General features: G+C 36.4%; 27 protein-coding genes, 3 long non-coding RNA genes and 4 other non-coding genes across 66 annotated transcripts; 14 read left to right on the top strand and 20 right to left on the bottom strand.

Annotated features, from left to right (window-relative positions):
- The first annotated feature begins 11,593 nt into the window (after positions 1-11,593).
- On the top strand, positions 11,594-24,092 carry Dbx. Its single transcript, XM_066727057.1, has 4 exons — positions 11,594-12,395; positions 16,615-16,815; positions 16,964-17,241; positions 22,508-24,092. The coding sequence occupies exons 1-4, from the start codon at positions 11,594-11,596 to the stop codon at positions 22,748-22,750; spliced, it is 1,524 nt and encodes a 507-aa protein (XP_066583154.1). The 3' UTR covers positions 22,751-24,092.
- An 80-nt stretch (positions 24,093-24,172) lies between these two features.
- Positions 24,173-29,980, bottom strand: hoe1 (hoepel1). Of its 4 annotated transcripts, none has more exons than XM_066727232.1 (18): positions 29,910-29,980; positions 29,589-29,837; positions 29,078-29,219; positions 28,917-28,985; positions 27,756-27,888; positions 27,619-27,691; positions 27,345-27,538; positions 27,067-27,173; positions 26,808-26,971; positions 26,661-26,728; positions 26,128-26,259; positions 25,767-26,021; positions 25,554-25,688; positions 25,293-25,487; positions 24,982-25,215; positions 24,640-24,898; positions 24,464-24,557; positions 24,173-24,360 (listed from the first exon to the last, which is right to left on the bottom strand). In XM_066727232.1, the coding sequence occupies exons 2-18, from the start codon at positions 29,677-29,679 to the stop codon at positions 24,276-24,278; spliced, it is 2,430 nt and encodes an 809-aa protein (XP_066583329.1). In that variant the 5' UTR covers positions 29,680-29,837; positions 29,910-29,980; the 3' UTR covers positions 24,173-24,275. The 4 variants fall into 4 exon arrangements, with proteins under 4 accessions (XP_066583329.1, XP_066583327.1, XP_066583330.1 ...); XM_066727230.1 differs by having other exon boundaries at positions 29,078-29,234; positions 29,598-29,837; XM_066727233.1 differs by having other exon boundaries at positions 29,598-29,837.
- A 372-nt stretch (positions 29,981-30,352) lies between these two features.
- Positions 30,353-31,400, bottom strand: LOC136773504 (cytochrome c oxidase subunit 5B, mitochondrial-like). Its single transcript, XM_066727235.1, has 3 exons — positions 31,126-31,400; positions 30,902-30,972; positions 30,353-30,642 (listed from the first exon to the last, which is right to left on the bottom strand). The coding sequence occupies exons 1-3, from the start codon at positions 31,208-31,210 to the stop codon at positions 30,436-30,438; spliced, it is 363 nt and encodes a 120-aa protein (XP_066583332.1). The 5' UTR covers positions 31,211-31,400; the 3' UTR covers positions 30,353-30,435.
- Positions 31,401-32,128: 728 nt separating this feature from the next.
- On the bottom strand, positions 32,129-34,761 carry LOC136773503 (E3 SUMO-protein ligase ZBED1-like). The gene is made up of 4 exons (XM_066727234.1): positions 34,662-34,761; positions 34,242-34,423; positions 33,979-34,171; positions 32,129-33,729 (listed from the first exon to the last, which is right to left on the bottom strand). The coding sequence occupies exons 2-4, from the start codon at positions 34,317-34,319 to the stop codon at positions 32,210-32,212; spliced, it is 1,791 nt and encodes a 596-aa protein (XP_066583331.1). The 5' UTR covers positions 34,320-34,423; positions 34,662-34,761; the 3' UTR covers positions 32,129-32,209.
- A 139-nt stretch (positions 34,762-34,900) lies between these two features.
- On the top strand, positions 34,901-37,952 carry LOC136773564 (28S rRNA (cytosine(4447)-C(5))-methyltransferase). Of its 2 annotated transcripts, none has more exons than XM_066727337.1 (8): positions 34,901-35,065; positions 35,404-35,503; positions 35,565-35,710; positions 35,788-36,248; positions 36,326-36,493; positions 36,586-36,781; positions 36,855-37,223; positions 37,316-37,952. In XM_066727337.1, exons 2-8 carry the CDS (start codon positions 35,404-35,406, stop codon positions 37,778-37,780), a joined length of 1,905 nt encoding a protein of 634 aa, XP_066583434.1. In that variant the 5' UTR covers positions 34,901-35,065; the 3' UTR covers positions 37,781-37,952. The 2 variants fall into 2 exon arrangements, with proteins under 2 accessions (XP_066583434.1, XP_066583433.1); XM_066727336.1 differs by having other exon boundaries at positions 35,399-35,503.
- A 133-nt stretch (positions 37,953-38,085) lies between these two features.
- Ccz1 (vacuolar fusion protein CCZ1) lies at positions 38,086-41,341 on the bottom strand. The gene is made up of 10 exons (XM_066727338.1): positions 40,585-41,341; positions 40,419-40,513; positions 40,254-40,347; positions 39,829-40,044; positions 39,589-39,764; positions 39,378-39,521; positions 39,148-39,293; positions 38,822-39,086; positions 38,358-38,485; positions 38,086-38,267 (listed from the first exon to the last, which is right to left on the bottom strand). Exons 1-10 carry the CDS (start codon positions 40,657-40,659, stop codon positions 38,215-38,217), a joined length of 1,392 nt encoding a protein of 463 aa, XP_066583435.1. The 5' UTR covers positions 40,660-41,341; the 3' UTR covers positions 38,086-38,214.
- Positions 41,342-41,583: 242 nt separating this feature from the next.
- On the bottom strand, positions 41,584-42,158 carry LOC136773642 (uncharacterized). Its single transcript, XR_010822660.1, has 3 exons — positions 42,040-42,158; positions 41,769-41,949; positions 41,584-41,699 (listed from the first exon to the last, which is right to left on the bottom strand). It is a non-coding gene; the product is annotated as an uncharacterized lncRNA (long non-coding RNA).
- Positions 42,159-46,261: 4,103 nt separating this feature from the next.
- LOC136773641 (uncharacterized) lies at positions 46,262-46,825 on the top strand. Its single transcript, XR_010822659.1, has 3 exons — positions 46,262-46,369; positions 46,460-46,640; positions 46,710-46,825. It is a non-coding gene; the product is annotated as an uncharacterized lncRNA (long non-coding RNA).
- Positions 46,826-47,059: 234 nt separating this feature from the next.
- Positions 47,060-49,910, top strand: beag (IC cytokine homolog beag). Of its 3 annotated transcripts, none has more exons than XM_066727315.1 (3): positions 47,060-47,789; positions 48,069-48,577; positions 48,651-49,910. In XM_066727315.1, the coding sequence occupies exons 2-3, from the start codon at positions 48,086-48,088 to the stop codon at positions 49,710-49,712; spliced, it is 1,554 nt and encodes a 517-aa protein (XP_066583412.1). In that variant the 5' UTR covers positions 47,060-47,789; positions 48,069-48,085; the 3' UTR covers positions 49,713-49,910. The 3 variants fall into 3 exon arrangements, with proteins under 3 accessions (XP_066583412.1, XP_066583411.1, XP_066583413.1); XM_066727314.1 differs by having other exon boundaries at positions 47,060-47,870; XM_066727316.1 differs by having other exon boundaries at positions 47,060-47,954.
- A 1,013-nt stretch (positions 49,911-50,923) lies between these two features.
- On the top strand, positions 50,924-56,596 carry LOC136773554 (cytosolic 10-formyltetrahydrofolate dehydrogenase). Of its 2 annotated transcripts, XM_066727312.1 has the most exons (9): positions 50,924-51,063; positions 51,720-51,776; positions 51,910-52,051; positions 52,193-52,427; positions 53,289-53,971; positions 54,467-54,881; positions 54,950-55,277; positions 55,362-55,692; positions 55,813-56,596. In XM_066727312.1, exons 3-9 carry the CDS (start codon positions 51,916-51,918, stop codon positions 56,388-56,390), a joined length of 2,706 nt encoding a protein of 901 aa, XP_066583409.1. In that variant the 5' UTR covers positions 50,924-51,063; positions 51,720-51,776; positions 51,910-51,915; the 3' UTR covers positions 56,391-56,596. The 2 variants fall into 2 exon arrangements, with proteins under 2 accessions (XP_066583409.1, XP_066583410.1); XM_066727313.1 differs by having other exon boundaries at positions 51,720-52,051.
- Positions 56,597-71,265: 14,669 nt separating this feature from the next.
- LOC136773837 (uncharacterized) lies at positions 71,266-71,680 on the bottom strand. Its single transcript, XM_066727749.1, has 2 exons — positions 71,674-71,680; positions 71,266-71,624 (listed from the first exon to the last, which is right to left on the bottom strand). The coding sequence occupies exons 1-2, from the start codon at positions 71,678-71,680 to the stop codon at positions 71,266-71,268; spliced, it is 366 nt and encodes a 121-aa protein (XP_066583846.1).
- On the bottom strand, positions 71,634-81,269 carry LOC136773934 (sex-lethal homolog). 3 transcript variants are annotated; one of them, XM_066727920.1, is made up of 6 exons: positions 80,866-81,269; positions 79,409-79,700; positions 79,133-79,308; positions 78,801-78,914; positions 77,993-78,153; positions 71,634-76,322 (listed from the first exon to the last, which is right to left on the bottom strand). In XM_066727920.1, the coding sequence occupies exons 2-6, from the start codon at positions 79,598-79,600 to the stop codon at positions 76,267-76,269; spliced, it is 699 nt and encodes a 232-aa protein (XP_066584017.1). In that variant the 5' UTR covers positions 79,601-79,700; positions 80,866-81,269; the 3' UTR covers positions 71,634-76,266. The 3 variants fall into 3 exon arrangements, with proteins under 3 accessions (XP_066584017.1, XP_066584018.1, XP_066584019.1); XM_066727921.1 differs by having other exon boundaries at positions 71,634-76,319; XM_066727922.1 differs by lacking the exon at positions 71,634-76,322 and adding an exon at positions 76,365-77,512 and having other exon boundaries at positions 80,866-81,268.
- An 824-nt stretch (positions 81,270-82,093) lies between these two features.
- LOC136773471 (uncharacterized) lies at positions 82,094-83,692 on the bottom strand. Its single transcript, XM_066727173.1, has 2 exons — positions 82,679-83,692; positions 82,094-82,606 (listed from the first exon to the last, which is right to left on the bottom strand). Exons 1-2 carry the CDS (start codon positions 82,985-82,987, stop codon positions 82,328-82,330), a joined length of 588 nt encoding a protein of 195 aa, XP_066583270.1. The 5' UTR covers positions 82,988-83,692; the 3' UTR covers positions 82,094-82,327.
- Positions 83,693-83,836: 144 nt separating this feature from the next.
- Positions 83,837-85,843, top strand: HDAC3 (histone deacetylase 3). Its single transcript, XM_066727919.1, has one exon. It carries the CDS (start codon positions 84,289-84,291, stop codon positions 85,588-85,590), a length of 1,302 nt encoding a protein of 433 aa, XP_066584016.1. The 5' UTR covers positions 83,837-84,288; the 3' UTR covers positions 85,591-85,843.
- Positions 85,844-85,997: 154 nt separating this feature from the next.
- spdi (split discs) lies at positions 85,998-124,341 on the bottom strand. Of its 8 annotated transcripts, XM_066727914.1 has the most exons (14): positions 108,697-109,083; positions 107,353-107,474; positions 103,403-103,546; positions 93,570-93,918; positions 91,694-92,059; positions 91,407-91,619; positions 90,875-91,330; positions 90,362-90,797; positions 90,003-90,110; positions 88,704-89,879; positions 88,086-88,280; positions 87,832-88,005; positions 87,095-87,480; positions 85,998-86,950 (listed from the first exon to the last, which is right to left on the bottom strand). In XM_066727914.1, exons 1-14 carry the CDS (start codon positions 108,733-108,735, stop codon positions 86,861-86,863), a joined length of 4,254 nt encoding a protein of 1,417 aa, XP_066584011.1. In that variant the 5' UTR covers positions 108,736-109,083; the 3' UTR covers positions 85,998-86,860. The 8 variants fall into 8 exon arrangements, with proteins under 8 accessions (XP_066584011.1, XP_066584008.1, XP_066584009.1 ...); XM_066727911.1 differs by lacking the exon at positions 108,697-109,083 and adding an exon at positions 124,241-124,341 and having other exon boundaries at positions 88,704-90,110; XM_066727912.1 differs by lacking the exon at positions 108,697-109,083 and adding an exon at positions 118,581-119,888 and having other exon boundaries at positions 88,704-90,110.
- TRNAC-GCA (transfer RNA cysteine (anticodon GCA)) lies at positions 106,693-106,764 on the bottom strand. Its single transcript has one exon. It is a non-coding gene; the product is annotated as a tRNA-Cys (tRNA).
- LOC136773932 (slit homolog 2 protein-like) lies at positions 121,124-127,783 on the top strand. The gene is made up of 5 exons (XM_066727918.1): positions 121,124-121,585; positions 122,026-122,442; positions 123,860-124,166; positions 124,531-125,130; positions 125,295-127,783. Exons 2-5 carry the CDS (start codon positions 122,054-122,056, stop codon positions 126,843-126,845), a joined length of 2,847 nt encoding a protein of 948 aa, XP_066584015.1. The 5' UTR covers positions 121,124-121,585; positions 122,026-122,053; the 3' UTR covers positions 126,846-127,783.
- A 75-nt stretch (positions 127,784-127,858) lies between these two features.
- On the top strand, positions 127,859-127,931 carry TRNAK-CUU (transfer RNA lysine (anticodon CUU)). Its single transcript has one exon. It is a non-coding gene; the product is annotated as a tRNA-Lys (tRNA).
- Positions 127,932-128,235: 304 nt separating this feature from the next.
- TRNAM-CAU (transfer RNA methionine (anticodon CAU)) lies at positions 128,236-128,307 on the bottom strand. Its single transcript has one exon. It is a non-coding gene; the product is annotated as a tRNA-Met (tRNA).
- A 399-nt stretch (positions 128,308-128,706) lies between these two features.
- Pp2C1 (protein phosphatase 2C) lies at positions 128,707-134,712 on the top strand. Its single transcript, XM_066727901.1, has 7 exons — positions 128,707-128,840; positions 128,940-131,129; positions 131,537-131,887; positions 131,969-132,189; positions 132,264-132,407; positions 132,502-133,904; positions 133,985-134,712. The coding sequence occupies exons 2-7, from the start codon at positions 130,826-130,828 to the stop codon at positions 134,259-134,261; spliced, it is 2,700 nt and encodes an 899-aa protein (XP_066583998.1). The 5' UTR covers positions 128,707-128,840; positions 128,940-130,825; the 3' UTR covers positions 134,262-134,712.
- A 152-nt stretch (positions 134,713-134,864) lies between these two features.
- On the bottom strand, positions 134,865-167,893 carry LOC136773928 (beta-1,4-glucuronyltransferase 1). 4 transcript variants are annotated; one of them, XM_066727902.1, is made up of 7 exons: positions 167,334-167,893; positions 140,969-141,156; positions 140,447-140,876; positions 139,577-139,951; positions 138,806-139,141; positions 138,271-138,513; positions 134,865-138,203 (listed from the first exon to the last, which is right to left on the bottom strand). In XM_066727902.1, the coding sequence occupies exons 3-7, from the start codon at positions 140,861-140,863 to the stop codon at positions 138,006-138,008; spliced, it is 1,569 nt and encodes a 522-aa protein (XP_066583999.1). In that variant the 5' UTR covers positions 140,864-140,876; positions 140,969-141,156; positions 167,334-167,893; the 3' UTR covers positions 134,865-138,005. The 4 variants fall into 4 exon arrangements, with proteins under 4 accessions (XP_066583999.1, XP_066584000.1, XP_066584002.1 ...); XM_066727903.1 differs by lacking the exon at positions 167,334-167,893 and adding an exon at positions 157,037-157,467; XM_066727905.1 differs by lacking the exon at positions 167,334-167,893 and adding an exon at positions 149,619-149,696.
- A 191-nt stretch (positions 167,894-168,084) lies between these two features.
- Positions 168,085-174,469, top strand: LOC136773929 (carbohydrate sulfotransferase 4-like). 4 transcript variants are annotated; one of them, XM_066727907.1, is made up of 8 exons: positions 168,085-168,239; positions 170,095-170,222; positions 170,943-170,990; positions 171,261-171,394; positions 171,468-171,703; positions 171,779-171,977; positions 172,047-172,226; positions 172,290-174,469. In XM_066727907.1, the coding sequence occupies exons 2-8, from the start codon at positions 170,097-170,099 to the stop codon at positions 172,609-172,611; spliced, it is 1,245 nt and encodes a 414-aa protein (XP_066584004.1). In that variant the 5' UTR covers positions 168,085-168,239; positions 170,095-170,096; the 3' UTR covers positions 172,612-174,469. The 4 variants fall into 4 exon arrangements, with proteins under 4 accessions (XP_066584004.1, XP_066584003.1, XP_066584005.1 ...); XM_066727906.1 differs by lacking the exon at positions 168,085-168,239 and adding an exon at positions 168,928-169,550; XM_066727908.1 differs by lacking the exons at positions 168,085-168,239; positions 170,943-170,990 and adding an exon at positions 168,928-169,550.
- Positions 174,256-176,706, bottom strand: LOC136773930 (uncharacterized). Its single transcript, XR_010822684.1, has 7 exons — positions 176,538-176,706; positions 176,202-176,268; positions 175,959-176,010; positions 175,657-175,757; positions 175,306-175,479; positions 175,062-175,118; positions 174,256-174,873 (listed from the first exon to the last, which is right to left on the bottom strand). It is a non-coding gene; the product is annotated as an uncharacterized lncRNA (long non-coding RNA).
- LOC136773983 (small nucleolar RNA SNORD31) lies at positions 176,080-176,148 on the bottom strand. The gene has a single exon (XR_010822697.1). It is a non-coding gene; the product is annotated as a small nucleolar RNA SNORD31 (small nucleolar RNA).
- A 570-nt stretch (positions 176,707-177,276) lies between the features above and the next one.
- On the bottom strand, positions 177,277-178,834 carry Trmt6 (tRNA methyltransferase 6 non-catalytic subunit). Its single transcript, XM_066726607.1, has one exon. It carries the CDS (start codon positions 178,692-178,694, stop codon positions 177,342-177,344), a length of 1,353 nt encoding a protein of 450 aa, XP_066582704.1. The 5' UTR covers positions 178,695-178,834; the 3' UTR covers positions 177,277-177,341.
- An 18-nt stretch (positions 178,835-178,852) lies between these two features.
- Positions 178,853-181,821, top strand: eIF2Bgamma (eukaryotic translation initiation factor 2B subunit gamma). 2 transcript variants are annotated; one of them, XM_066726605.1, is made up of 5 exons: positions 178,853-178,962; positions 179,166-179,855; positions 180,156-180,468; positions 181,206-181,432; positions 181,507-181,821. In XM_066726605.1, exons 2-5 carry the CDS (start codon positions 179,182-179,184, stop codon positions 181,661-181,663), a joined length of 1,371 nt encoding a protein of 456 aa, XP_066582702.1. In that variant the 5' UTR covers positions 178,853-178,962; positions 179,166-179,181; the 3' UTR covers positions 181,664-181,821. The 2 variants fall into 2 exon arrangements, with proteins under 2 accessions (XP_066582702.1, XP_066582703.1); XM_066726606.1 differs by lacking the exon at positions 178,853-178,962 and having other exon boundaries at positions 178,969-179,855.
- A 136-nt stretch (positions 181,822-181,957) lies between these two features.
- Positions 181,958-184,591, bottom strand: LOC136773181 (mitochondrial nicotinamide adenine dinucleotide transporter SLC25A51). 2 transcript variants are annotated; one of them, XM_066726610.1, is made up of 4 exons: positions 184,551-184,591; positions 183,834-184,450; positions 183,322-183,587; positions 181,958-183,264 (listed from the first exon to the last, which is right to left on the bottom strand). In XM_066726610.1, exons 3-4 carry the CDS (start codon positions 183,550-183,552, stop codon positions 182,545-182,547), a joined length of 951 nt encoding a protein of 316 aa, XP_066582707.1. In that variant the 5' UTR covers positions 183,553-183,587; positions 183,834-184,450; positions 184,551-184,591; the 3' UTR covers positions 181,958-182,544. The 2 variants fall into 2 exon arrangements, with proteins under 2 accessions (XP_066582707.1, XP_066582706.1); XM_066726609.1 differs by lacking the exon at positions 184,551-184,591 and adding an exon at positions 183,671-183,740 and having other exon boundaries at positions 183,834-184,375.
- Positions 184,592-186,135: 1,544 nt separating this feature from the next.
- LOC136773182 (guided entry of tail-anchored proteins factor 1-like) lies at positions 186,136-188,214 on the top strand. Its single transcript, XM_066726612.1, has 4 exons — positions 186,136-186,760; positions 186,830-186,995; positions 187,067-187,134; positions 188,012-188,214. The coding sequence occupies exons 1-4, from the start codon at positions 186,692-186,694 to the stop codon at positions 188,210-188,212; spliced, it is 504 nt and encodes a 167-aa protein (XP_066582709.1). The 5' UTR covers positions 186,136-186,691; the 3' UTR covers positions 188,213-188,214.
- Positions 188,215-188,286: 72 nt separating this feature from the next.
- Positions 188,287-192,341, bottom strand: LOC136773180 (coiled-coil domain-containing protein 6-like). The gene is made up of 5 exons (XM_066726608.1): positions 191,883-192,341; positions 191,204-191,744; positions 190,469-190,604; positions 190,169-190,406; positions 188,287-190,103 (listed from the first exon to the last, which is right to left on the bottom strand). Exons 1-5 carry the CDS (start codon positions 192,102-192,104, stop codon positions 189,954-189,956), a joined length of 1,287 nt encoding a protein of 428 aa, XP_066582705.1. The 5' UTR covers positions 192,105-192,341; the 3' UTR covers positions 188,287-189,953.
- A 2,926-nt stretch (positions 192,342-195,267) lies between these two features.
- Positions 195,268-202,162, top strand: dsh (Segment polarity protein dishevelled). Of its 2 annotated transcripts, XM_066726989.1 has the most exons (11): positions 195,268-196,076; positions 196,402-196,471; positions 196,551-196,803; positions 196,878-197,060; positions 197,136-197,346; positions 197,500-197,628; positions 197,712-197,926; positions 198,015-198,506; positions 198,585-198,833; positions 200,823-200,891; positions 200,982-202,162. In XM_066726989.1, exons 1-11 carry the CDS (start codon positions 195,649-195,651, stop codon positions 201,020-201,022), a joined length of 2,340 nt encoding a protein of 779 aa, XP_066583086.1. In that variant the 5' UTR covers positions 195,268-195,648; the 3' UTR covers positions 201,023-202,162. The 2 variants fall into 2 exon arrangements, with proteins under 2 accessions (XP_066583086.1, XP_066583087.1); XM_066726990.1 differs by lacking the exons at positions 200,823-200,891; positions 200,982-202,162 and adding an exon at positions 199,795-200,710 and having other exon boundaries at positions 195,269-196,076.
- Positions 202,163-202,199: 37 nt separating this feature from the next.
- On the bottom strand, positions 202,200-207,172 carry LOC136773358 (neprilysin-4-like). Of its 5 annotated transcripts, none has more exons than XM_066726982.1 (16): positions 207,104-207,165; positions 206,819-206,904; positions 206,643-206,754; positions 206,374-206,573; positions 206,041-206,180; positions 205,810-205,922; positions 205,387-205,658; positions 204,793-205,059; positions 204,495-204,697; positions 204,239-204,418; positions 203,952-204,163; positions 203,667-203,889; positions 203,261-203,600; positions 202,976-203,185; positions 202,790-202,896; positions 202,201-202,722 (listed from the first exon to the last, which is right to left on the bottom strand). In XM_066726982.1, the coding sequence occupies exons 3-16, from the start codon at positions 206,747-206,749 to the stop codon at positions 202,447-202,449; spliced, it is 2,850 nt and encodes a 949-aa protein (XP_066583079.1). In that variant the 5' UTR covers positions 206,750-206,754; positions 206,819-206,904; positions 207,104-207,165; the 3' UTR covers positions 202,201-202,446. The 5 variants fall into 5 exon arrangements, with proteins under 5 accessions (XP_066583083.1, XP_066583079.1, XP_066583080.1 ...); XM_066726983.1 differs by lacking the exon at positions 207,104-207,165 and adding an exon at positions 207,015-207,066; XM_066726986.1 differs by lacking the exon at positions 207,104-207,165 and having other exon boundaries at positions 202,200-202,722; positions 203,667-203,781; positions 206,819-207,071.
- A 535-nt stretch (positions 207,173-207,707) lies between these two features.
- LOC136773917 (mitochondrial tRNA-specific 2-thiouridylase 1) lies at positions 207,708-210,712 on the bottom strand. 3 transcript variants are annotated; one of them, XM_066727888.1, is made up of 10 exons: positions 210,668-210,712; positions 209,763-210,240; positions 209,581-209,670; positions 209,311-209,463; positions 209,070-209,235; positions 208,823-209,007; positions 208,530-208,756; positions 208,295-208,462; positions 208,003-208,233; positions 207,708-207,922 (listed from the first exon to the last, which is right to left on the bottom strand). In XM_066727888.1, the coding sequence occupies exons 4-10, from the start codon at positions 209,384-209,386 to the stop codon at positions 207,734-207,736; spliced, it is 1,242 nt and encodes a 413-aa protein (XP_066583985.1). In that variant the 5' UTR covers positions 209,387-209,463; positions 209,581-209,670; positions 209,763-210,240; positions 210,668-210,712; the 3' UTR covers positions 207,708-207,733. The 3 variants fall into 3 exon arrangements, with proteins under 3 accessions (XP_066583985.1, XP_066583984.1, XP_066583986.1); XM_066727887.1 differs by having other exon boundaries at positions 209,581-210,240; XM_066727889.1 differs by having other exon boundaries at positions 208,823-208,996; positions 209,581-210,240.
- A 709-nt stretch (positions 210,713-211,421) lies between these two features.
- Positions 211,422-226,270, top strand: LOC136773915 (paired amphipathic helix protein Sin3a-like). 2 transcript variants are annotated; one of them, XM_066727885.1, is made up of 17 exons: positions 211,422-212,672; positions 214,028-214,392; positions 214,481-214,657; positions 214,744-214,896; positions 214,985-215,319; positions 215,413-215,653; positions 215,748-216,002; positions 216,117-216,530; positions 216,633-217,559; positions 217,651-217,897; positions 217,997-218,359; positions 218,435-218,604; positions 218,694-218,888; positions 218,991-219,266; positions 223,283-223,434; positions 223,511-223,721; positions 223,814-226,270. In XM_066727885.1, the coding sequence occupies exons 2-17, from the start codon at positions 214,048-214,050 to the stop codon at positions 224,063-224,065; spliced, it is 4,713 nt and encodes a 1,570-aa protein (XP_066583982.1). In that variant the 5' UTR covers positions 211,422-212,672; positions 214,028-214,047; the 3' UTR covers positions 224,066-226,270. The 2 variants fall into 2 exon arrangements, with proteins under 2 accessions (XP_066583982.1, XP_066583983.1); XM_066727886.1 differs by lacking the exon at positions 211,422-212,672 and having other exon boundaries at positions 214,216-214,392; positions 218,991-219,197.
- On the bottom strand, positions 226,245-230,770 carry LOC136773918 (uncharacterized). Its single transcript, XM_066727891.1, has 3 exons — positions 230,008-230,770; positions 228,903-229,084; positions 226,245-228,773 (listed from the first exon to the last, which is right to left on the bottom strand). The coding sequence occupies exons 1-3, from the start codon at positions 230,095-230,097 to the stop codon at positions 228,644-228,646; spliced, it is 402 nt and encodes a 133-aa protein (XP_066583988.1). The 5' UTR covers positions 230,098-230,770; the 3' UTR covers positions 226,245-228,643.
- Between the last annotated feature and the right edge of the window lie 12,944 nt (positions 230,771-243,714).

The raw sequence follows: 243,714 nt of genomic DNA, 5'->3' as shown, positions 1-243,714 counted from the left end.
CGTGTAAACATCCAGTAGGTTTTCGCGACACACGCATTTGCACAGGTTGCGCATATCGGGATAATATTTTCAATGCATAATGGATTTAGAGTGATATTTATCCAACGGCGGGCTATTATTCGGTATTTTCAGAATTTCTTAGAAGCGCTCTCTGCGTTATAAAATTAGGCAATCGCACACGGTTTTTTCTTTGACGATTTTGCCGATGCGTGCTCGAGCCTGACCAAAGGTCGATTAAGGGTCGACGGTTAAAAATGAAATAATTCGAGCGTTAATGGAGCACGCGCTGGGAAAGATATTGCGAGATTAATGAAGGTTCGAGATTGCTGCTTTTTTCTCTAATCGATTCTTAATCGATAGATCGGCGAGAGATGATATCTAGGTTTATTTTGTGTGGCTAAACGGTAAATAAGATGGAATAAGGAGTGGCAGGAGAGTTACTCGAGAGGGGCTTGCGGTCCTTTCCCACAGGACTATTTGATCAGATTAGGTCGGCTAAGTGTGGCCTAATCCTGTTAAAATGTTTGCCAACAGGCAGTTTGCGTTGCTCGTGTTCTCCCGATTCTCCTCTCGTCTTCCTATTTGCGCAGCTTGCTCAAACAACGGAGTGTGTGTCTGTCCGTGCGTGCGTGTGCACCCTGATGGGCCAAGGTGCCTCTGGCTACACAGCGAAATGCCCGCCGCGCTGCAAATTAAAAAATCATCCTGGCAAAAAATTTACAGCTCCCTTTATTCGGTAACCAGCCAAGTCACGGGCCATCGCGGTTTTCCATGCGTCCTATTACGATATTTTTCATCGCCAGAGACCGCGCGCGCTGAAATTATCCCGAATTTCATAAACACACTCTTTTCCCTTTTGCCAATTTATGCAATTCCGGTTGGCGAGTTGACGAGGGTCGATTCGCGCTCCTTCCATTTGCGGCTCGTTGCTCGTTTAATAAAAGTCACCGAACAACAATTTTTTCCCTAAAATCTATACTCTCCCAGTTTTACCCCATTTCCTCGACCCTCTCTCTCTCTTTCTCTCTTTCCCCAAAATTTCCAAACTGCCAAATTATGCCGCCTACTTTTTTTCTCCACCAAATTTCTACAATTCTCGTGTTTTTCCCTCGTCGCGCGCCTCTTTTTTTCTCACTCGAGTCAGAGAAGCCACTGTTAACGTTACGGTTTCGGTTTTGGAGGCTGGCATTGTGCCGGGATACCTGGAGTCATCAGTCATCTCTCTCGTTGCTCGACAATAATGTGGCATAATGGTCCTTGGTTCGACTGCCGACTGCCTACTGCCACTGCCTCGACACGAGATCGAGAATTTTATTATGACACATCACCCGTTGTATTATATACGCGTGCTCCATCCACGAATTATACCATAAGCCACTGGATTTTTGCTGAAAAACTGCCATTCACAGGTTATCCCCCCTTCCATCCCTGATTCTCGTTTGTGAATCTCATTAGGAAACAGAGCCTAGCTATATCATATAGTATATGTGTATACACAGAAGCGCGAGCGGAGTGCGTTTGACGTTGATACCACGATAAGATGAAAGAGCCCGAAAGCTTATATCCGACCTATAAGACTGTGCATTGTATTGCTCACATACCGATATCTTACAATATTCGCTTTGCCTAGATCCTATATCAAGCTTTATTAAATTGATACCAGCTCCTATAAGAGTGAAAATCACGTGAAATTAATAGGTTGCGGTTTAACTTAATCCAATTATATATATATATATATATATTAATGCTTATTATCAGAGATCAGTAGGATGAATAGGAGACCGAAAGTTTATAATTTGATCTATAAATAGAACTATCAATTCGTTGATTTTTATACGCCAACTATTAAACTACCATTTCTTTTAACTAATCAAAGTCACTTGTTCAATAGTTTTACAAGTAAACAATCAATTTGACAAAGGGTTTGATTATACTCGTACTGTACACAATGTGATCTGTAAATAATACATAATATTACACATTGTTGTTGTTTGCATATCGGTTACTTAAAATATTCGCTTCGCCTAAATCTTATCCGAAGCTTTACTAATTCGACGTCATAATTCCTAAGAAGGTAAATAATACAGGGTTCAAAGACTAAAATAGAATGCAATTAAAATGAACGCACAAGTGTTGATGCTTATGATGAAAGGTGTCGATTTAACGATAAGAAGAAAGAATGTAAAAATTCATAAAAAAAAATGTAATATTATATATAATATTGGTGGCATGTCTCATGCCATATATAGCTTGGCCAGATTCTATTTAAAGCGTTATATTAAATGGGTAATTGTTATAAGGACTAAAATCAGAGCGCATGGAATAACTAAAAACTATAATAGAGGTCACAGTCGAAATGAATACACACATGTTGATGCTTACTATCAAAGAGATCGCTGTAATTGGCCTGGATTACAAGGACAAGGGAGAGCTGTTGCATGGGAGCCTGGATAGGTACTTGGAAGCACATAGAGCTTGGCACGCGACCGATCCATAGAAATCCCTTATGGAGGTTGCGTGCGCCTGACATTCCGCCCGAGTGTTCCTGACTGCCGGCCGACATACATGCATATATATATATATATATATACCCGACAGATAGCAACTGTGTAATACTATCGAGCTCTGATCTACAATTCTTTATCTTTTTCCTCCTACAACCGGTGGAAACTAAATATAATTACAAGACCAAAGTTACTTTAGAAATTACATGCGGATGGCGTGATAAGAACCGAGAATTTTCAACAACAAAGCCGACTTGGCGAAACTTCCATCTCCCGCATGAAAATTTTCCATCTTTTCCAACAATTTACTCTGACACGTTACACAGCTCTGTAAAATTTCCTTTGTTGCGTTTTAATTAGCGGTGGTTCGCGTTCACCCTTTCGCCCTCGCTAAATATCAGTTAATTAATTTGCATCTCGAGCACTTTTCTCAACTTTTATGGGGGTCGATGGATCTTTCGTAAGACGACGGGGTGGATATGGTATACCACCTTCTTGGGAGACACAGATCCAAAGGGAAAAGTTCGTAGCGGTGTGGGATATGGTGAGGTGAATGGGGGTTACTCGCCTCGGGGCCAACAAGGAGGAAGGAAGGAAGGAAGGAAGCTTAGAGGGGGAAGGGCTCTTGTGTGTAGCATAACAGCTGCTATTGACACCTCGATACCCTGACTCAAATGGAATCGACTCTCTCTCTCTCTCTCGCTAACTCGCTATGCTCTACACCTATTCACCAAGCTCCAGACGATCCAGCCTTTGTTCAACAAAATTGCGACGTTTCTTCATTTGACTAATATGCAATTTCCAACGAGACAGATGCTGCTCCGGATATCAACGAGCAATTATATACCTTTTAATACAAATATGACAGCGTCTCGCTCGATTTAGCCATTAAGGCTCGACAGAAATAATAATAACAACAAGTAGAGCAGCAGGCATAAGTAATTATAAAATAAGAGCAACCCCTGAGGGAAGAAAAAAAGAGGCTCGAGGCAGAGTTGTACAAGTTTATAGGACAAGAGTGGAGCAATTAGCATAACCTGCTCCGAGAGAGACAAGATGTCCAATGTCGCGGAAATTCTTTATGGCCACGGGACAATGGGTCCTCGTATAATTCGAGCATTTGGCCAGGAGGTAGAAACGGTTTTGTTCGCGCAGCAGGCAAATATATTTTTCTGGCTTTGCGGAGGCGCAAGTGCAAAGGTGACATAGAGAGTTAGTTGTTACTGGTGAGAAGGGCTGTCGGGGTGAGGAAGCGAGGCTGCTCAAGTGGCGAATAGAGGCGGGCGGGTGGATGAACGAGGGTCTGCAAGAGAGGATGAGGGGTGTGTCTCAACGCCTGGCCGCGACATCAGCAATTAGTCACCGACGCTTAAAAACCTCCTAGCTTCAGTTCCATCCAGCGCGTCTTAGCCAAACAGATTAGTCCAATTTATTAATTTGTTTCAACGGATTATATTCGGCTCAACAGCTCGGTCAGCATCAAACGGCCAGCCGTGCACGTGACTACCTCTCAATTTCCCTTTCCTAGACTCTATATGCGTGTGCACCGTATGTACGTGTCTATATGTAGTATTATCTACCTACTTATTCGCTTCGGTTCAATCTCCCATTATTCCAATCGAGTAAATCTCTTCAAATCTTTTTAATATTTGTATAAGTATTGAGGTTTTTTTTTAGGCATCCTATACTATCTTTATATCTATTCATAAGAAACTACCGTAATTACCAAATCTTTTTCATTTTCTTAAGTGTTTTCTAATTTTTATCGTTCCACTGCTCGATATTCTGCATGGGTTTTAGGGGGGCGATGTAAGGTGGAATTTTAATAAAATTCATGATGGAATTGGCTGAATATCGAATCAGTTGGATCAACAACGAGCGTCTATATTACTATACAATTGAGCGATGAATTGGAGAAATAAGATTTTTTGCCAAGTCTTCTCTAAACTGTATTGTTCTACTGGCGGTTATTCTGGCGGTTTTAGTAACCGTGGAATAAGTTGGCTCTGTGAATTAATCTGTTTCAGCGGCACGCGAGAATCCACTGTTTTAACAAAAAATATGAGAAATATCGATGCTTCTTTTTCGCAAGGTCTTGTTATAGCCTAATTCATATTGTTCTGCTGGCGGTTATCCCTGTGCTTTTTTTCAATTTTATCAATCGCGCAAAATTCATCGTAAAGTAAGCTAAATAACGAATATCTATGTATAGGAGGATCTATTAATTAATATTTTTCAACTGCCCACGAGTACTTTCAATTAATTGAGCGAAAAATAAGAGAAAAAAAATCCTTTTCGCAAAGTCATGCTTAATTTATATCATTCTGTTGGCGGTTATCCCGGCGTTTTTAATCATCGCAGAATCCACTAAATAATGTTTTTCTACAGCATGCGAGTACTTTCTAATAATTGAATGAAAAAGAAGAGAAAAATACGTTTTTTCGCAAAGTCGTGCTTAACTTGCATTGTTCTACTAGCGGTTATTTCGGCGTTTATATTCATCGTTGAATCCATCGAATAATGTTTTTCTACTGCTCGCGAATACTTTCTATTAATTGAGCGTAAAATAGGAGAAAAAAAATGCTTTTTCGCAAAGTCTTGCCTAATATATATGTATCGTTCTACTGGCGGTTATCCCAGCGCTTTTATGGGGGCGACGCACTGCAGAATTCCACTAAAATTCATCGTGGAGTAAGTTGGATAAGGAGGAGGATTTGCGCAACGAGTGGGAGAGAAAAAGCGTAGAAGGGTAAGAGGATAAGCGCTGGAGGGGGTCGGAGGGAGCTGGTTGGTCAGGAGGGAGGAGGTCCAGGATGGCTGCGGAAGAGCTTGGTGAAAGAAGCAAGGGAGGAGAGTGTGTGTGGAAGGAAAGAGAGAGAGAGAGAGGGGTTATAGAGATGGGGAGGGGGAGGAGGGGGTGCTGGGGAACACAACGTGCGCTGGTGCTTTTGACAGGCCGATGAATTGAATAATCGCAAGTCGAGTCGAGTCGAGTCGAGTCGAGGGGGTCCACCGCGCCAAATCTCAGCCCCCAATACTCTCCCTCTCTAGATATGTATATATCTATATACCCATATCCGCTTCGTCATATGTATTTGTATCGTCCGATTTTTAGTACCATAATACTCCACACGGTAAGTATTGACGTATTATGAAGTAATGTAAGAAATGACGAGTCGCGCGAGAAAATTTTAATTATAATTACTGCGCAGGAAAGTGATTAATAATTGATTACTATAAAATTAATAATTTTTACACGAGTCGAGGGGAAGATCTATCGCGAATGTTAATAAATCTCAGCTGAAAATACGCTTTCTTTATGCAGAGATATCCATATCCATTTTGCCATATGTATTTGTAGCGTCCGATTTTTAGCACGATAATGTTCCAATAAATATCGACGAATTATGAATTAATATATGGGGAAAAGATGAACGAATCGCGAGAATTTGAACGATAATAGCTGTGCAGGAAAATGATTGGTGGGTAAGGGGGGGGGGGCGGGGGGAAATGTAGGAAATTATCGAGGAAAGCGGCTAATAAAGTCGATTTCACGGGCGATTCGTCGTGTTCGGCATATAAACGAGGAAATATACCCATACGATTTGGCTTTGCGTGCGATGACAATGGAGCTTTAGGGAATATTTTCGGTGTGTTGGTGTTGCGCTGTTACGGGATAAGAGACACGCAAGTCCTCGTCCCCGTTCCCGTCCCCGACCCCGGTACAGTTATAGGAGAGCCGGAGAGGGCCGCCGCCGCCGCCGCTGCCGCTGCCGCACCACGCCGCGCCGCGCCGCACCGCTCCACCCGGGGAGAGGCATGCGGCGTCATGTGCTTCTAACTGCCCCTATCAGAATAATATTATTACCCAGCCACCCCCGATTGCCCACGACTTTCACTTTCCGCCAACTGTCAAGTCAACCTGCCAAATCACTGCTATCGGGATCCTTACGATTGTCGCTGCAACATATTTTCCTATTACCCAATAATTCCAACTTTTTCCAAACATTGCTGACTCGTCTGCCAAATATTACAAGTTTTCTAAAAATGCCTCAAACAGTTTGTAACGAATTTGACGAGAATTTTTACTCGATGTCAATTGTTAAATTAATAAGCCGAGAAATCAGTGCATGATAACGAAATCCGTATCATTGTTGATGCAATATATTTTACTGTTAACAAACAATTCGAATTTTTATTGAAGCATTGTTGTTGTTTTTGAAAATGTATAAAGTTACAAATTTTTATAAAATGACTAAAATCATTTGTAACGAATTTCAAAAACATTCTTTTCTGTCAATTGTCAAGTTAAACTGTCAAATCAGTGCTAATGGGAGCCTTGCGATTGTCACTGTAACATATTTTCCTATTACCAAATTATTCCAATTTTTATTCAAGCATTTTTAACTCGTATGTCAGTATGAAATGGTAAAAGCTTGAAAAAATGGCTAAAAGAATTTTTAACGTATTTCAAAAGCATTTTTCGTTTTTGACACAACTGTCAAGTAAACCTGCCAAAAACCTTTATTATACAGAAATCCTTACGATTGTTGCTACATCACATATAGTATCAAATAAATTACACTTTCCCAAATATTAAAATAAAGAAAGCTTAAAAAGAAATCGAAAAAATAAATTGTGTCGAATTTGTCTACAATTGTCATTTTCTGTCAATTTTCAACTGAATTTAGTAAAGCTTTCTTGTTTCATGGTCCTTACCATTACTGTTACGACAGAAAAACTATTACCAAATGATTTCAACTTCTCTCGACGCATTAAAAAATCTTTAAAAAATGTCAAAAACAATTTGTATATAATTTACCCACAACTGTCCTATTCTGGCAATTATCCGATGAATCCATTAGAGCATTCTTATACCCTGATCCTTGTATACGATTACCACTGAAACTTGTATTATTATTACATAATTTTATCTGTCGCAATTATTAAAATAAAAAAAGCATAGAATGAAATGGCAAAAACAATTTCTATCGAATTTGTCCACGACTGTCATTTATTGTCAATTATCAATCGAATCTGCCGAAGCAGTGCTATATCGAGATCCATCACAATTGCCGTTGCAACATATATTATTACCAAATAATTCCAACTTCTCGAAGCAATGCTGGCTCACGTGTCAGAGCGGGGAAGGTAAAAAGCTTGAAAAAAGCCTGGCGAAAACAATTTCCAACAGACTCGTGCTTGGGGTTCGAAGTGAAAAGCGCAAGCGGCTCGTAGACACTCTCTTCTATTTCTCTCTCGCAGCAGTTTTCGTCCAGTGCACCTCGAAAGCTCGTGCTTGAACAGAAAAAAAAAACAGAAGAAAGGGAGAGAAAAAAAAGGAAAAGCTCGGCACCTTCTCTAACACTAGCCGTCACAAACTGGCGTCACCGCGGAAAGCTCTCAGCTTCTCTCTTTCTCTTAATTGCAAGCATCCAAATGTTAAATTTACTATTTTCTCGCAGTAGTAACTTCCTCCTCAAGTGCAGACACTTGCTGGGAGCTTCTAGGGAGATCCGTCGTATCTACCGTGGACCTTCCGGTTTTCTCTTCACTCCTACCACACTAATAACCAATCTACCCGGCCACATGTATACACGTACAATCGCAGCGGGAGTTTCTGCCTTGTGTGACACTTGAACCCTCGCTTCCACGCTTCCAAAGGAGAGAGAGAGAGAGAGAGAGAGAGAGAGAGAGAGAGGGAGAAGGGTTCGTGTTAATTAATATCACGTCACACGCGTTGCCCAGCTAAAATCTGTCTCCGCCTCTGCTGCCGAAATATTTCTCACTCTCTCTCCCTCTCTCTCTCTCTATCTCTATCTCTCACAATCTCACTCGTAGCCTACACCGATACCTAACACTGCAAATTGTTTTGCTCTAGCGATCATTTGTCAAGAATCAAGAGCTTTGAAATCTGACACAAACTCGCCAGTTTTTTTCCAGCAAAGTGAGAAACAAATTTTTTAAATAAAGGTACTGGAAGAATAAAGATAATATCGTAGTTCGGCGACTTTCGCTTTCTCATTTTAGTTATATAGAATTTTTTTTGACATCTCTCTCTCTCTCTCTCTCTCTATCACCACCTCTTCCATTTTTCTCTCTTTTTCAATCTTGCTCATATTCTAACGTATCAATACCCACCGCTGCAAAATTATATTGCTTTGGCCATCATTTGTCAAGAATCAAATGCTTTCAAGTATAGAAAACTTGCAAGTTTTCCTGAGAGTATAACAGTAGTATTTTCAACAAATAGGAAAAACATTCTGAAGACAAAGATGCCGAAAGAAAGAATATGTAATATCGCAGTTCGTCTACTTTCACTTTATTTTAGTCATATAAAATTTTTCTTAATAAATCCCCCCCTCCCCCCCCCCCCCAACTCTTTCTTTCACAAGTTCACTTGGCGGATTCTAAAAAGGCAAATTAATTATATCCCTCCAACGATAATTAGTCAATAATGTGAAAAGCTTTGAAATCTTTAAATTCCACTTTTCCAAGATTAACAGTAGTTTTTCCAGCAAAGGGGAAGAAAATTTGTCAGATAAAGATGATAGAGGTATAGGAGCATATAATACCGTACACCGGCGGTTTTCATTTGCTCATTTTAGTGACACCAAATTTTTATGAACAAATCTCCCTCCCTCTTTCTTTCTTAAACTAATTTGTATCTTAAAAGTGTAAATAATAGTTCTTTGTTGGCTATAATTTGTTAAGAATACAAAAACCTCTAAATGTGGCAAAGTCCAGAGTTTTTCCTGTAAAGGGGAAACAAATTTTGCAGATAAAGATGCTGAAAGCAGGAGCATAATATCGTATATCGACGGTTTTCAGTTTCTCATTTTAGTGATATCGAATTTTTCCGGACATCTTTCCCTCTCTTCCTCTTTCTCGGTTATCTCTCCTTGGCTCGGCGTTATTATCCTCCCACTGGAGCCCCGCGCGGTCTCCACTTCCCTCTGATCCTCTCACAGCAGCACCGCGGCATCCCTCGACCACCTCCACACCCTGTTTGCCGCTCCATCGTTCTTTATACCAAACAAAGCAATCTCCAGGCCGTTTTGCCCTCGACAGCTCTCTGCCCGTTACCCTGTGCTTCTCTCCTACGTCTATATATGAACACACACACACACACACACACACACAACTATAGGTGACAATTTCTATATACATCAGCGCTACTACAATAATACTTACGAAAACCATAAATCTCCAAAACATGACTCGACTATTTCGCAATTAGGAAAACAGAAATAATTAAGAGATGAGTTTGAAAAATTAAAATACAATATGTATATATATATATATATATATATATATATATATAAATGAATAATTATTATCCGTTTAAAAGGGAGAAGGCATGATATAGCGAGTTGTCGGAAGTCTTATATAATAATTGGCGATTTCTGCCCGATGTTCATTTGATTATTTTTTCTTGCTGCCTGGGGAATAGCGTGGGAGTGGAGGGTCGGCGGGAGTGTATTGGTGGGATAGGTGAGAAGTGGGGAAAGAGGGTGATAAGTCGTGACGTCGTCGTCGTCGTCGTCGTCGTCGTGGTCGTGGTCGTCGTCGCAAACGTAGAGGCGATTCCGATGGGAGCAGGCGTGGCCTAGCAACCCTTCCAGCACCCCTCCACTCTTAAGTTTGTCGGTTTGCCGAGGGTGGTGCAGAAATCCCGTTGGCTGCTAGCTACCCTCACTCTTGCCACGTGGACCACGAGGGAGGCTTTCCCAGGGTGGCCGAAAAACGCATAAGGAAAAAAATGAACCGACCACGTCCATCTAATCCGGAAACACCCAAATCCATCCTCTTCTTTCGCTGATGAACCACCTTCGACTCTTCCAAACTCTTTTATTACTCTCGTCCCTTAAAATTCCTTATTCCTCTACGGGAATAATTTGATGATGAGGGTGTATTGGAAGAATGCCGATAATTCAGGAAGAAAATGGAAGATTTCGAGTGAGCGGGCCCTCATCGTCGGTGAAGCTAGATAATAAAGTTGATAAGGATGTAGAAGGAGAGAGAGAGGAGGAGAGGGGGAGAGGGAGAGAGGGGGAGATATAGAGAGTGTGGAAAGAGGGGTGATGTGTGTGTGTGTGTATATGGTAAACGTGGGCGTGTCCCGAGCAGGGAGTCTCGCGAGTGGATTGGTCGCTCCAAGGGGTGGTTTCGTCAAATAAAATCCAATGGTGGAGTGAAGGAATGCGAGACTCGGAGGTTTTTTCCCCCACCGCGCACTGCCACTCCGGCTGCTCTATTCCTCGGCTTGGCTGCTTCGCCGTTCTCCCTCTCTTCGACTCCCCCCCCCCCATTCCCCACCCTCGCTTCTTTCTTTCTTGGCAAAGGGGGTGCGTTTGATGGGAGTATGATTTTATTACGGCATTATACCGAGCGAGCCAAACCCCGAATTGCTCGGCTTATAGTCTGTATTATCTCACCTAAGAGGGTGGAGGGGGAACCCGGCTTCCAGAGAGGGGGGCTCTGGACCGAAAAGCCACCCCGAACTACCGATGGACAAGGGATGCAGTCTCAGTTGTTAGGATAGGGTAGCGCCAGGAGGCTCCCATCCACATTATCCTTCGTGCACTGGCTTCTTATATATTTCCCACCCCCCCCCCTTCCCCCTGCCCGCCCCATCCCCCCCAATTCCATAAATGTACTCCAAATAATATACACTAGACATGGAGGAATAATTAGAAAATTAATCGAGTCATGAGTTTGTGCAGTGTTGATAAACGTGATTTTGTAAATCTTCTTTGGCGAGAGATCTACCTGTGTTTATCGTATCTCGCCATTTAATCAAGTGGGGTGCAACGTTTGAATGAGTGAACAACAGCGTGTGGAATTTCAAGTGACTTCCGGAAAGAGTGGTGGTCTATGTCATCGATACGCGCAGAACCGAGAGACTTATCTTTGAGGATACCAAGAGTGTCGATGAAATCCAGATTGGAGAAGGATCGGCAACTCAAGGTCAGGCAAAGTGAAGAGGAAACGAGGGGGGTGGTGGTGGTGGTGGTGGTGGTGGTTGTGGTGGAGGAGGAGGAGGGCGGGGGGGAGGACGAGGGAAGAGAAGGAGCACCGAAAGTGCTATGTTTCCCTCGCCAGCGGCGATGCTGAAGAATCTCCAGCAGAGTGCAATGACCTCGCCGTTCCTCATGGAGAACTTGCTGCAGAGCAAGGGTGCAGGTGCAGGGGCTGCGGATTTGGCCAGTTTGACCTTGAACTGGGCTGCTACTCTGGTAGCGAGACAACGAGAGTGCGAGGCTGGCTTCAGATTGGACCAGCAACAATCCTCCGATCATCATCATCATCATCATCATCATCATCATAATAATCATAGTAATCAAGAGAATCAGGAAGGAATGACTCGGAGGACGGTGGACTGGCGCTTGGGCCGGGACAAGGTCACCACCGAACGTAATCAGCAATTATTCGAGCTGGAGAACGAGCAGCTTCAGGTTCAGCAGCAACAAGAGTCCCAGCAAGAGGCTCAAGGTCCTCAGGATCGACTATGTCCCGATGCCCTCTGCCAGGACCGGTTGGAGAACAGATCAGGATCCGCCATGGATTCTGGAAACTCCAACGTTGGCGACGAGGACAGAAACTCCAGTGAGATGGACGGTGCTGTGCAAACTGAACGCGATGACTACTTCAGCCTCCAGGCTGACAGGAGATTCGACCTTGGCTGCAGGAACGTCATGCACACGATAGATGAGCGTGCCACCGACAGGATATCCGAACGCACGGCTACATCCTGTTCCTGCTCCTGCGGCGACGACCACTGCTCAGGACCCGCTTGCAAGTCCATCGTTCAGGAGAAGGAAAAACCACCCCTCAAGTTTAGCGTCAATGCTATACTCGGTGGTAACCACAACTCGAGGCCTCATTCAGGTTCATTCATTTACAACCTTCTCCACTTTTCCACCGAGATCGACCTTAGTTTAATAGACACTTTTTTTAATCCAGCTTGCTTTAGCAACAATTATTTATTTACTATTTTTTCAACACAAATGATTTAGCATAATATTCGTTAAATATGTTGGTTAACGTTAGAGGCTTAACTGCTTTTCGGTCATTTTTCTGGCTGCTTGGAATATTATTTTCTATGGTGGGGATGAGCTCGTCTCTTATTGAGAGAATGGTAGCAAACAGTAAACTGTAGGCCGCATTTCCCGTGGTAACTACAACTCGAGACCTCACTCATTTTAGGTTAATTCATTTATGACATTCTGTCTTTTCCAGTGAGCTGATTCTTTGGCCGATAAAGAATTTATTATTTAGAAGCAATTTATTAATAATTATCTGATGTTTGGATATTGTTGAAGGAATAACTGGTTGTGGACAATTTTTGTGACTCATTAAAATATTGGTTTGGATGATTGTGACAGGGCCGGTTTCTTCATAGATATGGTAGTAAATAGTAAACTGTAGAGGCAGAGTGTCTTGCAATAGCTATAATTCATGTTAAAAATCTACGTTTTGCTAAAGTGATTTTATAAGAAATAAAAAAAATTGAACTTCTCGCGAGAAAGTTTAAAAATGTATCCTTTTTAATATCGTTGGTTTTAGAAACATTAATTGTTAGAAAGAGGGTGGAAACTATAAAAAACTATCAAACAGTGCTGGGGCGCTTGCGTTCTGTACCAACAGCTAAACACAGATAACATAATTCGAAAGCACTGTGAATTACATATTGCTATATAAAATGCCAAGAATGAATGATCAAAAATTTAAGTATTAGAAAAGTCAGATTAGATTTTAAATACCTTAAACACTTCATTGTTTCCCAGTTAAACATTTTTTATGGCAACTGAAACGCGTTGTGTATCCCTCCTCTCCCACATCTATAGATGAAAAAATTGGTACCAACGGCTATATTGCGTAAGCATTTTTTTATAAATATAGTCAATTTGGAGTAAGAAAATTTATACAAACTTGATAGTCTTCAATTAAGGGGAGGGGGGGGGGGGGGAGAAAATAAAAAGTTTGTCTTTTCTCGAGGGTTTTTGAATTTGTTTGGTTCGGTTGGATATTGTTGTTATTGATTCTGTTTCGTGCGAAACGCGATATTGCGAGACGAGGGGGATGAAAAGGACGCGCGCGCGCCAGAAGAAATGTATGTCGCGTTCGTAAATCTTAAGCGGCGGCGGTGGCAACGCACACCCTTAAGACGAGTGGAGTCGAGCGCAGCGTGCGTGCTGTGTCCTCTCTCTCTCTCTCTCTCTCTCCCTCTCATCCTCACCCTCGCTTGGCGTCAGCTGCCACGCCACTTACCTTCACCCCAATATTAAGCCCTTACGATTGCTGCCTATAATATTAGACAAGCTCCAGCGACCAATGATCCATGCCTCGTTCTCTCCTCTCTTATCGCCTCCTCCGATTAAATCTCTTCGATCTCTGTATACACTGAAAGCAAGCGAAAACCAGGCATTCGACTCTTCCGATCAAATCTCTTCCATTTTTTTCTACATTGGCAATCAATAATTATACAAAATTCTATCGTCTGTCCAATCATTTCTATCTTTGTTTACTATATATATGCAAAAATATTGAGAATAATCTATTTTGAGAGTTAACCTCTCGTATTGATATAGATTATACTAGAGAGCAAAAAGCAAAAAAAAACTATATCCTCCAATTAAATCTATTCAATCTCCATGTCCAAATCTATCGATAGTTAAAAACTGTATAGAAAATCCTCTTCTTCAATTAATTCACTAATATCGCTCCTACCAACAAAAAGAAATATTAGAAAATCGTTTCCTCTAATCAGACCTCTTCAACATCCACATCGGAACCTATATGAAGAGTGAAAAAGCGGAGAATCACATCCTCCAATTAAATCTCTCGGATCTCTATGCACGTACAAGTATATACATACATACTACTAGGAAAAAGCAGAAAATGGTGAAAAATATGAGGAAGGGATGAAATATAATTGAGAGACGGAGTTTTTAGGTGGCGTTGGGGGTTGAGGGGTGAATGTTGCATTTAACAGATCGGCGAATCGCGTGCATGTGCCGCGAGGCTGAAGTATAAAGTTGGCTAGCAAAAGGGTGGGGTTGGTGCATTTGTCGGATAACGGGATGCATTGACCGTGCCACGTGCATGTGTTACATCCCTTCCCCACCTTTCACTGCGTATACGATCCATCCAGGCCTGCGGACGATGCGCACCACCTACGGCACCGACCCCCTCCCCCCTCCCCCTCCCTCGATAACTTGTATACGTCATGTCGAAATGTTGTGAAATAATTGCGTGAAAAAGTGATTTCGCTCGAAATTCATCAACGAGGGTCCCAGACTTTTTTCATAGAGGAAGAAACTATACGAGCTAGTTAATACCGAATTGAGGGAATTTTATATACATTGTGTGAAATACATACAGCAATTTTGTTCAGTCGAAAGAATAACGTGTTGAATTTATTAAATAATATATATAAATACGTATATATATTAATAGAGATACGTTGAATAAGTGCTGAGAATGCAAAACTATTTAATGCTCCAATTCCCCATTGATATCCTTTATACGTCGTGCGTTGAAATGTTACGTATAATAATTGAAGACGTCAATGGAAAAATGTCATGTTACAATTTCAATGTTCAGAGTAAATTGACGTTAAAGCTTTCACGTAACATACACACAGAATATGTGCGACATGACGCATTTAGCATGTGAAAAGTTTCCGATGAGAAGAAATACACAGTGGATTTCTTTGAACAAGGAATTTATGAGGATGTCGAAAGACACACAGGATATGATGTTTTGATAAATGCATACGAGTTAATAGCTCGTTCCACCGATATCTTCAATTATGCCCGAAGAAGCGATCTCGCCGAAGTTTCGTCAAGGAGGGTCCCGTAGTCCTTTTTCAGCAGATAGTATGAAGAAGATGTAGGATCTGGTTAGAATGGAGTTAAGGGAATTTAACGGGGAGAGACGCGGCGACCTGTCTATTTAATAATGCAGCAAGTTCGTTGATCCGAAAGAATAACCTGGAGAATCCATTACATATACATGTAGTAATGGAGATCCGTTGGATGAGAATCGCGAAGGAAAAGTTTCAAGGGTCTTTATATAATCCAGGATGGAAAGATAGTGTAGGACAACTGTAACAACACGCGAGAATCATCCTTCGTGTCTGAGTTTAATCCCGTTCTTTTCGGGGGGTGGTCCACCGAAAAAAGCGAAGCATTCCCATTCAGTGTTTCCGTTGTGGCTTAAGCCGTTATTAGGCGAGCAAGCTTCTCTCATTGGTCGCCTAGCAAAACAACGATAAAACCCGATGAGTATTTTATAGGGTACAATGGACTCCTGTCTATTCCACCCCATTGTGTTAGGCATTGTCCGCCAAAACCCAAAACTCTCCGCCCTTCGTTATTTTTTCCTTTTTTCCATCCCTCGCTCTCTCTCTCTCTCTCTCTCCTCTTTCTCCATTATTTTCAAACACGTCAGCTTCTCTCTTGGTTTTTTCGCCTCGTTGGGCGTGGTGACCGGCTTCGCAATATTTTTCCAGCCTGTTTTTTGCTCGCTCGCCGTTTCTCATAGAGCCCATTAAAGAAAGTCGATTTTTGCCAATGACACGCGGTTTCGTTTCGATTTTTTTACTGCGTATATCTATATATATATATATATGTATTTGCCAACTCTTGTCGGAGGTGTCGAGGCGTGCGTCAACAAGAGCTGCCGTGGATTCCGCCTCGAGCTCCGTTGAGGAGGGTTCTCTTGGAGGTGTCGACTCGGATTACGGGTTATACTCCGTGTACTTTACGCGTACTTGCCTCTTCTTCGTTTTCTCCCGACAACATCATTTTCAAAGCTAAGATGCGATTACAGCGCTTTTTCCCAGATATTTTTACAACTTTCATTGTTATACACTATTGTCAAGCTGATGAGAAGATTGCTCATGCGCGTAATTATTCTCTTGTTTATTTTTTCGCGTTTTATCTCAAACGAATATACTCTTCAAGGCCAAAACAAGATTTTAGCTTTTGTGCAAAATTTTATTGCTTGCAACGTTGCTGCTAAGTCAATAGTAATATTCACTGTAAAACCTGTAATTTACTCGTACCTAAACCTTATCTCTTTTTTTGCTTCTCTCGAATAGATAATTTTCAAGGCCAAGACGCAATACCAGCCTTCCTACAGAACTTGCAGAATTCCACGGGTTACAATATTGCCAAGCCAATAGCAAGATTGGCGACGTACTATCCTTATCAGAGACCGAGCCATCAGGCTGGACGCCATCTGCCGCCGAACACTCATCACGCCTTGCAACAATTGTTCTATAGGAGTCCTTATATACACGGTGAGGTTATGGGCCACGATGCACGCATGCAACAAGTGCGTCCCGCTAATGTATATATTTATATATATATATATATATATATATATATGTATATATGTAAATACATATATGCGTTGGCGAAGCCTCGTGCAATCTTTGGGAATTTCAGTGCCAGGTAACACAGCTGGTAGCGGGACGAGTCATCATCCTGCTACGACGGGAACCGGAGCTCCGTTCCCAGCAGCGATGCCGCCGGATTTTGTCACGGGACTGGCATTCCCCTGGGCCACCAATCAGCGTGGAAAACCTCGAAGGGGTATGATGAGGCGAGCTGTCTTCTCCGATCTTCAGAGGCGAGGCCTCGAGAAAAGGTTTCAGCTGCAAAAGTACATCAGCAAACCTGATCGCAAGAAACTCGCTGAGAAATTAGGTCTCAAGGACTCTCAGGTAGGAAAACAATTTCAAAAACACAACTTTAATTTAATTTCTTGCGTCTATCGGGTTTATTTGCTGGTTCATTAATTGTGCAATTAGTAATACGAATTGCTTGAATAAATAGTCGAAAAAAATACAGAGAAGCACCTTTTCAAAAAGTTTCTTCATAAGAATATAATCAATAAACTGCATAAATGTGCTTTTAATCGAATTTATTGTGCTGGGCTTAATTTATCGATTCATTAGTCACAATTAATAAAAAATATTATAGGCTAAGAAAGATCTGCTTGCACGAAACTTGATGATTTTATTGAAAATATATAACGCACTCTCCCAGGTAAGAAAGAAGCTGGTAAATAAACTACACACAACTGTAGGCCTCCAATCGATTCGATTTGGTGTGTACGGAGCTTAATCGAGCGATTTCAGTTCATTAGTTGCACGTTGCACGTGTTCCCTGGCGTGGCAGAAACGGCGCGCTTCGCCACCTCTCCTCTCTAAAGAGACGCGCCGACGCTAATCAGACTAAACGTAGCTGAAAAGCCTATCCGCGCAACATCGCACCGCACCGATTAGTTTCATTGGCGCGCGTTCTCCCTCTCGTTCAGCGTGAAACTGATGCTTCTGATGGCCGGTGGCGCCCCCTCCCCCCTTCCACCCCCCCCCCCTGAAAGCTTTCGCCTCGAATTAAAAGAAACAGGGCCAACGGGGGAAGCGAGCGAGACGGAAAACCACAGGAGAAACGAAAAGTCAAGCTAACCCCGCAGGGCTCCTTATCTTTTTAATAATGAAACTCGACGGTGCTTTCTTACAAACGCACAGCTTCTGTCAGAATCACGCTCGCTCACTCCGTTGAAATCCCATTTAACAATTGTCCTTGGTGAGTTAAATCGAAGCATTTCATACCGAAATTTCCGGCAATTCTATACTATAAAGAGCGTGAAAATTAAGAGGGACGAGTGAAAAATCTGGCTAATCGAAGGAGACTCCATTAAACTTTGAGGAGAGAGCGAGAGCGAGAGTGAGAGAGGAGGCAACGTTTAATGGTTGATTGGTGGAAAACGAGATTTTAGGTTAGGGCGTTGCGCTAGCAAGCTGGCTCTTCCCACGGACAACTGACACTGACACTTTAGACAGATCGGCCATTAGGTTTACGGTTTCGAGGGATATAGAGTTACCGGAATTCCATCGGTCAGATCAATTTGTATCCATTAGCGGAGTACTCTGGTTCCATGTCTCTTCCGCATTTGTCAACTTGATCGCCTCGCCTTGCAGTCGAGATATTAAAAGGAGAGAAGGCATAAGATGAATATAACGTTGCGCAATATCTCTCGCGGTAGTTCATGCATTATGGATTTTATCTTTGAGATGCCGTGCCGCCTGCTACCACCACCCCTACAAACCCACAACAACCACCGTACTATGAATATACAATACTCCGCTTATATATATATAGTATAATAGATTTCGCTTTTGCGAATGATCTTTCATCGTGTTCTTTTATTTTCAGCCCGTAGAAGATGCGTAGAAGGTTGTACAGGAGAGCGTTGGTTTTGCGAATCGCGAGTCTATCCGAAATGTCTTCTTTGAGAATGAGCTTTGATCGTTTATTGTGTTTTTGCTTAGGCGAATAGTACCTTGATCCTAAAAAAAATCCTAAGAACGTTTTATTGATATACTTGGAATATCCTTTGAATAAAGCGCGCGATTATGGTAGGTATGCCAAACTTGGGGAGAGGAGTGTGTGTATATACAATAATGTACGTGTATATATATATACGAAACGAGCTTTCTTCGAATAAACGTCGTTTACACTTTTATCTCAAGTTGATAGTGGATGTATCAACTAGAAGTTGTACAAACGAGATAAACATTCGCGGCTATAATGAGGATATCCAAAACGTATTGGTTGCGAATGAACCTTGATCATTCTTTTATTTGGAGTCGGTAAATCAGTGGTAAAAGTGTCAAAATATAAGAAGCTGTATAGGAGAGAGAGAAAGGTTGGCGGATAACGAGGATATCCGAAACGCGTTATAGAGTGAGCCAGCGAGTGGGTAATCGTTAAACGATTGGCTGCAGCCTCTCTGGCCGTGGCCGCGCGAGCAGCTCGATCTCGCTCTCTTCCCCGGCTCGCGCGTATCCACCCTCCTTAGTGCAAGCATTCCCCTCTCGTCTTTACCTTCTCTCACCCCTTCCTTTGGAGAGCAGCGGAGCACTGGCTGCTGCTGGCGCCATCTGGTGCACTTTAATAAAAGACGATCGATTATGACGTCGCCCTCCTCCTCTCTCCACCACCACCCTCCTCTTCCTCAGACCTTTTAAACGCACACCGGACCCTACCGAATTTCCCTCTTTTATTTTTACACCACTTGCCACAGCTTATATAACTGTTTATTCCTCAAATCCAGATCTTCCAATCGAAACTATACTACAGATTCGTTGATCGACGTTGGAAAGTAAAACATCAAAGTTTATCTCGATACTGACGTCCGCACGTTTCTTCCCTTCGGACCTCTCAAACATGTGCCCTACCTTCTTCTTTTGTTTGTAACACTAAAGCTCCCATTTTGCGGTCAAATGATCCTTTTTAAATGCAAACACGCGTGTATAAAAAATCCTCGGTACGTTTAGTGTTAACAGACCTCTTATATAACTGTTTATTCCTCAAATCCAACTCCTCCAATTGAAATTATACCATAGATTCGACGTCGACATTCAAAAGCCATTTATAATGGCTTTCTCCTCCTTTTCGCACCTTTTAAACGCACACTCCACCCTACCAAATCTCTCCCTTTTACTTTTACACCACTTACCATACTCCATATAACTGTTTATTTCTCAAAATCCACTCTTCCAAATGAAACCAATGCTATACAGATTAAAAGTATAAGCGTTAAAACTTCAAGTATCGAGACATTGTACTTTATTGTATCACACTTATTAAACTTGCGCAAATCTCACCTCTTATTTCTGCCACAGTGCATTATAAAACTGTTTATTTCCGAAATTCAGCTCTCCCGATTGAAACTAATATAATATAGATTCAACGTCGAGGCTAAAAAGTCAAGTATGAAGGCGCTCACCCTCTTTTCTTAACCTCTTAAATCCACGCCGGACCCTACCAAATCTGCTCTCTCCTTTTATTTTTACACCACTTGCCATACTCCATATAACTGTTTATTCCTGAAATCCAACTCTTTCGATTGAAACTATGCTATAGATTCGTTGTCGACGCTGGAAAGCCAAGCGTCAAGGCGCTCTCTTGGTACTTTTGTTGGTTTCCAGCAAGGCTGCCTGCTGCTCTGCTGCTCCGCTGCTCCCCTCTTGGCCTGCCTGCCGTTGACGGGACAATCAATCACTGCTGCATTGCCCCCGTCCCGGTATAAACGTAAAACGAAAATAAGGAGAAAACGCCTAGCAATGAAATGACGTATACCAGATAACTCCGTCTATATAATGACTCTCAGCCTGCAAGACCTGCCAGACGGCTGGTTAGCAAAGTTATATTGACTTGGCACTCTTGGCAGGGCTAGCGAGACTAGCGGAAAAGGGAAGTCGGGCCGGGGGCGAGCAAGCCTGCCCAGCGGCGGTTCTACTATACAACTTGTCCAATGCACCTTTCGCGAATCAATCCTTATCATGCTCGACTGTATATAATCAATCGAAAATATATAATACGTAGCATTAGAAGAATTAATAAATGGGAGAGGAGGGAGTTTGAGTTATATTTACTAGCCAATCGTGAGAGAAGAGCCTTCGTATCACGATCGAGTGTAATTAACCACAAATGTATCTATGTAGAATTCGGGTAGGTATAGATATCGAATAAACCTTTTAAATTACTTTATTTGTAATAAGTCATTTTTACCGAGCAATCTTGATAGAGGGAATTTTTATACGACGATCGAATTTAATTAACTGTAAATAATATATAGGGCTTGATGTTAAATTTTATAGGTGATGATACAAATAATTAATAACAAAATGAGAGGGGAGAGTTGTTAAGTTTTATTGTTTATAAGTTATATTGACTTGGTACATACTCTTGGTAGAGCGAGTCTGGCCAGCGGCGGTTCTAGTACAACTTGTCCAATGCACCTTTGGCGAATCAATCCTCATCATGCTCGACTATAATAAAGGGCAAATTACACGTAGAATCCGATACTAAACTTTATAAAGGACGATTAAGAGAATTAACTGTAAATAGGAAGAGGGATCTGCCAAGTAATATTATTTTCAAGTTAAATTTACTCGACAATATCTTGACAGGTCAAGACCCCACAAGTTACTCTACTGTAGTCAATCACTCGAAATAAAACGTAGGATTTTAATATTGAGTTTCATAAAGGACGATTGAGATAATTAAGAATAGATGGAAAAGGGGGAGTTGTCGAGTAATATTGGGAGGTCCAATGTTGCTGTATAAGAGAAGGTATTAGTGCCTCGACAGCGATATATATATATATATATATATATATATATATGTGTGTAAAATTTGTATATGTACTTGCCATCAAGGCACTACTGTTTCTCGTAATTGGATTGACAGAGAAAACCTCCCTAATATACTCAATTATAATCTACGACAAGTATAAACACGTACGGTTTGAATGTTAAATGTGAAGAATTAATCGTTACCATGATCGAGTAAAATGAAGCTTAAATAAGAGAGAGGGAGAGAGAGCTGGATAGTGGGTTGGTTTTATAGGCGATGATTAAGAGAAATTGTTAAAGGAGCTATAGGTGCTCGTAGTTAACGAAGGAGAGGGAGGGGGAGGGGGTAGTTGTCAAGTGCAGAGGCAGCAGGCAGGGAGAGAAAATTCGCGAGGAGTGTAGCTGCTTGGCAGTTTTGGTAAATCAATCCATGATGGGCGGTGGAGAATCGACGCTGCCTCGAGGAGGGTGCGTGTAAATAAAGTGGCGAATGGCTTTGGTCGATGCAACGCGTGCTTTTGACGTCGCTTCGTTTAACGCCGTGGCTAATGCTTGCTCTTTAAAGTACGAAAATAAGGGTAGTATGCGCCGTGCTTATGGGCAAAGCGAGAGACTAGCAAATATATATATACATATGTATATATAGGTGTACGGTGCGCGTGCGAACGAAAGCGCGAGGAGCCCGCAGCTAAAGATTATACCGACACGCCGGTCCCTTGTCCCACCTAGTGGCTGTCAGCGACACACGTTAGCCCTGCCCAAAGCACGACCCTACCGTCGATCAACCCTTTACCCTCCCCGAGCTTTTAAGCCAAATTCTCATCCTCTTTTACATTCACAGGTGAAGATCTGGTTCCAAAACCGACGAATGAAGTGGAGAAACAGCAAGGAGCGAGAACTCTTGGCCAATGGTGGCTCCAGAGAGCAGACCTTGCCCAACAAGAACAATCCCAATCCAGATTTGAGCGACGCTGATGGGGACAGGCCCAGGATGGACCTTAGTGACGTCAGTCCTCTCACCAGTCCACAGAGACCAGACGATCAGCAGCAGAATGATGAGGACGAGGAGATCAATGTCACGTGATTAATTTTCAGAAGGAAGAGAAGAAGAAGAAAAAGAAGAAAATGCTTCGATGGGTTAAGAATGGAAGAATGAAGTGGAGGATCGGGCGGGCAGGAACGGAAATTGTAGGCCAATGTTGTTTCCTTGGAGGAAACCTTCTCCAACGAGGATGGTTCTAATTTTAGTGAAGTTAGTCCTCTCGGCAGTTCGGAATAACTGAATGTCGACGTAGAAGCGTTAGGATGCAGAGATTAATTTCACGCGAGTAATTTTTGCCAGAAAGAAGAGGAAGAGAAGCTCCGTTGACTCGAGAATCAACGAACCAAGGGGGGAACTGTTGGTCAGCGGTGGTTTCACAGAGAAAATCTTACTGTTCAATCAGAAGTATTCTAATCAGTGGCGAGATTCCTCTGATTGGTTGTCAATAACCTAATGACAAGGACGAGGAGATCAATGTCACGTGATTAATTTTTAGTTGAAAAAGAAGAATAACATGGTTGCAATGGTTGTAGAAGTTATAAATAAATCGGAGAATCGTTGGTCGATGGTGACTATAGGAAGCAAAGATTATTTAGCGAAAATTGCCCGGATTCTAATTTGGCCAATGCGAGTAGGAAAAAGACCAGAATGGAGTTTAGCGACGTTAGTCCTCTGACAGGACGGTCAACGGTAAGGATGAGAGGTTCAATGTCACGTGATTAATTTTTAGAAGGAAGTGAGGAAAAAGTCTCTAGTGATACCAGTACCGATAAATCAATCGGAGAATCGTTGGTCGATGATGACTCTAGGAAGCAAACCTTGCTTAACGAGAAAAATCCCGATCCACACACACAAATTCTAGCAACACGAAGGAGGATACACCCAGAATGGATGTTAACGTAGTCACTCCTCTGAGGAGACAGTCAAAAACCAAACAACGAGAACGAGGAGATAAATGTGGGGTGATTAATTTTCAAGAGGAAAAGGAAGAGATGAAAAAAAAATCTGCAATCATCTCGAGCGATCGTCGTTTCTTCTTCATCGTAATATATTATATCACATTTCCCCTTAAACTTACTTACCAAGCGTTAACAGATTCAATGCTTCTTATCCGTTTCATTCCATTGGCTGTGCGAATCTATAATTTCTTTTATAATTTTGCCCTTTGATCAAAGCACACTTGCATAGCCTTGCAAATGACAAACGAATCTTTTCCATTTGACTCTCTCGAGCGACGAATGTATCATATTGTAATTAGCCATGGATGTACCAATACGCAAAGACTTCTGTAAGCTGTCATGTAAAAGGGCTGTATTAGATCTAACATTCGAATTACCAACATATGTACGTAACGATAACTTCACTTACGGAGAATGTAATTATATTCATCGTGAAACAATATAATCTATGTAATATATTGAAATAAAATCGTCTATGTAAATTAACAAGCTCGTAATTCTTCGAACAATTAATTTATTTACAAATTATGATATTTCTATATTGCAATTATACGTATGTAAACGTAATTTAAAAATAATTATAATACATTATTCTGGATTAAAATCGATTAATTCCAATTAAAAACCACGTGGGCGAGCATGAGATACATCGTTATTGTAGCTGTGCTCGTTAGCATCACTGGAAAGCCAACTCTGAAAAGAATATAAGATGACGTTTATTTACTACCATTATATATACTTATAAGTGTAGGAATAAAGGTTGTTTGTGTGAAGAAATTTGGAGAGAAAGACTCACTTAAAAAATTGCATAAAAGTGAATTTATAGCCATGCTGCTCGGCCACTCCAGCACACACGACGTTGGCAGTGGCTCCAATCAAAGTAGCATTCCCTGCAAAGGCAAATTCACTCAACGATCGGAGACAAAAATAGTTGATCGATGATTAAAATGCGCGTGCCTTCGATCTACTTACCTCCCATACAGGCACCAAACGCGAGTGCCCAAACCAGAGGCTGCAGGGGTAAACCGAGCTCGTGATTCTCAGCCAAACTCGAGACGATTCTTACCATCATGGTCGTGAGTGGTACATTATCGACGAAAGCGCTGGCCAGTGCTGAGATCCACAGTAATAATAGAATAGCTACAGCCAATCTAGACTCCTCGCTTACCGATAAAATTAAGCTCTCCGTGAGGTTTCCTATCCAAGCGATTAAACCCAGTCGGGACAATGCCTATTGTTGTTTTTTTTTCTTGTTACCTTTTATTATTTATTTAAAGTTTCATTAATAAATGAAGCATTAACGTTACACTCTACCTCCATCAGTATAAACAACGATGCAAAGAACAACAAGGTGCTCCATTCAACTCGTGCCATGAGACCATCCAGGTCTTCTCCGTCAGCAAGTATTAATAATAATAAAACTCCCAACAACGCTGTCCATCCTAGAGATAGATTTAGTTCGGGCACGCTATGCAAGAAGAACAGCGTAATAACGAAAAGCAGGACAAATCCTGATTTTATCAAAAGCCACGTGTCTCTTATCGGATACTATATATAGACGTTGAAAAGCATCAATTTTGTGTATCTAAAAAATTATCACTCATTTAAGAAATGGAATCAAGTACCTTCTCCTGCAACTCATCGAGAGTCGTTTTGTATTTATCCAGGGCCACACTTCCGGTCATTAATTTCATCTTCAATTGCGAGAACAATCGTCGTACTTTCTTCAGCAACGTTTCACGAACCAGATTCTCATCCTTGCTGTAACTGGACAAACTGGCTGCGGCTCTTTGCCAAATGGCTATCTCGTGCCTCAATTCCTATGTTCGTCATTGATTTGGGAGCTTTTCTTTATTTTGTACAATTAAGAGAGATTTAATATTCACCTGCACATCTTGAGGTTCGTCGAATCTCAGTACAGCCACGTCTCGAAAAACGAATCTTAGCTGGGCATAAACAACGATCAATACCAAAAATACACCGATACCCATGTGCAGAGAAAATGTGCTAAAATTGACACCCTGTGAAGAGATTTTATAGGATTTTTAAGGAACGCTTTTTCAGATGAACGAAAGTTAAGTCGTTTGCCTTTGCCTTACAGAATTGATTACATCGCGGTTCGAAGCGATGATGACATTCGGTGGGTCGCCGACCGGTGTGATAGCACCACCGATATTCGAATAAAGTACCATGGCTGTTAATATAGGCACTGGATTTAATTCCATAACTTCGCACAGACGAATGGTAACGGGCGTCATAAGCAGCACAGTTGTTACATTGTCCAGGAATGCTGATATAAAGGCGGTGAAGAAACACAGGGTGTTTACCAATGGCCATAATCTTCCACCGGTTATCTGTGAATATTCATTTATTTATTATTCAACAATTATTTTCATATTGATTGCTGGAACGATTAAATTTGTTTTCTCTGCTAAAAGAATAGCCGATACTTTGTGTTACCTTAAAGGCGTAAACCGACAACCAATCAAAAATTCCAGTTTCTGCCACTATAGCCACCAGAACCATCATGGAAAACAAGAGTAATAACGTATCCACGTCGATCCATGATATCAATTCTGACATCGTTGGTCTCTGTAAAATCATCGTGAAAATGAACAAGTATTATTGACAAGTGGACGTAATTATGCAAACAGGAATCAGACCACGATCCAAGTTTTAACCATTATGAGATAATATAGACTAATACACAGAAAAACGTTTAATAATGGAATTCTGTTATGTCCAGTTGAGTCGGTTGTATCTTTCAATTAGGAAAACGTAATATTTTTCACTCAAATCCATACAGAATTGATGCTGTTGACACAAGCATTAATATTATTTTTACAGAATTGTGACTAGGTTCCATTTTGCATAACTATGTCCAAATAAAATATTTGTATGAGACCCTGACATTTCTGGTCTCTGTAAGACAATTAGAGTTCTTTAAAAGTAATGAATGCTGATAAATGAGAAAATGGGGACATGGAGTATACCTCGTTTAGAGCTGCCAAAATTGCGATTGACATGGTGGATGCCAACATAGCAGCTATTGCCCTGTGCACTACCTAAAAATCACAGTCTTTCTTTCCATGCTTTTGCACAAACTGTATAAAAAACAAGGAATCTCTGTCGATAAAAACTTGCCTCAAAAATGATCAAAATGTAGAGTCCAATCAATACAATTGCACCAAAGATGACTCCATAATCTGCATTCATGGGTGATAAATCATAGGAAACCATAAGCGATACACCATTATGCGTATTTGTCCTCAAGTTCAATATCAGCGTGCTCTTCGACAATGTTCTGAAAATTGTTTCTGCTTCGGTTATTTAAATCGAAATCTAGATCCCCGATAAAATAATAGAAAAAGAGGAATGCTGTCCATGACTCGCACTTACTCTTCATCGACGTTTTTTATTTGAAAAACTTTGCTGTGCCTTTGATGTGGAAAAACATCGACCAGATCCTCTGGTAGAAGAGGTAAAATCCAAGGCTCGGTTAGATTCTGAAAAATCAAATTCGATCGAGAAAAACATTAATTTAGCCCACATGGCAAGCATGTTCCAAAAATGTTTCTGTGCAACGTTCCAACGTGTCAAATTGATTCCGTGAACACTTCAGAAACCTTTCTGACCATGTGCGTGCTATATGGTTTGCGTTTGTTGTAAAGCAATACCGTTAAAATTTCTGTATCCGGCTTAAATGTAATCTCACTGGTATTTTGGTATTCACTGATCGATAGATCTAGCCATATTATTAAACAGCTATCTGACACATTTAAATCAGTATTCTTACTAAATGGTCTTAGCAACGAGCCCTCCACGGTTATACCGATTTCTCTATTTGTTAAAGTACTATAAATATTATAATCTGGAAATAAACAATATCTCGTCTGGTTAAGAGTATTTGGGTGTTAGTTAGTATAATTAAGGTGTTGAATTTTCAAATACTTATTGTTTCGTTCCTCAGTACAGAAATCTGATGCATTATTTCCACTCTCTCGCCTTTGAACATCAGGATGGCCTGTAGAAACGAGTGAAGATGATGATGATTATATGATTTACAGATAGAAGAGATAAAAGGTCACCGTGAATATGATCCAGCAGAAAGTTAACAAAACCAGCTTCCCATAGCGATAAAATGGCCTTTGTTTATGCTCCGGCGAGTTTTCGTGATCTTGTGCTCCTGTATCTTGTTTCCCTTCATCGTCATTTTTTAACCTAAATAAATAATTCGATAATGACACATGGTAAGACAGAATACAATTAGAATGTGTATGGGGTGGGGCATTTAAAAGGTGACAAAACAAGGAAGATAACAATTAGTTTATCTTATGTAAAACTAAAATTAACTTTTTTTTTAAAGCCTCTCTATTAAATGCAAACAGAAAAAAACTTCAAAATGCCATTATTACAAAAAAATTACATTTTTTATAGTTAAAGAGATAAACATTTTCTTATACATCTAAAGCCTGTGGCATACTACGCGAGATTTCGTTCTGCATTGTTTGCTAAATTTACGACGACCAATATAACGCGATTCAGATCTAAACTAAATGTAAAAATCTCATTGTGTTCATAAGAAATCTAACAAATAAACCAGCATGAAATCCAATCTAGTGTGTTGCAGGCTTAAGCCTCTATTGCCCTAGGGCGCTTTAAATTCGTCGCCCTGTATACATGATATTTCACTTGATCCGACTCAGAATGCTATCAATATAAATCGGTTTCGATGCTCTGCAGATTTTGTATTGTTTTTGGAAAGTATTGACTATATACCTAGTGTTCTATGAGTTTTATTTCTAATCGAAGAAAAATATTGTAGACGTAAAAATTTATTTATTTTAGTCACTATAAAACATATCAATTTTTTCATAAAATCCTTTATGATAGAAATATAAACTACTTTCAGAGATTTTCTATAAAAAAAATCTGATACTTCTTATATTTATAAAGCTGAATGAATTTTTGCGTAAATATTTTAAGAATTAAGCGAAACACCCTATACATATAGGGTCCTCCACTTATTCAAACGCTACAAAATATGCGATATCTTCGTAACTATTGAAGATATAAGGTTGTTCCACAAGACCTCTCTGAAAGTAAATAGAAAGAGGTATCAAAGAGGTTCTATGTAAAAATTGTTGGTATCTTTTACAGTATCGGAGATAAACGCATTGAGTTTTTATACCCATGCTCTGATGGTGTAACTTAAGTGGTACATCTTGTACAACTCCTGATCTTATTACCTTAGACGTGGATGAGTGCCCAAAGACATATTAACAACCAAACAATCCCTTTTTACATCCACGGACGGCCTTTAATGATAAACGTGTCATAATTAATTATATACAAAATCTTACATAGCTTAAACAGTTTGCATTTTACACGCATACATAAAAACACTGACTTTCCATTGATGGTTTGATTCACTCTATCGTATTCTCTTTGGTAAGCCGCCAAGCTGGGATCGAGTCTGATGGCTTCCGGTAATTGACTCCAAACGCGCAACACCTCTTCCGGTATTGAACCAAAAATTACGGAGCTCGAGACTGAAGAAGGAGTTCCTGATCATGTTAATAATATTAAATTGATTCAATCTTATTTAGTAAAATCTCCCGATCGATTAGGCTTCTTTAATTAAGAAGTGCCGCGGAAATGCGTCATTTTTTATAAAATTCCTCGTTATATCAGTCTATCAAGTTTATGCATATGCATTTATGCAGGTACCTCAGAAAGCGTTCTATTCACTGTGTGTAAACACAAGTCAGTTTTGCGTATCTGCAAGCACGCATATCTGAGGTCATATACTTGATTCGCGAAATCAGATAGATCTTAATGATTGATCGTTTAACCGTATAATCTACAAATTTTCTTGGAACTCTTTCACCTATCGATCAAGGTGATCTCCCTATATTTACCTGGCGTACCTCGGCTGCATCTCGAACCTTTTCTTAAAAAGATTGGAGTGTTCAGACCACTCTCGTCCCCACTTGTATCATTCTGTGACATCACGATAAGTTTTTCTTGACAACTTTTACTTCGGGACTTGTTTTAATTATAACGATGAATGTGATGTACCATATCTGAACTATTCGAGAAACGGTACACGCTCGCCACTAAGACTCTTCAACCATTTTCGCTTCACATATGATTCTTCACAATGACCTCTGTTCATCATTTTATTTACAAATCATTACTTCTACCAATAAATCATACCAATTCAAAACAAAATTACTTACGTATATCGAACGCGCGTAAATTAAATACATAAATAAGTACATATGTATCTCGATCCACGTTGAACCCTTCTTCATTAGTCAAATTTGCTCTTCTTGTTCTACAATCACCAAAAATTAACAAAAAATTGTTTAATTAACAAAACTGCCTAATACACCACTTTAAACATCTAAAAATAGGTGACTCTTAATAAGTGCTCCTTGAAATTTCATTTCTCTTAGCTCGAAGCAAACATTTATTTCTTCCTTCACTACTGATCTTTGGAGGGTGATGTTTTATTGCAAAATTAGCAAAAAGTAAAAGTAAAACACAACTCTCTTTATAATAATATACTTATAGTAAAATCACATTAAATCGATCAATGATGGTAGCACGATTTGTTTAGGACATCAGATACTATAATTTTTGTATGCTATTCGAAGGAATCAATGAGGAGAATGACAGGTAATAAATAAAGGTAGTCTTATTATAATTACATGTCATTAATTCTATGGTTTAAACAATCCACTAATTTATCATGAATTAATATTAAACTGGCGCTTTCTCAACTAATTTAAACCAATATCCACATTCACATCTGCGTGGCTGTCCCTTGTGAATCCACATCCAGTTTACATGAATTTGATCCTCCTCGCAAATACACCCCATTATGCGAGCATCAAATGCACTATATACGATATGAGGCTCATCCTTGGTACCTGCCCCTCTTTTGTCTACAGTTATACCATAGGGATCCTGAAAACAATTGAAAGTTATTAATACATCCTTAAACCACGAGCTCAAGAAATGTTTAAACTACTAAATTGACTACTGACGGTTATTGACATATATATAAGAACTGCCTATAATTTCAAAATTGAATGACTCGAAGTTTTATATCATTGATTTAGAATATAGTAAATAAAAGGTTTTCTGTCAAAGTTATGCACGATTGCGATTAAAAGTGATCGATTAAACAATAAATAAAAAAAAATGAAAGAGAGAGGATTCTTACAGGGTCATTTTGGTAGGCTAGCAGCTCTCGTTTTTCATGACCAGTTGCGTGATCCAGCGGATCAGCGAAACCTATAAAAAATGAATATATTTTGATCTCAATGGGAGATGAAGGAGATAAAATTCACAGTAATAAAAGCAGAAAACGTGTTACGTAATGAGGTTAGCAAAGAAAATTCAGAAGTGCCCAGAGCTCCCAAGAAGAATAAATGATAGATGATTTACCTTTTGAGCTGGCGGATGCTGTTACGCTAGTTGCAATCGTACGACGGCATGTCTGGAGAATGGCACGACAACACAAAGATGCCATCTTTTTGGTATTTACACCCACTCTACAATTTCAATTCTTTCACATACGATACGCGCTTTCAATAGTTTCAATATTCAACTTGAAGGCTGAAGCAGAAGCAGTGGCACACGAATTATCTAAGAAAACCGCTGTGAAGTAGTCTGCTTACTTCGCCGGTCGCCTGGGACCACCACCACCACCAGCACGGCACTGACGGTACCACCCCTCCTTTACGTTGCCAACTTCACCAATCTACTTCACAGTTCACAATTCAGATGATTTTCTTTTCCTTTCATTTCCATTACAAATATGCAATTTATTAATGCTAATGTTTCAACGAAAAATCTTTGATCATTTTACATATAAAATTGGTACTTTTGCTTTCTATTTTTAGAACAGATATCTTTTTTATCTATTTATAATTTGCTTCCAAAAATTAGCTCTTATTTCTTATAGTTAATCGATCAATGACATGAAATATAACCTATAACTTTTTCGTCTTGCGTCAGCATCGATTAATAAAATTAATTATTCACGCGATCGTCGCTGCTTCAGTTGGCGGCCTGCGGCGACGCTTCTCGTAACATTCGACTCTGACAGTCTGACAATTGACATTCGTTTGATCGTTTCCACCAGTTTCCAGTCTAGTGATGCTGATATGATCCAATTGTATCGATATTTTGTATCGATATGTATTTTTAGGTACAATTTTGATACAGGTAATATATCGAACTAAAAGTATCGATACTTCTATATATCGATACAGTAACATATATAGTTTGAATATCGCCCATTATGTATGTAGTATGTACGTACAATATTTATTGTAATGAAGTCTATACATTTTAATTGATTGTAAGTAAACTGTAAATAATGAATTTATAAGTGACAAGCAATTTAATAAAGGAAAATTTGTATAAAATTAAGAAATACTTTTATTGTTTCTTTTTATTCTACAGAAATACCCAATAAATAAAGATTCTGAATTATTAAGTGGTGATTTAGACAATTATATTTTAATTACAACAAAAACATCCAATCTTGGATAGATAGTGAACCTAAAAATATTAATTGTTGTAAATGTTCTGCGCTTAAACGATTCCTGCTTTCTGTGATAATTCGACCAGCCTTAGAAAACAATCGTTCACATGGTACAGACGAAGCAACTACTGTCAAATATTTTCGTCCTAATTCACTTAATTTTGAATTATTAGATTTCCAAAATTGTATTGGACATTCCTTAATATCAATAGGAGGCTGGCTTAAGTAAAATCTGAAATCTTCAGGCATTTGGCTTGAATTAAAGGTAGTTCGCTCTTTTGATTTTATTTCATGGATTAAAGCTTCGTGATACGACCAAAAACTGGTATTATTTAAATTAATACTTTGCACATTGACGTTTTCAATTTCTTTTGCAACTTCAATATTTAATATCATATTTATATCACTTATAATGTTAGAGCATGCTGTCTCATTATTGAAATGAATTGATTTAAACCGTGGATCAAGAATTGTAGCCATTGCCAAAATTTTTTCTTCTTCAATGTTTTGAAACCTCAATTCAAATTGTTCTAACAACAATTGCTTCATTTTATTTCCAACTTCAGTAATAGGTATTAATTGACTTAACGTTTCTTTTAAAGTACTCACTATTGGTAACGACTTACTTGCTGTCATGTAAAATTCTCCACTAATGATTTTTGTTGCATCCTTGAAAGGTTTTAATAAGTCTACAAACTCTTTTGCAGTCTGCAATTCTGTTGATGTTATCATCATTGGAGCTGTTGGTAAATTTAGAAGAATTGACGCAATCTTATCTGATAACTCTATAAATCTAATTATCATGTCATGTGCAGAGTTCCATCGAGTATCAATCGACTGTATTAATTTCAAACTTGACACAGCTCTCAAACTATCCATAGCAGCTACAGATTTTTTGAAGAATGTAACGATAGCTTTTATTTTCTTAAATATGACATGCACATCATCACTTTCTATGATTTTTGCAGGAATTAAATTTAAAGTATGTGCAAAACAAGACAACTGTTTATTTACACCAAACACATCCTTGACAGCCTTTTTTATGTTAGCTCCGTTATCGCAGACGACCGTCACAACACTTTCCTGTTTAATTTTCCACTTTTCAGTGACATCTAATAGCCACATTTGAATATTATTGGAGCTATGTCTATCACAAAGTTCTGTTACTCCTATGGTCACAGTTTTGTGCTTATCTTCATGGATAAAATGAGCTGTCAAACCCAAAAAACTCTTAACATTTAGGGGATCTGTCCAAATATCAGTAGTTAACGACATATATTTTGTATTAGACAGAAGCGATTTTATATTACTAGATAAAACTTGATATTTTTCTTCCATTAATCTAGTAATTGTTGCTCTGCATGGAATTTTATACAAAGGTGCTATTGTTTTTACAAATGTTGTAAAACCTTCCTTTTCCACCGTTGAGAAAGACATATTATCTTTAGCAATCATGAACAATAAATTACTGGTTATTTCCAATGCTTTTTTACCTCCATCTAAAATAAGATTAAACTGATATTATTAAATAGTAACTTATATCCATTTAAAATTGTAATTTAACATTTTTCACATTTTAAGACCCCAATTAATAAAACTTATTCTAATGAAGTCAAAACGACAAAAAATTGAGCTATTTTGATATCGTAAGGACTAATTTTATTATATAGAATGTCAACTGGTAAATGAACATCTAAAGCAATACAATAAGAGTCCAAAAATACAGCCAGAATAAACAAATACTTAACCTTGGAATGAAGTTTGATTACGCAATGTTAAATCAATTCTTGGCTGTTTACTTGTAGAGCCTTCTGTTTCTTCCAATGCATAATAAGCTGACAATAATGTTGTAGAAGATGTTGACATGGAAGTAGCAGTGCCAATACTATTTGCACTGTCAGGATCATCCGGGTTACTTGATGGGTCATCATCTTCGAGTACCTATTTTATTTTAGTAAAAAATAGACTATAATGATATAAACTATAAGTGTAGTCCCATAATTAATATTACCAATGCACTTCTTTTCGCACTTGTACAATTTACTCCCATTTTTAAAGTGGGATGAGCTCGTTCCAAGTGGAATCTCATGTTTGTGGTGTTATTGCTTCCCTTTACTTCTTTTTGGCATATTTTGCATTTACCGCCAGTGTTTAATTTTACAAAATATTTCCAAATGTTACTTTTTGTTGGCACTATAATAAAATAATATCAAATAATAAATGATATCAACAAAAATAAGTTTTCATGACAAGGAATGAGAAAAATAAGGTAAAAAGGAAAATATTGCGTACTGGTATATCCAATAGGATGGTATAGGGAAGGGAATGTCTGTAGAAAAAAAAGCTTATATCAACAGCTGAAGAAATTTATAATATCCATTCTGCACAAAATTGCTAAAACTATGCTAAAATATTGTGCATAATTGCTTACCTTTTTGGAGTTTTATTGCCCGCAAAAAAATATGCAGTAAAATAGCTTTTAAAATTACTTTGCCGCATGTATTGAAACGAAAAAGTATTAATATTACGATATATCGCGGAGCAAAGTATCGGTACAAAATATCGAAATATTGACATAAAAGTATCGATATTTCAATATATCGATACAGTATCGACATCACTAGTTTCCACACTTTATAGCATCGTCTCCATCAGCTTAGTTCAGGAGGTTCAAGGGACTCAGGCAGGGCCGGCAGCTGGCAGGGCTTCGCGACGGCGAGGGTTAATTTGGTTATTTTCATGTTACACGTGCTCTGTCTTCTCCGGCCTTATCTTTTTATTATTCGTCTTCTTATAGCTTTTTATTAGTTATTATTATTTTAGCCTGAGTTAACGGTAAGCAAATTAATTGTACTACTGTAATTGATACTCTCAATTAGCTTAAGTAAAGTTAATTGTTTGTAGTTTGTTTATAAAATGCAGAGTGCCGTTAAATTACATTTTAATGGATTGACAAGGATTTAAATGCTATTCTCGTTTCAAAAAAAATTTAAACAGTTTATTTATACCCTTGTACAATTTCTCTTCTTTATTACAATATTAATATATCAATGCTCAACTGCTTTTATAACCTCAAAATTCCCACAATATAAAACGTGCTATCAGCTATAAAAAAAGATACGGATGTGATAGAAGTAAAATATATATTTAATGAATTGCTGTTTTAAGGAAAGATGGGTCGTAAAGCTAAATTCGACGAGACTACCGTACCAAGTGGCCCAGGCAAAAAATCAAAAAAGCAATCAGATCCAGTATTTCCTAAAGGACTTATAAGTAAATTATTATACAATAGTTTGTTTATACTAGAGTAAAATGTATGCATAATTTCTTACAGAAAAAGATTCTACAAATTTAAGTCATCGACAAAAACAGAGGGCTAAAAAACGCTTGTTGAAGAAGCAAAAGTTGAAGGAACACATAAAAGATATTGTGGATAAAAAAGCTGCGAATAAAATGAAGATTGTAAAAAATCTAGAAAGTGTTAGTTAAATTAGAGTGATGTATAGTATATGTTACAACTGTTTTTATTTTATTATTTCTTTCTTTATTCCTTTTAGGTAAATAATGTATCTGAACAATTATTAAAAAAGAATTCTAAACCATTCATTTCTAAAACAGAGAAGAAAGTAAAAAAAGATAATGATGTTGTAAAAAATCGCAAGGATAGTGTCAGTTTAAAAGTAAAAAATGTTCAGAAAAGAAGGAACAAAAACAAAAATACTGTAGCTAAAGAATCGGATGAAGAAAACAACAGGATTGAAGCTGGCAGTAGTGATGAAGACCAGGACAGTGAAGCCATGAAAAGTGATGGAGAGGAGGAGGAGAGCAACTCTGAAACTCATATGCTTAACCACAGTTTGCAAGACAGTAGCGATGGTATGGAGACTAGTGATGATGACATGGAAAGTAGTGACGAAAAGAATGATACTAATGGTACTAACAATGAAGACAGTGATAATGATTTGTTGCCTATAGAAAAAGCCAATAAAAAATTGAAGAAGAAAGAGGAAAGGAAGAGGTATATATATTTATATTTCATATGACTTTTTTCTCCAATAGTAATTTTTTACTTTTTAATTCTATTTCTGTAATTAGAAAACTGGCTGATGAGGAAATGAAAGACATGATGACTCATCAAAATGTATTTGTATTTCCATCTGAAGAAGAACTGGCCAATACAACAAATTTACAAGATATTCAACAAAGAATACGTGACATCATTATGGTTCTGTCAGACTTTAAAAACTTACGTGATCCTAAAAGGTATAAAATATTACTTTTGTTCTGTTTCTATCTCTAAAACTTCGATATAAACACATTTTATATATTAATTCAGCCTTGTTTTATTACTCAAGGTCACGATCAGAATATATTAGTCTATTACAAATGGACCTATGTACATATTATAGTTATAACAATTTTTTGATTGAGAAATTAATGCAAATATTTTCTCTCGACGAATTAATCGAATTCTTGGAAGCAAGCGAAGTACAAAGGCCAATGACCATCAGAACAAATACACTAAGAGCACGTCGTCGTGATTTAGCAGAAGTATGCACTAACTTTTGAGATAAATGCACAATGTAAAAATTTTAGTGTCTAATCAAATAAATTAATTTTCTAGGCGCTGATTAACAGAGGCGTTAATCTCGATCCAATAGGAAAATGGACAAAGGTAGGTTTAGTTATTTATTCGTCCCAAGTACCAATTGGCGCAACGCCTGAATATTTGGCTGGCCATTATATTATACAAGGAGCGTCTAGTCTCTTGTCCGTAATGGCATTGAGCCCTAAGGAAAATGAAAGAATTCTTGACATGTGTGCGGCGCCAGGTGGAAAGTCATCTCATATAGCAGCATTAATGAAAAATACTGGAGTATTGTTCTCCAACGACGTTAATCAAGATAGAATAAAGGCTGTTGTAGGTAATTTTCACAGATTAGGAATTGTCAATTCTGTAATATGTAGTTATGATGGAAGAAAACTCCCTACTGTAAGTATTTCATACCTTTTATAGAATATAGATATATCAGATATTGCTCTTTCCTTCATTGATCATAATTTTAATCATGAAACTGTTTTCAGATTATCAAAGGATTCGACAGAGTTTTATTAGATGCGCCTTGCACAGGAACTGGTGTTGTGGCAAAAGATCCTAGTGTCAAGACAAATAAAGATGAGATTGATATACAACGCTGTTGCACTCTGCAAAGAGAGTTACTCTTAGCAGCAATTGATTCCGTCAATGCGAAATCTGAATCCGGAGGAATAATTGTATATTCGACTTGCTCAATTCTTCCGGAAGAAAACGAGTGGATTGTTGATTATGCTTTAAAAAAACGGAACGTTAAATTATTACCAACTGGACTAGAATTTGGCACAGAAGGCTTTACTAATTACCGACAATTCAGGTTTCATCCCTCTTTAAAGTTGGCCAAACGATTTTATCCCCACACCCACAATATGGATGGATTCTTTGTAGCGAAATTAAAAAAGTTTTCAAATGTTATTCCAAAACCGGATAAAACCGAAGAGGATAATGTAGATTAAATATATAAACATTCTTTTAATCAGAAAAAAAACCTAATTTGTAAATGAAAATCATTGACATAAATAAATTTATAAAATAAATCTGTTTGTGCTACCGGTATAATATTGGGTTTATTCCAAGCTTCGCATAAAGCGTTTAATTTAGCGCGATGTAAAGTATGCACTATATATGTAAATCAAAATGCACCCATAGATGATTGCAACTACCATTAGTTATTACATGAGCACGAGTATATGTGTATTTAAAAAGTTGAACTGTGTTTAAAAGAACATAGGATTTTTATATATATATATATATACGAATGTAAAATAAATACATATTTTATTATGGAAATTAATGCCAGAGGATACAGTTTATTTTCCTCTAGGAAATAATATTCTATAAGATAGATATCACAATCACTTTAACTGTTTCTTGTTAACTCCATTTAAACTTAATGAAAAAATATACTTTTCAGTTGCTTCTCGCATAGTTTCTTTACCTCCTCTGTAACAAAACCAAAAATGAGATTAAATCAAGTCTCATGGAAATATCTTAATTGAGATTTGCCTTAAATTTATAAAAAATGAGAATTACCGTCAATTTCAATAAGATTGGCATTTTTTTGTTGAATGACAACAAAGAATTCTCTCAAATTCGATAATTTTCCAACCACCCAATAATCGCTAAGAGTTTTTATTATTATCTCTCCTGCTTCCTTTGATCTAATGAGTGTAAAATAAAAAAGTATTTGAAATATTGTAACTGTAACTCAAGTTACTGTAATTCCAGTAAAAAGAAATATAAGGGAGACAGGGGCTAGGACGGCTCTTTTTTTCATATACAATTTTCTATGGTGTAATTAATAAGAAAACATATAACTGTACTAAAAGTTACGACATAGTTCCAAACTACGTCAAATTTAGTTAGTAATATTTATTAATCAACATACTTTAATATTGTTATTGATAAGATCGTATTATTCTTCGAAGTTCTGATTTTGCCCGTAAGCCGACTTAATCCTTGTCTCTCCTACTACAAAAAGCTTTAAAAAAATATACCTATTTGTATCACTGTTTATGTCAGTAATAATTCTCAATACTTCTGGCGTTGCAAGGGTTGTAGAAAACCTTCTATTATCCAAATGTATTGTACTCTTATAGGCTAAGTTAAGCTTGTTAAAATATAAATATTTAGGATTGGTTTCAGACGTTACCGCAACGTGTTTAGTGCACTGATCGGCAACAAAACTGACCAAACCCGTTAATTGAGGCCCGAGAAAGTTATCCAAACTTTTAAAGAAGTCCATCAAAAGATTAGTTTTACCTGTGACAAATTAACTAGAATTATCCGGTACTTTCGCAATTACTTATTACTCAATACTTACTATCAACAAATAGACATATTGTTGCACTTAATGCACGATATACTATTAAATATAATGAGATCGGCTTGTTAGAATAATTTATGTAAACTTTAGGAGATTTTCCAATTAAACTTGGCTCATTGATGCTGGAAGGCCCGGTGATAAATCTGTCGAAAATTAATGATGATCATTATAAATATATGCATGAATATGTTTATTTCCTTTTTAAAGTATATGAGAGTGAATCGTACTTTCCATAATGTGAGCTAGTGAATGGAGATGAAGAGTTCCTTGGCATAGATCCACCATCTAACTCTTTTTCTAAATGAGCTGGTAATAATGTATTAACTAAATAATTATAAACAACTTGCATGTCTTCAGGCTCCAATCCACTCCTAAGACAATAAATTGATAAATTTATAAAGAATAGTTTGTGAAAATTATCAGAAATATTTCGCTTACCAAACGACTTGATCGTTGTAAAGGAATGCTGTGTATTTTACTTGAGAAAACATAGCTTCTATAAGATTCATAAAACATTGTACTTTTAAAAATGTAGTTTTGTCAAGAGGCAAAAACTGTAAACCTTGGAAAATATCCAAAATGTCACTATTATTCAGCTTCAATGACAGAAGATACTACAATGGATAAACAAACTTAAATAATTAATGTTTTATGAAAATCTAAAAGCTTTAGCATTACCCTTGAATAGAAGTGATCCAATTTAAGTTTTAACAGGGTGACAGAGCCACATTCTGGCTCATTAATGATAGTATCAAAGGAGCCCATAAACAATCTGAACATTAGGTAGGCTTGCTTTAGAACTGCTTGACACACTTTGCTAGATACCTCATCAGCCTGATAATCTTTATATTTAGTATCATCTTTCTCTTTCCACACGTAAGGGAGGCCAACAATCTAAAAAATTTTTGTATTAACAATGATCATATTCACAGCAATAAAGTCACTACTTGAATTCAAGAAACCCTTGAAATCTATAATCATCCTAGTATATCTTATAAATTTAAAGAATTCCTTAAGCTAAAGATATCTGTGAAAATGACCATAATTTTTCATTTCTATTTAATTATAAGTAGCTATTTAAATTTAAAATCTAAAATACTTACCATTATCATCCAGAAGTCAGGTTCAGGTTGATAAAATATTTGTCTAGTTTTAACTGTATGACAATAATCACATGGCTGGCCAGGATTGAAAGATCTAATAAACGGAGAACAGACATATTAACAAAAAGAAAAAAAAGATTATATACCATCAAATACACTATATACTCTGTAAATTTTATAATAGCTTCGCTCAATCCAATATTCTTGATCTGTGCATCCAAATCTTTTTCTGGATAATAATAAAGAATTTTTTCTTGTTCCTAGGGATACAATAAAATAAAATCATCTTAAAAACATTTGGAATGATATAATGAAATATGCAAATAATTACCTCTCCTTCTTTTTTAGCATATGTTCCATTGAAAATATAGAAATGCTCCAAAGTAATATCTGGCTTTGATGACATGATTTATAATCAGAGCTTTAATAAATGAGGTATAATAAATCAAAGGATGAAATTTATTGTTATATTCAGACAAAGGTGTGTAACAAAACTCGGCTACATCATCAATATACCGGTATCATCTTCACTTAATTCATTTTATACCATTTCACTACAATCTGAAAGATGAAGAAGAAAAGAACTACACAACACTTCTGTTCATTGACATTGACAATTAGTAGAAAACTGTAACTGTGGTGTAATGGTATTAGGCAGTATTAGTGCGTATGTACACTGACATTCATCGAATCTGCTCGTGAAGAATGGCCTACTAGATTTGTAACTAGCTGGACAGCTTCAGGTCTCTAGTTCTCACCAAAGCGTAAAACGTCACGGTGACGTCAGATGACGTCACGATGACGTATAGGAGTCGTGGTGGGGAGAATAAGGAGAATCTGGTAAATTGCATATACTCGAGTGTAGCGGTTGATCGTCTTACTTTTGTCAAAAGTATATCATCTCGGGATAAAATGGTATAGTAAGAATTTTCTTCTTTCTCTGTCTAATAGCATAAGAGTGAGAGAGAAAGACATATGATACCCCATGTGCCCATTGATTCTGCTCGAGCACGTTTTTGGTATAGTGATAGGAATTTTGGTATACTGATAGAAGCGGTAATAATATAGTAATCAAACGACAGATCAATAAAAAGAAGAGGGCATATTCCAATGAGTGAAGTGTCAAAATGTGCAACTTAACCTCTGTAATTTGTATTAATTTATTAAAATAACTTGTAAGTGATGAACTTTTAATAAAATCATATTAAGTGTTATAAATTTGTATAAAAAATATGTATTTTAGTTTTAACCTATTATTGTGTAACATATGGTGTATAAAAATAACTGAAAATATATATTTTAAATTAAATTTATGTTGTTGATATTTTGTCAAGAATAACACATCATTAACTTTTATATTAATAATAAGGAGCTATATTCTTGAGTCGTAAAGTCCATTGGAGCTTGCAAGTCAACTATGGATCCCAAGCTTACAGCAATAAGATTCTACGAATAAAGAAGATGCAATTCATTATTAAAATAGATAATCGTTAACTCAGATTTTTTTGCAGAAACCTAATATCAATAGTGACAAGCTTTCGTATCTATTTCCAATTGATGATGCTGGAAGAGAACCTCTGAGAGCTCCTGACAGCTCAACTGCCACAGGTCCAAGAAACAGCTATTTACGTAAATCTGTCCAGTGTCATGCAATACATTATCCAGAAGCCATTCTGCTATTATCCAGCTAATGTTTCTACGCAATATAATTAATTTCTTATTAATTTTCAAATATACTAAATATGTAAAGAAGAAAAAGCCAATATATTAAAATCCATTTACTTACACTACATCTCATTACGTAACCATGAGTGAATATTGTTGAATGGTGACAGAACAGTTTATAGTTGCAGAATCAGAATACATTCCTGTTGTGGGTAATGTTGCTGGGTCCTTTTGTTCTTTCGCAGTATCCAAAAGCAGCAAATTTGCAATGATTTTACAATTATAGCCTATATTCGAAGAAAACTTTAATACTTAAACTTAAATTGAAGAATATTCAAATGATTAATAGTAACTCCTTACGGATTAAGATATCTTGCATTATTTTCAATTTCTGCTACCAGTGCATATAGGCAAATTCAGTGGTAAATTGTTATTCTCATCACTTAGAGCTTGTTAATCCTGTAAGTTACGTAGCACTTTAAAGTGGGCAAACAAATCCTTACGCTGCATTATATTAGTCTTCTCTTCCTTCGCTAACTTTTGAAAATTCATATATTACTGTTATCCACGAGTATATTTACCCAGTGGCTGAAAAATATTAGAAAGAGTATGAAAATTCATTCTTAAAAGTAAGCATAAATTATTTCCATATTCATAAAGTTATACATACCTATTCTATTATTTAGCTGGATGTTAGCTGCCACGAAGACATCCATATGCAATGTGCCTGCCCTCCTTCCTTTTTATTCCAGTGTATTATCCTAATAGTTTGCTGCAGGACAGTCTTAAGTCAGAAATAGATTGAAGTGTGATAATTCGGTTCTACTTTCTCTTTACCCTGGCCTACCATGAGGAGATACTCTTTTTTATCTTGATTTTTCATAACGTAAATGATAAATAATTATTCCTGAAATAAAAACGTGCACACACACATATATATATATATATATATATTATTGTCTTTTCAGATTATATACTGTATTTTTTATCTTATATAATTTATTTTTTTTTTCTTTTTTTCAGTACTCCGAAAATTGATTTACGTTAAATAATATTGGTGGCCCTGAAAAGGGCCGATTTTTGGATCCAACACGTGGCAGAGCACATTCCTTTTTTATACCATGCAATCCGATCCATCTAAAAAAATACCCATTCGAAACCAACAACAGTAAAGCTCATTCAATAATCCGTCCAGTAGCCATTCCGCTCGATCACTTGATTAAGTCGATTAGGTATCGAGTTAGTCAAGTTAGCTAAGAACTCTGGGTCAGACCTAAGGCCTTCCCAGATATTCTTCGCTTGATCGAGAATCGCTGCCCTCGTCCTCGCGCCTGGCTCTATCCATCGTCTGGACATCAATGCCCAGACGTTCTCAATTAAATTGAGATCCGGTGATCGAGCGGGCCAATCCACCACTTCCAACTCCGGGTGTCGCGCAAACCACGCTCGCGTTTCGCGTGAGGTATGGATCGCTGAATTGTCCTGCACAAATCGGATCACCGGTACTTCATCCGCGGGATATACATTACGCACGCTTGGGAGAAAAATTTCTTCCAAGATGCGAATGTATTCCCGGGAATTCATACGTGGAGAAATCTCCACAAGATCACCGATATGTTCACCGGAAATCCAGCCCCATACGCCACACGATACGCGTCCAGACCGATGAGTCTGGAAGACGTGGTTTGGCTGCAACCGGGTATCGTTCGGGCGCCACACGTGCAAGGCCTGAGCCTGAGAGGGCAACGATATGAAAACCTTTTCATCGGTCCATATCGTAGCCTTCCAATCTGCACGGCTCCGCGAAAGATTCGCGAGGGCATAGCCAACTCTCTGCTCACGGTGAGCAGGAGTTAATGGGATTTTACGCGCTGGACGACGGCAGTGAATACCTGCAGAGTGTAAACGCCGCAGGCCGGTGGTCACTGAAGCTGGATAATCTATCTCCTCCACTATGTCGCTGACACTAGCGAAGGGATCTTCTTCGATCCTGCTCAGCAGCTGCTGGTCATCGATCTCCGAAGTCCTTTTCTGCCCTCTGTTCTCCGCTCTCCGGTCACGCAGTGCGTGGTCTCCGCCTTCGCGGTACCGACGTATCCAGCGCCTGACGGTGGTCTCGTGTGCCCCGCAGAGTACAGCGATCTCACTCGCGCTTTTCCCGCACTCAAAATAGCCAATGGCTCTTCCTCTGGTAGCCTCACTATGCTGTGACATCGTCGACGTATCCAATAGATATGAATGTTATAACAAATTAACGTTATTATCGATACTTCTAATTCAATAATCGAGGCATTATTCACTTTTATCTATAATAACGTTAATTTGTTATAACATTCATATCTATTGGATACGTCGACGATGTCACAGCATAGTGAGGCTACCAGAGGAAGAGCCATTGGCTATTTTGAGTGCGGGAAAAGCGCGAGTGAGATCGCTGTACTCTGCGGGGCACACGAAACCACCGTCAGGCGCTGGATACGTCGGTACCGCGAAGGCGGAGACCACGCACTGCGTGACCGGAGAGCGGAGAACAGAGGGCAGAAAAGGACTTCGGAGATCGATGACCAGCAGCTGCTGAGCAGGATCGAAGAAGATCCCTTCGCTAGTGTCAGCGACATAGTGGAGGAGATAGATTATCCAGCTTCAGTGACCACCGGCCTGCGGCGTTTACACTCTGCAGGTATTCACTGCCGTCGTCCAGCGCGTAAAATCCCATTAACTCCTGCTCACCGTGAGCAGAGAGTTGGCTATGCCCTCGCGAATCTTTCGCGGAGCCGTGCAGATTGGAAGGCTACGATATGGACCGATGAAAAGGTTTTCATATCGTTGCCCTCTCAGGCTCAGGCCTTGCACGTGTGGCGCCCGAACGATACCCGGTTGCAGCCAAACCACGTCTTCCAGACTCATCGGTCTGGACGCGTATCGTGTGGCGTATGGGGCTGGATTTCCGGTGAACATATCGGTGATCTTGTGGAGATTTCTCCACGTATGAATTCCCGGGAATACATTCGCATCTTGGAAGAAATTTTTCTCCCAAGCGTGCGTAATGTATATCCCGCGGATGAAGTACCGGTGATCCGATTTGTGCAGGACAATTCAGCGATCCATACCTCACGCGAAACGCGAGCGTGGTTTGCGCGACACCCGGAGTTGGAAGTGGTGGATTGGCCCGCTCGATCACCGGATCTCAATTTAATTGAGAACGTCTGGGCATTGATGTCCAGACGATGGATAGAGCCAGGCGCGAGGACGAGGGCAGCGATTCTCGATCAAGCGAAGAATATCTGGGAAGGCCTTAGGTCTGACCCAGAGTTCTTAGCTAACTTGACTAACTCGATACCTAATCGACTTAATCAAGTGATCGAGCGGAATGGCTACTGGACGGATTATTGAATGAGCTTTACTGTTGTTGGTTTCGAATGGGTATTTTTTTAGATGGATCGGATTGCATGGTATAAAAAAGGAATGTGCTCTGCCACGTGTTGGATCCAAAAATCGGCCCTTTTCAGGGCCACCAATATTATTTAACGTAAATCAATTTTCGGAGTACTGAAAAAAAGAAAAAAAAAATAAATTATATAAGATAAAAAATACAGTATATAATCTGAAAAGACAATAATATATATATATATATATATATGTGTGTGTGCACGTTTTTATTTCAGGAATAATTATTTATCATTTACGTTATGAAAAATCAAGATAAAAAAGAGTATCTCCTCATGGTAGGCCAGGGTAAAGAGAAAGTAGAACCGAATTATCACACTTCAATCTATTTCTGACTTAAGACTGTCCTGCAGCAAACTATTAGGATAATACACTGGAATAAAAAGGAAGGAGGGCAGGCACATTGCATATGGATGTCTTCGTGGCAGCTAACATCCAGCTAAATAATAGAATAGGTATGTATAACTTTATGAATATGGAAATAATTTATGCTTACTTTTAAGAATGAATTTTCATACTCTTTCTAATATTTTTCAGCCACTGGGTAAATATACTCGTGGATAACAGTAATATATGAATTTTCAAAAGTTAGCGAAGGAAGAGAAGACTAATATAATGCAGCGTAAGGATTTGTTTGCCCACTTTAAAGTGCTACGTAACTTACAGGATTAACAAGCTCTAAGTGATGAGAATAACAATTTACCACTGAATTTGCCTATATGCACTGGTAGCAGAAATTGAAAATAATGCAAGATATCTTAATCCGTAAGGAGTTACTATTAATCATTTGAATATTCTTCAATTTAAGTTTAAGTATTAAAGTTTTCTTCGAATATAGGCTATAATTGTAAAATCATTGCAAATTTGCTGCTTTTGGATACTGCGAAAGAACAAAAGGACCCAGCAACATTACCCACAACAGGAATGTATTCTGATTCTGCAACTATAAACTGTTCTGTCACCATTCAACAATATTCACTCATGGTTACGTAATGAGATGTAGTGTAAGTAAATGGATTTTAATATATTGGCTTTTTCTTCTTTACATATTTAGTATATTTGAAAATTAATAAGAAATTAATTATATTGCGTAGAAACATTAGCTGGATAATAGCAGAATGGCTTCTGGATAATGTATTGCATGACACTGGACAGATTTACGTAAATAGCTGTTTCTTGGACCTGTGGCAGTTGAGCTGTCAGGAGCTCTCAGAGGTTCTCTTCCAGCATCATCAATTGGAAATAGATACGAAAGCTTGTCACTATTGATATTAGGTTTCTGCAAAAAAATCTGAGTTAACGATTATCTATTTTAATAATGAATTGCATCTTCTTTATTCGTAGAATCTTATTGCTGTAAGCTTGGGATCCATAGTTGACTTGCAAGCTCCAATGGACTTTACGACTCAAGAATATAGCTCCTTATTATTAATATAAAAGTTAATGATGTGTTATTCTTGACAAAATATCAACAACATAAATTTAATTTAAAATATATATTTTCAGTTATTTTTATACACCATATGTTACACAATAATAGGTTAAAACTAAAATACATATTTTTTATACAAATTTATAACACTTAATATGATTTTATTAAAAGTTCATCACTTACAAGTTATTTTAATAAATTAATACAAATTACAGAGGTTAAGTTGCACATTTTGACACTTCACTCATTGGAATATGCCCTCTTCTTTTTATTGATCTGTCGTTTGATTACTATATTATTACCGCTTCTATCAGTATACCAAAATTCCTATCACTATACCAAAAACGTGCTCGAGCAGAATCAATGGGCACATGGGGTATCATATGTCTTTCTCTCTCACTCTTATGCTATTAGACAGAGAAAGAAGAAAATTCTTACTATACCATTTTATCCCGAGATGATATACTTTTGACAAAAGTAAGACGATCAACCGCTACACTCGAGTATATGCAATTTACCAGATTCTCCTTATTCTCCCCACCACGACTCCTATACGTCATCGTGACGTCATCTGACGTCACCGTGACGTTTTACGCTTTGGTGAGAACTAGAGACCTGAAGCTGTCCAGCTAGTTACAAATCTAGTAGGCCATTCTTCACGAGCAGATTCGATGAATGTCAGTGTACATACAAGAATAGGAATATTGAAGAATTTGAAGAGATAGGGAGTAGGGAGGGTGTGCAAGTGGTGGAACCCGACGTGGAGTGGAACTGGAAGGAACACCGGTACCGGGAATCAGGATGAGTGGAGCAATAGCCTCTCTGTGAACATACCTTAAATTAAGCGTATCGTGCAACTTAGCGCTTCGGAAGCGCTAAGTAACGTTGAATACAGCCAATTGAAGGGATGTATGTGTGCGTGTATGTACACTTTAATTCACTCAGCACTCACCACTCAGCAGGCTCAGCAGTCTCTCATCGCTTACAAAACTGTAGGTTATCTAAGCGCAACAATCTCTTCCCTTATCTCTAGTTGATGTATACAAAACCCACAAAAACCTAAAACAATTACAGTAATTATACCTTTACATGATTATTTTACAAGAGCTAACAATAGAATTAAGTTTTTAAGTATATTTCTGATATCTCTGAATGAGGTTAGATCTGAAAATGTTAAAATATTATATGTATTATAGATAAACTAAATTATAATCTACACAATTTCTTATGAATAAATCCCAGAAACATAATTTGATTTGTTATATTTATAGGAAATAACACCATAAAAATGCCTGAGACAGAAGACGATATGGGAATGTCAGTTAGACTGACGAATGATGACTTCAGAAAACTTTTAATGACACCTAGAGCACCAGCACAAACTACTACAACAGCATCATCCGTAGCAGGAACTATTAGAGATGCAAGTGCCAAAACTGCTCAAACTCCAATTATTGGAAGTGGAAGTAGAGCTGAGCTCCGAAGGAAGAAAAAAAGTTTTTATGCTAAATTGAAAAAGCAGGAAGAAGATAAGATGGCTGAATTAGCTGAGAAGTACCGAGATAGAGCTAGAGAACGTCGTGATGGCACTAATCAGGATTATCAAGCCGAAGATCCCATGAATAGTGCCAGTGCTTATCGTGCTGTAGCCCCTGATTTGAAGTCTGGAATTGATGCAGCTGAACGTAGGAGACAAATGATTCAGCAATCAAAATTCTTGGGAGGTGATATGGAACACACTCATTTAGTAAAAGGATTGGATTATGCTCTTCTACAAAAGGTAAGAATTAGTTTGAAATAGGTTCACAGCTTAAACTAATATTTTAATACTCAAATAATCGTTCTCAATTTAGGTGAGAAGTGAAATTGAAGCAAAGGAGTTTGAGCAAGAGCAGGAAATGGAAAAGCTGGTGAAACCAAAAGAAAAAGTGAAGGATGAGAAGAAACCTGAGAAAAAAGACGATGAGATGCAGTTTAAAACCAAAATCGGTCGTAATATTGTTAAAACTATAATGATAATGAAATCAAAACAGGTAGAAAGAAACGAGCTCTTCACTCCAGGGCGTATGGCATATGTGATTGAATTAGACGATGAAAATGCCGATGTTGACATACCAACCACTTTAATTAGAAGTAAAGCTGATGTTCCAACTACAGATGTGATGCCAACCTTAACTACTAATGATATAGTTATCAACAAACTTGCTCAGATTTTGTTGTACTTGCGTCAAGGAAATCGTCATGGGAAAAAAGGGAAAAGATACAAGGATGGTCGCGCTAGAATCGACGAAACAAATGAAGCGGATATTCCTCAAAGACCACAGGATGATAGCATATATGGAGATATTGGAGAATACGTTCCAAGTTCTGGAAAGAAAGATGTACAGCATCGGGAGAAGAAAAAAGGATCTTATTTCGAGAAATCTATGGACGGTAGTATGGTAACGGATGACAAAGCTAATGCACCTCAATTGCCGCCTGTTTTACCACAAGTTTTGGATAGCGGTGCACCGAAAAAAGGAGCGTTGCTCAATAAATTGGCAGCCGAACCCGAAGGATACGCCGAGTGTTATCCGGGCCTGGACGAAATGCAGGATGCGATAGACGATTCTGACGACGAAGTTGATTATACGAAAATGGACCTTGGTAATAAAAAAGGGCCAATTGGCAGATGGGACTTCGACACGCCCGAAGAGTACAGCGAGTACATGAACAACAAAGAAGCATTACCGAAAGCGGCCTTCCAATACGGCGTAAAAATGGCTGATGGTAGAAGAACAAGAAAATACAATAAAGAAAAAAATGAAAAGGCGGAGTTAGACCGTGAATGGCAAAAAATTCAGAACATTATGAATAAAAGAAAACCTTCCGGCCCAGCAGAGGGTGGCTCAGAATTTAAAGTACCCAGATATTAATAAAATTCTCCAATTTGTAATTATTTTCTATTAACTTAAGTCTGATACAAACTAGAAAAGAATATAATTTGTATTAAGTAGTTTTATGGTATAGTCATAGAACGTAAATGAAAATAATTTCACTTAAGCGTATTGTTTACATAGCGTTTACATATAAATTTTTTGAATAGAGAAATATAACGCTTTGGTGAATAACTAGTAACGTTTTATTCATTGATACGCGTCAAGAAATCTGATGTCTTTATTGAATAATCGCAATGATGTAACAAGACGCAATATTTTACTTATGTCTTTGTAAGAAAGTGACGTTATTAAGCAACTCCAGGATGACATGATTATATCTATCATAAACAAAAATGAACTTATAAGTTCACGACCTGCAACTGACGAAAACCAGTTCAAACTTTGCTAGGTAAACAGCTTATCTTTAACCTTTGACCTGCGATTCTAGGGATCTCATTTACAAACCGAAATTAACCGGTTACTATTAATTTTCAACAAACCACGATTACAAAAATTGTTTCTGTTCCGATGTTTTTTTTATCAGTCTGGCATGATACTAAAACCATTCACAACAATAAACTGAAAGAGTATTCTCTAATTTGCACTTATAATCGATGTAATTAAATTAATATTAAATTTTTTTATATTACTAATACCCAAATTATTGTTATGGGCCGATATTAATTTCAAGGTACATAATATGTATAGGGTGATACACATAAGACGCTCTAGAGCATTTATCCCTAGAATTATACAGTTTATTGCACAAGACTTATCTGATCACAAAAAAGAAGGACTTCCAAAAATATGCTCTATCTATGCAAAACAAATCGATCCCTTACAACAATGCTCTAGTGGGTCTCAAATTTCTAACGCTGTATATACAAATAAAGAGAGACTGCAATTGAAATTTGTCAAACTGCGAAATATTATGTAAAAATAATTAAAATTGTACAATATTATGCACGTGAAGAATGAATGATGGGTTGTCAAAATTTTTGTCCCCACTGGGATTTAGAGCTGGGTGATAAGGAGATGCGAATGGATCTTCAGGGAATCCTCGAGTTCTTTTGACCCTCGCATAGCGATACCAAAGACTTATATAAACGTGTCTCGCTTTACTCTGGTTCAGTCGATAATTGTAACTGGCATCGATCGGAGGTCGATGTCTCTGTGACTATAAGTAAACTTGTTCATACGCGGTGATTGCACTTTCCCAAGCCGAACGCAAAAACGGAAAACCAAACGAGCAAGATTCACACGAGTCGAAAATTTTCCTTGCCGAGTATATCAAATGCTAGCTGTAAAAAATTATTTTCATTCGTGGCGCACCTTTGCTGTTAAACATGTAAGAGAACACATCCTCTTAAATTCTATCGCCATGCCATATATATATATATATATATATATTGACGATTTTCCTCTCAAATCAATATATAATTAATCATGTCAATATTGATGTCTATATCCATTCAATTATCCCCGTACCTCTTCAAGTGTAAGCTTTAATTCAATGTGGATAATTACATACGCTTTTTATATAAATAAAAAGCAGAAAGTAATAAATAGATTTTCTATCTTAAAAGTATTCTCGCACTACTTTTATATTACTGACACTGTCTCTTATACAGTAACAATAATGAATCTTGAGGTAAAAACATCAGAATCACCATAAATACAACTACATAAAGTGTTATCTTTTCAATTATTAATGTACCTAACAAATAATAAGTACTACATCTTTATAATAATTACGAGAATAAAAGCTGCAGGTTAACGCGACGTAAAGAATCTGAAAAAGAATTAAGTTAACGGTAGTACTAATCTTTCATTATTCTTACCTCCTTTTAAAAATGGTAAACTTAATACCTATATTTTTGTTTATGTTTATGTTATTACTTAAACTTCCCTCGTATATTAGTCCTCAGTTTTCTTATCACTACAGCTTTCTGCTTCCTCCACGCACCTCTGCACTTATAATAGAGCGCACGTTTATCTTTACAGCTGGTTTAAACCACTCTCTAAACTTTACGCTCAAGAAGATTCTAATATAAACCATAGGTATGTATCCTGGTTTGCATGAATATCACTGCTTAATAACATCAAGTAACCACTATCGTAGTAAACAAACTTATAATAACTTATTAGAATACAAATACAATAAAATGACACAAATGTATATTTGTAAACATAGACGGTGATGGCGCAATTGAAAGTTGCAATAATTGGGCAGAGCCCGTTTGCTGCAGAAGTTTATAAGCTATTAAAACAAAATGGTCATCAAATAACGGGAGTCTTCACCATACCGGATAAAGGAAACCGAGAAGATCCTTTAGGTAATTATTTTAAACGTTTTGCATGTCCCAAGCAAACCTACAGTGTCAGAAACGTACCTGAAATGCGCAGAAAATGTCAGGAACGTTCCTGACACATTATATTTTATATAAACACAGATTCTTATAAAAATATTCTCGCAGCAACTACTGCCAAGTTGGACAACACACCGGTATTCAAGATCAAAGCATGGAGGAGCAAGGGTGCAACGTTACCAGAAATATTGCAGCTGTACAATGGAATTGAAGTTGACCTGAACGTTCTTCCATTTTGCAGTCAGTTTATTCCGATGGAGGTGATAAATCATCCCCGTCACCGTAGTATTTGTTATCATCCTTCCATATTACCGAAGCACAGAGGTGCCAGCGCCATCAATTGGTGAGTTTCTTAAATTTTATCATCCTATCCTGTATCCTACCCTCTCCGCCATATTGACACGCGAATCTTTAAATTCATCCACAATAACTAACGTGACCATTTATTTGTATTTTTCAAAACAAAACATTCTCTATTACCTGTTCCTTTTATTTATTTTTCCCGTTAGCTGTAGACTATTATGTGACTACCATTACTTTCTGTTTATGTTTTGCAATTTTTGCACATTTTTATAAACAGAACAGTTTCAGGTCCCGAACTCATTAGGGGACAATATATAGAGACAACTAGAAAATCATTTAAAAAACGGGACGTTTAGTCATATTACCATAACCTCAATTTCAATTTTATAACTTAATCTATATTTCAAGTCAGACTTTACTTTTGATTAGAATGTTGTATGCTGCTGCACGAAAACCGGTTTGGTTTAGTGTAACTTTTCTCGAAGAACGCACTAAACAAAGTATATAATGATTAATAATAGCAAGTGCCACGAGTCAGTCGTATGATTTTATTAGCTTCGATATCGTCTCGCATTTCTCCAACAGTTCAATAATCAGCGTGCTCTCTTCATACACACATCAGTGATGACATAATAAAAAAATCCGATAACTCGACTTCCCCCCTCTCTCTCCTCCTTAACTTTTACACTTTAACGCATATATTGCTAATCTTCTTCCTACAGTGTTCTCATCTTTTTTCCTCAGACATAAATAGTAGCTATGTGATATAAACACGAGATAAACATTCTTCACGCAATAAGAGAGTTCACGAAACTTGTATATAATTTACTAAGTATTCCTCTTAAAAGAAGCATACATTTTACATTAATATACCGTAAATAATGCGTTGTAACTCTTACAGGACACTAATCCAAGGCGACGAAGAAGCCGGATTTTCAATATTTTGGGCGGATGATGGCTTGGATACCGGTCCAATATTGTTGCAAAAATCGTGCAAAGTTGGGAAGGATGATACGTTGGACACATTGTACAACAAGTTTTTGTATCCTGAAGGAATCAAGGCGATGGGAGAGGCAGTGGAGATGGTTGCAAATGGTACAGCACCGAAAATAGCGCAAAGCAACGAGGGTGCCACTTACGATCCAATGTTGAACAAGAAAGAGCTTCAGAAGGTCGATTGGTCTAAGTCAGCCGAGGAAGTTCATAATTTTATTCGTGGCATGGACAGCACACCTGGTGCATGGACGGTCCTCAATGGGGAAGAGGTTCGTCTCTACGGTTCCACAAAGTGGGAGGACCACGTGAAAATACCAGTCAGTGACCACGAGGTGGATGTAGAAGGTCGGAAAGGTTTGATCCACGGGGGTGGATTATTGGTACCATCTGGTACCACTGGATACGTCAATGTAGAGGTCATCAAAATCGGTAACAGAACGATCCACGCTAATAAATATGGCCAAAGCAACGACAAACTTACCCTAGATCTCACCGATAACGAACGAATGCACGTCCAAACTCTCAAAAAAATTTGGAAAAATATTCTCAAAGTCGAAATCGAGGACGACACTGATTTCTTCGCCTCGGGTAAGAATCGCTCTTTTCTTTACAAAAGTAAACTTGAATATATTAGTCGCTGGATAGATAAATCTTATTTTTTAAAAGTTATAGATAATTTATTTTTACTTAAACAGATGTACACTAAGCTTCTCTCAGATTTATCAGTCTTCATAAATGGACTGTGAAACACATTGACGCAAAATTTCACCGACTTTTTATACTCTTTTAGAAAAAATTGTTATATTATTTTGTTTCTTAGAGAAATTGTATCATATGATAGACACATTTCAGTGGTGAGACTAATGTTACTTTCACTGATCGTTATTTTAGTGGTACTCGCTGCAGCAATAACCGGTTATTTCATACGATTTTATATATGATATACACATACATAGTGTATATAACTGATAGTAGAAGTGGGTTTGGTATAATTTACAGAAGTGTTGCAAGAGAATGTAAATGTTGCGTCATTAATTTTGGCGTTAAAAAAATTATAATTAACGTTTTTATTCTCTTAAACAGGAGCTGGTAGTATGGACGTGGTGAGGCTGGTAGAGGAAGTTAAGGTAGCGATAGGAGTGAATTTGGAGAACGTGGACGTATTTTTGGCACCTATTTTTAACGAGTTTTTAAATACGGTGATTCTGGCGAGTCGTGGTACCGCGGCCAATAAGGAGATCAAGTACGAAGCTGTGGAGATTGAAGCGAACAATCGACATTTGAAATTCCCCAGGCAATTATTTATCGATGGAAAATTCGTAAACGGTCGTGCCAAGCCAATTGACACTATCAACCCTCACGACGAGAGTATTATTTGCTCTGTGGAGTCAGCGTCCGCCGAGGACGTTGATGACGCTGTGAAAGCTGCGAAAAAAGCTTTCGAGGAGGGTGAATGGGGCAAGATCAGTGCTAGGGAGCGAGGAGCACTGATGTTCAAGTAATAAAAAATTCTATTAGATTGTAATTATTAAAGCTCATGAAAATCATGTGAAAATATATTCTTAGATTAGCCAATCTGATGGAGGAGCACAAAGAGGAACTGGCTACTATAGAAAGTTTAGATTCTGGAGCTGTTTATACTTTGGCGTTGAAAACTCACATTGGCATGTCCATCGAGACCTGGAGGTACTTTGCTGGATGGTGTGACAAGATACAAGGTTCCACTATACCTATATCTCACGCGAGACCCAATAGGAACCTCACTTTTACAAGGAAGGAACCAATCGGAGTGTGTGGACTCGTCACACCCTGGAATTATCCCTTAATGATGTTATCCTGGAAGATGGCTGCTTGTTTGGCAGCTGGTAATACAGTTGTTATGAAACCAGCTCAGGTGAACTTATCTCAAACATAATGGAATTATTGGTTCATATCAGGCACAGATAATCAATTAAAAGTTAATACAATACTTTTATAGGCCTCGCCCTTGACAGCTTTAAAGTTCGCCGAGCTAACCGTGAAAGCTGGATTTCCCCCAGGTGTTGTTAATATAGTACCCGGAAGTGGAGGTGTCACAGGAGAATCTGTGGTAAATCACCCCTTAATTCGGAAGCTTGGTTTCACTGGATCCACTCAGATCGGTCAGAATATTATGAAATGCTGTGCTGAGAGTAACTTGAAAAAGTTATCATTAGAGTTGGGTGGCAAAAGTCCATTGGTTATATTTGAGGATGCAGATTTGCAGCTGGCTGTCAGGCATGGAATGAACAGTGTGTTTTTCAACAAGGGTGAAAACTGTATCGCAGCAGGTAATAGTTGTGATTATTTAGAATTGTTTACAGAAAGAAAATTGGAAAGTTATTAAAAATAAAATTTTCGTTTATTTATATATACATATTTAGACAAATGGAGTTTTAACGATTTTTCAGGACGAATATTCGTGGAGGAGAGAATTCACGAGGAGTTTGTGACAAGAGTGGTGGAAGAGACGAAGAAGATGACGATAGGAAATCCTTTGGATAGAAGTACGGCTCACGGTCCGCAAAATCACAAAACTCATCTGGATAAATTACTGGAGTTTGTGGAGATTGGTGTGAAGGAAGGAGCGAAATTGGTTTATGGCGGGAAACGTGTGGACCGTCCAGGCTGGTATTTCCAGCCAGCGATTTTCACGGAAGTCAAGGACGACATGTATATAGCCAAGGAGGAGTCTTTCGGTCCCATAATGGTCATCTCAAAGTTCAGCTCTGAGAAGATAGACGATGTCATCAGCAGAGCGAACAACACAGAGTACGGATTAGCTTCCGGTGTGCTCACTAAGGATATTAGCAAGGCCCTCAAGTTTGCTGAAAAAATTGAAGCTGGTACAGTTTTTATCAATACGTACAACAAAACAGATGTTGCAGCTCCATTCGGTGGCTTCAAGATGTCCGGTTTCGGCAAAGACCTCGGACAGGAAGCTCTTAACGAATATTTAAAGACCAAGACAGTTACTATTGAATATTAAAACACTGTGTTACGTTGAGTGGAGCAGCATTATTGATTTATTGGAAAGCTGCTAAAAGAACATCATGAGGAAAGTACGTTTTAACCGTCCGCTTTTGTATTATCGCTCGCATCGTTACTCAAACTTCTCCGATATATATTATATATATATATATACATATACATACACACACAAATCTTGTCTTATTTATGTAAATAAATTTCGAAGAGTTTTTATTTATTATAAAGGCTTATTAATTGTTGTCGATCATTCGGTCTATACTATAATAATGAAGAAGATCGTTGTTTACTTCTTAGAAGAAGATACAGATGACGAAAATAGATGCGTGACTGGACTGTATACCCGTGGGATTTAGTTCCCACGAGCTGGAGGTGTTAGCAGGGTGGATCAACTGTTTTTTGTGCCGATCTTACAACGTCTGATCTTTCGAAGCTCCAGATGCTCCAACTCCATTTCTTTTTTTGCCTTAACGAAGCGTGCTTGATCTACGTGGGTGCAACGTTTCTTACAAGCAGTGCAAACAACGGTTTTGTTGCTACTCGAAGCTTTCCTATTCTTTCCCTCCCTTTCCACGTTAAAATAACCCCTTTACTGCTAACAAAAAGCCATAAGAAGCGATCAAGCAAGTTTTTTTTCAGTTTTTTATTTGCCATCAACTGAGAGAGATGACTCTGTGAAACGAGTTAAGAAATCATGGCGAATAATATGCTGCTCTTAACATTTTTCCTCTTTCACACCTTTCCATACTAAATTATCCCTTTTTCTGCCAGCAGAAATCTTAAGAAGCAAATTAAACAAGTTTTATAGTTTTTTTACTTGCCATCATTAGAAAAATGAGTTTATAAAACAAATTATTTTTTTTAAATATTGTAACGAATAGTTTATTCATTACTGTGCAAAAGTTCTAAACAGCAAAGGGAAAATCAACCTAATTTAAAAGTTGTATATTTATGGTGAATACAAAAAAATGGTACAGAGATCTACTTGGTCTTATTCGACAGATTAATTCAAGCATTTTCGTTTTACATACAGTTATATTATAAAAAATGTTTAAATATCCACGCTTTACAATTGTATGCACAATTTTCTTCAATAATTATATTAACATTTTAAATATTGGACTTTAACGATTTTCTCAATAACTTTGGCCTAAGACTATTAGATCAATCTCTATTTTGATCATTAAGAAAGTAATGACAATGTTAATGTAAAAATGTCATGTCTTCTTACTCCAAATTAACTCATAAATTTAAAATATCAGAGAAAAACTCTAAAGAGAAAACGCGTGAGTTTTTATAAGAGAACGAAGGATAAAATCTTTCCAAATATTTGAAAATCAAGTTTTTAATGAACCACAAAACTAAAACTTTCGAGTTAGATAGATTTTTTTATTTTGCTCTTTCCAAACTTTTGAACGGTAGTGTATATTAATTGTCAAAATGACGTTGAGGATTTTACGGTGAGGGTATATTCGTTGAAAAAAAAAGTTGCATACGGATATAAGCATAATGGGTGTACGGAAAGAGAATGCAAATCTAGCAAGTAAGGATGAGGGAAGCTAGTGAACGAAACTGGTATGGTGAAAGGGAAAATCGTAAACATGGAGATGCATTTCTGGTAGCTGCAACGTGCAGTACACGTGTTGCATATACCTGCATGCATATACCTGGTGCAGGGTGGAGAATATGTGTGTGTGTGTGTGTGTGTGTGTGGCATGAACGGGCGTTTGGCTGGCTGTGTATGGTCAACAGCTCCGACAACCAACAGCTGTTCCCATAAACAGACCAAGCTCCCTCTTTTCCATCTTCTCTCCTTCTCTTACATCTCCATTCCCTATTGATATACACCCATAGAAACCCTCTCCCTCCTGCCCCTGCCCTTCCTAACATTTTCTCTCACCCTCCATCTTTCTCTCCCTCCAGAGCGATCTCATTCGTTTTCTCCTTCAATTCTTCTTCTCTGCTTTAGTTGGTTCTTCTGCTTTTTTCCTTCCTTCCTTTCTTCTTTTATTACCCATTCATATACACAAATAGAAACCATCTCTCCCGTATGCTTCCTTCTATAATTTTCTCTCTCTCTCTCTCTTTTCCTCCGTTTTCTCTAAAATTCTCCATTTTTGGGGTCTACTCGTTTTTTCTAGCCTTTCCTTCGTTCTTTCATACCCCATATGCATATGTATTAAAATAGACTTTATTTTATTATTCCTCATTTTGATCATTTATTTCAATATCTGAAAAAAATACACCCGAACGTCCTGATTCATGGGAAATCTTTAACCCAATTCGCAATAAAAAATATTTAGTATAAACATTAACTATAATTTGAAATATTACATGTGTTAGAAATTTTTGAAATGGTCATTCTGTTAGGTAATTCAATATTCAATTCCTTACAAAGAAAGCGTTTTCCGAAAATTTTTTTAAATTAATAATCACCGTTTTATTCCTAATAAAATGTCTTTATACACTCTATTACGAATAGAACAAAATAATAATTATTTTTAATATAAACCTCTATAGAACCAATTTAACAGAGTTTTCCAATAATTATTTTATGCTTTCTTCAACAAAATCTCGTCCCTCCTCTTTTTCATTTTCTCCTATAAATCCTCGTCTGTTTCATTCTTCCTTTACTGCTTTTATAATTCATATACCAATAATTAACTCATTTACAGCGAAACGTATGCAGAATTGTACACTGCCAAAAAATAGCAGTTATATAAGCTTTAATAAAAAAAATAACGACCACTTTTAATAAAACCACTGCAGAATCAACCTAATACAGTTCTTCCAAAAATGATCTTTCACTTTCTACTTTCTCCTCTTCAACATTAAAAATTAATTCTCTCTTTGAAATCTTCGATTGTTCTTTCATAATCCACACCAACAATAAACACATTTATAGTATGGAATATGTGCAGAACGATGCACTGTTAGGTGATGGTAAAATTATATGGAAAACGGTTACAAGAATTACTCATCGTCCACAATGTGAGTGCAAGAACGATGATTCATGACCAGTTGGACCGCTATAACCGGAATCCGAGAAAGATTTTTAAACCAATGGAGATGAGTGCATGTGTTCGGGACGCGTTTATGCACCGAGGTGCAGTTTGAGAAAGAGGAAGAAGGAAGAAAGAGAAGTTTATCGGCAATTTTCTTTCACAGAGATCTGCGCTTTTGAGAAGCTTGCAGCCGTTATATTAATGATCGGTAAGTATGTATATAGTATAGTGGCCCTGACTGGTGCAGGCGATAGTTGCTCAGCTGTCGTCGTGTTTAAATTGCGTGAAAATGGGTGAAGATGGATGGATAGATAGACAGAGAGAGAGAGAGATGGAGATGGAAAGGAGGATAGAGAGGGGGGATATGCTATATATATACTTACAGAGAAAGAAAGAATACTTTTAGTGGATAATAATTAATCTTGTTAGTTCGTTTGAACGCTCGCATAGGTTTAGGGGCATTAGCGAAGGAAAGGACCGTTGGTTAGGGCTCCAGTTGCTTAGTAGAGGGAAAGAGAGAGAGAGAGAGAGAGAGAGAGGCAGGCAAAGCTTTCCAACAAATTTGAGGAGCGCCGCTTAATTCGACGATGGTACACGCGCAGCACGAATCGCTCGGCTCCTCCGTTTAACATTATTCATCGTGAACAGGAAATGCAAATTTCTCTCGGTGTCCCCCGACTGCCCCTTTAGTTCAGGACAGTGCCCTCTGAACCCTCTCCACTCGCCTGACCCCTTCTTCCATTCAAACTTTTCACAAAAATCGTCTCTCGCCACCTTCGGCTTCCTTCCCAACTATTGTTTACTAATACCATGTGTCATACCACTATTCACATTACCCATACTCTCGACTCGTACCAATTATATTCGCGCTTATAATCCATTTTTACTCCCTTCTTTTCTTCCTCCAATAAAACAATAATAATCGGATGAGTGATAAAAATAAGTTTTTCTAGAAACTTTTAATTAAAATTGTGGAAATTATGGTAAGGACCTCGAGAGACAAAAATTGTATTTTTTAATCCGAGACAATTCGATAAATATGCGAGTTTTCCTTTGGTTTAACCAAAATTGTCAATTAGGAGAAATCTATACAAGTGTGGTATTTTTATTTAAACCTCATTCAGCTTCCTTCCCAGTTATTGTTTACCAACACCACGTGTCGTATGTACAACACTATTCGCGCGATACTCATACCACACATAATCCATTTTTATTCTCTTCTTTTTTTTCTCCAATAAAACAACAATAACGGATAGTTGAAAAGAGAAATGTTTTTGTTAAAATTCTTCATTAAAATTATTGATATTGTGATGAAAAATTGTAGGGACATAAATTCCACTTTGTATATTATGAGTGAATTCTTCTACCCAGACGAGAAATAGATGCATGTCTTTGTTCGATCGATTGGCACAAAAATGTTGAGTTGGGGGAAGAAGTCTAAAGGTGTGATACTTTCGTTGGAAATTAGCGGGAAGGGGGACGAGAAGGGAGACGGAATGATGGAAAAATTGGTGGTGAAAGGGATGGAGAGAATCGGGCGAAGCTGACTGGGAGAATTTGTAAGGTCGGAATGTATTATGGTGGTTGGTTGATGGTTCGAAAGGCGCGATGGAACCCCCTCCCCCTATTCGCCTCGGAAAACGCACATGTGCTCGGTATAACCGTGGTCTGAAGTTCGGATCACTACTTTGGCTGGGAGTCTGGGATCAGTGGGACTCTGTGGGACCCGAGTGACTCGACTACCATAACCATAAGCATCCTGCATCGGTAGACTCGGTAGTCGGTCGGTAGTAGTGAATAGTGTGTTACGCGTGCTGCAGCCTCTGCTCATTCGGTTACCGAGAATCCTCTTTCTACCACCATTTTTATTTACATCAAGTTAAACTTTACGTGGATAAAAATTGATATTTTTTATTTAAAATTAATCGAACCTAATTGGATAGAAATAATTTATTAAATTCTGTTTTATACAATATAACCAAGGGACGCGTTAGAATATTCCCAAAAACACACGTGTGCCTGGACTGGCTGAAACTGTTTTCTGGCCGGTTGTGTTTTCCGCTGCTAGCTACACCAGTCCTTCAGCGTAGCAGTAGAAAACAGATCTATCATTAGTGAGTAGTGTGTTAGGTGTGCTGATTCCATTTCACTGTTTTTCTCACAAATCTCATTTGCACCGAGTCAAGAGCTTTATATGAAAAGTATTAATTTTTATTTAAAATTAACACCAAACACAATAAGATACTAATTAATTGTTAAAATTGTATTGCATATAATATAATCAGAAGACGCACGCTGGAATATTGTCCAATGCACACGTGTGCTCTCGGTATACACTGCGGTGGTCGGCGTTCAGGGTACCCGGGTGCATTGATAGTAGATGACGGGAATTCGGTAGCCCCACTTTGATTCCCATTGCCTATATTACATATAGGAATAATAGTCGGAGTAGGGCTACCGAATTCCCACCATATACCATAATTGTTAGGGTGTATTTTCTGTTGCTACCTTAGTTCAACAGTGTCTCGTATATCGGTATAGAAAATAGATTTATGGGTATGCTAGAGTGAATAGTTCGTTAGGGGTACTGGAGATTGCTGAGTCTTCTGATTCAATTTCGTCACCTAGTTTGTACTTTTATTTCCACCAACTGAAAATTCACGTGAAAATTTGAAGACTGTCTTTAAAATTAATCACAACTACAATATCAAAATAATTAGAAAACCCATACGATTAGTAGCATAAAATTTGTAAGGAACGTTTCCACGGTCAGTGATGAAAAAAAATGGAATTTTTTCTAAAACACAGGCGTGCCCTATACAAAACTATGTAATTGTTTTTAGAGTCCAGGATACTCCAAGATACAGATGTGTTGTCTATTGCAGCGTTACTGAGTTGCTGTGCAATAAGTTGAAATAAGACAAGAATACACCTGTCTCGCTACAAAATCGAATATCGTTGTACTAATTCGACGGTGAAACAATAGAAAACAGATGTACCAATACAGTGAATGATTCGTTACACCTAAACTATATATTGTCCCTCACGCGTTTACAGTTTTAATAGCACAAACAGAAATTTCATGCAGCTTTGCTCTACGCAATTGTTTATTTAGATTTTAGATAAATTCTCAAGAGAAATATTAGAAAAGAAAATTAATTTCAAGTGGGTTACACAATTACATTCCATTCTAGTCTTTTTTCTTCTTCTGTTTCTTCGTCTCGGCTGGCGATACTCACACACTTGCACTGTTTAGTAGTGAGTTGAGCCGAGCCTGCTTGGCTATTGCTTTGCTAGAGTTGCTACTTGCTAGTAAAGCTGTCGGCTGGTTCAGTAAGTTCGGTTGAGTCACTTGAGTCTGTCTGTGCTTCGCTGCTTCTACAGCCTTTACAGCCTTCTCTGCCTTCAAACAGTCTTCAGTCTTTCCTCGGCCCTCGCGGCCCTCGCTTGCCACGAACGTCGACTCCAATTCACTCGTCATGCAAAACTCGTGCATACTTCTCCCCTTCAACTTTCTACGCGAATAAAACGGAAGTGAATAGTGATATTCTCCAAATAATAGTTTTCCTGTTAAATGCAATTTAGTTCATGCGTAAAATTTAAAGAATCTTAACGAGAAATTTAAATGGTTATTTATTTCCTAATTAAATTGTTTTGGGCATCGAATAAACGTGATTATATGGATCGTAGTGAGTAGGCTGTTAATCGAATAGGGCAGCAATAAAACGATGCAAGGATGATAGTTAGATATAAACTTTTAATAAAACCAGACACTTTCGAGAAAAATGTTCTCTTTGAAAGAATAGCTCGCGATAAATCGTGCGTTATATCAGAGACCAATAGAATATATCATTGCATTGTTTCGTCAATCTATTGAATAAATGTGATTACATATATATACTATATATATATATATATATACATATACCTGTAAAAAGGTGCAGAGACAAATTCGTGGAACTTCTAAATATTTCAACAACCAAGTGATTTAAAAAAAAAGGGTTTTCTTAAGAATAATTCAAAGTAAATTTAAGTTCACTTAATAGCTATATTGATTTGACCTTGGGAGTCGTCCTGAAAAAATGCGAAGGTTATCTTGAGTTTATCAAATGAAACCCCATAATTTTTATTGCATATTTTTTTAACTTATCTCAAAATCTTTTCAAAAGCCTATACTGATTTTCAATTTCATCGACACGTTTATGAGATGTTTCGATCTTAAAGTAATATATTTAAGCGAATGGCTATGGGTGTGCACGCTTAACGGTCACGCACACTCCTTTGATTAAGCACAAAACTATGTATAATATCAAATCCAAATAACTCATAAACACGCTGGTGAAATTGTAAATCAGAACTTATATAGGGCTTTCGAAATCTCTTTAGGTAAGTTAAAAGAATGTGTAATATAAAATAGGATGTTCCACATAAAAAGCTCGAAGTGACCTTCTTACGTCCTTCGGGACGCCGTTCAAGGCCAAACTAATATATTCATCGGACAAATTTTTAAATGTACTATGAATTATTCCGAAGAAACTTTTGTGTAAACCAATTAGTTTTCGATATATCTAAGCCTTCATAGCCTTTTTTCCCACCCTTTATATCGTAGTGAGTAAACTGTTAATCATTAACTAGGACAGCAATAAAAAGACACAAGAATAATAATTGATGATGAACTTTGATAAAATCTCGAAGTTTCTAGGAAAAGCTCTTTCTTTAAAAGAATAGTTCGCGATAAATCGTGCATGTGTTATATTAGAGATCAATTTATAGTATGTCAAATTACATTGTTTTGTGTGTGGGTGTGTATTAAATAAATGTTATTATACGTGTCGGAATGAGTAAACTGTTGATAAATTAAAATAGCAAAAAAAAGATACGAGTATATGATAATCAACGAGATATACTTTCGACAAAAAATTAATCTTCCCTTTCAAAGAACAGTTCGCGATAAATTGTGCATTGTGTATGAAGGCCCTATTAAATATACGAGGAAAAATTTTCAGTCGACTCATTAAAAAACCATAATAAATTATTTTTTATAATTATAGCTGAGAGGTTGATTCGTCGAATTATTTATTAATGAGAAAGCAATACTTTATACTTTATATAGATAAGAATGCGTTTTAAACGTGCAAATATACGCAGATTTATGATGAATATATAGCGATGAGCAGTAGGCTGTTTTTAAGTAATCAAAGTGTTTGCGCGAAAGAATGAAAAATTTCGAGGCTGAATAGCGAGGGATAATGTGCATATTGGTGTGATATTATGTAGAAAATTGGAAAAACGTCGCATAAAGTGGTATAAAAAAGTGACCTCAGGCAAGCATAGCATTGATCTATCAGTGACATGGACTTAGCGATAGATGCTAGAAAAATCAGACCAGGCATAGCAATTGTGAGTCACTACCGGCCTCATTTCTGCTTATATATCGTTTCACCATTCTTTCTGCCCCTCTCTTACTCTCTCACTCTATCTCTACTTTTTTCCCTCTTCGATGTCCCAGAGCGCCTCGGTAGCGATTTCCTCCTTCCAAAATCTGCTTTCAATTACTATGACTGCAAGCATCTGTTTGCACATCGTGGGAAAATCCATTATAAGATAATCTACACCGGCTTTCGAGTAACGTATTATTAGATTTTATTTTTTCACACTAGATCTTCTATTTTATCCCCCTGTTGAATCTCATTTTATCACACTACATACTGAAATACATTTAGAATGAAACTGATGATTCGTTAGAATTGAAATTATGAAATTTCACAAATTCAGCGATATTATAGATTTGCCGAGTGAAGAATTTATTTTTCTCTCGATTAGTTATCTTTTCTTCGAGCTATTATAATAATTATGAGTAAAAAGTGTGTGGCATCGCGAAATCTTAACCAACGATAAATTTACTTATCAGCAGTTTTGAGAAAAGGTTTCTCCATTAGGAAGAATCAATTACAGCACGAGCTTCTTGGTAAGAATATTATTATTAGTTTTAATCAAATTAAATGGTCGATATTGTTATCATTATAGGACTCTATTATACATTGCAGTCGATAAAAATAAACTATATTTAATCATTTTTTATTTACGAAGCATAGCATCCCATGTTTCGGAACGAAGCTTTTCAAATATTTGAAAAGCACTTACAGAACGGAAAAATTGTTTTCATTCCTGAAAATGTATATTTAAATAATAATAAATTAAGAATGAAAGCTGTGGAGGTCATACTTATATTGCTGACATGGATAATTTGAGCCTGCAGGCGGTCTAAAAGGAAAATTTCGAAAAAGTTCTTAATTTGTATGTGTATATAGCTATCACCTGAACAACAATTTTTAATTTATATTGTACAATAATAAAATAGTGAGGTTTTGTGTAAAACTTCGAAAGAGATGGTTCTAACTGTTTTCGCCACATTTCGATCAAAAAATGAAAATCAATTTTTGTAATACAGTTTTGCATCCGGTGATAGCAGGACGCCTATAATTGAAAAACCATATTCAGTTTTTATTTATAAGAACCTAGGCTTCTAGAATTATCTATATCAGGAACAAATGTATGCACATATTTTTTTAACTCGCTCTTAAATAAATATATACTTCTTACGTAACAACGAAAAATTGTTTTCCATTCTGCAGGAGTGTATCTTTGATAGAAAAAAAATTGTAGAGCGTTGCATTAAATATACCTTTGCAATAAAAAAATTAATTAAAAGCAGCTATTTTTTCGGGGGTCAAGCTGTAATAGCCCCTTAAATTAATGTACACAATTTCATATTCGATAATTGTATGTTTCGTTCGAGTCAACTATGAGCAAATAGGCAGGAAGATTGATCGATGTGACATTTTGTATCATTGCGACTCCTATTCATTCATTCGTATATTCATTCAGGACATTGAAGCAGCTGGGTTGTGTTATCGGACAGAGTATAGAAATATACACCAGGTGGTTGTACACCGTGAAGATAACAAATAATATTCCCAAATGCGACTAACTATCTTTTGTACAACACAATCAATCGACTGTTGAAAATGTAGTTTAAATTTAAAGCAGAGTATTGAACAATGAGAGAGAGAGAGAGAGAGAGAGAGACAAAACTGGTTTCTTAAAAAAAGAAGAAAATAGTCAATATATAAGGTCTATCACTTAATTTTTCTTATAAAATGTGAATGTAAAATTGCATTAATCCTCATAATTACAAGAAAGATCAATTTTTTGTACATTACTTCTTTGGATCTGAATAGAAAATTGTTATGAATTAGATTAATATCTTTTATATTTGCAAAGATAAATAAAGTTTATTGCATCCACACGCTCTGGGGTGAATGAAGTAATACACCCTATATAATATACGTTGAAGCAAAGCAGATTATAGTATTATATGTACAAATTTTTATTAGATTAGAAATATTTTCTAGATAATATAATGTGTTAACCGTGAAAATATTTGAAAATAATTCTGATAACTGTAGGGGATAAGTTTAAGATTGTGCATTAGGTGGTATCTCGGTCAGTGCAGCTATCCGCCCCTTCCTGTTTCCTCTTCACAAGGCTACTGCTAACAACTAATCTCTAACCACGACATCCTGTGGGTGGTGATCGTGCAGCTATAAAATGTCCAGTTATTCTTTGAATAACGTCAAACGCGAAGTAACTCTTACGCGGAAAACACGTTCATAAGTTTCATCGATCTTTTAAAAATACTTTGTCTCTGTTTCGTGTGTACGCATATTCACTGCTTTATTAATCATGTTGAATACAAGGAAAAAACGTGATGGGAGGGAGGGGGGGGGGGGGGGTAATTCTACAAATTATATACAATGGTACAATGTGGAGAGAACATATATGGAGGAAGTGAACCCAGAAAACTGATTACGTTGCGGCTCTTCATCGGGCACTACGAATCTTTTAACGCAGCTGCCCTCTGAAGGGCAACATTGTATTGGTAAAATCAACGTTGGAACTAATATCTTCGAGACATCCTTTCTAAGTATATAAAGTAGGTAAAATTATTATTTTTAGAACGAGATTGATCATCAGAATCAACGTAGTTTGATTATTATTTGAAGCAATTTATCTGCATAAACTTAAATAACTTTGCAATATAATAATATTTCCAAACCGCTTTATTATTATCAAAGAAATGTTAACAATCAATGAAAAACAATGTTCATTTAAATTGTTTTTAATTTCATGCTGTCCACTTTAATTTCATATGTAACTCTTGAATCAACTCACATTCATTTTCTTTTTATTATATTTAACAAAAATCTGTCTCTTTTTAACAATCAATATTTTCAAATTAATTAATACAGTCCTTTTTCGAGTGAGCTTTTCCAAACCGTACACCAAGTATTAGCTCATATATATAGTCTTAAGTAAATATATAATTTTAAGTGATACACTTAATCAATGATAAGTCTTCAGTTACTTTTTTATATTGTTTGAATTAAAACACAACCGTATTTCTTTTACAGCGCGAACTTTTTAATTATATATACTATCATTTGTATTATATCATATATCGACGAAAAAATCTGTCGAACCAACTAGTTTCATATTAAACAACTTCTTTAATTAAAACACCTTATTTGTTTAACTAAAGTCAACAGATTTTTTCTTTTATAGGGCAATACCTAATATATATATACATGTACAGGGTAAATCTTTAAGAACGTTATTTATAATCGCACATGTGATATAATTTATTTGTGAAAGGGTAGAAAATGCGTTGAATTAATGTTAAATGAATTGATGTATTTGTTATTTTATATCATTATTAAAAATTTACCTCATACATATTAGATTTTCACATAGTGGAAAGAATACTGTATCGTAATATATCTTGACTACTTAAATTGTAACCATTAGTCTTTTCTCCTTTCACTTTGAAAATCATGTGATGCAATAAGTTATACTATCTGCTCTACTTAAAACTTTATTTAATATCGATTATGAGATGAAAAATATCTGAAAAGTAAATAATTTAAATTTAAAATGTAGATCTTCTTTCGTGATTCTTGTATAATTTAAAATTTATTCCATTTACAAACAATAACTGATATCGCAGTAATCTTTAAGATAGAAATTTTGCATTAACAACGAACAATAATATCATCAAATTATGATAGATAGTTAAAATAATTTGATTTCAATAATTATATAGATTTCAACAAATTGAAGATGTTGTTTATTAAGTAAATACGTATACTTTAGAGAAATATAAGATGTTATTATAATAAAAGCGGGTTTTAATAGCGAAAAGATAATGCATGTATGTACATTATAATTTATCATTTACTTGATTAAAATTTTTAGACGACATATTTAAATATCGTACTTTAGACGGATTAAAGTATCTCTTTACTATTTTAGGAAAAATATGTACTTAACTATATTATGAATTTATGTATTGTATTGTAGATTAGAAGTTTCTAAGTAACATTGATTAGATTTCTTTTTGTTCTGTTAAGTGGATAAAATCTAAAAGAGAATATATTATAAAGATGCACTGAAAACAACATAATTTAAAAACCGTGTTTTTGTCTATATATGTATACATATATATATTTTCGCGGTATTAGCTTATAATTTTTCATCTATAAAAAGTCAGTCTCATCATTTAAAAAATATCGCGATAATTGTTTGCTACTTCATTATATTTACAAGCGAGAATCTTGCTAATGACAATAAATATTCCCTTAACTTTAATACAATTTCTCAATTTTAAGAAGCAACCAGTTAATAAATATTTATAACTGAAGTCATTCAATTATTTTGAAATCGAAGCTTTATTCGATAGAAGCTTCTTAAATAATGTTGAAGGAGATAAATACTGAAACTTTTGAGATAGTTATCAGTGCTTAACAACAAGTAATTTTACAATTTAGTCTAACACGTTAATATTGTTAAAATCATGAATTTTTTGTGAATGTCAAATGTTATTATATTCGATGACTATTATTCAAAGGATAACTAGTTTACCTATAATCTTTATAATCTTCTAAAAGAAAATAGATCTTAAAACATCTATATGTCTAAATTTTTATTAACAAGTATTCAGATATAAAGTTTTCCAGAATTAATAGATATTAATTTGCTTGAATATACTTCTGCATTTTAAGCTAATAGTATAAACGCATAAATATATAAAAATTCTTCACAAATTTTTTGTTTTCTTTGAGAATCCGGTGTGTAAAAGTCGTATTTCGTATAAATACAATATGATATAACACAATCACAATTAAATAAATTACACAAGATCGTACACATACTTGACTATTCCTTATCTAGAATAATCTTTGTTTGTAATTTTGAAAATTCGCCATACGCTGTTCTAAGGAAAGGAGTATTGGTACCCTTTTAAATATAAACTCTAGTGGCGAATAGAATATTTGATAAAGATTAAAGTTAAAAGTTTGCAACAATACGTAAAATTCTTAACGTCTTAATAACAATACCACGAAAACGAACGGGATAAATAACAGGCTGTAACACATATTACAAATAAATCTTTTGTTAATCATTCGATGGATCTGTGTTTTCTCCTTTTTGTTCTTAGATCGATAAATCCTCGAACGAGCGTGAAGCAGTCAATAAATAAACATATGCTTTAATAATGCAATTAATTGCACCTTAAAATTAAAGTCAAATTTTATAAATTAAATTGTACTACTTTTTCTTAATTTTACTAAGAGGACGTATAAAACGAGAAGAAAAAATTTACGACCCTGCATTTCATTCATTTACATTGTAAGAGGTAGATAACAGTTGATTACTGTCTCTTTCGCGTTTTGCACCAACGATATTTACAGTTATTTATATTAAAACATGGAAATCATTTTATCTTCGCTTTGTGCTATTAAAATAAAACTTAGTAAAATTTAATGCCGTTAAAGTTAGCTAATAATATGATTAATTAACATGCGGTGGGTTCCTTTCCTGGATAAAATTATACACTCAAATTTACAAATTGGAAACATGAATGTAGCGGCTAACTTTAAAAGTAAAACGTGCTAGCATCTTAATGCTACTGTAAAGTCTCAAGAAATCAAGAATAAAACTTGAAGCTTTTTAAATAAAGCTAAAGATATTTTGGTATCAGCTTGACTTATTTTAATTCACATGCTGAAAGTCTTTCAAAACGCTAATTTGGAAAGTTTCACTTTGGGGGGACTGGCCCTCTCCGGCAAGGCCGAAATCCCAACAGCATTAAAAATGAAAAAACCTCGAGAGGTTGAATAATGAAATTCACGCTTTTCTTTCTTCAAAGATCTAGAGCTTTTTAAAGAGAATCTTACAACGACTTATTCGCGAAGGAAAGAAAACGAATTGAGAATCGGTGAGTTTTCCAACAGTCGGTGTTAGTCTTGCCCGATCCGGAATAAGGGTGATTCGCTTTCATGACTCGACCTTTCAAACTTGCGATTTCACGGGTGAATGGCAGAATTTGCAGCTTCACGGTCGTTTGAGGAGTTTGGAGAGCGTTCGACGCGTGGGGTGTGGGAACCCTGGCTGGCAGGAGTGGAAGGAACGTGAAGCGTGATCCCAGACAGTGGTGCACACACATCCTCGCCAAGAGTAAAGAGGAGAGAAGAAGGAGAAGAAGAGGCAGAAGAAGAATAGATGCAGCAGTGGCGATTCTTCGTAGGCAGAAATGACGAAGGAGATCGAGATGATAGCAGCAAGCGATGCTGGACACTCTGGACGTTCGTGTCGAAGAAGAAGCCTGGAGGTGTGCAGTTCCCACTGTAAGAAAGACCAAGTTTCTCTTCGCTGGGGATGTTGATCGTGGGGATGCGACGGATGCATCTTGAATGGTCCATCGTCGACGATGGTAACGAATGAAACTGCTTTGATCGTTGAATATGGCGGTCACCAGAAGTGCGATTGAACGTATCCACCTCCCATTCCAACGGGATTGAACCGGTGCGGGTGAATCTTTTCCATTCTCATCGCACCAGGGCCGCCAGCCCCGGTACCCAAGAAACCGTGGGGACCTCCTCGTGGTCCAAAACTTCCTGGTCTACCAAGCATGCCTGGACCAGGGCCTCCGCTCCCGCTACCACCGCCACCCCCACCGCCTCCAATGCCAATCGCTGCTGGTCCACCCAGTCCTCTACCCCTGGCTGCACCTCCGCCGCTCAAACCTCCTCCGCCTCCTCCACCTCCACCTCCTCCACCGCCGCCGCCACCACCTCCTCCTCCACCTCCTCCTCCTCCTACACCACCACCTGCAATACAAGATATTACCAATAAATTCCACCAATCTTAAACATATACCAACCATTCTTATTTCATTCTCTAAAATATCATCACAGTTTTAATCGATATGTCTATATATACATATAGTATATCTCATAGCTATTGAAATTTCTGAAAATTATATAAGAGTATTGCTTAAAGTGTATAGGAGGAAATAGCTGAGAAAAAAAAAGAGTAATAAATTCATACTCTCGTCGGTGCAGGGTTGAAATAAAAAATAAATAACTGACAAAAGCTCTTTTGTTGTTTCTAATGTTTAATCAAATTTGACGAGCGACTACAGAACCGCGTGACCGCGCGGCAACAAGAATCAGATTGAATGCGAGATGTAAAGTCTTTCAGAAGGAAATAATGCACTGCTTGTTCAACTTTCTTCCCTTTTACATTTAATTTCTCCTTAAATTTTGCCATTTTTGTACCGACGACTTTTTCAGCCAACGGTTATCCAAAGTATACACTTTATGTAAATATATTTACTTATAATAATATAGAGTTATTTAAAGTTACAGAAACGGGGAGAGAAAGAGAGATAAATATTTATAGAAAATAAGCCAGTAGGTTTGTAACTTCTGTTCGAACGAAGCTCGTAAAAAACCGTCAGTACAAAATACGAATCGAGCAAAGCATCGAATAAAACACATTCAATGCTAAAAATATCTCAATATATTCGTTTAACGAATAGCGGACAATTAACAATTGCTTATAACACAAATATCGCCGCATTAACTTTTTTATCACGTAAGTCCATCTCCTTATTCTTTGCAATTTTCATCAATTCAACTATATATCATATTTAACTTGATAAATTTTATTAAAGTTTCAATCGGCCTTTAACACTATATTTACCTGACCAGTCAAAATCACTGACTTTTTGCAATTTCAATTAAAAATTGCTGCTTTATGTAAAGATTGTTTCCGGAAATGTTATCGTCACTTTTCTAGCTGAAATTAAATAATGAGTTTTCCGAAGTTTACATTATGTCACATGTATTTGAGCAAAATATATTTTTTGTTATTGACACTTATAAATACCAGTAATAATAAAAATGACTGGTTTCGGTAGAAATAGGTATATTCAAATTGCTGGTAAATCTAGTGTTAACGCACTATCTCATTTAATTTAACGTCGATATAGATTTTGAAAATTCAGTCGACCTCAATATATTTCTTTGGAAAACATTCGTGCGTTATCCTATCAACTTTACTGGTATTTGTTACCAATATAATAACCTTTTGCTATTTTTTATTCATCAACGGAATTACGCAATTGATAGATTAAGTCGACGATATATTTTCGTACGACGCTACCATATCGATATACACGTACATTTACTATGTTATATATATATATATATATATATATATATATATACATTAATACTATATTTATTGATTTTATCTGTGCAATAGGTACGAGTCATTGTTGACACTTAACACTAATTTTCTCATAATCTTTTTTAACGATCCTCGCCCATCCGAAATGATTTTACAACTTAATCAGTTTTGATTTTATGCTTAATTTTAAAGTACGATGCATATACGAGGATTATTATTGAGAAATGCGCTGGCATTTTTATTATTTTACTTTACTTGTGACTAAACTTCTTTGATAATTCAATGTAGCACCCTTTTCATCAACTTACTTTGCGCTTTTTCAACACGCTCAAAGCACTCTCTCTTCTTACAATTCTAAATAATTCATAAATGTACTAATAACAATAGTAGAGCTTTCCCTTTCACCGAAAATCTCAGTTTGGTGAATCAGTCATGTACAATTGAAGTTACATAAATCGTACACAACCGAGTAACTCGACTAAGATTTTACTGAGATTTTCGGTAAAGAGGAAAGTTACTAATATTACATTAAATATAGTTAGATACAAAATTTCCTTTCCCATCAATAATTTATCATAAGAAAAACAACAAGAAAATGGATATACTAATAAATATTTTAACAAAGGAATTTGCTAAGACGACAAATTGGTGTTGGAAGATATACTACTTTTTCATAAATTAGCTCACTGTTCTTTCGCATCATAATTTTGTCTTATATCGTTATCACAGCCATGGTTGCGCTACTGGACTTCGGTATTCACCCATTTCGTGCAATCTTCGATTCATTTTACCTTACATTTCACTACTTAGACTTATGATTCGGATTTCTAATCGTATGATTGTATTTACACACGCTCAATAAGATGATTGTAAGCCTCGCACCGTAGTAATCAATTCCGACTTCATTCATAAAAATTCCAGTACAATCATCTGTAATATATTATTACAGCTAAGACTATGATCAACAAAATTGTGGAGCTGTTTAATCCGACGAGGATAAGATAAATACCGGCGCATTCACAATATTAAATTTTAAATCTTTATTGTTAGGAAATAGTTAGCAGACAACTAGTTTTTTAATGCACGATTGAAATCAAAAATTCATGTAAGAGACTTAATGCTCGATTTATCAATTTGCTACAATTAAATATTATTTAACGTCTTTTAAAGTATTTATCGTGCGAAAGCGCAAAATCGTGGAATGGTCTTTATTCGCTTGTAATATAGTTTAATTGAGCAGAAAATTTCACTATCACTTTGTTATTTATACGTTATTCATAATGTGTACGTGCAATACTAAAGAGCTCTATTTATACGAGAAAAGCTTATCTTACAGGAAATTGTGTTTTCAATCGTATCTGAAAAGATTCAGTAGATCCTAGCCGTTTCCTGTCGTTCCAACAACTCCATGTATATATATGTGTGTGTGTGTCTTTATGTACTCACACTATATGTATACTTATGTTAAATACTGTGTGTGTGTGTGTGTGTGTATTTTTTATTATGAATTAGGCTATCGAAACTCTCATTATACCTCATAGTCAAATAGATTGGCAAACGATTGGACGATTATCAATATAATAAACAGGGGGAACGTATTTCGTATATACTTTTCACAACTTTGGTAAAGATTAATTTCATCGTTTAGTAATTAATAATCTTTAGATTAATGCTAACAAACGCCAATACATCACGTTTTTGAGATAACATGTGCTAATGTCCTAAGTTTTGCTCAATCTTTATTATCTTTGACTACATTTTTCTTGTAATACTTAATAAAATTATTTATAAAATTTTAAAAATTATTCAACTAACTGCTCAACGAGTTGCAGAACAATGTAATAGAAATGTATCGTTAAATAATTATTAACACGCGTTAGGTAATATTTACTTCGAATTTCAACCTTGTATAATCTATTATTTATCGTATTTATATTTAACTTATTAAAATAATCACAAATACGGCAGGCAAAAGATTCGACGGTGTCATAGATAATCTTATATATAAATAGAGTACCAGTATTACGTAAGAGATAAAATTTGTTAATTTTTTAAATTCATAATTTAAAAATTACGTATCTATTAACATGTGTAACGTTAATCAATCTTTTATATGTTACTCAAATAATTGCCTATCTACCTTATTATTTTCACTTTAAGCGAAAAATCGTTTGATATTTTTCAAATATTAAAAAATCAGATAAATTCAAATTTACGCTTTCATATATTCATCTTTAACTAACATTTAAAATATTATTTTTATACTATATATTTTATTAGATTATATCATCTATTACATACCATTTCTTAATGAAAGCTCTATGATTTCATTATCGTTTACATTTTAGGAAACATCGAGCACATTTCGTTTCCACTTATATATTTGTGCAATGACTATATTACTAACGTATAGTTTTTCTTTCTTTAACAGGCGAACGACAGATGATTATCCTTCAAGGATACTCAACAAGCTACTACTACTCATATTAAGAAAAGGTTATACTCGTTGAGCAAATAACACCACCAACATTTAATATCGTTGATGATAAAGTTTGATTTTTTGTCACATAGAACATTAATTCGTATGCTATATTCATATACTATATTAAATCATTATATCTCAGCAACATTCAAATAACAACTCTTTTTTATCTCTAAAATCATCGACTATAAAAAATCTTAATGTCCTAATACAATTTGAGAAATTAAAGCAAACTATCATAATGCCTCAGGTCATAGAGATTAATTAAAATATAATTTTATCACAACGCAATTTCATTTTAGTAAATTATTTTAAAAAATTGTAAACTGTATTGTTAATAATTGAAGATTTGTAACAAATATATGTTTTTGATCAATGCAATTAAAACGAATAAAACCTTTCTCTCTTTTCAGTGATACCTCTACTTATTAAAATCTCCTTGTGAATAGAGCAGTAGAGTACTCTATTTGCCAATTATCCTGAGCAAAAAGAAAAATATAAGTGTATGCATTTTAATTATCACATTTCAATCACAGAAAAAATAAGAAGTCGAAACTGCGGTATCTAAAAAACCTTAACATTTCTTATAATTTTTCAATGACACTTATATTTTCTAAAATTCCTAATTATTGATTTTTTAAATTTATTCGAATTAACATTTCAAACTTTAATGGACCAAAGCATGAGTAATTATTTAAATTATAAAAAAATACTCAGATTAATTATCGATTACAAATGCAGAAATTAGAATTCAGTACTATTTCTTCTCATTGACATGAATAATAATAAAGTATCTAATAAAGATAATGATAACGTTGATATTTATTCCTGGTTGGATAGAGGCGTTCTCCTTAGCAGGTAGGTAAGCATAGAAATGAAAATTTTGTATTAAATTTCTGCCCTACACGTCTTTAAACGCACGACATAAGTTATTGCCATGCACTGAGATTTCTTAAAGCGCATAAAAAAAAATTGCAATCAGCTATATAGTTAAAGAATGCCCCTTCAAGAATTTTTTCAAGCTGATCTATTCTTCAAATGCATCTCATATTAAAGTCTTTTTGTATGTATTTTTTATTAAAATGTATCAAAACATTGAAGTAGTAAATATTCCACTTAATTGATCAATGAGTATTGTACTCCAAACTGTAAAACTAAAGTAAGTCGCAGTCTAAAAAATTAATAAATAAATGTTTGCTAAAATAATTGTTACTATATGTGTATTAATAAATATGACTTAACATTTTTAATATTAAAGCTATGCTCTGTGTTAAATCACTAAAAATAACTGACAATGTTGAAACAGCTTTGTTATCGAATAAGTACATAATACATTCCTTAAATAGACAATACCATTATACAAAGTAGTATACACATACATTTATTGAATAGAAAAGGACAAAAGAAAAAAAACTCATGGCAAATGCCAATATAGCATGAAAAATCACATATTTTCAGAAACTTTCAAATAATATAATAAAGTATTGTACAAAACATGTAATATTTATGATATTAAAGAAGTACATATTTGTTCTGAACAATTTGAATAAAACCACTGTGCTTTTCACAATACACTTTGAATAATCACAAGTGCCAGGCAAAATAACAGTAGCGCAGCTAGACTTTTTAAATTTTTATAGTGGCAGCCAACATCCAAAAAAAGGTATTAATCAGCTTCGTGCAGAGCTGAATTTGACAGCAATATTAAAATTGCCATCGATAGAAAATTGCATCACCAAATCACAGACACGGTCTTCTATCACAAGCACTACAGTACTTCCTTTGTTCTTATCTCTTTTGTGCATTATGGAGAGTGCGGCATGAACTTAAAGATTCTCCATACCATTGAAATTCATGCACATAATTTTGAAACTAACAAAAAAAAGGCGAAAAAAAAATTGTAGTTCCACAATACCGATGGTATAGCAATCTTTGCATAAAGCTGTACACAATTAAATTGTGTATGGAGCTTTAATTTACAACATAAAATTAATCAACGTAAAAAGTTGGTGCGGTCACATCTAGAGCTGGTCGCTTTATCTAATAAAATATAAAAAGATTAGGTAAAATATATAAAAATAATATCTTATATATATCTGTTCCAAACGGGAATAAAGAATAATTATTAACATATGTATAAATCCATACATTAAAAACACTTGGTTAATGAATGCATAGACTAAATGAAAGAATAAAACCAAACAACAATAGTTTGGTTCACTGATAAATTTTTAGATATATACTTTTCAATTTCATTATAGGATAAAGGAATGATTAATCCTTTTCAAAAAATCTTAAGTAAAAAATGTTGAACTCTGAGAAAATGCAAATCTTACATTTGTCAAATCTATTAATAAAAGAAAAAAATTGAAAAAAGACGTGACTCAAAAATAAAATTAATGCAAAGCTAAATAACAACAGCATAATTTCTAATAATACGTGAAATAAATTGCATGTAAGTAAATGCATTTAATACCGAGTTAAACAGACAAGAATATTATTCACGCTTTAAGTACTTACCACGACTCTGATTGTACCCAGCTTGCCATCCTGCATAATATGCTGCTTTTTGTTTCCCATGCTCTTCTGCAATTTTTACACTGAGAGGTTCAGACCCCCCTTCTGGTATTGTGCCATGAAGTCTTGCAATGGCTTCTTGAGCTTCTTCTCTTTTATCGAATCTGCATTAATAAATATTTTCAAAAATTAACATTTTATAGATGTGTTCATTAGCTTCTTGTAACTTCTTAATAATAATACACTGTACTAAAATATCTAATATAACTCCATATAGACTGCAATTACCCTACAAATACTATAAATAACTATTTAGGCATTGACACACATATGCTATTTCTACTAAGAAATTTTGTTCTACTCTAGTAAAATGGCTAGCTTTCAAAAATTTTCTGCATAACTAAATAAAAAGCTAATATTTTTTTACTATCACTTATAAAAACATTAATTAATATTTATTTAACCAAATTTTAGACTGTGTCTACTATCTCTTACCAAATACATTCTACATTAACTTATAAATGCTGCGTAATCTATTTGGTCAGAAATTAATAATAAACAAAGAATATTTTTTTTACTGATGTTGTTTATTTAGTAAGACATTTTAGCTTAAAAAAAATTTAATAATAATATGATTTCTTAACTGAAGCTATTAATTATTAGAATAATGGCATCTTGCCAATCATTTTACTGCATCCCAAATACTCTATAGTAATGAAACAACTTGAAATTGTGCCATGTAATATTAAACTACAATTCTAAATTTAAGCACAATATAATCTAATTTTAAAGTTTATGGTCCCAAACATACCTTACAAAAGCAACTCCTCTTGGTAATCCAGTTAACTTGTCTTTCAAGATATTCTTTTGAACAATATTTCCATACTTGCTAAATATATCATCAATCTGGGTTTCTGTGATGTTTCTGGAAAAGAAAAACAAACAAAAAAAAGCAATAACTTTTATAAATTTTGTAACAATACATTTGATAAAAAATATTTTAAGAAAAAATGAAATGGAACATGGTAAAATAACTTTATTTTTCTAATAATCAGCTATCAAAACAAAAAATAAAAAACTCAGAACAAATGTTGGTTATTAAAATTCTTAAATAAATGAAAATTTTTTACTAATTTCACATACCTAGGTAAATTTGTAACATAAAGATTGGTTTCTTTAATTTCTTCTCCCGAAGGTCGTGCAAAAGATACTTTTAGCCTTTTATTTTGTACTTGTAGACCATTAAATGTACTTATTGCTGTATTAGCATCTTCCGCTTTTGCATAATTAACAAACCCAAACCCATAACTATAACCTGTCTATAAAAAGAATATAAAAAAAAAGTTGTTAATAAAAATCCTAATCCAAATAAATGATATGATTTGTATGTGTCTGATATTAAGATATGAAACTACTTACTTTATAGTCTTTCATGACTCGACAAGATTCAACTGGACCTATTGTAACAAATAGGCTGTATAGGTCCTTTTCAGTCATACTCTGTGGGAGATAATTTATAATAAGGTTGGTTCGTGGTTCCTCCTCTGTTTTGGTTTGTTGTTGTTGCTGTTGTTGTTGTTGTTGTTGAGGTTGCTCGTTTTGGTCCGTCATCTTGTAATATTTTCACTAAAATCCTGTTAGAGGATGTTGATCTCACTACTGAGTCGCATCTATTGCATCCAGAAAGCAGGGCCTTGTGCTCGATTTCCAACTGAATTGTTCCAGCAAGACCATCGACGAAGTCAGCAAATACAAAAAATAAAAACAAAGTCATTACTAAATCTTCCCCGAGCAGTGACATTAATGCCAGTGCCTCTTTATTCATTCTCTTTTTAAGCAGCTTAAAATAAATAGAAAATAAATGTGCACATGTACGATGGTAGACCTGTGTATAAGAAACAAACAAACAAAGGCAAGTGAGGAAAAACAGAACCAGAGAAATATTTACTTCTTCAAACAGAATAATTGAAAAAAATAGACATGTTACTTATAGTGAAATATTTTATCATTTATATTGAATATATATATAAATTTGAAATAAAAATATTGATAATGAGATGAAACGCGTACATGCGCATGTTCAATTATTCAAATTATGTAATCTGGTCCAGTTTTACACGAGCTACTAAAGAAATTAAAAATAAAAGTAAACAATCAATTTGCAGTGAAGCAGATATTTGAACAACGGGAAAAATCAAATTCTGTTATGTCACTTGTGTCATCTAACATTAGGTTATAAATTATTGTTATGACAAAAAAATACTAAACGCGTTACGATTAAACAAAAAATACTTGTCACTACAAGTAGCCCTTTTCCGACGTCACAGATATAAAACTATTATTTTACAAAACACAATATCACATTTTGTCTATTATCTTAAACTTTGAAGATATGAAAAATTTGACAGTTGATTCGTCGTAATTTATCAACATCAAAATTAAGAAAATATAATATTAAGTGTAATAAAGAAAATGTTAAAATAAATGACTGGTCAGTGGTGCTAAGCTATCTCTGCCATTTTTAAAATGCACAAAATCGATAAGCCGTTGCCTATTTTTTAAATTCGTGAAAAAAACACGGGATGTTTGCAAACGTAACCTCTTGACCTTATTTTAAAGTGGCCAAGGAAAATGAATATCCCGGCAGATTCGTGAATCGACCAAGCTGTCAGTTATTAGGTTGGAGAGAGGTGGATAGACGGAGTCGAGAGAGTAAGAGGAAAGAGGTTGGCGGGTGAGGAGAAGGGTACGCATAGGAACGAGAGAGAGAAAGACAAGGTAGGGTAATTACATGAAATGGAGTGGGAGGAAGATGGAAGTGAGACGAAAAGAAATGGTTTAAGTGAAGATGAACGGAGTATGATAGGTATACATACCGCTGTAGTGGCAAAATGAGACAAGCAAAGAAGAAAAAGCCCCAATGATAGCTGAAGAAGATCGTTCAAGAGAGTAGCGCGCACTCATTCGCATCACATACACATACATACACGCACATACACCCACACAAGCACTATGCGTATACACTGGTTAACACGTATGTATATAAATTACATAAGCAGAATGCACCATTGTAAAGAACAGCGAGTATTATGTAACACCATAGAATGCAAGTAAATAAACTACGCGTATAGGATTGCAAAGAGAGCAAGAATGGAAAATAGTTGAGTTGTCCAAACGAAGGAGAGAAACCCGTTAATATCCCACACGTCAAACGCAAACGCACCGAGCTCACTGAATCCCACAATCGGCTCAGTTCGCTCCCAGCCCTGACCTGCCTCGGTAGGCACCCTCTCGCGGCATTCTGTCCCACTATTGGTCCCTCGAAAAACGCGCAAAATAGGTAAGGGGCGGAGCTTTCCCCTTCCATGCCCTAATTATACTAATTAAACTTTATTATCTAGCGCTATTTCAATCGATCGTCTTCCGATAATTGATGCAAGTTTCCTCCCATCCTATAATTCTAACCAACTCAAAAATTCTTGTTCACTATAAATTAATTATAATTATAGTATTTTAAAAAAACTCTTCCCCGTATATCTATTCTTTATTTACACTTTCCATAAAATCAATATTTCTTGACTCTCTTATTTACCTTTATGTTTAAATTTTTAAATAAAATACCGTCGTGATCTGTCGAATTTTTCGGACAATTTTATTACTTTTAAAATTATTTAATGTATGGTATTTTCGTTATTAGAGTGTTTTATCCTATAAATTACTTAAATATGATTTGGTTGTTCAGATAAATACCTTGATGAGTGTTTTCAAATATAATTTATCGTAAGAAATTATTCTATGCAAATTTTTAATTACGGTTATTATGGCTTTATGTTATTAGTGCTCTTCTGCTTTTCTGCGATAGTCATTTTGTCTCGCGAATGTAGCGCAATCAAAATATCGTTGCATCAACAATGCACACTTATTCAATTAACAAGTTAAAAATTTACTGTACTTATTAAATTCGTTAACTTCCACGCATCCATTTATTTTTTTGTTACAATCTTAATTAAACAAAAACTTTAAATTTCAAAAATTTGTAAGATAAAAATTTATTTTATTCTTATACAAATAATATACACATTTCTTATATAAACGTACAGATACTATACTTTTCTGATTCTTGTACAGACTAATCAAAGTATATAAAAATTTTAGAAAATAGCATAATAAAGAGTTTATTATTTCTTATAAAATCATTTTTAAATGAATATTATTATATTCTACCAACACAGTCTTATAACTGTGCTCAAATAAATACTGATTTATAACTCATGCAATTTAATTGCCTTGAAAGAAAATAAATTGAGATCATAATCTACTGTCAATTACATAGTAAAACTATCTTAACAGTGAAAAGCCTCTAGTCTTTGTTAAACGAAATGGTTGGCATTTAACACGACCAGAACTGATATTTGTAGAATTATGATGGGGTGTAGCATCATTCTCTTTATCCCAAGCAGTTCTAGGTGATTCGATTCCGAAAGGACTATATAATTTGGTTGGTGTACGTCCCAGTAGTTGACGAGAACGTGTCTGTGGGGTTTGATATTTGAAAGTACTGTTCCCTGGTGAATGTTCTTCTAGTCTCTGACATCTACGAGTTGAATTTCTAAATTTCTAGATTTGAAAAAAAAATTAAATAAGAATTTTTATGTATGGTTAATTATAGATCAATGTTATAAACTATACCTGTGTTATAGTGCCAAAAGTAGTCTTCATCGAAGATATTGTTCTGGATAATCTTTCAGCTCCATTTCTCAATGCTCTTCTTGAATCGACTGTCATACTTCTAAAACTCAAGTTACTCCAGCTGCGTTCAATAGGACCTTTTCGTCTCGCGTATCTTTCCTTATGAGCATCATTTGACTGTTCTTTATCAAAACGATCTTGCAAACGTTGTCTTAAATGTTTTGTGTTCCTTAATAATTCTGGTGAGTTCTTATCACTGAAAACTTCTCGATGAAATGTAAACGACACGCTACGAGAATCCGGTCGCATCTTTGCACTTCTGCACAACTGTTATCAATTAAAATGACAGTTTTTACACACTAATACGAATGTAACATTATAACGATTGAATGATAATGGGATCAAATTTATTAAATAAATCTTATTTATTTAATTACGTCAAATTAATAAATATAGGTAAATAAATATCACACAAAACGCCTTCCTTAAGCTCAAAAGCCTTTCACAAGAAGAGAGAATGGCGCATACTACACCAAACAACCGTTGGCTTACTCACGCTTTATGTCAGATTTAAATTTCTTGATATTAAATTACAAGCTAATCCGTCAAAAGTTTAAATATGTTCGCTGTTCTTCAAAGTTTTTAATTTTATACTTGCTTATTTTTTAAATATTAACGTTTTTCATTGTTAACTTGTAGAAACGTCAATAATGCATTTAAATGCAAAAATTGAATGCATTTTTAAAAATGCACTGAGCTGAGCGCCCTCGTCCAATTAAAAGGAATATATAAAATTAACAGTTTTTATGCACGATTTATATGTGTTGTGTAAACATATAACAATGGACTGATTGATTTTTATGAATAGAAGAATAAAATGTTTAAACAAAAACTTTTATAATGAAAACAGAAACCATTTGATTTCCCGGAAAAATATGAAAAAAGAAGTAGATGTCACTATTCGTCATCCTTCCTATTTTTGTGTATGTGTATATATATACACCTACACAACATAATAACTTATACCGGGGACTGGGCTACTGCTACTGAGCAGCACTGAGCAGTAGGCAACTTGGACACTGGCTGGCTAGTGGCGCTAGTGGACTAGGGGCTGACTGCACCAACGCAAACCAACACCAATGTTCACTGTACATATACATACATATATCCTTCTCTTCCTCTAGTTTTTCTACCTTCATAATCCTTCATAACCTTCATTTCATACCTTCTTCGGCTTCTTCAAAGATTACTGAATAAGTGAAGCTGAGCCGCCTGAGCCCTGTTGAGCGTCACATCCACGCCGAAACTGTACAAAGTTTTGAATAGAATTTGAATCTATGTGTGTTATATTTAACTTATGCGGGGTTATTATGTGCTTCATAAGAATTAATGAATACAATTAAAAAATCAGAAGATGTATACTGTGGAAGCAAAGTGATACCGACATCGAAAGCGCTCTTATTGACAAATCTCAAGTATTTTTGGAAGTAAATCTTCCGTTAAATAACGATAATTATATATTGCAAAAATGTTATTGATTATGGGCGAACGAGAGAAATGAATACTTAAAATATTAAAAATTTCATAAACGTAATAATTCTAACCTCAAAATGACTTACAATAAGAAAGTCTCTTACTTTTATAATCCAGATGTAGGAAATTTCCACTATGGGCCAGGACATCCAATGAAACCACATCGATTATCTGTTATTCATAGTCTGGTGTTAAATTATGGATTACATAAAAAAATGCAAATTTATCGACCTTACAGAGCTAGCACCCATGATATGTGCCGCTTTCATTCGGACGAGTATGTAGAATTTTTACAAAGGGTTACACCACAAAATTTACAAGGATACACAAAGTACTTAAGTCATTTTAATGTTGGAGACGACTGTCCTGTTTTTGAAGGACTTTTTGATTTTTGCTCCATGTACACAGGAGCTTCCTTGGATGGAGCTACAAAGCTAAACAACAACTCTTGTGACATTGCTATAAATTGGAGTGGTGGTTTGCATCATGCTAAAAAATTTGAAGCTTCAGGCTTCTGTTATATCAATGACATTGTAATTGCAATATTAGAATTACTAAAGTATCATGCAAGAGTTCTTTATATTGACATCGATGTGCACCACGGAGATGGTGTGCAAGAGGCATTTTATCTCACTGATCGTGTGATGACAGTATCTTTTCACAAATATGGAAATTATTTTTTCCCTGGAACAGGTGATATGTATGAAATTGGAGCAGAAAGTGGAAGATATTATTCAGTAAATGTACCTCTGAAAGAAGGAATTGATGACAATTCTTATTTTCAAGTTTTCAAACCTGTGATATCACATGTAATGGAATTTTTTCAACCTACAGCAATCGTATTACAGTGTGGTGCAGATTCTTTGGCAAATGATAGACTTGGCTGTTTCAGCTTAAGCACAAAAGGACACGGAGAATGTGTAAAATTTGTGAGAGACTTGAATGTTCCTTTGCTCACTGTTGGAGGAGGTGGATATACGCTCCGTAATGTAGCCCGTTGCTGGACATATGAAACATCCCTACTGGTTAATGAATCAATTAGCAATGAATTGCCATATACAGAATATTTAGAATATTTTGCCCCAGATTTCACTTTACATCCAGAGGTTGTAAATAGACAAGACAATGCAAATAGTAAACAGTATTTGGAAGCAATTACGCGACACGTTTATGACAATTTAAAAATGATTCAACATTCACCAAGCGTTCAAATGCAAGACGTTCCATGTGATGCTTTACCTCCTGACGAAGATAGACATCCTGAACCTGATCCTGACTCTAGGCAAAATATTCAAGATACTGATAAAATGGTAGAACCTGCAAATGAATATTATTCAGGTGACAAGGATCAAGATAAAATGGATGCATCGGAATCGTGATTGAAGTAGGATTGTCATACTTGAAAAGAAAAAACAATGAAAAATTAAGTCAGACTTGCACGTGTATTAAATTTGTTCAATTTGAACAAGTTTTAGAAGTTTTTACTTCCAAGGAACATTATTTAATATCTTCACACTGTCAACGTGTTAATTGTAAATATAATGGAATTGTATATATTGACAGACAAATCAAAAATATCCCTTAATCCTACAATGATTATATAGTAAAAAATACAAATATGCTTTTTACACACACTACGACTTGTTTTTCCGACCTTCTTGTTAGTTTATAAAAACGTCCAAAAACTAAAATCTCATATACCGATCAAATTACAAAGTTTAAGATTTTAAATATCCATTAGGCAAGTTTACTGTTTTTTCAGACAGCGCATTGTCTATGATGATAAAACAATGACGATGAAGTTGCTAATAATAACAATAAGAGTTATAAAGTTAATGTCTGTATCTCTGTTTTGGGGGCTACCTTGCTATATCACAGAGAATTGAAACCATTCACTCGCCTTTTTCATGTCAGACTGCAAAGTGCTATGTAAACGAACTTCTCTGGTTATTTGCTGCTCTGCTTTGTAAAATACTAAACATGACTAATGCAATAAATAAGATGTCTTAAATTAAGGCGCTTTGTTCTGTACATCATTTATAAACATTATAAAAGCATCTCAAAAAATAATACAAGTATAAAAATACTAACAGTAGGAGGAACGCAAATACTTGACACACATATTATTTGCAAAAATACAAGACATTAACGCAAAAGCATCTTTACACATGACGTTCTTATTGTTGATATTACGGAGACACTGTGATGAATAAATATTCCCACTGTAATAAGACTATATTTGAAATATATACTTAAACACTCCTGCATTCCGTTTCATGAAAAAAGTGTATTAAAAAATGTTTATACGCCTACTTCAAAGTCTTCGGCTTATTTCCACCGCCTGCGCAAGCACAATGTTTTCTAGTCTCAGTATAAAAGCGCTTTCATTTGGTAATTTTTGTCTGTTGCATTTGATCTCTGAGGCTTTCTAATTCAAAACTATGTACAGCATAAGCAGCTCTGATGTGAAGTTCATTGAAAATTCTGCTCTGTAGAATTGTTTGACTAGATGCTGTTGTTCTCATTCACACGCACGAGAAGAAAGCTGTCAGAGATATATTCGATAAGCTGTACCCGCATTCTATTCATAAATTTTCCTCCTCTTCTTTTCAATAAAATGAATATCTACCCAATACCATATCTCCAAAATTATGTCTCAAAATGTTTGTAGATACTGGTAACATATGTCATGACTTGTTGCCAATCCGGTCGCTCTAGTTGGCACATTTCTCCTATGTTCTGTAAATAGTCCAAATTTTTAGTACTGGTTTCTACAGTGGAATGTCAACTATAATTTAAGTCTATGGTCTATAGACAGGCTATTGTTAGATTTATTCGGAATATAATTCAAGATGTCTATTATCAAGGAATATAATTACTTACCAAAGTAGTAGGTATACCAACGCTTTCCGCAGCAGAGAAAGCTATTGAGAAATTTCGTCTTTTTTCAACTGGTGTTAAAGTGTCGTATGGTATTTTATCTGGCAAGTAAGAATGGAGAATAGCGCAAAGTGCTAGTCCATCATTCCACGAGCTACTGAAATTTGTTATATCAATATTTCGGTATCCAATTGTTTTATTCTGACACCATTTGAGAAGCGCATTTCGTTTTGAGCCACCGTTCTTGATTAAGCCACACAAAGGGTCCTTGCGCTCAGACAAATCGGTGACGCTGTTTCGCCGAACGAAGTCGATCGCTTTAGCATTTAAGGCAGCTGAATCCAGCAATTCCCCCGTGGTCAAAACCACAGGAACTGATGACTTTGTTTCTACAATAAGTTATCATATAAAAGAAGTTTATCTACGTCATATATTTTCAACTTTAAAGCCTTTCACAAAATAAGAAGCAAAGCAAACTCAATTACCAAAGCTTACAATTGGATGCAACTTAAGTGTTACAATATTAATGACATTAAAAGTAATAATACGCTATATATAGAAGATTAATTTATTCGATTGTTAAAAATCAATAATGCGTCGATTTGCATGCTTTTTAATTTCCAAAACCATTGTGTAAAGTAAAAAAAGCAATTTTAAAACAAAAAGATAATTAACAAGAAATGATTCTTTGAAAAGATAGATAAAAGGGGGTTTCTGGTAAGACTACAAGGTAGATTTACCTGATAAAGGCTTTTTTGTTATTGCAGATTGTGTCTTATTATTATTTGTCGAATTTGCAGTGCAAATCAAGTTGTTAATTTGTTGTTGATCTCTTAAAGGAGCCTTAAGTGTCATTATATCATTTGATCCAATGGAATTTAAAGATGAAGTGGAACTGCTACGACTTCCAGGGCCTTGCGCAAAATATAATGTTACTTGTCATTTAAAATGATAAGATTTATAAAAAAATTGATTTTTAATTTATTGTACGAACCAGCTTTAGCTTGTTTTGTAGCATTTTCAATACTTTCTATTAGGCATTTTACCGACAGCCTAGAATCCTGACGAGAAATATTAGCTTTGCGGCGAGCAGCCATTTCCTGTTGCACACTCGTCAATACGCTTTGTTGAGTCTCTGTTGGTGTTGTGACAGGTTTTGGAAGAGGCTGCTGTGCAGTCTTTTGACTTGCTAAAATTAAAGCAAGTGCTTCAGTTACTTTTGTTTTAAATATCTAAGGAAATAGTAGGAAAAACGAAGCTTAACACATGAAAGAAGCGTTGGGCAAAAGTCAAAATAACGAATAGATTCACACAACCTAAGTATAATAACAATGGTAGTACTAAAATCACACAGGTTGTTTTAGCATTTGACGGTTTGCCAAAGAACAGAACAATAAGCAACACTTGAAATAAAATAAACGATACAAAACAAGATTAATGGTTAATGTTATAACGGAAACAGCGCATGAGACGAAATAACTTGTTAGTTTAGCACATAGCAGTTGTATAGATCAAAAGTTTGAAGTATTTTTTAGCTTAGGAAATCCAAGGAGAAAACAGATTTTCACCCGCGCGAATAAACAATTGTGTTTTCACACTATTAGCGACTTACGGCCGCATTTTTTCCCAGGGAATGAATAGTGCTTCAACTTCATTTCCGAATCTTCGATAATGCTCTCGAATTTCTCTCTCAACGATGACGTTCGACCTAATATCGTGGACCTATTCTTATAAGCTGGTATGTAATTGTCATAATTCGATAGCAAGCTGTATTCAGATTTTGTTTTATCAACTAGATTTGTACCCATTTCTAAATCAGTTTTCAATTTAAGCTGTTTAATAGATAAATTGTCATCTAATTTATTTTTTGATTTATTCGTAGACTCCTTATCTGATAGCTTAACTTTTTTTGGCTCGCTCGTAGTACTTTCAACACCTACCATTATTAAGTTTAAGCAGGATTCATCATTTTGCAAATTAGTGGGAAGATTTTCTTTTACAGAGACATTTATGTTTATGCCTTCAAGTTCCGTTTTGAAAGTTTCTAGGCTTGGTAAGATGGTGGGTAACGAATAACGTTCAAAGTTGGTTTTATCGGTATTTGACATTGATTCATTCTTGTACTCATCTATTAAAAAGTCGACGATTTCACTGCTCGGACGAGACTCGTTTTTCTTTAAAAATAATCTTTGCTTTTTATCTCCGAATTTATCGTCAGATTTTAATAAACTTTGATTTCCGTTTAATGTTGGAGGAGAACCGTTTTCATTTTTATTACGAGCCACTAATTTATCAATTACATTCACTATAGGCATATCAAAATTTGCTGTATTACATGTTACGGTAGACTCTTCATCACATAAAAGTGCTGGCTTAATTTTATGAAAATTTTGTTGTAATAATTTTCGCATTTCAGGGTCAACCTCAAATTTCAAATCATCCATCGAGCACACGGGGTCTAAAGATATGTAGTCTTTGGAAACAAAAAAGCGGCTATTCGAAATATTAATGCCATTTGAACCTTGACCAAGATATTGAATGCCCTTTACATTTTTTAAAAATAAATTTGGTAATGGTTTTCTTTCTGTTTTAGATGTTATATAAGACTTACGATAATCTCCCGCACCTTTTGAATTATTATTATTCGTAGGACCCGCGGTATCCTTTCCATCAAAGCTAACATTTTTCTGTAGTTCAAATTTATTAGATAATTCTTGTTTCTTTAGATGAGCTTCTACAATCTCCACTTTGAACTCATTTTTCACTTCCGTTGACATCATGTTGTTTCCTTTAAAGGAAATTAAGTCCTTTTTACTCAAAATTGAAACTCTTCTATTTTCGTTTGGAACGGACTTGCGCTCACGAAATGACCTGAAGAAGCTATTTCGTAAGAAATTCTTCTTTGTCTTACGTTGTGTTTTTATTATTGTTCGGCCTCGTTTGAATATAGCATTCTCGGATCTCCTATTTATCCCATTTATTGTATCAGCATTCACGTGGTGTGATTTCTTTATATTGGCTAATATTTTATGAAAATGAAATAAAAGTAAAGAGACAATTAAAATTTATAACTTTAAAGGTGTAAAGAAAAAATATTTTTATAAAAATCTATTAAAAAATATACTATATTGATTCCGTTATCTCTGGCAAACTCAATCGGGTATTATATGGTAATGTACTAAAGTGCAAAAATTTTAAATTCGTTACTTATGATTTTAAAATTATAATATCCAGATATTTAACTTTTACCAATCGAGTATCAACACTCACCTTTGTTAAGCTTATCAAGTTGAGCTTCCAAAGCTCTAAGTTTATCTCTCTGTGCTTTGTTTTCCATGACTACACGCTCAAGCTCACTTTGCGCTTCCGTCTTAAAATCATTAGCTACCCTGACGGTCATTAATAAGTCCGTTTGGAATTGTTCCCATTCGGCGCTCTCTTCCTGTCTTAATTTTCGTTCCTCGGCTAAAGCATGCTCAAGTTCGCACAGGTGGGCTTGTGCTTCACGCTCCCTGCGTTGAGCTTCACTCAATGCAGCTTTTAGCTCTCTCTTGTCCTCTAAATGTCTCTGACATTGAGCTTGAAGCTCAGCCAGAGAATCTCTTACAAGTTGGAGCTCTGTGGTTACAGATAATCTCTCATCCTTCAATTGGTTTAATCTATATTCCAAATCGTCAATAATTGATTTGGCATTATTACGCGAGACCTATAATGGAGCACAACCAAATTAGAATAATAATAGAACAATTAAGGCTGTTCGATTGTTTACAAACAAAATTTAACCTTATATTCTTCCTGAAGCTGCGAATATTGATCTCGAAGACGATCATGATCACAGTGCGATCGTGCTAATTGTTCTTGCAACGCAGCAGCTTGAGTCTCTAATGTATCTTTCTCTCGTCTAGCAGCATCTAATAGCTCATCTGCTTCACTTTTGTTTTCCACTTGTCTTGACTGCTCCAGCTCTTCAATTTTAGCTCTCGCATTTTCTAGTAAAGTCGCTAATCTATTTATTTCAATGTTTCTATTTGCACTCTCTTGTCTGGCTTCTGCTAATTCAATATCTATTTGTTTACGTTCGATATTGACTGTTTCTACAGTTGATTCCATCAAATTCACACATTTTCTCAATCGTTCAGTTTCTATTAAACTTGCATCTGCCGTCGACCTAAGATTTTTAAGTTCGGAAGACAACTCCTCTTGTTTTTGCAATAATGATTCACGTTCCTCTTGCGCACTCTATAAACATTTAGTTATAATTATATTTAAATGTTGAAGGCTTATTTTCAAAAATTTTTGTATGCAACTCACTCACCTTTAGTAAATCTACTAGCTTTTGTTCTCTTTCAGTATTATAGCCTTTAGGTGATTCTTGGGGTTGTTCTTCTCGTAATAAAAGTCCTTGCAGTGTATCAACCTTGGTTCTTGAATCTTCCAATTTCTCTGTTTGACGACACAATGATTCCAATAAAACTCCCTTTTCTTCGGTCAACCTTTCATTATCTGCCTGTAGCTCTGTTAATTGTGCCTGTAAGAGGATTAAATGTGAAGCAAGTAAACACAGTAAAATATTAAAGTACTGTACAAAAAAAATCAATATACCTGTAAGTCACTAAGTTCCTGAATAGTGGCTTGTAGTTCTTCATTTGTCGAATAATGTGTCTCTTCCATTTGCAAAATTCTGTCTTGTAAGCATGCCACGGAAACTTCAGACATAGAACTGGAAGAATGTTTGTCCCATTCCGGTGTAGTACAGTTTGCATTCTCCTGTGGTATAGTGGAAGGAGATACACTATCATCTTGGAGTATAGCAATGGAAGCTGGTGCAGAATTATGCAATCTGGATGCATCGAGAAGTAACTGTTGCTTCTCTGACTCTGACAATGGTGGATGAGAGACATCATGTAAACGTGAACGTAGGATTTCTTTTTCTCCAGCAAGCCTTTCCAATTCCAAACTATGCTGCTCCTGTGCGTAAAGCAAAATGATTGTGATTTTATATCTGCTCAAGCTTTGCATCTTATTAACTACCACATAACATACACGTACTAAATAATTTTACTTTTATCCTATTATTAATATTTTATACAAAACAAATAAAATTATTTATAAAAGAATCTTTACCATGTGTGATTGGGGAAATTTAGACAATAAGGTATAATTTTTATCAAATCGAATGGTATCTATAACAATCACGCATCTATCGCCGGGGACTAACGCAAATGAGAAAACATGGAGGACATTCTATTGCTAATTGCAATCATTGCGTAACACAAAACTACCGTGTTGCCCGATTCTTTGACATACACAACAATAGCGAAGAGTATGGCTCCATAAATGAAAATCGCGAAGCATTATTTGAATTGCATGAGCCAAGCTGTAGAAGTGTAACTGTCACACTTCAAGGTTAGGTGGTATCCCGCGTTGTAAAATAAAGCATGCCCTTTCTTTCCCATAACTGATTTAAGTCGTAGAGCACGAAGGAAGCGCTAAATTTATGAATCAAAGGAATGTTCAAATCGTATTGCAATTAAATGAAAGAAACTTTTCGTCATATCACAAAATTTTTCGATTTTGTAAGCTCTCTTCGTAAACATCCCTGCGTTTGACGCCCTCTGCCATGATTAATGAACATCCATATTAAACACCTTTTCCCCTTTCTTTAACGAAAAGTGACAGAAATTTTCTCAAGAATACTATAAAATCTATAATTCAACTCAACATATACAGAAGTATTACTTTCATTAATCATAAGAGTAGCAGTATGCAAATAATGAAGGATCATGAATTGAAAAATGAAATTTACACACACCACACGCACACACATGCACGCACACTACTTCTCTTCTTAAAAGAGAACAAGTTTTCTTGATTCGGTGTTTTAACAACGTAGACCAGAGAAACATTTAAAAGAGACATTGTGAATAATACATAAACAATTCTCCTCGTACAATCACATGGGGCGTCTGTGTTGCGAAAAAGACAGAAATCATCCGCCCACGTATGTTGTATCGTCGAAAGACGTTAAATATCATCATCAGGAATTAAAATACCAGGTATGCCGCAATTATATGGCAGTTAGATACGGAAGATGCGGAAGGCGTGGGGGAGGAGGCGGAGAGAAAAAAGGTGTGATTGCGCAAAAGAGCTTATTCCCTATAGATAGTAGGCTCAGTTAGTGCGTTTGTTTTCTTTGTAAAGTCGAGAATGGTATGCAGGTAGAGAGACAGGGAGGAATGGGTGCACACGTGAAGATCGGTTAAGGAAGGCGCGAATAGAGGGTTGAAAATTGGTGGAAGTGGGGTGAAGGGGACGGAAAGATCTGAGACAGTGGCAGTGGATTACATCTGTAGCAGCAGCAGTACAGAGACAGAGTATAATATAGGAGCGTCATCAGTCGGTAGGTATGGGAGACTGGGAGATTGGAGAGTGGAGAATTGGAGAAGAGACAAGAAGAGGGATAATGCGGTTGGATTACCTTGAGAGAGGCGAGTTCGGTGCGCAGCTGGTGAAGAGCCTGAGCATCGCAGGTCGCATCCCGCAAGTTGGCCTCGAGGCATGCACGCTCCTTGCGTAAGACTTCTATCTCACGTTCGAGCTCCTGCATCCTGGACCCCTTGGAGGGTCCCTTTGATTGATGTTGCTTGGCGTTGTTGCTCCTCCCGTTGTCTTTTCCGGTGAGCGAGCTCCAGTGGCCAGTCGCTGCCGATTCCGACTTGACTTCCAGCGATGACACGCTTGGCGCCTGACGCAACCCGACTTGTTGCTGGGATTGTGCCGTCGGCTGCTGCTGAGACTGCTGCTGTGGCTGGCTAGTAGCCTGTCCTCTGCGAAACAGCGATTTGAACTTCATCATGGTCACGAGAAATTTCAAACTCTAAATCACAACACCACTCTTCTCTGTATTTCTATCCTAACGGATCAACATTGATCGTTGAACTACACGCTTTCCACGAAAACTTTGATTACACTGCTGGCTTTCTCCTCTTTCTCGCCTTACTGGACACAGACGAGAGCGTTGTTACGAACGTCTCCACTGTTTGCCGCCTACTTAATTTTCATATAAACGTTACATAATCAGGCATGAAATTTTCGTTCACACCGCGACCAATATTACTCTGTCACCGTGGCTCTCCCCCTGGTCCGAGATACGGGCATCTAAGCGATTTCAGAAATTTCTTTATCACGTGTCAAGAAACGCCGCGATTTTCTGTTCTGTGGCACAGGTACAAGACAATTTAAAGTTTGGTCGGAACTGCATGTCTAGCCAAAACATGGTTAGTCGGCATGGACGAACGGCACGTGCAATTTTTACCGTGGCCGTTGCAGCAGACGCCAAGGCACATTTCTCGAAACGATTGGTGCGCCGTCGCTTAGACGATACGGGAGACGATAAGCACCGTTATTGTCGCGTGTCGTGTCACAACTTTCGGTTCGAAGGAATTTCAAGATTTTCGTCCGTGTGTACCCGACCTCGAGCCACTTTCTTCGCTGGGAACGCGAACGGCGCTTCGTTTTTCTGAAACACACGTACGTGACAGGCGTTTGGTGGTTGTGCAGGATGAAATGGTGACAGAATAAGAGGGATAGGGAGGGGAGACTCTCTTTGCTACTAGAATGTAAGCGAGACAGAGAAAAGAAATGGAAGCACGTTGGTCCGTATGTATCGTTGCCGTTGCGACCACTTGTTGCCAACACTCGACTGTCTGAACCACCTTAACGTTTCAACGGAGTTGCACTGCAATAATAACCTCTCTTCTATCCATTCGGCCGAATGTAATTTTATCAATCGAGGAAAAAAATCAACTGGTTCGCGTGTGTCCTAGGTGTGAATTTTAAAGCAGCCATGCAAAGAAAAAAGTTGGTGGTGTTGTCGAGAGGGACCCATCGATTATCCATACTGACAATTTGATAGGTCTATAAATTGCAGAAACTTTCACAAAAATGAGGCTCGAGTGAGTGGGTAAATCCTGTTGGCTGCTTTAGCGTATTGGAGTCCAGTGTTTGAACGGAGCCGAACACGATGAATGGTGAGCTTTTTGGAGGATGGAATTGAAGTGGAATAAGAGGAGAATAAGAAGAATGAAGGATATGTAGGTAAGAAAGGGCGATGCAGGCTAACCGACGGTGCATCGTGAACTGAATCGAGAGGCGACAGGCGTTTGCCCCCTCCAAGTATCGCTTTGCCCCTCCTCCAGTAGGCCAACACACAACACGGTCGCTCCGATCGCCCGTTGAGTCGAGTCTCGAAGGTTTTCTGGCGGTACACACTGGTTGTGCTACACTTTATGCTACACGGAAAATAGGATGTACGCTAAATCTATTGTCCAAAAGCTTTGACAACGAATTCCTATAAATCTCCAGCAACATCTCCTCTGACAAATCCAGATAAGAATCTTCCATTATGACATCGTTTACCTGCTAAAGCGTTACAAGGTCTTTATCTAATTAGTCAGGGAGACTCAACCCTTAAATAGTCGATAGCTATCGCGCAAGATCCAGCTGAGATACGTCACGTAACAGAGACCTCGCAATGCTAGCTCCATCAATTAAAATCATTACTTATTGCATTATGATTCCTTCTTATTGCCATATTCTCATAGGGAGTTTTTTCTTTAATATCCACTGGAATGATGTAAAATCCATTTGTCACGTGGCATATAGAATTTCAAGCTGGTGGGTGCGGAGGATAAAATAGGATAAATCTGTGGGAATACAATGAGTAATTAAAGTATCGTTGCGCAAATGTAGGGTTTATGGAATTATCCTTATGACGTAAATAAGCAATAATAATAATGAATTTCTTCGATTGAAGTTATGGCGGAACGAAGACTAGTGGCAAGTTATATTGGAGTAATAAAATTGGAGAACTCTAGTGGTAATTGTGGAGGTCCGAGGAGGCGCTTGAGTCGTGCGTGTATGGTCGAATGCCCTTTGAGACGCTGTTCGATCGAGCGGATTTTTGAGAGAGAGAGAGAGAGAGAGAGAGAGAGATAATTGCTGAACCTGGTGGGGCCAGGAGGAAGCTTGCGTTGGTTCTGGGAAGGAATACGAATACGTAGAGGATGCTTTGCCGAGCACGGGGAGCGGGACCAGGGCGGTCGAGGGAAGGGAAGTAGAAGAAACTGCTTAAGGAGGCCACGCGGAATCTCTAGACGTCTCACCGTCGACCAGTTTTCTCATACGGTCGACATATGGTATATACCGGGTGGCCAAAACATCTTCGGGAGGCTATTTACCCCTTTCTCCCTTTCCCTACTCTCAGAAAAATTCCTCGCCAATCGTCAACACAGATTAATATTAATACGGATAATTTAAAACGATACACGCCTGCTTGGAACAATAGCTGTTTTTTTCACTACACTGATAAACTTGTGCAATTTGATGAAATAAGATAAACCCTATTCTACACAAGATTCCTCTCCTCCTTATATCGAACTAGTGCGAACCAGTGCAGCGAAGAAAACAGACTAAAATGAATAAAATCGCAGGAGCTTACCTTCCCCATTGGTGGTCAATTGGTTTCAACTGACGTCACTCAAAGTTCTCCTGCATTCCATTAAAAAAGTCATCGAATAATTTGTCAAATCTTTCAATCCCCCATTCGGAGCACCACTATTCTTAAACTACGTCCTCTACAGGGCGTTTCATAAGTTACAAAGAAGAACGTCATTTTCTTTCATCGAATCATCATTAACCGATGCCGTCACTGCAATTATTAGGAAAAAGAAAAAGAATTGAGATGACAACTATGATGATAAGTGCACGACGTACTTGAGAGAAGAATTAGAGATAAATTGTTGATATCGTCGTAAAAGCCTCCTGGTAATGGGCTCATTGGACTCATCCTGTTGACACTATAAAACTTTAACATTTGCGCACTATTTGCGAGTTTCCACATAAAACCGGTATACATCCAGAGGCTTTCCGCTTTGAATAGCGGAAGTACGACACTGAAGCTGGACCCCAAACGCTGTATATATTGACCATTTGGTACTCCCCGAGTAAGACGAATGTTTTTATTCAAAAAAGGAAGAAGAAGAGCCAATGCGAAAACTACGAGAATAAGTGGGCGAGGTGCTTAGAAGAAGAATTGAAAAGAAATTGTTGATATCATTGAAAAATCATCCTATATATATATACGATATAAGGGACTCGTGTAGATGACTTTAAGGATTTGCGCTCAGAATTTGCAGGCCTCTACAGAAAACTAGCAAAGATCCAAGGTTTTTCCGCCTAGTGTAGCGAAAATACGACACTCCAAGTGGGGCCCAAAGGCTGCATTCGCCATTGGGTACTTTCGGAGTGAGACGAATATTTGAGAGCGCAGAAAAATATAACTGGACACTCGCATGATCGACCTGGCGTCAGCTTTCGTTACGTCGAAACGCTTAACAAGGCATATTGAGTCACTCGTCCCTCTGTCGCGAGCACCACGATCGTTAAAAAACTAAAAACAAAAAACTTGGATTAAGCGATTGATAGATAACGACACTGGTCGTTGTACAATGGCGGGACTGTATAATTTATATAAAAATATATATGTGTGTGTGTGGAGTGTTGGGAAACTTGCTACTCGTTACTCTCATCAGGATGATCTCGTCAGAAAGTTGACGGTTTTATCGCTTACATTGCGAACATAATGCGTTGTTCCCACAGACTCTCGAGGGTTATTGTTTATTTGCTCCTCTGTCAAAGAGAGAGAGAGAGAGAGAGAGAGAGAGAGATGGGTGGAAAGTAAAAAATCCTAATCTCGCAGCTGAAGCTGCCGGCTGGCAGGCGTCTACGCTCGATTCGCGATGAGTTCTTCTCCCACCAATACCAACACCAACAACGACCACTTGTCTTCAACACGAGAGCATCTGTTCTTACTGCCGATGGTCAATATTCTTTTCAAAGTTGTGAATATTGCTGGACCTATGAGTTGTCGGTGAATTTAATCGTTCCAACCCAAACGCTCTTATTACAATCTTCTCATAACGAGCTTTGATAAGAGATAAGCCTCGAACAGACTCGAACGATATCTAATCAGGTGAGAAAAGCTTCGAGCGTTGTATTTCATGTATATATATGTATATAGAGTGTAACAGTGACATATACTATCAAAAATTTAGGGTGCATGCATAACATCACTGTGGACACTTTTTGTGTCAATAAATTTTTCGTGGCCAGTTGATCTCAATTTTCTGAAGAATCTAATCGTTTGAATAATTAAACAAAATATTGCACGCTTTGTAGCTAAGTGAAGGTGACCTTGACGAAGTTTATTTATATTTTAAATAAATTAAAAAAATAAATTGTTTTTATATTTTTTCCTTTATCAAGAACCATTCAGAAACTTTAAAAGTTAAGATATTCTTGATAATTTTTCCATCATTTTGTTTGTTCTCGTTTCGAAAAATTAACCAAAATCGTTGTTTGACTTATCAAAAATGAAATAATACATTTCGTCGCAGTGTTTGCAGAGTATGCAATTATTATTTTTAATTATTCAAGATATCTTTCAGAATTCTAAGATCAAGCAGGATGGCAAAAATGAAAAAAACAAAATGTTACAGTGATGTTGTGCATGCACTCTTAAATTTTTGCCACCTATCACTCCTACACTCTAAACATATATATACACAGATACACACAGCGAAGCTCCACTATTACAAAGAGAGGGTATGATCAGAGCGAGTGGCTAATAGAGCAAGGGTGCCTATTTAATTCGTATCAATAGAGATATAGCGTATTCGTGGCTTGGATATATCAGCTACTGTGTTCGATAATCATTATTTATGATCCTATTAATATTCTATATGGTACTTTATGCAAATTATTCGACACATGCCCGTTGCGCAGATACGTGACGCAATGTGTATTGAAATACTATGTCGAAGGAGGATGAAAAATGTATAAGGAAGAGCGAATAAAAATAGAACTATAATAATGGCTGCGGAAAGAATGGATGAAACTTGTTGTAAATCAGTGGCGACGGAGAGGCGTTATATAATTCGAGCTCTGCTGCAGTCTTGGAAAATTCGTCCCGCTGGATTTTAGTGGCTGTTGCGGCAGCGAGCGCGGAGACTCTAACAGTACTTTCCTTAGCAGCCGGAGGAATGTTTATCGCTTCTAAAATCGTCGTAAGAACGATATCGTTATCGCGCGAGCTAGAGGCTCACTCTTTACGGCGAGTCATGAAAATATTACATTATGAGACGCGAGAGCATCAAAAGATGCGCGCGCTCCGAAGGAGTCATCCCTGGAGCCTGCACCTCCGTCCGGATCGAAAGAGAAAGACCAAACGAACGACTCGCTACTCAATCGCTGCTTTTTCTTCCTTTCCAATGCACGTCTCATGATGCTGAATTTCACCAGGCAATTCGTGTGCCCGTAATGTTCCTACACCTGCGATAATATCGCCAGAAAAAATACGCTCCTTTGTATGCAAATGAGACACAACGAGTTATCGCAGCTAAAAACTAAATCAACAATACCATTCCATCAGTCTGTACGAGAGAGCCACTATTATTTGAGAATGCAATATTTACGACCGGTCGAAACCGCGAACACGCGGACACCAGTTGTATAAATTATAAATAACACTCGCGATTAACTTGGATATTAACGTTACTTCTGGATGAGAGTTCCAAGTACGAGACCCTCTTCTCCTTCTTCTTCTTGTATTTAATCGCGAAAAATGACGAAACGTGGATTCGAAGAGAGATTTCTCGCTCTGCCAATTTTGCTCGCGTGTCATCCACTTTTTCAGTTATTTACGTAATCCCTAACTCAATAACGCTGCTATCTTTCGTGGTCGATGACGTCATTTTGTTTCGCTTTAAAGTCGCCTCTTCTCTCACACCGTTCACATCAGACGAGTCAATTAGACATGCCCTTCTTCGCAAACCCTTTCGTTAGAAAGAAAGCCATTTAATCTAGACTTATTACGCCTTATTCTTGATAGATCCTATCAACTGTATTATCAGTAACATTAAAATTATCTCAGGCAATCACTATAATCCAGATAAGAATTTCATTGAATTATAAAACTGAACATATTACGAGCTCCTTCTCTCTCTCTCTCTCTCTCTCTCTCTCTCTCTCTCTCTCTCTCTCTCTCTCTCTCTCTCTGTACCATGTAAATTCTAATTCACGCTGATTCGCTTCTCTACGCATTATCAAGATAGGAGTCGAGCGAGTAATTACGGAATGTTTCAAAAAAATAGGCTTTGTGTGTAAACACCAGAGACCTTGGACAGTTACCAGTTATTATGGATACATTTATCTTACAGTGAGAACAAGCAATAAGTATCTATTTGAAAGACATTGGAGAAATTAGGAAGATCCCTCTCACGGATTCTCACTCAAGATTGTCCAGTGGAAGAATCGACACTTTTGTACGATAAGTATCGATCGAGTAATCGGGAAATCTTTTAAGAACACGACCTTTCTCTGTAAATATCAGAGACGCTGTAAGCTTACAAGATATCATTACGTGTATTTTACCATGCGAACAACTACACAAGTACCCATTTGAGAATCATTTCCATTATGACGATTTTTGCTTGCATCGGAATTTCATTAAATACTATAGAAAATAGAGAAATTCTTCAAAAAAATCAGCTTTGTGCGTATAATAAACAGCAGGAGAATTGAAAACTTACAAAAAATATCAATTACAATATCTTACAATACGAATAACAAATAAGTATCCATTCGCAAAATAATTCCATCATAAAGATTCAAACACTGAATTCTAATGTCAGATCGAGGATCGGAAAAATATCGAGGAGGATGAAAATTGATAATTTTAGTTGTGGTGAAATTGGGGGACTAGGCCGATGGGATTAACTTTTGTTTGGATAGGCACGTATAAAGGTCGATTGCGTGGACGGAGGGTGAGATCGGTATATAGGTGGAGGAACGTAGATTGGGAAACGGGAGAGCGAGTTTTGGAGAGGAGGAGGAGAAGAGGGGGAGACGGTTAGAAGCGAGTCCTCGAGAGATTAACTTTTGATTCACTGGGTATGTAGGTCGGCCGAATGGTCCGCGTCGGTTCAAGTGCTCTGCTCTCGTTGTCAGAGTGGGTCGTCGGTCTCGGCCAGCAGCTCGGCCAGTTGAAACCCGCGAGAATCGTCATGCTCGACCTATCGCTTCTGCCTTTTATTTCCTCCCATGGACGTGGCAGTCTTAACTCTAATTAAGTAACGAGAGCAGTCTATAGGATGAGGACCCAACAACGTCTTTGTGCAGAGTGTCGATTAAAGATTGAAGAAGAGACGAGACACGAGACATGGTGGTGGCACGGACTATGTGTCCTTTCTTGCACATTTCGCTCATCCTCTCTGGTCTCTCCACCCCCTACCGACTCTACCACCACCATCACCACCTCCGTTGCGTTCCCTCGCTCGCTACACAGGCCTGTTTCTTTCTTTCACTGCCTCTCGAGCACTGACAATCGTTCCAATATGACTCACGAGGAACGACGGATCATGGGAGCAGCAGCAACCGATTTTGCTTCAATTTGCTTAGTCTCGCATGACTGCTTCATTCATCCAGATAAAATCTGTAGACCTCTCTCTCCTTGCGGAAGATGAGTAACTCGAATAAATTGTCTCCTTGCAGCCTTATCAATACCATCCTACGCGCAGGACACCACTACTCTTGCACAAACCCACTTTCTCTGCATTTTTCATTGAGAATTTTACGAGTTTCTTAGATAAATATAAACTTTACATTTTCGTTTAATTATATACAGACTGACTGTGATTTTTGGAATAATATTGCTCTTATAATGATATGGTCAAATGGAAATTTCTTTTGATAGCAGTTTCTTCTTTGATGATTCGTTATAGGTTTGTATGAACTATTCGTAGAAGGTAAAGCTGAAGAAAAGTCAAAGTCATTTTTGGTTCCGTTAAAAAGTTGGGACCAGCGAGAGAAGAGTATATCGAGACATTCCATTGGTACATATATAGTGGAAGAGGGATGACTCCGTGTCAAAATTTTTCCTAAAGAATTCGACGAGTCTGCCAGACCTCAAAGATGTAGCATCTAATCTTTGAATCGATTACAGAATAATTACAACGTTGGAAGAATTACTGTAACGGAGTGTCCCATAAATTCCTCTTGACGCGAGTTTCTTCTCGATGAATCATGGTGCGTCTGTATGGGGCAATCGTATGGATGGAGGATCTAGTGAGATAAAAGTACGGGCGCAGTTCTGGATGAAAAGTAAGGATCGACGAGAGCACGGAGGCTGTCCATTGGTGTTTATCGTGGAAGGGGGAGGATTTTACGAGGCATTACGTGGTAGTTTATACAGCCTGGTACAACGACTAGGGAGAAACCAGTGGTCCTCTCCACCTCCTCGTCTCTTCCTCCCCTTTCGTACACTTTCCATTGAAGACTCGATCTACGTCCAAGTTAAAGACGAGAGAGAGAGAGAGAGAGAGAGAGAGAACACATCCCCCACAGTTTGTCGAAAGGTGTTTCAAGTGGCGTTGGAGTCACGAAAGAAAGAGAATGAAGCGTACGGTGGAAGCAAAAAAGGAACTGGTTTACACAGCAAGGCAGTAGCACGACGCGAAACCAGGATTCGCCTCTTTATTGCAATGCCAGGCACCTTTTACAAGTATAGTACTGGTCGATCTGCTTTAGTCACGCTAAAGCTGCACCAGTACCAACTAACGTTCCACGGAGATTCTCCACCATGAACAATGCAACAACGCACACAGCACAGCCTCTCTCTCTCTCTCTCTCTCTCTCTCTCTCTCTCTCTTTCTCTCTCCGCTTTAAAATTCCTCTCCTGAATTTTTTTCTCTCTTCTCTTACAATATACCAGTAAATTCTCTCTGGTTGAATTTCGTCATAAGAAAGAGGGAAGAAGCATCTGAAAAATGGAGACTTTGAGTAAAGTAATTCTATAGATATAAGATTGGAGCAGTGTGTAGCATGCATGCATATATATACACCGCTCGGAGGAGAGCCTTTTAGGAAAGTCACTCGGGGCCGAGTGATTCTTTCCGGATGGTCCAGTTATAGGAGCGCGCGTGCAGAGGCCTTTGCAGCCGAGAGCAGAGGGATAAGATCGAAAATAAATATGGAGAGTGGACAGGTTGGGCTCACCTTGCAAATGCGAGTGTGTATTCGCCCGATGCAAAGATCAAAGGACCTGTGTGCCACGGGTTATCGAACCCGCTGTGCTCCACTCGCCATTTCCACGCGCACAATTATATTTTTACCTCTCTTTTCCCACTTTTCGATCTCCCGATGCTTCAGCTGCAATAACAAGGATGAAAAAAACTCACGGATCAGTCTACTCACTTCAATGGAGCATCGCTCTTAAGCCTGCTCTTGCTCGATCCTTCGAATCTTCTACTCGGTGCTGCTCTTTTGCTGCTGAAAAGCGACGAAACCGAATCCCTTTTTCGTCCCGTTCCAGCTGTTGGCCTTGATTCGGCTTTCGACCTGAAAAAGAACCATTCCATTCTTTTTACTATATACATATATGCGTATGTGTGTATGTATGCATAGCTCGAATTTTGACCGTCCCCCCCCCCCCCCCTCTCTATCTATGCACAAAGCTTCCACAAGATTAATGGAGATCTCTGACAAAAATTAGCCACGGTCATTCGTCGATCATTGATCCTCGCATCCCTCACAGACGCCTCTGCGTTTCCCCATTCTTATAAACTACAAATGTGTTTAAAATTATTCTTATATTCTAGAACGAGAAATATACGTGGAGTATAACTGGATATATATCATGGTGGATAATTGAGAATCTCTAGAATTCCACTGGAACTAAGAGAGAAGGAGAGAATTTGCAACAATTTGATCATTTTAAGCGATGTCAGAGAAATTAATGGATTGGATCAAAACGGTATTGAAGGGAAGTACCTTGGTGTCCCGATTTTAAATACTTAAAAAACATGATATATATAACGTGAACGCACTATCTCTCTTACATAACAGGTTTGTATTTGGATGAATATCAATTTTCCCGAACGAAGCAAATCCTCTTGTTTTCGTGCTTAAGAGAAGCTATGAAATTCCGCAAATCCTCGCTTCCTCATCCTCATCAACGAAGCGTGTTTAGAATTATCCTTACAGTCCCAAGCAGGGAATAACCAGATTATTTTGATACGATGGTGGATAATGGAGGATTAGTGGAATTTCGGTGGAGGGAGAGGGAATTTGCCGATGTTGAGCGATCGCCGAGGAATTATTAGATCGGATCCGAACGGTAAGGCGAATAAGTGCGTGTATCGCGTCAGCTGGTAAAAGGTCGAGCTAGCCGAGTCAAGCCGCAATCCTCATTTCTCTGTCCTGCAGGTGGCTTATAATAGTTATGCAAGTAACTTGTTGCTGTGTATATATATATATATATATAGACTGTGCAGTTCGTCCTCCAATAAAAGTCGGCTGAGCGTTTTCACAGCGCATTTCGCGATCCTCCGATAATTTCCTTAACGCATTCTCAGCAGTCTTGTCGTCCTAGTTGATCACTCCCAAGGTTCATCCGGCTCTATCCTCTCGAAGCAGCGATCGGACCTTCCTGCAAAGTGCAAAGTCTAATTAGTACGAGTGAAGATAACAAGGGTATAAGATGATAACCAGTTCTGTGCCTCTTTTTTACAACCACTTATAGTCTGATGTTATGTAAATCGGAGCGACAAAAAGAAGCGTATATACGTAAATCTAGTATTTTCCCCGAGCGTTAAATCTCAATACAATCGCGTAATTCTCCGATTGCTTTATCGCGCAACGGCGGCGCAAGAGTCTATGAAAATTGGAACTCTGGAAAGCGTTGGAAAGTCGGAATTAACCAACGGCTGCTGCTATTGTTAAGCGTATATATATATATACTTAAATTAAAGGCTAAAAGGTTGATGGATATAATAGATATAGAATATAAATGGAGTTGAGTTAGGGAGAGAGAGAGAGAGAGAGAGAACGTCGATGGTCTAGAAACTCTTTAAAAATTTTACAAAGTTCTCCACAGCGGTTTCTCATGTTTCTATAAACGAATCAGTGGTACTTGATAACATCGTAATTCTTCTTGATGAAATGAAACGGATTTTTCTGTCATCCATTGGTTAACCAGGCAATAAAACTATCAGAGTGTCTTAAATGCAATGTGTCTATTTTCTTGATCGAGAGAGGCATTCACCAGTGTGTGCGCGCGCGCGCCTCTGTGTGTGTGTGTGTGTGGAAAGGAAGAAATAGAAAAAGAAAGTTATACGGGTGAGCTTGGAGAGGTTTTAGATGAATGAGAGAGACAGAGAGAGGGAGAGAGAGAGAGAGAGAGAGATGCGATTCGGCTAGTTTAGCGCATATCGACGGGTGACGAGTTGATGAGGTCAGTTCGATCGCTGACCGCTGGTCAATGCCCCCAGGGACAGGATACGTCTCTCGGAGTAACGATCGTATCGGCCATCGAATCGATTTTAAACATCCTTATTTCATTTGGTTCCATTCTTCGCTATCCAGCCTCATCTCGATGATCGATCCAATGCTCGATCGACTTCCTACCATTGAAGAAGAGTCATTTGCACGCACAGCCCAATATACTCTGTAATTTCTTCTTCTTCCTCTTCTTCCTATATTCTTATTAAAACGGATCGACTGACAATCCAATCCAGTAAAAAGCCTAGCGATCCACTGGATAAACCTCGAGATACAAGTTTTTTCTCACCTACGAAAGAAGAAACAACTGAGTCAAGGATACTTTATTTTAGATAAACTTTAGCAATTCCACCAATTTTAATAGTGGCTTGTCTTACCTCAGTTCATTATGCTATTTTTAGGCTTGGGAGCGGCCTTGTTCCAGAATTTCATCAAAAATATCTAACGACCTACGAAGACAAGCTGAAACTACGTTAAAATCATCTTTCTTATTTTCTTTGGGGGAGAGAACGTTGGGAAACACTCATTAATCGTCTTTTTTTATTAATATTATAAATTAAATTGCGGCTCTGACTCGGCTTCGACGCTTTACTAATGTACAGGGTGTACCACTGAGGATGCACCGAAGCATCCATCTGGGATAGATGGATCGTTTATTTAAATATAATAATTACAATAGATTCGATTGTTTTCTTAAGCCTCTCGATCATCATTTACACTTTCAGAGGTCCTCGGATAACGATTATTCATGCATTGTCTTTAAAGGACTTTGAATAATAAAAAATTTATGGAACGAAAGATTAAATGCAAAAATATCATTGATTACAAATAGTTACACCTATACAGCAATTTTATCATGTTAATATTTTTATATTTCATATTGTATTTCTTATATTTTTTGTATTATGCTGAGTTTCTTATAGCTTCTCAGAGATGTATTTATAGAAATGTAAACAATAGATCAATTTTAGTGTCTATGCTCTTGAGCTATTTAAATATATATATATAGCAAACTCTACAAATTTGTCATTAAGATATTCTCGCTTAGTCGGTGAAATATCGACTCAGCGACGACACGGCTTAAGCTTTGACAAGTAAATAAAATAATAAGAAGAGTGAGACGCGCGCGTATATAGCTAAGGTTCAGTGGTAGATTGTGATATATAAAGAATTGAAATTTTAAAGAAAGGGGGGGGGGGATAACTAGGGGACATCCGGGTTTGAACCGGAGACCTCTCGATCTGCAGTCGAATGCTCTACCACTGAGCTATATCCCCGCAGCGAATCTGCAATGACAGATTACATTGTCACGCGAATAATTAATAAATAGCTGCGATAACAAGTGGAGCATATATCATTCCATCTAAATAAGGCTCTTTCATACAGTTTGAAAGTAGAAAACACAACGCATGAATATAAATGACCCAGCATTTAGTAGCTCGCTGCAATAAACTACGCTACGTTAATAAGAACAATATTAAAAGTATACATTAGGAGAATGCATTAGGAAAATACATTAGCCCTCTTCCGCAATAGTTCATTAACTTTATAGACAAGTATTGGTTAATGTATTCTTAACGATGCGATATTGTCTGGAAATACGTTGAACTTTGAAATAATGACTGGTTGAATCGATGCGAGTTGAAACTTGTTTAGAGAATTATCAGAATGCAATTAGCGCGAAAAACAAAACGTACAGTGCTGACCTCTTCGGGTAGCTAGGGTTTTAATACCGTAGTCGGTAAGGCAGAATCCTTCATTGCCTATAAACATTTTCTTCTTTTTTTTATCTTCTATGTAAAGAACTTACCGTTTATCCGTGTTTCTAAGAGTTCGGTTTAGATATCAATTCCGAGAAAACTTACTGGTTTTTCGTAGCGTTGTTGTTGATGTTGTTGTTGATGCGACTGGTCGGTATCGCAGATGCGGCAGTAACCCGCCTAAACGGTGCTCGCCCTCCCGTGCCCACGGACATACCGCTGCGAGACTGAAATAAAGCGAAAAACTTTCATCAATTTCATTATCTCAAGATAGGTTAGAATTTTTAATGTAGTTCTTTAATACAACGCTGTTATAATCAGAGTATCTATTTTCTCTAGTTATGTAATAAAATACTGCTAGAATCGTGTATTTGTTTTCTTATGCAGGTATTTGTCTTGCGGAGATTCGGTTACTCGTATCAGAATTCGATATTGCTACGGTATGAACACGTTAATGGCGGTACCTTCACGCATAATCCCACGCATAGATACTACGATGCACTAATGCGAACGAAAGCGAGGTTGCGATAGGCAAAATGTACGTTGAAATAAATATAGGAACGAAGGACGAGACTCGGCTGGGAGGCGGAATGATAGAAATATATATGTGTGTTAAAGGATGATGCTGTGTTGATACATTGGCAACATTGTGCCAAACACATCTTTAAGCCAATTCACTGTTTTTTATCAGGTATCAACGAGGAGTAACACTGGGTATAAATGGTTGTATGGAATTAGCAAGATTCGCTTTAAAGAATAGTTTAAACGTTTTTACGGATTAAAACGTTTCTCGTGAAAGTTACCTCGTTATATTACCATTATATGCATAAACATTTGTATAGCATTATGGAATCACCTCCTAAAACATCACCAATGAATCTTTTTGCTATCTTGATAAAGTTAATAGGTATCTCGTGAAAACTGCTTAATTTTATTACTATTTGTATGTAAATGAACGTCTGTGCAGAGCATTACCGAGCATCAACCTAAACAATCGTCTCCAGACAGTTTGACAAAGTTAAAAGGTATGTCGCGCAAAATGGTCGATTATATCACTATTATCAGTATTTGTAGGGTATTATCAAGATTCGTTTTGAAGAGTCTTTTAAGTGCTTTTATAAAGCAAAACATGCCTCGTGAAAATTGCTTAAACATATTATTATTTATATGCATATATTTGTGCAGAACATTAGGGAATTCCCTCCTGAAAGATCATAAACAAATCTTTTTGATAAAGTTAAAGCGTGTCTCGTGAAAACTACTGAATTGAATTACTATTTGTATGTAAATAAACGTCTGTAGGGCATTACCGAGCATCAGCCTAAACAATTGTCTCCAGACAGTTTGATAAAGTTAAAACGTGTCTCGTGAAAACTGTTTAGTTGTACTATTATTAAATGTACAAGCATCTGTAGAAAGAGAGAAAGAGACAGAGAGCAAGGGTGTTACCGAGTTTCCTCCTAAAGCATCGAAGAATTGCTTGAGCATCTTGATAAAGTTAAAAGGCGTTTCATGAAAACTGCTTTGTTATATCACAATAACACACTTTCTTGTAGAAACGCTATCGAAAGAACAACTGAACGTTAGCCAATGTTTCTTAGGTTTTAACCGTTTCGCACACAGTTAGCGATTGTTCGACGACAATGTTTCTGGTTCGTCCGATGCTCGTTGATAAACTGCACGGATGCAAACAAGCAGCGCAGAATTTCTGTGAATTTCGTCATTCGCAGAAAGGCACGCGGATCGTTGTTGAGCCGAAGAACATTCTACGAAGAAATGAAACCATGCAGAAAACGCAAAAGGTTTTCTACGCTATTCACGCAACTTTCGTAGCGTTACGCGACTCGAGAAAGCGTACCAAAGACTGAATCCAAGGGAAGAAGATAAGAATCAAGTTGCACGCGATAAGGGAACATATCAACCGATACGTGTTTGCTTTTGCTACTTCGCTATCTATGATCTGTCAGATTTTCCGATCAGCTATAACACACGCATAAACTGTGTACTTTCGATGCTATTAATATACTATTTCTAAAAGTTTCTGTCAGAATATTCAAAAATTCAACACAGACAAGGTCAACGTACGATGTGGTTTTAATGATTGTCTTTATGCTAATTGGTTCATTAATATTTACAAGAGATTGTCGTGTGATCATTTCAGACCAACAATATAGACCATATAAAAATTCTTTTTTCTCTCTTTCTATCCAACTCTTCTGTTATAAATTATTATTCGTTGATATTTCTAATAAATCGATCTATGACCCGACTGACTTTCCTATAAAATAGACACTGTGTGTGTACTTTGAGTTTTATTAATATAATTATTTGTAAAATTTCCTGCTGTGCAATATTTTAAAACCTCCAGCATACACACGGTCAATACACGGTGGTTTCAATCAAGTTTCAATGGTTGTGTTTATGCTAATCAATCGATTAATATTCGAAACAATTGATTCTCGCATGATTATTACATGCTAACGTTATGCGATATATAGATTTATTTTTCTCCTATTGAACTCTGCTTTTATAAATCATCATGCACTTATATTTATAATAGACCAATCTATAACTTGACAGCAGCTGTTACACACTTTACTCTTTTTTGAGTACACTATAAATATATCATTCGTAAAGGTACCGGCTAGATTATTAAAAAATCCGGCAGACGGTAGTTTCAACGGTCGTTTTTATGCTAATCGATCGATGAATCTATACATTCGCTATAGTTGACTCCCCAGCATCATTATTGCAGACTTACGACAGACGGTATAAAAATTATCCGGATAGTTATGTTGCATCATTGACATTTAGGAAGGAAAAATCTTCAAAATTTACGACGAGTTTTCATACTACTCTATTGGCTAGCTGTATTCCTTCTCGTCCTATAGCATGCCTCGTGCCTTACTTAGAGTAACCACAGAGAATGGATTATGTCTTCCGTAACTTAACGTAGTTCAAGGCACAGAGAGAGAGAGAGAGAGAGAGAGAGAGAGAGAGAGAGAACGTAAGCCGTAAAGATGATAGAGATCTCTCTCTCTCTCTCTCTCTCTCTCTCTATGACTCTTACGACTACGTTTTCTGTGGATGCCTTCAACTACGTTACGTGACGGAAGACGTAATTCATTTTACACCACTAATCTTAATCGCGTCATTCGTGGTGGATCAAATATTAAGCGAGGCGAAATGAATGTAAGCGGCGGTGGTCATCAGGATCAACATTTTTTCCTTATCCAAACTAATTTTCTAACTTTTAATAATCTTATATAATACTGCAATTGATGATCGCGACGCAACTCCTACAGGATATGCATTTTACTTAATCGCGTCATTCCAAGGTTAAAAAGTGCAACTGACCGAGAAGACTGCTCTCCGTCTAAAACGAATTTTGTAATTTTCTATGTTTTCAATATAATAATAATAATAATGCGGCTTCTCTCCAGCTATTATCCGTAGGATACGTTGAGTTTAATCGCGTTACTCGAAGGATCAAAAATAAAGCTCGCCGAGTCGAGTGCAAGCGGCGATCACGATCGAAGACTTTTTCTGGTACGCGTACGCGTGTCTGCGAAGGTTCAACGACCTCGGTCAACACGTACGGGTTCTCGACCAATAATAAAGATGCACGCCCGTTACGTAACTACACTCTGTACATACGAGGCGCTCGGGAGTAAGTAGTATTTTACGTAGGAAACTCTCCTCCTCCCCCTCTCGTCGCAAGATATATTCCGTGAACGTCCACTGCACAGCGAAAGCTAAAACCACAGCAGCCGGCGTTTAATAAGCGCACTAATAATCTCTACTTGCTTTCCAGTGGCATCGAAACATGACGAATGCTTGTTTGCTAACTGGACCATGCTCCTTTTGCCCCTTCTGGAAGTCGTAACGCGAATCTCTTCGAGCGCTTCTACCGGAACTGTCCTTCCAGTTTGTTACCGTAACCGGCAGCAAGACTCTCAAAAGGGCATATCTGATCAATACCCTCGAAATACGACGATTTCTTCATTATTCAGTGAATTATGCTTCTCTTTTTCACTTGTAAGTTATTATACTGCGTATCAATGAAAACGCTGCTACCGGAAATGTCCTTCCACCTCAAGTTTACCTAAATGCTTTTCCAAATAGCATTTTTTGTCAGTAGGATCTAAATACGACGAATCTTTGTTTGTTAAATGAAATATATTTCTTTTTCTTTTCCTTGTTCAACTTATAGCTCATAACGCGAATCATTGTAAACGCCGCTACCGGAAGTGATCTTCCAGTTCTTCTCCGCAGCCGCAACGATTCTTAAAATCGTATTTTTCATTATAGCGTTGCGAATGCACGAGGAATAGTTGTTTATTAACTAGACCATGTTTCCTTTTCCACCTTTCTAGAAGTTTTAAGGCGAATTACTCGAAAAGCCTCTTCTACCGGAAGTGACCTTCCAGCTCTTTTCTCTGGCTGAAATCGGAGTTTTCATCGAAGCGGCATCAAAACGCAACGAATGCAACTGTTTGTTATCTAGACCGTACTTCTTTTCTCTCTTTCAGGAAGTTGTAAGGCGAAGTATACTACTCGGACCGCCTCTGCTACCGGAAGTGACCTTACAGCTCTTGTCCGCCACCACAACGATTCTTAAAAGCGCATTTTCATTAGTGTTATCGATACATGGCGAATGTTTGTTTATCAATTATACTATATCGTCAGTTTTCCTTCCTGGAAATGGTAACGCCAATCATTTTGAACGCGTCTGCTACCGGAAACGACCTTCAAGCTCTCCTCTGCAATCGCAACAATTCTCAAAATAGCACTTTTAATAGTGGCATCGATACACGGCCAATGCTTTCTTACCAACTACTATATTCTATAGTATTTTTTTCTCTTCTGGAAGTCGAAAGGCAAATCGCGCGAAGCGCGGCTGATACCGGAAGTGTCTTTTCTGCTTTTCTCCCGTCGCTACCAGAACGGTTCTGCGTAATCGCATTTTTCATCCACACGTTCGACGAAAGGTAAGAGGAGTGTATTTCTCAGCTCTGAATTGGTAATGCGCACGCCAATTGCAAAGCGAAAAACACTCAAGTTTCGTGGAAGGGTGTAATAATCTCGCTATGATTCTTCGTGGTAGCGTTTCCAACAGAAGACGAACGCTTCTTTATAACAACTGAAGCAAAACGGTACCGTTTTAGTCGCGCGATTCGTACGGATCTGACAACTGTATACCAGTCGCGTGATATCAAACACCAGATGCAATTCTTCATAAGATATTGGCCCTTCTGAAACTTGTTAAACTCTTGTCGTTGTTATTCCCTACTACAAATAGTAGTAATCTTGCCATGAAATTAGTGCAGGTAGCGCGAGCGAGCGGATCAAATTTATACACGCTTCCTTCCTTCCACGTCTGTTCATTTCCAAGCGTTCTTTACGGTACATGGTAAAAAACTATAAATAATACTTCTGGTTACTACAATTCCATTTTCTCTTGGGGAAAATTATGCGGAAAAATTTAAAAGAATTTTTATAAATATCTGTTGAAAAAATGATAAATTATTAGTATTATATTTGGCTAACTATTGATAAAGGATTGCGAGGTCATTTTCAGAAGCCACTCGTATGCATTATTGAAGAAAATTAAATTAAGTTTCCTCGTCTGAAACTCTTAAAAAAATTTATCTTTAAAATAACAAGAGAATTTTTCATTCATATATATTTTAAACGTTATATAGAAATTATTGCTATATATATCATAAAAACCCACGAGAAATTGATTTTCAAGAGTCATCTATATTGTACGTCAAGAAGACAATGAAATAATGATTCACGGTCCAAGACTAATGAAGCATGATAAAAATTCTTGCTGAATATTTTCGGAATGATCAAAAAATTGAAATGAGTGGTTTATAGATGACTCTCCTTGCAACAGAGCAGCGTGATTCTTTTCATAGCCGTTAGATTTTCGTTGGTTAGTATATAGCCGCGCAGGGTGTGGCGGTGATATTGGGACTATTGTCAGGGTACGGCGGCCCACATTTGCCAGTGTTAATCGAGGACTGAGGCAGCCAGAGCACACTAGCAGTCGCGCAAACTGGCCTGGCACACGTGATGCATGCATGCATTTAGATGCGCCCGGACCCACACGAGAGTCGCACCACCGGCTTTTCTTCATTTATTAATGGATTACGCGGTATTCTTTACAGAGCTACCTTTAACGATGAAACCATCTCTTAGTCCTTTTGCAAAATTGCCGACTATCTTTTCGAAAAAAAATCTTACGTTTCTTTAAATGTTTTATATTAATATATAATAAATAGCATCGATGGCGGAGCACGGAATCGAGTCTTTTCCACAAATTACTTTATTCTTGCTGCGATTGCCTCGTATGTACATGCGATCCGATAATAATCACTGTATCGCTTAGCGAGAATCAAAGGGTCAGACACGGTAGCCTTTTAGAGCTATCTTCGACAATTAAGCTTCGTTCCGATGCCGATGAAATTAACGCTTCTGTTATATTTTCGAGAAGAAGAAAAAACGAAGAAACGGTGTGCAATAATGCTGTCAATTTTAATCCTAATTTTTTATATTATTATTATTAGTAATGATCTAAAAAACGTCGAGAATTCAAACTCGTACAAATTTCTTTATTCCTCGGTAGAAAAGTGTCTGGTACAGTTACGATAATTATGAAGTATTACGTAAGGTGAATAAAGCCGTTTAAAAAGCTGAAATAAGCGGATCGCAGGAAGCTTTTGAAATTGGACTACCGGCAAGTTTCCTGAGGGTGCGGTCCCGTCTCATTTCGATCCAATCACCTTTCGAACGAGGTACAAGCTCGAAGAATGACTCGACGTCAGATTATATGACAGAAGCGTGTATATATATGTATATATACACATATATTTTTTCATTTTCTACCCTTCGTCACTAAAACGCGACGATCGACCGGATCGCGACTTGTGATGGACACGGATATACGGATTACACGAGCCAATAAATACAAGGAATCCCGTGTATTCAGAAAAGAGAGCTCATTGAAATCCCACACCGGAACGAATTAGGAACCAATCAAATTCATTCACGTGTATATGTATATATATAGTTCGTCCATAGTTGTATAAGAAGACTTGGACTGATGTTTAAAAATCATCTTGTAGCTCTCGTACTAAATTTGCTTTATTTAAGACTGCCCGATCATTTATAGAGTTAACGTTTCAACGGTTCAAAGGAATCAATTTAACACGTTTTTGAAACGTTTTTCCTCCAATGTGCTTTATGTAGGAGATTGCTACGATCGATTTGTTTCTTCTGAACGGAAACGGACAAATTCAACGAATAATCGAATCTTCCTTCAGGAGAGAGAGAGAAAGTTTATTGAAATCCCACAGTGGAACAAATTAGAACCGAATAAAATTCAATCACACGTACATCTACAGTTCGTCTGTAGTGGTGCGTTAGAAAACTTAGATTGGTATTTAAAAATTATGCTATATATAGCTATTGTACTATATATATATATGCTTTATTTACGGCTGCTCGATGATTTATCGAGCCGAACGTCCCTAAAACATTCCAACGTGTCAAAGGACTCAGTTTAATGCATTCGAGTGGTTTCGATATTACGTGTTTTACGCAGCAGATTCCTAAGATTGATTCATTTCTTCTGTACCTACGGGAACAAGCACAATTCAACAAATAACGAGTCCTTGAGAAAGAGAGAGTTTATTGAAATTCCATAGCGGAACGAATTCGAAGAGAAGTAAAAATAAATCTAGGATGTTGCGTTAGAAAAATTAGGTGAATCGTTAAAAAGTAATTTTGAGCTTTTGTATCTGCTTCGTTTTAAGGTCTCTTCATCATTTATCCAGATCCAAACTTCAAAACCCACGCAGCACGCCATAATATGTCAGAAACGTTCCAGCATGTCGCGGACTCAATTTAACAACAGGTTGGAACGTTTTTCATATTATGTGTAACACGTGGGAGACTGCCACTACGATTGATTTGCTTCTTCTCAACGCGAATTTAACGAATCTTGCACGCGCTTCGGAAAGAATTCATTGAATTTCACGTCGAAACCAATTGAAAACCCGTCAAATTTATTCAGGTATATTCACCAATATTATATATATATATATATATATATATATGTGTGTGTGTGTTATACGAAAACTATTTAGGTTTTTAGAATAAAACAACGTAAAATATTAGTTTATTGTTTGTTTAACGAATATAAATATTTTTACGGGGGTATATTTTATATCCTGAAAACGCTTTAAGAGGTAAACAGAGCATAAAAAGTGACTTGTATGAAACGAACCTAAAGAAATCGGAAAAAGCTATACGCATGTAAAAATTAATTAAATCGAAGTTGTATCTATTATTAAAAAGTAAAAACACCATTGCACAAAGTACCAACAATTCAAAGGATTCATCTACCATCGATCTGTAATGGTGACATTGACCATCGTGCTATGTTATTAGTTTCTGATTTGGGAAAAACCTCAGTAAAAAACAAACTAATGAGTATTTTAAATTTCTATTTTAGAGTATAAAAATAGATTTTTGTCTTCTTAATGTAGTCATCAGGACAAATGACAAATATGCTGCTCTAAATCAGCGAACGTTTAAGAGAGAATGCAATTATTTTAAAAGTTTTTACAATTTTTAGTAATTGTTTTTAATAATGATTTCAGTAATTATTCAACTTCACAATGGTCTTTATTATGAGTAATTACGACTCTTACTTCCTTTTTCACTTCAGTTGGTTTTTTTCATTAATTACTGATTTCTACTAGGATATTTCTCCTGCTGCTATTTTTATGTACTCGTCGTCCTTTTTTTTATAAGCAACCTTATTTTTAGGGAGAGAAAGTCCGAAAAGGCTTTTTTAAGGACTACGTTAAACTATAGTAATCTTTTTCAAGTCAGCTTGGAGAAGGAATACAACGATGCGCTTTCTCACCTATTAGCGGTATCTGGATGATGTTTACTACCTCGTATACTTTATTTACGCTTAAAATACAGATGTGACCGACCACATAAAGCATTGTTACATTTATCACCTGTTACTTTTGACACTGGTCTCCTTTATTGGTTCATTTAAGGATGCTCCATCTAGGATCAAGATTCGAGCCTAAAGTAGAGACCACAAGCTGTTAGGAGTTATAGAATAGACCAGCCAAGTTTGCTTCTCCAGGACGTAACAGTTTCTCGCGGCTACACGTACATTGTGCGAGGCGCTCACGATATTCTTCGACTAGTGGGTAGCAGCGAGTTGAAGAACTACTTGTGTGTTAGTGGTAGTATAGGTTGTAAAAGCGATAGAAGCAGAAGAAGAATAAGTGGCCGAGCTCGTAGATTGCTTGGCGCGGTAACCTTTGCCGTACTTATCTCCAAGATGATCGCTTTCGCTGGGATCCCAACGAATTATTAGCGCGAACAGGTATCCACCACAAAAGTTTTTATCTCGCTTCCCTGCGACTCTTATTTTTATGTCCACTTTTCAACCGTGTCACTGCAGTCACGTTCATAGTTCGCTAGTGCAAATTAGCAAAACAATCGAGTATATACAAATAATAATAATTTGTTACAGTCAATGAGAAGGAAAAATACGACCAACTTGACCGGTGCAGCTTTTGCACGCAATTACGATAATTACGTATACAAATTTATGCGCGGGACGAAGGATCATTGCTGTGGAATATTAGAACGAAACGAAGTTTGTCCCTTATGTAGCGAAGATTTTTCGAAAGAACTTTGGACAGCGAAGATTCGCGGAAAAACGAGCGCACAAATAACACAGTCGAACAAAAACAGGAAAAACATTCGAAAAGATGAACTGGAAGGTTAACCAACGAGGCTTACGTTATATTAGAGTTTACAAATGTATTCGCGAGGCTGGGCCCTTGCTGTAGAAAATTAGATCGAAACGAGGGTCGTCGTTTATATCGAAGATTGCTCGAACGAGCTGAATTCCACCACGAACATGTATAAATCCAGTGGATGGCGGCAGCCAAGCAGCCAGCCAATCAATGGAATTAGATTCCGTCTTGCGAGAGACTCGTCGACGTTCCGCTGTGTTTTGTGTGAAGAAGAAAAAAAAATGCGTACTATCTAGGCTGGGTCGAACCGAACAAAGCATAGTAGCAGCACGGTGGTTGTAAAAGTATCCTCGAGAAGTCCGGATATCTCGGCAAAAACTCAAATTACTCGCGCGAACGTGCGTCGAATTTTTTCGTGAGATTTCGTACCTGCACATAAGTATCCAATTATCGCCTGTAGTAACGGTGTTTCGCGTTGATTTTTGGAAGAGCGTTTGCAAATTTTAGAGGGAAGAAGAAGAAAGGAAAAAGAGGAGAGAGAAAATATATATATGCGCAGCCGATGCGTGCGATTCGGCAGTTGAATGCGAACTACTAGCGCCGCGCTGACACGCCTGACACCCGCCGAAAGCTCTGATTCTTTCTCTCCCTCTCTCTCTCTCTCGCTCGCTCGTACTGTGCTGTGCTGTGCTTCTCCACAGTCGCAGTCCATGCTTAGCCACGCTATTCCATTCCATTCCATTCCATCTCGTTCCGTACGTGACCTCTCTCGCCGGAGTCGCCGCGCCGGCCGGGCGAGGAGAGACTCCCATCCGCGGCAACATTCACCCTCCATCAGTCACTCTTTCGCCGTTCGTGTCACTGTCCGCGGACAAATAATCCTGCACAGTCCACCTTCTTATCTCTCATCGAACGATCCTTCCTCCTTCTACAACTCTGCCTGCAGAACACACGACTCCCCCTGCCGGAAGACCACGACTCGCGAATCTATATAAACGCTCGAGTCCTGGCAAACTCGATCTCTACACACGCACAACTCGTAACGATCGTTGTTCGTAGCGCCCGACGAGATTACCTCGAGATTTTTCGAATGGTGCCGTGTCTAATAGCCGCAGCGAATTTCAAGGTTGAAGAACCTCGCGAGCAAGGCGTCCCTCCAGCTAGATGATTTTCAACTAGCGAAGAACGGTTCGTCGAATGCCAGGGGGAAAAAAGTGTTTTGCGGGACAAGCGTGTTTTTAAGGGCTTCCGGCGTATAGCGGCTCGACGATAAATAATGCAGAATGCAGCTATCTCTGAATTACGTTCCGTGCATGGTAGCTTCTTGCTGCTCTAGCCTGGCTTCGCTCGGCTTCGCTCGGCTTGACCACGTGACCTTGCTCCCCACGAACTGGGTAACCTTCCGACCTAATCGCCGTTAATTTCATTAGCCGCAAGGAGCGCGTCGATTGGCTAACCGAGCGAGCGAATTTCCTCGCGACATTTTATAGGTGCTTTTTCTTCGCGCTCCAAATACCTCTTAACGCTACCCACCTGACAGAATTATGCCTCCTGACATCCCACGTAGTTTCACCGACCAATCGTATCGACCAACACTCGTTTTTCTTTCTTCAAATTCCATTTTCCCGCCAATTCTTCCAACGATTTCGTTTTCCTTCTCTCTACTCACTCACTCCTTGGAGTAGGCTCGAGAGATGGAGACACTGAGATTTAGACGATTCCCCGAACCACTTGTCAACAAACAGTACTACAAATGCAGATCGACGCAAAATTCTACAGTTTGTAGCCTCAATTCTCGCTGAGACAAGTGCTTGTGCAGTTAGTAAAGTTTGTAATTGCGTTTCGTTATTAGATATCTGCGTTATCGACGTAATTATCGCAATTCCTCGTCAAAGTCGTTCCGATACAAAAACACTGACGCTCGAGCATTCGTTTATTATATAGCTACGAGTTTTAACGAAGGATTATCAAACTATTTACGAGACAATTCCTCGGAAATTGCTATTAAAACGTGCTTTCGGCACTTCCGGTTCGAATATTCTCATTTTTGGAGTTTTCAATGGCGAGACTCGATGGGATTGAGGGCTCTTCCGTGAGATTGGGAAGGAGAACGGTGGGTGAATTAAGCAGGATGTAAAAATGTACTTTATCAGCGAGGTTTTTTGAATTACTTCAGGGGGGACTTGAGTGGAAGTGCATGCGCCGCGTACGACAGACCGCGCGAGACTGCCGAGCCGAGCAATGACGACTCCGACGTCTTCTTTGGTATTCGGCTTGGATGGTTAGCGAGACGTATAGATGGATAGATGCCCGGCGAAAAAGCTGCTCGAACGATTCTCAGCGAAATGCAGATACGCAACCGCAACCATTGCAAATATTATCATGCGAGAATGATACTTTGTTCCTCCTCTTTCACAACACCACGCGTTTCTCCACTCTTTTTTCCCATTACCTCAAAAGGTCGCGGTTCAACGATTCGATCGTCATTAATAATAGCACGCGATTTTCTACAGCGGTTCGCCTCTCGTTTAAAACGACCCGTACAAAATTTTGCTGTAAATCACACGGTCAGCGTTGCACCTTGAAATTCTGCCAAATTATAGCGCGGAAAATCAAGTTCATAGTTTCCGCAACTTACTATCTTTGTACCGTGCGAATGACGCGTTTTCCAAAAATGATCTAATATTTTCTGTTACGCGAAGTTTTGAAAGAGTGTCGTCAAGATTAATTTTTTGCAGATTCGAACATCAATATTAAAAAGAGTAGCTTGGCAATGTTAATAACGCGGGAATTAAAGAATTCTTTGCTTCTATATATATATATAAAGCAATCGTAAAAGTTTGATCGTAAAAATCGTTAATTCCGTTATTTAGGAACGTGTGAAAAGTGGATAATGCAAAAGAGTCGCATAACGCGCGCGCGTAAGACGATACATATTGCATATTTGTGCATGTGTTAGGTGGCATGGTTGCGGAGGCAAGTAGCTCATATTAGTGCTGCCACGAGTGACCTTGATGACCCAAAGAGTGGCGCTGCCATTTTCACCGCCATATACCGCCACAAATGCGATATCGTACATATATATATTATATATGAAACAGCTAAATCTCGTATTACAAGAAAGAAACTCTCGGAAAACATAAAGCCCGAGCCATATTTTACCGTATTTATTTACCGTATAATATCGAGAATTATTTTAAACCATACTAAACTTTTCTTACCGCCTGAAGAATCTGTAATACAGAAATCTGAAATTCGTCCAAGTGAGCGAGGCCTAAGATGCTCGCAGAAGCAAAAACTGGTAACATCACCCTGTAATTTAATTTTTCTCAAGTATTCGCCAAGAATCGAGGTAGATTTTGCGAATATAACAAGACCACAGCTCAGCGTAACATAAAACGACAGATGAAACACGAGATTCGAGTTCATCCAACCTTTGACTCGACCAGCGCAAATATATACAGTTGGCAGTCTAAAAAGGAGGAAGGTGGAGCTCGTGCGTATCTTCACAGGGAGCCTTCGACAATGTACGTACTATATACATTCAATAATCGTGCATTTCCGTCGTTAAGATAGGACACGTATAGGGTGATACAAAAAAACACAGAAACACAGTTGGCTCATAAGATTTTATTCGTTGAACAAAAGCAGTACAACTAGAGTTTTCTGGGTAGTGTATATATATATATATATATATGTATAGGTACGGAGGAAAAAAGGTAGGGTTTTAGATGAAAAAGAAGAAGAGGGGGTGGGGGGTGAGGAAGACGATGGTAGTCATGGTGGATTAAGGAGACAAAATGGAGAAAAGTGGTGGGAAGGCCGAGTGTGCGTTAGTGTGGACACTCGACCAGACAGCAGGCTCCGCGGTATGACGTTTCTGCGTTGAGGCGCACTAGGCTAGACTCTGTTTTCGCGTTCCTCGCGCAACTTTTCCTGCCAAATCGGTGCGAAGCGTGCTAAAGATAGGTTTCGCATGCAGCAAGGATCTCTCGGTACACACGGTGTGGCTGCAGCGCGCAAGAGCGACCTTGGCCTTATGAGTTTATATAAGGCGGAAGCGCGCCAATCGTCAGTTCACTCGGTCGTTCCGATCTGTCGGCCTATCGAAGCACGATTGCTGACACACGGCCATTCGCGCGATACAAACTTCTTCCAGTGCTTCCTGCAACACCACACCCCCTCCCCCCTCTCCCCCATCTAGCGTCCTCCCTCTCAATTTTCTTTCCTTCCGTGCTGCACCCTTCGATTCTCACTTCACGCCCATCCTCGACGTCGCACGCTCGACTCTCTGACCCTATTCTTCCCCGACCTTTTCAAACCTCACCACCTATCCGCGATATCCTCCCGTGCGTTCTCCACTCTCTCTCTCTCTCTCTCTCTCTCTCTACCTCTAACCTTATTCTCCCTATATTCCTCCCATAACTGTGTCAAATCAAAAGTGATCTGTGAGAATCAACGATGCTACAGCAAAACGTTTCCCGTTTCACGTAACGAGACAAAAGCCACGATACTATATATATATATATATATATACGGTAAGTTTGATAATAACAATCACCGCGTCGCTCTGAAATCCATCTTGCTCCAGCTTATGAAACGTTCACTAATTATCAATGCGCGCGACCTGGAGAGGTCAATGTGGAGTGCGTGTGCGCTTTTATCTTGTGCTAATTTAAGATAATAACACATTCGCTTGGTGATCTGACCTCTAATCCAACGCTGGGGCATTAAACTAGTTTTTGCGAGAAACGCGCCCTGTACTTCCGGCTACATACAGGCTGCTACTACTGAAATTGTTATTTTCGGCTTTTAAGCGGATCAAACTGTTGCAAGCTCATTGCATGGGGTGTTTCGTCGAATTATTAGCGGAAATGCTTTTATTTGTCGTTGGAGCGTTAAGCGGGTCGCGGTGATAATTTAAGGCTTTTGAGGAAGAAAGGAGTATTAAAGGGAGGGGCTTATCTTCGGGTTACAGCGGTGACCTTAAATGCAGAAGGAAGAAAATGATTCCGATAATACTATGGGCGTTGGTCGGCCTAATTGGCGGTGTGCAGAGCAAATGCAGCTTAACGCCGATCGCCGACGACGAGCGTTCGATCGCCTACGCCTGCATACACGGTGATCTGAGCGACCTCAACGAACTCAGCAGCGAGACCGAGTGGATCGAATTTTCGGTATCGCGCTTCCAATACTTACCGGACGACGCTTTCTGGAGGTTCAAGAACCTCAAACGCCTGGCCTTCTATAATTGCCACTTCGCCGGCATCAGCGACCATGCTTTCCGCAGATTGGACCGGCTGGAATGGCTGGTTTTCCACGGAACCAGGCTCAACATTGCCAGGGCAGCTTGGTTTCAACACTTGCACAACTTAAGAAGGCTCATTATGGATAGGTATGCTCCGCCAATCGCTCGATCCTTTCACATCTCGACGATCAATCTCGATTTCGGTAACCATCCTTTTAGTCATTGTTCAATTAGCTACGCTATGACGAAGCGAATCCCTTTTTGGATCACTCCGCAATACAGAGTTGCGTGGGCTCAAATATGTATTTCTAGAGTATAAACAGCCTTCTCTTCCATTTGGCACGAATAATCTGCACCGCGCGAGAGAGTTACTTATTTGTTAAAATCGATCAAAATAATAACAGACCTCTCTACGCTCCGCAATCGCTAAGAAGTTTTTTTATCAACGTTTCATTTTCTTTTTTGTTTTTCAAATCACTGAAACGGGTATGAGTTTTATGGTGGAAACAGAATTTCTCAGCAGTCTATGAAAAAAGAGAAAAAAAAAACGCGTGGGTTAATCTATGCAGAGATCGGTAAACAGTGGACATATTAGTTTGATGTCTCTAAAGGATTAATTAGTTTGTGGAAATTATGTATCTTGCAGGAAGGTCGCGTCCTTCCTCCCCCTTACTACAATTATGTACGTTCATTACTTCTAATTGTCACTTGAGTCTAATCAGATCGTTCCAAGTGTATCAAATTTCAATTCGCAAAGACAACGGGTAATTAATAGTAATCTTTGAGGAGCAAGTTTCCAATCTCAAGGTTAGTCTAATGCATCGCGTCTGAGGGACTAACGGAAAGTAGCACATAAGTAACTTGTTATATAAAATGAACGTCATTTGTATATTTGGTAATGTCGATGACCCAGTTATAAAACGCACCAACGAACAACGTGATGTCAACTTATGCAAGATTAAGCGTACAAAGAACACGGGGGACTTACTCGTGGGACGAGCTACGCATTATCGAAGCGTGAAACACAAAAGAAAATGCTTCCTCTTTTGCCAGTATGGACATCGATGTTGTTTTCATTATGCAGTATTGATCTTTGCGGGATTTCAACGCGAAAATCCAAGCCTGAGATGACATATAGTTATATTCACATAGGTTTGTTTTGTTTTACCTACACGTTCCCAATCAAAATGGTATAATACATGTTACGTGTACTGTAAAATTCTTCTATTCACTGCAAGCTGGGCTACCATTTTTTACATTTTTTTTTTGTTTTTTTCATTGGTTTTTCTGTATTTTCTTGTCGATAGCAGGAATAAATAAGTAGGCGCGCGCGCGCTGAAAGTGTAGAAAAATACACGTCAGTTTGCACTTGATTCAAATACTTTACAATATACGTTACATGTATTGTACCATTTTGAGTGCAACAGTACAGATAAAATCTCGGATAAAATAAAACAAACTTTTCGAACCATAGATCTTTGAGAAAAAAAAAACATGGCTATTTTATCACTAGTCGTGTTTGTATACATGAAAATTCATATTAAATGTTTGTTGATGTTTACAGGTGCAATATAGTTCATATAGAGCCAGCTGTATATCCTTTGTTGCGTCTGCTTGAAACCTTAGGGCTACGTGATAACGATCTTGATTGTTTGCCTATCGAAGGATTGGCGCTACTCAGATCGTTAAGAACTATTCGAATTGATGGAAATCCATGGATATGCGAGTGCCGCCAAAGATTGGAAAGTTTTTTCAGGGAAAGACAAATTACCCAAGAGGAACAATGCAGAGCTTGTGCACCGCATATATATTTACAATGTATGACACAGGTTGAAATACCAATATTTCAACCAACATATCCACAAATATATGTAAGTAATTTGATACGATTGATGCATCGCATAATTTATGCTATTCAAGTCAAATCGAAAAATGTATTGCTCACCTTATTTGTATCGTTCATTTCAATTGTTTGGATGATATAAAGTTCCTTCAATATTGTCTTTTAATTCTCTTTGGTCGTATCACTTCATGAAGAACGGCGAATAGAGGTTAATGGTCATCACATTTAACAGCGAACCTCAAAAGAGTTTAACAAAAATGTACACTTATATTGAATTACGAGGCTTTGCTCGATATTTTCTTGAGATTCTTGACGATAAATTAATTAATAACGAATTGAACACACAAGAGGCAGAAAATTGTAAGAAATGTAACTAGTAATTATTATTGCAGCAACGGCCAATGCATGGACATGAATTCCAAACATCATTTCTCTCTTCGTTGGATCGACTCCCGGACACCACAACTTGGATCGAAATTAATGGTTTACTTTTGGAGAAGATTCCGCGATACACTTTCTTCCGTTTTGGAAACAGCTTGAGGAGCTTAGAGTTACGAGATTGCGAAGTAAATTCAATAGAGTCGGGCGCGTTTGCCGGCTTGAACAAGCTCGAGCGTTTAATTCTGATTGGCAATCGGTTTCCGGTAATAGTCGCTGATTGGTTCAAAGATCTGTATGGATTGCAGCAGTTGATCTTAGCGGGAAACGAAATTGAACACATTGAGAGGACGGCATTTTGGAGTTTGGCCGATAGTTTGCGTTATCTCGACCTACGCAACAATCGCCTCACATGCTTGGCCATCGAGGATCTGTCAGAATTGAAAAAATTGGAAAGATTCGAAGGAATCGGAAACACTTGGAGATGCAAGTGTCGGAATAATCTTATCTCATACTTTACTAACCAACATATTGGATACGAAATTAGCAACGGTCGGTGTGACGAAAATATCACCTACGTTCAGAGGCCCAACAACGGATGGCGCCACCGTCAGGTTAGTGGTATTTTCAATTTCCCTGTGTAGGCAAGTTCATATCGCCAGTTTTCAAATATATCTTACAACGTTCCTTTTTCCTCCATATACGTATACTAGCAATGAAACTCAATCATTATCTTTTTTATTTCTTGATAAGTAATTGAATCTTTCTTTTATTGTAGGTAACCACAGGTACGGTCCACTGGGGATCGTTGGAGGAAACGATCAGTTATTACAACATTACTAGTGAATTGAGACCACGACCACGACCACCGATTCAATTTACCACCCCAATACCAGAAGCTCCAACCATCGTCCCAGGCGGAACTTGCACTCCAAAAGACAATTCTGTGCAATACTATTCCTGTTCCGGCATTACTTCTCTTTACAAATTGGACACAATTCCGTACAGAGTACACACCATTCGTATAATGCGATCTAGAATAGTAACGATACCATCCCAATCGTTTACGCGTTTCGGACATTACTTGAGGATACTCGAGTTTCACGATTGCAGCATCAAAAAAATCGACAATCACGCATTCTGGGGCCTGAATAATTTGGAACACCTAGTTTTACGCAGTAATGCCCTCGAGTCAATAACAGCCGAATGTTTGGACGGCTTGCCTAGACTTCGACACTTGGATCTTTCTCGAAACCACATTTATAGAATATCGAACGGAGTCTTTGATATGCTGCCTCACCTAGCTACCCTGGATATTTCCGAGAATAACATGAATTGCATAGGTGTGGAATATATGGCTTCTCGATTAAAACATTTGAGGGATTTAACTGTAACCGGAAATCCATGGAGCTGTTTGTGCGGTGCGGAGCTAATAAGATTTTTGGAAGATCATCGGATTCCTTACGATAGGGATTCTTTGGTCGATCAATCCGAGCAATGCCATGATAAGACTGTTTTCCCGATGATATATCCTCCTGCGACCACCGTGAGGACAACGACCATTACTTATCCTGCAATAACTTTGGAGCCGACATATCCCACCATTAGTCGGACTCCCGAAGGAAATTGTACCTCGCACGAGGAGGCTGAGGGAATAAGATACAAATGCCACGGTGGAAACATTTACCTTCTGGAAACTTTGCCCGATAAAATAGGTGCCATAGAGTTCCAAGAAGGTCATCTGCCACATTTGCCTTTCGAAGTGTTTAAGAGATTCAGCGAAGTTCATGAAATTATCATAAGGAATTGTGGCTTAAGAACAATTGAACCAGGCGCGTTTAATCATCTGCATAAATTGGAGAGACTCACCATTCGGGACAATCCCCTTTTAACCGTTGGCTCCTCTTGGTTCATCCTCGAGAATCTCGAAGCTCTCGATTTACGTGGTAACTCCATCAGATATATTGAGCCTGGTGCCTTCAAACACTTACCTAAGCTTCTCTATCTTAACCTGGAAGGCAATGATTTGAAATGTATATTCACCAGCGACTTGGGCGACATGCAAAAAATACATGTTATTGAATTCTCTGGAAACCCCTTGAAATGGAGGTGCAGGACAGAATTAGAACAATTTTTGGAAACTCGGCACATTAATTATGTGAAGGTAGAAAATTCCTGCGAAGGGAAGAAGATCGTGAGGAATCTTCTGTTACAAAACACTACATATGATTGTGCAGCAGGCTCCACTTCGAATGGCGTTCAATGGAAGAGCTCGTTTATTATTACTTTTACAATCGTATTTTTCATCTATAACATTTTGATCCATTAAACACTCGAGTATGCCGTGTCATTTTGAATTGATCTAAACGTCTTGAGAAACCTTATGACGTATCTAAGATTTTTTTTATACTAATCAGTTGTAGGTAGAACTATTTAATTTAATTAATTACATTTATACCTCTTGAAAAAGTGATTTGCATAAATAGCAGCTTAAAGCTACGTGCAATTTGTGGTAGAAAATAATAATTTATATATTGTTACTAATAAAGGAATAATAAGTTTAAAGCTTTATTAGTACTATACAAGTTATGACGAAATTAGGTTGACTTTTTCAAAAAACTAAAAAAAATCTATCTATAAGAATAGGATTAAATAGCATGCTTAATGGGACCACCAGACTGTTATAATGAATCACGATTGATTATACATATAGTATGCACAAAATTGCACGCTCTCAGTAGATGTTTTACTAGTTACAATAATTATTATGCATGTACGTAGTACATTGTAGATTCGTCCCTTTTCTAAATACATATTTTTATTTAAAAACTTCTATTGATCAATTTTCTTTCGTTTACTTTTTACTAACAAATCTATTGTACAATTATTAACATCTGCCTTATAGTGACAAGCTGTGATTATGCCATTTCACTTTTCACGAAAAATAGCAAAATTACGTAAAATGCACTTAGACCGACTTTGTGTTCAAACCAAATATTTCATAAATGTTTACTGTAAAAAACATTTGTAATACTAATCTTTATTAATAACAACTTTAATGTCGCTTAACGTAAATAAAAAGTTACGCGTAGTTTATTTATTATTATTTGTTACTCATGTATAGATTGTATATATATATATATATATTAATATATTTCTTCAATTGTACTTAATAAAATGTTATCTTAAATGAATGTATAAAATTTTAAATAAAATTATAGAAGAAACAATTTAGAAGAACTAACATGAGTATTTAACATTTGCAAATAGAATTATTGAATATGATATTTTATAATAAAACATTATTCTTGAAAAGTTTTATTTGTAATCTTACTTTTGTGCGCCCGGCTAGCTCAGTCGGTAGAGCATGAGACTCTTAATCTCAGGGTCGTGGGTTCGAGCCCCACGTTGGGCGACTTTTTTAAAATAACTTACGAATCCTTAAAAGCTTTTTTTCTTTTATTTCTTGACATAAGATCATTGCATTGACTAAATATATATTCCTTCTAAGTAAATAGTATAAATTATTTATAAAAACGTTTGTTTTTATAATGCACAACTATATATTAGTATATGTTAAGTTCTCTCTCCCGATTCCCTATATTTAACATATTGTTATATAAAGCACAAATTAATTGCTTAAAATTTTTGATGTTAAGCTAAATGTTTAATTACAGAAAGATTAAAATTTATCCACAAAAATAACAAAAAAAAAAATCTAGCAGAGCGTGGTTTCGATCCACGGACCTCTGGGTTATGGGCCCAGCACGCTTCCACTGCGCCACTCTGCTGTTATGAAATGAGAAGGGAAAAACATCAATAATACTGGCAAGGATTCTCTATTTTATTTCTTAACTATTAAATATTGTTAAATAGATTTCTCTTGGTAATATTAATAAATATTTAAGTATTATAAGTTTATGTATATACAAACCAATTGACAGAGATTTTAAGTACTATGTATTTAATAAACGTATACACTATATTTATATTATACATAGCAAATGTTATCAAAATTATAAAAAAATATATATTTATCTCCACTAAATATAATTCTTTTTATATAGAGTTAAAGAAAGTATTACGTAAGCTAAATATTTTAAATTTTGTAATAGGAATTTTCAATAAAAATGTAATATTCTATCCATTATCATCAGGTATGTGATCAATAGATGGAGTTAGCAGTATATGTTCAATGCGAAATGTAGGCGTGAGTATGACGATTAAAGTTAAAATAGTATTATGTTTCTAAAGAAGAAAACATAATTTTATGGTCAATAATGGGCAACCATACAAAACAATTATTGGTCAATATAATAAATTTGTAAGTACAAACATTCAGTTATTCTTTTCAATGTTCAGTAGATATAAAAAAATGTAGGTTACTTGACTAATGTAGTATGTCTAACTGTTCTTGATATAGCTCAGCGGCCATCTTTATGTGAAAGGATGATGCAATCAATGACACATATCGACACGTCAACTACGTAAAATCTTAATTTTGTTGCTTGAATTATCTAGTAATTTGCAAAAAATTATATTATTGTGAAATTTACTTTGTGCTTACAAGAAGAATACTTATAATTATTAATTTTATTGAGCGTTGTATGAAACTAAAGCTGCTAAGTTAATAATGCTATTTTGAACCTTGTGCAACGTTGTCGGATTGAACAAACGACAAGTATAAAAACACGTGTTTTCTCTTCGCATTTTGTTTTTCCTGATAACTGTACTATCTGAAAGTAAAACTTTCCTTATTACTTTCTTCGTTAATCTATCAATGATAAATTTTTTTCGTGTTTGCTTATCCATATTATCATTTATTTAATATAACATTCAGATAACAGAATGCGTTGTGAAAACTAAATTACACATAAGCAAAAATATTAATGAGAAACGTCAAGTTGAGACTATTCAAAATTGGAACGGTTCACTGTATTTCAAGTAGAACGCAAGTACAACAGCCATGAGTTGTTGATTGTAAAGAATAAAAGAGGGGAAATATGAAACGATTTTCTTGGACAATATTCTGGATGAAGAAACGTTGCAACGTTGCCACTGCGTGAGTCAAGATGCGCGGTACGAGTAGTACAGAAACGACCTATGCTGGCGTTGCTACTTGGACTTGGGTTTGTTGCGGGCCTGCGGCTGATGGACCTCCAGTTTTTAACGGTTTGGCGGGGTCAGAGGGGAGAGTAAAAGTTTCCGTTGTAGTAGGGATAGAAGAGGGGGAGACGGACGATGCCAAGGGAGCCCCAAGCGACGCGTATGAATCTGTAGCCTGCGTGTTCATACATACGAATGCACACAACATAATCCGATGGCTAATGCTACCGAGAATCGTCGTCGACTGCTTTAGCTGTATTCGAAACGCGGCAAAATTCATTTCCTTACTTTTCGAACTCGGTTTAAATCCACGTAAACTTACCCGACAACAATGGAGTAAAGCATGTTATTCCGCTTTAAATTTGCAACGCTTCTTCGATCCAAGGAAATTTTTGTTTCGCGCTACGTAGTGCTTGTTATAACAAAGCTAGAGATAACAACAACTTATAAGATATATCTGTTGGTATTATTAATAATACATTGTTTTTTTCGAAAATAAATGTATTAAGTCAGTAATTTTTAATCAAATTGGGAATCTTAACGTCAACGTTTTTATTATTTATAAATACTAATCCTTATACCAAACTTGTGGAATGTTAATTATATTATTAGTGTTACAATAAGCTTTAAGTAATTGTAAGTGAAACGAGGAAACACTGATGATACATTAAGCTATGAAAACTGTTAGAAAATAGAATAGTTTAAATCTGCAGTTTGAATTTGAAGTTAGAACGCTCCGTAATTATCGCGCAAAGTATTTTCGGGATTGTCGAGTAGAGGAGCCAGCAAGCAGGCACAGACAAGCAAAGCAAGCAGCAACACGTCAAACAGACCAGAGAAAAAGAGAGGGGAACAGGCTGAGGCTGTCTTTGCTGGTGTTGTATCGGTGAAATTGTAGTGAAGAGGGAACAGGGGAGAGACGAGAGCTCTCTCTACCCCTCCTTCCGTAGGATCGCATCGGCTTGCTTGCGTTCTTGGTTGGCTGGTCGCGCTACGCTGCGGTTTGTGTACTGTGCTGCTCTGCTGTAGAAGTGGTAGATGTAGACTGTGGGGCCATGGATAATGGCAGTGTGTGTGCCAGTGTATACGTTTCTTGAGCAACGCGCGGACCTGCCCAGTAAATGCGAGGCTTCAGTTCACAAGAGAGATATTTAAACAGAAAATCTCGTCATCTAAATTTCTCGTGTCATCGGCGTGTGCATCATGCCTTTAAGTATTGGGGTTAACCTAAGGGTGACCGGCCACTGTAACCAGGGCGGACGTAAATACATGGAGGACATGTTCAGTGTGGCCTACCAGCAGACACCGGATGACAAGGACCTCGAATATGCCTTTTTTGGCATTTTTGATGGTCATGGTGGTGGTGAAGCCGCTACCTTTGCTAAGGAACATCTTATGGACATTATTGTTAAGCAAAAGAACTTTTGGAGTGATCGTGACGAAGACGTTCTTAGGGCCATCAGAGACGGATACGTGAACACGCATTATGCGATGTGGCGGGAGCTTGGTAAATTCCATTGATTTTTATCAATTATATTTCAACGTTCCACTCGACTTCATTTTTACTCATATTTCAACTTTATTGCACAAAAAACTTAACAAATATGCAAGTTTCAAGAATTTCTGTCATTGTCCCGCGTATTTCCCCCACCACTTCACTTTGATTAGGTTAGAATTTAGGTTATGTAACGCAGCTAACCTAAAGGTCTTATTTTGCCCACAAGTATACTTCAAGAAAAGTTTCACATTAATATTTTTATCCAAATATGGGGGTTTCTTAAATTTTAGTGTATAATTTCTTGAGGCCATGCATAAGTTTACTCCATACACTTTCAAACATTACTCAATGTTATAATAATTTGAAAGGAATACTTTAATAAAGATTTAATACTTTAATGTTTTTGCTAATTTTAGATAAATGGCCAAGAACTGCATCTGGTTTACCTTCTACAGCTGGAACTACAGCGAGTATAGCATTTATCCGAAAAGGGAAAATATATATAGGCCATGTTGGAGATTCTGGAATTATATTAGGCTATCAAGTAGAGGGAGATCCACAATGGCGAGCAAAAGCTTTGACTAAAGACCATAAACCAGAAAGTGGGGCTGAAATGATAAGGATACAGGAGTCTGGTGGCAAGGTAGTCAATAAGTCTGGTGTTCCAAGAGTTGTGTGGAATCGACCTCGTATTGGCCATAAAGGACCGGTTAGAAGATCTACTCATATAGATGAAATTCCTTTCCTTGCTGTTGCTAGATCTTTAGGTAGCAATATTATTAAATAAGATTATTATTATAAAATAATTTCAAGATATTAAGTTCAATTATTGTATTGTTTTGTTGCAGGTGATTTGTGGAGTTATAATTCTGAACTTGATACTTTTGTAGTATCTCCAGAACCAGATGTTAAAGTAGTAACTGTTGATGTTAAATCTCATCGTTGTCTTATTTTTGGTACTGATGGTTTGTGGAATATGATAACCCACCAAGCTGCTGTAGCGATTGTTCAAGCTGCAGAGAGGCATAATGAAAAACATTTAATAGCTTCCCAACAGACTGGTACTGGTGTGAGTAGTTTAGTATTACATTCTATAAACTATTTTAGAAACAATGTATTTTTAATTAAATTATGTATTCATAGCAAGCGGATATACAAATATGGATCAATCCATCTAAGAGTTTGGTAGATAAGGCTCTTCATAGGTGGTCCTGTGCTAGGCTAAGAGCAGATAATACTAGTGTTGTTACACTCATGCTAGATCCTCCAGGTCCATCTCGGAGTGAGGTATGTATGATTTGAAATAAATTATTAATAATTACTGAATTCTTAAGATGTCAATTTACATGATACATCAAATTTTTTTTTTTTTTTTTTTAAGGTTCTTTTGAGCCAAAAGAAAGAAAGAATGGAATCACCAAAGTCAGTAGTTAATCCAGAACTATCTCCTATTGCAAAAGAGCATAACTATATGGAGAAGCATGCAACATTAAAAATCCCATCAGTAGCAGCTATTGATAATGTTGATCAAAAGATTCCTGATTCGTCCAATGAAAATTTGCCTGATAAGATCGTGAGTACGAATAACACCAAAAATTTAGAAGAGCCATCTTTACAGATTAAAGAATCATCCGCGGAAGTTAGAGCTATGCAGAAAGTTCCTGAAAATGAAACTTCGTCAACAGAGTGTATTCAAGTTGCCGAAATTTCTTCAAGTGACATACTAGATGAATTTGGTGATATAGATGCTTTATTACAGAAAGAAACTGAAACTAAAAATGACAAATTTCATCATAGTGATAACAATATAAAAGAATTAAGAGAGTTACGGGAAAAAGCTCTTGTACAAATTGTCCAACGAGTTCCTAAATCTGAGCTGTTTGCCGATTCTAAAAAAGAAGATAATTCGGTACCTTCAAAGTTAGATAGGCCAAAGGCATTTTCAGAAAATTGCGAAGAATTGCAACCGTCACAGTTTACAAACAAATTACGACGCCATGGTAGCTCAGTAATGTCTAAAAGCGGCGCATTAAATGATTTTGAACAAAAAAATACATACTCTTCTTTGAGGCACAAGCAGCATACGTTATTTTCTAATTCTAAAGATAATATCAAAACGATAACCAGGCGACATAGTTTAACTACACAACAAAATTTAAAAACGAATTCAGTTTCGCCAATTTTAACTGTAAGTTCGAGATTTAAAACGCGTAGTACAAGAACATCTGTAATTGCGGGAAATAAAATGGAGGAATCAATAAAACATTCAGTAACCAAAGCGAATACAACTATTGGAATAAAAAGGAGGCATAGCTCAATAGCTCAAGCAGGCGCTGCAGGTATTCAAGATGTGTGCATTCTACAAGAACCATGCATGAAGAGGAGAACACGCTCGGATGATCATTCCAATCCTACAGATGAAAATGATCCCTCGAACCAAAGCATAGAAGATCCGAATAGTCGTTTAAGTTGGCCTAAATCTGATACGTCGTTGACTCTCTCAGCAGGAGGATCTGCTACTATTTCTATGCAAGATAGGCTCTCGTCGCCAAATATTTTTCAAAGAAGAAGGCTGGGTAAGAAGGCGACGCCTGTTAAAACTATTAGACGACCATCAATCAATGGTTCTAGCAGGCTGCAGCAATTGAGAGGAAGTTTTGGATTGAGAGATTGGGATCAAAAAAAGAATGGTCGTTCCAATACATGCAGTGATAAAAGGCCTAATCGAACTATAAGTATCATCACTCCAGCCGAATCAAATGCAACACCGCAGCGCTGGCTTAGGTTAATATCCTGTTGTTATTTATTCTTATTTTACAAAATTTAACCAAATATAACAACATTTCTTTTCTTTCTCCATTAAGGTCGGACACAATGGCTGCAACACCCGTAAAAACATTACGTTCCCGAAACGTAGATATAACTGGACATACTATATCTGCGCAGTTAGTTCATCAATACGGAGTAATCAAGCAGAAACGATTATCTATGCCATCAAGAATGAAACAGTCTGCAAATAATAATGACTTAATATCAAGCAGAGTTAGGTCTTCCTCTATGTCATCCAATAAGTTTAAACAAGGTTCAAATGGCAATGGTAATAATACAGGGAACTGCTGTGGATTGAAACGGAACAGATGAAAAAGCACGTGCCTATAATAGTTACCATTTCATTGTATACATACAATGCTTAATAAATATTGACGTATATTTTGAATAATTGTATAAATATACGTGAGTCGTATATGTAAGCAGGTAGAGACAAATTATAAGTGACGTTAAGAAAGAAAATGCTTAAAGAAATTCTTGATAGTATTTATTTATATAAATTAGACGAGAGAAAATCAGCGGTAAATGCAAGATAATGCGTTTGAACATTTGAGATATAAGATTCGTTAAAAAATAATTTACAAAAAAAACTATATCAGATGTGAATGAGTTACATATAGTGAGAGAATACTATAATAGTACATTATCTGATGTTGGAAAGATGAAAATGCATAATAAAAGAATTACAAAGTGAACCTGAACAAATGTGTGATCACGTTTTTCAAGCTGTATATTTTAATTAAATAAAGTGAACACAAGAAAATATTGTTTTATTTTTGTATCCACAAATAATGTGTTTCATGTAGAATGGGGAAAATTTTCAATTCAAAAAGAGTGCTAACAGGTTGTAATCATATAGAAGAGTTTATTCTTAAGTCTTATAAATACATAGACGTCGGATTTAAACTGTTAACCAGAGTGGGCAAATTTTGCATCACAACGTGTACGTTATAATGAAAAATAACATATTATAGACTAATTTTACAAATATTTCTTCCTTGAACAAACTAATACTCAGCTGATAATACACCGTGAATAAATTTGACTTGTTCTTTCATTATTGTAATAACTAAAACTAAATGTAGATTTTAAAAAATAGGTACAGCAAAATATGAAAAGAAACCTCAAAAGGATTATACTATCTTTTGATTAAATTGACGTTTATGCATCTACAGCAAATTACTTTAATATGTGAAAAAGGACTGCATAGCAGCAATCTGTATGTACACATATTTTTGTACAAATATACAGTTTACCATATATTACTTTTAAGATGAAAATAATTTAAGATATTTACATAACATCCTTCCTAATAAACATCCATTTCATGACGATGATAGAATAAAGGTTTTGAAAGATTTTTAAGATTCTTTGCTGCCTTTCACTATAATTATCAAGTTACAGATTTTTATTTTTAATATATGGCTATTAGATTTGTTAAATGGTATATCTGCTTATCGCAAGTAATTTATAATTAAACTATATTGAGTCCAAAGTTGGTTGCAATTATTACTTAGGCTAAATCCATACATTATGATTTATTCCTTTAGAAAAATACTTCCTTTTATGTACACTCAATTATTGAATAGAAATTTAACTCGCAACGATTCAGTTGATTGCATTTAGCTTAGAAGTAGCTTTGTCTCATGACGTTTTGTTAAATGGTTAATTAGCAAAAGAACATTTTAAGAATGATAATGGTTTACAAGATAACTCTAATAGTGAAAATCCAGAAAGAAAATGCCTCAAGAAATGCTTTAAAATGATAATAAAATTATTAAAAAATGAATATAAGAAAACAATCATCTCAAATTTATCGAGTTACTAAAAATTAATAAAATTACTAGACTCTGAGAAATATACATTTTTCATCAAAAGTTATTCGACAAGTTTGAAGTTTATGCGTTTAATGATATACGTATACGTATATTTGGCACATACTAACGCATACGTAGGAGACACAATTGTGTCAAGGCACAGATATACATAAATACATACGAGTATTAATTACACTCACTTGCACAGCCCCGGTAAATTAAGACAAAAGGCGAGAAGGTGAAAGGAACTTATTGATAAAAGCTGAGCTTTAGCTTATAAGCTATAAAGAATATTACCAACAGTTATAATTTAGTGAATATGAAGATTAGAAATATATATATCTACTTCTGTAACACATTTTCATTGACAAATCAAAATTATAATGTCTTTCCAATGTATTTTTGAGACTCTGAAAATTTACGGCTGGTATATATCTTTTGAGTTTAGTCGGTACTTAGTTTTACACTAAATTAAAAATTAAATAAAGTTTTGTATTTCATAAAAGATATTTGATAGTGCTTGGTAATGTGCCACCACAATACGTTTCATTTATGAGCCCCTTTTTGTAAAAAAACAAACATTTCCCAAATGTGTAATTGTTTCACATATCAAAATTATATTACCAAAACTTCGACAAGTAGAATTTAAAATGCACAAGATATACAGTCAACAATCAGATTGCACCTTAGGTATTATAAAAATAGGGCTTACGTATATATTTTTTACAAACATAATGAATTATAGCAATATAAGTATAATTTTACAAAGCCAAATTTTTCCTAAAAATATATAATTAAATAACGTCAAATTGTTTTTAAAAAATAAAATGTATTGAATCCAATTGTTCATCTAAATAAAGTGTAATTAATCATTTATAGTGTGCCCTACATGTATCACAAACTAAAACTGTTATCCATTATTTTCATATTCGCCTATTATTTTCTTTGCTATTACTGTCTCAAACTTATTCATTGTTGTAAGGAGTATATAATGAAATATTTTGTTAATTTTAATAATCGAAGTAGCGATTTAAACAAGTACATCCAATATGACACGTTAGAATTCGTAAAGAAACAGATAACGCCTTAAGTGCACGCTCTGTAATGTCTTTAGTATTTTATACGTCAAACCCTAATGTAACATTTTACGAATGTATCTAGAGGGAATATTTACATCAAGTGGTACTTCTTTTTACATCCCACAACAAATAGAAACTTACTTAGTTGCTTCTATAAGTTTATATTTTTTATGAATATACTGTGGGACGACCCTTTCCTCCATCAATATTCATACTCAATCTAATATAATGTTGAGACATTATAAAGTTTTTAATCTTCTATTGTTGATGGAACCTTAGTTAATTGTTCTTGTTTTTTTTTCTACCTATATATTTAACATTTCTTTGATTACCACTGACTTTTCTATTTTTGTTTATCTTGGAAGCATCAGTCACTTTACCATTAATAATAAAAAATTGTAAAAAGAAAAGAACACATTGCATGATACTAGTCATTGAGTGTCTGTCGACTTGGTAACTTTAAAATCAGCAAAGGTGTCCTAAGAAAGCTATTAAATATTTTCAGTCTTCGATAATAACTTTTCTTGACAATGCATTAATAGAAATGGAGTAAATTAGTTGTTATAATAAAACTGAAATGTATAAGAAACTCTCAATATTTGTCACGTACGTTCGAAATGAATTAACTAGGTTTGCTACATATTTAAGCACTTATTTAAACAGTAACGATGAATCAGGCACCTTGTTTATAATTATTATGTACACTTTTACCCTATAAATTTTAGTGAAAAATATGTGCTTTAAAGGCTACAGTGCAATAAGTTGCATTATACTACGATGAATATTTCTACGCTGCAAGAGGGCGCATCATCATCATTAAATATATAATTTACATTCATCTTGCATTATACTGTCCTTTTGTCATTGCTCTATTCTGTACAAAAAAGGCAGCTGCAAATAGTCAGTATTGAAGTAAAAGCTCTTTAAAAGAGCCAATGAATATTAAAGTACTTTCACATTGTATTTCTAAGCTTTGTATCTAAAATGTTATCGATTCTTTTTTCGGCACCATTTAGTTGGCATGACTCCCACGACTATTCACTTTCTTCAGTTATTAATAAGTATTTAACAAGAAAAGAAATCTGGACACACTGCTGCTACGTAGAAGGCAATCATCGTTGACGTCTATGAAGCACGAAGCGAGCCCGGGGCTCCATCAGCTACACAGCACATCCTTTTCTTGTACCGTATAAAATTTTTAATTCTGGCATTATAATCTTTCTAATCAGGGTATTGGTTTTTGCAGTAAGCATGTCTCTATGCGGATCCTTTTTATAAATTTTTATTCCCGGGCGATGAACTAAAAATGCGTTGTCCAAAATGAGGAAATCATAGTCAAGAACACAGAGAGCATAGCCCTGAAAAAAAAATAATATATGCTGTTTCACCACTTTTCTCGATAGTAATAGTAATTTATTGTTTTACCTGTGTCATCTTATCACTCTTTCCTTCCCAACTTAGTCTTTCATCATAAAGTGGATCATCGTTGGTCCCGATGAAGATTGGTTCCCAATGAACAAAATAACCCGTTCTTTTACCAATGTGAAATATGTGTAAGCCTTCTGTTTCTGGTGTTTCCTGCCATTCTTTGCTTCGTGGTACGTTGTGACATACCGAACACAACTTTTTATGAAAAGGTATGGCTGTTCCAGTTTTCAACATTTGAATCTAGAATATATAATATTTGAATATTAGTATATTCTTAGAGTAATTCTATAAAAACAGAATCATTTCTGAATGAAACTAGAAAGGTTTGTGAACCACGTTTAATAAAACAGTGACATTGATACTTTATATTTTAGCTCATGGTTAGAGGAAGCCCTATTACAATGACCCTTTTACCTCTATTAAAGCAATGCTCGTCAACTATTTAAGATATATTCATATCTTCATTGAAAGGTGCATAATTTATCTCAAGTTCATTCAACTATCTATCTCTACCAATTTGTGGAATACATACCAGACTTGTTTTATTATTAGGTGGTAGACTTTTCTCATTGACTTCGAAAATTGATAAGACGAAGACCTTCGGGTTTGGCCTCTTCAATGCAGGGTCTTCTCTTTTTCTGATCATTTCCAAAAACTTTTCAGGTAAATTCGGACTTGGGTATAGTTCGATATCGCTTGCAAATATGTAGAAAGTTGGTGCGGACTCCCGTGCTATATTTCTTGCCACGTTCACTGGGTACAGTAACTTCTTTTCCGTTTTGTACATTTTAGCAACCGAGACGTTTACCCAAGGTGGTCCCAGTGAGCAATTATATGTATCTGACGCAACTTTCTCACTCGGCGGTACCTGTGAAAAAGAAAGAGCTTTATTCGTGCACAGAAAGAGGAAGTGACTCTTAAATTTCACTGTCGTGCAAAAGTTTATTCCAGAAAATTGTAGCATGAAGGAGGGCAACATAATTTCTATGCTAAGAGCGTGCATGAATAAAGAAGCGAGCGTGTACGGAGATGATTAAAACATGCAAGATAGGCTATTGAGAGGCACTCTCCGATGCTCTTGATATTCTTTCAGTATAACGCAACAACATTGGCTATCATCGAACAAGAAGAGAAGCTTGAAGTAACAAAGGGAGGAACTCGATAGTAATAACGAATGCTAGCACGAGAATCCTACGAGTCTAAAAATAAGGATACTATTAATTGGGAATAATGTAGGTTTCGAAGCTGCATATATGAGATTGGAGTGTGTCGTGGCAAATGTTAACGCGCTCCAATTACTTACTGCTTTTGGCACGTGTTTGCTACTGAAGAAGACGTGAAAGGTCACCAGTTGCGAAATGAGTGGGCTGCCACAGTTTCTGGAGTATTTGATGGCGTCAAGGGTTGGCGCAAAGTCGGTGCCAGGAGCATGCATTGCAATCGATATCGGGGCTTTCCAGCGTTCCAGCAAAGGCTCCAGATTATCCAGGAACGTGTAATCACCATGCGTTGTATATGTCACGCTTTCCCAGCACCTTACACTCATGCTCATCGGCACGTAGTTGTAAAACACCCAATAGTCCCCTCGCTGAGCCCTTCTTGGCTTCGTGAATTTTTCATTACACTGTATAGCCTCCTTCAAACTCATCTCTGTCCGAATGGTCGTTGCATTTCCTCCCTAAAAAAAGAAAAACGTCTCAATGCTGCATGTACATTGACCTGCCTCTTCCCCCATTATGCAAGAGAAATCTTATTTCTTATACTGGACCATGAAGCGTTTACTTTCTCTTGTTCGTGCATGAGTGAAAATCTACATTGTCTATCGAAGCGTTCTCAACAAAGGTGACAGCAGAAGATTCATCATTAAAGAAGCTAATCTGATAATTTCCGACAACTAGGGGCTTCCTACGTCAATGGAACAATGAGAAAAAAAAGGAATAAACGCTGAATCTCTCGATGAGAAAGTGACGATTACAGTAGCGTGAAGCTTGAATTTTAATACTTCAAGCCTTTCACGCAGGCTGCATGTGGGAGCGAAGCTTCCTTTCAATTTAACGGGAGTTGAAAACGAGTTTTATTCGCTTCGCGCACTGATTTCAGGTCATCTCGATGAAGCTCGACCGATGATTTTCCAATGTTCATGGGAGTAGGAAAGAAAAAGGGGAATGCGTACAATTTGGTCTTTGGTTCGAGCGGATCCGGTGGCTTCGAGGATCTTGACCTTGGCCTCCTTGCTGGGCACGCTCGGGGTTGCCAGCTTCTTAGCGATGACGTCACTGCTCTCGGAATTGGTTTGTACATCCTTTTTGTCCCGTGGCTCCTTTGCTAGGATGTACGAAGACGAGGTAGCGACTCTTTGCTGGGTTCCATTTAAGAATTCGCTGCTGCTTAAGCCTGGCCCTCCTGATCCTCCTACTCCTCCACTGCTAAAGGTGTCAGCTTGCAGGGATGCGGCCCAATTCGCCGGGGCCTCCTCGATCCATGGTCCGGAAGACCCAAAATGAGCGCAAACATACAGCAACACGCAGATGTTTAACACCACCGAGACTCGTAGTGCCCAATTGCGACGTACTATGTTGATCACGCTCATCTTCCTCGCTTTCCTACAACGTTAATAAAGAAACCTTGTTGATAATCTATACCACAAGATACCCGCGCATTATTGCATTTACAATGTAGTTTTCGTATACTTCACCTCTACGTTCATTCAGCAGCAGTCTTTGAAATTCAGCCAGAATTTCCTGGCCTCCTTCAGCAGCCAGTGTCGCCCTCTTGGCTTCTGCCAGCTCCACCCCTTCTTCGGGGCCCGTCCTCCCCAATCAGGATCTAGTCATGCTTCTCGTAGCTAACCTCCAACTGCCCTTTCGTCACTCCGGCAAACTTCTGCAATTTACAAATGGATTAGAAAAATATTGCAAAATTCCTATGTAATGATCGTTTATAAAAATTGAATGTGCTGTGGCTCTAGACGAGAGATAGGTTTATTAAAATTGGTTCTGCTAAGCTTTTCTGCCAAGGATGGGAATTAAAAGGTGAATTCTTTTGAGAACCGGTTTCCCGCGCGATGAGGATTCATCGACGACGATGCTCCTGCTGGATTACTCATTGTACCGCTTAGAGGCGCCAGCAGCGCCACCTCTAAATCTTAATCGAGATGACGTCCTCTCGTCAACCTAGGTCCGCCCGGTCCGTCTGTTTTAGTTCTATCGTAACGCATAAACTATTAAGCAACCTCTTCAAATAGATACGATTTGTTCGATTATTAAATTTATTGCACTTACTAATCTTTAACTAGCCAATTAATTTACCAACAAGTTATTCCAATTGATCTCTCGTTCCATTTATAGATGCTTAACTAAGTTTGTTTATCTTTATTGCTAGCTTTACTATAGAAATCAATCACAATCTTCGGAGAATGGAGTTTTGAACAGTTGGAAATATTACTACGATATACACAGTTTGAGTTTTAAGCCACGAAGACATCAGGTTACTTTTAGAGAGTGAGAAAAATACAACTTTGTTTAAATTCTTGTATAATAATACACTAAACATTGATTAGAGCTTTGATAATATCTATATATATACAAACACGTGTATTTCTTATATATAATTGCTCGACAGACAATTTAACTTTATGTCAGAGTAGGTTGATAAAACTCGGAGATATACTCGAGCATCGAGTGAAAAACGAGACTCAGCTCCACGCTTGCATGAATACAATTGTTTTGAGTAACATATCGCATATCCGATTGCAGCTTCCTGCTACAATTCTGGCATAAATGCTAGTTAGACAATTAGAATCGAGTTCAAACGCGAATGAAGCAAAATTAGCTTGTGTATATTTTAAAATATTTACAAACTGAGGCAAAATAACCATCTCTTTACTTGTATTCCTGAAAAATCTGCAATTAAAAGAAATCTGTATCTGAATGGGGATGTTGTTAATAAGAAATGTCCGCAAGGTTTTTAGTAAGCGACGAGTTTATGGAGATAACGTAAGAATGCTTGAATCGTGGATATATACGAACTCTTTCAATCGTTTTAATCTTTCTCCTGCTTGTTTTTACAAGAGTCTCGATCTTTCAAGGAAATACTTATCCTCCCTACAGCCAGGGGCACAATGGACAATAGAGCAAAGGCAATCGTCCTACCGTTTTTATCTGCAATTATTGCCATGTCCGTAAAACTTATCCAGAAGCGATCATCCACTGGCCCGTAGTGAAAAAATAAGCTCGGTTTTTTATAAATCAGTGATTTAGCACAGAATCACATAAAGCGTGAGTTTCGAAATAAAAACTTGTCCTATTTTGGCATTTTCTCGGTATGTATTTTCGAGGAATTTCTAATTGGCTCCGAGATACACAGTTTGCATACATATATATATACACTTCTCGTTATTGATCACTGTAGTAGTTGCAACTTTATACGAGTGATTTTCAGAAAAGAGTTATTTTTATTTTAGATGCGAATCTCTTGTTTCGTTTATTTCTTCGTGGAATTACCGAAGCTCTGCGACGAAAAGCTAAACAGACAAGTCTCGTGACTAAATGCGAATCGTTAAATAGGGGAAACGACCTTTGAGCAATAAAGCACTTAAAAAGACATTATTCTTCCATTCTAGAATAGAAACTGGAAAAGTGACTCTCGGTCGATCGTGTGTTGAAAATGCGATTGGATGACAAAGATGTAAGTTTATAATTTTAGGGGGGTTTTAAATATTGAGATTTAGATCAATCGAATAGGTTAAAAATGTCAGTTGCAAATTATAGCATGCGGTCAATGTTAACTGTATTCGTTTTAGCTGTACTTTCGGTATGTAAACTGTTTACTTTAACTTAGCTCAGAATTTAGTCGTAAAAATTCATTTATCTCCGTAATTAAAAGAGACATGAATTTTTTGCACAGGACTTTTTAGGAATTCCTTTCCATTTAGATCCAAAAGGGTGGTATGCAAAAAAACGACAATTCTCACAGTTACCGAGGTATTTGAACTTGCACATTTGCACGCTCTGAGGTGAAATAAATTAAAAGGACACTGTAGGTATATATAGGTTTGTATTATTCTTCGTCACATACATGTTATTGATATGATGAAAAGTGCAGAGTACACGGGAATATTATCGTAGTGACACGGTGAAGTTTAAAGGACGTTATGTAGGAACACCAGAAGGACATTTGTAAATTGCAGCAGGAAGACGATGCAAGTAAGCAGACAAGAGTTGTGATATGCTTATCTGGGATTCCCTTTGTCGTCGTCCGTGAGAAGGAATTGCGAATTGTGCGGTAATCTCAGCGATACTCTCGCTTCACGGTCTTTCGTCCATTAATATCAGCGGCGAGTCTCTTCTAGCAGAAAGTCTCGCTTCAACCCAGATTCACTCTCCACGCTGAGGATCACGACTTGGGTTTAGCAATAACCGACAGAATTCAGCCTACGCCAGTCATTACTAATAGTAATCACCGACGATTACCTCGCGAAGCCAAGACCTATTCACAATTTCTTTTAGCGCAACCCCCCCCCCCCTCCTCCATTCCTGCCATCCTTTTTCTTCACCACTCCTCTTTTCATTACTGAAACATCGACGACGAGCAAAGACCGACTCACACTGTACGAAACGTCAACTTTTCCTCACGAACCAGCAACATTGGGTTGGAATATTAAACAATCCTTTTTAAGAGGATAAACACGTAATTGCATTTATTATTGACATTTTGGCTTAACAAAAACATTGCAATAGTCACTGCGGACATGAAGAATTATCGGTAAAACAGCTTAAAATCTTCGCTAGGCTAAATTACTTTTTAAGGAAAATCTTCTACATTTTTTATGCATTTGCTTTTTTTCAGGATCAAAGTACTCACTGAAATCTGTTTCAGACCTTACGTCGCTCTTTTTTTTTCGAAATTAATGATGTAAAGTGTAACAGAATTTGTTTTATTTAAAAAATTTGACTCTGTGTTAATTTTAAGTAAAGATGAAAGAATAAGTTGGTCTCCTGGAAGAAGTTTATATTTCTAAAATTCTAGAAAATTGCCTTGAACGAGTATCCGTCTTTATGTGTCATCTTCATACAGAATGTTCAATATTGGGATAAATTTGCTAAGAACGTTCAGGATGGTAACGTCTCACACGATGCGAAGCGACCTTAAAACAGCCCTTTCACAAGGCATTCACCAAGTTGGCCTCACGTGCTCCTCACTATTTTTGTCTGAGTCAATTTTGGAAGAAAAAAAATCTCCTCTCTCAGCCGCTGATTCAATTAACCACATTCGATCCAGCCACGAATAACCTGATGGTGCCCTTAGACTTGGCTATTATTTTAGATTTCGCCTTTCCAATATTGGCTTCCATTTACGAATATCGATTGGGCAAATTAGATCGTCCTATTGAAATAAGAACTGTATGGTCAATAAAGCAAAGTAGCTTCGTGGAAATTGATTTTCTTCCCTTAAATGCACACACATGCACATGCATGTATATATAACTTGCACACGTTTCGCGCAACAGCAATGTTACAGTTATTCCTTCGCGCTATATGGAATAAACAGTCAGCCTCGAATAAACGACATCGCGTTAAATTAACGAACAGCAGGGGACTAGCAAATATTTCTCTAAAAATAGCACCGAACCAATCTTGCTTGTACGCGTCAACGCTTCCAATATAAACACTGCACTGGTTAGTTTACTCTCGGGCAGAGTCATTTCAACGGACGAATTCGACGAAGAACCTAGCTCGATGCCCTCTCCAGGTTTTCACGGAATCATTTGGAAGAAAAAAACTCATTGTTTACATTCGAGCTATTGCTACGAATCGATAGATGCCAATTAAAATGTTCCAAGTCACTTACATTCTCATAAACAATAACAAGTACGAGGAAAGTTGGCCGTTTTATTCGCGTTTCATGCGGTTGATCGCGTGAAATATCTGGGAGGGAATAAAACTCCCTCCTAGTGCTCCAGTAGTTCCAGGAAAAGGTGCGTCCTTGTAGAAAAGGACGAGGACTTTTTGCTCGAGCAATTTTCGAGAGGGACGGAACGTCGCGATTGTAACGACACGACTGTGACGGGTTGCTACTGCTCTTGGGTGATAATAAACGGATGACTGAATTTTTATACGAGCCGGGGGGAGGGGGGGGGGGGGATAAAGAGAGAAAGAGAGAGAGAAAGAGAGGAAATAATTGCGTTTGGTACGCCAGACCCGTAGGTATACTGTCTCGTCTAGACTAGTAGGTCTAGAGTGGACTCTATTTTCCCCTCGCACTTCAAATCAATTCTTGCTTGGCACTGACGTCTCTTCTTTTATTTCACCGTTGGCGCCGCAGATGAAGGACGAAGTTGGATTTTCATGGTGACCCGAAAAGATTTTTTTCTCTTTTCTTCAGGACGTCTATTCCAGCGTAACATGTCGTCCCCCTCCGATCATTTCCCAGCCTTTACTGCCATCGAACGAAACTGCTTACGCGAGAGCAAAATTATTGAGGAAAATCCTCTGTTAGAACTAATTTAAATCTTTATTAACTCGCAAATATAACGTCCCGTTTCTAGTCAAAAATTACTCTCAGGAAAATACGCTTAATTATATAAACCGTCGCTTTGGTCAAAGCTATGATTAAGCTTTTACAGAAACCAGTTAGAAAATATTATTGAACTTTCTTTTCAATGTAATTATGTCAGACTCAATTATTAAATTCACCTGCAACGTTATTCGCAATAATGTGTACACACGCTATATATACGTAAATGAGAAAGCGACGGTAAGTTTTTTCCCCTTGATCACCATTTTTCCATTAGAGCACAATGACTAATTATATACCGTTACAGTTGTAAAAAGCAGAGTTATTAATTTCTATAAACCTTCGGAATTTATGTAGTATTCTTGATTGGTGTGGAAATCAATGAATAAAAAAAAACAAGAATTGCACGTGACTATTGAGGAAGAGATAAAATTTTAGCGGATAGGATTTATATCCGGCGTTTTATATCTCAAGAAATCAGATTTCACGTCATCGTTGCCCAGGGAAAAAAAGGATTTTTACAATCGCAAAAAAGCGTTTCTAAGGTTACTGATAAAATTTATTGCATCAATGCTGTATTTTACTGACGAGGAAAGCTTCCGGAAATTGCGAGAGTCAACTATCAATGTTAATTACATTATTAAATAAGTCTCTTGGAAGGGTAATAATCGAATTTTAATGTTATAAATCGTTGGGCTTAATCACAGAAATTGGCCAATTAATTTACTATTTAACGGATTAAAGTGATAAGAGAGCCACTTGAAAAATTCCTATTCTAGTTTCATACACAACTCTCCTATACAGCGATATCGTTTCTACAGATACTATGATTTTAACAACTATAAATCGACGTTCTGCCGTTAATTAACGAATTATCTGAAAGCAGGTTAATTGGATTACTGGCACTCGATATTTCTCCTGATATCAATCGATGTTATCATTTTTTGTAGATAAACAGTAGTATATCAACACTATATTGAGAAAATATTCTTCGATTCAAATAAATTGGTATTTGAATAATAAATAATTAAATGTGTATTCGCTCTTGATAAATAACTAGTTCAAATAAATAAAAATCTATTATAATTAAACAAATTAATATCAAGCACAAATATTGAATTTGGACTATTCAAAGGAAGATTCACTCGGATCAAATGATTTTCTGTCTGGGCTTACGGTTGACAGCGTTTTCAAGGTACAGATATATCGATGAAGGGTAAACGTATTAATAAAAGCTTTGAATGGATTTGAAAGATCGGCAGAGCTGGTTGGAAAGGAAACGAGAGCCGGTGAATCGATTTACGATTATTAACGATATCGCGATAGCATGCCGAAACCCACGCGTGTCCGTCTGTATATCCGGTGGTTGGAGGAAATGGGCGTGGGTGACCAAATAGATAAAAGCATATTTCAAATTAGCCTTTCGTCATTCCCTCAATTTATATATATGTGACCTAATCATCCAAACCGCTCCTCGTTTAGGTTTATCATTTGGTACTATATACCCTTATCTATACACTAATTTCTAGCGTACTTTCCCTAACGAGAATTACAATCGCTATTCATAACTATATATACACATTTTAATTTCGCCTGTGATATAAAAAAACTAACCACATTCGTATACAGAGACAAAAACTCGTAAAATTACTTTGACCCTCCTGATAAAGAAAAATAGGTTCGCCCTGAAAAATAAATTGTCATAATACCATTGCTTGGTTAACGAGAGTAAATTATTCGATAATTAATTTTCCACGATAATGAGTAACGCAATTTAGTTGAATTTTGAAAAAGTTAGTGAAACGAAACAACGATGGTAGTAGGTTTGTTGATACTAGACACGTGTGTTTACAAATATCTCGCTATCCTTATCTAACGCAGATTGTATTACAACAGACAGCAACACGAACGAACAAAGAATCCATTAATCGATTAAAATGGCACGACTCGCTGCTATCAATCCTATCATACTACCATAATCAAATAGCCTGAAAATTGATGTAATTATACGTGTAGCACGAGATACGCTGGAATAGGGTTGCTAATTAAGTAGCATACACTATAGCAAATTCTTCGTTTGTCCAAGGGTAGATATTTTCCATGCACACTGTGTCAAATTCATTAATAGACCGTTTTAACCCCAACTTCGCTTTGTGCTTTCTCCACTAGTCCCTATACTACACTCTATAGCTGAAGTTTCTATTTAATAATAATCAATTGGTACAGTGTAGATTCTTGGTACAAAAACAATCATAAAGGGAAGAGAATTTACATGCACACAGGTGCGTCCATAATACTACACGTCTACATTTGGATTTTCAACGTGATTATAACATTGGAGACGCGCGCATATCATCTTCGTTATTTAACGAGGAAATTTTCGGACCGCTTAGGATCGTAACGCAATTGGCCATTAGAGTGAAATCGATATAGGACATATAGACATGTCGAAGAGGAGGACAGCTGATATTTTCCATGCGAGAAATACTACACTAATGATCAACTGCTTCTCGTTTCTTTCCTAATTATTCGATCAAGGAAAGGACGATCCTTGCATGGAGGATCCATTTGCAAAGGGCCTTTTTCCAGATAACCTGATTATTTCGACGTTAACGGAGAGATATCCCTCTTCTTTTCCCTCCCGGCCCATTCTGGTCGTCCAGATCGACCCATCCAGCTTCACCCAAACACTCTCCCTCGGTTTCATGGAAACCCCAGCACTATCCATTAACACTTGTGCGTAAGTACGTACACGATTGCCTTCCTCGTTACGTTAACAGCTAATCACCAAAACCTGCCTCAAATCGAGTTTCATTCCTCGACCTTTGACCCATTGACCTTTCGTAAACGAACATTAATAAAAGCACAAATTGAAACAGATTTGCCTCGGCTGGGGGAAGTGACAAATTTCTTCAACTTAACGAAGATCCACGAGTTTTTCTTATCATCTTTGTCCTTTTCTCACGATAATTTCCAATTTTTTCCAAGAACAGCGTTTTTAAATTTTTCAGTAATTTCCAATGTTTTTTATCATAGCTAATTAGTAACGCGACAGAGTTTTTCCATTGGTCAATTTTTACCTCGTTGGTGATCGAGTCTTGTTGAACCAACAGAGTCGTGTCAGAATTGCGAAAAGGGCGAATTCTTTTTTCTCGTGTAAATTAATTATTTAATAGAGAAGATCGAGGAGTAAAGGTGTCTGCGGAAGAGGAGGAGGGTGATCGACCAAACTTGGATTCGGCCGGAATTGCGGAGGGCAGTCGGAATCGATAGAGGCGTCGCGGCGCTGCCACTTGACAACTAATCGGCTAACATAAGCTAGCTGTAGGTACTCTGCATGTGCAGACTAACGTGTCGCTCGCCCTATTTACTCCTGTGCTTTAACAAAATATATATATATATATATATATATATGTACGTCTTTTTTACAGTTTACTAATCGCAATCTCTCTTTCTCTGCCCGGTTGACTCCGATGGGCACATCAGAAGGAATATCGCGAGTCTCGACAGCCCCATAGTCGCGTCGATATAATTTCCTGCTGCTGAATTACACGCTCTCTCGTCGCGTAATGCGATCGATTTAACACTAGGCAAAATTTCCGTTTCCATCGCCGCCTAACCAACCCCACCACCCAAATAAACCTTACTACCCCGCCTGCTTTCTCGAGAATAATCCTTCGATCAAATCCGATAAGAAATCCACCGGTATCGCATTTCTAAATTCTCCAGTTAATTCCATTTAACGCAATATTTATCAACTTAATATCAAATATAGCGAGCAAATAATCGTTTGACATTCAATTATAATTTTTCAATGTAAACAAACTTACATAAAAAATTAATCAGCATAAAAGAAGTTTATTATATAACGACTTGGTTGGTATATATATATATAGGTTTATAGTGTTGAATGAAGAGATTTTGAGTATTCGATGAGATAAAGCTAGGAGGCATAGCACGCACAGTCGTTCAGGCGGCGATAATTAGAAGCATGAGCCCTTTAGTCGTATATATATACACACACGCATCAAATCACTTCTCGCACGTCGTAGCTGCGAGTAAACTTTCCGAAATAATCACGTAGAGTCTACAGCAGCACGCCTTATTCTTCTATTGCTCGCGATAACTCGACCCTTTCTCAGATTTAACTCTCGTCGCTTCTTATCAATTTTCCACGATAAACTAATGCAACATAATTTATTATTTATTGCCTCGCAAGACTCCGCAGTACTCAAATATAATCATAGCTGTACCTATATCTTTAAATCATTCCATCCTGGTCTCGATAAAGCTATTATCAATTTACTTGACAAATTAACGCGAAATTATTTATTGCTCGCCTCGATAACGCAACATCTGCGTTTATATTTAAACCACGTTTCTCTCTCGAGCGATTGTTCCTGCTCGCCCCGGACTCGTTTTATTTATACAAATACGCATGATGAGTCGAGCAATGTTACAATCGAGAACAAAATTTGAGTATATGCATTGTTTAATTGATTTGTGTATCGTGCCCCGATCGAATGTCCACGGGACTTCCACTGGAGATCACAGCATCTTTTTTCTCATCAAAACTATATCGAAGCGATTAGGTTTTGCTGGCGACACACTGTATTTCGAAAGCAATATATTATATATGTATAGGGGGTAGGGTAAAATGTGATCCTCTTAAGAAAAATTATTCGCGGTAGCCATATTACTGATTTTAGCAAGGAAATAATGTTGTATAAGAAAAACCATTTATTATTTTATGTCTCCTCTACGTAGAGTCGCAAAGAGTGTGTCAATTTAAAGTAAATCTTATATACAAAAGGATCATTTTTCCCCTTGCGTGATGGTCAATTCATCCCATGTCGAATAATTTAAAGTTTCAAATTATGACTATAAATAAGATAGATGGAAGCTTTAATATTTTCAATAAAAATGTAAAAGAGTATATATTTTAATGCTGACATTCTGTTTTTATTTTTTTATCGAAAATCGCGTTTTATTAGAGTTTAATCGATTGAACCGTAAAAAGAGTGAAAAAAGAATATTGGATCGAATCTTTTCCACACCATACGGCACCAAGTGACTCAAAATCATCTTTTGATAAAGTGAATAATGAAAAAATGTTAGATAATACTGTACATTATTACGTATTTCGAAACTTATATAATTATACTTTGATATTCATTCATTTTTAAATTATATTGGTACCAATTAATAGTTTTCATTAAAAATTGCAGGAATCAATTTACTCCACCTTCTCCTAAATAAAAAGTATATATACTTTATCAATAAGTATATATAATGATCTGCCCCGTTCGTTTCAATAATTGTCTCGTCTACAGGGTTTTGGGTGGAAATGACAAGATTTTTCAGATGAAAAAGTTAAAACGATACTCATATAAACACTGAATTTATAAATCAATGTAAATAAAAATTTTTGTTATTTTAACAAATAATCTGTTTAATTCATTGGAATGATCGTCTCATCTTCGGAAATTTACAACAGATATGAAAGGAGACAGTTAAACAGATTATATTTAGCTCTCTACACGCTAAACGTATAAATTCGTACATAGTTTTACTTTTAAGAGGTTTGCGAGGTGGTGACCTACCAGTGGGTCATCCTGCTCCTCACTAATGGACGTGCGTACCTATTATACCGTCGAGTCACGGAGATTACAGAAAATAATTATTACTTATAGGGACGTTGCGACCCACCGGTGGAGCACGACTAGTAACATAAAAAAAGAGAGAGAGAGAGAGGAAAAAATAACAAAGTATAACATAAAATAGCTTTTAACGTTCCTGAAAATACCCATGTGGATTCTCTGACGTCACAAACGAGTTAAAAACGAAAACTATCTCTATTCGAACAAAAAATTTTTTTCTCTCGCTGCAACTACCTCCTTCTCGAAACTTGGTGCGGAGATGATAGGATCATTTTTTGCGAGCAAACAAAATTGAAGCATTTATGCCTCGCCATAGACTCTCCGAACGTATAAATTCCTGCAATTTCGAAACATCGTTGCAATAAAAAAGAAAATGTACTTAAATTTATCAAACAACTGTTCTCTTTGCACTCATCGCTGGATATATGAATCCGCGTAGTTTCCAAACCTCCTTTATAAATTAACCGCAGAGTCTCTTTGTATTCAACAAAAGAACAACAACAAAATTCTCTCTCATCTGGTACGAAGAAACTATTTCTCACTGCTCATTCGATGGTTCTACAAATTCGTGTCATTTCGAACGAGACAGAGGGATGATATTACTCACCAGTGAGAAGTTAGAACTCTAAACTTTAAAAATGGAAAGAAAACCAAACAGTTCTGGTAGTACCCGGACAAGTTCTACAGTTCCTTGCTATTTTTCAAAAGAGTTCTACAGTTTGAACTCGAAAAACTATAAAAATATTATATATTTGGGGTGCCAAGTTCACACATTCTCTAATATTCAAACGCTAATATCCTTTAAACTAAAAGTCCTATAGATAAAAGCTATTAGACATATTTATAGAACTCTTTGAGGTGCCATCAGAACTCTAGTTAAAAATTGTAAATTAAACAAAATTTTTTTTACATTTTTTAATTATTTTTTTTAAATTTACAAAATTTTTTTTTCTATAATTTTCCATTTTTAAGTAGAGTTCTGATGGCACCCCAAGAAGTTCTATAACTATGCCTACTAGATTTTATCGATAGGACTTTTAGTTTAAAGGATATTAACTTTTGAATATTAGAGAATGTGTGAACTTGGCACCCAAAATAATTGTTGTATAGTTTTTCGAGTTCAATCTGTAGAACTCTTTTGAAAAATAACAAGGAACTGTAAAACTTGTCCGGGTGCTACCAGAACTGTTTGGTTCTTTTCCATTTTTAAAATTTGGGGTGCTAACTTCGCACTGGTATATTACTCTGCAGAAATCCAGTTGAATCGCGGTTCAACGTGGTGCGCGCGGCCAACTGTTTTTTAGGTTGCTCCGTCTCGTATATATATGTATGTATATGCATAATGGTGCACTACTCGCGAGCGCATCTACCGATGCACCACTTCTCACACAGATGATAGAATAACGCCCGCGTGGCGCGTAATACATTTCTGACCAGACGATCGAATCTTCCAGCTGTTGGCTTTCTTTTCAATAATTTAATTCTACAATCGAGCAATCACACGCTATTCTGCAATTATCGTTATAAACGCGCTTGAATTCATCCTCTATTTCCTCGTGGCTGCAGCACACGTATACACACGCGTGTGCACACATAGATACATTAGGTATAATGTAATTGCGGAAATTCCACTTATGTCAGTTTACGAGCATTAAACATTCTTTACCGCATAGTGAATTTCTCGTACAAGGAACAGTCGCGCTGCCCGCGAGAGGAAACTTTTATTACTAACATCATTATTATTATCTTAAAAGCTGCGGGGATCCAGGTGAAAAATTGGCGAATGTTTGCTTCGGATTAGAATTTTGCGTGTAGCTTGGATAATGTCTATAGACGAGTGTGGTCGTTGGAGGAATATAATGGATGGAAGGATGAGACAATTGGGTTTGTGTGGAAAGGACGTTACTAAGAGGCGCCTGTATATGTATATACACATACATGCCTTGATAGATGTTAATGGTTTAACAACGATGATGCTTGTAATGCAACAGCCCACGTTGTCACCTACCGATTTCTATGATCCCTCGCAGCGATAATTTATTACTAGCAACCGTTCTACAGAGAAAACCACATCATCCACCAGTTATTTCACAGTGTATCCGCCAAGTACAAAGAATCTATGCGAAATTACGAGATAACGAACGCGCTTCATCGAGAAAAACATCAAGTTTTTCTCCACTTATGCTTATTCAACGCTTATTTATACAATAGCTTATTTCTCTTGCTTTCAAAATTCTACACGAGCAGTAAAATTGCCATCTGTAACACTAGAGACGTTATATAAATGTGTTTGTATAAAAGATAGTGTTTTTAATATAAACAGTTTAATAGAAAAAATATAGTTTATTGTAAAATGTTTCAAAATCTTATAAAGAGAAATGAAGTATTTTCAGAATTTACTTAAAAAAGGACCGAATGGCTAACTTATATGGGATAAATGATTGATAAATAAACGAAGAGTTTTTTTTAATTAAACTGAACAGTGAAGCAAGATTGAAATCGGTGCAAGACACTCAACTGGAATTAAATTTGTTTTATCGCAGCACGAAGGTGTTGTTTAAAAGGTTTTAGTAAGCTGTATAGAGGAGTCGATCAACTTTTATCTTAGCGGCTATCAAATCTACCGATACTAGTGGTGAAACTATTTTTAGCCGCGAAACTACGAAAGGAAAACCTCAATGAGATAGCCACGCGTTCGTGGAACGTTCGAAAAAAGAACAGTGTTGTGTACAAGGGGACTCGGGAAGTCGGAACATCCATCTTTCCAAGCGACTGTTTTTCCATACAAGTAACACTGCAGACTGCAGTGCAAAACAATTGTGCCAACTGTAAATCAAGCGGAGACAGACCAAAGACAAATCACTCGAAACTTCACCCTTGACCGAAAAAACCCTCGTCCCTTTTATTTTGAAAAACATTGCGTTACCACCTGTCGTATGTACTCTCTACTGCGGCGAGTGCTTGGGCTGCTGATACCACTAACAATTTTCTGCTTTTTTAGTCACCCGTTTGCACTAGGCTTACACATATACAGATGTAGTTTCGGAATGTCCAGAAATAAAACTGGAGAACGAAGAGTTTTTGAAAAAAATCTTTTCTCACACGAAATTTCTGGTGGTGCATTAATTTATGCAGTCTCATAAATTTTTCTCTACACATGCTCTTATGAAAAATATATGATTATTACTTTTAGTTTTTTTTTTTAATGGAATGATATATTTTTTATTGCATATTCTTGAAAATTATCTCAAGAGTTTTCCAAAACACCATATTAACTTATAATAACTTTAAGGACTTGGAAATTTATCTACACCTTATATAAATTTTTGAAATTTTTCATTTAACTTAACAATTTTTTTCATTGTTATATATATTATATAAAAGTATGTGGGTAAGGCCTTGTGTAATGGATTGGAAAAACGAAGGTTAGGAAAATAGTGGGGGTATTTCTATATGTATTATGTATAGGAGACGTTGCTGCACCTGACTGTACGCTTCTATTTGTTTTCTTTTTTTTGACAATAGATATATACGCCAATCGATTATGACAAGAATACAAAAAAGTGTTTGCCTTGCATCGATGATAATCCTTTGGTACTCGTTATTACTACTGTTATCAGCGATGACGATATTTGTAATAATAATATTTGTGTTCGTATGGCGCTTCCGATGCTAACGAACCTTGTGTGCTTATAATTAACATGACAATGCAGAATCGAGGAGCATAAATGCAAACTCTCGCACCAATTGCCTGCTTTTAATTTAACCAAGATGTTTTATACCAATAAAGATTGAAACAATCAGGTAACCATGAAAGAATTGGTTAAACAATTTTATTATGAAAGATTTGTAAATACAGAAAGTATATAATGCTTAAATAAAGAATTTAGTTCGAATTAAACGCAATTAGCTTGGTTGGATCAGAAGCGAGAAGAAATTGCTAAAAAAAAATGTGCAAAGTATGGGATAAGTGATATTTAACTGCATTTTTCTTCTATTTTTTAATACTAGTATGAGATTTGACATATATAAACATATTTAATTATACTAAGTTGATTCGTTCTCCATTCAAGATTATTTGGAAATCTTCATAAACTTTGGCTGATTCGGTAGGTTGGTTGAACGAAATTCTACTTCATTAGGACTAATATAGGAGAAAGATTAAATTTGTTCAATGAGAACTGAGTTATGGCGTCACAGACTAGTTTCATTGTAGGAACATTAATTGCTCTAAGGACAAGCGTTCCTGTTCGAACAATCGAGCTCCCAGTCAACAAACGATCGCAGCCTATTCTCAATTATCCTGCATTGTCACAATGTTCAATGTAATTCGACAGCTCTCGGATAAAATCGTTGAAAAAGGTCGTTGAGGCAAAAGACTGGAGCAAATTAAAAAAATAAAAGGATCAGAATTTTCTATTAGACGAGAAAGAATTGTTTGTTTGATAAGGCAGCTCGGTTCATATAGATTGTGATAGGCGTTATTGCTAAAGCACGACTAGAGTTGACGTAAAATAATAACTCCTATATATTAAGTCTAGACGAACATTTAAAAAGCAGCATTGGCGTTCTACGGCTATACATAACTTGACCATTTATTTGTATTTCTCAAAACGGGACATTGCATTATCTATTTATTTTTGTTTATTTTTCTCGTTAACTCTATTAGGCTTTTCAGACTGCGGTTAAAATCAGTTTATGTTTTACGTGTTTCGTAGTTGTTGCTAATTTTTAAAATGGGACAATTTTGGGTTCCGATAAGCTGTGCTTGGGAAAGAAAAAAAAACTAGAAAATCTGTATAAAAGTGGGACGTTTGGTTGCATCAATTATGAAGTATCTAATGCGAAACTAAGTCAGAGATATTCCATCAGACAAGAAGGATTCCTTCGCTGATAAGAATAGTCGAGTCATATAGTAGACATTATCAGAAACATGTGATGAGAGTTATCATGGAATAGTATTTTCCAATTTACACAAACGTGTAAAAAGATATCAGTAATTTTCAATGAACACAGAATATCTTTTATACATGGATCGACGTGAAAATGATGTAGCATTGCACTTATTATCACTGACAAGGTACACGTACGAAAAAACTTGACAAATCATTAAACAAGTAGATAGCAAATTACTGCCAAGTTTCAGAGTCCATACACATATATATATCACGAGAAGAACTGTTACTCGGGCTAATTTTTTAACCTATTTACAAGAAAAATTAATCAGAACTATCGTATTAACCTTTTTTTAATTAATAATAAGCAACACAGAAATACTTGTTTCTCTATTGATTTACACAAATTTTGCAATAAAAAGTTAAACGTGGTGTCACAATGAAATACCCTAGATCTCAAATTTCACATGTTATACAGGACATAATTATAAACAATACAAATTTTATACAAGCACACACCACTTTCCTTGTATTATATCCATTGAAACAATTGGATTTAAAGTTAATTTAAAGAATTAGGCTGAAATAAAAGAGTTGGAAAAAAACGCATAGAGAAATTGGAGAATTGGTGTTCGAGTAAAATATATGTAATAGTGGTTTTTAATTATCTTGCTTTACATATATAACACCTACTTGCTTTCCATAGAGAAAAAGTAGCGTGTCTCTTGACGAGTTTACAATAATAAGGATGAATGTGAGTCACATGGAGATGGTCGATGGGTGAAGTTGGATGCAGAGGTAGCAGCGATTGATTCGAAGAAGATGGCCAATAGAGGAGGGATCTTGCAGGTTGAGATGACGCGTGCCGGTTGAAACCGGTTGCCGTATGAAAAAGTCAGAGCAACCTTGAGAGATCGCACGGATGGTAAGCTGGGTGTCTTCGGGGTTGTCGTAGCTCACACACACACACACACACACATGTATATCTAGCGTAGCAAGTATGCCATGCGTGTACATCTATAGGAAGGAGAAGCCTTAAAAATTGTAATGCGCAAGTTCACGGTTTGAGAGTCCGTTACGGTTTGCGCTTGGCTACTGTTTCGATCGCCGATTTCCATCGGCTGGCTTTTCTGCTTCTCCTCGATCGGTTCTCGATTCGCCAGCAAACAGCGCAAGCAGCAAGCTCTCCCGGAACACTACGCGCCTTCTTATCAAACCTCCTCTCGACTCCTCCGTAGCACATACCAACGCCAAAGACGCCCTGCCCTCCTCTTACTCACCTTGCCTACCTGCCAACCACTGCCAACCAGTAAAAGTCATCTCCACTGACAAGTGGAATTGTCGACTTTCCACTTTCCAATGCGATGCGACGCTTCCGACCATTACTTATACTCACAGTCATCTTTATGAATTTTATTTCTTCATTCCTACCATTTTTCTCATCAGTCTCCACACATCTTGATCATCCAACCACTGCTCTTTCGCTCGTAAATCTCCTCCTCTCTTGCCTAATGAAAATTTCTTCATCAAAATTATTCGGTCTAATCCATCTTTCTTTCATAACATTTATCGTGAGATCGTCGAAGGAGAAGACGTTATTTGGGAACCGATTGTTTATGAATTTTTTATATCTTCATTCGTACCATTTTTTCAAGGATCCACACCTTGATGCTTCGAATGTTCTTTTAGGCCCAAATCTCTGAAACACTTTTCTCTTTTCAGGCAATAAACATTTATCGTCACAAGTAATCTTCGCTATTTCATTCAATCTAATCCATTTCTCTTCACTCGGGATTTTACTAAAACCATCGAAGGAGAAGAAACCTTTCTAAGACTGAATATATTTTTAATAGCATCAAACGAATCTCGTAAAGCGGTCGATATAGTTTCTTCCAAATGAGTTTAACTTTGTGTAACGCATAACTTGGAAAAATCAGCTGCTTCTCTTTCACGCCTTTCGACTCCTCGAAATATTCCCCAAGAGTTGGAAGAAAGGCGACGGTAAGGAAGAATTAGCACGTTATCCATAATGCAATTATACTAGCAATAATACATCATCGTATTTCAAAGCATACATTCACGGTAGCATGGAACTTTGCGACGATTATAACATCGTAGCATAAAAGGCTTGTGCTTATCTACATATTTAGCGAGTGAGCTGAATAACGAACAAAAGGACATCAAGTTTACACATCCAGCTATATATTCCACGTTTGAAACTAAAACTCTTTATCCACTAGGTCACCATATAAAATAATCTATACAGAGCGATAAATTACATAAATTACAACGCAACGTAATCCAATTTCATCATCGAGCCTACGATCGATCTCTGCGCAATCAAATAACAATTTCTGTTGGCGTTTAAGCGTTTACTTTAAACGTGAAGCGAATTACACGCGGTGACATTAATATATGTTACAAAGAAACTTTCTGCACGATAAAAAAGTTGATAAAAAAGAGTTGATTAAAATAGGAGAAACCGAATTAAAGCCAAACGTGCGCACAAAACAATAATCTTCTTTTATAAAAAAAAAAACATTGTCAATTAAAATCATTTATTGGTATATCGTAGCTTTCATAAAAGTTTCATTAGAATGCAGGAGTGAAATTATTCATAGAAAGATGAAAATTTCGAGTGATTTAACTCGCTCGGTAATGTAATCTTGGAGTTTCGTTGACGTAGAGTTGGTTTAAAATAACCAAAGCCACTGCTTAATGAAAACACGATATAATTATAGATCCTAGCTATGGTTAGGACGAATGCAATTCCGCTAAACTGTTGCTTCGCGGTTTCTGATTAACTTCCGTAGCCATCGCGACTAATTGATTCACCAGTCCGTTTCAGTTGGCGTTGTAAATATTTCGCAGGAATATTTGTCGGAAGGAATAAGCATTACAAGTATTTTAAAATAAAATCTTGCGATGTATGACGACATGGAGTGAGTATAGTAATTCAATTTGTGAATTTTATAAAAGGTATATGAAAAACAAAATCATCTGTGTATATATGTATATGTTATTTACTGTGTATACAGTTGCAGAGGAATTTGCACACGGTAACCGGATGTGTAATATATATATATATATACATATAAACTATGCTGTACATAGGTATGTGTGTGCATCCAGCTTGCTATTCACTTCTCTCAATGCAACCCTCGGAAAAGCATCCCTACTTAAACGGCTCGCTCGTTGACCGGTCGCTCACCTTCTTCTTCTTCTCTTCTCGCTCAAATACTTAATTTTTAAAAGCAACACTCGACCCCCCAACCCCGACCTCCCGAATCGTTACACTAAAACGTTACAAGTCCAGGCAAATCTTCTCCTTTCACAATTACAAAGCTAAATTCAGACACCATTTGTTCATCCGGGAACAAATAAGTTTGACTAATTTCATACTCAAAACACGAAATATTCATAAATTATTCCTCGGTAACGCGCACTATAATATATTCATTCAACTTTGCTTTTAGATGGCTCATTTAAATTTGTATTCAATCATGTATTACATATTTATTAAATTTCCATTATATTTTGTAAATATCGGTACAGAAAACTCTAGTTTTTTTTTTATTTATCTGAGACGAATATTCAATGAAAATATTTGAATTTACATTTATCGAACTTGGTCTTTGTAATTACTGATTAAAATCAGTATTCAATCATATATTATACATATTCATTAGAATTTGTATTATAAATTGTATAAATATCGCTACAGAAAATTAGTTTTTTTGTTTCTTTAAGAGGATCTCCCATGAAAGCTTCAACTTACACTTATCGAGCTTGGATCTTGGATCGTTCATGAAAATCAGTATTCTCGACCCAAATTTGTATTATAAGTATTTATGAAAAAAATAGCATAGAAAATTATAATCAATTATTTGTATAAAAGGAAGATTCGCAGAAATATGACCGAAGTTTGGATGATTGACAGGTTTTTTGTCCCGAGTTCTTGACCGGTTAAAGTTTCGCTCGGCGGATTAACGAGTACATGGACGAGAATGCGTGAATGTAAACTCGATGATTAACTCGTCTATTGAGCAAGCGACGTGTGTTTACCCGGCAAAACGGTGTAATTGTTGATGAAAAGTACAGAGAGTCGTATTATATATACATATATATATATACATATACAGGGGAGACCTGTGGTCAAAACATTGAATTTTCTTCAGGATTTTTATCGCCACTATTAAATGAATCATTCAACTTGACGTAATATAAAAGGCTGAGCTTTCACCTTACGATTCGTCCTCGTTGCTAGTTTCTTCTGTACGCGAGCCTCAAGGTCGTTTCCACAACATTACGCGACCTCTACGTCATCCCGTCTATATAGAATATGCATGTCAACTCACACAGACACGTCGAGCAGTAAGGCGGATGAATACTTACCTACCCTCCACCCAATTCAATATTTTATTGCCAACTATAGATCCGTCTTCTTCGTGTTCGTTCGTATGTTTATACGCGCCGCATGGCTCAGCTCCATCCTTTGTACTCTATGCCAGTCTTTCTTTCACGTTTCAGCGACCACTCGCTAAATAAACCCTATTACTTCCGGGAAAACCAGTAAGAGATTCTGTTGCAGTATAACATTGCAATCCAATATTGAATGCAAGAGTGTTGCGCTATAGCTTCTCTTTTCTTTCTCTGCATCTTACTCAGCTCTCTTATGATTATTATTGATAAACACTCATCCCCTCAAACCTCGTCTCCAGATTTTTTCCGCATCTTGCGATCGTATAGCTTATTTACTCGGAGTTGACACATTTAACTACCTTCTAAATTCAGTTCTATATTTTTGTTGTCAACTATAGATCCGTCTTCGTGTTAAAATACTTATACGTGTCGTACAACTTTTTATATACATATACGTCACTTGTATTCGTCTTTCTTTCACATTTCTCGAATCACTCGCTAAACAAATCCTACTACTTCCGGGAAAACCGGTAAGAAATTCCATTATAGTACAGAACATTGAAGTCCAATATTGGACGCAAGAGTGTCGCGCTAGCTTCTCTTTTCTTTCTCTGCATCTTATTCCTCTCTTGTGGTTGCTGTTGATAAACACTCATTCCTTCGGATGTCGTCTCCAGATTTGTTCCACAACATCTTGCATTCGGGTAGCTTATTTACTTGAAATTGACAAATTTACATACCTTCTATATTTAATTCTATATTCTGTGTTGTCAACTATAGATCCATACTCTTATTAAAATGTTTATACGTCTCGTGGAACTTTATATATGTGTGTGTGTGTGTGTGTGTGTGTGTGTGTGTCACTGTATTCGTCTTTCTTTTACATTTCAGCGACCATTCGATAAAAATATTCCATTACTTTCGAGGAAACTAGCGATATATTTCATTATAGTACATCTATACGTTTCAATATTGGACAAAAGTGTGGCGCCAATTTTTCATCTCCTTTTCATTTTATCCCTCTCTTCGGAAACAATCATTTCCTCGAAACTCGTCTCCAGAATGTTCCAGTAACGTTCCGGAACTTCTCTCGCACTCATATAGCTTGTTTACTTGAAATTGACAAATTTACATACCTTCTATTCAATCCTGTATTTTATTGTCAATTATAGATCCGTCTTCGTGTTAGTATGTTTATATGCATGTATGACACAGCTCAATTCTTTTATTCCTTAACACTTTACTATACTCGTCTTTCATTTTTCAGCGACCACTCGCTAAATAAATTCCATTATTTCCAGGAAAACCAGTAAGATTCCACTACAGCATAACACAGCAGTCCAATATTGGACATAAATGTCGCACCGCTATTCATTTCCTGTTCATCCTATTTCTCTCTTATTATTATACGATTGAGCAATACTCGATCCTTCGAACAATGTCTCCAGATTATTCCAGAAACATTCCATAAAATCTTGCACTCTTATTGCTTATAGAATTTACTTACACTCTACTTAATTAAATATTTTATTACCAGCCACAGTTTCAACTTTCTCATTTGTACTTTACATACTCGTCTTTCTTTCACATTTCAACTACCACTCGCTAAAAAAATTTCATTACTTCCAAGAAAACCAGCAACAACATACTTCATTATAGTATACCTCTCTATTTCAATATTGAACAAGAGTGTGGCACCAGTTTTTCATTTCCTTCCTATTATTTAATCTCTCTCTCTCTCTCTCTCTCTCTCTCTCTCTCTCTCTTATCGTAAATGAAAGAAACTCATTGTTTCCGCTAGATCCCTCGGACATCATCTCTCCAGATTATTCCAGAAACGCGCGCGCGCGCATTCCATACCTCTCCGACTCGTATTTGTATTCATATATTGCTTATAGAACTTATAACACTGATTCTCTATACACATTTTCTAGAAGAAAGAAAAAAAAAGCAAGAAAAACTTTCAACCTGAAATCAAGGACAACGCTCTCTAATTATCTTTTCTCTCGCTAATTAACAACAATCTTTTTATTTCCTATTTAAATAACGCAAATATACATTCGCACGCGACTATAATTAATTTCATCGCCTCCGTGCACGATTCTTCTCACTTGTGAACGGTAATTAATTTTCATCGATGACAAACTTTTTTTTTTCAGATTGAAGCCGCAAATTTCTTTCACTGATGAAATGTCTCTTTTGAAACCGAGTTTTTTTTTCATATTTATGTATAAGCACAGATTTGTGAAATAGCTGCTTTTTCTTAAGCTTTTTTCACTGTCCTTCCAATCATTATGTTCATCCACAGACTCGTATATGTATATACATGAGTCAGTCTTCTCTTCGCGCAATAGCTTTGCTGCAAAATGCATTTAATCTTTTCTTTTTTTTCACTATCAAAGCCTCTCTTCGCACAATAAAACGTTCCTTTCCTTACAAACAGGTATTCCACTCGCCGTCGAACATTTATCATTAATTATTTTACCTTCTTAAAATAGCACTCTCCAATTCTATACAATTATTACCAAGCTTTGTTCTTTAACATTTAATAAAGTAAGAAAGAGAGAGAGAGGGATATTACATAACCCGATTACATTATAAATATATATAGTATTTTTCAAGGAATATAAATATATAACCGAAGAATTTATAGAATTTGTTGGACTATTAATGCGTTATTAAGACTTTTAAAATGAAGCGATTTAAATTCCAGACTCGAGGAGTGATTTGGTTAATTTATTCGAGCAGTGTTGTTCTTTTTTTTATACACTGAGAGGTGATAGCTTCTTAAATCGATCTCAGGCACATTTTGGTCTACGATTATTACCATAATCATAATGGCATCAGTGCTGTGTAGTTGTAGTTATCTGTATAGGAGGGCAAATGTTAGAGCTTATCGACCGACCTAGGATTGCCAGAAAGAGAGAAAGTTAGGACTACTGTGTCACCGTCGCCGCTATACCCTAATCAAAAACCTACTATATATGTGCAATGTATAGTATATAATATATATGTATATATATCCGTAGCGTGTTGTACACCACACGCCAACTAATCCTCGTCCTTACTTGAAAACTTGAAAGGCTCGTGTAAGAACGGTTATCGCGAACAATCTCTAGGTTATTTTTATGAAAAACACACTATTGCTTATCTACCCTTAACGCTTTAGAGTTTGTTGACCCGCGGCCGCCAATGACACAGGTATCGACGTCATCTTCATAAAAATTCATAATTAACATCGTGCCCCCGTATCGAGTCACTTCTCTCATTTATTTTTCACTCTAAACCTATAGAGTTCGTTGACCGCTGGCCAGTCGACGAAACAAACTTTACACCAATGCTACATCAAAGAATAACATTCTACTTTTTATTATTCTCATATACTGCAATGAGAGCAAAAATCTCTTGATTTAAATAACTCTTTATTCGAATGGTTAAAATTATAATTACCTGATACTTACGAATTTCAATTGAACGCGTTAAAATTGATTTGATCGAAATATAACGTTGGTTTATTCGATTGAATTATTTATGAGAAGCAAGTAAATATTTAATGTCCGCTGTAGAAATAAAGATTTATTTTAACGAAAGGATTTTTGTCTCGGTTCGAAACGTGTTGTGGGACTGTGAATATTAAGATACAATGAAACTAGGAGTCTGCTACTATTTTTAATACGGCCAATTGTTTTGTTTTCAGCCCGTACATGTATAACAAAATTGTGAAAGGTTATGTTCTTAAAACGAAGTAGTTTTCAAGGTGCGTCTGCTATTTATATCGACTACTTAACATGGCCGAGTGCTCTTCTGCATTGTCAATATTGCCTCAAACGAAAGTATAGGATTTATATTTGGAAGTAGAATGGACAGTGGAGAGATAGACTGGATGAAAAGGCTCTCGATTCGTCCTTGTACCAATTTCATCGGATGCTTTTAAGGAAAGAGAGTCAGGTGCATCGGTGGGTGCACGCACATGGCAGATTCAGGCAAATCTCTGAGAATCCTCCATCACACGAGCAATTTTCTCCATGATCCCGTTCATCCGATTCTCGCATATCGAAACTACATATATATATATATATATATGCATCTTTTCACCGACACAACACCGTTATAATGATTCCCTATATGCCACCTAACAGGTTACTTACTTCCACACTCATTTAAATTCTACAACTCGTTCATTTCTTCATGACTAAATCACACTTGGATCTCAGACTCGCGCGAACTTGTTCCTCGATCCTCGCAACTATATGCTGAATAATATACGCACGCACTATTCGCAGAATTCTATTACACCTACTCCACAAATTTCATAAATTCAACTCGAAGCTTTTCCTCGTCCAACCACCGCTCTTTCGACCGTTCCATCATTCCTTAATTATCATTCATCGTCTAACTTTTTTCTCTCCCAACAACAATTTCAGTTTTGTCAGTTTTCCTGGAGAAACTTTCGCACGCGCGATTCCACATACAAGAGATTATTGTCAAACTTTGTATATAGTTCGAGCGAGTTATACGAAAAAAATTCTAAATTTTCTAAAGCTTTCAATTTCAAATCGAAATTATCGAATATTCTATATCCTTTCGTGAGCTTAACGAGAGATTTACGTGATAATAACGACTGCACACGAACCCTGCAAGCAATTCAATAATTTTTCAGAATACATTAAAATTAAACATTTGCTGGGCTGGAAGAAAAAACTTCTTGGTCAAAACCAGTAGGATTTATTATTCCAGCTCCTACTTATATTTGAAATCGATTCGACGATTATCTTTTGGACGCAGGCCAATCGAAAATAAGAATTTATCTCAACGGAGTGTATTAAAAATTGCAATTATATCTCATATTTACGTCTTTGTTACTTGTACTATTATTTTAACGACTTTTCAAAGTGACTGAATTATTTAGTAGCTGATGTAATAAAGTAATAACATACGGTAAAGTTTTTACTACCTATATATGTATAGTGTATATGCGCAATAATCAAGTGTACGATGGCAAGAAAAGTAAACATTGATGGATGCAGTTCTGAATAAGCTTTAATAAAAAAAAGACACTTTATTTTGGTCCGTATAGGATGCTTAATTATTAGTCCTTGGTAGTTATTATTTGACATGTGATTTATTCAGGATAATAGCAGCATGACAGGAGCGATTAAATCTTGCAGGAAAAATAGAATTGATTTTGGATTTTCCAAGAAATTTAAAAATAAGTTACAATTCTTAAGCTATATGCATCCAATGAGAATAATCTAGCTATGATCTCACGAAAGAATTCTACAAATTTCGCGTCCCTATAATATTTAGTCATTGGTGATTATTTAGTTTATTACTGATTTCGAGTAATATCATACCACGGGCAATTGGATCTTGCACGAGAATGAGAATCAACTTTTGATTTCAAAACAAGTTAAAGAATAAAAGCAAAAACCAGCCCTTATAAGCGTTAGCTTTATTTATACCTTTCAGTCAAACTTACTGTTTAGTCAAGCTCAGGATGTATAATAAATTTCACTCAAATCAAATATTTATTTATGAAATCTGCTTAGAAAAATGTGTATCACAAATAAGTGGAAAAATTCTTCCTTAAAATGATAAGCTAAAGGAAAAAACATGGCAACTGAGGGTTCTTTCTGTCGCATGAGAATAGTCTGGTTGATCTCGCGAAAGAAATTCTGTGCATTTCGCTGTTGAAAAGCCCCGACAAGCTTCGATCAAATGTTCCAGTTTACAAAAGATTTCTTCCTTTTAACTGCAATATTCTTCCTAAATTTTTCCTGCATAGTTTTTTTTAGCGCTGCAAAATTGTAAAAGCTACAGTTAAAACAAACAAAACTAATATTGAACGAAGTAGGAGTCCCGGGCAACACACATATTCAGGCAGTGTGTCACATATTTGTGTACCATATAGATATATCTGAAAAACGTAAAGAGCTCACTCTGTTTATTGCGATACGTTCAATGCACCAGACTAGTTAACGCTTGTTTAGCCTAGGCTTTCTGCAGAGAAGCTCTCTGGTCGATATCGACATTTCCTAACTCGACTAATGCTCGGCTTTATTTTATGACGAATTACCATTCTCAATAACCGTGTACAATCTTAAAAAAAAAACCCCTCGCCGCACTGAAACTTTTCTAAATGTTCAAAAAAAAATGTCAGAAAAACTCGAACCCTCTTTAAAACAACACGAACACGTGTGTTGGATATTTCATAGCCAAAGAGTACAGAAGAATATAAAAATGAGTGAGATGGTCAGAGATTCGTTTCACTTACCACACTTTATTAGACCATTCAAAAGAATTAATTGAAACAAAACACTGTCTAGAATGCAGCATGAATCAACTCAAGTGATGAATAAATGAAATTTTAAATTATGGGATATCTCTGGAAAACAGATAACTCAAGTCTTTTTTAAAAAAGACCACTTTTGAAATATGTTACCAGTAATACATGTACATATAATTATACAAGGATATAATATTCATATTTTTGTAGAAATGATATAATTATTAGACGTATTCTTTTCTATAATAAATTTATTAAGTATATATTACTAGATTCACTTACCAAAACTTTTAGTTCGGCATCTTGTGTCTCGTGTAGGGTATCTGTCGAACCGTTGATATTACCCTCCGTATATCACAGGACCATAAAATACTCTAAATCTAAGCTAACAAAATCCTCGAAAAGCGTAGAACATTCATAAGCTTACACTTTTAATATCACTGATTTCACGTATCACGTATCACTTATTCACACAGTGTTTTCTAACAGTAGCGAAACGAAGAAAGGTATAGTCGTTCTGTGAATTGAGTTTGGTTGAGGGTTCTCTCCTCAAATTCACATATTTCAATATGTAGGAGCTTATAGGTTACTAATTCACATGCTAATTAGACAATTTGAGAGATTTGAATGAGAAATATTTGGCCATGAGTTTTGTCATTGAGGTTATTATTTCGTACATTTTGTAGCGACTGGCGTGACCGATGAAAATGGTAGAAAGCGAGAGGGGTTATAGAAAAAATTAGGTGTTGAGGGAGGATCGGGAGAGGACAGATTGATAAAAAACATAGTAAAATATATATGTCCTTGTGAGAGTAGCGTGGTTCTGCTAACGTGCGCTGTTCAAGCAACAGCAACTGACTGGTCTGGTTGGTCTGGTGGTGGTGCTGGTCAAGACCAGACCAGTCAAGACTCCAGTTGGTTTATTGGTGTGGTGTGGTGTGACGGTCGGTTGGTCTGGGTTGGTTTGCCTGAGAACAGCAGACTGCTGGCTGAGTGCTGTTGCTGTGAATGTTGAGCCTGAGTCTGGAGCATCAGGCATGCAGAAGGAAGAACACAGTCACAGTATATTGCTGGCTGGACTCTGGGAGCTCTGGTAGTATCAGAAGTACTTTAAGAGTACATTGTACCTGTGAGTTGAGCGAGCTTTGCGTTCCTTTGCGCAGAGGGATGTCTGTCGCGTTCGGCACGGTACGCCAATCTATTACTATACTGCTATTTTCACTTCTTTCATCTGCTTGCTTTTATCAGTTTTAATTGTATTTTTCTATCTTGTTGTTATTAGTTTGCCATTCCTTACTAGTTGCGATTCGCGTTAGTTACATTTCAGTTTAAAGCTTTAGTTTCACTTAGCCAGGCAGACAGCCAGCCAGCTCTGCTCTGCTCTGCCGGATGCGCAGCAGCACACGATTCTTTTCTCTCTATGCTCAAATATCCCACACACGTGTCACTGTTTTCTTTCTTACCCAGTAAAACTCACCCATGAATTAACTTTGTTTTTTTCTCTGTATCCATCCTCTCTTCCTATATTCATAACGATCACAAAAAATCAAAATTTCACTCTTTTTTATGTGCACACACACACACACACACAGGCATAACATTAATTCTTCAATTTTCCCTTACTAAAGTTAAAAATATATTTTTGCCTTCCATGAAATTGACTTTATTTTGACTTATGGAAAGAATGTGCAGAAAATAATGTTAAGTTTATTTCAAATTTTTAAATTATTTTTTGGTAATGAAGTACACATAGTATATACATAATTATTACAATAGTTATATGTATAAACATCAGATTGCAAAGAAAAGTAGATAGCCGTAGCAAAATCAATAGTATTGTTAGTGCTCGGTTGATAATTCCTATCACAAGGAAAATTAGGAACTTCTTATTGCTACCCTGATGATGATAATGGAATGGAATTAGACGACTGACTAGACGTGTCGTTGTTCGTCGAGAGAGTATTTTAATTTTTTTACCGACCGAGCAATGTTCATGATTCATTCGGTTCATTCATTTTTCTTTATTACCTTGAACATTTAATTGATCTTTTATAATTGAAATATACAATTTGGAAATATCACTGTTGTGTTGTTTCTTTTCATAGAGTAGACAATTTTGTAAATCGAGCAAAAATATTTTTAACAGGTGTATGGATATTGTGTAATAGGAGGGTGGTTTCTTATTCATTGGCAACACACATGTACATGCATACATATAAATAATTCAATTGATGCCTCGTCTCGTATACTAACACTATATCCCCGGTATATAGTTCACTATTCAATACAAATATGTACAATTCAGTTCATGCTGCATCAGTGGTGAAGTTAGTAGGACACGATGTTTGTCGTCTGCTGCTTCGTTGTTTTTTCTTACGCTATGTTGAAAAGTGTCACTTTTAATTTTATTGTCTTCTTATTCTTTAACAATTGAAGCTATGTTTTGTTATCATCATACTCCTTCCTTTTAAACAAATGCATCTCTTTACTAACTCTGAGGTAAGCCATATGTGCTATAATACTTACAGGTTTATTGCAATCTGTATAATTTCATATATTCTTAATACTATTTCTAAATAATTAGGTCAATACAGTTTTTAATTTACTTTCTCATCACAGCCCTCGTAAAGTGCATATTTTGTTATATTCATTTTTACTGATTAAAAATACTTTACATCATTCTCTCTTTTTTTTTCAGTATTTCTAGTTTCAATTTTGAAACAATAATATTTAATTCCTCTTGTGGGTCTTTTTCATGTGTATTTTCTTTGATATTACTCCATATCAAAAGCTTAGTAAAAATGTTTTTTTCTTAACAACTGTCTCCACTTTACAACTGCTACATTTTTATATCCTTTCAGTATTATTTTGTCATTTTCATTTATTTATCATGAAATAGTTTGTTGGACATCGGATTATAAGATACATTTTGTAGTATAAGAATAATGAAGGTTGGATTTAAAAGATCTATAATAGTTTCTCTCTTAACTCAAAAATTATAAATTATTTATTTTTATTTAAATTGTGTACCATATTATTTTAGGTATGAGGGTGTCAAAGCGTTTAAGCTTTTATGGACTAGTTTTCCTGGTATCTCTGTGCATCTTCTTCCTAGCATTGAATCAGCACTATAGCAACTACCTTGAGCATCATCTACAGCCTGCCTTATCGGTCAGTAAATATTTGGACGTGGAATTGCACTACTAAATTCAATCAAGCCAAACACATTCTTTATGCTGTTAAAGGGTAACTTTTGCACCTAACTTACTTCAAATGCAAACTAACATTTACTCCTGTAACAAAAATCTTATTAATATACTCTTATTCATTGCTCTTACTGCTTTATTAATTTATTATAAAATATTCATTTATAATTAACAAATTTTATTACTTTAACAAACTGTATTCAACAGTTCATTCGTTCTATTGGTACTTTCTACACTTTTCATAGTGTCAATCTTTATGACGAATAATCAGATTTATTGGGATTCTGCATACCTATTCAGTGACAGTATAGTGAAAATCTCCAACTACATGCATATGAAAGAACTTTTTCAAATATTGCCAAATTTATTAAACGTTAGTGCTGTTACTATACGGTTGAGGCAATACATATTCTCACTTCAATACTATTATTTGGTATGCAGGAAACTTATGAGCAATTAATAACTTATTATTTTTTAATGACCTAATTTTCTTTATCATATTTATTTATTATTTGCATGTTATAACAATTGATTACTCTTTTGCTGCTAACATAATTTTTATTAAGAAAAATAACTATTTTTGTAAAATAAAAAAGGAGAAAATAAATCATCAACAATGTCACCTTCTTTTCTCAATATTAATGCACTTTTAATTGGTTAACACATCACTGCTTTTATGATATAGGAAGTTGAAATAAGGCCTCGGACTGTCAATGTACAAGATCCATTAATGGTAAGCCTTCTTGTACACTTGAGCATTTAAATTTGTATATATTTTAGTTGCTGCATTCACAGAAGTTTGCATGCTTTCTAATATATTAATTTATTTAGTCTGGCCTAAAGAATATAAATTAATTAACGTAGATTAATTTTAACACCTTTAGATTACTCATTAATTTGCAGGTTTGATGATTTAAAAGTATTTTCAATTGTTTATTGATATAAGAGAGTAATCTTTTAAATGAAACTAGTTATTTTGTAATGTTTAATATTTTTATTATAGGCATATATCAGAGGGTCGGCAGACAATGCTACTTTGCTTGAAATTCAAGAGGTAATAGATCAACAAAGAAGAACTATAGAAGAAGACATGGAAGATTATGAATATCCTAGAGGAAAATATGGAATTAATTCAAGGTTCATATTGAAACTATATCTCTTTGAAAAAAAAAATTTTTTGTATTCCTTTTATAAAAAATTTCTTTTATAGTTCTCTAAACGATTTAGTAATGGAAAAAGGAGGAAGACCAGTAAGGAGTGTAATTTTGACAAGCTGGAGAAGTGGAAGCACCTTCTTTGGTGATGTTTTAAATGCTCACCCAGCAAATTTTTATCATTATGAACCATTACTCGACTTTGGAATTGTACAAATTAGGGGTCCACCTCTTGCAGAAGAAGCTTTAAAAAATATTGAAGCTTTATTGAATTGTGATTATAGCAATCTTGGTAAACTTTTTATAAATCTGATGTAAAAATATTTGAAAACAAACAAAGTTATAAAATTTATTTGCTTATTATCAGATCAATATCTTGAGTATGGGAAAACGCATGTTTGGCTTTTTAACCATAATACACATCTTTGGAGACAATGTCAAGCACACAAAAGAATTTGTTGGGATCATCGATTTGTATCAAAATTTTGTAAATTATTTCCATTTCAATCAATGAAGCTTGTCCGCTTAAGATTACGGGCTGCCGAGAAACTATTGGCTCAAGAAAAGTATGTTATTATATTTTATGCGCAATAATATAAGCTCTAAGCATTTTCAATGGATCTTTTGTTAAATAGGTTAAAAATAAGATTAGTACTTCTTATTCGTGATCCAAGAGGAATTTTGCAGTCACGAAGGCATCGAGAATGGTGCCCATCTATTCCTGATTGCTCCGATCCAGCTTTAGTTTGTGCTGATATGGTATCAGACTTCAGAGCAGCTGTGCGTCTTAAGAAAAAATACCCGAATACCTTTAGGTAACATATCCTTTTTCTGTATTTACTTGAAACATTCAATAATGTATATTACTTTTGGAATAGGGTAATCAGGTATGAAGATTTATCTGTTGATCCCTACAGACATGTAAAGGAGCTTTACGAATTTTACGGCTTAAATTTTCATCCTGACGTAAAAAGATTTTTAAATACTCATACCAAGAATGATGTAGGCGGTGTTTCAAGTACATTTAGAAATTCAAAAGTTGCACCATTTCATTGGCGTACTGATTTAGATTTTGAGGTAGTTGAGGAGATTCAAAAGGTATGTGCAACTGCTATGAGATTGTGGGGATATGTGATGGCTGTGAATGCCACTCACCAAAGAGAGTTTGATTCTTTGACTGACTACGAATTAGATTTGTGACAATTTCAGTGCTCAATCTTAATGTAACATATAATAGATAATTCTATGCAACACTCACATTGATAATATCCCTTTGAAAAAATATATATACAGAAAGTAGAAAAAATTGGATTTTTAAGAAATATTAAAAAAAAAAAGGGAAATTCTCAATGTAGAACTGGCAATACATTATTGCATCCCGAAACTACTGATAGAGCTTGTAGCACAACTCTTATAGTTATAAAATGTTTTTAGCTACAAATTGCTCTTACAATAAGTTTTGGCAAGCATCTTGTATATAAAAAGTCATTTCTGGTATATACACAAATCGAAAATATCATAATTGATATTAAATCGGATGATCAAATTTGTTGGAAATTGTTTTAGGAAGTCGATACTAATTTAAACATTAGTAGCTAAACTTCAATAGCTAATTATTACAAGACCAATAATAACTATTCCTTAACAAAATCTGCACAAATAAGATAGTTACAAAAACAATAAGGTAACTTACGGCTTCTTAAAATGTAGTCCGTGTATCTAAGATATTATTATAAATAGCTTAGATACAGAGTCTTATTCCAATAAACATTTTAATAAGTTCCTAGTATTTGGGTGTAAAACATAATATCTATTCATATCAATGCAAAGAAGAATTGCTCTTTCATAGTTTCACTTCATTTCTTTTGAAATACTGATTATATTATTGGCTTGAGCCCTTGATACAATGGCTGTTTCATGGATCACGCAACGTATTTCTGATAGAGATTCATTCATAAGGTAATTAATATCACTAAAAATAATTAAACGAACAAAAGCATAGTATTATTACTTATTTCAAATACTATTAATATATTACTTTGTGTTTCTTTTCAAAGAAAGTGCTACAAGAGTTTACAGATCTGTTAGTCAATTATTTATTCCTTGTAGATTTGTTGTTAATTTTTACCTCTCTAATAGTTTAATAGTACACTATTTTAGTAATATTCGTAATTAAGGTGTTTTTTAATATGTTCTACAATCAATATTTTTACATACTACTTCAATGTGTATAACACATGTGTCGACCTATTTAAAAGCAAATGTTAAGACATAGAAAACTTAATTATTACTTCATTTATCGTGCCTTCAGCTACTATGAAGCTTCTGATATAGCCACTTAAAAAGATTATTTATCACAATTTAAAATAAACTTTCTGCCGAATGGTCTTTGCTACCAAAAGTTATTGCGATCGACAATATAGACAAAATAATTTCTCTATATGCGATCATCATTTTTATAAATAACACTAACTACGTTTAGTACTATGTAATATTTTTCATCTTCAATGATGAACATATTTCAATATTATAAATACAAAAGAGCTTTTGGACCTACGCTAATTTAGATATTAAGTGATTTTTTGAGACTTTACACACTAGAAATTAACTAAGAATCTCATTTTTATTACATTTCTAGTACTTTAAGTCGAATTTTAATTAAAATTGTAATCACTCTTTTTAATGTCCGTAAACAAAAAATTTCTATTAGACTTTCATACAAATTTTGTTGTACAATGTAGGATATTTTTATAAATGAAACATTGTTTTTAATTGTTTAACGAATTTTATACTGGCATGTGAAATTATCAATAATATGCTAGGTATAGCACAAGTAAACTGATACCACTTTTTTATTGCTTTGTATTTTTTTTATGAAAGAATTAGACAATGCTATTATCTATTTTTACTATTTTAAAATCTTCAATGAATTTTAAATATTCTAGTCTACGGAACCGATCCGTACAGAATTAAATTACACAAACTGTAGATTAACTTACATGTACAGAGAAGTAATGTGATCAACGATATTGTAAATAAAAATATACGTCAATCTGTATCGAGAACACCTATATTTAACTTAAGTAACCACCTACGCCACCAATGATATACGTTTAATTACAAATTCATATTAGGGATTTGAAGAAATCAGCACAGTCAAAAGTACAAGCAATAGAATACTAAACACAAAAGTATCATCGGTTGAAATTTACTTCATAACTCGACCAATGATATTTTCATGTTAACAATCTGTCTGTAATACTTTTTATTATGAGATTTATAAAGTACTGCACAAGATTCAAGTTGATATCAAGATGTTTACATGAAGACAATTCTTTTATTGTGATTACATATAATTTTTAAATGCACAGAGAATTTGAAATATTTAACTACTCATATTTTAAAATATAATTGTTCACTTTTTATCTTTATCAGAAATTTTCAACCCCAATCTCCACAGATCTAAAAAAAATGAAATTGTTAATTTAAACATTTATAATTAACAAAGAACAAATAGTAAATTATAATATGTATTCAGTGAGGGCAAGTAAGAATCATCTTAATTCATAATAGCGTATACAATTTTTATCATCATAATAATCAAACACATTTATTTTATAAATAAAATAAATAATTGCTTATTTACTTACAAGTTATTGGTGTAAAAAATTTGCTCCAAATCTTTTCAATATGACTTATTATTTTAACTGAAAAATATAATAAAAGCATTAATTCATTGCTCCATGGCCTCTTTTATATATTTTAAAATAGTAGAAGAAATCAGTTAAAGTTTGCATCAAAAGTAATCTTCAGGCATATGCTTGTAAAGCATCATATTTAAAAATTTTTGAAGTAATTTATGTAATTGAACATTACACTCTAAATTACTCTTACCAATTTCTTTGTGCGAGCATTAATAATTTTTTGTTCCTTAGCCAATGCTCCATTCTTAACATTCTAGGGTTGAATTCAATTTCACTGATTCATGAATATTCAATAGCCATAAAACCTTCTCCTGCCAGTCAATAATGCCCTGTAGTTGCTGAACTTCATAAATTCTAGTGCAGTCTAAAATTATTAATGAATATCAGCAAATATTCACTACATATTCAAACCAAGAATATTGATAAATATATTATTTTCAGTAAAGATTTCTCAGCATATATTTAATATGACAGGGATAACTAAATAACTCATCATTATAATAATAAAAATTAAATGGTTTTAAATTTAATTAATACTTACAACATTACTAAAGTTATTTAGATGAAAAATCCAAGTCCACCATTTTTAATTTTTATCTAGACACCAGTGGTACAACAATCATCCATTTTCTAGAATTTTGTCTGTAATAATAGAATAAGAATCCATGTCTATACATTTGATATAATAAAATATTTACTTTTATTTCCTAATTATTCAAACAAATTATAATTCAGATCTAATTTTCGTCATTAAAACGCTCAGTTTGACTAGGGCGATTGTTGTATTCATCATCTTTTGAATATCAAGTAAAAAATCACATAAACTATTATGAATAAACTTACCATTAATTTCTACTGCACAAAAAGAGCTTACTTCCAGCGCAAACATTTGGTCCTAAAAAGATAAAAAGAAGTTCTTTGTGTACCTGTTATAAACTTTAAAATTTTACTTTACTTTATAAATTTTAATTCAGTAAAATCAAATCAGTCACAGCTTTCAGACTGGGGTGGTACAATAACATCATTGTGTAAAAGGGTTTTACTAAGCAACTTAAAATTATGACTGAAAAATAATTGATAACTCACTGATATAAAATCTACCGCATATAGAAGTTGTTCAATAAATGGCGTACAGATAAAAATGTGCTGAACACTAGAAAAAGAGAACAAATCCTAATATTTGACAAAAGTAAATGAAAAAAATGTAAAAATTAATTTAAAATCAGGAGTATTATTAGTATAATCATTATGCGTCATACGAACGAGACTAACAGTATCATCATTAGGAAATTAACTGAATAATCATATTTCTGCAAAATAATTTATCATTTATTTCGATATTATTAATTAAAGCTATTGCATATTATTCAATTAGAAATTAGAGTTCGGATGCTAAAGATATAAATGGATTATAATACTTACCAATTGAAAACCAAACTTATGCATGCGTGTAGTATAAATTTTCTTACACAACCACACGTCTACACAGTCCAACGCATCGAATGAAAATGAACGAGTGTACCGCTTGCTTCAGGCTTCAGACGCTTCAGTTGCTTCAAGTTGGCTAGTCGGAATCGGATCCGGATGTGGTCGGATGCTTCGGTTTAAGCTGGCCGTTGGTTTGTTCCAACCGTTCCAACTTCCAATACTTCCAATTTAGCTGCGTTCGTTTATGACGTTTATGTACTGCCAGTATTGAAAACCTATATTTTACGTGACATACATTGTAGAGTTTTAGTACTCGCAGTTAATAAACGAACAACGAACGCAGCCTTTGTTTGCTCTTTTTGAGGATTGGCTCTCTAATATAACTTCCGGTAAGCGCGACAAATTATATTTTCTGAACCAATCATATTTTTCTGAAGTAAATAATAATTAAATATTTTATAATAAAGGCCAATATTTATCGTAACATGTAAATTCCAATAATAGAACAATTAAAGCACAAAATTTAGTTTAATTAAAAAGATGAGTAGTTTCCGGTTCACGTTTCAGCGTTCCTGGCCTAACCGCGAAATTTAAAGTGTAATTAGTACCGTTACAGGAGATCCTAGCAACATTTAAACGATTTGAGTTCAAATTTAAAATAACTTTAATTGTCATTTTGTAATTAATAATATTATTAATTTAATAAATCAGTTAAAGATTAATAAATATCATATTATTGTATTAAACATTTTTATTTTAAGACTATGAATAAGATTAACTCTTTGTACAATTCAGGTCTTACTCTACCAAATATCCTGTTAAAATATATCCATTTGTGTCATTTGTTAGAATGTCGGGGTGTGTTCTTTCTGGTAAAACTTGGTATGCTCGTAAGAAATTAGAATAAAGTCGTAAATTAATTACACCTTGTCTTTGTTTTAAAGCCACATACGTTTCTTGTAATGGTTCTCGATACATATGATATATAACAAATGGCCTAGAAAATCCTAAAAACGGTAATAGGCCATTTATTATGTTAAGTGGATGTTCTTTTGCAACTATAACTAAACCTCTGGCCTTTGATTCCTTAATAATATTTATTGCCATTTGGGTCTCCAATAACCACTTAGGTTTCTTAATAGGACTACTATTTACCAATTCATCATTTTTTCGTTTAAGTAAATTTATTTCACTTTTTGTTTCTAAATTATTATCATCTTTTTCAATATCAGTATTATTTAATACAGTAATAGATTCGTCAGATATAATATTTTTGTTTATATAATAATCATTTAATAATTTACATTCCGACAGCACAGAAGATTCTCCTTGATAATATAATCTCAAAAAACTATAAACATTTACTGAAATTAATCTTTCTGCTTGTTCTTTAGGAAAGTTCATAGCTTGAACAATTGCTATTTGTGGTTGATTTCCAGGATGTAAATTTATTAAAGTACCAGTGTTATTAGCACCTATCCTATTTAACATAGCTGCTGCTGGTAGTCCTTGAGAACCACTGTCGTAAAGAACAAACAAACCATCAGACTGTACATCACTGTATGATAATAATTGTGCTAATGAATCCATACGTATATTATTAATTTTGCTATGATCTTGTCGAAAATAAATTTCATGTAATCCTAAAATACTTGTCTTAAAAACTGTTATATATCGAAAGTATTTTTTTTGCTTCTTCTTTATATATTTTTCCTGAGAATATTTTGTTTTTTCCACAAATGATTTACTGTTCTCTATAAGTTGCCCAACAATTTCTTTGCCAGATGTACCAGATTCTTGAAGCTCTATAATTTGTTCTTTTGATAATTTCTGTGATGTGCCATCATCAATAATAAAACGATTATCAGGACCACTAGGTAATCTATCTTGTAAGTCAAACCATGAACCAGTTTCTTCTATTTCTTCAGATTTCTCAGCTAATCTTAAATCAAACGTTTTTCTTTCAGAATTTGGAATCATTTCAAAAGTAGACCAATAAGGCTTTCCAATAATTTCATTCATATGCACTTTCTGATGCTTTCCTAACATCAAATTTCCATTCTTGGTCACTTTATATACTTTACTATAATTTTGCTTTTTTATTATTACATGAGTGCCTATGGCTATCAAATCTTTCATAGCTTCATTCATTTTCTATTAAATAAATTTTAAATTTTCAATGGAATTTACTTTTCAGGTTATGACAGGGGGAAGAGTCTCTACGGGAAAATTTGCGCCACCGTTGTGGCGCCCTCACTGACCCCTTGGGCAGAGATGGTAACTCGAGGGAAATCAAGTGGTTAGTGGACCTGGACTGTTCGAAATACTAGTACTAGTTCGAAATCGAATGTCTTAATTGATTTCTTGACTCATGACTGTCGTGGGTGGACGAGTGTTGTCTCGTTACACACTTGTTTAGGTTATTCAGTTTTATGACTTTATACTATAATTAAGAATAACTTTAAAAATATTTAATATTTTCTATAAATTTGAAGGAGAATTCTTTGTAAATTCTCTTGTATAAATTGATATATTTTTTCTAAATTAGATTTATTTATAAATATTTGTTTATTAGAGACGTTTTTTATTATCATTATTTAAAATTTAACTAAATTATTTCAGGAAGAGTTATTCAAAGATGGTTTATAAAGAACTTCAAGCTGTAGTTTTAGCAGGTGGGAAAGGTTCTCGTATGACGGAATTAACTGCAAGACAAATCAAATGTTTATTACCCATTGGTAATATGCCACTGATTTGGTACCCTCTTCAACTTCTTCAAAACACTGGTTTTAAGAAAGTAATTATAGTTGTTTCTGAAAATGTAAAAGGTGATATTTCTCAAGCTTTAGAAAAACTAAATCTTAATATCAAATTAGATATTGTTGGTATACCAGATGCAGAAGATATTGGGACTGCTGATTCTATTAGGCATATTCATGATAAAATTCAAAAAGACTTTATTGTCGTTTCATGTGATTTAATAACTAATATTGATATGAAAGCATTCTTAAATGTCTACAGAAATCATAATGCTAGTATTACAGCTTTATTATTAGCTACACCTAAGGTACCTGAAGATATTATCACTCCTGGTCCAAAAATTAAACAAAGTACTGAAACTGATTTAATTGGAATTGACAATGAAACAGACCGCTTAGTTTTCTTAGCATCTGCTTCAGATTTTGAAGAGACAATAAAAATTTCAAGAAATCTTATGAGGAAACATGTTGCTTTTACAATCCATTCAAAACTTATGGATGCTCATTTATATATAATTCGTAAATGGGTTTTAGACTTTTTGGTATACAATAAGTAAGTATATTTGCTTATACATATAGGGTGAGGCAGTTCAGAGACACCCCAGAGTCACAATATCTAAATTCATATAACTCCTGAATTATAAGAAATTTAAATTTTTTTGTAAGGATTCTCTGAATGCAATTACAAAGGATTTTCTAAAAATCTTGTATAAAAAATTGATATCTATTATTGTTTTGAAGGTATTCTTTTATCACATCTATATATATATATATATATATCTATGCCCTAGGGTGTGTTCTGAGCCTTATTCAGTATATATATAGTAATGTCTAAATGATAATTTAATTTTAGGAGTTTCAGCACATTAAAAGGCGAGCTACTTCCTTATATTGTTAAAAAACAATTTTCAAAGTCCCTGCAACAAATGATTGATGACAAGAATACATCATTAATGAATATTGACATAAAAAATGACGTATATCGTTTTGCCACAGAAGAACCCTTAGATGAATTAGCTAGAAAACTGTCTGGATACATTGATCATAACACTGATATGGAGAATGTTTATTGCAATGATATCATTAGATGCTATGCTCATGTAGTAAAAGGAAAATTTGGTTTAAGAGTCAATACTATACAAATGTATAATTTAGCTAATATCAAGGTAATTTTTGTATATACAGACTGTTTTAGACTACCTATTTATACATCCTTTGAAATCCAGAAAGCTGGGTTTTTTGGAATTTTAAAATAGGACGTTAGTTTTTTACAAAATGCCCCTTCATCTGGTGTGGCATTCTTCACTTTCAATGTAGGCCAGAAGTGTAGCATTAGTACCAAAAGTCTTTTTTCTTTAAATAGAGGTTTTTTTTATTACATGTTCTTATAGCTTATATCAAGATATTTACAAAACATTTTTTTGTTTTTTTTATTTCAACCAGTCACTTAAAAGATATTTCGATTTGCAATTACATATGGTTCTGTTTCATTGAAGTAATGTGTGGGACCCACTAGGCGTACACACGCATAATCGCACCACTACGTCTACTTTTAAATTGAATTATCTCGTAAATGACTGGATGAAATTTGAAAATGAAAATGATTTTTGTAAAAAATTTGAGATAGGCTAAAAATCTGTGCAATAAAAATTAGGTAGTTCCATTTTTAAAAAACAGATTTTTTATACAAGCACTACAATTTTAATTTTAACCAGATATAAAGAGTGCCACTACATGAAAGAGCATGTTTGTAAAAATTAATATCATTTTTAAAAATTCCAAAAAGTCTATTCTTTGGATATTAAAACGGACGGTGAGTGGCTTGAAGCACCCTCATTGTAAAGGGTATAAATGACTATTACAAATTTATGGATTGTGTATTAATATAAAGCAAAATTTTCAGGTATCAAATTGGTTTGGAAATATCGCTAGTGAAAACAAAATTCCAGAAATATCACCAAAAGCTACCATAAAGTGTACTCAAATGGAAGCCTGTCGAGTCGCTGCAAATACATTTATAGATGCAAAAACTTCTATTAAAGAAAGCCATATTGGTCCTAATACAACTATTGAGCAGAAAACAAGAATAAGTCAAAGTATAATTATGGAAAATGTCACCATCAAAGAAAGGTAAACTTAAAATTCTTAACATTAATTTTGAAAACCTTGATAATTATAACTAAATGATATATTGATTCAATCAGATGTGTTATCCAAAACTGCATATTATGCAATGGGTGTATTATTGAAGAAGGAACTCAACTGAAAGATTGTTTAGTGGGAGCTCAGCATGTTGTAAAAGCAGATAGCAATCATTCGCGTGAAATGCTTGCTGAAGCTGATCAACTTATTGAGATTTGATTTTATCATTAATAATCTCTGTTAAATTTGTAAAATTCAATAAATAATTTTAAAGGAAAATATAATAAAGAGAAGGTTATTATTATTTCCCTGATAATTTAAATAAATTTTAGTTGAAATTGATTTAATAAACTTGAAGTGTAAACTAGATCAAAACTGTAATTGTCACTTAATCTTATCACCAGATGGCCTTAAGGGAGCAAGGGATCTAACTCAATCAATTTTCAATACAAGATGAAAGAATAATAAAAACATTACAATTTTCTCAAACCTTTACATATTTTAAATCCTTTATTTTTAAAATCATCTGGGGTTCACCCTGACAGTAGTATATCTCATATGTAATTATTATACTTGCTATCAGATAACTGACATATTCTTGTACTTAGAATTATATGTATAATAGTTTATATCACTTTTCTTTCAGAAAGATTTATTTTCTTCAGTGTACATATCAAGAATTTGTAAATTTGATAACAATAATAAAACTTAGCTGTGTACCTAATAAGTAGCATTATAAATTCATTTGACTAAAAAAATATATTTCCCTTTATCAAATAAAATAAGAACCCTTATGATAAATTATACGCACATATTTAATTTATTTTATATATTAAAGTTTCAGTAATGTATGTACCAAAAATTTCAATACAATAAAATGAATTGGCATTTTTTAAAATTATTATAAAAGTTTTTCATTTTTTTTAACTTTGGATAATATTTTTCTTACATACATAATTCAAGCATTCAACGAACATTGATTTTAATTATATTGTTAGCTATAATTTAAGAATTCTTTTTGTTTTTTATTAGAGGATATTTTCATTTCATAATTAATTCTATCAAATGACAAATATAGAATTTCTTATATGTCCAATTATTTACAATATATTAACATACATTTCTTTTAGAAAATCATAAGAAGCATTTATAACACCCCAGCTAATAAATGATCTCATATAATTTAAATGCACACCTTGATAAAAGCTAAGTATACTTCTATTTCTTGCAATATATATTTCTTTCGTAACAGTGGAAAACTTTTCAAACTTTCCTCCTATTTTGGATTGCATATGTATTTTAATAACATTCATTGGATAAAAAATAGTACTAGTGAAGCCTCCTATTAATGCACCACAAATAAAATTAGGTATTAGTGACTCTTGTTTGCCTAAAAGTAATTTTGACTGATCTCTAAGAGTAAAAAACATGAGATTTGATAAACTATTCCTGTAAATAATAGGAACTAATCCACGGTAACATTCTGATATACCATATTTTGTTAATAAGTACTTGAAGGTATGAGTGGTATTTTTAAATTTTTTATGATACCTCCAGTCCTGAAGCAATGTTTGAACCCTTTCAAATGGCATCAATAAAGCTTCAGCTGTTCCAGCTATATTAGCAGCTGAAAGTTGAGCTAGTACTCTGTTTTCTGACAATATATAAATCCTTTTCTTAGAACCCTCATAAACACTAAACATTATACTAAGCGAGACAGTTTTTTGGCAAAGAGGCGGTAAAATTCCACGATACAGTAATTGTATTCCCTCTTTAAATAATTGTCTAATTGCAGTTCCTGCAGGAACATTTTCTAATATCTAAAACAAAAAAGTTATTAAGATTCGTCAAAAAAAAATTTGTAATGCAATTCTCACCTGCCTAAATATAATTTTATTAATAGGATAAGTAACTGTAACATTTATAATAGCAGAACCCCATCCACAAAAAAATTCTCTAGTATCATCATTACTTAGTTTAAATATTGATTTTAATGATGCTTTTTCTTTAGCAATGTGGTCCATATTACTCATACTAGCTACTGCACCTAATGTAGCTGGATTTAGCTTCAGAAATAGCAAATTATTTTCACTGTTTCTCACATTCATTTTACCTTCTTATATTTATTGATTTAGTCACATTTCTAAAAATAATTAAAGGAAAGATTAAAATTTTAAGTATACACATAAAAAATACTTGTTTTTAAATAAAAATAAAGTACTTTACCAATTTTAAATATAAAAATTGTTTTAAAATAATCAAGGTATTTAAAATACATTAACTACTTTATGAAACCCTATAATTTAAACAAAATTTGTTCGTGCAACAGAAAACATTACTTATTTTAATAAGCATCTTAATTATTAATAATAAATTATATAAGACTAACCTAAAAAATCTTTGAATTATTCTTAACCTTATTTTTGATACTTAATATATCAATTTTTGAACACGATTGTTGTTTCCTTTTCAGATTATTGATTATCGTTTTATTTTGTTTCATCTTATCACATTTATCAACTCATAACATCCATACAAATGATAATCCAGTAATTTAATGTCAGTTTCATTTAGACAAAATTCCTCCATTAGTAAAGTCAGTTAGGTAATAAATGGTAACAAAAACTTTATATACCAGCGATTAAACGTAAGCAAATCTTTGTGTTTGATTGTATTTTAACAGATCAATAATCAAATCTGTCAATTATTTTGAATTATTTTTTCTTTCATATTTTGCCATTTTAGGAAATATCTTTGTTTATATTACTTTATATGTATGTATACTACGTAATCTATTTAATACTAGATGAATTAAACAGTCCAGCACTCTAGCAATAGCAGCCTGGTACTATGTGTATGTATTTCGTATATACATACATATGACTCAGTTGACTGCAGCCAACTCTGCTGTCTGCTGCTATGCTATGATGCTATCTGCACTCTGCAGCCACTCGAGCCACTGCAGCTGCAGGTTGACGAGGTCGACTCTGATAAGCTCGCTGTGCTCTATCCTTATTCATCAGAGTACCAGATTAAAATATAAGTTAATGCAGTGGGCTGTCCTTTTAGTTAATAGAAGAAGTAATGATTATTGTGTGATACATACCACCATTTGATATTACTACATTATAAATTAGCAGAACTAAATCCCTGCTCTATGGTTTTGCCGAGTGCTGTGTCCACGATTCAAGGTCTCGGATATTTAACTATTTGAACTATTCGTGAAACTGTGACAGAGAGAGAGATGGTAAATACAGTAATGTGGCCAATAAGATCTTCCTTCTAATCAAAGCCAATTGCAAGCGAAAAACTTTAATTACTAATAATTTTTAAACTTAGGGGTATTGGCAAATAAATTTTAACATCTTTTTTTTTTAATTTCCGCTCCTATCCGAATTTTCCAGTTTAGCCATAGTTAATCGAACACCACGTATATCGCATTTTTAAAACATCGTGTGGCTGACCCAGAGTCCAGATTCCAGACTGACCACCATATAGAAAGGCTGTGTTCCAGAATTCAATGTCAATAACTGCAAATATTATATTTTTGTCAATAAACAAAACATTAAAAGAAGATAGAATGATGTCCGTATAACTGCAGTAAATCCTGGAACATGACTAGTTTTGTTCTGCTTCTGTGTATTTTAATTAAACGTTCATATATATAAGCGAAATTTTCAGTATTTTTTCGAAATTATGTATAATTAAAATGAATCAATTAAAGATTAAGAAATGGTTTAATAGCATAAGTACAAGAAAATAAAACAATTTAAAGCATTCTTATTTACCTTCAAAATTAAGGCTACATGGAAAAGTAATTAGATTTTTTTCCTTTGACTTGATTCAATTGTAGCAAACTCCTATTGGACCATTATGAACCACAAATGTAAGTAGTTATATATATTGACAAAGAAACCCAACTGCATATTATAATTTAATTTTTTAAAATGATGTGTGTGTATGTGTTTTAACAGAGGTTTGAGAATTGTTTAATACTATTTGCAAATTATTTATTTATGTAGCTTTAAGATTAATTAGTTACTTCAACAATAATTATATTAAATTAATTCGGTTTTCCATCAGATTTTTCTGCAGAACTATGTTTAGCCTCCCATAAACTGCTCCTAACGAATCTTTTAGCTGCATCTTTATTTAAATGTGGCATAAGAGTCTTTTTATCAGTTATTTGCTTTGCACGCATCATATATTGTTTCAATCTATCATTTTCTCCTCTAATAGGATTTTTCATTGGATCAGCCCCTAAAAAAATATTACAGTAAATTTGTTATTATCTTAAAACTTTACAATATACCAAAACATTATACAAAATTTCATTAATTATGGAAATACCTTCTGCACGTAAATACATCCAAAATAAACTATTAAAGCTATATGCCATTAGAAGATTATAATTAATCTTATCAGCATTTGAAAGTTTGTCATATATCTCTGGATCACCAACAGCTTTATCAATTATATCCTCAATTTTATCTACTGATTCATTAAATAATTTAAGTCTAGCAATGAGATCTTTGTCATGGGACAATTCTTCATAATCAACTTCCATTGTGAAACAAAAATGTATCTGAAAAAAAATGTATCTAGTATCACTTTTAATTAAATGTCAGTAAACTATATTGGCAAAAATAATTAAAGAACAACCCAAAATTATTACTGATACTAACGATTTGAAAACTTTATAAATAATGGACCGAAAAGACACAGATACGACTATCACACACTTGGAATCCTTGGAATTTTGAATGGTTTGGAAATTAGAATTATGTAGTAGTAGTTTACCGTAGTTCAAAAATCGAAAAAATCAAAAAAATCAAGTTAGGTTAGGTTAAATATCACTTTCAAGATCTCGTTCTCACACTTTTCACACCAGACGACGCCAGTATATACATACATACATACACCGAATACACGGTCATACCATGATACGCCGATCACGTTTGATCACGTCTGAAACTCTGAAACAAGGCACGTGTAAGTAAAGGGATTCAATCAAGGGAGGGAGCCATTTGGAGTTTGGACTGTTTGGAGGCAGCTCCCGAACTGGCCGAACTTCCAACCCAACTAACCCAAGTCCCATTGACTCCCGAGTCCAGATCACGAATTCCCAGCATTCCCAAAACAGTTTCATCAAGTTTCACAACCCAATGACCACAAATGATTTGTTTGCTTTTATTTATTACCTAATTTTAGTGGCATTTACGTTTAAATCGTTAAAGTTTGGTTAAAATGAATTTACTCCTAGTCGCTACTTTAATCTGTATTTCAGATTATATCGTTCCGTTAATAATTGTTCTTGTAAGTACTTTAGTACCTTAATGTTATATACTTTTATTTATATTTTACGTTTGTCAATTATTTTCACAGGTAATGGCAAAACTGTTCTCTAAAGAAAAAGTAAATAAAGAACTAAGTACAGAAATTTTAAGTATCAAACGAGAATTAGAAACTATTTCAATGGTGGATGAATTTGCGAAATATGCAAGGCTTTCACGAAAATATAATGCATTAGAATCTACTTTAAATGAAAAAAGTACTAATATAATAAAAAATATTTTTGTTTACATAATTTAATAGTTTAATGTCAATAATTTTTATTTTTAGTAAATGAGTGGAACAATCAGAAATTAAAAGTGCAGTCATACTGTCTATATTGTTTTAAAGCAATAAATGTAAGTTCATATAAGAATTAATTATATTCTGTTTTAAAAAGTAATGTTTACATACATATTACGGTGATAATAAAAAATTAATTTTTTTGTGGTCTACCTTTAAAATTAGATTACCCGAAGAAGTTATTTTGACTACTTTTTAATTTCAGTTAGAAAAAGAAGTATGTTTCTAATAATTGAATTTCTTAGGATTTAAGACTTTTTATACATAATCATGCATAAAAAGTCTTAAAATCCTGAGAAATTCTACTATTATAAACATACTTTTTTTCTCCAACTGAAATTAAAAAGCAATAAAAATAACTTTAGGCAATCTAGTGTTAATAAGCTAGTATTCAGTGAGGAACTAAAGTAATTGTACTAGAAAGTCAGACAAATAAAAGAGAGATTATATTATTATGTCTAAAGGTAGCATTGAGTAGAATTTTGGTGATTTTTGAAGATAACTTGTTGAATTGTCAATTTATAAAAAAAATGTATCCAACCTTTTCTATAAGGAATGACTCTTATTTATATAATTTATAAGACTAAAATTTGTAGAGAATAAATAAATAAAAGAACTTCTTTTCTCATTTTAAACATGATAAATATAATATAAAATAATTTTGTCTACTTTCATAATTACACATTAAAGAAAGTAATACGCAAAGAATTTTCAGCCAAAGTTTGATTCCTTACATAAAATGAACTATCTTTCAAAAATCCTTCAAGTTTTCCTAATAATTCACTTGAAACATAATAAGGCACTATATACCTTTCATTTATTCCTTCTTAGTTTGTAAAATCAATAGGTTTTCACTATATACTAGTTCTTCAAAGGGCAACATTCAAATTAGTTTTTTACAACTACTTTAATATATATATTTATTAATTTCAGGGAATCTTTACAATAGTACTTTTGTACTTACATAGATCAAGTCCAGTGATAACATTTCCAAAAGATACCTTATGGCCTTTAAATTGTGTGTTAAGTTGGCCTTCTACTTATCATGATGCTATTTCTTTAACTATGTGGCTTTTGATTTCGAAAACTGTCTTGTCCATGTATAAAAAAAGATTTAAAAATTGGATTATCTAATGTATAACAAAACTTTTATTTTACAATAAAAAGGTTTTTCTCAAGCACTTACGGTTTCAATAAAGTAGAGATAGTAGCAAAAAAGTGTTTGTATTTGATAAAAGCATGATTAAAATACATAATACATAAATGTGAAACATACTGTATATAACCATAATTACCAATAAGCAATAGTTTTATTTTATAACAAAACACTGAAACATTTTATCTTTCATATCCCGATATTGTTTGGTATAACACATAAATAATACTTAGTATAGCTGTGCAGAACAGCTGAGGGCCGATCCACCAAATCAATTATGGATTGAATAAAGGTTAAAATGTTGACTGCCAGTCTACAATATAATTTGTAGCTTGTTCAGTAATCTCATAAACTGGCAGTTAACATGTTAAAGAGCTTTAAAATCCATTAGAATACAAATTACTCCTTTAAATTCCATTTAATTCCTAAACTAAAGGAATAGAGTAGGTCTGCTTGACTTGACATTATTAAAAAAATGTTAAGTAACATTTTTTGTACCTTTAAAGAAAAAAAAATGATTGTGTAGTAGATACGAAGTTTGACCATCATTCATAAACTTTTAGCACCACAATCTTAAATGGGATATGATTTTTTTAAATTCTTTCCAGGGCAAAGCATTATAAATCTATTCATGACTGTCTACAGGATTGCCATAGTCTAAATGAAGAATTTTTACGAATTAATTTAAAAATGGGTACATGCAGAAATGAGTTTATAATTGTTGGGGTAATTTTACTATACTTTGTCAAGATCAGAATAAGAGAAACTCTTATTTATGTTAATTAATTATTAGTTATTCAGCATCAATTCACCATGAAATAGTGAATATAGTACACATAATATGGTTTAATGTGTTAATAATGAATAGGATAGTTTATTTTACAAATAAAGACTTCTTTCCATTTTGCATTGTTTAAGGCCATAAACAGCTATTGAAATAGGCTGAAAATATGAATGGCAATTTTGGTATTTTGCTATGCTCTTTTATAGTATTAAAATCCTTAAATAACATGGAACATGAAAGCAATACACCAATATCTTAATATATAACGTATAATATTATAAGTTAATAAGTAATTCAGAAAACACATGAAAAGTTCAATAAAAAGAAAAAAAAAAACAAAATATTCCCATGGATCTAGAATCATACTCAGACTCCAAAATGTCTTATGTTTTTGATACAGTCACTAATCGAATTGTGGTTTTTTCTTCAATAACAATTATACATATATCACGATTGCATATTATTTTATAAATATATTTTCGCTCTTCAGCTTTTAAGCAAGGATTCATAAATTGAATTAAATCCAATATTGAAAATACAGTTTATCCTGTGTAGATTAAAAAAGATCTTAATTGAAATTAGCATTACAGACATCCGAGAGGTCATTTTTATCTTCGCATAGACGGAAGTGCTATCAAAGAGCTACGTTAATGTCTAAGGTATCTTTTCTTCTTTGATTTACGTCAAAGAGAAAAAGCAAGACAAGATTTTCACGAATACTGCTTAGAGCTTTTTAACAGAGTGATCAGAAATTGTATTTACTTTTTTAACAAAGTTGGACATGCGTATCGAAATTCTGTAAAACGTAAAATCGAGAATGACTGTAAAAATAATTATCGAATCTGAAATATTGTAGTACTAGAAATGCATTGACAAAAGAAAATATCTCAGTCTAAGGCATAAAAGATATAAAATTGAGAACGAAATGAGAATGTTTATGTTTTAGCAATATCCATTGGTGAACCAGCTGAGCTGCTGGTTGGATTAGGCATTGGTGAAATTCCTGGACTCACCACTGTTGGAGGAATTGCTGGTTTAACAAATCTGTCAGATGTTCGTCTTCCAGCAGGTGGTACTATGTGTCCCTAAAGAAATTATTTTAGAAATGATTTTTTTTTCTTTTATTTATTTGATTATTTTATTTTCTTACCCCTGATGGAGGAGATGAACTAGCAAAGGGTATAGAAGTAGGCTGGCCACACGCATAACATCTATTTGCAGTAAAATTTTCTCTGGATGAGGAGCCTATTATATTGATGCCCGGACTAAGAGGTCTTGAGGAACTAGGAGAGGGGTTGTAGGGTACAGGACTGGAGACAGTACGATTCCGAATGTTACCTCCTGACATTACTATTTCATTATAATGACGCTCTTCTTCCATTTCCAAACTAAAATATCAGCATGTGATTAATATTACTACATATTATTAGTAATTTTTATTTCATCTTACCTGGACTCTGATTCAGAGAGATGGCGACATAAGGCTTCCCTACGTTCTACTTCTAATTGTAATTTTCTTTGAAGCCTCAGATTTTCCTCACGAATTTGTTTTTCTTCATTTACATATCTCTGCATTTTTTCCGTATCTATAAAAATATTCTCTTTACTTTGCTTAAACTGTTAATAGATTAGCCCTATGTAACATTCCAAATTTAGATGACCATGCATAATTTTGATATAAATTGAAGTTCTAAAAGCCAAAAATCAAAATATTTTGAGCTAACTACTGCAATACAGATTCTTATTTTCAAGCTTGTCTTCCAAAAGCTAGCCTCAGAAACAATAAAGATATTTTTATGATTATTTTTGAACAAACATTATGATTTTAGTTGTGCAAATAAATATAGTTTTAAAGTCATAAGGAGATATTATTTTTCTGATAACATATTATCCGGAGAGTATGTAGTTGAAATTCTATTAAAAAATAGTGAAAAATACAAGAGAGATGTAACATTAAATAAGGATATTTCAACAACTTATGTCAATATTACTTTTTTTTTATGTATTATATTAAATATCTTCATCAATTTAAACATATTATTATTCAGGGAGGTTCAAATAATGAAGGTAGCTCTTTGCAATTCAAGTAATTCAATGCCTAGAGATTGAAGACCAGTAAAAGTGATTTAGGTGAAATTATTTCAATATACTATACATCATTTAAAAGAGACAGACAAATACTTACGCTCTTGTTGGGAAATTAGAAGCTGATGCCTTAATCTAGCAACTTCACTTCTAAGTGTTTGAATATGTGTACTTAGATTTGTAGCAGTATCTCCATTATTTATCTCTCTAGGCGAAGCAGGATCTGATACAGGCTGATCTAGTTGCTTTTGAAGCCTTTTTTTTTCAGCTTCTAATTTGTCCATTCTTTTCCACAGCTTATTAACTAAAGCTTCTTGTTCTTGTTCCAAGGTATTTTCAAGCTCTACTTTTTCTCTGCGTAACTGTTCCAAATTACTTTGCTTAGCCAAGGTCTCAGCCTCTAGCTTTTCAATTTTTCTCATTAATTTATTAACTAGACATTCCTGTTCCTGTTCTAAAGTTAACTCCAATCGAAATTTCTCTTGACGCAGTTGATTCATTTTTCTAGATAGGTCATTTGTTAAACATTCCTCTTCTTGTTCATAGTGATGAGCTAAAGTTTCTTTCTCTTTTTTAAGAGCCTGTATTTTTTTCAATAATGTATTACTAATAAATTCTTCCTCTTGTTCTGCTTTTACATGCTACAATAATAATACAAGATTAAGTAAAATACAGCTTACACGATGGTACAATGATAACGTTGCAACAATAAAGTCTTGCTAGTTTATTAAACAGAGAAACCATCTTCATGATAAAACTGTTTCCCTTGTAAAACTTACCATAATGACAGAAGCTTGACGTAAACTACGATTTTCCTCTTGTAGGGATTTCACTCTCATCTTATAAGTTTCCAACTCAACTTTTAAAACTCTATTATGCTGTTGCAATGATTCAATTCTTTTTTTCTTCTGTTCCCTCGTGAGAGGTGAAGGAGGCATCATAATCGGTCCACCATCAATCGAGCTCGAATCGCTCTCGGATGCACTATCACGGTCAGCCATTTTTCTCTAATCAAAAAATTCCAAAAAATTTTCAACTCACAGCAAATTTTTCATCCCTTTCAATCAGAAATTTCTAATCATTAAACCTCGGCTGAGTCTCTAGTTCAATATCAGGCAAAATTTCATCATATTTTCTCAACGAATTTTAGAAATTATAACTCATTACGCCGCACAACATGTGCTCTTATCAAGACGAATCAGCTGTTTGCTGCCTTCCGCAGTCTACCGAGTACCGACATAAGTAACTGACTAATCCAGGTATAGAATATAGATGGCTCTGAAAGTTGGTATTTCATATAAAAATAAATACTATATAGTATGTGCCTTTATAGTAGTTGTTATGTATGCTTTTATTACAGTAGTATATTATTTATACATATACCTCTATTTTGTTTTGCGGGAGAAAATTTGTATTTTAACAGGGTGAGTCCGACCAAAATCTATTAAGGTAAAATTTTTCCATTAGGCTTGTCAATTTTTCAAAACTACATATGCTGATTGGGTCGGTACGCAGATAGCAGAAAACTATTTTCGCAGAAAGATATTTTCGCAGAAAGATATTTTCGCAGAAGGATATTTTCGCAGAAGAATATTTTCGCAGGAAAACGATAACTTCAGGTCGGATAAATCAAACCGCAGAAATTGTCGTAGCCATGTCGGTAACGTCGGTATTTTGCGTACCCAAGATTGAAGAAAGCTGAAGATTGGCTAATTCCCAGCAAATTAGCAATCCCCTACATGATATTTATCTTAATTACACCTTTACGGGTTATGGTTGTACCAGAGATGAAACGGGAGATTGCTCATGCGAGGTCCCGAGGCAATCCCTACCGGTAGGCGGCGCTGGTGTTGGCAAACGCGTGTCTCAGGTCCATCTAACCCCTAACGCCATCTATCGGAAGAGACCACGAAGCACGAGCGTTAAGCTTAGAATAGGGTAAAACATATATGCATTGTTGCCAGAAAGCGGAATAAAGAGAGAGCGGAGATATTTTCTCGGACCTCTCTGTCTTTCTCGCTGTTAGCTTCTAGCAGAAGAGTCGAGGCAAAATCTTTCCGTTTCGCTTTGCCGAAAATCTACCAATAATCGATGTCATTTATATTTGCAGGCCAATGCCTTTATACATGATTTTTTCAGCATATTTATTTATCAGCATTGACTTATTTAAATCAATAATAAATTAAGGAAATGCGTATTTGATATATAATAATTATTTTAACTATAATTTCATCGTTATATTTCGCTTATTTCCGTAAAATCTGCATTTCTTTAGTTTATTATTGATTATTGTAAGTCAATGGCAATTAAAAAAAATTTAATCTTAAAAAAAAAAAAAAAGTACCGATCAGGAATCGAACCCGGACCCACGAATCGCCACGCGATTACCTTACCGCCTAGACCACGAGGCTTCTTCAGAGCACCGTAAACAGATAGTCTTTTTAAGGGCTTGAAATCTTCTTTTAAACCATATAAATAAACGAGCAACCGACAGCTTTATTCATTATTATTCTGTCATAATGGTACACAAATTAAGGAATAATTATATTTTGAATAGTTTTCAAAAGCTTTTCCAATAGCCAAGAACGAAGATAAATAATCAACGCTCGCAGTTTCCGTTCTTGGTTATTGGAAAAGCTTTTGAAAATCTACATTATATAATTATTCTTTAATTTGTGTACCATTATCATAGAATAATAATGAATAAAGATGTCGGTTCTTCGTTTATTTATGTTTCAATAGAAGATTTCAAGCCCTTAAAAAGACTATCTGTTTACGGTGCTCTGAAGAAGCCTCGTGGTCTAGGCGGTAAGGTAATCGCGTGGCGATTCGTGGGTCCGGGTTCGATTCCTGATCGGTACTTTTTTTTTTTTTTTAAGATTAAATTTTTTTTAATTGCCATTGACTTACAATAATCAATAATAAACTAAAGAAATGCAGATTTTACGGAAATAAGCGAAATATAACGATGAAATTATAGTTAAAATAATTATTATATATCAAATACGCATTTCCTTAATTTATTATTGATTTAAATAAGTCAATGCTGATAAATAAATATGCTGAAAAAATCATGTATAAAGGCATTGGCCTGCAAATATAAATGACATCGAATATTGGTAGATTTTCGGCAAAGCGAAACGGAAAGATTTTGCCTCGACTCTTCTGCTAGAAGCTAACAGCGAGAAAGACAGAGAGGTCCGAGAAAATATCTCCGCTCTCTCTTTATTCCGCTTTCTGGCAACAATGCATATATGTTTTACCCTATTCTAAGCTTAACGCTCGTGCTTCGTGGTCTCTTCCGATAGATGGCGTTAGGGGTTAGATGGACCTGAGACACGCGTTTGCCAACACCAGCGCCGCCTACCGGTAGGGATTGCCTCGGGACCTCGCATGAGCAATCTCCCGTTTCATCTCTGGTTGTACTCACTCAAGCAGAATTTACTATATATATATATGGTAATATATGGATTAGTTTAAAAATAAATATATTTACAAAATTACAAGAGCATATAAATATTTTGGTATTTTATGAAAAAGGATAATAATAATAAAAGAAGAAAATTTATTTCTAATATGAAGTTATAAGATTATACAAAATAACTGATTGAAATTAAATTACTAAAAATAAAATTATAAAATTTATACTAGTAAATAAAATAAATTCATAATATTACGTCTAATATCGCTGCTACGGCTGCCAAGTGAATTTACAGGGCTTGCAGGATCTGCAGGCTTGCAGCAGTACAGCAAAGTTGTGCATTAAGTTTTTTTACAGTACCGTCACTACTGTCTGATGTTATGTTGGGGACGTGGGGGTGCTTGGTTTGCTTAGTCGGTAAAGAAATCAAAAAGCACTCAACATGCAAAGCACTCAACACACTTCAGTACACAAAATCCATTATTATTTATTGTCAAAAAACCATGGTTGATCGTCCTGGATAAAAGGAATTGTTAAACCATTTATTTGAATAAACTCATTAAAAGAAATATTTCATTTTTGACAAGCTGTCGCTTATCGTAGACCATATTAAAATAAAAAGTTTTTTTGCGTTAAAACTTATTGCTATGCTAAAGTATTTTTTTTTGAGTAAATGGGGGTGTGTTAACTCCATGGATCGACTCCTTGGTTGGGCGCTGGATGTATTGGATAATATACGGATAGACAGATCATCAGATCATGGAATGAAACAGATAGAATCTGAATAAAGCAGGAAAGAACAATAGAATAAAGGTTTTCGGAAGTAATGGAACGATTGGGACGAAGGGGCAAAGGGGGCAAGTGTGCAGACCGCAGTCGGCAAGTCCGCAGATCTTTTGCTGTATGCAGACAGATAGATAGCCAACACTCAACAGTCCTATAGCTGATATTATTGTAGCAGACTGTAGTTCACTGTAGCTGTGTCGTGCCGTCGTGGTCGCACATCGCAGTCATCGCACGCACGCAGTGGCGCGGCGGCCGAGTCGGCAGAGGCCAGAGTGCTGGAATATTATAAAATATCAAAGAGAAGGAATGTTGACGTTTAATTTACTAGCCTACGATTTATGAACTCGTGTAAGAAACGCGATGTGGTCGTAACCAAAAGTCTTGGATGGACCGTAAGCTGGTATAATGCCTCTTTAATTTTATGCCAATCTTGGCAAAGATGTATTTCGCGTAGCGAAGGCTACTGCCCGTTTCGTGTTTCGCCTCTGCCTATAACTTGTGTGAACTGTGCGAAGCGCCATATTGGTTCAAGAGATCGCTCATGTAGCAAGCCCCTGTGTGTGAAAAGTCCTCTGAAAGAACGTAAAGTAAGAAAACTTGGAGCTATGGAGGAGACGAAAATTATTTATCACATAGACGACGAGGAAACACCGTATCTAGTGAAACTGACAATATCACCAGAGCGTGTGACTTTGGCCGATTTTAAGAATGTCTTGAATCGACCAAACTACAAATATTTCTTCAAATCGATGGACGATGATTTTGGGTGAGTGTCAAAACAATTATTTTTCTTCTATGAACATAGTTTAATCTTCATGCCAATCCTATTCCCTTATTATTCAGTGAATGATTTTCTTTTTATTGCATGCAGGACGCACCCTCTTACAACTTCCGTTATAACACGTTATAATCGCACCAATAAACCTATTCTGATAATTTGATATATTTGTTAGGTTTTTTTTCAGAATTAATTTTAATTTTTATAATCGTTGTTCATAGAGGAATATATTTTATACTATTTAAACTTTCCTTGTTGTTATATTTTGTATTTTATAGTTTTAATGTAATTTATTAAAAAATTTTTCTTCCAGGGTTGTAAAGGAAGAGATTGTAGATGATGATGCTCATCTTCCTTGTTTCAATGGAAGAGTTGTGTCATGGGTATGCTTAAATCAGCAATTGAAAGATTAATGAATTGTTGAAACAATAATTTATTATCCTTTTTTTATAATTCTTGTAGTTGGTCTCAGCTGAAGGCAGTAATGTGTCAGATGGAGCTTCACAATGCACAGACTCTGTAGCGCACAGTGAGGTAAAGCATGATCGGGTTGATCATGTTACACCTGGACATACAACTAGAGGCCCACCTGCAATTTCACATGATGATACCTTGACTGAAACAGAAAGTATTATAAGTAGTAGACAGGGTCACCATTTACATAAAGGCTTGAGACATCACACAGATAAATATGAAAAATACAATAAATATAATGGTATTAGACATGATTCTTACAAATGATCTATTTATGGTTAATTTTAGTGATCTATATATGGATTAATTTCTTAGGTCTTCGCATAAATGGACACTCCAAACATCGATCTGGTCATGGCTATGAAACAGCATCCATTTTAAGCTCTGATTTAGAAACAACAACTTTTTTAGAGTCTGATGATGATGCAAGTAGTCGCATAACATCTACAACAGGAAGGCATACTAACATGAGTAGTACAGTTGATAGAGCAACTTTAGGTGAGAAAAATAATTAAATGTCTTCTTTTATTTCTTATCTACCAAAGCCTTATGCTGAAAAATATAACATTTTAGATCGACGTAGGCCACAGAGAAGACGTCGTCACAGGCTACCTCCAATGTCTAGGACTTCTTCATTTAGTAGTATCACTGATAGTACAATGTCTCTTAATATTATAACAGTTTCCTTAAACATGGATACTGTCAATTTTCTTGGTATCAGTATTGTTGGACAAAGTAACAAAGGTGGTGATGGAGGAATATATGTAGGCTCCATAATGAAAGGGTATGTTTTGTCATTAATTTGTTGAATGAAAAGTAAAGTCATCTGTATATTAGATTTTTTAGAACAGAGGCTTTAATCAAATTTGAAATTTTTTTGTCATTAAGAAAAAGTTAGCAAATTAAATAAAAAGGAATTCTAAATTTTATGATTTAGGGGTGCTGTGGCATTAGATGGAAGAATAGAACCTGGAGATATGATTTTACAAGTGAATGATATTAATTTTGAAAATATGTCTAATGATGAAGCAGTTAGAGTGTTACGTGAAGTCGTCCAAAAGCCAGGGTAGGATAAAAATTACTTTAGTTGTAGGAAATTACAAAGTAAAAAGACTACAATAAAAATATATCCAACACAAATATTTATAGACCAATAAAATTAGTTGTGGCTAAGTGTTGGGATCCAAATCCAAAAGGCTATTTTACAATACCGAGAACAGAACCAGTACGTCCTATAGATCCTGGAGCATGGGTCGCACATACAGCTGCTATAAGGGGAGAAGGATTTCCACCACGACCACCAAGTGCTACAACTATGACATCCACTTCTAGTAGTCTAGCCAGTACACTGCCCGATACTGAAAGTATGTATATGTAGATCAAGTTTAATGTGTGATGAAGATTTAATTACTGCCTAGTTTAACAAACTTTTATGTAATTTGATTTGGTTAGGACCCTTGGAAGAACTGCACCTTACCACAAATACAGACATGCCAACGATAGTTCGCGCAATGGCTCGTCCAGATTCGGGTTTGGAGATTCGCGATCGTATGTGGCTAAAGATTACAATTCCCAATGCATTTATCGGTGCAGATGTCGTAGATTGGCTCAATACTCATGTAGAAGGCTTCTTGGATCGGCGTGATGCTAGAAAGTACGCGTCCCACATGCTGAAGGCCGGTTTTATTAGGCACACCGTGAATAAGATTACATTTTCCGAACAGTGTTATTATATTTTCGGCGATCTATGCTCGGAGATGAGTAGTATGAAATTAGATTGCGATACTGTTGGGCCTTTACCACCACCAAATGCCTGGGACATGCCTTATTCGGGAACCTATGCCCCTCATTCGGCAACCGGATATAGTCCAATGCCATTTAATTTTACTAATGAACCAACAGTATATGGGTACCATCGCGAAGAAAGCGTTCACAGTGGTTCAGGTAAATTATTGCTAAACAGCCATTCCGAGGAGAACTTTTTACTGAAGAACGAATCTTATAAGTCTATAATTTCACTAGGAGGCAGTAGTGCCGGCAGTGAGCACATTTGTAAAGAGCCAATACACGATTTGAAGTCCTGCTCATCGGCATCTGAGTCAGAATTGCATATCCCATCAGCGCCGCCAATGCCAAATAAAAATTGTGGTAATGGGAATGGGTCGAATGGGAAGAGATCAAATGGCAGTCGAAGTCGTTCCAGCGGCTCGGAGCAGTCTGTTCAGACAGGAACCGGTTCGGGAAATCAACAAAATCAACAAGACCTTTCCGGTAGTAGACAGTCATTTCGCATTGCGATGGGAAATCCTTGTGAATTCTTTGTCGATGTTATGTAGATGTTGGTGCTGTAAATAAGTCATACCGTTTCTTTAAATCATTACTTGATGTTAGTCGACAAGGAACAAATACTTTGGATGCGTTTGTCTGTCCATCTTTATCTCTCTCTCTCTCTCTCTCTCTCTCTCTCGCATTTTTTTTCTTCCTTTATCTATTTTTCTGTATATCTATCTTACACACAAGAGCGCGCATACACACTCTTCATTTTATTTAACTATCTCGTATTTGTATAAGATTATACTATTAGTATTCTATAACAAAGAAATTTACTTAGTTTTTAATAATTAGAAAAAGCAATGTCTTTTAAGCTTTCCAAAGTATTTTTTCATTTATATTATATTTTTAGCGTGCATATTTTAAAGATCTCTCTGCAAATCTATTATACGCATCAAGTTTGTGTTTCATTCGTTTTATGTCATGCATTCATTATTAACGTATTTCTTAGTTTTTCATTTATTAGACGTAATAGAAAGAGTATGAAAATATTTTGCATGTAAAATAAATGTAAATACCAATTCACGTCAAGTAGGACAACAAATTTAAACATGGTGCATTTAGCACATAAATTTATATCTACATTACTACAACATATTTTTACAAAGAATATGTATGAGATAGTATTACTCGTAAATTCAGGATTTTTCGGTGATCGGATATTATGTCTCAAAACTTATATACTATAATATAGGATTAATGCACGCTTTTCATATACACGTGTAATCACATTTTTAAAGCAAAATAAACGTAGATCACATGCATGTTCTTTCCTTAGTAAAATAAAAATGAGATGCGATCTACGCTAATGCATGAAGCTGTAGTTATATATTGCATATATACAAACTAATTATATGTATCTATGACTGTTATTAATATGCTTTCATTAATTATATTTTAGGAATGTTGACGACAATGGGCCAGCTATTTCTTTAAAAAGCCATCAGGATATTTTGTTTGAAATCGAACGATTCATTAACTTTATCCTTCATTTATAAAATCTATTTTCTAGATTTGTTGTATAATGAAACTTTCATTAAAAATAATGTCGGTGAATCGTTTGAAGATTTGCAACTCTTATAACTTCACTATATACATACATATACATATATATTTGAAAAGACGTTGAATAATCCAACTACTGTGGCACTTAGTCCTCGCTCCATAAAACTGTAAATAGAAATCACTAATTATGCTCATTTTAATGTGCCATCTCTGAGACGATATTGAATATTAATTAAAAGCCGTAATTTAATTCATATATGAAAGATATATGCTTTGAATCAAAAGCATTTTATATCATTTGTGTTCATGTCATATATAGTATATACATGTAGAGAGAGAAACAATTAATCTTAAATTAATCTTAAATTAATCTTAAGCATGCTTTAACAATTAGAAATGTTTTTCGCTGACTGTAATATTGCGAACAAAATCTTTTCATTTACAAGATAGAAGTTTCTATATAATTACAATGAATTTTTTAAAACTTATAATACGAAACTTTTTACTTGTGTATAGAGAAGGTATCGTGAATCAGTTTTAGATTAATCGTGAGGTTACGTCTGGTATTATTTGTCGTTTATTATAGCCATTTGTTACACAACTTACTTATTGACGAAATTGAAAAAAAAAAGAAATATTTTCGATCCAAAATGATATTTTTACAAGAGGAATTTATATTAAATTATAAACCTATAGCTTGATTTTTATAAGGTTATACACAAAATATTTAAAACCGTATTATACATATATATTATTTTAATATTATAGTTCGTATAGTTAAACTGTAAAATACACTCATATTTTATGTTGTACACATGCGTATCTTTTATTTTCCACCATTTTTTTTCTAAGTACTCTTCTGATAAATTACCATGGATAATCCATTCTTTTTTATACTTTGTGCTGCACTGGTGGTTGCTGCAGGACGAAGGATGCATGAAGAGACGCACACGCAGACCAGTGATTTGGATAATAATAGTAGAGAAGATATCTGTGAGTTTTCTTTTTCAAAAGTTATTTAAGAACATGTAAGAAAGAATTGTATAAAATGAAAGAAAAGAAAAATTTTTGTTTACATTCCAGACGAGGAAGACATTTTGGGGTATCAATTTCAGCACAAGTGAAGATGTTTGTTAAAAAAATATGTATACGTAATGACATTAGTCAAGGGCAATGGAAATATTGGAGGTATATTTCAACTTGATTTTAATGACCCAACAAAGGCTGATATAGCTTGCGCAAAACATATATTTATTTATATATATATATATATATATATATACATATATATTTAATAGGCCAATTTTGATAAGACGCCGTAGAAATAATTTTTCAAGTTCTCAAATATACTTATGATTTATTCTAACAAAAGTAAGACTATTAATAAGCTTGTCAGAATAATGTAGTATGCAGTATTGACAATTCATTCAAGTACAATTAATTTCTGTGCTTTACATTATTTCTGAAGAGTCAAAATGGAGTTCCATGCGCAGCTAAAAACTAAATTTATATTGTGTATTCCAATGAGTTCTTCCGATTAATGCTTAAATTTACAATGTAAAATATTTACTTATATATTCATCCTCTTAACAAATGAGTCAATGAAAATTTTTACAGTGTATAGATAGTTGATTATTGCGAAAACTCGTTGCTGCAGTTCTTTTGTTGCAAATGTTTCAATTACATTTTTCTACAACGTTCCTCCACAGTTGAATACTATATTATACATACAAATGATAAAAACCATCTGTTTAATTCATTTTTACTGAGTTTAACAACCAATTGAGGTAAAGCTTGATAGACGAGTAACTTGTAAAAATAGAATAAGTTGAATCGAGTTAGAATAAAGAAGATAAATCAATGCGTATAATACATGTGGATATACAGGGATATAGATTATAGAAAACTTTTAAAAAAGTTACTGAAATATAAGTTTTCTTAATAATTATATACTTTTCGATTTTATTCGTGTGATATGCAGGTGTACAGTGCTTTTACAGCGCACATCTGTGTTTGAATATATGAATTTTGCGTTGAACTAAATGGCATCGAGCAATAGATTTCACAGTTTTATACAACGATATGCCATGTACGAATCTTTCAGCTATTAATGCTTTCGCGTAACATTCGAAAATGATATACCTACTAAACTGTAACATTTTCGTTATAGAAACTAGATTTTTTTACTGTCGATATGTAATATTAAAAAAATACAAAAGTAATGTGAAAATGATATGAGAGAGAGAATGAGGGAGAGGGGAGAAAGAATAAAATGCGTCCTTCGCAAGCTCTTTGTCCTGAAATTTGATTAATTCTTTATTTATCATATAGCATATGCTGTAGTTTTTTTAGCCCGGATAATCTTTTTAATATCTACAGTTACTATCATACTTTTAAGATATTTTATATTTTAGTAAACCGAGGACTATTTAAGGTCTAAAAGCGAGCTCGCAGTAAACTTATCACTTTGGCAAATATCATCGTAAATGACATGGAATAGTCAACGTTCCAAGATGTTCTATTGGCTAGAGAGACAACAATCTCTTTATCACCAAACGGAGCATTTGTTGACTGGATTCATCGGTGATCCAACCGGACAATTGAAAATCTCCGAAAAGTCTTTAGAATTGGAGAGTGTCCCAATCACGCGATATTTTCCCGGAGAATGTACGGCAGTTTTTAGTTTATTTTTCGTAGCTTCCGGTCTCATCGAACCGCACCAGACTTGAGCAAAGTTTAAGAAAAACAATTGTTTCCCCGTTAAATTCAACCCTGGCAGAGTTTCCTCGCTATCTCCGTTTATCCTCAACCACCGCTCATAAGCCTGCGATGAGAAAAGTAACGATAAAGACATCCCGCTTATTCTATCATCAACTCTTCTTGATCCTTACCCTAAAAGCTTGCTTTATTCCACCATTATCAGCTATATTTTCTCCCTGGGTGTTAATCCCATCTATTCGCATCCCAACTTCGCTCACCGTATACTGACTGTACTGATCTAAAAAATAGTAAAAAAAAGCTTATAATCCCAATTTTATCCTCGTTAAGCTGTAGAAGAAAGTCGTCGAGAATTTTACCGATAAGGCACTGAGCTCTTCTATGAAAACCATCTATAGCATCGTCCTTCCACCAACGATGCAGATTACCATTCTTATCGAACAATCTACCCTTGTCGTCAAAGCCGTGAGTAATCTCGTGACCGATAACTACGCCAATACCACCGTAGTTCAAACTCCTTGGAAAATGTCTGTGATAGAATGGGGGTTGAAGAATTCCAGCTGGGAACACTGCAATTCCCACAAAATGATTAGCACTTTCGCAAATTTGCCCAGGTGCGCAAGGTCTAACGAGCGAAGACTAACTTATCTGATTTTTATTACGGCTATAATAAGCATTGACGACCGCTGGTGCCGTGTTCCACAGGGTTTTGTTCACCGGACTGCCGAGACGATCTTGCTCCACCCTCGTTAGATGCTGCAAAATGTTCAAAGTATTCTCGAAATATTTATCCGGACGAATGACGACGTCCTTATATCTCTCGTTCAAGAGGTCTCGTTGCAGGATAAAATCCGGATATCCTATTCTAAGGAACATGGCGTTCACTTTTTCGCTCGCCAATCGTTTCGTATCGTCGTCTATCCAGCAGGTTCGGTTGAGGAGTTCGCGAAACGACCGTTGCATCTCTCGAGTCATTGCAAGGGTCTGAAAATATATATCATCGATATGTCGTAAACGTTCAATTGACAAATCTTGTACAATAATATTTACGTCATTTTTGCTGTTCTCGTCGAAATATTTCTTCACGAACATGGAGCCCACCGCCATGCCCATGTTGGAGTTCACTTGGGCCACGCAATTCTTCCACCTCGAGGGCGCTTGCTCCCTGCCGAACAGGATATAATAGAATTTCTGCTTGGCCTCTTGAAATCGATCGTCCAAATTGTTAACTCTGTGCCGCACGAATCGCCACAGAAGATAGTTTGCGACAGTTCTACAAGTTTAAGGTTAACGGAGAGTGCTCAGTTTTTATAATTAATCAGAGATCACGAGTACCTGGGGTTGGTCTTGGAGAGCAAGTTTACGAGATCCTGAATGTATTGCAAGGCGAATATGACGACTGGCTCGGTGACGTTGACCGGCCGTGCCAGAACGATCGTGAGGTATCTGTGCCAGTCGATCTGCGGCACGAGAACTCTCAGCTCGCCGATGCTCATCCTTTGATAAAGCTCCGATATATTTCGCCTTTCGTCCGACGATGATGTGATCTGTGAGGGAAAATCAAGTGTTTCCAGAACCAATTTGACCAAGCGACCCCTTTCTGCTCTTTGTTGCATGCATACCGTGGCTAGTCTCGTCTCAAAGTCGATGATCTCTTCGGCCTGAACTGTGGCGTTCTCCATCGGAGCACCCAAAAGAGTGGCGATTTTGATCAAATAATGCTTGTACGCCTCGAGATAAATCAAATTGGACGATTGTAGAAAATAATCCCTCGTAGGTAAACCCAAGGACGTTTGGTCGAACTAAGGAGAATTAGAACGGAGAATTCCAGAGACATAATAGTGAATTATTGGTATAACTATATGATATACAATTTACCTGAATGACGTATTGGTCACTGTTTTTGATATCCGGTCCAACCCATTCGGAGATCAAAATGTCGTTATTGTAAAGTCGAAGCTGGGCTATCGTGAGTAGCCAGTCAAAATTTTCGGGGCTCCAATTGGCGTCCATTATAGGCCAGCCACCCATTTCCTCGAGAAGCTGTATCAGCGGTTGTTCCATTCGTTGCTCCAAAATCTCTAGTCGCATTTATCGCGTGAAAATACATCTTTCGATTGAATCCGGAGAGTGGTTGACAATATAAAAAGTATTGCAATTGCACTCTCTCGCTTACCATAATTCATGCAGCTTTGGAAGAGATGCTTAGCTTTGACAGTGGCGTCATTGTGAAAATCTTTGCGAGTTTCGGCGTCCCGGTCAATGGGTTCCTCGAGGATCGACCTGAGTACCGTATCCAAGGATTCTCTGAGCATCTCGAAAGTGTCGAAACCCGCTTTATCCTTGGGAATTGGATTAAGCTTAGCCCAATTACCGCAAGCGTACTGATAAAAATCCTCGCAAGGATCGGCGTTCTTGTCCATGTAGCCCAGCATTATTTTCGCTAAAATTGTTTATAATATTTTGCTTTTCTGCCTTTTTACTATATAACCTTAACACTATTAACCTTCAGGCTTCAGCTACAGCACTGTATTTGAATTACGATTTTACAGCACACGATTTAGCTTAACCCAGCATTTTCAATTGCGTAAACCCTTTAATATAATATATATATAAATTTGGAAGTCTCTATTTATTTTTTATATAATTATAGGGATAGGCGAGGTATTTTGAAAATAATGAAATGAAAAAATTCGAAAATTTTTAAATTCTCTAAATAATTTAGGTAATGTACTTTAAGTCAATACTGTAGTTGAGTTAATTATAGTACCTTGTGCTGCTCTGATAGTTTTACGATTACCCTCGCCCTTCCAGAAGGCGTGAAAATCCGGCTTTGTCTCAGTTTCAAGGTCACGAGTGTTGAAGATCCATCGATCCTCGTTGTCCTCGTCGTAGATGGAGTACGAGTCGTCCATTTGGTCCTCGTCGTTGTTGCGCTGCTGCCATTCCTCCGTTTCCTCGGAACAGCGGTTTCTCTTGACCGGAAGTTGATCGTCCAACGGGAATCCTTCGCTTTTCGCGGAATTCATGAGTTCCCCGTCTCTGCAAGACGCGAACGAAAGAGAAACTGAAAGTGAAACTGTTTACCCAGGCGGAAGGCTCGCTCGGGGATCGGCCTTGGATCGCCTTCACTATATGGCATCGGCACGTCCCCGCCCCGCTTTAGGACGATCGTGTTTCCGGTATTACTGACTCCGAGTAATCGAGACCCTCGCCGTAGTCTTCCAGCCTTTCAATATCCTCCTTGCTCCTCGCCGCTTCTGGATAATTGTTCGAGCGCCATTTGTAGCTGGAGAAATTCTCCTCCTGAATTATACATAGCCAATGAAAAACGACAGGGAGAGAGAGTTTTCATAAGATTTTGTTTATATATATATATATATATATAAGATATTCTTCCGTTTCCCTCTCTTTGAGAACATACCCTATCGATCTGTCGTTTACGTCGTGGTAACGTGGATGGTAGCGGTAAATAAGAGTCCTCCGGAACGTAACTGGTCCTCGCCCCAAATAACAAATTTCGATCCTCCTCCACGCGCTCCTCGGCGTCACTCCGTGGAGTCGCTAACGACACGGTTAATCATATTCGCACATTATATCGTGTTCGCAATTTGACCTTCGCCATAATAGCGCAATTTGGCGCTAGCTCTTTTATGGTTTAATAGTACGAAAGATTAATCGTAATTGCACTAGATTGAATTTTTCTTATCTTTAGAAGCAAACTTTTTGCGTTGCGAATAAATCACATAAAACTTACGAGACAGTGCTTCCTGATGTTCCTTGTGAATTTCTGTCTGCTTCTTAAATGCGTCTGCGAGGTAGGAGCGATAATAAGGCGATTTATTTGCCACCTGTAGCCGCGATAAAGCGATGAACACAATCGTAATTGGTAAAAGTATCGCGGGTATCAGTAGTAACTTTATCCGAAATCGTCGATCGTTTCCACCCACGCACCATCTACGAAAACGTAGCTCTCATCTCACACTATTCCTTCACGCAATATTTTATAATTTTGTTTGTATATACTTTAACCGTCCAGTCTCTTTGTTAATCGACAATCGGCACGATGGGCAAGGACCATCGTTGAAAAAGTCATCGTCACTGACCTGATGGAAGTTCTCGGTGCCTCTCATTTTTTCTGAAAAACAACATTTTTATCCCTTAATTCACTCTCATTCATTTTGAAATTTCGAAAGCTTCACCTTTTACCAATTAAATGTAGAATTTATTTTCTACATTTTGCTGTGAATTTTTTCTTCCGGGGCAATGCAAATTTCGCTAAAATAAACTAAAATAATAGGGAGAGTAATATTAATTGGAAGGAGAAGATGAATAGAAAGAAAGATGGAGAGATAGAGAAAGAGAAAGAAAGTGAGAAAAAATAGAAAATCTCAGCACGGGGAAAACGCGTGAATGGAAGCACAACGTAAATATTAATGAAAAGACGCGAGTACGACTTGGTCCACTGCGATGACTAATCTACATACCTAGCGTCGCCCCGAAGAGCCAAGATAAATTCACGTACGGAGGACTACGTATGTCCACGCACACTGGCAGAACTATTTTACGCACTCCATACACGGAGTTATTCGTCAATCGACCTTAATAACTTGTAGTTATCGCTCAATAACGCAATGTGCCATTTTACATTCTACACGCGACCCTGCTATTATAGCCCTGTGTCACTATCAGTCTTATGCTTTGAAAGATTCACCAAATATTTGTCTCATCAAAAATCTTCTTCCTTCTTCCCTATGCGTATAAATAATACTTAATCTAACCCTTTTAAATCTTTTTTCCTTTCACCTACTATATTGACTATCCTCTACGAAATAATCGTCCAAGCCCGGAGGAAAGCTCCACTGCACCAAATCATACTTCAGCATCTTTCAAATCCTTCCTTTCTGCAAGTTTCTACAAGGAACGTAGTGCTTTTAGTAATTTAATAATTAACTTTTATTTCCACGATTCCACTTATTCACCAATTCATAAAAATATGCGATAGTTTTTTTTTTCTATTATTATTTACCGCTTCATTTCATTCGATGAAAACGTTAAAAGAAATAATAAGTTCACTCTTGCATTAAACATTTAGATAAAAGTCTTTATTTTTTACGTCAATGTACATTTATTGTCCTTTTATTTTTCATTTTATTTATACTGCAAATCTTTTCCAATCTCTGTTGCTCTTGTTGATAACTAATCACATACTTGGTTACTTTTTGATCAAGCATAAAATAGGAGGGACCTGGATATGAAATTTCAGCACCTCCTAAACATTCTTTTCCTCTATAAAAGATGCAGTACTAAAATTACAGTAAATTATTAATTTTTATTAAGATTAAGATATGATAAATTAAACATTTTAGTATGTCAATCAATTTACCTGGCCTTTCGTCAAAGCTCTTAAAGGCGTGCTTAATTGTATAGCCAGGTCACCACTTCTCAGTTTACAAACTTTACAAGGTATTTGTGGATTTCTATGTTGGAAACGAAAATCACATTTAAATATTTGTTTGTTCGTTCTTAACTCACTGGGTTCTTCGCTTATCCAGTGGGGATCTTTACATAATAAAAAATCTCCATACAATGCTGGATGATTTGTATTTTCCTTTACCTATAAGCAAAATTATTTAGTGATTATAATACATAAGAGCCTCCATTTCCAAGCATCTTACCAAAGTTAAGCGGCCAGCTTCAATATTTTTATGATAAAGAAAATATATGCAGGGTTTATGTTTTATGACAATTCTCTGTCCAACTGTGTAATGATGAATGCCGCTGTGTCTTTCCAAAATTTCACCATTTTCTAAATCGATAAAATCTCCAACTTTATTTTGTATGTACTAAATACAGAAAGAAAGAAAATCTATACTTTTAATGTTTTAAATTATTTTACTTCAATGCCTTTACCTCTGCAATAAAATTTTTAAAATCTCTTTTTCCAATAAAGCAAATGCCCATACTTTCTTTCTTCTTAACAATTAAATCAAATCCAGCATTCAGAGCTATTTTTTTAACATTAGATTTATAATACTCTCCTAATGGAAACATGGTATGTCTCAATGCCTCTTGAGATATTTGAGATAAAAAATATGTCTGATCCTTATTCTTGTCATAAGCTTGTAACAGTTTAGCATCTAAGAAAAAATAAGACTAATCTCTTAATTTACATGTTATAGAAAGAAATGTTAGCTTTAATTTACCAGAATCGGGTTGAAATTGTTCAAGAAAAGGCCCAAAGCTAGATCTTGCATAATGACCCGTAGCAATAGCATCTGCATTAAACCTTTGCATTACTAGTTTAAAAAACTTATCAAATTTAATATGTTTATTACATAAAATATCAGGATTGGGAGTGGCACCATTTTGATATTTTTCTAAAAGATCACTATAAATTATTAAAATTTATTAATATAAAATAAAAATATTTTCAAAACAGCAATTAAATACCTGAAAACAGTATTCCAATATTCTTTAATAAAATTAACTCTGTGCAAGGTGATACCGAGTTTTTTACAAACCCATTGGGCATCGTTATAATCTTCTTCTACTAAACATCTTCCTCTCTCATCAGGTATATCCCAGTTTTGCATGAAAACTGCTGTTACATTAAATCCTATAAAGGATATTAATTTGATAGCTCAAAAAGTATGCACATGTAGTAAAAAGCTTACAGTAGTCATCTGTTTACCTTTTTGTTGTAATAAAAGTGCTGTTACTGCACTGTCAACCCCTCCTGACAAAGCAACAACAACATTTCGAAACATTTTAATGGGTCTCCTTGTTTGTACTTTAATTATTTGATTCCAAATATAAAATTAGTTCATAAAGCATATTTTGATTTCTGAAACAATAAAGTTCGTAATATATTGCTTCTGTTATTAAAGTATTATCTTTACTTTTCATGAATAATTTACAGATGTAATTCTTTAAAAACTACATTTAAAAGTACTTAAATTACCTTTTGTATCATCACAGCGACCAGCAGCGACCTTGTTTATATATGGTAAAATTCAGAAGCTTTGAAAAAGCATATACTGCCTTCAGACTGCTTCAGTTCAGACCAAAAACAATTAATTGCTTCAAAAAGAGAAATTTATAACATTTTGTTACGCTGGTGATAATTAATTATTTTTTATATACCCAATCAATATTTATTTTTATAAAAGTGTTCGAATCGATTAAGGCTTGCAACAACTGGAGAATTAAAAGTTTTCTTAAAATACTAGTTGTTTTTGAGGTTAAGCACACAGCAAATCGATTGTGGTGTGACCGTATGATGTAACTGCAGAAGTATAGTCCTACCGCAGCCCTAACATGCAGCCAGCCAAGTAGCTACTACGCCTACTACGAGCTAGTGGCACTCAGCGGGTCATTAAAAATTAAAGAGAAGGTGCAGTTCTGATTCCAACACTTCCAGAAGCCAACAAATATATCCCAACATCAGCCGATCGGTAAAAATTTAGACATCGTCAGCCCGTTCAACTTCTACCCATCATATATCCTGATTGAACCTGGTCCTGGTGCAACAACCATTCGGAAGCCATTCAACGTTCACCAATCAGCAGGAGAATCAAGCCGCGGAACCGCCAGTCGCCACAAAGAAATAGTCCTATTTTATCTATAGTATAAGTAAAAGTAGGCATGTAGGTATCGCAATGGCAGTTTGCTATTTGCTCTGTTCTGCTACGACGCCACTGGCTGCATAAAAAGGACGCGAAGCGTCGAGAAGAAAAGATAGTTAGGATAAAATAAGAAAAAAGTTACAATGCTTGATAGGGAAAGGACGCGAAAGAAACGAATGAAAAATATTGGTAAAGGTGAAAAAACATTTGCTCTGGCATGGGAAAATTGGAGGATCGCGCGAATAGGGCGATCGTCGAGACCCGAGTACTCCGAAGATGCTCGGCCAATCAACGAGCTCCTCTCTTGCGGTGAACCAGTCAAGCTCGTTGACAGATACCAACAGATACGCAACGAACGCCTAGTCGGAATAGTCGTGGCAAGCTCAATTGTCAATTGTATTTATTGTTGAGGCTTAAACTGACCATTATCGCGTGCTCGCTCGAATCGCCAGCCACAACGAAATTCCCAAGCTATTTAGCGGGTTTTCGGAAAAGTGCGAGGCTTCGGTGCGAGTGAAAAGCATTTTGCGCAGTTTCCATGACCCAGATTATTACGATGGGGAGTTCGCTCGGCTTTTGGAACAGCTGTTGGCCGCGCGAAGATGTCGGCCGCGGGGAAACGCTTGGATGTTTCGTCGAATGCGCGCGCCTCTTGGCGGCTTCACCGCCACAATTTTCAGGCCCGTATCAACCACCTTCTATATTTGCAGCAGTACTCCCACTCCCTCTTAACACTCTTGCACTGTTCCAGACTAATAACACCAAAACTTTGCTAATATAAGCATTCTTAAAAATCTTCAAGAGAAACCCTTCAAATATTTATTGAATAAAAAACCCTTTTATCAATTTTAATCATACTTCAGCGTTTTCCTGATTCAATTTTAAATTTGTTGCATTTCTTCTAAGAAAAAATATTTGCATATACGTACTACGTCCCAAAAAAATTAGTCCAGCGCTGTGATTGTTGCCAAGCGTCTAAGAAAAATTCATTGAATCGGAGCATGATAAATTTTCGAGAAAATCTCCAGTCAATTATTTAAAACGTCAATGAACTTGAGAGAGAGAGAGAGAGAGAGAGAGACAGACAGACAGACAGAGAGTTGTGTGTAACACTTTTCCTATTTTATTTAATATTTAAGAATGATACAATTTACAATGGTGATTCTTTTTAAAATGTGTATCGTAGGATGGGAGAAGACTGAAAAAGAATAAAAGAATGACGAGAAAAATTGATAGAAGAGGGTGGCACGTTGAACTTTGCAGGAGGCAGCCTATACCAATAGCTGGCCGAAGGCCGAGAGAAGATGCTCAAGAAGAAACGAAGCAGAGTGGTGGTTGGTAACAACAGCACATAGACGCGCTTGGAGATGGATACGGTCCTGGGTAGTCCCCCTACCTTCCCCGTCCCGCTCTACAGACCAGTCAGTTCCTTGTTTGCCATACAAAATCCAATAGTTTGCCTTGTACATCGAGAGTGCGAGTATGTCTTCTGCAATTGAGTTTTTTCTTGAAAAGTGCGCTGGTCTCTCGGGAACTCCGCGAAAATGTGCATTTTCTTGAGTTTCTTCAGCCACACAACAAGATTTCGGTGGTTCTAAGCTGGAGAGTCGTGAAAGAGAGCTCGGTCGTGGTGAATTCTTGGCGCGACCGGACAGACCGGCCCCCGTTCAAGCTTCGTCGATTTTTTCGTCGTGAAAAAAGCAACGGGAAGAAGCTCCTTCGCAGCAAATCCATTTCTCGCGACGTGTGGTAAAATCGTTGCGAGGGACAAAAGTGTGTTTGACTGCTTACAGAGAGAAGAGGGAGAGTGAGACAGAGAGAAAGAGAGAGGGAGAGGGGGAGAGAGAAAGAGAGAGAGTGTGTGTGTGCGTGCGTGGTGACGAAGCTCCTTCGTAGGACAAGCAGGCTGTACCTCAGGACGTTCATTTTAATCGAAGGTGTATCTATCTTTTTCTTTGTATCCCGAGGAAATGTGTTATGTATTTACGTGGTGGAATATTGCGTAACGCCGAGGGCCGGGAAGTGTTTGGAAACGTGCAACGCTGACAAACCTCGCATCGGTTAACATAAGAGAACTGGCCTGGCCTAGTCTATCTAGCCTAGTAGCCGTCTACGAGTATACGTATTCCTGCAGCTGGTTTTACCGGCACACCGTGTCGTCTCGTCTCTATTTTTTGGATTTCCTACATGCCCCGCCGAAGTTTGCCTCGGCAGCTTCGTACTGCGATATAGATTCCGTCAGGCTAAGAGAGACAGAGACAGAGTGAGAGTGAGAGAAAAAAAACTCTACCCAACGGCTGCGATCTCTCTTCTCGTGGAAAAGCTTTACTCTCGGATTCTCCTTGTTTCTCATCAACCACTTGCTTCCCATCTTTTTTTATCTGTAATTCTAAATAAAAGGGCCACGCACCTTCTCAAATGGAAATTGGTATGTATTATATTCTTCTGTGTAGTTAAATATCAAGCCAATTTATGTAAAACCATGCTTCTGCCTATCAAACATTTTTAATGTCTACTTGCAAACGGTTTACTCTTTGGGATAAAGATCCCATGCTTATTTGTCTCTCTTATCTCACAAATTTGAATCCTTTCTTTTTAGATTGATTAAAAGACTTAATTATCTTTTCAACTTTTAAATCTCCAGAATGTTATAATTTTCTCTTTCTATTTAAAACAATATTTGATAAACACTTTATGATATTTCTTATTAAAGTTGGAAAAGGCAAACACTTTCATACCAATGTGTATAACTTAGTTAAATTAGTAAAATTTTTTGTTGATTGGAATGAGAGAATCATACATTGCGGACCTTTGTGCTAGATGAAAATTTTTGGATAAAAATTTCCTTGACGAACCTCCAAACCAATATAGCAACAGATTACTAATAGTAATATTAAATTAACTAAAGATTCTTGCATCAGTGCATTATTATAGGCTCTTTGATATTAATTGATGTGGAAGATAAGAAAAGTGTTAGGTTAATGACTTACTCTCTTACCCATAAAGGCATCTGATTGGCCTATTCTTTATTTATATTTTGAGAAATACATTATGATACTAGTAGTATGTTTAATGAACAATGTAAACTAATTATTTTATTTCAGTTTATTCCAAACATATTATAATTCTGGTTATTTAATATTTTTATTAAATATGAAAATCGTTCAGAAGAATTATATTTTTCCCGAGTCTTACGTCTATTTGTGACAGAAGTAAGGCTACAATGAAGTTATTGTGTATGCATACTTTATCTTTAAAAAAATGTATTACTTATTATTAAAAATATTCGCGCGTTTTATCAGCCATTATATACTGCAAAACGTAAAAATACTATAAATATTTATTTAAGAAGTTGTAGAATTTGAGCGTGGTACGCACGGAATAATAAGTCAACGTTTACTGACGTTCGCGCGAGCATGGAGGGAACGGTGGGGACTTGAAGTTTCCCGAAGTAGAAAATAAGGCGCGCAATTTTAAAATTTACTATTATTAGCGCTTGGCGTTTTTCTCATTAAAACAATTAAATTACTCGAATTTTTAATCTCCTGCCTTACGAAAAAACGTTTCCCTACAATTGGTTCCCCGCATAGAAATGGAAAAATAAAAACTGCAAGACAAAAATATTATTGCTAACGAAGTTTATCGAATGTCACAAAGCTTGTTGAAAGTAAATGAAACGTTTTAGTCTACTATACAAGAAAAAGTGAAAATTTTTAGCGTGCTAAAGAAAATATGATAAGCACGTGGTAGAGATTGATAGATGTTTGTTTGTTGATATTGTAGCATCTCCAATGTGATTTGCAATGAAACGCGTTCGTGGGCTGGACGAGATAGCATCACCAGCAGCAGCAACGTTGAAGCACTCCTCAGTGAGTGCGGGAAGCAGCTTGAGCACCGGCGGCGGCGGTGGAGGTGGAGGTGGAGGAGGTGGTGGAGGTGGTGGAGGAGGAGGCAGTGGAGGAGGAGGCAGTGGAGGAGGTTTGGAATATCATTCGGGTGCCGGGATAGGCGTTGTGGTACCTGCACAGGCAGTCAGAACTGTTACATCTAAAGAAATGCCAGGAAGTATTCAATTTGGAACAGCCCAACCCCAACAGCAATATACTGGAGCAATTGTTGTTCCAACTGCATCACCATCCCCTATTAAGGTTTTTACCCTCAATAGTTCACCATAATTATTTATAAGTTTTAGCGAAACTTGGGTTTGTAAAATATCTTTATTTTATATATATTTAGGGTAGTGGATCTGCGAGTAATCTCGGCACCACCTGCAGCAGTAGCAATGTTAGTACTGGTGCAGCTTTGCATTCGGGTATAGGTGGTGGGGGAAACCATAGTATGGGCTCTCAGCAGCCATCGTCAGCATCTCAATCTCAGGTCCATGCTCAACAGCAACCTACCATAAGGCACAAGGTTGTTTAACTAGTAATATTTAATTTTGATCAGAGAAGTGTTTGTGAAATTTCTTTTTAATTTTTAAAATTTTCATTTATGTTCAGATGCACACAAGCAACGTAGTCCCCTTAGCAACAACACCTCCTGGCCCTAATTTAGGGAGTGGAAGTGGATCCCAGCAATTTCAGAGGTTAAAAGTGGAAGATGCACTTTCATACCTGGATCAAGTCAAGTACAAATTCAGCGATCAGCCACAGGTAAAATTTCTTTTAATGGCTGTGAAACTTGTTTTACTGTTAATTGAGTTTTATTTGAATATTTAGATGTGTGTTTTTGTAATTTTAGGTCTACAACGATTTCTTAGACATCATGAAAGAGTTCAAATCGCAAAGTATAGATACACCTGGTGTTATTACAAGAGTAAGCCATTTATTTAAGGGCCATCCTGAACTCATAGTTGGCTTCAATACGTTCTTACCACCAGGCTATAAAATAGAAGTAAAATCAAACGAGCAGGGTTATGCTTTCCAAGTATCTGTTAGTATGCCAAGTCCCACTGCGACCCATACTGCAACATTATCATCGCAGCATCATTGTACTGTAAATGTTGGTTCACCTCCTGTTGCAAGCCCACCAACTCAACCAGCAAAGGCTCCACCCGTATTACAAATTATGCAAGGGTATTTATGTTTTAAGCATATGTCTTTTGCTCATTGTTTTATCTATTCAATAGGGAGACTTATTTTGTTTATTTGCTTTAAATGTTCAATTAGGACTGGCAATATTCATCACTCTATGGCAAACAATATTTCTAATAATAATTTAACTGTCCACGCTCCATCGTCTCCGCCCGTGCAATCGTACAATAATTCGCATATTAGCGCTGCAGAGGCTTCTCAAGCTGTAAGTCAAGCCCTGAGACATGTGCAGGATGGTGTACCCGTCGGTGGCCAAGCGCAGCAAAGCCAACCTGTCGAATTTAATCACGCTATTAACTATGTTAATAAAATTAAGGTTTGTTTCTTATTCATTAAACACGACAAGAAAACAAATTAATGATCACCAACAGCAGCATTGTTAAAGTATATTTGATTTCTTTTACGTACAGAACCGCTTCCAAGGGCAACCAGATAAGTACAAGAGATTTTTGGAAATTTTACATACGTACCAAAAAGAGCAGCGCAATTTGAAAGGATCCGGTCATCTTGGAAACACAAGCGGCTCGAACGTTTCTATTGGAACTAAATATTTAACTGAGGCAGAAGTGTACAGTCAAGTGGCAAAATTGTTCGAAAATCAAGAGGATTTACTCGCTGAGTTTGGACAGTTTTTACCCGATGCTACAAGTCAGCAAAGTTCATTGGTGAGCTTTCTGATATTACTTTATTCAATTATTTTCTTTTTATCTACTAATTGATGATGGACTGGGAGTGTAATAATGTGCTTTATTTTAATATTTAACTCTAATTGGCATTAGTCTGCTATGTTTCAGAGTAACAAATCTTCGACGATCAATGATCATACAACTATTGTGAAGAAACCAATAGGGCTTAAGACTTCGTATAATAATTCTGGTAATATTTCGAGAGATCTTCGGGAGACGAGTGGGACTGGTACTTTAGAGCGCGATAACAGGGATCACAGGGATCGTGATCGAGAGCGCGATAGACCAACTGCACGGGACATGAGCAGCAATCAGAAATTTGGTCACAGTGCAGGTCAATTGAAAAGAAGTCCATCGTTTTCCACTGCAGTATCAGCTGGAAACTCTCATCACATTCAGCACGGTCCTCCACCCATGAAAAAACACAAGGTCGCTTCACAGCGGGACATCACTATTGCTGAAGCTGCAAAATACGGGAGTTTAAACGACTATGCTTTCTTCGACAAGGTAATTGGTTATTCGTATAAAAAGGGAGTAGAGCGAAAATTTTGTGAAGATTTAAATGAATGATTTTTCGACGAAATTAATTGTTCGAATTTGGTTTTTTAGGTTCGAAAAGCATTGAAATCTCAAGAGGTTTACGACAATTTCCTTCGATGTCTGATCTTGTTTAATAATGAAATTGTTTCGAAGTCTGAATTGGTTATGTTAATAACACCTTTTCTTGGTCGTTTCCCTGAACTTCTTAGGTGGTTCAAAGATTTCCTCGGACATTCGACCGAATCTTCCACAACGACTATAACTAATGCGTCGAGCGGTTTAGGCGTTGAACCAATTCCAAACAACGTAGTACGGAGTCACCAAGAACGTCCTCAAGGCGACTTAGCCATAGAAATCGATTATACAGCATGTAAAAGACTTGGCGCTTCGTATTGCGCTCTGCCAAAATCATATATCCAACCAAAGTGCACTGGTAGAACGCAACTTTGTAAAGAAGTACTGAACGATACCTGGGTCTCTTTTCCTACCTGGTCAGAAGACAGCACATTTGTAACATCGAGGAAAACTCAATACGAGGAATTTATTTACCGGTGTGAAGACGAGCGATTCGAGCTGGATGGAGTGATAGAGACAAATGCCTCCACAATCAGGGTACTCGAAGGGGTCCACAAAAAGATGAATAGAATGAGCCAGGAAGAACTTCAAAAGTTTAAGCTCGATGATTGTCTGGGTGGTTGCTCACCTACGATACATCAACGTGCATTGAAAAGGATATATGGCGACAAAGCTGCTGATATAATCGATGGTTTGAAGAAAAATCCCGTAGTAGCTGTACCAGTCGTTTTAAGGAGATTAAAGAGCAAGGAAGAAGAGTGGCGAGAAGCGCAGAAAGGATTTAATAAGATTTGGAGAGAGCAAAACGAGAAATATTACTTAAAGTCTTTGGATCACCAAGGAATTAATTTTAAGCAAAATGATGTTAAAGCACTGAGATCGAAAAGTTTATTTAACGAAATAGAAACGTTGTATGATGAGGTGTGTATCCTGCAACCGTTATATTGTAGTCGAGCGAGAAAGAGTGAGTAAAATGAGTATTGTTAAAAATGATTTGATGTTTGTGTTGCAGAGACACGAGCAAGTGGATGATGCTACTGGAGATCCTCAGGGTAGTCATGGTCCACATCTCATACTACCGTATAAAGATAAATCTGTAATAGACGATGCTGCAAATCTCTTAATCCACCATGTCAAACGACAAACGGCTATTCACAAAGAGGATAAGCAGCGTATAAAACAGTTACTAAAGCATTTTATTCCTGACCTATTCTTTCACCCTAGGCAAGAGCTTAGCGATGACGAGAGGGACGAAGATGGTGAGTACACAAAGCAACAGTTCACTTAAAATCCCCCCCCCCTTTAATTTCTTTAAACGTGATTTTCTTATATATTTTTATTTCTATTTATCATTAAAGACGACAACGATAAAGACGTTGATCCATCAGGATGTAATACCGTGACGACGACTCCTCAGCCAATAAGTGGTCTGCAGGCAAACAGAAATAAAATTCCACTTTCCCCAGTTTCGTCTTCCACTATTATCAAAACTGAACCGGATATAAAAGTACCGATGCATGCTCTGTCGAATGATCCCGAAGAAGCATACTCTCTATTCATGGGCAGTAATAATTGGTACCTCTTCTTGAGGTTACACCAGATACTCTGCGAAAGATTAACGAGGATGTATGAAAGGGCAGTTGCCCTTGCAGACGAGGAATCGCGGTATAAGCAGCAGCGCAAGGAAAGCACTGCAGTTGCTTTAAGGTTAAAACCTAAAAGTAAGTTTCTTTTGTTTCATCGTGAACTCTTACAAACTCTATTGTTTCATTTTGATAAACTTTCTTTTTGTATAGGTGAAATTGAAATAGAAGATTATTATCCTGCCTTTTTGGATATGGTAAAGAATGTTTTGGACGGAAATATGGAGAGCACGGCATACGAAGACACGTTACGTGAAATGTTTGGAATTCACGCGTATATTGCTTTTACTTTGGATAAAGTTGTAACATACGCTGTGCGACAGGTATTATTTCTTTAGTATAATGATCATGGCTTCTTTTTTTTCCAAGCGTTTTAAAAATGTTATTAAACAACAAATTGTTCGTACTACAGCTACAACATTTGGTCGCCGATCCAATATGTCAGCAATGTATGGAATTATTCCAGCGAGAACAACGGCAGACGAAAGAAGGTTCTGGGGCTGGTGGTCTTTGCGCCACAGCGTATATGAGGCTAGGAGCTGAATTGTCTTACCAACGAAAAGCGGAGAAAGTTATGGCGGATGAAAATTGTTTTAAGATATACATCGTAAGTTTTTGATTAATATTGCAATGAGTGGATTAGTTGTATCGTTTAATCAACATCTGTAGTATCCTTTTTTGATTTAACATTGATTGTATTTATTTACAGTATAAGAAGGACTGCAAAATGACAATGGAGCTATTAGATACCGAGGGTGAGGAGGCAACGGATAGTGTATGTAGGGAGAGAGAGAGAGGAGTGACAGTTTCTGAAAAATGGTCGACGTATGTTGAGAGGTTCTCCACTCCAGCTGGTCAGGCTAGCCCGAAAGATACAGCAGCAATAACGGACAATGAACCGACGGCCAATCATCCTGTGAGTAGCGACCAGGCAGCAAGGGGGGGTCGGGGCAGAAAACGCAAGAACACTGACATTAGCAAGAAGGTATAGGATCAACATCCCTTTTCATAATCATTATCATCGTTGAAATTTACATTCGTTCGTCTTGATAACTGTGATGATTCAAGTTGTGACGCTCTATCAGTTTCCTACCCAGTACCCCGAATAATGCAATCACAAGCCTCACTTCTCCTTTATTTGGTGCCATTCATCATTTGTACAACGAACTAATAGCACTTGGACCACACTCTTAGAGTTTACTTTTTAAGAATCTCAAAACCGTATTTCCTCTTAATGACGTATGTGTATATATATATATATATATATATATATATAACTTTATGCGTATATCGGTATTGTAGCAGTCCGGGTAAAAAATTGGTTGGGATTATTCTTTTAACGTTCCAATATTATATTTGCACAGGAATAAGCATTTGCGTGTATATAAAAATATTTTGTCAGAGTCGGAGAAGGCACGAATCAAAAGAATTTTATCACTTTCAAAGTGCTCAAAGATTTATTAATCGCAAAGATTGTTTTTCTTAAGATACTTTAAAAATGCGGATAAGGGTATAGTGTACTATAGAGTACAATGCTCTTATAAATATTTCATCCCACGTTTCTTTTATTCAATGCACTCTTAAATTGGTGTAAAAATAATTGCTAGCTTCTGGCAGCCCTATCAACCTTCTGTGAAAGGGTAATTAAATTTTTAGACACGAAAGGAATTGAAGTATGTTTCATGATTCTTTCACAAGAAAAGCTACAATTTTAAATTGTCGGTAATTTCTACTGCAAGTCCTATTTATCTAATTAATATATTTTGCTTGTTCGAATTATTTATTGCTACTTTCCATGTACCGGTAATGAATATTGACTATTCTTTGTTATGTTCAACTTGTTAATACGAAAACGAAAATCTTGAAGATGAAAGTGATTTATGTATTTAATACAAGTCCCTCTTTTCTGTCTTTTCTTTTTTACAATTGTTATTAATATACCCTTATGTAGATATTGAAAATTCAAATCATCATTTTACATATATGTGTATACATATATATACATATTAACCCTTAACGAAGTGGACAAAGTCTAAAAAGAAAAATCATTTACTAAGTTTTAGGAAAATTGTTGTTGTCTAATATTTTTCGCGTAAAAAATGAAATTCAAAGATTAATAGAAGAACACAAGAAATGAGCTAACTAGTATTTATACACCGTTATTTAATTTTGATTTACCTTTATATGTAAATCATTGCTCCCCTAGAGGTTAATTTAAAATGCTTTTAATATATTATCTTGGTTCGTCGTATCACAAAGTGAAATTTTCGAACCTTCGTTGAAATTGTGGATTATTTAAGATTAAAATCAGCATACACACACATTAGCCTTTTGTAAAGTTATTAGGACTAATGATAAATCGGTTCAATGAAAGGAAAATATTAGGAATCTCGTGTATCACAGTGTACCCGTACCGTGTTTTCTATCACTTAACCGTGAAAGGAATATATTAATGAACAAATTTAACTGTTAACTGACAAAATGGCCATTAGTAAGAAAAGTACGTAAACCAGATATAAAGAGAAGCGATTGAATAAAGTCATGCAACAGTGCCATAAGAAATACAGAACAATGTGTAAATAAATCTAACATATATTAGTCAATTTTTAAAAAATTTTTATTTTACTTAGCACAGAATAAAACCTAAGTATAAAATTACAACCTGTAAAATAATAGTTTTTAAATATGTAAATAGTTCATACAAACCTGTATATATGTTTTGATATGAAACTTAGAGCAACTAATAGCAAACGAGTAATGCGTAAAAAATCATTCTTAATATCACTTTCATAAACATTCGTGAAACCTTTGGGAGGTAAACAAATTAGCGTTGACTTGTGAACACATTACTTCCACGCCAAATGAAATTTTAAATTCTGAATTTATTTCCCGTCTTGTGGATGACGGGATTAAAAAAGTTTTCTTTCCTTAAACACAACAATTACTAGAGTGCTAAATATTTCATAATGATGATCGCGAATTAGAGAGCAAAAGAAAGCCTCGATATCCAGTAGCTTCTAAAAATGAAATAAAAATGTTTTTTTGATTACTAATTAGAAAAAAAGATGATTGTATGGCGGGGACAAAATGTGTTCTGAGTTTAATTTTTGCGCCTTCACGATGCAGGCATATATGGTATTCTTTGCTCTGTACATAATAGTATATAAGTTAATAGCAAAGATATGTGATATAATGTATAAACGCAAGATGATTCCAATTTCGCATACCTTAAAAAAGATCTAAAAGAGCATTACGGGCAAACATACACCACTGCAGCTCTACATAGCCAAAGGTTTCACAAAAATACTTTCTTTGATCAATAATTTTATCTTTTCAAAACGTATGTTGATTTCTAGTTTTTAACTTTCACATTATAGATCAAATAATTTGCTCGATCAGTTCTCACGTCAAAATTTTTAGTGACACTTCATTGAGTATATTTTAATTAGTTCGACAAATCTCTTATTAATATCCAAACCCTCCAATGGTAGTTAATATTTTTTTTTATTTTTTTTCTTTTTATTCGGATTTCATCAATTTTTAAGGCAATTAAGTGATTGAATTAAACAAATTAAAGTACACTCCTGAAAACACGTAAATTGCTCACAATTCTTACTTTAGTCTGTACAATATCTAAATCTATTCGTCCAGCGAAAAGAAAAACTTTTATTCACGCGCGAAAAATGTCATTGAGCATATCCTTCCGCCAACACGATTTTATCTCAAAAGACGATTGTTGTTTCTCTTTAAATTGGGTAAACGAACGATGAGTAATGCTTAAAGAATGCAGCTGTTTCTACCAATGGTGTGGTTCGAATATTCAGCAAACATTTGTAACTTATTCGTATCGAGACTACCATGTTATAAGTGCAGGCAAGTTTAATGTGATTATTACGAGACCCATATCTCCGTTGTCATTTTACACATAGTGAATTTTAAAAAAACCTCTCTAAATAAATATATATATATATATATATAAGAATTATATATATATATACATACATGCATATATATATATTTTGTAACTGTAATCTGTATATGAAATGAATATGAATATAATAATAGGTAACTATAATATTGTATAGAAGAGAGATATTGAAATACATGAACAATGCTTTTAAACATTATTGTCTAACATCATTTTTGTACCACTAAATTTATTGCTTTGATTCTCCAAAATGTTAATTTTTTCTCGTATATGTTTCCGTCTTTAACTATGCCTGATATTACTTTTTTTTCCTGAATATTTTACAAATTGTTCTGGTATCAACGAAATGTTTTTTGTATCTTACACTTTTTCTTCGTAATCTCGTTTTGTTACATTTATTCTTTCGTTTGCTTCAATTTATTTACTTTTACTATTGGATACAATTATAATTCTTATAACACAATTTAATAGCAAGAGTAACATATCTCTTTTCTAACATGCTGTATTCCAATAAGAAAAAAAAACAATTATATTTAGTATTTACACATTTATCGTTGCATAATTGCTTTCTTGTTTTACGATTATCAGATGGAATATCATCATTTCTCTCTTTTTTGTACTCTTAAAACCAATTTCTCTTGCGATCATTATTTTCATTTTTTCACAACCATTATATCGATAAATGTTCTCAATTCCTGAAAAACTTGTCGCTTCGCTTATTCTTCGTCGCTTTTCTATGTTTTCACAAATTTTTAATCGTATTTATATGAAAAGCTTAAAACCACTAAAGCCGAATCAATTCTTTAGATTATCTCATCAAAGTACAAACTAGATAGCTTCTTGCCACCTGGTACATAATTATTAATTGATTTTTCTAATATAATTAATTTATTATAATGTAGTTGGAAAAGTAATCGATCTTGCTATTATTTCTTGAAACAATTATTTAGCGTAAAGTAATGGAAAATATTTTTTGAAGAAGATAAGAAAGTCGCAATATTATTTATCCTGAAATAGGAATAATATCACTATAAATAATAATAATAGTAATAATAATACAATTGTTGTTATAGGTTGATGGTAACGGGTGGAGCTCATTAGACAGAATTTTGGCTGGTCGTAAGCCTGTATTTCTTTACCGTAATGTGAGGCAGTGGCGTAAAAGAGCCGCGCGATTAATGAGAGCGTCTCTGCCTAATCCTAACCATCCGGAAAAAGTAGCTGAGTAAGTGGGAATACTTTTGGTATCACTTGATTATAACACGAAGGGCTGATTAATGATGAGATTGAACTATTTTTAGATCGGTGGATAAAGAAAAAACGTTAGACGCAGTAGGAGCCCTTCTTCAAAGGCCGGCAGATCTGAGGTTGACAGACGCTACCGATTCTTCGGATATGATAGCCTCAGACGAAACACAATGTCGATTTAATCCTAATAGTTATCATATGCTATACGTTGCTAGCAAAGAAGCTTTTCTTTACAGACAGAACGCTTTCAACCGTGCCAGAGAGGTATAGACAGAACTAGGAGCTTTCCATAATGAAGCAAATCATGAGGTACCGAGTGAGCATTTCATTTAACGAAACCTTTAATTTGTTTTTAGTGCCATCCAACAGTGACGAAACACTTAAATACCAAGTTCCATCAGTGGCTGGCATCCTGGGCCGTGAAGAATGTTGCTGACGTCCAGCATCGGATGTGCCAAGATTGGTTAATGGGACGTTATGAAAATTTGATACCTCATAGGACACGAGTGATTACGGACAATGATCAAACGCGGTCCCCTTATCGACAATACAATCGTTATCGGGTTGAGCGATTGCAGCCAGATCATTTGACGGAACAATGCACATAATCTCCTACATTCTTTCAGCTAATCAGGATAAATATTTCGTTAAAGAATTAGTGAGTGTGTTTACAGCGATTTGAGTGATGATAACTAAATTTAAGGAACGCAGCCAATTCGACCTGCTCAAAGCAGAAAATAATCGAATTCTATGCTGCTGCCAGCGTTTAAAACGTAAAGACTATCAAAGAATTTAACTGGTCAATGATCATTCTTATATATTATGTATTATAGAATATGACTTAATCGATATATTCGTATGTATCTAAGATATGTACACATATATGCATAAAGAGAGTTTTACCATTTCTCTGTACAAACAATAAACCAATAGGTTTACTAGATGCAAATGGAAATATCATGCAAGAATAACTATGTGATGACAAAAATGTGATGGAATAGCAATGTAATTTCTTACTATTGAGAAGATGCAAATTAATGTTATTTTTTACTAAATATATATTATATATATGTGTGCGCGTGTATGTAAAATATATCTTTACTTCTATTCCATTATGTAAAAGAATACGAAAGCTCTAAAAGTCAAGAGCACTTTTATGCTGTCGACAAATGAATGGTGATAACTGTAAAATTAGAAGCAATATCTGGCTCTATTATGCTCGATATTTCCATTTGTTTTTAAAAGACGTTTACAGCCTGTGATCAGGTAAAACACCACTTTTTCAAATAATGCAAAATTTCATAATTCACCTCCAAGAAGGGAAAATATAGTATTTAATGAATGGCATAATGTAAAAGAATTGGTCTGCGCTCTAAATTATTTGTTGTATTAAATCACTTCGACAATTAAAACAATATATATTAAAATTTAAAATATTTGACAGCTGTTTCAAACAGTGAATTGTTATATTTAATTGTATTAACTGATAAATTTGCTTGACAATGTTTTTCCTTTCTCTCTATCTAGTAACCATGCAATAGCTAAAAATATGATATGTGTTGACTTGTAGAAAAAATTTCGGTAAATCCTATTTTATTTTTGTATCAAGACGTACGATATTTGTGAATATATATATATATATATATACACACATATAACTGATCAAAGATACTCGTGTTCAGATACTAAACGTGTTAAATATACAATTTTTGAACAGATACGGTAATGCAAGACGTCTGTAAAAAAATGAAAGGGTAAAACTGGCCTTCTTTCTTACCTGATCTTTAGGCTATTGCGTAGGTCGACAAAATTTCAAAAAATAAAGTGCAAAGATGTTTAACCACCGTTGCTCTTAATAGATACAGATATTTTTGCGGAAAGTCATTGACCTACCACGCACGATCCGAATATAGCTCAAATCACGATCGTGAATCGCATAAGTATGATATTAACTATAATTCTTCAGCATGAACAAATATTTTCTTACAATGCTGTAAGAATTACGCGCAATATCGCGGACATTTTCATGAAAGCTGCAGGTATCGACGTGCTCGTGCTCAATCCATTTGTCCGCCAGTGATATTAAACACATCACACTTTTGTTGCATTATGAGTTTTTTTTAAGATAGAAGAGTTCAATTTTCACTGTAAACGGCTGTAAATATGGAACGAAGAAGCTAATGCGCATTTAGATGTAAACGCAGGAGCTCATGTGAATCCTTCGATGTTTTTTCGTACTGCATTTGGAAGATTTTTGAAGAGTTAAAAATGTATCTATAGGCATGGAGCTTGAAAAATTTCTCCATTGTAGAGGCGAGCGAGCTATGATCATTGTATTATAAAATATGATTGGCTAAATGTGCTTTATTAGTTTTAAGCTTGTTTCCGTTCTGACAACTTTTTCACGTAATCTAAAAGGTTCGTGAAAAAAAGTGACAATGTCAGCAAAAATTGTTGTCGCAAAATAATTTTATTCTAAAAGTATATGTGTATGCATCCTCTTTGAAGAGTCGTTTATTCCTTTTATTGTGAAAGAGCGAAAAATAAATTATAGGAATAGTACGTTTAAGTATACCTTGAAACGGAACAATTATAAAAGAAAGGAGACACAGAGAGTTTCATTCAATACCACAGCATTTGTGGTGACTAACGATATGCATATAGTGTATTTTATCAAGGATACGATAATTTTAAGCGTACAAGTCCATGTATCAAAATAAATGTACAGGCAATTTTATTACTCAAGATAATTTAATGTTGATATATTTTGCACAAATCATAATTATTAATATTAATAAATCAGTATATTAATATTGGTCCGGTTTTATTCTTTATACGAATGCTTATTTTGACAAAACATTTAGGGAGGGAAACGAGAGTCGTGAAAAATGGATCAAAGTGAAATATATTAGATAATTCCAGGATACAACGTTATTGGTTTTATTAAAAACTATAACATTGGTGGTGAGAATAATAATTATCGTGTGCGCGCTACGCTTTTTATATTCTATAATATTAAGTGAAATACTGCATACGAATACATCCAACTAAAATGGCATACCTGCTATTGATTGCGCCTCTCTTCATAATAACGTTCTAATTCCTTTATTCCGGCAAACTCTTATTTGCAACAACCATTGATCATACAGCTTATAAGATAGATTTTTATATCTCAGAGTGCATAATTAAAGTTTAGGAGTTAACATTTTTGTTTACATATATTTCTTCTTTCTCTCTCTCTCTCTCCTCCCTTTCTCTCTTTTTAACAAAACATAATAAGGATCTTATGAGGCGGAAGGATTTTTGGAATCCCAAGATTGTGTTAAGAATTAAATAGCATAACAGCGAAGACTGTATTAACGCAATCGTATTTTTTATCTTTATAAATATAATCAATTATGATACAAAAAAAATCGATCGAGACACTTTAAGTTCGCTCTAGCTTCGTTAAGTACAATATCATAGGGATGGATATGCTTCGCATCTCGTAAAAATACTGCAATATTCTTGATACTTTGAGACCGAGGCGCCCAAGATTCCATGGACGAACTTAAAATAGTTTATTGCTTTGCGCTCCCTTCTTGCTGCGGGCGAGAACCAGGAGGAAGCAATTTTTTGCTCATCGTTAAGATGACTCCTGTGCCCTTTGCGCCAAAACTTATACTAAGCTACATGACAAATATTTTGAGACACTTTTTAAGTATTGTGCGATCGGGTACGCGCGCATTATGAGAAGAGGAGACCCATAAGGATATGTGTGTGTTTATATATATATATATATATATATATATATATAATATATAGTATACTGTTTTTGCACATACTCGAAGATTCCATGAATCATTTTTAAATAAGTGGAAGTATCTCTGTGGATCTCAACGGGATCCCCTACGCGATCGTGGACAATACTTTGGTATCGTGTTAACAATGTCATTTTTTTCTTGTACAATTTAAAATGTTAAACAATTCGATAGCAATATTCTTTAGGATGTATAGCTGCTTAGCTAAAGTGAGACGTTAGTTATTTTGTCAGTTACATATTACTCCTTTGGAATTTATAAGATTCTAGATTCTTTTATATATATTAGGAATCTCTTTTATAGCTATATTTCAATAGGAAAAATGTTTTTATGTATGTGTACACTTGATAATTTTGATTTTGATACAGGCATAGAGTGATGCTGTTGCTCAACCGAGTCCTCTAGCGTCGAAGCTTCGGATCACGAAAGATTCGTCGGTCGATAAACTATTAACTTGTGCGAGAAATACACTCACACCCTATTCCTATATTCAATTTTATCAAGCTCCATTAGGATAAAAACTATTGGTAGATATTGTACGATTTAAAACAAATATTTTGCATGATATTGCTTATCTATCAATTTATACATTTGTCCGCTAAAAGCGTGCGGCCAATATACCCCTTTCTCTCATTTGTCTCATTCTCTCTCTCTCTCTCTCTCCCTCTCTTTCATCACCATTCACTCAATTCAAGCACTACCTTAAATAAGTCGATTAATTATAAACAAAGTCACGGTAAGCGGATGAAAAGTAGACCGTAGCTCCTCGGCGGTCGAGAAGAAAGAATGCTCGAAAAGCGATGAAAACTAAACTCGTAGAAAGAATCGGATAGAAGATGAAAAAGAATGACGGTTTTACTTGTACGTCGCAACAGCTATAAGTAATTTAGGTTGTTTTTCTTTGCGTTAGATTTACACATTGAAAAGAATAAATAAAAAAGGGAAATATGTAAAACAAAACGCAAGCAAAAATGCTATTGGACGATATCAACCCCAGAGAAAATGACTTCTGGTGAAAAGAGCCGCGTAACGGGATCCAAGCACGGATAAAGCTTTTATTTAGATATGCGTTAGCGAAAGTCAGCCCTCTTCTGTTGTTCTAGGAATCTCAAATTCCATTTTAGAGATGATCGATAATCAAGCGCGTGACTATAACGTTACATCATATCGAATGCGACGATCCAGCAGTCAAGAAATGTCGATCTTTGGATCACTCGTTCAGGTGAGGCCTGCCTGCCTGCCTGCCTGCCTGACTGGCTGGCTGTTTTGTGATTTCAGCAAGCTCCGACGATTTGCCAAGTGTTTGTGAGTGTGTGTGCGTATGTCTGCGTGCTTGCCCCAGTGTAGTTGTCTGCGTGTGCGTTGCGTGTGCGCGCTTGCATGGGCTTAATTTACGTCCTCCGGAGACTCGATGTCATCCGCCGTTGTATTTTGGCGGCAGCGATAAACGTACGCGCTCACGGATAAATCGTCGCCCGTACGCACGCATTTGAACGTTTTGTCCGGACACTCGCAGCTGAAAATAAGAAATCATCCATTTTACACATACGCTTAAAGCGAGAGGCCGCCAATTCTATCATGGCCATTCCGTTTCTTTTGTGCAACAAAAAACAAAACAAAAATAATAAGGAGAGCAAATGCTTACGTATTCTTCATGAAGTAATCGACACTGCGCGTGAATGGCACGTAGACGGCCCATCCACATGGCATGTTGTAGCAGATTCGCTTGTTTTGGGCATCACCCCCTCCAGTCTCCACGGCCCGACGAATCCTCGAGATTTCGCCACTGGCGTCCCCGAGCGACCGTCGGATCTTTCTCGCCAATATCTGCAAAAATATCATCGCTTTTTTACCTATCACTATATGCGCGCCATCGCTCCTTCTTCAATTTGTTATTAAGCTTTATCTCGCGTAAACCATGTAAACATTTGCACACTACTGAGGTCAATTCTGTCAGAATCGTCTTATTCACAAACATATTCTCTAACGGTAGTATTGTTTATAGTTAGATTATCGCTAAAACGAAACAGCCGAATGGTCCCATTGTCAACAAATATATACTCATCAGTGTTTTTGTCATTCATTTCAGAGCTAGGAAAGCATGAAGCAAACTGAGTTTTTGCCCCTTTTTACATGGAAAAAATGATAAACAAGCTAATATACGAATTCTAACGAATCTTTCGAGTATGAATGGCGATTGCTTCACGGGTCGCTAATCTCTTTTAACGAGTTTCAAAACGTGACTAGGCATTCACTGCCGAAACTTAATACTTGACGATAAGCGTGAAATCTCAGAGTAACGTAATCGGGCGCAATCTTGAATGACTCTGTCATTTCGTTTATAACACGGTAGTTTATCAGATTCATTGACTGGTTAAAGGAAGAGAAGATGAGAGACGAAAATATTGGAGCTGTGTACTTGTATCACGGGACATGGAGTTGAATTGCATCTCATGGGGACTAGTTGCAACTTGCAAGTGACACCCCGCGACCGTGAAACGATTTCTCGATTGGTTGTACGATTAATCGGACATGATGTTTGCTTCACGATCATTGTTCGAGAAGGGAGAAGAGGCGGGTGGTGCAGAAAAATACAAAGCAACAATCGAGTGTTCGCGATGATAAGAGGAAGAGAGAAGGTTGAACGAGTGGCGAGATAGAAGGTGTGAATGAATAGAGGGAGCGCGCGCGCGCGCGCGCGCTTACGACGAATGATGAAATGACGCAACAGTTTGCAGCAGGTGACTTACCTCTGATCTAACAGCCGCTGTATCCGTGAGTGTGGCATACCAAAAAGCAGCTACTACGATGATGCTTAGGAGAAGCCTGATTTGCCTCATGTTTTCTCGTCACTTGTCTCTTATATCAGTTCGACGAAACGATCTGTGGCCCGTCCTCCTCTTTCCGCGAAAACCGACACAGCAAACAAGCGCGAGTTGAGACACGCACGTCTTCACTGCAACTGTCTCTCTCTCTCTTTTTTTACTCTCGTTTGTCTGTATTCTTTGGTTTCGTTAAATTACAACTGACTGTTGTTCGTCCCCTCTCTCTCTCTCTCTCTCTCTCTCTCTCTCTCTCTCTCCTTCTGAGCTCCCTCGTAGAACGAAGAAGTTGAAGAAGGGGGCGCACGTCGTTGCACGATTTTCGCGCGCGCTTCCGGAGCGCGAAAAATGGTCGTTTACCGACGAGCGTCGTCGGTCAACTCAGCGATGAAAAGTGGGAAAAATCTTGTTGACAGCCTCGAAGAATTGGTTATCCAGATTGATGAATGAATTTTAAATTATCGGAGAGTCTCTGGTGATGTTGTTCCGTTATCCTAGCGTCCAGCACCTCTCTCGTTTTCTCTCTTTTGTTTGTTATCTGTTCGATCGATGATCCGTACACGGTTGTTGATGGTGCGAGAGGAAGCGTTGTTGCGGGTACCGGTGCGCGGCGTACTCGAGCTTTAAACATAGACTGAACTCTGGTATAGAGTGAGGACGCTTTCGTGGCGCCGAGGGCTTATATAGGCTGGGCTAGCTGGCGGCGCACTGGTGGGGGAAAGACTAAGCTAGAAGTTATAATAATAATGAGTGTAATAAGTCGAACCTAAGTTGCGATCCCAGCAGGCCACCGACGACGACGTATCCCGGACGATGTACCAGGAGTTCTCAGACCGACACTTTCTTCCATCGAGGGAGAGGGAGAGGGTGGAGGTGGGGACGTCCATTGCGAACCATAAGCTATACGTAGAGGGTGGGAGGGCAAAGAGAGGAGAGAAGCGAGCCGATACGAGTGAACGAGAGAGAAATACAGTGACATATGGAGGAATCAGACTGGTGGGGGAGAACATGACGTTTATGAGAGACGAGAGATAGGATAGCGCTCCTCTTTCATATCTTTCTCGGTTCACGCTGGAAAAAGGTACACCGCACTGGATAGACCCGTACTTTTCGTATACCGGTATGATTGACCTTCCGTTTGATTCGCCGCCCCAACTCTGCGCGTGTGCCACAGCCGTCCTCCCGTCCTTATCACCAACCTCCTCACGGATTAAATATCTCCTCCTTCCAAACACCTCCACTCTCTTTCTTCACCGCAAATCCTTCTCCAACCTCGGCGTTTTATCGTATACCATGCTCGGCGAACAGCCCTCGCAGCCCCAGCGAAAGTGTCGGAAACCTTCCAACGCGTTAAGATGATTCCAGAGACGTTTCGGGAACATTTTCGACGCTACTAGCCTTCTCTTTCTCCAAACTTATCTAAAACATTTGCATTCTTAAGGCCACGGAGATGTTCTTTGTGCAAATAATAGCTGGATTTTGACGGTATATATTACTTTCACCGGAAAGGCTTCCGCAGTTTCGTGAGAAAGTCTTGGCGAGCGAGTGTCTTTCGAGGGAGTTGTAGCACGCTTCTCTCGATTCGCCGAAGGGAGGAGGAAAACGTAATTGTCATTGTTTTTCTGCATTCGATGGGTTGTTTCTTTAATCCTCGGATGAGTTAAAAGCGAATTTTTGATGATTGCAGTCACTCCTCGCGCCGCAGGTGAGAACACGTAAATATTTACAGGCAACACCGGTAGGTCCCGTGTGTCGGCCGTACGAGCGAAACTCGAGAGGTTTGAACTTGGGCTTGAGCCGAGTCGGATGCGGTATTTTTTCTCGGAGATATCAATGCCTCCCATGGAAAAGGGTGGTTTTGGGGATGTGGTGATCGTCGTGACTGAGTACAGTGCGTTGCTTTTATTTTTGGAATTGTCCGTAGATATTTTATCGGTCAGTCGGCTTGCAAGGAGGAAAAAGTAAGAAAGCAGGCAGAGGCCGGCAGTTAGGGAGGAGGGCAGAAAGATAAGCGAGGCACATGAGTCACGAACGCAAAGGCTTGACGGGGGCCCGCCGCCTCTCGAACCAATCGGAAGTCGCCGTCGCGATGACGTCGGATCGCCTCATGTCTCGCGATGACAGCACGCATAACGACGACCACATGCTCGCAAGGTTCGTTCAATTTTCTGGAATCTACTCTGCTTTCTGCTACAAAGAAACGCGGTGCTGTGCAGCCTATGCAATTGCTAAAATTGGATCGTCTTTGATCGTCTCCCGTTCATTGAGCGAGGATGGAGCGGTTCTTGGCGTGGCCTTGCGTGATCGAGAACGGTCATTACGCGCGGAGAGTTTGGCCACGAGAACATCCATCAGCGATTCGTACCGTGAAAAGTGGCATTCGTCAGCGAGTGTTTCGACAAGCCGACCAGTTCGGGGTGGTCGGTGTATCTTGGAAAAAATTTCTAGACGAATGACATGGTGCAATGTTTTCTCGGAAGGACTGTTCGTGAGAAGGAAGAGAACTGGAGGAAGAGTCGAGGGAGGAGGGGAGCGATACGATAAAGAAGAAGAAGAAGAAGCAAAAATTCTGAAGGAAAGAGGCGAGAAGAAATGATTCCGATGCCGCGTGTTACGGCTTCTTCATGTGCGTGTGTGCGTGTGTGCATGAGGAAGGGGGGAGGGGGAGGGGTTAGAGAAAGAGAAAAGAACGGAGACGATGGCGTTGGAAATGTTAATGGAACGAGATGAGGAGAGGACGAAGCACGTGGACTATGACCGCCTTCGAGATCCGTATTGCGTCATGTACTTCCGGGCCAAAGGAAATACGGACTGCGCAGTTTGTCTCTTTCATACCATAACCCGTCTCGCCCCCCTTCTACTTCCTCTTAAGCACTTCCGCCGGCTACGAAAACCGTCGTCGCTCTTTCGAATAAGACGCCTGATACCAAACGCTATTGTCATTCCCAAATCTCATTGCATCATTCATCGTGTCGCTAATTCCCTCCGCTGAAACTCAACGGAAAATTGTCAGCACGGTGTAGATGACAATTTCAGGGAATCACACGAGAATGATCGAGAGTTTTGGAAATACCGAAAGAAACAAGTGCCAAGTGCACGTGTTGAAGTTAATTAAACGAAACAAATAAATTAAACCTCTAGTGAATTATCATCACCAACCTTGAGAAATTATAGAAAGTTCAATTTTAACTGCCATCTGCACGTAAATCCTTTTCTGTGCAGTATAGGACCAATGGCATAAGCTTTGCTGATTTTTCGAGGCAAAACGCTTATTTCTCCTCCGCAACTTTTGTACCGGAGCCAAAACTGCTCAATTTTCGGTTGGAGGTAATTACCGAAATTATTGCTACCGTTGACACGAGATACGCAAATGAATGCGCGAGCCTTGAAAGAGCAGCGAGCAGCGAGCAGCGAGCAGGACGGCGGTCCAAGAGCGCTTCTATATACCTCCCCTTTGCGTTAGTCGATTAAATAGAAGCTCAAAGGTACAGAAGGAACGAAAGCAAAAGAAGAGGAAGAAAAAGAAGAAACCACCCACGAGTGAACAAGTTGTGACTCTGTTTTGACGTGTCGCCTCGGCTCTCTTGATTAAAAACACATCACTCTCCCTCTCTCTTATTTGCATCTATATTTACATTGTCCCAGCTGTGTAGCAGTATACATACGATCCGCAGAGGACAATTTTTCGCGTTGAACGCAGCACGACGACTATTGGAATATAATTATGCAAAAGGGGTAGGATAGTAAAAAGTTGTTCATCGCGATGGCACAGAAGTATTCTGTTCCGAGTATTTCGTAGTAATTGCAGCTCGTTGAAATAATGATTGATGCTGTATGGCGAATTCCCCCTACCCCCTTGGAATTCGATTTCAGCGAATCGATCGAACGCGATCAACATCTTCAGCGGTAAAAGAGTAGATCCGGAAGAAAATATATAGTTCTCGCATCCCGAAAAATCTGCTACTGGCTATATACTCTATATAGTCATCTACATTTTGGTCGATCATTCGAAGAGATCGATGCGCACGTGCGCAGGCGTGCCAGGGTAATTTGATCGGTATGCGATGCGTGTGACGTTCTCTCCAATGATCAGTTCACGATCTCTCGCAAAGTGGCGTATACGTGTTCCAAGAAGCAAATCAGTCGCGATTTACTTGGGGACTCGGGCGGCTGGTCGATTCAATCGGCCAATCGCGTAATAAGAGCCTGTGACTTACGAAAGAAGCCAATCATTAATTTACATTGAGTGAGCCGCGCGCGGCGAATGCCATAAATATAGGCCGCCGCCCCGGTACATCGACCATGCTGACACGTAGCATGTCAAAATCCGCAAATTCCTCCAGTTCTACGAATAAAAAGCTTCGACTATATACGCATGCATCTCGTATCCACGAATTTTCGCAAATGTAGTTTTCGTTTGGTCGAGCCGGTCAAAGCGTATATAAGCAGCGCGCGGAGGTTTCCCCTCTTATTTACTGCATTATGCGCGTGATTTCCAGCACGTAGCGGCCAATTTTACGTGGAATTTTCTATCATGTTTCGTCCGGCCGGTACTACCCGCTACCATAGCAGTACCATTGACGTCACTGCATGCTCTTTGGCTTCGAAGAATTCCCCAAACAATCTCTCTCCCCCTCCTCCCCCCCCCCCCCACCTCTCTCTCTCTCTCTCTCTCTCTAATTTTCTCTTTAAATTAAAATAAGAATTCGTGAGATCGGCCGCGCGACTTGCGCAATAAGGCGTTTGTGCGTGACAACGCGTTCAGCTGATTGCCAAGAAGACTGAAAACGTAAAGTAGCTTCCTGCCTTCTCGGAAAATCGTCTAGCCACGCGGTAGGTATTTACGGACGTGTGCATGCCGGTTCCCGGTCCTCTTTCTCTATCTCTCTCTCTATATATATCTTTCTCTCTCTGTCTCTCTTTGTCGTCTCTGTCTGGCGCTCGAAAGACCTGCCGACCGAGCCTTGAATTTTTCCGAACGGCCTTCTAGGAAAGGACGAATCTCCCCAACTCTTGGGCCACCTTGCACAACGACCTTACTCCACAAGCTTTTCTCTATATACACCGTGCAAACTTCAATGTCACGCAGGGATCATCAATGAGCGTACAAATTTAGGCGGGAAAAAAGTGGCGCCGTGAAGTTTGCATTTTACATCGTTTTTCGAGTGGAATTGAGTGTTCAAAAAGTATTGGATGGCAATGAGAAACGAGGCGTAATTGTGCGATAGAGAGGGGAGATAAGCGAGAAGGAGCGAAAGATATCTCTCGGTGAATTGACGCTTTACCTAGAGATAGTTGTATAGCTTTCCGAGGCGACCCGCGGCGTCGGACCGCCACTTTGCTCGTACCACTCGCTCCAGTGACGTAGATGGCTTCTACGAAAAGAGAGGGTTTACCGGGTGGCCTCTGATGGAGGGGAAAAGTGATATCTTTTTCCCCTCCCTCCTTCCCTTCTCTCTCTCTCTCTCTCTCTCTCCCTCCCTCTCTTTTAGTTTTCCCTCTATCGAAGATGATGAAGAAGCAACGAAAGCAAAGAAATTTATCAAAAGCTAACTCGAGCTGTGAAGGGTTAAGGAGAGGAGAGGAGGGAGAGAGAGAGAGAGAGAGAGAGAGGGGAGGGGGTGATGGGTATTCGAAGAAGAATCATTTATTGTATTTGTTTCCCCTCCATGCAGTCACGGAGGGACAAGTCTTTTGGGTCATAAATAAAAATTGACCTAACCCCGCAGTAAGGAATGCGGCGCGCACGTGACGTCATTATAATGAATATACAAATACTACGTGTAGTGGCTCCCGACGTGCGTTTCACTTCATTAAAATTTCCGGTGGAATTTTTTTTACGCGCGACACTCGACGACCCTGGAAATTCTAATAGTAAACACTGAATCGATCTATCGTAGGCCTTTTTGACTATACTATGCCACACGCAAGTGAGATACGCTCCTCGCTCAATTTGATGAATGAAACTACGCACCAAGCACACACACCAGCGTCGTTCGAGTCTCGCGTATCTCGAGATAAGCTACGATTAACTTTCGTAAAGCAGCATTAATTAGAGCTGAATTCAATGAAAAATCGACGATAATTCTCTGATAAGTCATTCTCCCTTTTTACGCAGCAAATTTATGTATTTCAAGAGTGGAAATTCCAAACGTTTTAACTATTAATTTTCTCAAAAGTTTGTTCTTTTATTTGAAATGAATTTCATCTACAGTGTTTAATAGTCCCAAACAGGTTTAAAATGCTAAGCTTATTTAAAAGCTTTTTATGGAATGAAAGAATTTTTAATATAGTTTTTCAGTTACCATTTTTAACTTACAAAGTTTAATTGATTTCTCAAAAAAGAAAAAGTAGTAAAATGCATGTATATAGAACGTTTGGAATTTCCACTCGTCATTTATACATTTTATATTGAAATCTCCTTTACTCTCTCCTACTCCCCCCCCCCCCCCCTCCTCTTCTCTATTATCAGTTTCAGATAAATTCCATGCTCGGAAACAGCATTTTTCTTCCGAAAGCACACAAATCATACGCAATTATTTCTATATAACAGCGTTATTCAGCTATACGAGGCACAAGTTTTCGTTAGTTTGAGACGAGTGAGGAACGTCCGGATTTCCAAGAAAATGTTAATTTCTCAAAAAATGAGAGAGCGCTTTCCGAGTAAAATTGGGACGCGATAGCGGATTGAAGGGGAAGTTGGGGAGGGGGAAAAGAAATGAATAAACAGAGCAAGGAGTAAACTGGAGGATGAATTAAAGCAAGAGTATATATATATATATATGTATATATATATATACAGTGGTTGTTATATAGAAACCGAGGCTCATTCAATAGCAGCGAGTGAGAATTTAGTCACGCGCTTCAACGACGAGCATCACGTGCTCATCACGCGATATTCCAAAGATTTCGTTTGTCTCGTTCTGTTGGAGGAGGATCACGAGGGAGAAGAGAAAAGAACAGGCGAGAGGATGTTGGGGCACGAAAGGGTGGAAAGAGGCTGGATCGTAGAAAATGATGAAAAGCGTACGAGGTTGCATGGCTGCGTTGTCAAATTGCGATGTGTTTTTGCTCGAAGGGAGAAGTAGGTGGATTAGTTGGCTGGGAGTTAATTCCGTGTGTCGTGTCGAGTCTGTGGACGCGTGAAACCGGGTTGGTTGGGCGTTGGGCCGAGCGAAGTGACGCTCGCGCGCTGCGGCAGACGGCGCGACGCCGTTTATTTGCGTCCGGATGGACGAGATGGACTCGACCGACTCAACGATAAATATCGCAGGACGCGTCGAAAGCGCACCTGGCATCTATTGGCTGACTCTCGTCCAATTTCTGGACGCGAAACGCATCAATCGTTCAAATCCTTTATTGTATCTCTACTACCACGAGCTCTCCTTTCTATGTGCGTATAAACTTTAATAGACGGTGTGCAGAGCTGCATATGTACATGTACCAATATGCTATATGGCATATGTGCATGTGTGTACAGTATATATAGTACATAGTCTGAAGGAGTCGTCTGGCGAGTAAAGCTGGCTATTCGCGGTGTATATACCGGCTTGTCCCGAAAATACGCACCTGCCACCTGTCTTTCTCTCCCTCCACGTTTTGCAAGCTCGGCCAACCGAATAAACGGCTCCCGGTCGATTATCGAATGAATCATTCGTCACGTTTCTTGATTTCATTCCAAAATATCAACCAATTGTACATCGCGGTATAAAGCGAGGGTAAAAGTTTTAGTGTAGCCTCCCTCAGGAGAAATCCATAAAAATTGTCGTGAAATGGATTGACGGGCTTTATCGTTTTTCACGCGCCGTACCCGATATGGAAGATCTATAGTTGCCATCGGGAAATCTTGGAAATTCGGCAGTATAAGTTTATGTGTCTGTCCCGAAGCTTTTCCACCGCTAACCTTAATTCTCGTCCTATCGCTATATTTTATTGGAGGAATAATGGACAAGTATATATATGTATGTATGTATACACATGTATATAATCCAACGATTATTTTCATCGGACCGAAGCGAATTTTTATAGCTCAATTTTATTCGCCCCTTTTTGCGTGACGCCTTTTGCCGGAGTATAAATATTTTTGTTGAAAATTCGCAGGCGAGAGATCTATTTTGGTTAATGCAGGTGTTAGAGCTTTCGACAAGGGGTTAAATGTTAAAATATCTTTTCCAGGTACGCCCGGGGGTCGTTATTTTCACGCTAGTAGGCTAACGACGCGACGTAAATAAAACGAATGTTTAACCGATCGTACGGTCACGCAGTCTTGACACGGGAGAGTATTATGTGACACAATATTTTTCCTTTTCGTGCAGCAGTAAATAATATAAGTTTGTCAGAGACGCTGAAGAGAGCGCGGCTTTTAACCGCCGCGCGCGCGGGGACAAAAAGTCTCGGTGTAGTAAAGTTAGCTTGTGTGGAAGCGTTAAATTAACGTCGAGCCGTTTGATCTGTATATACTACGCAAACGCGCGAACGGCGAGCCAGGCCGGATCTACCGACTACTATTCGCGCGAGGATTTACGTGCTGTATTTGTGCAAACACTCTCCTTCCTCATCTCGCGAAACTTTCGTTATCAAAGCGAAGAGAGACTGCTTAGCTCTGGTTTTAACTTTTCTTCTTTTGGGGGCTCCCTCCTCTCATCCCCCTTCCCATCCCGACGAAACCTTGCTTACTACAGCTAGAAATAATATACCACATTCGATGCTTCCCCCTTGCTTAGTTTCTTTCATCCCCGCGCGGCCCGCGCTCCTCTTCCTTTCCTTCCTCTCGAGCTAAACTCCTTCCGAGAACGCACTGACAGCCACGTGAGACGCTAGCTCCGGTGAGTTTATTCGTTACTCTGCTCGTTAAATTCGTTCGTCTCGGTGCAGTTAGAGCCCCGCGAAGTCAGCTGATCGAAACCAGATTTAATTAACCGAGTCCCGCTTCGAACCGATCTCAACCGACTCGCTTGTTCTCCTATCGAACAGTATATAAGATTCGCGTCCTGCCCACGTTCATCTAATTACTCCCTTTTTACCCTAATTTCCTCCCTAAAGATAATTGTTCAGAGCACTGCAGGGAATTTATGAATATTTCGCGATCAGTGTTTTGTATGTATTGCTGCGTTTATAAGAGTCCTGCAGCGGTTCTCAACGAGAGAGAGAGAGAGAGAGAGAGAGAGAGAGAGAGAGAGAGAGAGAGAGAGAGAGAGAGAGAGAGAGCGAGAGAGAGAGAGAGCGAGAGAGAGAGGCTGCAGGATTTTTCAATAAATTTTATTTATACGCTCTTAGTGGTTGAGAGTCACTGACCTCTCTCAACGTTTCCTATAGAGTTTACGTTGATTCGAAGATCTCCACACAATTATAAGAGGAGAGAGAAGCGGTTATTTTTCTCGGCGCCGCCCGGCAGGAAAAAGAATCTATGTAGCAAAGATTTTCATACGAGATATTCGAGTTTCTCGTTTTCGGCTAGATTAACGAAGCTGGATTAACTAGCTGGGTGTTAAATGGTATATTTGCGCGGGCTTTGGGTGGGCACATCCGCGACGGGGTTGTTTCGTCTGTCCGTGAAATTTATGTGTATCGGCGCGTAAAAGAGCTGGGGGGGATAAGTGTGTGTCCATCACGTGCTGGGTTAGGCTAAATCGGTTACGGTGAATAAACGTCTTCCTCGGGAGGGAGAGACAGAGAGAGCTCTGCGATGGGACTCGAGGAAAGAAAGAACGAGATTGGTGGAAGTGTGTATAATAGGGAAGGGAGAGGGGGTGTGCGACTTTACTTACGACGAGGCCGCGTCTAGACGCACAAATCGTCAGCCGCGGACCGGCGGACGGAGAGGACTGAGGAAGACGAAGACGAGGACGGACAACATCGACATCGCGATATCGAGTCTGATGGCCCATAACCCTGCACTTTCTTACTTCCCGACTCTCTCTCTCTCTCTCTCTCTCTCTCTCTCTCTGCTTATATACACGCTATAACCTACCACCTGCCGCGCATCACGCGATACAAAAATACTCGACGACCATTGTTCCTACACACCACGCACACTCGAGACACTTCTGGAGAAACACTGGACGAAGGACGCAAAACTTACGCTTGTGTTTCTTGGCGGCAAGCCTGAAAAAACCTACCAATTTCACTTACGTTGCAACAATAATATATTATACCAAATTGGCCAGCGTCTGACGCAATCCAACGATCGATGCAATCCTTGAATTCGGCAAGCTTCCTATTATTTCTTTACCACCGGGTTGACGAATCATACGAACGTCCGATTGTTTGGTAAGTTGGTGCTGCGCACACGAGGACGGACCGATGCGTCGTTAATCGGTAGCAATAACATCGAATTATCGTGTTATTTTTCGCATGATTATATATTGACGTTCGCGAAGGTCTCCTCGACTCTCTTGTCCCATTATAGGTTATAATTATTTGCTCGCGCGCTCGTACCAAACTACCGAATAACTTATCGAGAAGAGGCTTTTGCATGGGTGATTTGCGAATGTGGTAGCGTGGCTGCGGTTTGCTCTGCTCGGTTAACTTCGTCATTCTCAAGCAGCATTAACGACCCTTTGGCCAAGTAATCGTGTTTCCTTGGTGCGCGGTTCACCCTAAAATATGTGCCAGAGGAGCCGAGCGTTCCTGCGGCTGCAATATATTTTTATTCGCTTATTTATCGCAGCTATTCGGCTTTGCCAAATTACCCGAAGACTCTTGCCCGGGGCGAGCGTACCACTATACCGGTGGGCTTGATCGATCTTCGCCACGTACTCGACGAGAGGAAAAGAAGCGATCGTGGCCTGGATTTTCGCGCCTTTTCTCGACGATCCTCGGCCCTCGGGAGTCGGGACCGTCCCACGCGACGCGCAACTACGAAAAACCCCCACGCGTCTTCGTATCTCTCAAATATCTCTAAAAAATATATTTGCAACACCAGGTGTTATATATGTATGTATATCGGGTATGTTTCAGAAATGTGTGCAAATATCCGCTTCTCTCTACTTGTTCTGCACAGGACAAGCTCGTTTTTCAAGACCAAACGCGAGTACGACAAACGGATATTTTCATACCTTTGAAACATCTTTGGGATATATTATAGGTACACATAATTGTACTTGTGTGTTGCATTGGATACGTTGGTTTTCGGAAACTTTGAACTCTGTCTCGATGCAAGCATAATCCGATATTCGATAGTATCGCATCGCGCGATGAGCGAGTAACGAGGGAGATGCGCCAAAGTGGGCGTTCAACATATTTATATATACGTCTACGCGCGCGCGCCTCTACGTTTTGTTCTCGATCAAAAGCCAAGTGCGTAGATCTTCCAAGTAGCGCGCTATGACTGCGTAGCAGAGTGTTTTTGCCCACCCAGCTAAAACCACCGGACTATAGTTAACGCCGTGTATCTTTCAATCTCGGAAGCTTTCCCATTTCAAAGTGGACAGAATTCCAAGCGTCATTAGGATTCTAATAAGATCAAATTAAATAAACTAGATGCTTGCTCCGTGATATACGAAGCAGCGGTAATGCGTATAGCAGTGTAAGAGGAAGAAGATGATGAAGATGAAGAAGAAGAGTAGGAGCAGAAGAAGGAGGAGGAGGAGGGGGAGAAAGAAGGGGCGAACGGATTTACAACCTCCAGAATCAACCGGACGCGCAACCGCAGCTTACGGAACTATTTTTAGGCGTTTTTAGGGCCCCTCGAATTTAGGCCAGATTTCTGGGAAAAAGAGAGGGCGCTGACAATGATAAAAAAGTTGTCCAGCGCTCGATGGTCCTAGGGATCGACGCTTGACACTGAAAATCCAAAAATCACCTCCCCGTACTTGCTCGATCATATTCTCGAGCTTGCACCCTTTTCGTTGCAAGCATTTCTGTGCTCCACTCTTTATACACCTGATAACCAACGAATAAACGTATAAATTGCAATACTTTCAATGATATTTCTATATGCATTGATTTGAGCAATTTTTAATTCTCGATAACTCGTTAATTAAATGTTGCATTTAAAAATAGCGCAGCAAAAAAACTTCTTTCTTATAATTATATTCATACTGTCTAATTTTATAGAATTGGCCATAATTAACCGACCACCTGGTATATATATATATATATACATACAGAGAGTGAGATCTATGAATCTTATAGGCGTGTTAACCCAATCGTGATCGATTGATCCTGATGATGAGTGTCGGTGATCTTCGCATTGCCAGCGAGCGATTCCACGTGCGAACATCTGTTACAATCTGCGCGATGTCGGTCACGTGTAGCGGCCGGACGTAAAGCAGCTGGTCATTTTACCGCGAATTCATTCCAGAGCGATTGCGATTACTTGTGAGGGAAAGGGCAGGTCAGGCCAAGTCGCGCATCAGTCTAGGCCAGTCGTCAATCTCGAGATAGACCCTGTAACGAGCAGACTGTTCGTATATATATATATATATATATATATGAGAACGAGCCAGACATTCTTCTTGAAACTTCCGAGACTTTCAGAGGAATACACAAGGGACGCGTTGAATTTTCCATCCATTTTCCATTCATTTTCCGTCCGATCGAAGGAGCACGAGGCTATAGGCGAGGCGAGGCGAGGCGAGGCGAGGCGAGGCGAGGCGAGACGAGAGCGGAGAATTCGAAGCGACGTAGAATGGCGCGTGAAGAGGAACAACCGAAACTCGATAATTACGGTGATTTACGATTGCGAGATGGGCAGGAGAGGAAGGCATACCCTCGTTTGTACAATTAAACCGAAATTCTTTTGTAATTTATATTTACTTTTTGCCTTATAAAAAGGAGCTTAAATCATTCGGGGTATGGGGGTTTGAGGTTTCTGCGGTTCGACCCACCGGCTATAATCCCCTCCCAGTGAATTTATTTGAAAATCGAGCAAACGCCTTAAAAGAACAAACAGCCGCTTAAAGTTGAATGAGTTCTATTAATTGGTATTAATTAAATATATAGTTGATCGAGCTGTGCAGTGATACACTGAATTTTGCTCTCGTCCTTGCCGGATGATCTCGCATTTTTCTCCCCTCATGAGATACCATGATTTGTATTTAAAGTAGAAAATTGCATGCTGGAGACCGACATGTCGGCTTATTTTTATGCCGGTAGCCGCGCGGCATGCTATGAAATTATGCGAAGAATGGTCCCGTTGATGGATAATGGTGGACCGCGTTCCCGTATGAGAAGCTGTGCATTTTTTATTATTATTGTTATTTATTTCTGCGAGCCACGCCTGACACGATCGGGATTGGACGAAGGTGGATTTAGCCGGCTTTCATCCTCTTACCAGGTGGTTTTCCACGGAGTCGCGGTTGGTATCGCTACTCTAAGTGCCACTCTCGTCGAATTCCTCGAGTCAATCATCACCGACATTCCCGCATACGTATTGCTCCAAACTAAATGCAAAACGACCAGAATTTCCATTCTTCCATGAAATCCTCGACTCTGTCGTAAAATCTAAGAAGATTGATGTTCGTTCGACTCTTGTTTAATTGGATGCTTGCAGTAGAGTCGTGTTTCGCGTTAATAAGCGGTGGGGCCTCGAGGTATCCGTGCATGCTCGGGGACCATATTTTCCTCGTAGAATTGATTGCCTGTAAAATCGGTCAGTTCATTGATGATCCTTTTCAGAGCGTGAAACTCCAA

This window comes from Prorops nasuta, unplaced genomic scaffold (assembly GCF_024137725.1).
Source record: "Prorops nasuta isolate Cenicafe-Biocafe unplaced genomic scaffold, Cenicafe_Pnas_1.2 PNAS00005, whole genome shotgun sequence".
Lineage (NCBI taxonomy): Eukaryota > Metazoa > Arthropoda > Insecta > Hymenoptera > Bethylidae > Prorops > Prorops nasuta.
This window is presented reverse-complemented; position numbering and strand designations above follow the sequence as displayed.

Coding starts and splice junctions, on each gene's coding strand:
- Dbx (XM_066727057.1), top strand. CDS start 11,594: ATGTTTCCCTCGCCAGCGGCGATGCTGAAGAATCTCCAGCAGAGTGCA. Junction 12,396..16,614: donor CAACTCGAGGCCTCATTCAG/GTTCATTCATTT, acceptor TCTCTCGAATAG/ATAATTTTCAAGGCCAAGAC. Junction 17,242..22,507: donor TAGGTCTCAAGGACTCTCAG/GTAGGAAAACAA, acceptor TTACATTCACAG/GTGAAGATCTGGTTCCAAAA.
- hoe1 (XM_066727229.1), bottom strand. CDS start 29,679: ATGTCACAGAATGATACAAGTGGGGACGAGAGTGGTCTGAACACTCCA. Junction 27,889..28,916: donor GGCACTCATCCACGTCTAAG/GTAATAAGATCA, acceptor TTATTTATTTAG/GTTAAAAAATGACGATGAAG. Junction 27,692..27,755: donor TCTGCTGGATCATATTCACG/GTGACCTTTTAT, acceptor TCGTTTCTACAG/GCCATCCTGATGTTCAAAGG.
- LOC136773504 (XM_066727235.1), bottom strand. CDS start 31,210: ATGGCATCTTTGTGTTGTCGTGCCATTCTCCAGACATGCCGTCGTACG. Junction 30,973..31,125: donor AGCATCCGCCAGCTCAAAAG/GTAAATCATCTA, acceptor CATTTTTTATAG/GTTTCGCTGATCCGCTGGAT. Junction 30,643..30,901: donor TAGCCTACCAAAATGACCCT/GTAAGAATCCTC, acceptor AATTGTTTTCAG/GATCCCTATGGTATAACTGT.
- LOC136773503 (XM_066727234.1), bottom strand. CDS start 34,319: ATGAGATTCCACTTGGAACGAGCTCATCCCACTTTAAAAATGGGAGTA. Junction 34,172..34,241: donor GTGCGAAAAGAAGTGCATTG/GTAATATTAATT, acceptor AAAATAAAATAG/GTACTCGAAGATGATGACCC. Junction 33,730..33,978: donor TAATCAAACTTCATTCCAAG/GTTAAGTATTTG, acceptor ATCTTATTTTAG/ATGGAGGTAAAAAAGCATTG.
- LOC136773564 (XM_066727337.1), top strand. CDS start 35,404: ATGGGTCGTAAAGCTAAATTCGACGAGACTACCGTACCAAGTGGCCCA. Junction 36,249..36,325: donor AAGAAAGAGGAAAGGAAGAG/GTATATATATTT, acceptor TTCTGTAATTAG/AAAACTGGCTGATGAGGAAA. Junction 37,224..37,315: donor ATGGAAGAAAACTCCCTACT/GTAAGTATTTCA, acceptor AACTGTTTTCAG/ATTATCAAAGGATTCGACAG.
- Ccz1 (XM_066727338.1), bottom strand. CDS start 40,659: ATGTCATCAAAGCCAGATATTACTTTGGAGCATTTCTATATTTTCAAT. Junction 39,087..39,147: donor AATATGTCTATTTGTTGATA/GTAAGTATTGAG, acceptor AATTTGTCACAG/GTAAAACTAATCTTTTGATG. Junction 38,268..38,357: donor CAATCTTATTGAAATTGACG/GTAATTCTCATT, acceptor GTTTTGTTACAG/AGGAGGTAAAGAAACTATGC.
- beag (XM_066727315.1), top strand. CDS start 48,086: ATGCCTGAGACAGAAGACGATATGGGAATGTCAGTTAGACTGACGAAT. Junction 48,578..48,650: donor ATTATGCTCTTCTACAAAAG/GTAAGAATTAGT, acceptor TTCTCAATTTAG/GTGAGAAGTGAAATTGAAGC.
- LOC136773554 (XM_066727312.1), top strand. CDS start 51,916: ATGGCGCAATTGAAAGTTGCAATAATTGGGCAGAGCCCGTTTGCTGCA. Junction 53,972..54,466: donor CACTGATTTCTTCGCCTCGG/GTAAGAATCGCT, acceptor TCTCTTAAACAG/GAGCTGGTAGTATGGACGTG. Junction 55,278..55,361: donor TTGTTATGAAACCAGCTCAG/GTGAACTTATCT, acceptor ATACTTTTATAG/GCCTCGCCCTTGACAGCTTT.
- LOC136773934 (XM_066727920.1), bottom strand. CDS start 79,600: ATGACGGACCAAAACGAGCAACCTCAACAACAACAACAACAACAGCAA. Junction 79,309..79,408: donor GAGTCATGAAAGACTATAAA/GTAAGTAGTTTC, acceptor TTCTTTTTATAG/ACAGGTTATAGTTATGGGTT. Junction 76,323..77,992: donor TGGGTACAATCAGAGTCGTG/GTAAGTACTTAA, acceptor CTACCTGCTAAG/GAGAACGCCTCTATCCAACC.
- LOC136773471 (XM_066727173.1), bottom strand. CDS start 82,987: ATGCGACCGGATTCTCGTAGCGTGTCGTTTACATTTCATCGAGAAGTT. Junction 82,607..82,678: donor CTTTTGGCACTATAACACAG/GTATAGTTTATA, acceptor TTTCAAATCTAG/AAATTTAGAAATTCAACTCG.
- HDAC3 (XM_066727919.1), top strand. CDS start 84,289: ATGACTTACAATAAGAAAGTCTCTTACTTTTATAATCCAGATGTAGGA.
- spdi (XM_066727910.1), bottom strand. CDS start 108,735: ATGCTCAAGCAATTCTTCGATGCTTTAGGAGGAAACTCG. Junction 91,331..91,406: donor AGCTAGTAGATTTACTAAAG/GTGAGTGAGTTG, acceptor AAATGTTTATAG/AGTGCGCAAGAGGAACGTGA. Junction 88,281..88,703: donor CCCTGGGAAAAAATGCGGCC/GTAAGTCGCTAA, acceptor CTTTAATTTTAG/CAAGTCAAAAGACTGCACAG.
- LOC136773932 (XM_066727918.1), top strand. CDS start 122,054: ATGATTCCGATAATACTATGGGCGTTGGTCGGCCTAATTGGCGGTGTG. Junction 122,443..123,859: donor AGAAGGCTCATTATGGATAG/GTATGCTCCGCC, acceptor TGATGTTTACAG/GTGCAATATAGTTCATATAG. Junction 125,131..125,294: donor ACGGATGGCGCCACCGTCAG/GTTAGTGGTATT, acceptor CTTTTATTGTAG/GTAACCACAGGTACGGTCCA.
- Pp2C1 (XM_066727901.1), top strand. CDS start 130,826: ATGCCTTTAAGTATTGGGGTTAACCTAAGGGTGACCGGCCACTGTAAC. Junction 131,130..131,536: donor TGCGATGTGGCGGGAGCTTG/GTAAATTCCATT, acceptor TGCTAATTTTAG/ATAAATGGCCAAGAACTGCA. Junction 132,190..132,263: donor CCCAACAGACTGGTACTGGT/GTGAGTAGTTTA, acceptor ATGTATTCATAG/CAAGCGGATATACAAATATG.
- LOC136773928 (XM_066727902.1), bottom strand. CDS start 140,863: ATGAGCGTGATCAACATAGTACGTCGCAATTGGGCACTACGAGTCTCG. Junction 139,142..139,576: donor GCAAACACGTGCCAAAAGCA/GTAAGTAATTGG, acceptor TCTTTTTCACAG/GTACCGCCGAGTGAGAAAGT. Junction 138,514..138,805: donor CTAATAATAAAACAAGTCTG/GTATGTATTCCA, acceptor TATATATTCTAG/ATTCAAATGTTGAAAACTGG.
- LOC136773929 (XM_066727907.1), top strand. CDS start 170,097: ATGAGGGTGTCAAAGCGTTTAAGCTTTTATGGACTAGTTTTCCTGGTA. Junction 171,704..171,778: donor TTGTGATTATAGCAATCTTG/GTAAACTTTTTA, acceptor GCTTATTATCAG/ATCAATATCTTGAGTATGGG. Junction 171,978..172,046: donor AAACTATTGGCTCAAGAAAA/GTATGTTATTAT, acceptor TTTGTTAAATAG/GTTAAAAATAAGATTAGTAC.
- Trmt6 (XM_066726607.1), bottom strand. CDS start 178,694: ATGAATGAAGCTATGAAAGATTTGATAGCCATAGGCACTCATGTAATA.
- eIF2Bgamma (XM_066726605.1), top strand. CDS start 179,182: ATGGTTTATAAAGAACTTCAAGCTGTAGTTTTAGCAGGTGGGAAAGGT. Junction 179,856..180,155: donor GACTTTTTGGTATACAATAA/GTAAGTATATTT, acceptor ATTTAATTTTAG/GAGTTTCAGCACATTAAAAG. Junction 180,469..181,205: donor ATAATTTAGCTAATATCAAG/GTAATTTTTGTA, acceptor CAAAATTTTCAG/GTATCAAATTGGTTTGGAAA.
- LOC136773181 (XM_066726610.1), bottom strand. CDS start 183,552: ATGAATGTGAGAAACAGTGAAAATAATTTGCTATTTCTGAAGCTAAAT. Junction 183,265..183,321: donor ATAAAATTATATTTAGGCAG/GTGAGAATTGCA, acceptor TTTTTGTTTTAG/ATATTAGAAAATGTTCCTGC.
- LOC136773182 (XM_066726612.1), top strand. CDS start 186,692: ATGAATTTACTCCTAGTCGCTACTTTAATCTGTATTTCAGATTATATC. Junction 186,996..187,066: donor ATCTACTTTAAATGAAAAAA/GTACTAATATAA, acceptor TTTTATTTTTAG/TAAATGAGTGGAACAATCAG. Junction 187,135..188,011: donor ATTGTTTTAAAGCAATAAAT/GTAAGTTCATAT, acceptor TATTAATTTCAG/GGAATCTTTACAATAGTACT.
- LOC136773180 (XM_066726608.1), bottom strand. CDS start 192,104: ATGGCTGACCGTGATAGTGCATCCGAGAGCGATTCGAGCTCGATTGAT. Junction 191,745..191,882: donor GTCAAGCTTCTGTCATTATG/GTAAGTTTTACA, acceptor TTATTATTGTAG/CATGTAAAAGCAGAACAAGA. Junction 190,407..190,468: donor CTCTCTGAATCAGAGTCCAG/GTAAGATGAAAT, acceptor CTGATATTTTAG/TTTGGAAATGGAAGAAGAGC.
- dsh (XM_066726989.1), top strand. CDS start 195,649: ATGAACTCGTGTAAGAAACGCGATGTGGTCGTAACCAAAAGTCTTGGA. Junction 196,472..196,550: donor ATGGAAGAGTTGTGTCATGG/GTATGCTTAAAT, acceptor TAATTCTTGTAG/TTGGTCTCAGCTGAAGGCAG. Junction 197,629..197,711: donor GAAGTCGTCCAAAAGCCAGG/GTAGGATAAAAA, acceptor AAATATTTATAG/ACCAATAAAATTAGTTGTGG.
- LOC136773358 (XM_066726985.1), bottom strand. CDS start 206,749: ATGAGAGGCACCGAGAACTTCCATCAGGTCAGTGACGATGACTTTTTC. Junction 206,181..206,373: donor ACATCAGGAAGCACTGTCTC/GTAAGTTTTATG, acceptor CCGTGTCGTTAG/CGACTCCACGGAGTGACGCC. Junction 205,659..205,809: donor GAGGGTCTCGATTACTCGGA/GTCAGTAATACC, acceptor CGCGTCTTGCAG/AGACGGGGAACTCATGAATT.
- LOC136773917 (XM_066727887.1), bottom strand. CDS start 209,386: ATGTTTCGAAATGTTGTTGTTGCTTTGTCAGGAGGGGTTGACAGTGCA. Junction 209,008..209,069: donor TATTGGAATACTGTTTTCAG/GTATTTAATTGC, acceptor AATAATTTATAG/TGATCTTTTAGAAAAATATC. Junction 208,463..208,529: donor TTAAAAATTTTATTGCAGAG/GTAAAGGCATTG, acceptor TTCTGTATTTAG/TACATACAAAATAAAGTTGG.
- LOC136773915 (XM_066727885.1), top strand. CDS start 214,048: ATGAAACGCGTTCGTGGGCTGGACGAGATAGCATCACCAGCAGCAGCA. Junction 214,897..214,984: donor AATTCAGCGATCAGCCACAG/GTAAAATTTCTT, acceptor TTGTAATTTTAG/GTCTACAACGATTTCTTAGA. Junction 219,267..223,282: donor ACACTGACATTAGCAAGAAG/GTATAGGATCAA, acceptor TTGTTGTTATAG/GTTGATGGTAACGGGTGGAG.
- LOC136773918 (XM_066727891.1), bottom strand. CDS start 230,097: ATGAGGCAAATCAGGCTTCTCCTAAGCATCATCGTAGTAGCTGCTTTT. Junction 229,085..230,007: donor CAGCGGCTGTTAGATCAGAG/GTAAGTCACCTG, acceptor ATATTTTTGCAG/ATATTGGCGAGAAAGATCCG. Junction 228,774..228,902: donor GATTACTTCATGAAGAATAC/GTAAGCATTTGC, acceptor TCTTATTTTCAG/CTGCGAGTGTCCGGACAAAA.